The sequence below is a fragment of the Pongo abelii genome, chromosome 9 (assembly GCF_028885655.2).
Source record: "Pongo abelii isolate AG06213 chromosome 9, NHGRI_mPonAbe1-v2.0_pri, whole genome shotgun sequence".
Classification (NCBI taxonomy): Eukaryota; Metazoa; Chordata; class Mammalia; order Primates; family Hominidae; genus Pongo; species Pongo abelii.
In genome coordinates this window covers 74548004-74791796 of record NC_071994.2, presented here as the reverse complement: position 1 = coordinate 74791796, position 243793 = coordinate 74548004, and the positions used below count along the sequence as shown (strand labels likewise).

Here is a 243793-nt window from a genome sequence, read left to right as displayed (position 1 = left end):
ATCCCCCTGGGAGTGTGGCCCCCTTGTGGGTGGGGTGTATGTCAGGGCAGACTCACCAGAAGAGGGTTGGCGAGAGCAGGGAGACTCAGGGAGAGGTGGACTCAGCGGGCGAGGTGGCAGGGGTTAGACCTGAGCCTCAGGAGACAGTCGGAAGACCCGCAAGCAGCTAGAGGGGCAGGAGAGAGACACAGACCGACGGGTCCGGCGGGCGGGCCAGGCCAGCCGACTCTAGGACAGTGACTAGGCGGGGGGCGGGGCCGATGAGGGGGCGGGGCCCTGCCCTGCCCTGCCCCAGCCCCAGCCCCACCTTCCCCTCCCCGGGAGTCACGTGGGGCGGGCGGAAGCGCCCGGGGGGTGGGCGCGCCCGGCCCCTTGCTGCGATTTGGCTGCGGCGGTGTAAGTCGGTGGCGGCGCCGGTACGCCTGGTCCCCGCTTGGAGTCTTTACTCAAAACAGGTCAGTGCGGCTGCCGGAGCCTCCCCGTCTGCAGGCCCCTCGCCACATTGGCCTGCAGTTTCCCCATTCTGCAGAAAGGAACGCCGAGGCCGCGCGCTGCTTCTGCTTCCCCGGGTCATCTTGTCTGTTTACCTTTTTGGGCATGGTGGTGGGGGTTGCCTCCTGAGGATAAGCGAGCGGGCCAGAGATGGTAGGGAGGGGGGTGAACCAGCGGGACCCGGGGCTTCCAGACCGTATAGCCCTTTGGCGTGAAGGGTCTCTGGAGTCAGCCGCCCTCGGGCGCCTTGGGGTTCCCATCTGTGAAGTGAAGGCTCCCACCTCGTTGGCCGCTGAGACCCTTACATTTCTGGAGATCTGTACGAACCTATGCCCTGGGCCTGGGGCTCCAGTGACCTTGGGCAGGCTACTTCCGGTCTCTGCATCTCAATTCCTCACCAGTAAATGGGGCATGGCTTCCCCAGAGCCCCTACCTGGCCCAGTTGCTGGTGAAAGGAAGTATGTGTTCAGGGAATGGGGTCACGCTGGGAGTGGAGTGGTTGGGCCTGGAGAGAGCAGGCTTGGGGTGCAGCCTGGGGGCAGGGGGTGGGTATTTGGTGCAGGGCCGGCGGGGAGGGGGGAATCTGGTCAGAAGCCATCACACTGTGGTTTCTGCTATATACCTTCCCTTCCCCCACATCCCATGTCCTGGGGAGCCTTCCCTGATCCCAGATAGGTGAGAGGGGGGCGCTTCAGGGCCAGACACCTGGGGGTACTCGGAAGGATTTGACTCTCTGGTGGGTCCCAGGGTCCCAGACTGAAGCACTCTTGATACCTGTTCGCAGAGAGTACCCAGAGGCCAGGCTGGGAGAGACCGCCCAGCAAGATCATCACAGGGTAGAAGGAGCCCAGCAAAGCCTTGAAGACAGGTGTGGACAGGTGCAGGCCCCAGGGGAGGGGATGAGTGGAATGGGCTTGGCAGTTAAGTGGCAATTTACAAGGATAAGGACCCTCCAAAGGCGGGGCGTAGCTTGTGCAAAGTCAGGAATTTGGATGGTGTGTCTGAGGAATGGCAGAAAGATGGGTGTGGCTGGCAGAGGTGTAGAGAGAACTCATCCTGTGTCCCATGCCTGGCTGGTGATTGTCAGGGCCGGGCCTGGGGACCTTGCTTCCCCATTGGCTACTTGCATATTGGAGTAGTTTAGGAAGGGGGTGTCCCAGGCAGAGTACCGGTGACTGATAAGGTGGAGGGGGCAGAGCCCACCAGGGCCCTGATTGCCCCCAGGTTTTGTTTTGCATTCAGGCCTCCCACTCAACCACAGCTTTATGCCCCCACCACCTGGGCTCCAGCCATGCTTCACACATCCAGCCTCAGCTTTTTGTACAGATTGTTAATCCTCCTCCCAACCCTCTAGAAGCTTCCTCCCCATTCAAATCCCCAGGTCCTTTGGGACTTCAGGTTTCAGAGATGGGCTGCTGTTGCCCCTCCTTCCTGCCCAGCCTTCAGTCTTGTGTAATGGCACAGCTTAGGAAGGGTCTCCTTGGAGCTCTGTGGGGATGGTGCCTGCAGAGCCGTGGGGATCACTGGGACCTGGGGCCCTGAGTCCTTGTGCAGCCACCAATCACTATGTGACTCTACAAGTCCCCAAATACCTCAGAGCCTCCATTTCTCCATCTGCAGGATGGAGTGATCAGCCCTAGCCTCATGCCCCAAAGAGAGACGGTGCTGGGGCAATAGTCAGGCCTATCTGCTAAGTCCTGTCTCCAGCATTGAGGGTTTGAATGAAAGAAAGAGAGAACCCAGGGGAAGGGGTCAGTTTAGAGGGGTTGGGGGGTATCTGAGAGCACCGGGGGCTAGTGGTGGACCAGGCCTAGGGCATCGGCTGGAGGTGGGGAGTCCCTTCCATTTTCCGGAGCCCTCTCTCCTTCCCACCCAACTCTCCCTTGGCTGAGCTCAAAGCCACCCGCCACTGCCCAAACAAGTGGCCTCTGTTCCCAGGGTAGGGGGAGGGGAGGCAGGCCCTGGGCTCCAGGCCCGCCTGTCCAGCGCTGACCCTGGCCCCCCGCCCCTCACTCTGGGTCTTAACCCTTGGGGGCCTGGACCTGGCCCTGGGCTCCTTGAGGGCTGGTGATTCTTGTTCACCAGCTGTCCCCTCTACCCCGCTTCAGGCTCCCAAGGGTTCTGTCACATCAGGAGGGGATGCAGTAGGAAATGGAGAAGGAAGGAGGGAACAAGGGCGGGGGACAGGCTGGAGCAGATATGGCCGTGGACACTTAGAGACCACTTGGCCTAGAAGCTTCTTTCACAGATGGGGAGACTGAGGCCAAGAGCTAGAGATGAGGGTAGGATCACACAGAGACCCCTGGTGGGGGTCAGGACAGGTTCTGTCTCCTAGTCTGGCCTCTCTGGGGGAAAGGGGAAAGAGGGAGAGGGAACTTTTTTTTTTTTTTTTTTGAAACGGAGTCTCGCTCTGTTGCCCAGGCTGGAGTGCAGTGGCACAATCTTGGCTCCACCTCCTGGGTTCATACCATTCTCTTGCCTCAGCCTCCTGAGTAGCTGGGACTACAGGCGCCCGCCACCATGCCCGGCTAATTTTTGTATTTTTGGTAGAGACGGGGTTTCACCTTGTTAGCCAGGATGGTCTCAATCTCCTGACCTCGTGATCCGCCTGCGTCGGCCTGCCAAAGTGCTGGGGTTACAGGCGTGAGCCACCGCTCCCAGCCGGGAGAGGGAACATTCTTTGTTGAGTACCTGCTGTGTGCTGGACACTGCACATTTGTCATCTAACGATTTACATAATTGCATAAGAGCATAAGACGAGCATCACCCTCCAATATCATAGTGGAAGTAACAGCCTTAGAGAAAGCTGAGTAATAACATCAGTGAGAATGAGGTCAGCAAACATGCCTATAGCACTGTTGTAAACAGTTTTATGCATATTAACCAATTTCACCCTGCCAATAACCCAAGAAATTAGGTAACATTCTACAGATAAGGAAACTGAGGCACAGAGAGGCTAAGTAACTTGCGTAAGAATACATTGGGAGAGTGGTAGAGAGACAGGGTCAGGACCCAGGTGTTCATTGCCTCCTTTGTGTGACTTCACTTTGATCTTACTCTTTGAGCACCTCCCAGGGCTGAGTGAGGTGCTTACCCCGGGTGGTGACTGAAGCATCCTTAAACAGTGTGTGACCCCAGCTAAGCTCACCCAGCCCCTCCTCTGGAGCAGAGTCCAGTCCCTCAGGCAGCTCTTCTCATTTCTTTCTCTGGTCTTGGGCAGGTTAGAGTCAGCACCCTCCACAGCCCTGTGCGGAGAGGTGTTATGTTTTAGAAAGGAGTTCTGTGCTAAGGGTGGCCACTCCAGGGGTCTGAACAGCATGAGGATTTGGTGGGTGGGGAGACATCCCCGTCCAATGTGCATGCCCCACAAAACTCAGAGGCTGCTGCTGAATCAACCCCAATGTCCCCAGCTCTGATCAGAGATAACATTTTTTCCACCTCCCCCCACCCCTGGCCAGGCCCCCAGACTGTATGTACATTCCAACCAGGGATCTGAGGAGGACAGTCCCAGCTGGAGGCAGATGACCCCAGATGTGAAAGATGGTGGGGGGCAATGCATGGATTGTCTTCCACATGGCCTTCCTGTGGAATGTCTCTCTTTCTCATCCTTGGGCCATAGTACAGAGGGGAAGAGCCTGTCCCATAATTAGGTCATCTGTCCTAGACCACTGGGACAGTCAGAGAGTGGCTGGGAGGGGACGTGGAGTTAAGTGACCAGTTCAATAACAAATCATTTTTTTTTTTTTTGAGATGGAGTCTTGCTCTGTAGCCCAGGCTCAAGTGCAGTGGCGCGATCTTGGCTCACTGCAACCTCCGCCTCCTGGGTTCAAGTGATTCTCCTGCCTCAGCCTCCCGAGTAGCTGGGATTACAGGCACACGCCACCATACCCACCTAATTTTTGTATTTTTAGTAGAGACGGGGTTTCACCATGTTGGCCAGGATGGTCTTGAATGCCTGACCTCGTGATCCGCCCGCCTCAGCCTTCCAAAGTGCTGGGATTACAGGTGTGAGCCACTGGGCCCGGCCAACAAATCATTATTTAATAGTAGTAATAATAGTAGCAGTAGCTATTCTTTCTTGGAAGCTGACTATGTGCCAGGCAGTGTGCTAAGCACTTTATATACTGAATTCATTTAATCCTCAAAATAGTCTTCTGAGGTAGGCACCATTCCCATTTTACACATGAGGAAACTGAGGTCCCAAGAAGTTAAGTGATTTGTCCAAGATCATCCATTTCATAGAATAGCTGGGAATCTACATTTTCCATTGCTTCACAGTGAAAACCACAAGCACTGGGAGGCATTGCAGACAGAGGAGATCTAAACCCAGTCCTACCCTGGGAATGCCTAGTCAGTGATAGGCAGAGACTAGAGGGCCACCTGGTCAGGTGACATTGCTGGTGACCAACTGTGGATCTGGGGTGCCCTCAAGGGTACAGGGGTATCCTGCTTGCAGACTGGACTAATTGCTGTCAAATCCTGAGCCCCCGTGGCCCTGGCCCTGGGATAAGCGTCTTGTGGAGGTCTGGTTTCTGCTATTGTCCTATCCACCTTGGCTCTTGTTCATACGGTGGTTCTCCCAGACCCCATTTTGCTGATGAGACTAAGGCCAGTAGAAGGTGGTGACTTGCCTGCAGTCTCTCAGCCACGGAAAGCAAGAGCGGGCCCTGGAACCCCGGCAGGGCGCTCTGAGGCCTACATTCTGCCTCTCTGCTTGAGGCCTGGTTGGGGCTTCCTGAAGTGTTGAGCTTCCTTCAGACCCTGCCCACACTGCCTTGTTACGAGGTCCAAGTCTTTTCTCCCTGACCAAACCGGGAACCTGATCCTGTTGGGGTGCCGGGGCTTTGCTACAGCAGGGTATCAGTAACTGAACAACCCTGGAAACATGGTTCCAGGGCCCAGAGACAGGGACCACCTATGGTCCAGTGTGTGGGGCTCAGGGTCAGAGGGGCCTAGAGGAAGATTCAGGCATCAGAGAGTCCTCCCTGAGGGGATGTGTTAAAATCTCCCTCCTGTCCTTATCCTCATTGTTTTGAGGGCAAAGGTAAAGGCAAGAGGGTGGGAGAAGATCAGGAGGGCCACTCCTCTGTCCCCATTCTCAGGGCAGAACCAGGGGCCACACCTGGAATCTTGGCTGTCAGTGGCCCTGGGGGAGCTTGGGCTGGCCCTGCCTCCTTCTGGCCAGGCCAGTGCTGGGGTGGCTTAACCCCCGGGACAGAAGACCAGGAGCAAGGCTGAGCTGCCACTGCATTTCAGCTTTTCAGGTGCCAGGGTCTCCCCTGCCAGCTTTCCTACTGGCCCAGCGAGCACTGCCCCACCCGGGGCATCCCCCTCTCTCCTCCCCAACCCATAATGCACAGGGCAGAGGTCTGCCTATAGTCAGGTGCAGAGTCAGGAACCCAGGGTCTGCCTCAGGCCTCTAGCTCAGTGAGAGACCTTTGGCTGGGCATTTATCTTTACTGTACTCAACTTCCCTGGAGCTTCAGGGAGGGGCAGTAAGGAGCAGCTCTGGGGATCCCCCAGGCTTACCAGCCCCCAGTTGTGAACAGGTCAGGACAGAAACCAACCAAATTGGGTAGGTGAGAGGGGGAGGGGGCTGGGGGGACTGGGCTGTTTTACTCCTCTCCACTCCCTTCTACTCTTCACACTGAGCAGCTAGAATTTTAAGATTCTGAGTCGAGATTCCAGGCTGGTGAGATTCGAGGATTTTAGGGTTTTATGTGCCTGTGAGTCCCAGCTTCTGAATTTCCGAAATTCTAGGTTCCGAGAGCCTAAAAAGCCTCGAGTTGGGCTGGGTCATCCTCAAGTTGAGGCTGAGGCACGTGCCATGCTTCAGCCAGGTTGGTGCAGACGGCTGAGGCCTGGAGAGTTTCTCAGTGCTGGCTGGTGGGTCAGAGGCACAGCTGGTCTCCAGGCGCCGGGTGCTCCCTGCATCTACCACCCCCAGCGCACACCTGGCTGTCTCCCCTTCAAGAAATCTGGGAACCCTATAGACTAGGTGGTAGCAGAGGGGCACTCAGTTATCTTGGCAGTGGGGAGAGATGGGCCAGGCCCCCTCTGCATTCACGGGTTGTAGTGGGGCTGTTCCCATGGACACTAGGGCGGGGTTGTGGAGAGGCTTGGGGAGGGCTGGTGGCTGGCTAATTCAAAGAGGAAGGTCAGGGTCACACTGCTGGCCATCGGGGCCAGTACGGGATGTGGCTCAGCAGACCCAGGTTAAGCCTTGAAGGGTCAGAGCCAGGCTTAGGAGCCTCTGCAGAAGGTGGTGGACAGAGATCAGGAGCCTGAGGGAAGGTATTGCTCTGCCTTAGGGTATAGAAGGCTGGGCTTGGCTGAGGGACTTAGGAGCTACCACCCCCAGCTGTTTCCGGTGCTGTCTGGACCTGTGGGCACAGCAGCTGCACTCGAGGCTGCAGGTCAGGAGCAGCTCTGCCCCTCAGAGAAGCACAACCCAGCCAGGAGCCCAGCCAGGCAGTCGTCCAGGAGAAGGACACTGACAGCCAAGATTCCAGGTGTGGCCCCTGGTCCTCTCCACCTTTGGGACATGACACAGGTGCCCTTTGGGACACAGAAGTGTCTCTTGGAAGACTGCCTGGCCAGGCTCCTGGCGGGGTCGTGCTTCCCAGCCCCGGCCTGCAGCACATCCCTCCAGTGGGTACTCCATGCGGGTATGGTCAGCATTCCTCATGGGTTGGGGTAGGAGGGGCCCAGTTCTGCACCCCTTGATGTGTGAGCTGGGCAAGGCTTTCACCTACTTGAAACTTGATCTCTCTGGTGGCCGGGCGCGGTGGCTCACGCCTGTAATCCCAGCACTTTGGGAGGCCGACGCGGGCGGATCACGAGGTCAGGAGATCAAGACCATCTTAGTTAACACGGTGAAACCCCGTCTCTACTAAAAAAAAATTAGCCGGGCGTGGGGGCGGGCGCCTGTAGTCCCAGCTACTCGGGAGGCTGAGGCAGGAGAATGGCATGAACCCGTGAGGCGGAGCTTGCAGTGAGCCGAGATCGAGCCACTGCACTCCAGCCTGGGCGACAGAGCAAGACACCGTCTCAAAGAAAAAAAAAAAAGAAACTTGGTCTCTTGGTCTCTTTAGTGGGGACCTTTATCCAGGTGGGCTGCTGTGTTGGTTTGCAGCTTAAATGCAAGTTTGTTCCCAGTGGCCACAGTGTGCCTGGTAGGGGGAATGGGCCACCCCTTTCCACTCCAGGAGCAGAATTGGAGACTGACACTTTTCCAGATGATAACAGGAAAGCTCTGGGGTAGTGGCTCCCGTGCTTGGTGAAGGGGTACCAGAGCCTTGGCTAAAGGCTTCCCTCCCCTGCTCTGCCTGGGGCTGCTCTCTTCCTTCTCTCTCTTTCTCGGCTCTAAAGATGGACATGCTAAGCCTAGGAAGTCTGAAGATCCAGGGGGTGTCTAGTGGTTCTGTTCCAGTTTCTGTTCCACGGACATGAACCAGGACACTCATTTGCCTCTACTGCCTGTGGCCTGAAAACCTACATTTCTCAGTGCAGAACTGGCTTAGCCCACTTGGATGTATGTGGCGGGCAGGGGAGGGAGGTTGCTCCAGTATCTCTAATGTTGCCTGAGGCCCCCTCCCCAGTTCTTCCAAGGAACAGGCTGCTGGAGATATCTGAGCTCACGCTCAGGGGCCAAGGTCTGAGTCATGGTCCTGACTTGCCCGTGTGGCCCTGGCTAGGTTCTTGCCCCTTCCGGGACTGGGACTTACTTTCATTTCTAGAAATGTGGAAGGTTGATTTGGTGGTTCCTAAGTGCCTAAGGAGCAGGTGGTTGGGTTGTGTGGTACTGGTCGAGAAGGCAGGGCTGGGTAGTAGAACTATAGTAGAACTATAACTGGGTGGGACTGGGTGGAATGGGAGGCACCTCGTACTGGGAGGCTGGAGGCTGGGTTCTGGCCACACTTTGGCCACTGATTTGCAGTGGCAAGTTGTCATTTGCCTGGCTCTCCATGTGTAAAATTGGGAAATGTTCAATCAGTCAACAGATATTCACTGTGTGCCACCTTTGGGACACAGGTATCCCTGGTCTTGCCTGAGAAAGCACCCAGCCAGGGTTGGGGGTGAGAGAGTATGTATGTGACAGACACAGTCACAGATGGTGACATCTGGTCTGATCAGGGCTGTGACTGTGGGAGTCAGAGACTGCTTCCTCGAGCAGGTGGCACTTGAGCTTGCAGGGTGAGGTAGAGAAAGATGTTCTAGGCAAAGGGAACTGGGTAAGCAAAGGCTTGGTGGTGAAGTGCTGGTGTTGGAGCATGAGAGTGGAGGAAATGAGACCAGAGGGGAGGGGCAGGTGGCAGGAGCCGGTGGGTGGAAGCCCCTTGAGCCGCACTGGGTAATGGGGGGTCAGGCGAGAGGTAGGCAGGCAGGAGAGGTAGCCCCTGCCTGAGGGCTGGGGGTTGGTCTCAGAGACTCCTAGAAGTCTGGGGTGGTTCTGCCCTGGTCTGGGGAATGGTTGAGGGGGTCTGAGAGTCACACTTCCCCTGTGTGGGTGAGGGCATCCCCAGCAGTGCTTATGGGGCCGGCCCAGCAGGAAGTGCTAGGGCAGCCTCAGAGGTCAAAAGAAGGGACAGGCCTTGCCATGGAGGGTGCCGGGGAGCCTCAGAGTCAATCTCCAGCTCCTAGACCTCCAGGCTGAACCTTGACACCTGCCTCCTTCAACTCTCCCTCGCTCTGCCCATCTCTCCAAGCAGCCCCTGTCCCAAGCCTCCTGAGCAGGGTGAGCTGGGGTCAGGCCCTGACCGAAGGCCTCCCAGTCCAGCCCTCTGCAGACCCTGCCCCTGGCCACCCTCTTCTTGCCTCCGTGTGTGTGTCCAGCCACAGCCACTGTGGCTCAGGAGGCTTCCTGGGGAGGGATTTGAGGTGGGGGTTGGGGGTGGGGGCACTTCCGAAGGGTGAGCAGCAAAGGCTGAAAACACTGGAAGGTGCCACATATTGAGTGCCTGCTCAATATGCCTGCAAGCCAGGCCTTTGTAGATTTCCATTCATACATTTCACAAATATTATCGATTGAGCATTTTCTTGACGTTGTCCTAGCCATGGAAGATACAACTGTGAATAAGACAAGGTCTGTGCCTCTCAGTTAAAGAGTCTGACTTTAACAAATATCCATATAAGGCAGTGTCCGGTAGTGATAAGTGGGATGCTGAAAAAGGAAACAGAGTAAGGAGACAGAGGCTAATGGGGTGCTTTTTAGGATAGAGTGGTCAGGGAAGAAAGGCCTTGCATTTGAGGAGGTGCCCGAATGGGTATGAGGAGTCACGGAGATGCCTGGGCAAGAACATTCCAGCCAGAAGGAGCTCGGGACCCAGCAGTTGAGTGGGGGCACACAGGGACAGGTTGCACAGGCCTGGCAGGCCGACTGCTAGCTTTGGCTTTTACTCTGAGGGAGGTGGCAAGTCACTGGGGAGTGTGAACTGATCAGATTTGAGATCTGCTTCATCCCTCCCTCACAAGCCTGCAAGGTGGAGCTATCCTAATTCCATTACACAGATGAGGAAACTGAGGCTCAGAGAAGTTAGATGAATTCCCAAATCCCACAGCAGGAGGAACCCCTGCCTGCTGCCTGTCTGTCACAGTGTGCTCCATCACCAGAGCACACTGCTGTCCTCCATGACTTCCTGTTGTCTGGACAGTAAGGACCGGGGTCTTAGCATGGCCTCAAGGCCCTTCTCAGTCTGCACTCAGCCTCCCTCTCCCTCTATCACTTAACCTCCCCTTCTCCTCCCTGGGCCCTACCTGTCTCCACGCTGTCCCCTTGAGAGGACCTTTGATTCAGATTCTGGCTCCTGAGTGACTGAGCCAGTTACTTAACCTCTCTGAGGCTGTTTCCTAATCTGTAACATGGCCTGAAGCCACCTGCTTGCTAGGTTGTTGGAAGGATTTTATGAGGCAATCCATGTGATATGTGTAGTGTGGTGCCGGGTAGACGGTAAGCACTGCATAAACACGACCTTTTGTTGCTGCAAGCAGGGGTGGCCGGATCAGGTGAGCAAGTTCCAGGGCTCCCTGTGGGCCTGCTGGAGAATGGAGAGGGAGACTGAGTCAGGGAGTCTTCCCTAGCTGTTGTCTGATTATATAGTCAGGAGACTGAGGTCACACATCAAATTGGAGGCCAAAGCCTGTGGGGCTGGTCCCCGTCTCCCTCTTTCCCTTCTGGTCCTAGTCCCGGCCCCACCCATGTGGTCACCCTCCCCAGCCAACACAGGCAGCTTCCCCTTTCACGTGCCAGCAGTAAGGGACCCCCTTATCTTCTGTCTTCTGCATTCCAGGGGCCATCTAGAGAGTAGGCAGGTCTGGGTCCCTGTTCCCCTGTACCCCTAGTTCTGGGGTGCAGAGGAGCCCACCAAGTCCCTCCTCCTTGGTGGGCAGGAGCTTTAGGTTTCCAGTGAGCTCACAGAGGAGTCAGCTGGCAGCCTCCCCTTCCCTCTTGGGGCAGGGTGGGTGCTGGCCCTCAGCCCCCAGGGCACGTGGTGAGAGTCTGTAGCTTGAGCGCTGGTGTCACTGGGTCTGTCCACTCCCGCTGCCTGTGATTCTGTGGTCAGCCCTGTGCACTCCCACCCTGCTGCGGTCAGCCCTGTCTCTTCCTGTTTCTGCCTCATTTATGGTGTTCGGAGTCCCCCTCCTGCTCCCCCTGGGGGCAGCGGTCACAGGAGGATCTTCCTGGAGTCATCCTGTGGCTCCTCAGGCTGCCCCTTGCCCTCTGTGGGAGGAGTTGTCACGGGAAGTCCCCAGCCCCTGTAGAGTGTGTCTGTGCCTGAGGGCCAGGAGCCAGGCCAGAGCCCTGTCTTGCTGGTGGTGGGAGCGCCCCAGGTCTCTGTAGGTGTGGGGCTGGTTGAGTCACCTTTCTAAGTGGGAAGGGCCTGAGCTAGGCCGAGGGTGAGGACTGGGAGAGTGGGGAGGGTCCTAGGGTGGGGCTGTGGAGGGTTGGGGTCAGGAGCTATGCCATGTATTAGATGAGCCCAGTGGGCTCATCTAGAGTATGCCCTGGTTGCAGGGGGCAGAGGCAGTAGGCAGCTGTGAGGGCCCAGAAGTCCAGGCAAGCTGAGAGGCCTGGGTTGAATGGGGGCAGCGTGGATGCAGGGCAGGGGTGTGCCCAAAACATGGTAAACAGGAAGGAGTTGGGGGAAGGGACAGTGGTCCCCAGACCCATTAGGGGTCGGGGGTATGTGGTGGGGCCAGAGGGGCATAGTATGTGATAGACTTTTTGACAAAGCCTAAAACCAAACCATTTAACTTTCAGCTTCATTTATTTGCAAGTGAGGTATGTTAGACATTCCTGAGTCATCCCACACCTCCTTCCCTACCTGACCCTCTTTTGGGTTGGGGCTTGGACATGAGGGGCCCCTGGGTGAGGCTTAAGGTGTGGTGGGTGAGAGTCAGGGCCAGGGTGGGGTCTGATGGTGTCTTGAGGACAAACCTTGGGGACCCTGGCGTCTCAAGTTTATTAATGAGCCTCAGTCCATTTCCCATGTGAAAGTCCGAGGGCTGCGCTCTGTGCTGCTGGCCACCAGTGCCTGGGAGGGAGACCTTATTTGATTAGCTTTGTCTTAGACCCTTGGGAGGGTAAGTTGGGGGCAGGGAGGGGGCTTTGGGTGTCAGTCTCTTATTTTCCATCCAGATGGCCTAGGAAATTAGCAGTTTCTCTTATAATAGTTCTGTTAGTAATCTATGCATGTTATACTTAAATGATAAAGCTACCTTATAATGATGGTTTTGGGGATCAAACTGGAACAAACTCAGTTGTAATGACTTAAAACATGTTTATCATTGTTTTCTAATTATAAAAGTGATACTCAATTGTGAAAACTTGAAACAGTGCAGACATGAAGGTTGTAGAAAGTGAAAGTCTTTCAAGATTGGGGTTGGAGTTAGCGTGAGGCCTGAAAGTGGGGTCAGCAATGCTTACTGTCCCTTAGTCTTTCATGTCCCTTAGTCATTAATAAAACTGTGGTTTAGCATTTTATTAGGGTGATGCTGGTAGGGTTGCTGCAGGAAGGTTGTTAAAAGGTCCTGCCTCCCACCAGGTCCACTGTGTGTGGGTGTGCATGTTGTGCACTGCTCAAAGGTGCCTGGCAGGTGTGTGGAAGTGAGGGCCAGGAGAAGGAGGACTGAAACCCAGCCTGTCCTCTTCTTGCTCAGCTGCTTCCCTTGGTGTGGGGCTCCTGGAAGAAGAGGAATCTTTTTCTTATTTGCCTAAAGGCCCCACCTGGGTTGGAGACAGCTCTTCTCCCCCCGCTCCCCACAGTCCCCAAGGGGAGCTGGTGAGTTCATTGTATGATGGGAGTGTGCCGTGCCGGGGCATTCCAGGGGAGGTCCAGAATGCCGTGGAGTCAGGTCTGGTCTGGAGCTCTGCAGGGGGATATGGCTGGAGGTAGGCTGTGGTAGTCATTGGTGTCTGGGGTAACCAAGAACCTCAGGATGTGGAGGGAGTCTAGCTCAGAGCCTGGCTACAAGCCTAGCACCCAGGGTCAGGACTAGCCAAGACCTTAGGGCTAGGGACAGGAAGTGACTGCCTGACGGCAGAGGAGTGAGCAGAAGAGCACACTGGCCTCCAGTACACATGCAGTGGCATGTCATGGTCATCTGGGTGCCAGGCTCCAGGAGGCAGGGAGTGACAACTCTACTTTGTGGAGGGGGAACTGAGGCTCAGAACATGATGTGACTTGCCCAGGGCTTCAGACAAGAAATGGTGGAGCCAGGACTGGAACCAGACTTGCCTTGCATCCTGGGTGGGGACGGGGCCCAGGCCTGGAGCCCAGGGACATTGCTGATAGACCCCCAACTCCCCACCAGCTAGCTGAGGCAGCTCTTCATTCCCCAGGCCCTGGGGCCCCACTCAGTCCTCACTGCCCTGAGGGGCTGCTCCCCATCAGCCACCAGCTCTCCGGAGACCCCAGAAGACAGGCCACACCACACATGGGCCAGGACAGGACTCTCCTGGTGCCAGGGAGAGTTATAGGGCAGAGATGCGGCCTAGGGTAGGACAGGAGACCCCAGTGTGCCTTCCTGGGACTGTTATGTGGTGGCCACCAGTCCCTGAGAGATGGAAAATAGGCTGCTTGGCCCAGGGATCGGTCAGCTGCCCACTCGAAGGCTGTACCTGCTGCCTTTCCTGGCAGGGCTGGAGGGAGGTGGCTTCTACAGAGGCGTGGGGGCCACTTCTGCACCCTCTGGGTTGGGAACCCAGCCCCCACTAGTTCCTCATATCTACGGAAGTGCCTCTAAGACTCTTGCCTGAGTGAGCGGAGCCTGGAGACGGCCCAGGAGGGCAGCAGACCGAAGGGACCCTATGCAGAGGTATCACCTGGTGACTGGGCCGGGGAGGGGGCCAAGGGTGGGGTATTGGGCTGTGGGGTTGTTGCACACAGTTGAATTACTGGTGGGGAGCTGCGTGTGGTGGGAAAGGGCAGATCTGAGGTGTGGCCATTGGGTGGGGTGGTAGGTTTGTGTGGCCCTGGGAGATGTGTGGCCCTTGAGGTAGTGTGAGGTGTGCATTTGTGGTACCGGTGGGGTGTGGTTTGTAGACCCAGGCCTGGCCAGAGCTGGCTGTGTATGTTCTTGGTTCCTGTTGGGGAGCTCCGAGGAGTTTCCTGAGGTCTGGATGCTGGGGTCACTGCCCCGCCTGCCTGTGCTGGGACAGCTGGGCCCAGGGTAGGGGATGAGGCTGTATAAGGGAGGTGGTGGTGGACAAGCTGAGGCTTCAGTTAGGACCCCTAGCCTGCCTTCCTCCCCTCCTTGCTCCCCGTAGGGCTAGGTCTTTCCTTGAACCCAGGGCAGAGCCCTGTGCGGAGGGGAGCTGAGGATGCAATCAGGGGAGGCGGCCTGGCCAAGAGGACTCCAGAGCTGGGTGTGGAAAGGGTTAGGACCTTTAAGGCTGCCCTGATCCAGGGCTGACTCATGCAAATCAGAATGCAAAACAGTCTCAGGGAGGCTTCAAGAGAGGGCCACACCCACATGGTCAGCAGACTCTGCAGGTGACGGAGGGCCAGCCATTGAGCCTCTCTCTCTAAACATCTTCTGTTCCCACCCCACTGACATCTCCTGTCGCCAAATTCACCAGGTCCTTTTCTGTCCCTGGGCTTTGCACACCCAGTCCCCTTTGCCTGGAATGGCCTCCACCTGGCCACCTCCTACTTATCCTTCAAGGCCCAAGTCAGGGGTTCCTTCTGGAACCCCTTCTGGAACCCCTTCTGGAACCCCTTCACCAGACAGAAGCAGTCACGTCCTCTGAAGGCCCCGTGAGCTCCAGCAGGTGACCTGGTGACTTTCTACCTCACACAGCTTCCATGACATTGACATGGAGAAGAATCATTGACATGGAGAAGAATCACAGGCCTTAGGGTTGTTATAAGAACGAATGCGGTGGCTCACGCCTATACTCCCAGCACTTTGGGAGGCCAAGGGGGGAAGCTCGCATGAACTCAGGAGTTCGAGACCAGCCTGGGCAACGTGGCAAAACCCCATCTCTACAAAAAGTACAACTATTAGCCAGGCATGGTGCATGTCCCTGTAGTCCCAGCTACTCTGGAGAGGCTGAGGTAGGAGGATCACTGGAGCCCAGGAGGCTGAGGTTGCAGTGAGCTGAGATCACACCACTGCACTCCAGCCTGGGTGACAGAGTGACCCTGTTTCAAAAAAAAAAAAAGAACAAATGAGATGAAGGAGAAAATCTAGCAGGGGCTGGGCACATAGTTGCCAAATGGTGTGCATTTAGGGAAAGAAGGAAGCTGGAGGGTGCCTGTCTTTGGCTAAGGCTCTGGGTCATCTTCTTGCTGGGCTGGTGAAACAGGTCACTAGTCAGTAGTGGGTAGAGATATTACCATGGAGTTGCTGGGCTGGGACAGAGAAGGGGTGATGAGATTTGAACTCTGACCTTGGGGTTGAAATGGTAGGTAGAGGACAGAAGGGCAAAAGTTTTGGTTCCAGCAAGAAGAACTCAAGCCAGACGTGAAGAAGGACTGGCTGACAAGGATTAGAGATTCCAGGCGACCCTTACCTCTGGACTGGGACTGAGTGCACCTGTGAGCCCAGCCAGGTCCTGGGCACCACTGTGGACAGCAGAGGAGATAAGAAGCGGTATGGACTCTCAGGATACTCCAGGATACATGGGGGATTGGGTGGAGGTGGACCCTCACAAACAAGCAACCAAAGAGAGAGCAGAAGCAGTGCTGAGATGTGGGGCTCAGCCTCAGAGGACTAGGAGCTTGAGGGGGCAGTCAGGGCAGACTTTTTGGAGGAGGCGGCCTGGAGCCACCTGAAGATGGGAGGATGTGGTTTACTCACTCATTGTCAGCAGACAACTTTGGGGGCTCCCTGTTTGCCAGGCCAGTGCCTACTGTGAGAAGTGACATGGAGGAAGTTGTGGACAGGGCCAGCCCAGCCTGGCTGGGGGTTGGGGTATGTCACTGACAACTTGAGCAAGTCACTTCCTCCCTGTGGGTGTTTGTTTCTTCATCTGTAAACGTCAGAGCTGGATGAAGTTGAATGACGGACCAAGGAGTGCTCAAAGGCACTGGGAACCATGGAAAGGCTTTGAGCAGGGGTGGGACTGTAGTTGGCACAGTGGAGAGACGCTGGAGGGACATGAGAGAGAAGGAGAGGCAGGATGGGGGTGTGGGGGTGCTGAAGCCTGACTGGGCCCTTGGGGTGGAGAGGAGGGAAACCCCTCAGCTCTTGGCTGTGCTGTCGCAACAGGATGATACTCCTTTCTGCCAGGTCCCTGCCTTCCTGAGGATGAGGACTCAGTGACGTGTCATAGCAGCTGAGGGGCTTAAACCTCCAAACTAGGGCTTGGATTAGGGTAGAGCAAGTGAAGCACTTGCCTCTGTTGCAGAATTTGATGGGGTACCAAAAAGCTCAGTAATTAGCTGGGTTTGGCCATGAGATCCTGTGGTCCCCGCTGCTGGGGAGGGGGAGGTGGGAGGATCACTTGAGCCCAGGAGGTTGAGGCTGCAGTGAGCCATGATCATGCCACTGCACTCCAGCCTGGGCAACAAAGCGAGACCCTCCCTGTCTCAAAAAAAACCAAAAGATAACTAAAATGTAAAAGCAATAACTATTTATTTAAAAAAGGTCAGTATTCAAGGTATATAATATTTAATGCCATTTAAAAAATAAAAATTAATGCCAAAAAATCCATGATGAGCAAAATATAAAACATTAACATTTTAAATTAAGAGAGGACCAGTACTGATGATTCTGTCTTTGCCTTAGGCTGCAGTGTGGCTTAGCAGGGCACTGCTCTGAACTTCTTTTTTCAATTTGCTTCTTTCTCCAGGAAGCCTTCCCTGACCCCAGCCTGGTTGAGGGCCCCCTGGGCTGTTTTCACTGGCTGATGGTATCTGATCCCTTCCAGCCTGAGGTTCCTGGAGGGCCAGTCCAGGTCTGAGGTCTGGTTTATGCTTCCAGTGCCTTGAACAGGGCTGTTCCAAAGAGGTGTCAGTGCCGAGTCGCCATGTCTTTGATCTTTGCCAGATGCCCTTAGTGCAGGAATAGGAACTTGAGAGAGGCCCAGTAGGGAGCCAGGCTTTTCTCAGGGAGATAAGTAGTTTCCTGTTTCCCAGACCTGGTCATTCCAGTGGAGTGGTTTGGACCATTATCTATCAATCTGTGTTAAACGCTTAGCACAGTGCCTGGCCTGTATATAGCAGGTGCTCAGTTTTTGCTTTTGTTTTTGAGCTGAAGTCTTACTCTGTCTCCCAGGCTAGAGTGCAATGGCACGATCTCAGCTCACTGCAACCTCTGCCTTTCAGGTTCAAGCGATTCTCCTGCCTCAGCCTCCCGAGTAGCTGGGATTACAGGCACCCACCACCATGCCCAGCTAATTTTTTGCATTTTTAGTAGAGACAGGCTGGTCTCGAACTCCTGACCTCAAATGATCCACCCGCCTTGGCCTCCCAAAGTGCTGGGGTTACAGTCATGAGCCACTGTGCCGGGCCCTCAGTTTGTGTTTTGAGAGGCCGTGAAGAGTGGTTAAAGGTGGATAGCCAGGCTGGTGGCTCACGCCTGTAATCCCAGCATTTTGGGAGGCAGAGGCAGGTAGATCACTTGAGCCCAGGAGCTCAAGACCAGCCTGGGCAACATGGCAAAACCCCATCTCTACAAAAAAATGGAAAAATTAGCCGGGCGTGGTGGCACAAGCCTGTAGTCCCAGGTACTTGGGAGGCTGATGTGGGATAATTGCTTGGGCCCAAGAGGCAGAGGTTGTGGTGAGCAGAGATTGTGCCACTGCACTCCAGCCTGGGTGACAGAGCGAGACCCTGTCTAAAAAAAAAAAGTTGAGAGCTACAGTCTTCAGTATGAATAGAGTGTAAGCCACAATGCAATTTAAACTGTCCAAGTGAAATTAATGTTAATAATATATTTCATCATGTAAACAATAGGGAAAATTATTGAGATATTTTGCATTCTTTTTTGTGTGTGTGTGCTCAGTATTCAAAATCCACTGTGTTCAAAATCTAGCACATCATATTCCAGGGACCACATTTCAAATGTCCAACAGCCATGTGTGGCTACTGCTGGCTGCTATTGGACAGCACAGGGCTAGACTATATTCATACTGCCTCCTTCTTAGGTGTGTGGCTTTGGAAAGTTATTTAACCTCCTTTTATCTCAGTTTCTTCATCTTAAAACAGGGATAGCAATCATATGTATCTCCTAGGGCTGCTGTGAGGCTTTAATGAGTTAATATAAAGTGCTTGGATACCTGGCATACAGTAAGCACTGTTTATGTGGTCTCTTTTTCTTGTTTCAAATTGTTGTTTGAGTAGCACTGCCATTTTTGCCAGTGCTTTCATCTGAAGTGCTAGCTACTTAAAGGTTGTTTTTTAAATACTCACTTTTGGGCTGGGTGCAGTGGCTTATACCTATAATCTTAGCACTTTGGGAGGTCAAAATGGGAGGATTGCTTGAGGCCAGGAGTTTGAGACCAGCCTGGGCAACCTAACGAGACCCTGTCTTTACAAAAAATAACAAAATTAGCTGGGCACAGTGGCGTGCACTTGTAGTTCCAGCTACTCAGGAGGCTGAGGCAGGAAGATTGCTTGAGCCTGGGAGTTGGAGGTTGCAGTGAGCTATGATTGCATTACTACACTCCAGCCTGGGCAACAGAGCAAGACCCTGTCTCAAAAATAAAATAAGGCTAGGTGCGGTGGCTCACACCTGTAATTCTAGCAATTGGGGTGGCTGAGGTGGGTGGATCACTTGAGGTCAGGAGTTTGAGACCAGCCTGGCCAACATGGCAAAACCACGTCTCTACTAAAAATACAAAAATTAGCCAGGCATGGTGATACGCAGCTGTAGTCCCAGCTACTCAGGAGGCTGAGACAAGAGAATCATGCTTGAACTTGGGAGGTGGAGGCTGCAGTGAGCCAAGATTGCGCTACTGCACTCCAGCTGGGGCAACAGAGTGAGACTCTGTCTCAAAATAAATAAAATAAAATAAAATAAAATATTTTAAAAATGTATACCTGTTTTAGCCCTATCCTAGGCAGTGATAATCATGGAGTTTACTTAAGATAAATACCTGTTTATGTGTTTGTAAGATGTAAAATGTTCATGAATACCTGCTGAAGCCATTATGCAGAGCACAGCAGTTTTGAAGTTAACCCTAGTGTTGGCAGACCTGACTGTTCCAGGCCCTGGGGAGGGAGACCTGTCCATGCCACTCCACTGGTCTCTAGCCCCACAGAGCCCTGGCCATCTGCATAGCAAGAGTGGTGGCCTGCCTAGGGGTATCCTATTCTTTCTCCTGCCTAGAAGCATCCCCTTTTGGTCTGTTTTCCTCAACCTCCGCTACATATTTAGGGGCAGGGCCCTGGGGTTGCCTGCCCCTGACTCAGTTACCCTACTTGTGCCCTCAGGCCACTTCATGGTCCCCAGGCTTAGCGGAGAGGGTCCTGTGTCCCTGGGTCCTCTAAGGTCCCCCACCTCTCCTGACAGGCTCTGTGTCAGGGAGACCTCTTTAGTCATAGGGCTGCATTGTCCCTTCCTCACCCTTCCTGGGGCTGTCCCTTCCACAGTCTGCCCCTATACACATCCCAGCACTGGTCTTGCAGGGCCAGAGAGTGGGGAAGTCCTGACTCCTCTTTACCACCTTTGCGGCCCCCACATCTGGACAGGCCTATCTGTCTGCCTTCTCCCTCCAGGAAGGCCTTCCTCTGGTCTGACTTCTGTTGCCAGCTTCCATGAGCATGAGGTTCCCTGAATCCTTTCTTCTTCCCTCTTCCTTCTCTTCCTCTTCTTCCACCTCTTCCCCATCTCTTCTTTTTTCTTTTCTTTTTTTTGAGACAGGGTCTGGCTTTGTTGCCCAGGCTGGAGTGCAGTGGCTCAATCACAGCTCACTGCAGCCTCTACCTCCTGGGCTCAAGTGATTCTCCCACCTCAGCCTCCTGAGTTCCTGGGACTACAGGCACACACTACCACACCTGGATAATTTTTGTATTTTTGTTGTACAGATGGGGTCTCCTTATGTTGCCCAGGCTGGTTTTGAACTCCTGGACTTGAATCCACCTGCCTCAGCCTCCCAAAGTGCTGGGATTACAGGCGTGAGCTACTGTGCCTGGCCCCCATTTCTTCTTTCCTTTTCCCTGTCCCTCTCCCTCTTCCCCTCTCCTTCTCTGGCATCTCATAGTGGCCTTGCCTCACGGGCTTTCTCCTCCATCCCTGTCCTTGCAGCTCCCACCTCAGGCCAAGATGAGGAGCCCTTCAGAATAGCTGCTGTCTCTGGGAGGACCCGGGCGTCCTTGGCAGCCCAGCTGGTGAGTCAGGAGGTGGAGCGGTGGGAACAGGGCTGGCTGTGGCACACTAGGCCTTAACATTGAGGTGGGGGGAGGCTTGATGGAGGCTGACACCTGATAGCCTATTTTCCATTTTGAGAACTGAGCTTGAGAGGCAGAGGGTGAGGCCCAGAGAGCTTGCTACGAGCCTCCCAGCAGGCCTTGGAACCTTGGAACAGGGTGGGGGTACGGGACAAAGGGACAAGGCAGGGGCCAGCAGGCTGGATTGCAGGTCCGTGTGTATGTATCTCCTCATTGGATTCTCCTCCCTGCCTGGCAAGTTTTGTTCCCTTTCTCATTCTCGGGCTCTATTCATGGTTATCACATTCCCTTTTAATTTTTATTTACTTTTTGGAAAATGATACAAAATTTAAAAGATACAGAAGGGTATAGTGTCTCCTGTCTTCCCAGCTGTCAATTCCCCTCCCTAAACTCAGTTTCATATGTATCCGTCCAGTTTTCTGTGTTTATATTTGCATATATATAACATATGTATATTTTTTCTTTTTCTTTAACCGAGATGTTTACATAACACTGTTCTGCATCTTGCTTTTCCACTTAACACATCTCTAATATCATTTTATATGAACTTTAGAATCTGCTGGTCTCAACAAATTCCAGCTGGTAATTTTAGTTGGGATGCTGTTAAAGTTTTAGCTTAACCCTGGAGGAACTGACATCTTTATAATGTTGAAGTGAAAAGTCTCCCTTTCCTCAGAGGTGGATTTCCAGGGAAGCTGGAGTTACAGGTGCAGGGCTCCTTCCAGGATCTAAAGAGGGGCCTGAACAGTGTGTGCATGTGGTCATGTGTTTTTGTGAATTTTGCAAAAGTGAGATACTCTTAAGGAGAATGTGTTAGTCTGTTTTGTATTGCAATCAAGGAATACCCTGAGTAATTTATAAAGAAAAGAGGTGTATTTGGCTCAGGGCTCTGCAGGCTGTATAAGTATGGCACCAGCATCTGCTCAGCTTCTGGTGAGGCCTCAGGAAGCTTTTAGTCAGGGCAGAAGGCAAAGTGGGAGCAGGCATGTCACATGGTGAGAGAGGAAGCAAGAGAGAAGCCGGGCTCTTAACCAGCTAGCTCTTACCTGAACAAATAGAGTGATAACTCACTTGTTACCGTGGGGAGGGCACCAAGCTATTCATGAGGGATCTGTCCCCGTGACCCCAAACACCTCCCACTAGGTCCACCTCCAACATTGGGGGTCACATTTCAACATGAAATTTGGAGGGTACAAACATCCAAAGCATATCAGAGGGCACTTAAATTGTGTACGCTTCAGGCCCCATGAACTTCAGGCCCTATGAACTCTGCATCTTCCACTGTTCCCTCCTGTCCCTTCAGGCCTTAGTTTTCTTCCTAGGAGGAAGCTGGTAACTGTTGTCACCTTGCCCTCATGTGTCTTTGCAGAGATACTTTGTTCATTTACCAGTAGCTGCACACTGCTCCATGCTCTCCCTTGTTTTTTTCACAGAGAGAGAATGTTACACAAACTGTTCTGCACTTTTCTTTACTCCTTTAACAGTGTGTCTTGTAGATCATCCCATGTCAATATATAAGGAGTTTCCTCATTCTTATGGCCGCTCAGTATTCTATTGCACAACTACACCATAATTCAGTTAACTATTCTCCCATTGGTGGCCATTTTGGTTATTTCCATTCTTTTGCTATTAAACACAGGCACTGCAGCTGGTAACCTTCTATATATGTCAATTCTGGCAGGTGCCAGTAAAAATGCAGGCTAAGTGCCTATCGGTGGCTGGGTCAGCCATCTGCATCTCTTTTTTGGGGGGGAGTGGGGGGACAAACTGTCCCCCAGTCTGGAATGCAATGGTGTGATCTCGGCTCACTGCAACCTCCACATCCTGGGTTCAAGCGATTCTCCTGTGCCTCAGATTCCTGAGTAGCTGGGATTACAGGTGTCTGCCACTATGCCCGGCTAACTTTTTGTATTTTTAGTAGAGACGAGGTTTTACCATGTTGACCAGACTGGTCTGGAATTCCTGACCTCAAGTGTTGGGATTACAGGTGTGAGCCACCGCGCCCAGCCCAGACATCTGCATCTCTCAGGGCTTTCATGCCTAGAGGCATTCCACGGCCAGGGAGGGGATGCCCTACCAAATTACCAATGCCTGTATTTTCCAACTTTATTGCTCTTTGACAATCTGATAGGTAGAAAGCAGTATTTCAAAATATTTTACATTCGTATTTCCTAGTGTGGGGGAGGTTAAGTTCCTTTTCAGATATTTAAGAGCCATTTATATTTTCCTTTTTATAAATTTTTTCATTCATACTCTTTGCCCATTTTTCTGTTAGATTATTGATCTGTTTCTTATTTCTGCATGCTTTTCAACTTTTAGGAAAATGAGTGCTTTGTATGGAATATGAGTGGCAGATATCCCCTAGTTTGTTGTTTAGCTCTTGGCTTTGCTTATGGTGCTTTTCACCATGCAAGAGTGCTTGATTTTTGTAGAGTTGAATATTTCAGTCTTTTCTGTGTGCCTTCTGTACTTGTTTCATTTCCAGAAGGCTTTTGCCTCTCTGAAATGATTTTTTTTTTTTTTTTTTTTTTAGAGACAGTCTCGCTCTGTTGCCCAGGGTAGAGTGCAGTGGTGTGCAGTGGTGTGATCATAGCTCACTGCAGCCTTGAACTCCTAGGCTCAAGCAATTCTCCCACCTCATCCTCACAAGTAGCTGAGACTACAAGTGTGCAGCTGGCTAATTTTTAGGGTTTTTTTTTTTGTAGAGACAGAGTCTTGCTGTGTTGCCCAGGCTGGTCTTAAACTCCTGGCCTCAAGCAGTCCTCTTGCTTTAGCCTCCCAAAGTGTTGGGATTACAGGCATGAGCCACCATACCCAGCCCTAGGATGATTTTGTAAATCCTTTTATTTTTTATTTTATTTTTATTTTTTCCTGAAATGGAGTTTCTCTCTGTTGCCCAGGCTGGAGTACAATGATCTCGGCTCACTGCAACCTCCACCTCCTGGGTTTAAGCAATTCTGCCTTAGCCTCCTGAGATTACAGGTGCTGAGATTACAGGTGCTTGCCACCACGCCCGGCTAATTTTTTGTATTTTTAGTAGAGACAAGGGTTTGCCGTGTTGGCCAACTTGGTCTCAAACTCCTGATCTCAGGGGATCTGCCTGCCTCAGCATCCCTAAGTGCTGGGATTATAGATGTGAGCCACCTTGCCCGGCCATGGTTTTTTAAAATACTGAAATCTTTGATCCAGCTGTAATTTTTCTTGTTGTAAAGTGTGAGGTAGGGATCCACATTAGTTTTGTTTTGTTTTGTTTTTGTTTTTTGAGAGCGCTCCACAGCTGTCCCAACAACTTAATAATCCCTTGTTTCCCCACAAGTTTGAGAGGCTACTTTTAGTGTATCCTAAATTTGTATATGTATTTGGGTCTACTTTTGAACTTTCTGTTCTGTTTAATTGATCTGTCTGTTCATGCACTGTTACCATATACTGTTTTAATCATTGTGGCTTTATAATATGTTTTAACATGTGGTGAGATTGACTCCTACTCTTTACCCTCCCTGCCCGCCACCCCTGCTTCCAGAATTTTCCTGACTCTTCCCGCTTATTTTTCCACAGGAACTTTCAAATCAGCTTGTTTAGCTTCAAAAAAAGTTCTGTGTACATATTTAATTGGATTGTGTACATTTATAAAGTAACTTAGACATCATTAATCTCTTTATGTTGTCTTCTATCCAGAACTTACTGTGCTCTGCCATTTGTCCAGGTCTTCTTTTTGTCCCTCAGTAACACTCCCAATTTTTCTCCTATTGCTGTTGTTTATCTCTTAGGAAGTTTATTCTTGGTGTTTTCTATTTTGTGATGCTCTTGTAAATGGGGTCTTTCATCCTGGTTTCTACCTGTTTATTGCTTATAAATATTGATTTCTGTTATATTAATTTTTGTTTGTTTGTTTCTTGTTTTTTTTTTTGAGATGGAGTCTGGCTCTGTCGCCCAGGCTGGAGTGCAGTGGCATGATCTCGGCTCATGGCAACCTCTGCCTCCTGGGTTCAAGCAATTCTCCTGCCTCAGCCTCCTGAGTAGCTGGGACCACAGGCACATGCCACCATGCCTGGCTAATTTTTTGTATTTTAGTAGAGATCGGGTTTCACTGTATTGCCCAGGCTGGTCTCAAACTCCTGAGCTCAGGCAAATCCAGCTGCCTTGGCCTCCCAAAGTGCTAGGATTACAGGTGTGCCCGGCCAGTCTGTTATATTAATTTTGAACCCAACTGTCTTACTAAAGTCTTTACTGGTTGTTACAGTTTCTCAGTTGAACTTCTTGGGATTTTGAGCTCAACACTCATATTATTGGCAACAAATGGATAGTTTATCTCTTCCTTTCTGATTTTAATACCTCTTGTTTATTTTTGTTGTCCAGAGCTTTCAAAGCAATGTGAGGAATAATAATAACAACAGTAAAATGGATATCCTTTTCTCATTTAAGAAAGTATCAATTTATTTCTGTTTTAGTAAGATTTTTGTTTGTGTAAGTAAGCTGGATATTGAGTTTTATCATATGCCTCTTCAGTGTCTGTGGAGATGATCAGATGACTTTTCCCTTTGATCTGCTAATCACCTCTTTTGGTCACCCTCTTCATATCACCTCTTGACTCCCACCAGGCCAGGAGCTCTTGATTACAGGGTGCAGAGGTAGAGCCTGAGTCCCCATTGCCTAGTGCCAGGCTATTTTGAAAGAACAAATGGATGAATGGCCTTAGTGATGGGAGGGTTTACCCAATTCCAGGGCCAGGCCCCCGGAGGCCATGTGATGCTGGGTTTACTCACCTCCCACAGCATTTCACTTCCTCCAGGGGCATGGAGGTAGGGGGAGGCTAGTCTCGGCTCCCAGACTGGGTTTGCAGGAGGGACCAGCAGTGGTATTCTTCAATGCTCACTAAGCCCTTGGTCTGGCCCTCACTGGGAACTGGTGCCTCAGAGGGAATTAGCCCTGCCCTGGGTCTTGCAGAGGGCAGTGAGGAGGAGGTACGAGACACAGCACCAATCATGCCATTGGCCATTCTCGTGGCAGTGGCCAAGGCTGTGTGTTGGGGTGTGGGGTGTTACCAACCCCAGAGATCATGGAGGGTTTCCTAGAGAAGAAAACGTGAGCTGGATGCTGGGATAGCACAGGGGAAGGGGTGAGGGGGTTCAGGCGGAGAGAAGAGTCTGTGTGTTCAGAGACCTGGCAGTACCTGGCCTTGCTTAGCACATTGAGCACAGGGGAGGAAGCTCCAGGACAGAACTTGAACCTATGGCTTGAGAGAGCCACGCAGGCTGCTGGTGAGGGGACCACTCCTCAGCAGCCCTGCCTCTGACCTGTGCCTGTCTGTCTATTCTAGCTCTGGACAAAGCCCCGCCAGTCAGGCCTCCGCTGGCAGGAACCATGGCAGAGGCTGGGGATGCTGCGCTATCGGTGGCCGAGTGGCTGCGGGCGTTGCACCTGGAGCAGTACACGGGACTCTTTGAGCAGCATGGCCTGGTGTGGGCCACAGAGTGCCAAGGCCTCAGCGACGCCCGCCTGATGGACATGGGCATGCTACTCCCTGGTCACCGCCGCCGCATCCTGGCTGGCCTGCTCCGTGCCCATACCCCACCGGCCCCTGCACCCCGCCCCACCCCACGGCCTGTGCCCATGAAGCGCCACATCTTCCGCTCACCAGCTGCACCCGCCACTCCACCCGAGCCGCTGCCCGCCACTACAGAGGATGAGGGGCTCCCCGCTGCCCCACCCATCCCGCCCCGGAGGAGCTGCCTTCCGCCCACCTGCTTCGCCACCCCGTCCACAGCTGCCCCAGACCCTGTGCTGCCCCCGCTGCCTGCTAAGCGGCATTTGGCAGAGCTGAGCGTTCCACCCGTGCCGCCCCGCACCGGACCCCCCCGCCTGCTGGTGAGGTGAGTGGATGCCACCCAGGGTGGGAGGCGCACAGGCAGAGGATCCCAGAGGGTAGATGGGGAGTTTGTGGCCTTTGGTGCTGGGGTAAGAAAGGTGCTTCGGAAGTGCAGGGGGAACAGCATGTGCAAAGCTCGGAGGACAGGAGCGCTGTCTGGTGACTCAGGAGGAGGGGAGAGCTGTGCAGGTACTCAGCGCAGTGCCTGGGCTGCTGGGCGTGTGCCAGTGAGGCCTCTAGGTTTCTGTGGCTGGGTGCACAGTCGTGCTGTCACTGATCCAGAGACCCAGGGACGGAAGTGAGTTTGGGAGGAAGTCGAGTTCAGCTTGGGACCTGGCAACTGTGAGATACTGCAGGGTATCAGGGTCCATGCCGGCATCAAGAGGCAACATGTGTAGGAAACGGAAAGCTGCGGGGTAGGGTTGGGGGTGAGGGGACTGCCCAGGTCCTGGTGCTGTGCTCTTTCACACCCTGTCCCCTTCTCCCACTGCCAAATGTCAGCAAATCCTGGGACACTTCTCAGGCCTCATCCGGCATGCCGTCCCTCCTCAGAACTGTTTCCCCTCTGGGGCTTCTGGTACCCCGTATTTTCTTGAGTTTCCCCTGGCTCCTGTGGATGTTCCATGTTAATCTCCTTCACAGATGCCCTCCCTTCCTGCCATCTGCTGGGGTGCCCGGCTGTCAGGGAGCATCCCCAGACAGGGTAGATATGTGTTTGGGGTGAGGGAGATTTGGTGGAGCACTTGGGCGAAGTCAAGCTAATCTTGGAAGGCTTCTTGGAGGAGGAAGGGGTGTGTGGAGAGAGGTCTCCTGGTCCCTGATTGTTTATTGCTGGGCACTCTGCTGGGCTCTGTGCTTCCATGGTCTCCATGATCCCTGCAGCAGACCTTCTGGGAGATTTGTGCGCTGGCTTTACAAGCAGGACATGAACAAATCAGAGGGAGAGCAGGGAGGGGGCCCTGGCTGGATCTATGCCAAGGACATACTCAGGGGGCCTTGTGGGGAGCGTCTGGGAGATTCTTCCCACCCAGGGAGGAGCATTAAGTCAGGGGGCCTTGAAGGCCAAGCTAGTGCTGTGGTGTTTTGAGGGCTGATTGGTAGAAGCACAAAAAGGGTACATGCTCTTCCTGGGTTCACACAACTGATAACAGATACAGGGTCTCTCCAGGAACCTGGAGGGAAGCTCAGATTGAAGTTTCCTGGTGCCCTTGCGCCCTCTAGTGACCATTCTTCTGCATGCAGGAGCGTTTTCTATTTTAACCCCATCAGCTTGCAGGGGAGAGAGAGAGAGAGAGAGAAAGAGAGAGAGAGAGAGGGGATAGAGGAGAGAAGAGGTTAGAGGAGAGAAAGTCTGTCTGTCTGTCTCTGGGGTTGGAAGTGGGTGAACAAAGGGAAGAAGCAGGGCCCTGGCCAGGTCCCCTCTCAGGCCCTTGCTGTGACTCCCGGATGGGCAGTGGAGGCCTGGGTTCCTGCTTGGGAGGCAGGATGCCTGGGTCGGGCCCAGCTAGCTTTGTGACTCTGATGAGAACCTGCTCCTCTGGGCCTGTTTCCCCATCAGGTGCCCTCTGTGGTCCTCCATAGCCTTCTGGGCCCTCCTGGCACTGACATCTGAGTTCAGGAGGCTTGCTGGGTAGGAGGAAGTCCTGTCCACACCCCAGGGCCCCAGGGTACCAACCCCTACTCTCAGAGCCTGTCTGAACATAGCCATTTAGGCAACATGAGGAGGAGGCCAGGCGCCATGGTTGGGAAAAGGTCTGGCCACTTGTAGTTCGAGTACCCAAAATCTGTTCTGTGCTAAGAGAATTCGAAGAAAAGTATTTCCTGCGATTTGGGACTATTCCTTACAGCAGAGTATGGTAGTGGGTAAGCTACCAAGCCTGGCTTCCTGTGTCCTGGGGTCTTTGGCAGTTGGAGTCATGGGCATCTGCAGTCCTCAGCTTTGTACACACTCAACTCAGACAGTGTATGGTCTTCAAAGCCCTGTGGTAGAAAAAACTCACAGCAGATGGAGCCTCATGTGTGTATACCAGGCCAAGACTGAGTACTGTAGTGATCAGGGTGGGGGCCAACATGGACCCTGACTGGCCACCTTGTCCCCTCTCAGTCCCTTCCTGTGACCCCCAGGCTCCATGGCATGTAGAGGAACACTGCCCCTGCTCACCCCCGCCTTGTGGGAGTCCCATCACAGTGTCTTATGACATGGCCTTCCTACCCCTGCTTGCAACCCCTCATGATGGGGAACTCACTTTCTCAACCTTAGGGCCTTTCACACAAGGTCATGTGGTGGCTGAGGCCGGTCATCTCCAGGCTCCGCAGTGGAGTTTGGGGCTGGATGCGTGTGCATGTGTGTACTCTCAGTGTCTCGAGTCAGTGTGAGGCATGTCTGGGCCGGTCTGTGTGTGCACCCATACAGATGGGTGTGGGTGGTAGTGCAAGCTGTCAGGGTAGTAGAATGTCTGTGCATTTACACATTCAGACAGGTTCTGAGAGTGTGTGCTACTAAGATGTAGAAGCATGTAGGGATTTGTGCAGTTTCAGTGGTGACATGGAGTCGTGTGTATGTGAGTTTATCAGGACCTTTGTGCTCACGTTACTGCTGTGGTGGAGACCCCAACAGTGTGTGAGTACATCTGCGAGTGTGCACGTGCTGTTTGAGCAGTACATGGCATTTGTGTTATTTGTGCACTGTCAGGCTTGAGCCAGTGTGTGCACGTGTGTGTACATGTGCTGCCAAGAGGGAGAGCCCATTAGGATGGCAGCTCCACTGGGGCCAGGATCCTAGTCGATTTTGTTTGCTGCAGAATCCCCAACATCTAGAACAGTGCTGGGTGCCTAATAGGCCCTTGGGAAGTATATCGTGTGGGTGAGTAAATGATTGCCAACGTGAGCTTGTGTACTGGCACGTGCTGAGCTTGGGGTGCATGTGGGTAAACACGCATGTGACTCAGCACCCAGTGAGTGCCCTCAGCACAGCTGGGTCATAGGGCCCTGAGCTCACCGCCCCAGCTCCCTGTCCCCCATCCTACTACCCAAGCTACGTCATCCCAGATATTTTAGGAAGGTAGAGGCCTTCAGAGGAGACAGGTGGGAAGAACGAGACTGTGATAGGATTCTAGGCCACAGACCAAGGTTTAGGCAAATCAGAAAACAAGCAAGGATGGAGTTCCCTCCTCCTGGCCTTGGCATGGCCCAGGACTCTCAGAACCAGGCTCATCATTCTGCCTGGCCTAGGGAGACTCTACATCACCCCTAGAGTCTGCACCCCCTGCTATTATTATTACTATTATCATCATTATTATTAATAGAGACTAGATCTCTCTCTGTTGCCCAGGCTGGAGTGCAGTGGTGCCATGATAGCTCACTGTAGCCTCAAACTCCTGGGCTCAAGCAATCCTCCCACCTCAGCCTCCCAAGTAGCTGGGACTACAAGTGTGTGCTACCACACCTGGCTAATTTTTAAATCTTTTGTAAAGACGAGGTCTCCCTTTGTTGCCCATGCTGGTCTTGAACTCCTGGGCTCAAGCAATGCTCCTGCCTCGACCTCCCAAAGCACTGGGATTACAGGTGTGAGCCACCGCACTCGGCCCCCTACCATTAATTTAAACTCATGGTGGGGTGCTTGCTGAGGAGCCCAAAGATACTGAGAAACTTGCCCAGAGTCACCCAGCCCTGCAGAAGGGAAGCCGGTGCCCAGACCCTGCCTCCTGGCTTCAGGTCAGGTCTGCTCAGCTCTAAGTGCCACAGACATGAGCCCTGTGAACTGGCTTCCCTGAGGGTGGCAGAGGGGTCGTTTCTGATGTGAGGTTCCAGGGTCGTGCCGCAGATCCCCTCCCAGCTTGCTCTGGCCTTTGGTGTCCCCCTCTGATACCTAGATGCCTGGAGGCACCTCAGGAAGAGGGAGTGTGTGCCCAGAAAGCAGCTGCCTAGGTGGAGCCACACTGCCAGGCTTCCCTCCTGTGCCCTTGACTGCCCTGCAGTCCAGCCAATCCCTGGTCTTCCTGGAGGCTGATCACTTGTTGCCAGGGCAGAACTTGTGCCCTTCAAAGAGCCTCTTTCCTAGCCTCTCTGTCTCCTTATGCGGGTGGAGTGGTGGAGAGGCCACAGCCAGGGCTTGTCACTCAGGACTTCCTGGGCATCCACCCTGTCAGGGCCTGCAGGATCAGTGGACACTGTTGGTTGTCTCTTCCCAACTTGGGTGGGGGTGCAGCCTGGGGGCGGGGAGGAAGTGTCTGCCCCGGGGGATTCTGGGTGACTTTTCGCTTTCTCAGTGTTTTCAGGAAGTGTGTGTGTTGGCCACGGCTGCAGGAGGTGGGGGAGACACAAAGCAGGGAGCCTCCGGGAGACCAGAGCTGGGTGCAGACATACACACACACATACACACAGACACACAGACACACAGAGTCACACACACTCACACACTCTCTCTCTCTCTCTCCCTCTCTCTCCCTCTCTTTCTCTCTCTCTCTCTGTCCTCTTTCCTCCTGGACAGAGCCACAGTTATACACAGAAACAAACACACACGCATGTAGAGAAGTGATTCACAAACACTTAAAGACATAAATCACAGGTGCAAAGCCATACCTGGGCTCAAAAACCTCCAAGAGAACTCAGCCTCAGACCCACCCAGGGGCCAGGGGCCAGGCTGTTTGCGAGACCAGCCCAGGCGGGACCCAGGCTTGCACGGGCAGGTACACGACATTCTTGGGCATACGCAGCCCGCCTGGCCAGAGCTGTGGGAGTCTTCAGCCCCAAGACCCAGCAGGCGTTTGAGGGTAAGCGAGGTGCCGCCGTTGCTGTTGTTGCTGTTGGGCACGTAGGAGGGAGGCCCTGGGAGGGCTGAAGTCCCTGTCTGTCACCTCTGGCCTGGTTTTCTGTGCTGCTCTCCTCCCCATTCTCTTTTTTTCTCTTAGAGTTTTGTCTTCTTTCACTTTCCCCACTTCTTCTCTTTTTCCCCTGCCTTTTCCTTTTCTCCCCTTGTCTCATCCCTCCCTCTTCCCTGGGCTTTCCAGGTCTCCACCTCCCCATACGCCTCTCCTGGGTCCACCAGGAGCCCACGGTGCCTGTTTTCTGGGCCTTTCTCAGACTCTGCCCCACAGAATGCTCCTCTTTGGGGTTCTTGCCCCTTGGGGGCCTGGTGCTGATCACTTCACTTCTCTGCTTCCAGCTCCCTACACCCCTCTGGGGATTCCTTGGGAAGGCTTAGTTTGGCTTATTTCACTGTCAAGTTCAAGAGTGCTGTGATTCTGAACCTCCCACCCCCAGACCAGGGTGATGGGGAGATGGTGTGCTTCTTACCCCTCCTCCCCAGGACTGGTGCTGTGGTGGGTGCTTATGGAGTGTGGGGGCTGGTCTCCCCTTTCCTGAGTTACCGTGGATCCCTAATGAACTCAACAATCCTGTGCTTGGCTTATTGGGGACATAGACCTCTAACCAAGTCCTGTCCACCCACCCGGCACTCTCCAGTCCTGCCCTGTGCCCTTGGCTCATCTTTTCCATAGGGCCCAGCGGATACCTGCACCTGCTCTTTCTGCCAGGCCAGGCCTGGGCTGGACCCAGGAAGGGCTCAGTACTTCTGTGAGCTCCCTGAGGACTGAACTTCCTCCTGCTGCTGCCCTCAGGAGCCAGCACAGGGCCAGGCCTGGGAAGCGCTTAGGGCTGCCATGGGAAAGGGGCCTCTGCCACCTCCTGCCCAGACAGCAGGGCTGTCCTGTGGGGAAGCTGAGTGTAGGTCTGGTGGTGGAAGGCCAAACAGGTTGTGTGGGCTTAGAGGAGGGAGGGAGTGGTTTGATGGACTTCCTGGAGGAGGAGGCATGCCCTGAGCACAATGGAGTTAATAATCTCAGGTCATTACATGAAAAAAATCCCCTAGCAGAATGCTTGGCACATAGCGAGCTCTTAGCAAGTGGTAGCTGTTGTCCCAGGGAGAAGTGCTGAGAGCTGGGTGAAGGTGCAGTTGTGAGGATGGGCTCCAGGTTAACTGGGAGCTGCTGTATGGAGAGGTTGGGGAGCTGCTGACCTTCTCCAGTGATGAAGATGTGAGTAGGGTGGTGGTCATTCAGTACACACTTACTGAAGCCCCTTCTGTGCTGGGAACTGCTGGTGGCATGGAGAGGACTGGCCCTAGGGGCTCCCGGCTTGTGCAGAAGTTGAGAGAAGCAGACCGTGGACATCCCATTCTAGCAAGTGAGACCCTAGGAAGGGCTGTCTCTGCTGGGGGCTCAGCAGAAGTGAACAGAGCAGAACCAGGAGAGTGCTGGAGGGGATGACCTTTGGGTCTCATGATGGAGGAGGAAGGAAGAAACCACAGAGGAAGCAGGAGGCACAGGACGGAGGCCTGGGCCCCTGAGAGTCCACAGCATGATTGAGGAAGCGGGCAGCTGGGACAGTTTACCCCTGTGGAATGGAGACATCAGGGTGGGACACAGATGTCCCCAGATCCCTGGGCCAGCAGCCCTGATGGTGAGAGTCCAGGGGCTGGGATTGGGCCAGGTCCCTCCAAGACCTGTGTGACATCTTGTGGGGAGGTGGTGACTCTAGGATGGGGTTAGGTCTGGGTCCTCAGTCCTCTGAGGCAGTTAAGTGAAGCACACATTGATATGACCATATTGAGTGATCAGAATTGTGGGGAGCCCCAGGGAGGCCCCAGATCGGCCTGAGATGTGAGGGGAGGTCTGCGATAGTGGGGAGGATGGATGTATGATTTGGGCTTTTTGTAGGAGGCGTAGGAGTTGGCCAGGCAGGGGAGGGTGTTCTGGGTGGAAGGAACAGGGTATTAAAGGCCTGTAAGTATCATTGATAGACTGCAGCTCAGTCAGGGAGAGCCGGAGTGTGTAGCGGGGTGAGTCCAGGGTCAGCCTGGGATATGCAGACTGCTCCACTCTGTAGCCTTCCTTCTGTCACGGTGACACCTGGTTCTTTCAGCCAGAGATTAGTGTAGACAGAAAGATAGGAATGGGTAGGGGTGAAGGAGAAGGAGGTGGCATTAGAGGCCGCTAAGGCTATGAAGCTGGTTCCTGGCTCAGCCTGTAGGGCCTGGCTCTCCTTCCAGGTGAAGAGGTTCCGTTGATGCCATGTGCAAGTGGCCCTCCTTTACTGAATTATCAGTAAGCCTGGAGACAGAGTAGCGAGGAAACTGAGGCTCGGAGAGGAAGGGACCTGCTCAAGGTCCCAAACCAATGAGTTGAGCTGAGTTCAAGCCCAGGTCTGCCTGGCTCCAAGCCCTGTCTCTAGTTAATTGAGTAACCACACATCTTATTTGACGTGGGACAGGCCCTGTTTATGCCTGCTGCCCTGACATAGTTATTAATAGTGCCTCTTTTAACTCTTAGAAGTGTTTCTGGTTTATACAATGAATTATGTGGTCATGGGTAAGAGGAGGGTGACCTTGGGCAGGGCAGTGATGTGTTCCCTCTCAGATGAGTCCTGAGACCTGGTGGCCCATGGGAGGAGGCTGGCCTCAGAGAAGCCCTGGGACCCTGGCATGGCCTTGTTTGCTCGGCTGTGGTGCTGGGCTGCCAGGGTTCAAATCCCAGCTGTGGCATCAAGAACAAATAACCCAACATCCCTGTGCCTCGGTTTCCTCCTCTGTAAAGTGGAATCATGATGAGCCTTACCTTACAGAGCACTGTGAGTAGATGAATGAAGAATCCATGTCAAGTGCTCAGAAAATGCCTGGGAACACACACACGTAGACACACACACACACAGTTAATGAATCCAAGTGTTTGTAAGTCCCTGCTGAGTGCTGGAGATACCCCAATGAGGATGGGATGTCCATGGTCTGCCTCTCAACTTCTGCACAAGCTGCACCCTCCTCTTACCCATTCTGCATTCTGCATACCCACCATGTCACCTAACCCCCAGGCATGAGGTCTGTTGCATGTATTTTCTCTGATTCTATAAAATAGTTATAGGCTGAGGGCCCAGGCTGGGGTGAACCAATCCCTTAGCTGCCCGGGGTGCCTAGTCTCTCAGGAATAGTGGGTAAGCAGGTGGGTTCACATGCCCCTTGGGTAGAGGGGAGAAGGTTGAAGGAGCAGGGAGCTGCAGTGCGGGGTGAGTGGGGAGCAGCTCTGTGGGAGAATCTTGGAGGTTGCCTAGAGGAGGAGGCCAGCTGAGCTGCATTTTGAGGTGGAGGTGGGCTTCTGTGGGCTACAGGAGGGAGAGGGCAGAGGAGGATGAAACTGTGTGAAGGCTTGGAGGTGGTGCCATTGAGGACGTGGTCCAGTGGGTGACAAGTCAGTGGGTGACATCCAAGCCGGGCCTCAGCTGGACCTCGGGATTGGAGCGGGGCCTACTCTTAGGGGTGCAAGCAGTGAGAGGCTGGGACTTGGGCTATGGCGGGGGCATTCTGTGGGCTCTGTTCTCGGTAGGGGGTCACTGCCTTTTCCCTGGGGTTTCCCCACAAGTTGTGCCTTCCTGAAAGCACTTCTCCTTTCCTGGGCTCCGTCCTGACTCAGCAGTGCCCTGATACCCTGTGGTAAGCAGGCAGGCAGGGAGCAGCCAGGAGACTTCCTGGAGAAGGTGGCTAGAATTTCCCAGATGCTTCTGAGAGGCCCCTGTGTTCCACCTTCGTGAGACACGGTCCCTTCCCTGTGGAAGCTCTGCTGGGAGAGGAGCCCTTTGCATCGGTTTCCCTCTCCCTTCTTGCCGTGGGCAGGGCAGTGATGTGTTCCCTCTCAGATGGGTCCTGAGACCTGGCTGCCCGTGGGAGGAGGCTGGCCTCAGAGGAGCCCTGGGACCCTGGCATGGCCTCGTTTGCTCAGCTGTGGTACTGGGCTGCCAGGGTTCAAATCCCAGCTGTGGCATCAAGAACAAATAACCTAGCATCCCTGTCCCTCGGTTTCCTCCTCTGTAAAGTGGAATCATGACAAGCCTTACAGACCGCTGTGAGTAGATGAATGAAGAATCCATGTCAAGTGCTTAGAAAATGGCTGGGAACACACACACGTAGACACGCACACACACAGTTAATGAATCCAGGTGTTTTTAAGTCCCTGCTGAGTGCTGGAGTTACCCCAATGAGGAAGGAGGGTGTGGAGCTTGCTTCAGAGAACCCGCCTGCTGCCCAAGATGCGCAGACCCCTCGCAGTTGATCAGGACAGTGATGGGAGATGCACTGTGGTGCCAGAGGAGGGGGGCTGATGCTGCCGGACCCCAGGGATGAGGACGAGCAGGTGGGCAGTTTTTATTTATGGTTACCACCTTCCCCTCAGCTCTGGCCCTCAGACCTGGGGGAGCTTTGGGAGCCAGGCTCCCTCAATTCTGCTTGGCATTGGAGAGATGGCGCCTGTCCCCACCTCCCTGGACCAAGGTCTGACTGGCCCTGGCCTGACAGCTTGGAATTCTGCTCTCTGCTGATCCCAGGCCAGGTTTCCAAGGCCCCTCCCTCTTGGGCTCTGGGAGGCAGCAGTGATGGATTGATTTGCCCATCAAGAAGTCTCTAAGGGAATCGCAGGTGACCAGCTGGGGCCAGCACCCCAGGTCATGCTCTTGGGCCTTCGGGCACTCCCTCAGTCGCTTGGTCATCGTTCACCCCTTCCATTGCCTTCCCTTGCACCTGCCCACTTGTCCACCCACCTTGTCCACATGCTATTGCTACTGACTGGGCTGTGGGGGTACCAAGTCAGATGCTGCCCCTGCCCCAAAGGGACTCAGGTCATGTAGAGGAGACAGCCTGGTGCATTGCCCACCAGAATGTACTGTGAGAGTACATTCCGACTCAAGATTCCCACAGGCCCACCCCTTGGCCCCAGATTCCCAGAGAGGCCCGTTGGGTAGGGAGCAGCTTGCCACCAGGGCAGTGGCAGGCCTTCGTCTGCCATGGGGTCTTTGAAGCGATCCGAGCCACAGCCGACGCAGCTGTCCAGGAGCCATTCTCTGTGGCCCTCCAAGTGACAGCTTAGGAGTGAAGGACTGGGTCTCACAGTGGATAGTGACTCACAGGGAGCCAGCCTGGCTTTGAAAGCTCTTGCCTAAGGGGCCAGTAGTTTTCTAACATCCCCACAGGTGTGGCTTCAACTCCCTGTGTGGGATGTGCCCAGTTTGCCAGTCACCACACTGAGTGAAGCTCAAAGCTCCGGTTTCTCTACCAGGTATAGAATCTGCTTATAGTTTCTCTCCGTCCAGATGCTGTTCCTCCACAGGCCATGCTGCCAAAGGCAGTGGTTGCCTGGTAACAGGGCTGACACGCCACCATTTGCAGGTTTCTAGGGGAACAGAGCTGGAAATCTAGCCGAAGGCCAGCTCTTCACACAGAAGAGGAAAGGGTTTGGTTAACTTTTATCTACACCTGGATAAGAGACAAGTATAGTCGAAGGTGATGTGGAAGTAGCCAAGTGTCCTAAGAAGCTCATAAACTTTGGAGTCAGGGTTCAGATCTTGGCACAAAGGAGATACTTTGAAAAATGTCATTTAGAATAATTTGTATGAAGGTCTTTTTTTTTTTTTTTTTTTTTTTTTTGAGACGGAGTCTTGCTCTGTCCCCCAGGCTGGAGTGCAGTGGCGCGATCTCGGCTCACTGCAAGCTCCACCTCCCGGGTTCATGCCATTCTCCTGCCTCAGCCTCCCGAGTAGCTGCGACTACAGGCGCCTGCCACCACGTCCGGCTAATTTTTTTGTATTTTTAGTAGAGATGGGGGTTTCACTGTGTTAGCCAGGATGGTCTCGATCTCCTGACCTCATGATCCATGCACCTCGGCCTCCCAAAGTGCTGGGATTACAGGTGTGAACCACCGCATCCAGCCATTTGTATGAAGGTCTTAATGGAGAGCAGCATAAAGGAGGGTCAAGGAAGACTTTCAGAGAAGGGAGATGTGGTTTTAGAGTTAAGGGATTGCTTTGGGAAGCCGAGGTGGGAGGATTGCTTGATGCCAGGAGTTCAAAACCAGCCTGGGCAACATAATAAGACCCAGTCTCTACACCTTGAGACCCACCTACTCGGGAGGCTGAAGTCAGAGGATCACTTGAACTCGGGAGTTTGGGGCTGCAGTGAGCTGTGATTGTGCCATTGCACTCCAGTCTGCCACAGAGTGAGACCCAGTCTCTAAAAAAAAAAAAACGTTAAAAAACGAGTGTATATTCCCAGGCAGAGAACAGGGAGAAGGGTGTTACTGGTGGAGGCAACAGCAGGAGGAAAGGCCTGGCATCATGACCATACCCCAGGCAGACCCTGTCACTGCCTCCCAGCCCTTCCTTGCTTTCATGGTAGCCCCACACCGTCAGCCATTGCCAGGAACACTAGGGCAACAGACAAGGCCAAAAATAACCCAGGGAGAAGTTGCCCATCCACCCTGATTCTCCTCCTTGGCCCCTGCAGGGCACTGGCAGAGACAGCTGGTGGGGCCAGGCCTCCAGGGCTCAGGCACCTTGTTCCAGACTGTGGTCCCTGTGCATCCTGTGCGCTGGCACATGACACATCCTGTCTTGGTTAATCCTTCTAGCACCCTGCCAGGTCAGTGATATAGCCCCCATTTCACAGAAGAGGAAACTGAGGCTCAGAGGGGCTAGGTGCTCACCCCAGGACACACAAGAACTAAGGCAGGATTCAAATTCATGTCCTTGATGCCAAAGCCCTTCAGAAGACAGCCTGCCAGGAGCAATGCGATCTGTACTGAGACAGATGGGAACACCATGTGGCCGTGAGAGCCCAGGAGGCCCTGAACCTGGCCTTGGAGAATCAGGGGAGGGTTCCCTGGGGAGTGGTAGCAGAGGTGAGTGAGTGGGGTGAGGTAGCAGAGGTGTGGGAGATGGGTCTGGTGGGATCAGGTGAGTTTGAGGAGTCTGAGGGCACCAGGAGATAGTGAATATCCAAATCTGGGCAAGAGCAAGGTGATCTTGAGACAGAGACCCACAATTCAGGGCCTTAGGAATTGGTTTCTGAGGCTCTGGTCTGTGCCTCGGGCCTTGCAGCTCATTTCAAACCTGTCCCTTCTCTTTGCCGTCAATGCCTTCTTATCCTTAAAAGCTCAGGTCAAGCATCACCTTCTCCACGAATCCATCCCTGACTCCCCATTCTGGTCTTTATCCCTCCTTCAGTGTGGAGACCCAGTGGATACATGTGACTAAAAGCTAGAGCACTGGGGATAGGTGAACACCTCATTCAGGCCAAAGAGGGTGCCTGCTTCCTTTAGGCTTTGGGGAACCAGGAGGGGTTTTGGTCTGGCAGATGAGTTGAGGAGGACTGTGTGCAGGAGGGCTCTTGTCTGTGTGAGTTTGTGTAGTGCCTGAGTTTTGCCGCAGTTTGGGTGAGCTGGGGGCTCAGTATGTTTCAGTCTTGGCTCTGTTGCTTAGTGATGCCCAAATTTTGTTGTGTTCTCAGCCTGCCCACCAAGGAGGAGGAGTCATTGCTACCATCATTATCATCCCCTCCCCAGCCACAGTCTGAGGAGCCCCTGTCCGCCCTCCCCCAGGGGCCTCCCCAGCCCCCCTCTCCACCTCCCTGCCCCCCGGAGATACCTCCAAAGCCTGTACGCCTCTTCCCAGAATTCGGTGAGTGCTGCAGCCAGGAGATGGGGCTCTGGGTGGATGGCCTGGGATCCCTGGAATCAGGCCTCTGGAAGGTATGCAAGGATCACACTCCTTTCTGTGCAAGCCTGCCACCAGCCCACTGTGTGGCCCTGGGCAGGTCACAGCCTTCCTGAGTGCTATTCTCTTCATCCTCACAATGGAGACAGCACCCACCTATCTGGCCTCCTGACCGTTAAGTGTGGGGCCATGGTTGGCTTTACCGGTTACCCATGGTCCGATTTTCCATGGTGTTGGGTGGTTTGCTTTTCTTTTTTTTTTGAGACGGAGTCTCGCTCTGTCGCCCAGGCTGGAGTGCAGTGGCGCAATCTCCGCTCACTGCAAGCTCCACCTCCCGGGTTCACGCCATTCTCCTGCCTCAGCCTCCCGAGTAGCTGGGACTACAGGCGCCTGCCACCACGCCTGGCTAATTTTTTGTATTTTTAGTAGAGACGGGGTTTCACCATGTTAGCCAGGATGGTCTAGATCTCCTGAGCTCGTGATCCGCCCACCTCGGCCTCCCAAAGTGCTGGGATTACAGGCATGAGCCACCGCGCCTGGCCAGAGGTGGTTTGCTTTTCCTGGGGTTGGCCACATTTCTTGATTCTTGTTGCCTTTGACAGTCCTTACCCCAACCCCCAAGCTCACCACTGGCTCAGACCTCCCTGTGGTGTCCCAGCTTCTCCTCTGCCACCCTTTAGTACTGTCCTATGAGGCCTGAGGGTATAAATCACACTTCCTATCCCCTGTGCCTTTTTTTGAAAGCCAGGGGGAGGTGGGGGTGGGGGTCTTGGCATGGGGGAGGCTTTGTGAAGCCCAGTGTGGTACCCCAGGAGAGGAGGCCAGGCCCCTTGCCCTGAGTCCCCCAACCCCTCTCTCACCAGATGACTCTGACTACGATGAGGTCCCAGAGGAGGGGCCGGGGGCCCCAGCCAGAGTGATGACCAAGAAGGTGGGGCCAGGCATGGGACTGTCTGCCTGTCAGGGTGTTGTGGGGGTGCCCAGCTGCCTGTCAGACCCTGAGGACCACCAGACAGAGAGTGGGCAGCCATTTCCCGGGAGGCTTCCCCTTCCCCTACCTCACTCTCTTGCCATGCAGGGGTCAGGAGTCACGTGTAGCCACAGCGCCCTGGGCCAGGGGTCGGGGCTCTGGTGTGGCTCCCCCAGGCCCTGGCTATATGTGGGTGGGCATGTGGCTTTCCCCCACCTTCTGTGTTAGGAGCTCGTGTCCTGTCCCGGAGTGTGTCTCTGTTTCACTTCTTGTGTTCCCGTGTCTGTCTGTCCTGCCTCCCTAGCTTGCAGTCTTTTTCTCTGTCCCTTTATCTTTCTGTTTTTGTCTGTGTCCTAGGTCGGTGTCTGCCACTGGCTCTCCTGTCCCTGTGATCTGGGTCCCTGTGTGGTCTCCGCTGGCAGGGGGAGGGGAGTGTGAGGAAACAGAACTAAAAGTGCTGGGCTGTGTAGGTCGGGGCTGTGTGGACAGAGGGGGCGTGGCAGCCCCAGGTGGGTGTGATCTGTGGCTTGAAGGGAAGGATGACGCTGAGTGGGTCTCGGGGGCAGGAGGAGCCCCCACCGAGCCGAGTCCCACGGGCCGTGCGCGTGGCCAGTCTGCTGAGCGAGGGAGAGGAACTGTCTGGGGACGACCAAGGGGATGAGGAAGAGGATGACCACGCCTATGAGGGCATCCCCAAGTGAGTGTCCAGCCACCCTCCTTCCCACTGCCCAGCCCAACCTCAGCCCGCCCCCTCCTTTCCTCCTCAGCCCGGCCCCCCATCCCCTCATCTCTTGATAGTGGCGGATGGCACAGCAGCAGCCTGAGCTTGTCCTTGCCCAGCACAATTGCTGCGCCACACCCCATGGACTGGCCACCTGGGGGCTCCACCCCCGTCACACCAGTCATCAAGGCTGGCTGGCTGGACAAGAATCCACCGCAGGGGTGAGTGAGGCCTCTTGAGTCCTGCTGTGCTCTGCATGGGGGGGTGGGGGGCAGTGTCCAGGACTCCAGGACACTGGTATCACTCACTGATCTGAAAACCAGAAGGGCCTGAGACGATTTGCACAGGTCTCCCACCAGGCACACTGTGACCACTGATGATTCCCTCCAGACCCGTTTTATTGCCCTGAAAATTGGGAGATCGCTGGGCATAGTGGCTCACTCCTGTAATCTCTGCACTTGAGATGCTGAGGTGGGAGGTTTGCTTGAGGCCAGGAGTTTGAGACCACTCTGGGCAACATGGCGAGACCTCGTCTACAAAAAAATTTAAAAATTAGCCAGGTGCAGTGGCTCATGCCTGTAGTTCTGGCTACTTGGGAGACTGAGGTGGGAGAAGCACTTGAGCCCAGGCATCTGAGGCTCTTGTGAGCTAGGCCTGTACTACCGTCTTCCAGCCTGTGTGGCAGAGTGAGACCCTGTCTCAAAAAAAAAAAAAAAAAAAAAAGAGATGTGTTACTTTGAGTCTGACTTCAATCACTCTTGCTGTAAAGTCCATCTTCTTGCCAGTGGCCATTTGGGATTCTTCCTCCCTAGAACCTGGCTGATCCTCACTCTGAGTGTGGCTTCTGAAGGCTGGGGTAGTCCTGGAACCTATCCTCTCACCCCTGGTCATTTGCCTGTTGTCCCTCTCCCTCTCCAGATCTTATATCTATCAGAAACGATGGGTGAGACTGGATGCTGATCACCTGCGATACTTTGACAGTAACAAGGTGAGGCCTGCATCAGTCCTGACGTGACCCCTGCTCCAGCCTAGGCTGGCCCCAACACTGGAGCGAGGTGGTGTCCCTCCCCAGAGAAGTCCTCGCCAGAGCTCTAAGTCTGACCCCTTAACCCTTGTCCTCCTGGCCCTCTGCCTGCTGAGGGCTGCAGTCAGGTCAGCACAGGGTCTTGTCTCTGACCAGCTGCAGGAGACAGGGCTGCAGCCTTCATTTTGGCTGAGGATGGGGGAGTCAGCGAGGTGCTGGGTCCCGAAATATAGCTCCTGTCTCTCCCCCAGGACGCTTACTCTAAGCGCTTTATTTCTGTGGCCTGCATCTCCCGCGTGGCTGCCATCGGGGACCAGAAGTTTGAAGTGATCACAAACAACCGGACCTTTGCCTTCCGGGCAGAGAGTGATGGTGGGGAGTGTGGGGTGGTGTGTGTGTGTAGAAGGGGGTAGAGAAGACTGGAAGTTTGGGCAGAGGAGGGGGAAGAGAGGCATGGTGCCTCCGCCCTCTCACATCACATCCGGGGAGGCATGGTCCCTTTGTGAGGTGGGCAGAGGAAGGGGGCACTCTCTGTGACCGGCTCTGTGCTTGGTACGGTCACTGACTCCTCAGAACCACACAATCAGCGGAAGCAGGCTTGGAGGGGTGAGGTCACTTGCCCAGCATCAGTGGCATAGCTGGGATTGGAGCCTGAGCTCATTCAAGTCAGAGAAGTCAAGCAAAATGATAGGGGGGCAATCTGGGTGGGCTTTCTGGAGGAGGTGTTGCCTGCGGAGCCTAGGGCCAGGAGACCCCTGAGGGGCTCCCTGCGACCTTGGGCTTACTCCTCTACCCTTCTCCTGCAGTGGAGCGGAAGGAGTGGATGCAGGCCCTGCAGGAGGCCATGGCTGAGCAGCGTGCCCGGGCCCGGCTCTCTAGCGCTTATCTGCTGGGAGTTCCAGGCTCAGAGCAGCCTGACCGTGCTGGCAGCCTGGAGCTTCGTGGCTTCAAGAATAAGCTGTACGTGGCCGTGGTCGGGGACAAAGTGCAGCTCTACAAGAATCTAGAGGTGCTAAGGGGTCATGGAACCTCTCCCCTGCCCATGCCCACCTACCCTGCCCCAAGCTGACCTAGGGCCTTAGCCCTGCCTTTTCCGTTCCCTCTTTTCCTGCACTGAGCCCAGGCCTTTGCCTGGATATGTCCTCGCTCCCCTCAGTTCTTTTTTTCTTTTTTTTTTTTTTTTCCCTCAGTTCTGACCACTTCCCCCAGGCTCTGAGCACCGCCCTCCAGTCCCTGCCCTGGCCCCTGCGCCCCTGCACCTCTGCTCATTGCTGTGTGGGCCCTGAACCTGCAGCCCCTTACCCTGCCCAGCTTCCCATGTCCCCTGCTGTCTCCCTCCTGGGCACCCCCCCAGTCCCTGAGTTGCACCACCTTCCCTTCCTCTCCCCGTCCCAAGCCTCACGCCCTGACCCCAAAGCCTTGCCCTCATCCCGTCCCACCTGCCCTCCAGGAGTACCACCTGGGCATTGGCATCACCTTCATCGACATGAGCGTGGGCAACGTGAAGGAAGTGGACCGGCGCAGCTTCGACCTCACCACACCCTACCGCATCTTCAGGTGACTCTCCATCCTCTTGGCTCGCCGGCATCCTCACTTCTTCCTAATGTTTTCCTTTTGCGCAACATGGGAAGCTGCGCCTTCCTGTGGGATGGGTTCCCTCACCCTGCCCCACCTGTGGAGCCCCTCTCCCGTCACTCGCTAACCCACTCTGATCTCCTTCCCTAAGAGGTCTCACTCTCCCCTGTGCTGCTTGGCAACTGCTGTCCTCCCCTGCCTGCCATGCTGCTCAGGGGTTGCCCATCTGGCCTCCTGCACCCACTGCCCCTGCCCCACTATCCCTGCGCCTACGCCACCCCTGGAGAGTGCTCTTGTCTCTCATGAGGCTGCTCCTCAGTCCTTGTCTGTGGGCCACCAAGCCTCTGCCGTCTTGGTTTCCTGACCTCAGCTGTCCCTTGGTGTCTTTCTCTGTCCTCTGCCCTCTCCCTGGGCAGCCTTGCCCACTCCCAGGCCTTCAGCCGCTACCTCTGAGGTACTGAACTATGCCCGGGTTTGAATCCTGGGTCCACCACTGACTAGCTGTGTGACCTGGGAAATCACTTGGCCTCTGTGTGCCTCAGTTTCCTGGGGAAGTGTTTGTAATACTGGGTAGTAACTGCTCAATAAACACTAGCATCACTCCCAACCCTTCCACTTCTCTGCTCTTAGCCCAGGTGTCTGTCTCCAGCGGGATCTTTCTGCTGACCTCTGGCCTGCATGTCTGACAACTGTGGTCATCTCCCCTTTTCAGCTCCCTGTTCTTCCCAGGGGCCTGTCTCTCCAACCAAGAGGGAAGGACTCGTGCCTTTCCTTTTTTTTTTTTTTTCTTTTTGAGACAGAGTCTTGCTCTGTCTCCCAGGCTGGTGTGCAGTGGCGTGATCTCGGCTCACTGCAACCTCTGCCTCCAGGTTCAAGTGATTCTCCTGCTTCAGCCTCCCCAAGTAGCTGGGATTACAGGTGCACGCCACTACGCCCGGCTAATTTTTGTATTTTTAGTAGAGACGGGGTTTTGCCGTGTTGGTCAGGCTGGTCTCGAACTCCTGACCTCAGGTGATCCACCCACCTCGGCCTCCCAAAGTGCTGGGATTACAGGGGTGAGCCACCACACCTGGCCCGTGCCTTTCCTTTTTACCCCATCTGGCCCCATCCCTCTGCTGTCACCCTTCTGGCCCAGGCCTGGTGGGCCCTTGGCCCCAGCGCCTGCCTCCTCACTCTTGGGCCGCCCGTGCCTGTCCAGCCTCTTTACTCCAACTGCTTTGACTTCTGCGGGGGCCTTATATTTGAGAGCTAAGTTTTTATTTGCTCATTTCTTGCATTTGAAGTTCTCTTTGATGACATCCTTGCCCTGAGATTCTTTGCCGTAGTCCTTAACTACCACACACAGCTGCAGCCCTGCCTGACAGGCATTCTCTGATTGTCAGTCTGAGAGGCCTACCCGTTCCTGGGTTTCTTGTTGTCATCAGCCCTAAAGAGGTAGACTTAGTGTTCTACACAAAGGGCCTCCCCCAGCTGGCATGCGTGGCTCATTGCATTTGGGCGCAAGCACAGGAAGGTGAGCTTGGCGCTTGGCTCCACCTTTGGCAGCTTTGCGAATTCCACGTGTTAGGTTGTGGAGGCGGAGGTCTCCAGCACCTCCATAAAGTGGCATTAATGGCCATCACACCTCCAGCGGCGATGCCTTCCTTGGTTGTGGCAATGGGTTATGGGTGGAGTAGACTCATGGTCACATGTGTGACTCGGTGGTGGCAGGGAAAGAGCCAGAGGGGTATTTTTAAAACTAAATTTTTTCAGGGACAGTCATCATTTATTGTTCAACCAGGGCCTCTCACCTTGAAGAGCAGGGCATGCTATGGCAGCCACAGGTGTCTCGGTATGCTGGGCCAATGGAGTTCTTTGTGCAGTGGGGTCATGGAGCATGTCACAGTTGGGGCTGGGATAGGAATGAGGATGGGGATGGTGGAGGAGTCTTTTAAAGACATCTCTATACCCTCCCCTCCTTCCTACTTAAACCCTCTGTGGGTTCTCCATTGTCCTCAGGGTACACTTTGACTTCCTCTTCCTGATGCAGGCCTGTCCCTGTCCATCTCCCACCCTCTTCTCTGCCAGTCTGCCCTCCTGTCTCCTGGAATGCCCCCTGTGCCATCCTGCCCCTTTGCACATGCTGTTCCCTCTGTCTAGACTGTCCTTTCACCTCTTTACCTGGCTCAGCCCTTCTGATCTGTCGAATCTTAGCTCAGGCATCATTTTCTTCCCAGCAGCCTTCATTCTGCGGGCTGGGCAGAGCCCCCCACTGGGCTCCCCTGCCCCCATATGCTCTTGTGTTCCTGGTGTCCTTGCCTTTGTCCACACCTACCTTCCCTACCAGAGTGGGATGCCTCACTCTTTTGCCTAAGCACTCCCAACACCTTGTCCCCCACTTCATTCTGTGTCTCCTCATGCTGCCCCCAAATCCCTCTGAGTCCATCCCCACCAATCTCCCCACCCCTATGTCCCCAGCTTCTCTGCTGACTCAGAGCTAGAGAAGGAGCAGTGGCTGGAGGCCATGCAGGGAGCCATCGCCGAGGCCCTGTCTACCTCGGAGGTGGCCGAGCGCATCTGGGCTGCAGCCCCCAACAGGTTCTGTGCTGACTGCGGGGCTCCTCAGCCTGACTGGGCCTCCATCAACCTCTGTGTTGTCATCTGCAAGCGCTGTGCAGGTGTGTGCATGGGGGTCGGGGTACCAGGCAGAGGCGTGGCAGGGTTGGCCAGTTGGGATGGCAGGTGTCCTATCTGGAGGAGGGCCTGGAGCGGAAACAGCAGTCAGAGAGCTGCTGTTGATGAGGCTTCTCCTGCACACCAGGGCTTTCCCCTGTGATTAGCCTTGAGTCCTTACATTGCCAGGCGGGGGTTCAACTTCTCCCATCACGGGTGGGGACACGGAGGCACAGGGAGAGGAAATGGCTTGTTCAGGGTCACCTGGCAAGTAAATGAGCCCAGATTTGAGCCCAGGCTTGTTGGGGTCTGGTGTTCCTCTCATGTCAGAAGAATAGGGGAGGCCAGGCAAGAGGAGTTGGCAGGGGCCAGGCAGGGCTTTGCATGCAGAGGGAGGAGCTGGTTTTTGTCTGGAGGGCGATGAGAGGCAGGGACATGGTCAGATTTGTGGGTCAGACTCTGGCTGGTGGGTGGAAGCTGAGTTAGAGGGGCGAGACTGGAGACCAGTGAGGAGGCTGCCATAGGATTTAGGAGAGGGAGGAGGAGGAAGCCTGGCCTGGGGAAGCCGTGAGCATTTGAGGGCTGTTGAGGATCTATGGAGGAAAACTCTCAATGACTGACTGGATGAGGAAGATGAAATGCGAGAGGGTCGGGCCCAAGGTTCATTCATCTGCTCAATCGAGGCCACTCATTCTGGCCACTGCGTGCCAGATGCTGGGGATTCTGTCCTCCTGGGAGCTGACATAGCCCAGGTGGTGGCTGTGGGCTGCTGGAGGTGGGGATCCAGGTGGAGGAGCAAGTCTGGGGAAGTGTGCTGGGGAGGCCCTCTCTGAGGAGGTGACATGCCAGCTGAAATCTGAATGGCAGGAAGGAGTGGCCATGAGGACATGGGTGATGACAGTCTGGGTAGAAAGATGATGGAGGGGAAGCAGGTAAGGAGTTGTGATCTAATTCTGGGAACCACTGGAGGGTGAAAGCAGGGATTAGAAGTCAGGGATTTGCATTTTAAAGAGATCACCTCTGGCAGGGCTGTGTTAAGAGTGGCCTGCAAGAGGCCAAGCATGGTTCCAGGGGGCCAGTTGCAGGGGGCTGGTGCAGGAGCCCAGGCAAGGATTACGGGGCTCAGTCCTGCCCTGTGGGGGAGCAAGAGTACACGGCTGGATTCCAGAGCTGCCAGCAGGCCTACCCCCTGGGGCCTGCCTGTGGCCTCTCATCCCTGCCTGTCTCAGTAGACACTGGGGGTGGGTAAGTGCTCCCGTGAAGGGGAGGGCCCAGGTGATTCTGGGTCTGGCCCTGTGTCTACAGGGGAGCACCGTGGCCTGGGCGCTGGCGTCTCCAAGGTGCGGAGCCTGAAGATGGACAGGAAGGTGTGGACAGAAACACTTATCGAGGTGGGGATGCCCCTGCTTGCCACCGATACTTGGGGTCTGCCCCATTCAACAGCTGTCTGGGTCTCCCAGCCCCCTCCCTATCTCAGTGACCGCAGCACCTTGGAGCTGGAAGAGACCCTTTGTGATAATCTAGTGGGTGAGGATTTCGGAAAAGCAATTTTTGACAAAGTCAGCAAACTGGCCAGTGAGCTAAGAATGTTTTTATAGTTTTAAAGTGTTATTATTATTTTTTTTTAAAAAGGAAGAAAATGCAGCAGAGACTGTACGTGTTCTGTAAAGCCTAAAATATTTACTATTTCGCCCTTTAGAGAAAGAATTTGCTAACTCCTGATCTAATTTCACTGTCATCCATTGAATAGATGTGTAAACTGAGGTCCTGGGCAGGGCTGTAATCTGCCTGAGATTACCCTGTAAATGCATATTGACCACCATCCCTGCCTCTTTCCATCCCACTTCTGGCTGACCCAGGGCCTTCTCCCCTACCTTGCACAGCCCCTCAGAGGCCCTCAGCCTTCATTTCATCTGAACTCACATGCACCAGTGGGTATATGTATGTATGCTGTGTGTGCACCCACGTGTACATTTATGCCCCTGTACTGGAAACTCCCAGGTACCCATATGTGGTAGATACAGGGGAGAACCTGCAATGGGAGGGTAGACCCAGGCTGCAGACTCCACAACACTTGGAGTGTCACATCCCTTTCTCACCTCCCCACGGTGTGTTTGGCACATAAGTGCTAAGGACTTTGCATATGTTAATTAACTGACTTTCAGAACAAGCCAGGAGTTAGGATTAGAATAACCAGTTTACAGCCTTGAAGCCCAGGGAGAGAAAATAACTTGCCGAAAGACACAGAGTGAATCAGTAGTGGCAGGGACTGTTCTGCTTTGTTCTGTGCTGTGACTCCAGCACCCCATACAGGACCTGACAAGGAGGCAAGGTGGGGGGCCTAGGAAATGGCTGTGGAATGAGGAGCCGGATGAAGGAAGGAACTGATTACCGAATGCTGGATCCCTGCACTCACCCAGAATCCACCCCCATCCCTCTTGCCCAGAGAGGAATGTCAGGGACAGGAGAGGTTTCCAAAATCCCTGCCCACCCCATTGGCTGACAGGTTAGGCACCCACCCCCAGCTATCATAGCCTCAGGAATGCAGAGCTCCAGATGTGGAACTGGGTGGGGCAGCAGCAAGGCCCCCGGGACCAGGTGCAAGGCCTGAGGTGTCCACCTGTCAGGCTGCTGACTCCCTGTCCTGTCACTGAGCCTGAGACTTAGGCTCAGAGCCCAGTACTGGTGGCAGGAGCATCCCCAGCCACCAGCAGGCCAGGCTGTCCTCACCTTCCCCATTGGGAAAGTGGGCAGATGGCCTGGCTCTCCCAGCCCCTTGCCTAACAACCTCAGAAACCAAGTTTCTGCCCGGCATGGCCCCTGGCTGTCAGCTGGCCTGTCTGACCTCCTGCACACCCCCGCAGCTCTTCTTACAGCTGGGGAATGGCGCTGGGAACCGCTTCTGGGCAGCCAACGTGCCCCCCAGTGAGGCCCTGCAGCCCAGCAGCAGCCCCAGCACCCGGCGGTGCCACCTGGAGGCCAAGTACCGTGAGGGCAAGTACCGCCGCTACCACCCGCTCTTTGGCAACCAGGAGGAGCTGGACAAGGTCAGGGCACTGCAGCTCTGGGGCCCCTTGGGACCACCCCCATCTTTCTGCTGCCCTGTTCCTCACACTGTCTTAACCCATCTCATCTACCAGCTCAGGGTGATGCCTTGGCATATGGGGAAACTGATGTTTGGAGGGCAGAAGGGCCCTGCCTAAGCCATGTGAAAAGTTCTGGCCATGCAGGGAGGAGCCAGGCCTGACCCTTGGGCCAAGGGCACGTCCCCAGCATCTGTCTGTCTCTCTCCCAAATCCTCAGTCTCCTGCACCCTGTCCTGTTGCTTCTGAATCCTGCTAAAAGGAGTGAACTTGATGGGGATGCTATTTCCTGTCAGGCTCATGAAAAACAGCTGGGCTGCTCCGACCCACCCCCATCCACACCCCACTCAAGATGAGGCCCCGTATGGGCCCCAGGCCCTGACAGGCTGGAAGCCAAGTCTTAGGCCCTGATCTGGCTCCGCCTGAGTGGGAGGCAGCCAGCTCCGAGGCAGGGGTATGCCATTTATGACCTCTGGTTGGCCTTCAGCCCCTCCCCCAAACTGCCCCTCCCAGGCAGACTCAGTCCAGCTAGAAGCCCGGTGGGAGTCAGGCCTCCACCTCCCAGGGACCCAGGCGTCCTGCTCCCAGCCCAACCCAGTCTAGCCTGCAAGCCAGAAGGGCGGCAACTCCCATTGGTTGGGAGGGCTGGGCAGGCGGTGAGGAATTCAAATGTGGGAGGAATTAGCTACAAAGAACCCCCCCTGCTCCTCCACAAGGCAGAAGGAGCTTGAGATCCTCTGGAGGCTCTGGCTGACTGGGCAGCTGTGTCCAGGCGGCCAGCAGGGGTGAGGCCCCGGGCAGCTGGGATCCCCTGGCCTCTGCTAGGCAGCCCCTGCTCACCCCTCCTCCCCTTGGCCTCTCTCTTCCCTCTCCTCTCTTTCTTCCTTCCTATTCTCTCTTTCAGTCTGAGGATGGACCGCTCCAGGCCTGGGTGACTCCTTCCTCTTCTTTCCTCTCCTCCCCTGTAGCCCCTTTCCCTGTGGGCCCCCCACTCTTGCTTGGGCTGACCCTCCCCTGCCTCTTCCTAGGCCCTGTGTGCTGCAGTCACCACCACAGACCTGGCTGAGACCCAGGCGCTCCTGGGCTGTGGGGCTGGGATCAACTGCTTCTCGGGGGACCCTGAGGCCCCCACGCCCCTGGCTCTTGCAGAGCAGGCAGGGCAGACGCTGCAGATGGAATTCCTTCGGAACAACCGGACCACAGGTGAGCGTGGCAGAGGGTGGGGGTCCACCAGGCTGTGCAGTGCCTGGTGGGGTTTGATTTACCTGCTGCTCTCAGGCCGTGATCGCAGCTCCTCAAGGGCCTGTGGTAAATCGTGTGTGAGCTGGGGGTGTGCTTGGGTTTGCACGTCAGTGTGTATTTGTACTGTGTATGCATGTTCCTCTGTGTCTGTGTCTCTGTGACTGTTGATGACTTCCCTGACTTGCAGTGTGGGCCCCTCAGGATGGCTGGCAGCTGTGCTGGTGTTTGTACCCTCTGAGCCCCCTGGATCTGTGTTTCTGGGGATGTTGAGAGCTTTGGAGTACATGTGTGTGCAGAGTGTGTCTGTGTTGCTGCGTGAGGGGTGCTGTGTTACATTTCTCCATGTGTGGGTCACCCACCTAGGCAGCCCTGTCTACTGCCCTGCTTGGGTGGAGCTCAATCCTGAACTTGGTTTGGGTACCATTGGCTCCCTCTTGGGGTGGGTGAGGAGGGGTCAGTGGGTTGAGCAGCACGGCTCGTGGCCCAGGCCTGGCCTCTGGGGCCACATCCCAGGACTGAGGGTAGAGCTCAATGGCTGGGGCTCTGGGCTCAGGGCCATGGGCTCTGGGCTCTGGGCTCTGGGCGGGGCACACTGGGCTGGAGAGAGCCCAGGTGTCCAGGGAGACACAGGAGACCACCCAGCTGGCTTGGACTTGGGGGCAGATCACCCCCCACCCCCACAGCACTGACCATGGGGAACAGGGCTGTAGTCAGGCTGCCACCTTGAGCTTCCCGCTGTCTGGGACAATCCTCTTTCCAGGGATTATTATTGAGTTTGCCCAATGCCCCCCTCGTGCCAGTGTGCCTGGCCTATGCCTCCAACCTGGAGAGTGGGGTGGGGCAGGAATCAGGGAGGCTTCCTGGAAGGGGAGGTGCTGGAACTGGGCCTTGGGAGTGGAGTGAATTTCCACAAGTTGGGAGAGGTGGAGAAACAGCCTGGACAAGACCCTGCAGGTAGGAGGGGGAGCTTGAGGCTGCCAGTTAGGGAGCTGGGGCTGATGATTCGAAAGTGAGCCTGGATGCCCAGGCCAAGTGGGAGTGAGGTGGGGACACCCTCTTGGGTGGCCAGCATGACCTGCCATCCTTTCCCCGCCTCCAAAGAGGTGCCTCGGCTGGACTCGATGAAGCCCCTGGAAAAGCACTACTCAGTTGTCCTGCCGACCGTGAGCCACAGTGGCTTCCTCTACAAGACCGCCTCTGCCAGCAAGCTGCTACAGGAACGCCGGGCCCGGGAAGGTGGGTGCCACCCCAGACCCTGCCTTGGCCCATGGCATCTGGTCATGGCTGCAGGGCTAGGGAAACCAGGGCTGGCCAGACTGGTGGACCCATGAGGCTGCCAAGTGGACTCTGGCAGAGTCACCCTAGAGGGCTTCCTGGATATAGTCTGTGGTACACAGTAGGTGCTTCCTAAATGATCCTGGTGGGAATGGGGGTAGTGCATGACACTGCAGAGCAGGTCACTGCCAGAGTTTCTTTGGACTAAATGAGCCTTTATTGAGCCCTACTGGATATGGGCTCTGCTGAGCATCTGGTAGTAAGAGCCTGTGGCTGGTAGGGAGTTTGAGGACTGAACGGAAAGCCCTTTCCCTCTGATCTCAGCCTTCCATTCACTCCCCAACTCAGAAGAAAATCCACAAGAGCCCGCACAGTTGGCCACCACCCCCATTACCTCTCTGAACCACCCCCCTAATCACTCTGCCGGTCTCCTCACTGTTTCTCAGACACGTCATCACCTACCAGGATCTTTGCCTGTGCTGTTCCCTCTGCCTGAAATGCATTCCCCCAGGTATCTGCATGGCCAGTCCCTCACTTCCGTCAGGACTCTGTTTCAGTATCACTCCTGCAGAGATGTCATCTCTGACTACCTTATGCAAAATAGCACCCCCCATCTCTCCCTTTACCCTTTTGAGATGGAATTTCGCTCTTGTTGCCCAGGCTGGAGTGCAATGGCGCGATCTTGGCTCACTGCAACCTCTGCCTCCCGGGTTCAAGCAATTCTCCTGCCTCAGCCTCCCGAGTAGCTGGGATTACAGGCATGTGCCTTCATGCCTGGCTAATTTAGTTAGTAGAGATGGGGTGTCACCATGTTGGTCAGGCTGCTCTCAAACTCCTGACCTCAGGTGATCTGCCCGCCTTGGCCTCCCAAAGTGCTGGGATTACAGGCGTGAGTCACCACGCCTGGCTACCCTGCATTTTCTTCACACCACTTACCTGGTACTCATTTGTCCATTAATGTACTTATCTATAGATTCTCTGTACCCCACTGGGACATAAACTCCTTTTGGCCACCACTGCCTGTAGCCCCCAGATCCTAGAACAGTAGCTAGCACACAGTGGGCACTTGGCAAATATCTGCAGAATGAAGGGTGACTCAGGCAGAGCTGGTGCTCCTGGAGGGAGCCCATCCGCGAGGACAGGCCTGAGGACACATTGCCCTCAAAGAGCAAATGTCAGGCCCTCACAGACAGGATGAGAGACAGAGTCTGCTGTGGGAACATTGTGAGGTCATTGCTGACAACATCCCTCAGCACCTCCTGCATGCTCTCCTACGGGGACAAAGCCCTCCAACTCCCAAAGATTTCTTTGGAACTCCATGCTGTTCACAACCTCATTGCCCCAGGTCTGCCTCCCTCTGCCTGATAATGTCATTTATGTAACAACTGCCTGAGTCGTCCTTTTTGTCCTGGATGCCAGGAAGCTCTGAGCCACTGTAAAGCTCAGTGCTGTGAACAGTACAAGCCTGCATGGCCATGGCAGCCTATCCTTTCCAGTATCTTTCCTGGTCCAGATTCCCATTTCTGTTTCTTTCATGGGACCTTGCCAGTCTCTCAGAGCCATTGTAGCAGGAGGCAGAGTACAGAGTGATAGGTGCTTCTGGAAAAGGAGGTTGGGGCATAGAAGGCTTCCTGTGACATTCAGGTGGTGGGTAGAGGGGACAAGGTTTGCAAAAGCTGGGAGTGCTGGGTAGGGATGTGTGTGTCCAGGAGTGACAGAGAGGCAGCTAGAGAGATGGGCAGGGGTAGACCTGACAGGGCCTTGAATGGCAGGCTGAGGGGCACAGAGTCTGTCCTGAGGACCATGGAATGGTTTTGGTTAGAGGAAGGATGGGGTCTGATTTTAGCTAGATCACTCTGGGATTTTGGAAGGGGCTGCTGCAGAGGCCTGGGAGAGAGGATGACTTGTGGGCTGGCTGGCGTGGTGGGGATGCAGAGAGGTGGATGGATTTGGGGAAAACTTGAGAGAATGAAGAGCTCATGGGTCAGATGGGAGCAGGAGCCCCGGGAGGATGCAGAGGTGGTTTTCAGGTGGTGGGGGGCTCTCTGATGGCTCCCCTGCCCAAATCCTTCCCAGAGTTCAGCCGGCGCTGGTGTGTCCTTGGTGATGGGGTCCTGAGCTACTTTGAGAATGAGCGGGCAGTGACCCCCAATGGAGAGATTCGGGCCAGTGAGATTGTGTGCCTGGCAGTGCCCCCTCCTGACACCCATGGGTGAGTACTCCTGGGCAAATCAGAATGTGGTTGCTATAAAGTACAATCCCCCACTGGGGAGACAGGGAAATAGGCCCAGAGAAGGGGAGGACCTCCCCAGGGTCACACAGCAAACGGAGGCTGCACAAGGGCCGACTCCGGTCTCTTGAGGCCCCAGCCCAAGACTTTTCCACCACCTCTTAGGGGACCAGAGTAAGGACAAGCGCCAAGGCAGTGCGGAGGGGGCAGAGGATGGTGGTTGATGGTGCGGGTTGGGGGTGGGCCCATGCTGGATGAGGTGGGCCTGAGTCCTGGCCTGTGTATTTGCAGCTTTGAGCACACCTTTGAGGTGTACACGGAGGGAGAACGGCTGTACCTGTTTGGGCTGGAGAGTGCGGAGCAGGCTCATGAGTGGGTCAAGTGTATTGCTAAGGTGGGCCTGGGGTAGCAGGGCGGGTGTAAGGGTGTCTGACTGGGGAAGGTGGGGCCTCCTGGCCAATCCCATGTATCCCAGCTCCCCCGTCTAGAGAGCAGAAGCTAGATGCAGGGCAGCAGACATGGAGCAGGCCTGTCCCACCAAGGGCCTACTGTAATCTGCAGCCATCTGTGGAGTTGGTCAGACCTATCCTAGCTCTGCAGAAGAAGGGCTGTGGGCCTTGCACTCCATAGGTGCTCAATAAGTGTTTAACAGTGAATGACAGTCAGAGCCATCTTAGGATGGACAGTGCGGCCTCCAGGGGGGTGTGCTCCTCGTTCCTGGAGGCGAGCAAGCAGAGGCTGGAGGGAAGAGGCAGGGAGGCCACCAGGAGAGCTCTGCCTCGGGGACTAGAGCCAGGTGCCTGTGGGGTCCCCTGTGCTGTGAGAGCCTGTGACTTTTTATCATTCACTTGTCTGTTGATCAGTTGTCTTGTGCGCCTCCTGAGAGTCAGCCCTCGGAGACCTGGGGACTTAGATGAACCAGGCTTAGTCCTAGCTCTTCAGTAGCTCCCATGTGGGTGGGGGAGACAGCTCCTCTGCGGGTGGAGTTCAGGCGGCAGCAGCAGTGTAACCAGTGCCACAACAGAGGGCAAGAATGCTTTGGTGCTGTGGGGGCCCAGAGAAGGGCCCTCCAGAAGGTGTCTGGGAAGGCTTTCCAGAGGCGGGCACATCTGAGTGGGTATGAAGTGGGGCATGGTACCCAAGTTCCATCACTGGGCTTGGTTCTGCCTTGGGGAAGAGAAGAGAAGGCAGCTGGGTGGGAAGAGGGCACCTGCCTGTAAGCCAAGGAGCTGGGGCATTGGGGCAGGCAGTGCCGTTGGCTGATGTTGTCTCCCCCGGCGCCTCTCTGCCAGGCATTCGTGCCTCCCCTAGCCGAGGATCTGCTGGCCCGGGATTTTGAGCGGCTCGGACGCCTACCCTACAAAGCTGGCCTGAGCCTACAGCGGGCCCAGGAGGGCTGGTTCTCTCTCAGTGGCTCGGAACTCCGCGCTGTCTTCCCGGAGGGGCCCTGCGAAGAGCCGCTGCAACTACGGAAACTGCAGGAGCTTTGTGCGTGGACCAGACCTGGGCCCCCAGCCTCCAGAGCACCCTATCCTGGGCTCCCAGGCCCCCAGCCCTTGCCTGGAAATCTGAACTCTGCCTGGCCTGGCCAGAGCCGCCATCCTGCCCTCTCATGTCCTTGGGGTGCATCTCAGCCACCCCATACGTTGGTGGGCGGGTCTCAAGGGTGTGTGTGTGCTCAGAGAGGGAGGGAATAGGTTGGGGATCAGGAGCAAGACCTAGGCCTCACCTTGACTAACCCTCCACAGCCATCCAGGGGGACAGTGAGAACCAGGTGCTGGTGCTGGTGGAGCGAAGGAGGTGAGCCACGGCCTCCCTGAGGAGCTCTGAGAAGCCTGGAGCAGTCTGATGGGCCTGGGGACAGGGTGGGATAGGTGTAGGCCCCTCAGTGACTGACTGTCCCTGGCCCAGGACACTGTACATACAGGGCGAGCGGCGGCTGGACTTCATGGGTTGGCTGGGGGCCATCCAGAAAGCAGCTGCCAGCATGGGGGACACGCTGTCGGAGCAGCAGCTTGGGGACTCGGATATCCCGGTGATCGTGTACCGCTGTGTGGACTACATCACGCAGTGCGGTGAGCCCTGCCCCTGGGGTGCCAGCCCCGCCCCTCCCGGAGCCGCCTACCGCCCCAGAGCTGCGTGGCCCCGCCCCATGACGCAATGCCTCAGGCCCCGAACGCTTGGCCCCGCCCCTCCCTAGGCCTGACCTCGGAGGGCATCTACCGCAAGTGTGGGCAGACATCGAAGACACAGCGGCTGCTGGAGAGCCTGCGGCAGGATGCGCGCTCTGTACACCTCAAGGAGGGCGAGCAGCACGTGGATGATGTTTCATCGGCGCTCAAGCGCTTCCTGCGCGACCTGCCTGATGGGCTCTTCACTCGCGCCCAGCGCCTAGCCTGGCTGGAGGCCTCAGGTGGGCCCTGCAGCCTGTGCCCAGCCTCCTCCTCCTCCACCCATCCATCCGGACTCCTGCGCCCTTCCCTTGTGGCACTTGCACTAGGCTCCCCCTAACCCACAGGCTCCAGTTGCCCGCCTCTGCTTCTCATTCCCATCTCCACTCCATACAGAGCCAGGGGCCCTGGAAGACTGAGAGTTCCTTACCCTGGTTGAATGCCTGGCCTGCATTGACTTGGAGGGCACAGGGACTGCTGTCACCCACCATGAGAGGCAGAGCAGCCCGGGCGGGGTGGGGGGAAGATAGTTACAGGGGGTTTCTGACTTGGTTTATCTTTCCCACCCAGAGATTGAGGACGAGGAGGAGAAGGTCTCCAGGTACCGAGAGCTGCTGGTGCGGCTGCCCCCTGTCAACCGGGCCACAGTGAAGGCCCTTATCAGCCACCTGTACTGGTGAGGGACGATATCATTGTGAAACTCTGGGGGGATGGGATGAAGGTTCTTCTACCCCCACCCTGGCTGACTACCCTCCTCTGGGAGCCAGCTGGGCTTTTGCACCAAGTGCTGACTGTGATCTGCCCTAACATTGGGTATTTGTAGAGCAGGGGTCCCCAACCCCCAGGCCACAGACCAGTACAGGTTCGTGGCCTGTTAGGAACCAGGCTGCACAGCAGGAGGTGAGTGGTGGGTGAACAAGCGTTACTGCCTGAGCTCTGCCTCCTGTCAGATCAGCCACGGCATTAGATTCTCAAAGGATCGGAACTCTATTGTGAACTGCGCATGGGAGGTGGCGCGCTCCTTATGAGAATCTAATGCCTCTGAAACCATCCCCTGCCCCCCAGCCCTGTCCTTGGAAAAATTGTCTTCCATGAAACCAATCCCTTGTGCCAGAACTGTTGGGGACCACTGTTCTAGAGGATTTTTCCAATTGGGGCCAGGGTACCTTGGCTGGATCTCCCAGCTTCCCAGTCCTGCTCCTACCAGCACCCAAGATATGGCCAGAAAAACTGTTCCTACCCTGTTAAATAGTGGTCCCCTCTGACCAGACCAGTCTTGGACCTGTCAGAAATTAACAGGGTGAGATGGGAAGCTCTGGCCTGACTCCTCACTCAAAGCCCTCCTCCTCCCCTCTCCAGTGTTCAGTGCTTCTCAGACACGAACCAGATGAACGTGCACAACCTGGCAATTGTGTTTGGGCCCACGCTCTTCCAGACAGATGGGCAGGACTACAAGGCTGGCCGTGTGGTGGAAGACCTCATTAACCACTATGTGGTGGTGTTTAGTGTGCGTCCCTGGCCAGTGGGCAGTGGAGGGCAGGGGTGAGCCTTCCAGATGGCGGTGACCACCTGTCCCTGCCTCTCGCCCCTTCCCAGGTGGATGAGGAAGAGCTCAGGAAGCAGCGGGAGGAGATCACTGCCATTGTGAAGATGCGCGTGGCTGGCACTGCCAGTGGGACCCAGGTGAAGGCTGGAGCCTGGGTGGGGGGCTTGGGCTTGCCACCTGCACCCGTTTCCTAGGCCTCCAGCTGAGCCCTGTCTGCCTGCAGCATGCCGGTGACTTCATCTGCACAGTGTATCTGGAGGAGAAGAAGGCAGAGACTGAGCAGCATATCAAGGTAGGTGCTGGGACCTAGAAGCCAAGGGGCTAGAGAATCAGGCTGGGCCAGGCACAGGCTCAGATGGCCAGGGGAGCAGTGCTTCTACCCCAAGGAGAGGACCAGTTTGGGACCTGTATCTGGCTGGTGCTGGGGCCTGCTCCTAAGAACCACTCAGAAATACCCCTCTCTATCCCAGGACTCCAGAAGGGCCTGAGAAGGATGGGCTCAGGCTCTGAGTCACATAGCAAGGTTGTGGCAGAGCAGGGGCTAGGCACAGGTAGGCTAATCTCCTCCTTGGTCCTTGCAGATCCCAGCATCCATGACTGCTGAGGAGCTCACCCTGGAGATCCTGGATCGCCGGAATGTGGGCATCAGGGAGAAGGACTATTGGACCTGCTTTGAGGTCAACGAGAGGGAGGAGGCAGGTGAGTGACCTTGGGCTTGTGCAGGGTGTGGTATGGCTTGTCTTGTCTCAGCTGTAGCCCCAGTCTGTCCTCCCCTACCCTGCACATGAGGACGGATGGTGAAAAGGGCTTTGATGACGTGTTGCTGTCACACTGATCTCTGTGACGGTGGTGATAGGGTGCTGGCAGGGATTGAAGTTATGCCTGTCATGTGGCTGATAGAAGGTGTCAGTGACAATGGTGATGGTTGAGGTGAGAAAGGTATTTTATGGTAAAGGTGGTCTTGATGGCAGTGGAGGATGAGGCTGTATCTGTTCATTTGTTTTACTGTATTTGTTGAGTGCCAGGCACTGGGCTAGGGAGCCACACACACAGCCCCTATCCTCGTGGGGTTAGTCTCGTGTGGGATGGAGGCATTAGTCTAATGATCATACCAATAAACGTTCAACTACAGATGCATTAACTGCTGTGGAGGAAAGACCCATGGCATTGCCAGGTCTTCCCCGAGCCAGGATGGGAAGGAAGAGTAGGGGTTACTTGATGAAGAAGGCAAAAGCCCTGTGGTGGGCAGAGGCACAGCCCTTTCAAGGAGACTAGGGCAGTGAGGGGCTGGTGACATGGGTGGGGCTGGAGATCGAGGCAGAGGCAGCCATGCAGGGCCTAGCAGCAATGCAAGACCATCGGAGCGTTAGTGAGTGGGAGTTTAAGAAGATTGCTACTCACTGATGGGTGGGGAGAGGGAAATTAGAGCACACTTTGAAGGCCATGGTTTAGTCCAAGGGGAAGGCGGTAATGTGGGCTGGGGTGGCAGCAGTGGAGGTGGACGGAGCAGAGAGATTCGACGTGTGGATTGGGAGCGGGAGGAGGGTTGGTTTCTGGGTTGAGCAGCCTGGCAGGTGGTGGTGGGTGTTTCTCTGATGGGGCCACAGGGGAGGGTAGGCAGGGAGGTGGGGGGTGGAGAGCATGGGCATGGTTTTGCACATGTTGAATTTGAGCAGCTTTGGTCACAGCCAGGTGTGTCAAGCCTGAAGCCTGGTCATGGGAAGGGTGGTCGTGATGGTGGTGTTTTGTGTCGCGGCACTTGCAGACGGTTGGAGTGGACAGGGGATGTGTAGGTGATATGTGCCCATCTGCCAGCCTTTGGTGGCATCGGGCCACGTGGTCCCAGTGACCGTAGGTGTGACCTCTCCCCAGAGCGCCCCCTGCACTTTGCGGAGAAGGTGCTGCCCATCCTGCACGGGTTGGGCACGGACAGCCACCTGGTGGTGAAGAAGCACCAGGCCATGGAGGCCATGCTGCTGTACCTGGGTAGGTGGTGCTTGCAGGGTGGCCAGGCTCCTGGTGGTCCTCTCTTCCAGAGCCAGGGTGGGACCTGGTGGTGCCAGGTAGGAACAGCTCAGACAGAGGGCACCTGGTGGGTGGGCCTCTATGGAGAGGCTGGGGCAGGATGGGGCAGCTTCCTTCATCCTGGGACCCAGCCCCGGGTAGGGGTTGGTGCAGCCTGTGCCCACTCCAGTCCCCCCCCCAGCCAGCCGTGTCGGTGACACCAAGCATGGCATGATGAAGTTCCGTGAGGACCGCAGCCTCCTGGGCCTGGGCCTGCCCTCAGGTGGCTTCCACGATCGCTACTTCATCCTCAACAGCAGCTGCCTGCGGCTCTACAAGGAGGTCCGGGTAAGTGGCCCCGCTGGGTTCTGCCCCAAGGTGGGCACCTGTACACCTGAATGTGCTCAGAGATTCCTCTTGGTCTGCAAGTGGAAATATTCCCGTTGCAGGCTCTCAGGATGGCACAGCAGTGGGGGAGAACTGTAGACTCTCAAGATCCCTCCTGCTGTGGCCCTGGATGGCCACTCTACTGTGCCCTGTAGCCCCACTAAGCCCTGGCACCCGGATGCCATCACACCACTCCATGCCCATGCTGTGTCTCACTGTGCCTGTGCCTTATCACTGCACCCACAGGAACCTGTTACTTGATGACAGCCCCAAGCTGTGGCCCATGCATGCCTTGTCATATCGTATGTCATATGCCTCCCGGGCCACCCTCCTCACTCATTCTGTCCACATGCAGGTGTTCTTCCAACCCAGACTCCATTTGACACCCTCCACCTTCTGCACATACATGCCATACACACACCCCAACCCCACACATCACTGCACATGCTGTCCTGGCTCTAGACCTGGGACTTCTTCCATAACCCTGATCCTCTATCAAACAGAGCCAGAGGCCGTGGAGCGGGGCCCCTGAGACCGTGAGTAGCTGTGGGCTGACTGCCAGCTGCCTTACACCGCCTGGGGGCCAAATGAGCTGGGTGGGAGCATGGGGAGACAGCCAGGGCTCCTGGCCATCTCCAGGCATGGATCCCTGCCCCCTTGCTAGTCGGCACTGGCCCCTATCCTGGGGCCTAAGCTCCTCCCCTTTATCCCTAATCCTGTCCCAGGGTCCTTTCCCCAAGATAGGGTTCCCTATCAGTGCAGTGCTTTAGAATTTTCCAAAGGACTCAGTGTAGAAGTTAAAGATCCAGTAATGATGGCACCTAGGTTTGAATTAGAGCTCTGATCTTCATCTCCTGTCATCCCTGGAGCCACCTTATTTCCAACCCTGGACAGTGTTCCAGGACTGTCAGAATGTTCTTGCTACTGCCCTGATCCTAACATGCCAGGATGGGACGAGAGAGGCTTGTGGGATACCCCCACCTGGGGTAGCAGTCTCTCTGAGGCTCCCTGGCTGGCTGTTTCCACTCTGCACACTCCTAGGAGAGAGAGCTCATCCCTCCGCCCTTGGGGCTGCCCTGTTCCTAGGGGGATACTTCTGTCTGGAAAAGGTCCTTGCTCAGGTTCTGCTGAGAATCTGCATCTCATGATGCCCCCATGGGTCCCAGCTATGCCTTGGGGGCCACAGAGCATAGATGCCCTGCAGCAGGGGTCCCCAACTGTTGGGAACAGGGCTGTGCAACAGGAGGTGAACATTGGGCAAGTGAGCATTACTGCCTGAGCTCTGCCTCCTGTTAGGTCAGCAGCGGCGTTAGATTCTCAAAAGAGTGTGAACCCTACTGTGAACTGTGCAAGCGAGGGATCTAGGTTGTGCGCTTCTTGTGAGCATCTAATGTCTGAACATCTGAGGTTTTACAGTTTCATCCCGAAACCATCCCCCCACCCATGGAAAAATTGTTGTCCACAGAACTGGTCCCTGGTACCATAAAGACTGGGGACTGCTGTCCTGCAGGATGGGCAACAGAGACATGGTTCCAAGCCCGGTGGTCTAGCCTGAGCTCCCACAGCTATCCCCCACCCCATCCCCAGTGTCTTCAGCCTCTTCCTGCCCCTTGCATTTCCTGAGGTCATCTGAACAGGCTTGGCTGCCATGGCAGGAGCAGAGCAGATAGAGCAGGACCTCATCTCCTTCTCTTTGCATTTTGTGCCTCTTCTAATGCATCCTGGGCTCCTGCTAACCCTGTGGGAAACACCGTCTCTTCTCTCCTTTGCCCTCTTCTGTGATCACATCCTCACTTCTGAGCCTATCTGCCCATCCAGTCAATCCTCCTTGGTTCTGGGATGCTATCTCCCTGGCCCCCTCCCTCTAGGAGTGCTTAGAACCCTCGCTGTGGGCAGAAGGGAGGGAAGATGGCTGAAGCACCTGGAAAGGCAGCTGTGGATCCCTGGGCATGGAAGGAAGGAGGCAGGAGAGCTAGAAAAAGGGATGAGATCTAATGTTCCCTAAGGAACCAGGCTTAGTGCTGGCCCCTCACATACTGAGACATGGAATCCTTACTGCTGTTCTCTGAGGAAGAGGGCTGTCCCCACTTCCAGGTGAGAAAACAGGCTTTGTGTGACTTGCCCAAGGCCATCTGTAAGTGTAGACTGGGACTTGCACCCAGGTTTCTTAGTGTGGAAACGCAAGTTTGTATTCCTGGAAGTCTCAGACTTGAGGACTCAGCAGGGAGGGGTGCTCAGTACAGGGTAGGTGGTGCTCTCCACACCCCAGAGACAGCCAACACCTCTGGCCTGGCAGAGGCCCTGAGCAGATGTGGGCTGGTTACCACGGGGTTATCAACTCTGGCATTTGTTGGTTTATGCAGCAATAGGACAGAATATTTGAAATTGGGACAATCTTGGGTGATTCAGTAGGATACATGTCCACTTGTGCCTTATCCTGGGGTCTCCTCTTGTTAAAGACCCTGAGGCACCTGGAAAAGGCACATGCTAGAAAGATCTTGGTTCCAGCAGAGATCCTTAAGCATCAAGAGTAAACGTCATTGTCTGCCCATGGCCCCATGCCTTGGAGATGCTGGAAACATGAGCTGTCTGATTAGAAATGTCCTTGGGCCAGGTGCAGTGGCTCATGCCTGTAATCCCAGCACTTTGAGAGGTCAAGGTGGGAGGACTGCTTGAGTCCAGGAGTTTGAGACCAGCCTGGGCAACATGGTGAAACCCTGTCTCTATAAAAATTAGCCGGACGTGGTGGTGCATGCCTGTAGTCCCAGCTGCTCAGGAGGCTGAAGTGGGAGGATGGCTTGATCCCATGAAGTGGGGTTGCAGTGAGCTGAGATTGTACCACTACACTCCAGCTTGGTGGATTCATTCTCAAAAGGAGAGTGCATTGACTGACATCCTTCCCTCCCAAGACCCACTTCTGCAGACTTTCTGACTCAGCCACCCTTACATCACACACATGCCATGCACATCAGACCCCAAGGAATCGGAGGCCTGAGGGTTGTGTTTTCATTCTTGGAGCCACAGCCTGGTTTGAATGCCTTGATTCCTGCAGTTGCCTCTGCGCCTGACTGGGCCTGTCCCGTCCACCCTCGACTCACTTGACTGCTTGCTTCTAGTTCTGTTCCCCTCCCACCCACAGCCTGACTTCTTCCAAACCCACAGCCTGTTTTCCATCCCCTCAGCCGATTCCTGCCGTACCTGGAGTCCAGTTTCCCCCACATCCTTCCTCTCTCATGCCCAGAGCCTTGTGTTTTCCATGCCTGCAGCCGAATCTCTTTTATAGCCTCTGTCTCAGTCTTTCCATTTCTGCCATCAGCTGTCTTCCAGTTTGCAGGCTGATTGCTCTAGTGCTCCCAGCCTTGCTTCTTCTGTGTGTGCATACAGGTTTCTTCCTTGTATTCCCCCATATCTTGTTTCTTCCATGTCCGAAGCCTGATTTCCTCCTGCCTGCCTAATTTCCTCCCTGTCTGCAGCCCTGATTGTTCCATGCCTGCAGCCCAGTTGGTTCCAGGCCCTCCTGGGCACATGGCCATCATCAGGTTAGGTGCTGTCTGTAGAAGACATGAGGCTTTCCAATCAGCAGGTATCGGGGTAAAAGCAGAGTGAAAAGTTCTTACTAAGGCCCTCCTAAGCCACACCCGCTGTGAGAGCACAGAGGTCTTCTCCAGTCCCTAAGCAGCCCATCCTTTTGTGATATCACAGGAAGTCCACCAGTTCCCGAAACTTCCCCCTCCCCTGGCCTTCCCTTCTCTGGCCCCTGCTGAGGAGCCATGCCTGGAGGTGGCTGGGAGCAATGGTGGGGAACAGCAGGGAGGTGGCTCAGTCTTTGACCCCCAGTTTCGGTTGTAAGTGAATCCCCCTCCCCTGCCATTCACTCTGGTGCCCCTGTGGACTCCAGGGGTGCCTGGTAGGGGTAGGGCTTCAAGCAAGTGGCTCCCAGAGCAGGAGGAAGCCTCATTAGCTTGACCTCCAACCAACCTCTTCCTTGGGGGTCGTTGCCCCCATCCCTCTGCCTCCGAGCCAGCCTGCTCCTTCCAAACCCAGACCCATATGCAGAGGCTGGGGCCAGAGGTGAACATTTTGGCAATCTGGTGTCCCTCCCCAGTACATTGGTCTCTCGCTTCCTGACCTAGACCATTGGGAAGTTCTTCCTGTGGTCTATTGAACAGCTGTTCTGCTTCAGCTTGAGTCATTAGCCTTCTTGTGGAACCAAAGAGCTAGTAACTGCTGGTCCCTCAAGCCTTCTGTTCACACGGTCAACCCTGGAGCCTCTGTGGGGCAGGGAGGGCTGAGAAATGAATAACCTGAGATGAACATAGACACGAGCAGCCAACCGAGGCTCTCTGGTCACACCCGCTCGTTCCAGCTTGGTGCTGGGGGAGGATGTGCAGTTCTCCCTCCACATACAATCTGATTCAGGCTGATGCTTCAAGTCCTCCAGTTTGCAGGGCATCAGAGTGGTGCTGGGATTCGCTGTTGCAGATGTCCCAGTTGGGACAGCTGCCTCGGAGACTGAGGGTTGACTGTCTGATACTGCTGCAGGGAGACAGGCCTTGGGGGCCTAGGGCTGGGAGGTTGGTTGGGCTAGATTGTGAACAGGGAGGGCTTTGTCAGGAAGGCTTCTTGGAGGAGGCGCCCTGTGCTGGGATGCAAAGAGGGCTGGGGAGTGGGAAGAGGGAGCTGCCCAGTCGGGAGAGCGGCCCCAGTGCCCTTTCTGCAGACTAAAGTGCCCTCTTCTCCTCGCCCTACCCCAGAGTCACCGGCCTGAGAAGGAGTGGCCTGTTAAGAGTCTCAAAGTCTACCTGGGAGTGAAGAAGAAACTCAGGCCACCCACCTGGTAAGCTGGGACTGGGCAGATAGGCTTGCTGCTGGGGCCTGTGGGGGCTCAGAACTGATTGGGGAGGCACAGCTGGGGTTTTTTATTTGACAGAGGTCAGTGCAGGGGCTCTGATGGCGTGGTCCCCAGACCAGCAGCATCACCTGGACACACCTTCAACCCAAATTCTCCGCCAAGTGCAGTGGCTCATATCTGTAATCTCAGTACTTGGGGAAGCCAAGTCAGGTGGATTGCTTGAGCCCAGGAGTTCGAAACCAGCCTGGGCAACATGGCGAGACCTTGTCTCTACAAAAAAATACAGAAATTAACTGGGTTTGGTGGCACGCTACTCAGGAGGCTGAGGCGGGAGGATCGCTTGAGTCCCAGAGTTTGGGGCTGCAGTGATCTGTGGTCACGACACTGCACTCCAGCCTGGGCGACAGAGTGAAACCCTATCTTAAAAAAAAAACAAACAAAAAAACCCACAAATTCTCAGGTGTCACCCCATTCCTACTGAATCACAGATTCTGAGGGTAGGGCTGGGGCTTAGGGGTGTCAAGGGCCTGGGAGGCTGGTTGGGGCTGAAAGAGGAAGAGGCCAGGATGTGCCACTCTTGTGAGAAGGCTCTGAACTCTGGCTCTGGCTCTGGCTGTGGCTTCTGGGCTCTGTCCTGGGAACCGGGGCATTGAGCCTCTATGGCCTGTCAGACACCCCACTCTCTCTCTTCTTCCTCTGCAGTTGGGGCTTCACAGTGGTGCATGAGACAGAGAAACATGAGAAGCAGCAGTGGTGAGTGAGCGCCTCATCCTGAGATCCCAGGCTGAGGAAAGATGGTGGCACGTCCCCCTTGATTGGATCCCTCATCACTGCCCAGATCTGTGTCCACTAGCAGACCCTGGGCTGGGGAGGCGGACACGGTGTTCCCTGCTCAGTCAGGCCTTTGGCATCATGTGGGTCCACGTCCCACCCTGCAGGTACCTCTGCTGTGACACACAGATGGAGCTCCGGGAGTGGTTCGCTACCTTCCTGTTTGTGCAGGTACCAGGTGCAGAGTGTGGGGTGTGGGGTGGGTCCCTGGAGGCTTCCATTATGGAGAATGGGAACATTGGCTTCTGTGGTATTCAACCCATCCCTTGCTTCAAGGAGATTTTGAGTTGCTTTTAATTCATTTGCTAGTTTGTTCAATAAGCCCTTCCTAGCACCTACTGTTAGTCCAGCCCCAAGCCAGGGATGCTAGGGACAGACAGGACACAGACCCTGCCCTTGGGGCACCCCTCATGTGGACAGGAAAACAGACTCAGAAGTGGCCAGTTATAGCCCAGTGTGATCAGTGCTGTGGGTGGCAGTGGAGAGCCCAGGGGATCTGAGTCTTAGGAAATGTGGGAGAATTCACCAAGCAAAGAGGAAGGAGACGGCTTCTAGGCAGAGGGAACGGTTTAGGCAAAGGTCCAGCGATATGCAAGAGAAGCACAGATTGTTACAGTGGAATGTGAGGGGAGAAGCCAGGAGTGCTGGAAGTCAGCACAGGAAAGGGAGTGAGAAGCAGAATCTCAAAGAGCCTTGTAGGTCACGCCAGGGAAACTGAACTCCACACAGAGGTCAGTGGGGAACCACTGGCGGGGGTGGGGGTGGCATTTAGGCAGAGTGTGGTGCAGGCTTGAGTCTTCGAGGGCTCACTCTGGGTGCAGCGTCGGGCGGTGGGACCAAGGGTAGAACCCAGAGGTGAGCAGGCCAGTGAGGCAGTGGCTGTGGTAGCCCAGGCAGGGACATGGTGGGGACGACTCCTGAGCCAGAGCAGGGCCAGAGGCTGGGTTAGACTTAAAACAGATGAATTAAGACAAAGAGTTTTTAAAGTGAGAGCTCATAAGTGTTTAGAGAAAAGGGAGACAAAACGACCAGGGTGCTGGGCTGAGTTCATTCTTGGAGCTGTGTTCTTTTAGCCCTGAGCTTCCTGGTAAGCAAAGCCTAAAGGGAAACGGTGGATTCTGTAGTTCCTGGTTCCTAAGACTGGGTGCAGACGTGTTCCTCTAAGAGAAATGTTTTCTTGGTTCTTGGAGGGGTTTGTGGATCTGGAGATGGGAGTTGTTGAGTAACAGAACTGGCCGTGTTTTGCCAGAGATGCAGTCATGTTCTCCCCACAGCTGCTTCTCATATCGGCTGGGATCAAAGCTGAGGGTGTCATCTCAGACCACAGCTGGAGGCATTTCTGGGAAGGGTGGGCAGATCTGAGGCTGAGTGTCTGGGTGAACTGAAGCTGAGCCCAGCCCCTTCCTCTCTGCTGCCCAGCATGACGGCCTGGTGTGGCCCTCAGAGCCCTCACGCGTGTCCCGGGCAGTGCCTGAGGTCCGGCTGGGCAGCGTGTCACTGATCCCCCTTCGAGGTAGTGAAAACGAAATGCGCCGGAGTGTGGCTGCCTTTACCGCGGACCCTCTGTCTGTGAGTGGCTCTCCATGCCTTTGGGCAGGGGGCTGGGGGCCTGGCTGGGTGCCTGCCTTCTACTCCACAGTAGATGATTGCCCTGATTGCCCTCCCCGATTGCCCTCCGGCCCCCTCCCTCCAGCCTCGGTGGGGACCCTCATAGGCCTCTTTGGTTCACACCATTCAAAGGAGCCCCTTCTGCCTGGCCCTGGAAGCTGGGAGTCCCCTCTGCCCGGCCCTGGGAGCTGGGAGCCTGGCTGACTGGAGTGCTCCCCGGCTGGTGGTGGAGAGTGGCTGCAACAGCTTCAGCGGGGCGCCGGCCCCTCTGGGCCTTCACAAAATGCCTGTGGGTCTCTTGCCTTCCTGCAGCTCCTGCGCAACGTCTGAGCACAGGAGCCCATCCTTGGCTCTAGGATTCCGACGCTGGAAGCCTTCTGTTCAGACACCCCTTATGCTCCAAGGCCTGGTGTGAGCCAGCAGGGGGTGCATGGGAAACTGCACCCCACAACCCACATCCTCCATCCTGACTGCAGCATGGGGTTCCCCGGCAGGGGTGGGAGGCAGCAGGGTCAGCCTGGGCAGGAACCTCTCCCAACTCTGTCCAGGTGTTCAGACCTCTTGGCCCAACCTGCTCATCCCACCGGGTTCACTGTCCTTGTGGGGCTGGAGAGATGGGCATAAGTCAGGAACTTGGGAGGACCACCACCCTTTCAGAGGCGTGAGGCCCTGGGGCCCTGCCGGAAGGGAGCCCCCTGCTCCTCCCAACAAACTCCAGAACAGCAGAAAGTGGGTGCTCTAGAGGAGCACTCAGCTCAGGGGGAGGGAGCTCTTGGCTGAGCTTCTATAGGACTGAGCGCTGCGCTTTGGGGACTTCAGCCTTCCTTCCAGTCTGGGCTGACTAGGGGGTCCAGACTACCTGATGCCCCTTCCCCGATTTGGGGACTTTTTGATAATATAAATATATCTGTATATTTTACCCTATGGTGCTGAGGCCTGTGATTGGTTAAGGGGATTGGGCGTCCTGGGGTAGGAGGGGACAGGAGGTCGGGAAGCCCAGGGGTGAGTGCCTAGTGCCTGAAGCTGAGAACCTAGGCCTTGCTTTCTTCAGGCCCTGAGCTGTTCAGATGACCCCCTTCCCCAAGCAGAGCCCTGGCTTGGCTCCATGCCTTCCCCATTGTACTATCCTGCGGCCAGGCTGGGAATGCGGGTCCTTTCCTGGCCAGCACTGACCCTGGCTGGACACAAGCCCCTGTCCTGCTGCAGTCCGAGTCTGAGTCCCAGCTGGGGCCTGGGTGTGCTGTGTCAGTGACTCAGGCCTGGCAGCCCTGCTGGAGACACAAGGTCAGAGCCACAGGAGCCTGAGGAAATTAGGAAGAAGCACCTTCGGGTCACCTGTGGCCCCAGTGCCTACCCCTCTAGAGGTGGAGCCTGCCATGCACCAGGGGGCTGCCCTCACTGGGCACTGCCTGGCCATCTCCTCTAAGAAGACGAGGCCCTGGCCTGCAGGGGAGATAATGAGCTGCTCAGAGATGGGTTTGGGACTCCCTGGGGAGGTGCCAGACACCACATTCCCGCCTCTGCCTAGAGCCTCATTACCACCCGCTCTTCGGGGGCTCAGTGGGCGGACAGGCTGACCTCCATCCTTAGCCTCAGCCAGTGGGGCTGGGTAGAGTGGGTGGGGATGGGCCACATGACCTCCAACTCAGGCATCCAGCTCAGTGGGGAGCCTGGGGTCCAGCGGAAGGCTTGGGGAGCTGGACTCCAGGTTCCCTCTCACTGTCTCAGGAAGGGGAGGTATACGGCAGGAGGCTGGAACTGGTTCCCTGAGTCCTGCTGACCTATTTCACAGGCTGGGGCTAAGCCCCTTGTCTCCCACCTCCTGTGGGTCGCTCTGGCCAGATCCACAGGTCGAATGTCTGACTCTTCTGCCTCCAGCCAGGACAGGGCTAATGGACCCCCTTATCCAAGTGCTGAGGGGCTGGAATCCGCTCCTGGAACTGACCTTGCACTGCCCAGCCAGCCCTGAGGCCCACCTGAGTGGGTGAGACTGGAGGCGCCCCCTGCTCTGTTAAGGCCACTGCCCCAGCTCAGCGCGCTGGCTGCAGTCCTGCATTGGGCCACAAGGCGGCAGCCACGGACCACTCATCATTGCTGGAATCAAAGCAGGGTCTGGAGGACGCCAGGGTGGTGGTCCTGACCCAGGCCTTTCTCTGCTGGGGTGTGAAGCGGGACCCAGTTCTGCCTTTGGCTCGCAGGCTGGTGACATTCTGGAAGGCAGCACCATACAGGAATGTGCTTTGGAGTCCTGGGCTCTGGGAACCAGGAAGAGGAGGGAACAGCCTTCTACCAAGTACCTGCTGTGAATCGGCCCCTGCGCCCCCTGTCTGCTCTTGGCAAGGGGGAGCTAGGCCCCGAGAAGGGAGGCAACTTTCCCAAGGTCACACCATGTTCGTGAAGCAGGCCTGAGGTCCATTTCCCCTGCCCTACTTTGGTGGGGTCTCCCTCTTTGACTCCCCTCCTGATTCTAACCCTTTTCTCCTCTTACAAATGGCCTGAGGCGAGGGGTCTGAACTGTCATGAGTTAGTGATGGCTTAAAGTGCTTTCCCTCTGGTAGGGGGTAGGGGTGACATCCCAACAGGAGCCTCAGGGCCTCAGCCGGAATGAAATATGCCTGTGACAACAGTGTTGGATGGGTTAGGGGCAGGAGGCTCTGCTGGTCCTTGTCACAAGGATTCCTAAAAATGGGGCCTGTTGGGACCCTGGATGGTTTGCTCATTCACATATTATTTGAAGTTGGGTTGCCAGGTTGAGTTGAAAACCCCAGACCTGGACCTGCAGAGGGGCCAGGAGCAGCTCTTGGAAAGGGAGGGGCTTCCTGGACAAGGAGGTGCTCCTGAGCCAGCTTCGAAGACCAGAGGCCTTGCCAGGTGCAGTTGGGGTAGAGGTTGAAATACTGAAATATTGGGGGAGGAGGACAGGGCTTCAAGGACCAACCCAAATCCAGGCCTAGCCCCTGGAGAATACGGGGAGCCCTGGGAGAGAAGGCCGAGGCACATCAGAGCCTGGATGGTGAGGGCATTGCAGGTGGAGGGGAGGCCAGGGGGCAGAGGGGAGAGGGGCGGGGAGGTGGGGTGGGATGTCTGCCTCTCTCCTGCCTCCTTCCAGCACAACCTTCCTACCCTGCAGAGTTCTGAGGAGTCCTGGGGCCTCTGGAGAAGGAAATCAGTGGGACAGGGAAGGGCAAGAGCTGGGGCTTCTTTCCTGGCCTCGTGCTGTGGTGGCCTCCAAGCCGCCTGCCCACGGCCCACTGTCTTGGAAAGCACGCATGTGAGTGCCAGTGCTCCTGTTTACAAGCTGTGTGACTTTGCCTGAGTTACTTAGGTCTCTGATCCTCAATGTTGTCATCTGTACTTTGCGGGTATTAATAGTAGCTACCTCCTAGTGGTTTGGACAATTAAATGAGCTAGTAAGTGTGAAGCGCCTAGCATTGCCCCTTGCTAATCCCCTTCCCGCTTGACTGTCTGCAGTGTCTGAGAAGATATCATGGCATATTCTAGTCCTAATATATTTGCACTCAACAAGCACTTATTGAACACCAACTGTATGCAGAGCTTTACTGAACACCAAGGGGGAGCAGATGAGTGAGTGGTGTGGAGGAAGGTGGAGACCTCCTGGTAGGGGATATTATCAGGGAAGACTGGAGGAGGTGAGTCTGAAAGGAGAGGCAGTTCTCCACAGGTGGAGGAGAGGAAGTGGTCTGAGCACAAGACAAGGGGATGTGCCCCTGCAGTGAGTGACCTGCTGTGGCTGGGGCACAGTGTCCCACAGCACCCTAGGGCCTGTCCCCCTTGCGCCTGCCTCTGAGATATGACCACATTCCAGTCCAGTGGGCTCCTTGGGATCGTCTCCCATCAGAACAAGGAACAGTTCCTATTCTCTTAGCCAACTCTGTGACCCTGACCCTGCTCTAGGGACCATCTCTCACATAAGTGCAGTGGCCTGAACCTCCCAGCCCTTCCTCCACTATGACACCTCCTTCAGGAAACTCTTCTGGGTTGCTCTCCCATCCCACTGTGCCTACTTAGGGTATGTGTATGTGCCCAGGTCACCACACCTAGTCAGGGACTCACCTAGGGAAGAGCAGTCGGGGACAGTTTCCCTGGTCAGCCAGGGTTGGCCCAGCCCTAGCATGTCCCTTCTTCTACACCACTTCCAGCCTGTGGAAATTTCCATACTTTCTCTGCCCTGGTTACAGCTCCTACTGCTGTATTTATCACCCTGGAGACACAGTGGCACAGGCGCACACATGCCACACACACTCAGGCCTGCACACACATGCCTGCACACCTCAGCCTTCTTCTCCAGATCTGCGAGTGCATGCTGCACGCACACACACTCGGCACGTGGATGAGCACACACACACGGCACGTGGATGAACACCCACCCACACAGAGCTCTCTAGGAAAATTGCTCCCCCTCCCTTCTGCTCCTCCTCCTCCACCCTGTCCTCCCACCACCACCCACTTCCAAACGCTGAGACCAAAGAGATGGGCTGGACGGTGCCTCCCACCACTTGTCAGCCTGGGACGCCCTCCTCCCTTTGTGACTGTAGCATGCCCTCCTCCCCCTGCCCGTCTGCCTCCCCAGCTCTCCCTGCCTCCCTGTCCCCCTGCCACCTCCCTGCGTTCCTGTGTATCTGCCCTCCACACAAGTCACTGTGAGGCCTCTCTTTGTTACTCTTGACTCTGAAATGGAAACTGCTCCTCCCAGCTCTCCTGAGAGGCTCAGGATAGGGACCTGACCTCATAGGGCCGATGGAGGCATAGGGACAAGTGAAAGGGACCCCAGGTCCTGAATCTCCTCAGCTCCTGTCACCTTCAGTCCCTCCTATTGGGTTAGGGGAGGGCTGTGTGCCTGGCACCATGGAGACCAGTGTCATGGCAACACAGTTCGGGTGGGCACAGCTTCCTCCTCCTGGGGTGTGGGGTCCATAGGAGGAGGTGCCAAGGAGGTGGGCCTTGTGCTGGTGCCCACCATGGCTGCCTCCAGCTCACCATTCCCAGGACAGCCCACCCCTGCCCCCCCAGCCAACTTTGCTTGCCACTGCAGCTTCCAGTGCCACAAATCACTGATCCCATTTGGGAAATCCTCTCTCAAACACCAGCTCCAGAGCTGGGCACCAGAGAGGGCAGGGGCTTGCCCAGGGTCACACAGCAAGTCTGTCCAAGCTCCTGGCTCTCAGACCTGTTTTCTCCTCCGGTCTCCCACCTTCCACCCAGAAAGGGGACTGGGGGCAGAGGGGTCAGTCCAACCTCGGTTCCCACCACGATTTCCAGCCAGCCCTTAGAGTTGGCAGTGGGAGTGAAGATGCAAGTGATAGTGCCGAGAAACCATCATGGGGCGCCCACCACCTGCTGTGCCAAGGCTTTGCATGTGTCATCCAATTTTATTCCAAGACCCAGGAGGAAGATGACTGGTAAGTGGAGTAGCTAGGACAGGAACACAGGTTCTTCTCAGATGGGGCAGGCGAGCCAAGGCTGGTTTGTATTGCTGTCTCCATCAGGCGCTCTTTTAAAAGAATGGCAAAGCTTTTAATCCCATCTTTATTACTGGAAAGAGTGTAGGGGGAGGATCTGGGGCATAGCCTGGGTCTGGCCTTAGGGTTTCTAGAAACCAGGGGATATTTTTCTAAGAAGATAGAGAACAGAGCCTTCCTAGTATGGTTAGACCTAGGGAAGACCTTTCTTGCAGTGCAGCAATGCAGACCGACTTCCAATCCCCAGGTCAAGCTGGAGTCTAGGGACAGAGGGGAGGAGACCCCTGCTTCCTGGGCCCAGCCTCAACTTGTCTCCTGACCTTCATGGAGTCACGTTGCAGCTGCCTCCCTCCTGGCTTATGTAATAATTCAAATATAGCAGCTGCCTTTATCCCACTGAGTCACACCCCCTCCATCCCCCCTCAGGTGCGGGGAGTTATGGGGGAAGAGGTGGTTCAGGGCTGAGTGGGAGGTTCGGGGCCTTCTGGCAAGGAAGATCCTAGTGTGCTGGACTGGAGGGTGGTGGTGGTGAGGGGGCTGGTGCTGAGGCCCCAAGAAGAGCAGAGCCTTCCCCAGAATATGAAGCCACAGGGGCCACTTCTGCCCTGACCCATCCCTGTTAGAATTCCACATCCTGGGGGCCCTCCCCAGAGTCACAAGCTATATGCACAGCCTTCTCTTGTGGGCTGCTGGCTCAATTGGAGGAGGAAGGAGAGGTGGAAGAGTATGAAGAGGGGGAAGTAGTCCGGTGGGGCAATGGCCACCGTCTTTGGTCCTAGGCTGAGCCTCGCCCTTCACTCCTGGGTTACCTGGGCACCCCTCTGACCTCAGTTTTCCCATCTACACAGTGAGCGATTAGATTCACTGGCTCTAGCATCTCATTCTCCCTGATTTATAACCCTGGAGATGATCTCAACCTGAGGCTGAAGGCACTTCCAAGTGTCTGGCCCAGCCCCGTTCCAGGCTGACTTCCCTCCCCCTTTTCTCTGCCATCCCTCCTAGACCAATGTAGCCACCCCCACCCACAGGACAAGAGAGGCAGGAGAGGGCCCTGGACTCAGCTGGGGCTGGGCGGCCTCTCCCTTCCCTGAACTCGCCATCTGTTCCAGCCCCCCAGCCCCCTGCCTAGCAGCCATGGGGAGGTCACTGCCCTCACCTGGGGTCACCCCTTCCTCCCCGGAGAGCTCTGACAGATATCCTGGAACCTGAAGTGGATCCTTCATGCCCCAGCCTGAATCCCAAAGCCACCTTCCTGAGGTGTTGAAGAAGCTGCTCCACCTTGGAACTACTATAGGGGCTGTGGTGGCCTTTAATTCCTTTATCAGCAAAAGCCTTGTCACTTGTGTGGTGGGAGCCATGCTTAGTGTGAGAATTCAGAGACCCATGCCAGGCCCTACCCAAGGACATGGTGCTCCTTCAGCCATTGTCATCAGAGCCACAGAGGGGACCTTCCTGGCAGAAGAGGAGTGGGGAGAAGCTGTGGGATGGCTCCTTGAGCTCCCCACTCCACCCCTTCCCCATGCCTGGGCTCCCATTGCAAAGACCCGGATGTGGGCTTATCCTGTCCCCCAGCCAGAGGGAGTCACTCAGGGGTGTTCAGGCCAACCCTTTGTGAAATCCATGTTCCACCAATTACCAGCCTTTCTCTGGAGAGCTGAGGGTTGTCTCACACTGGGTAGCCTCAGCCTGCCCTGGGGTTGGGGGGATGCTCACAGAGCAGTAAGCATCACTGCCTGCATCCCCACACACCTGCGGTCTCTTGTCTACAAGACACACGTGCCCCTGAGCTGAGCTCTGTTGTGCACCACCCGTCGGCCTCCTTTCTGACTTTCCTCCATCAGCATTTCCTGCTTGGGCCTGTTGGGGGCTGCCCAAAGGCTGTGAACTGGGGCCGAGGTACATAGGACTTTGGCTTGTTTTTTGAGGAAACAGGATCCTGTAGAAGAAATGAGATGAGCCTGAGAGGGGGTCGGGGGGTGACAGCCGATGGTGAGACATTAGGGAAGGGAGAGGCCACCAAGGGTCTCTAGCCCAGAATCCAGTGCCCCTTCCTGCCTACCTGTCCTTGTGGGTGGGAGGCAGGGTGTGTGCTGACTGGCCCAGCAATGGTGGGCTAGGATTTGGGATGGGCAGAGAAAAGGAAGAGGAGGGGGAAGTCAGCCTGGGAGGAGAAACACTGTACAAAGTCGAGGAGGAGAGAACCAGAATGTGCTTAGGGACCAGACCTGGCCCCACCTGGAGCACAGGATGGTGAGGTCAGTCAGGGCTGGATCACACGGAACCTCAAATGCCAGGCTGAGGAGCTTGGCCTTGATCCTGAGGGCACTGGGGAGCCCTGCAAAGGTTTTGAGAGGGAATTCCATTACCAGATAGATGTCTTTGGAAGCCTCCTCTAGGTGCAAGGAGGAGGTGGAGTAGAGAGGTTGACCTGGGGTAAGGGTTGGAGCATGACCAGGGGAGGGGGAAGGAAGCAGGGAGATGGGGATGGAGGGAATGGTTGGATCTGAGAGAATCTACTGTCCTTTGGAACAGACAATACAGGAAGTGTAGGAGAGGGATGGGGCAAGGCGATTTTGAAGTGTCCAGCTCGGAGACTGGAAGTTTGCTGATGCCTTTGGGAGGCCGAGGCAGGCAGATCACGAGGTCAGGAGTTGAAGACCGGCCTGGCCAATATGGTGAAACCCCATCTCTACTAAAAATACAAAAATTAGCCGGGCGTGGTGCGGGTGCCTGTAGTCCCAGCTACTTAGAAGGCTGAGGCAGGAGAATTGCTTGAACCTGGGAGGCAGAGGTTGCAGTGAGCCCAGATCGCACCACTGCACTCCCCACTCCACCCCTTCCCCATGCCTGGGTGACAGAGCGAGACTCCGTCTCAAAAACAAAACAAAAACCCAAAAAAACAAAAAACTAAGAGGTTTGCTGATGCCTTTAATAGTGACAAAAGGTGTATCGGATGTTCAATATTTGAGTATGAGGGACCTACGGGTTGTTCCCAGAGGAGATGTCCAAAAGGCAGCCTGGACACCTGGAGCTCCAGGGAGAGGGATGGGCAGCAGGGGACACCCGGAGTTGTTGGTATGCTGGGAGAAGGCTGCATGCTCCGTGGGAGTAGGGTGGAGAATGAGGAGAGACAGGGCCGCCGTCCTGCGAGGAGCATTCATATTGAGGGGGCGAAGATAGGGTGCACCAGTGAGGGAGACAGAGGAGGGGCCGTCTGGAAGGTGGGAGGGAAACAGCCGCGCAGGACGGGGCGGGGGCGGGCGCTGAGAAGAAGCCGCCTTCTTGGGCAAAGAGGTAGCTGAAGCCTGTGGAGCCTGCAGTCCTCTCAAGGCTATGGGGGCAGCGCGGAGGCCGGATTCCAGAACTGCATCTTCCCATCGCTTTGGGCAGCCACCCTGCCTCCCTGGAGCATCCTTCCTGCCATCCCACCTCCAGTTCCCCAGCTAACAAAAAACGGTGTTTCTTGACCCCCGGCAGGGCGGCGGGGGGGGCCGGGCCTGTGAACACGGCTCGCATGGTTCAGCACCCTGGAGAGCGGCCTTTGGCCGGGGCGGGGCCTGCGGCGGGGGCGGGGGCGCGCAGTCCGAGCACTCGGGCCTTTGGCTCCGGCTGGGAGCGGTCTTGCAGGCAGGCAGTTGGTGGAGGAGGGAAAAACAGCCTTGGATTTTCTCCAGCTCTCTCCCCTTTATGCACCTCCCCCATCCCGGCACTGGCCTGCAGGAGCCCCTGTCCCAGCATTTGGGGCTATTACTCTCCTGACGACTTTAGGAAATGAGATGGGAGGAGAGGGGCAACTATTTACTGGGAACTTTTCAGACATTCCCAAAACCTCACAACCTTTTGAGCTTGGAATTCGTGACCCCATATTTCAGATAAGGAAACTAAATTGAGGTTCAGGAAGGTGAAATACCTTGCCTAGGCACGTGGCAGAGGTGGGATTTGAATTCCACCTGCCGGGCTCTAAGTCCTGAGTGCCCATTAGCCCTTCTGAGTCCTGAATCTTGCAGTTTGTTCCTGCGGACTCTCTACTTCTGGGTGGCTGTGGAGTCTGGTGTGGCAGTGGGATGGGGAGGAGACCTTCCCTTCCACCTGCTTGCTTGAGTGTATTCCCAGGAGATTTCTGAAGATGAGGCCACCACCATTGTTTCTGAAGTGGGAGGACAGAAAGGAGGCTGAGGGCCAGGTGAGACCTCCTCACACCTGCACCCACGCACGCCCAGGAGACACCCCCCTTTGAACTCTTCTGACTCAGCTTCTTGCTGCCAGGTTCCTCCGGCGAGTGAGCAGGTTCCCAGGACATGAAGGGGAGCTGTGAGGGAGCAGGACTGGCCATGGTCCAGGGCTGCAGCTTCCTGAGCCCAGAGAATGCCTTCCTAGCTGTCAGGAATGGAGCAGCGAGGCCCCAGTGATAGGTGAGGTGGAGAAGCAAGACACGAGTTCTGGGCTGGCTCAGCTGCTTTACAACCACCCTGGGCCTCATTCCCTTTGAGAAAATGGTTTGCCCAGAGTTCAGAGATCTAAAATTCTATAATGCCTTCTGGGGCCACAGTGGGAAGCAAAGACTCCTCACATTTTCTTTCCTGACACTTCCCAGACCACAAGACAACTGCTTTCTGCAGCACCCAGCCTGGGCAGGCTGTCTACACAAGCTCAGTCATTTCTGACCTTGCCCCATCCACCGTGCACCCCCATGTTCTTCAGCATGGGTCAGGTTTCTATTCAGCCTCAGGGACTTCTCTGCTTGAAGCCTGTTGTGTGGCGGGGAGGTATTCTCCCCACAGCTCAGAGAGATGGGGTTGCTGTGGAGGGTTTGCTGTAGCTCCTCTACCCTGGAATATACCCTCTTCTGCCTTTAAAGACCCAGCTTGGACCCTCTCTTCCAGAAATGCTTGCTAACTGCCCCCCCCAAACTAGGTCAGGGGTCCCTCTGGGCTTCACAGACCCTGTGCTTCTTTCTGTCACAGCCTGCAAGTCTCGCCTCCCCACTCCCCAGCCCGAGTGCTTCTCTGAGACAAGGGATAGTGTGAGCCACGGGCTCAGCCACTGGTAGGCCAATGAATAAGTAAGTTAATGGTGAAACCAGGATCCAAATCCCCATTTCCTGCCTCAAGGTGTGGAGCTGTTTCTCCTGCATACAATAGTAGCTCTGCTGTGACAACTCTCTATCTGTCCTAAGGCCTAAAATGCCTCTGTTTCACTAGGTTATAGTTTTATCCTAGGGAGTCCTCTTTGGAAGCAGGGTGGGGGTGCAACAGGCCTTCCCCCATGCCTGTAGTCTGTGGGCAGTGAAGGCCATGTGGGGCAGGCTGTGGCCTAGGTCTCCACAGATCCTGGTAGAAGTCCATGCTCACGCATCAGCTCCAAGTCCCAGCTAAACCAAGCCACCAAGAGGTGGGCCCTGTGACAAGGCTCTGAGTCCAAAGGCCATCAGTAAAGCCCCCTAAGTCTTCCATGGACCCAGCTCCAGGCTAGGATGCACCCTAGGAGATGATACACACCGGGTGAGGGAGCCCAGAGGAGAGGGCAGCTAGATGTGCATGGAGGCCTGATCTCTCAGACTTGAGGAGGGCACAAGCGTGTCCCCTCATCCCGAAGGCTTCTGCGATGGGGCAGCAGAGGGTCTGGGTCTGCTGCCCCTCAAGTCCCCAGCCACATCCTAGCCCATGAGGATTGTAATCCCTCGTCCTCTCCCCTCTCTCCTCTGTCAGCCACTCCCCTTTCCCCCTACCCCGCTCTCTTTCTATTTCTGCCTCTGATTTTTTTTCCTTTTCTGCCTTTGTTCCTCTGTGTGTGTGTGTTTCCCTATGCCTCTCTGATCTCTTTGTACTTCCATCTTGATCTCTCTAAGGCTCTGATCCCTCTCTCCTCTCCCTCTTCATGTGTTACTGTCCCCCTTCCTGTCTCTGTTTATCTCTCAGTCTCTCTGTGTGTGAGTCTTTTCTCCTCTCTCCCAGTCAGACTCGCTCTCTACCCCTCCCTCTCTCCCTCTCTGTCTGGGCCTCTCTCTGTTCCTCCTCCCTCCTCCCTCCCCCTTCTGCATTATCAGACCTGCTCCAACCTCCTCCCAGAGCCAGCCGAGCAGCAGAGGCAGTGGCAGCGGGAGAGGCGGGAGCAGCGGGGCAGCAGAGCTGGATTGGGGTGTTGGGTCCAGGCTGAGTGGGGGGCAGCCCACTGCTCTTGGTCCCTGTGCCTGCTGGGGGTGCTCTGCCTGGAACTCCAGGCAGCGGGGACAGGGCGAGGTGCCACCTTAGTCTGGCTGGGGAGGCGGACGATGAGGAGTGATGGGGCAGGCATGCGGCCACTCCATCCTCTGCAGGAGCCAGCAGTACCCGGCAGCACGACCGGCTGAGCCGTGAGTATAGTGAGGGGCTGGGGTGGTGAGCGGCTGTGAGAGGTGCCACAGACAGGGTCCTGGGAGTCCCTCCAAGGAGCTGGGGTTGGCATGGAGCTGAGCCACGTGGAAGGATCGATCCTGCTCCTGGGCACCCCTCCTCCCCGCGTTGCCAGACTGCAGCCTGGGGTGGGGGCAGGTTACCTCTGAGCAGAATGAGGGTGCCTAACGTCAGCCTAGTAGGTGATGAGGCTGGGGTCCCATGGAAGGGGCTGCTGGTTGGAGGAGGGGCTGATAATGGACCTGAACTGCTTCTTCAAGGGCTGAGGGTGTATGTGGGGAGGGGGAGGTCTGCCAAGGAGTTGGGAGGAGCTCTCGGGGCTGCAATAGACTGGTTCAGGACCCTGGAGAGGGAGAGTGTCTTGGCCCACCAAGGCTATGTGTGTGTGAAGGAGGTGGGGAGGGGGAAGGATGGAGAAAATACGAATAAGAGTGGCCCTGGAGCAAGAGAGGGTTAGAGGTAACCACCTTCCATGGAATTGGGAATTGGGGTTCAGGGACACCACTTTATGAAACTTTACCCCAAAGCGTCTGTCCCAGGATAGGGTTCTACGGAGCCAGATGGAATATGGTGCCAGCCTCATGTGTGTCCACATGCAGGGGGGTGCATGTGCAAGTGAGTGGGGGGCTCTGTGGAGACATCCCTCTACTAAGGGCTGCCGAGGTGGCAGGCAGGGGATGTGTGTGTGTGTGTGTGTGTGTGTGTGTATATACACATGTGGAGTGTAAGGGACATGTTGGGTGTAGAGGGGCCTGTAGAGCTCTAGGGTCCTTGGTGGTTGGATGCAAAGCAGCCTGTCAGAGTTTGTGATCATCCCTGTGTGACTGAGAGTTTATTTGCATGTGTCTGAGTGTGAGTACAGGTTGGTCTGCCTATGTATGTAGGTGTGTCTGTTAGGTTGAGTTTGTATATTATGTGTGTTGTGTCTGCAAAATAGAGTGAATCAGTGTGCGTTTTTTATCTGTTCCATGTACATTCATGTGTGTGTATTTGTTAGTGTGTGAATAATAGCATTGCTGTGTGTGGAGGTGGATGTGGCTGTGTGCGTTTTAAGTATTCTGGTGTGGGTGTGTGATCATGGTGCTAGTGTGTATATCGGTGCTTCTGTGGCTGGTGTGTGTGTGTATCTATATGTGTGTATTCATCTGAGTGTGTGTGGGTGGCTGTTTCCTTCCCCTGGCAATTGAGGATACAGCTGGGACACCATGGCCCACTGATGCAGGGCAGGGAGGGGCTGAATGTATGACCACCTCTTTGAACTCAGGACAATTCATTCTACACCCTGTGGGAGAGATGCAGAAAAGAAATAGGCAATAATGACTCTGCCCTCTGGGGCTTCCTAAGCTTCATAGACATAAAATAGCTTGAGAATAATTAAGCAGTAGAGATCAACGTCATGCTAACAGGTGGGGGTGGGGTGGGAACCGCATAAGCAAAGGCCCTGGGCTGGGCTGGGCATGTCCTGGAGCAGCGAAGACACTGTATATAGTCAGGGGCAGGCAGGACCCACATTCTGTAGAACTTTGAGATCCAGGACTCTTAGGCTTTATCCAGAGAGCCCTGGGGAGCCCAGGAAGGTTTTATATAGGGGAGAGACATGATCAGATTTGGGTTCTAGAAACCTGCCCTGGGCCGGGCATGGTGGCTCATGCCTGTAATCCCATCACTTTGGGAGGCAGAAGCAGGTGGATCACTTGAGGCCAGGAGTTTGAGACGAGCCTGCCCAACATGGTGAAACCCTGTCTCTACTAGAAATACAATAAAATTAGCTGGGTGTGGTGGTACATGCCTGTAGTCCCAGCTACTTAGAAGGTTGGGGCATTAGAATATGAGAATCACTTGAACTTTGGGAGGTGGAGGTTGCAGTGAGCTGAGATTGCCTTACTGCACTTTAGCCTGGGGGTGACAGAGTGAAACTCTGTCTCAAAAAAAAAAGAAAAAAAAGAAAGAAACCTGCCTTGGTGGCATTGTCTGGGTTGAACTGGAAGAGAGAGGTGGGGCCAGGAGGCTAGAGTGGAGGCCAATCCAATACAGGGGTCAGTGAGTTCTGGGGCTTTTTGAGAACTTGGGAAAGGCTGGATAGATGAGGATAGGGAAGGGAGTGTCTAGGTGGCTCAGGCTTGGACTGGGGTTGGGGGTGTAGCACAGACATCTCAGTAAGTCAGGATCTCATGAGGGAAAAGGCTCATGGAAGGCTCAGGAAAGCTGGGTGTGGGCGGGCTGAGGTAGTGTGAGAGATCTTTGTAGTGTTTCTAGCTAGGATGCAGAGGGTCAGAGATCATGGAGTCATCTCTTGCCAGACAGGGAAACTGAGACTATGGCTTCATCACCATCCTTTGGCTGCAAGGCTGGGGCTCAGCCTCTTCATCAGACCTGACCCTCAATATCATTCTCCTTCAGGCCCTGCCCAGAACCTCTTGGTTGCTGAGCTTGGTCAGCTCAGTGAGGGTTAATTGTCTTTATGCTCCCTGCACCCCCGCCCCCCGCAGTCATTCCCCCTGCCCACCAAGCAGCTCCTGCCACTCTTCCTGCTTCCCACTCCAGCCTCCTGTCCCCAGGGACTGCTGATGGCTTGGCTGGGATCTAGCCAAATGGTGGGGGGTGGGGGCAGGGGGGGGGAAGAGCTCCCAGCAGTTCTCTACCCCTTGGTCTTAATGGACTGGGAGTCTCACTCTCAGCCATGCTGCTGTCAGGCCAGGCCTGCGCTCCCCAGGCTTCTACTGCTTCGGCCTATGAAATCTCCTGACTCAGCATGATTCCATTGCTGCATTCATTCATTCAACCACTCAACAGGAACTCCTCAGTAGCTGCTTGGTGCCCACTTGGCTTGTCACTGGGGACACAGAGCAGACACTGACTGAGTCCCTGTTCTCAGGGAGTGCCCAGTCTGATGAAGGAGAAAGAAATGGAAATCTGCAACCCCACAGGGTGAGCAGTGCTGTGTAGGAGGTGGGGGGCCCACAGCAAGCCCGGGCTTCAGAGGAAGAGATGTTTGAGCCGGACCTTGAAGGATGGGTAGGAATCGCCCAGGTAGGGAAGAGCAGAGGGAACAGTTTGTGAAGGTGGGTAGGAAGGGCACAGGGCTAGGCACCTGACTCAGTGCAGCCTCCGGGTGGGAGAAGACAGTAAGGGCATTTGGGTCATTTTCTAGCAGTTGTTTTAGTACTCTCTACAACTTTCCCTGCAGTTCTATCCAGCCTGCTGTTTGCATACCCCTGGACACAAGATGTTCATCTTTTCCCTCCTGGGCATAACTTCCCTCGTGGTGGTTAAATCTGTCCTGGGTCTTCTCTGCAGGGCCCAGCAACTCCAGGCTACCCAGCCTGGCCTTATGTCCTTTCTCTGTCCTGTGTCACTGTCCCCTGAAGTAGGGCCAGGCTGGGGCACAATGATCCAGGAGTGGCAAGAACACATCTAGGCAGAGAGTGGGAGAAATGTGCAGCCTTTATTAACAAAAATCTGAGATGGGTGCAGGCCCTGACTCCTCTCCAAAAATAATGATAAAGAAGCAGGCATGGCCAAATAAGGGAGTGAGGACAGACAGCAGGAAGAACTTCCTACCAATGCATAAGGGCTGTGAGTCTCTTGGCTTCATGAGAGTGGGCTGTGCGTGTGAAAGGGAAGGTCTCAGAGGACAAGAGGGGGAATTGGAGGCAGAGGCAATGTCAGCCTCTGACTCCCATAGGTGAGTGAGTGAAGTCATCCAGGGAGAGGGAACTGGGGATGGGGAGCTGAGAGAGACAGGGGAGGGGGATCAGGACTCATCATTCATTCATTCAGCAGCCGTTCACTGGCCCTACCAAACATGACACCCCTGGGGGCAGATGGACAGAGCCAGTGACCACGTGGATGGAAGCTCCGAGTCTGTCCTACCTGTGCCAGTGTCACAGGAAGGTATTTAGGAGGAGGGGCCATTGGGGCTGGCCTTATAAGGAAGAGGCACTTCAGGCTGAGTTGAGGGACAGCACTAGGAAGACGGAACAGCATGTGCAAAGGCCTTGAGGTAAGGGCAAGCAGGATTTTGTTTACTCAGCACTATAGGAGTTCAGAGTGGCCTAGGCATGAAGTGCCAGGCTCGGGGGAAGCCCTGGGCAGTGGTGGAGCAGGAGAGGAGTGGGGAATTGAGCCCAGACTGTAGGAAGCACTTTCTTCTATGAAGGTGTCTCCAACAGGCTTGATGTGTAGGCATTATTGTAAGTCTGCAACTTCTTTGTCTCTCCTGGTGCTCCTGACCAGGGCCTGCTGAGGGGCCCAGCTTTGCTTGAGAAAGGGGTGTTCAGTGAACAAAAGAGACCCTGGAAATGAGAGAGAAGTAGTGGCTGAAGAATGTGGGCCCCTTCCAGAAAGTGGCATGCAAACAAATGTAAAGCAATATGCAAATCAGCTGGCTAGGGCTTGGCAGCTTTGGTTGGAAGAAATGAGCCATCACCCCTTATTATGCCGGCCTCCTACCCCCTCTGCACCAGCCTCCAGGACAGCCGGAACAGCCTTGTCTGCTCCTTGGAGTGCCCCAGCTTTTCTGAGCCACAAGATTGTGGCCTCTAGGTTGGGGGCCATGGGCTCCCTGTCAGCACCCTCATCCTCCTGGGAAGTCGATATATTTAGTAACAGGAATGTTTTCACACATTTATCTCCTATTGTTCAGCTGCTTGCTCCCTGGGAAAGGCCAGGTCCCCAGTGACGTGACCCACTTCTTGAAGTCCCTGAAGTCACCCTTCTCACTGCCCCCCGCCATCCCGAAAAACAGGAGGCAACTGGGGCTTGGTGCAGCAGAACAGATTTGAGTCAAATATCTAGGAGGACTTCCCAACAGTGTAGTTGCTGAGATGTGTGGACCCTGGATTTCTGGGCTTTCATTCTTTGGATGGTTGCCTTGGGCGCAGAGGAGGCTTTGAAGATATAGCAGAGAAGGTGGCAGACAGGCTTATGCTCAAATTTCAGCATACTGAAAGATGTACTGTTACTCTGTAGCTGTGTGGTCTTGGGCAAGTTACTTAACTTCTCTGAACCTTGTGTGACTAGTGGGGTGGAGATAATTATCCTTTCTTGGCAGGATGATTGTGAAGAATCTGGAAGTGCAGAGCTTAGCCCCTGGCATGCAGCAGGTGCTCACAAAGGTTAGCTACTGTCATTATGAACCACCCACGATCAGCCACACTTTCAGAAAGATTTAGTGGGGCCTGGAGAGGGAGAGACCAGAGCTAGGAGCCCAGGGCTGTCATCGTGTGGGAGGGACCAGGAGGCCTGAAACAGAGCTGTAGTTGTGGCTATGGTGAGAAGCACAAAGCTCTGTGGGAGGGACCGAGGTTTCTCAGAGAAGTGTGGCCACCTCATTAAGTTGTTCCGACTGGTCTGAGGCCAATCCCCAGATAATACAATGGAAGAAAGGGCTTGGTGAACAAGGGGTTAAGTCTGTGGCCACGCCCATGCAGTCTGTGAGCCATTCTGGGAGCTGTAGTCTGTTGTGAATTTGCAGTAAGCATAGTTTATACTGCCTCTTTTGATCCAAATCCTCACCCTGCTGCCAAGGCTGGCCGACGGCCGGCCCTGGTGGGTGCTGGGCTGTGTGGGGCCCAAAGGTGAAGCAGCATCGACCTCTTCCCTCAGGGACCCCCTGGCTTGCTATGTGTTGGGGGGTGCAGGTAGGAGCAGGGATAAAAGTATTAAGCCATAATTACAACTTCTCACATGTTCACGCAGAAGTTTACAGCTTCCTGAGCACTGTTTCCACATCTGTGATCTCATTTAATCCTCACCACAAACCCAAGAGACTGCTGTTTTCTGGATGAAGAAATGGAGGATCCAGGAGAGGAAATTGCTTGCCCACAGGTATTCAGCCAGTGACGGTGGAGCCAGACCTGGGGCACAAGTCTGTCTGCTTCCAGAGCTCCTGCTCTTTCCATACATTACTGTTCCAGATGGCAGACAGGCAAGATGTGGACAACTAAAGTTGGATGTGAGACATCTCAGCAGAGGAGCAGCTGAGCAGAGAGCTGCTGATTCCAGGCTGAGAGTTTGGACTTTGTGTTGTGGCCCACCAGGATCCACCCAAGGGTTTTCTGATTAGAGCTGAGCTTTGAGAGAATTGAGCTTGCAGCCTAGGCTGAATGGATTGAACTGGAGAAACCAAAGTCAGACTGAGGCTTCTAAATCCCATCCTTGGTGCACCCAGCACTTTGCTGCTCTCTCTCCTCCATGCTTCTTCTCAGTTTTTTCCTTCTCCTCTCCTTCATCTTCTTCCCCCAGCCTTTTTTTTTTTTTTTAATAGAGACAGTGTCTTGCTGGCTGGAGTACAGTGGTGCCATAATAGCTCACTGCAGCCTCGAATTCCTGGGCTGAAGCTATCCTCCTGCCTTGGCCGCCCAAAGTGCTGGGATTACAGGTGTGAGCCACTGCACCCAGCCCATCTTACTCTTTCTCTCCTACTCCTCTCTGCCTCAGGCTGAGGAGTGATGACTTTTATACCATAGAGCTGTGCTATAATATCACATGTTTCCAGAAGGGGGTGCTGTCACATACAGTCCATTCCAGCCTGAATCTTCCTTATGTTTGAAGGGCCAGTAGAAGTGTTGGACAAGTGGCAGAGATGAAGGGTGGAGAGAAGGATAGCCCATTGTTCTCCACCTCCATTGAGCCCAGGACGTGAGGTCCCTGCTGATATGGCATTGGGAGGAATGAAGGCTGAGGAGAGGTTGGGCCCCAACCAGAAGGGACAGACATACTGAGTTAAGCCAGAGGAAATTTTCTCCTCTTGGTTCTGGGACAGGCTAAGATTTGGAAATGCATCTAGAATGACATTGCAGTTGGGGTCTGGGTTTCTTCTGGGTCATGACTTGCTTGATACTGAGGTGTTGGGGATATTGCTTGGTTTATTCGTGTCTGTGTCTCAGTGTGTGTATGTGTACCTGAATGTGAGCTTCCAGTTGTGCATGTGTGTATGCTGATCTGACAGGGTGAGAATGTGTGGGTCAGTGTTCGTATAAAAGTGTGAACTTACTCATATGTGTGAGCATGTGAGTGTCCTTTTTTTGTTTAGTTTAGTTTTGAGACAGGGTCTCACACTCTCACCCAGACTGGAGTGCAGTGGTGTGATCTCGGCTCACTGCAACCTCTGCCTCCCAGGCTCAAGCGATTCTCCTGCCTCAGCCTCCCGAGTAGCTGGGACTACAGGTGTGCACCACCACACCTGCATAATTTTTGTATTTTTAGTAAAGACGGGGTTTCACCATGTTGGCCAGGCTGGTCTCGAACTCCTGACCTCAAATGATTCACCCACCGCGGCCTCCCAAAGTACAGGGATTACAGGCATGAGCCACTGCACCCGGCCGTGACTGTCCATCTTTATGTCTGATTTTGGTAAACAGTTATATGCATGTGAGTGTGGCTTGTGTGTGTGTACATGTGTGTAGGGTGCCATATATATACATATGTTCTAGTGAAACCATATGTGTGTTCCCTGTGTATACAGATGCCTGTGTCTGAATGTGAGCACAGGGATGAGGGGATGTGTGTGTGTGAAGGCCCAGACACCTGCTGTGCTAACCGTTAAGACCACGCCTAATGTCTGGCTATTCAACACTTTTTCTCCTGGGTCCCGCTTTCCTGTAGGTAGAGACCCTTGAAGGGCTGGGCTCCCTTCAGGGGACTCTGGGCCAGAGTCAGGCTTTGTGTTCAGTCTCAGGTTGGGCCAGCCAGGGGTCTAGTCTATCGGACTGAGCAGCTGGACATGGCTGGGAAGTGTCTAGGTTCCATTCTCCCCAGGAACTCTTAATGGTCACACGTAAAGAGTTTCAGGGACTCCCAGCACGGTCCTCCTGTACTGATGCACCTACTGAAGTTCAGAGAGGTGCAGTGATTAACCCAAGGTCACCCAGCAGAACCCAGGATGAGATGATAGGGCTTGGAGCAGAGGGGAGTGTCTGACCTGGAAGGCTGCCCTCCCTCCAGCCCCTAGAGCAGGCAGGGAGCTCAGAGGAGAGCCAAGTCTGTGGTGTGAAGCCACCTCCTGCACCTGGCCATTTCCAGGCCTCCTGGGCCTCAGAGGCTGCCTTTGAAGTTTTTACCAGAGCTTCTGCATGCTGTGAGATTCCTCCCGGGGACGTGTGCAGTCGACTGTTCCACGGAGCGTGGAGACTCCATGGAGAGGAGCCCAGTGGTGAAGTGAGGCCAGGAGAGGGGCTTCCTCTGGAAGCCTCAATTTCTTCTTTGCAGTAGTTGCTTTTTTGTCGTGTTTTTTTGTTTTTTAGGTTTTCACCGTTCTAACATTCAAGGCTTTCCGTTATCCCTCTTTGAGCTCTTAGTACTGAGACAGTGCTGGGGTTTGGGGCAGTCCTGGAGGCCCAGCTGGGCTCAATGTGAGGGTGGCAGGGCAGTCCCTTAGGGAAAGGGCTGCTTGGGAGAGAGGAATGAGCTTCCTGCCCATAGTGGGGAGGCATGAGCAGGGGCTGGACAGCCTGGTTAGCAAGGCTGTATACGAGGTACCTACCCGAGCGAGGAAGTTGGTTGCAGATTATCTTGAGTCCCTTCAAGCTGTAGCTGCCATTGGGGGCCAGAGAAGAAGGTGCCTCAGCTCTCTTGGGCCTTGGGAGGATTGAGTCCACAGAGTTCTCCTGGTGTCCTGGGCAGTGGAAGGTGCTAGGTTAGACTGCGCACGTGGAAGCAGAGAGATCCCATTCCTTGGAGAACTGAAGGGAAATTTGTCTTCCTGGAGGTTTGGGGCTGGAGGCAGGGGCTGGATGGGAGGACACTCTGGGGTGGAGTGGGAGTGGATGGGGAGGACTGGGCAAGTCCGAGGCGGCACCCGCAGGAAGGAGCAGGGAGGCATATCCTGAATCATGTGGGGCTCTAGGGTGGGAGGCCCATGGTTGTGGGGCTCAAACATGGACTCTGGTTGGGGCAGAGGAGAGGCTTCCTGGGGTTGGGGTCTGGGCAGGAATTGGGGTAGGAAAGGAGAGAAGCAGCAGTTGGGTACCACCTCCTTCCCAGGTCAGGTAATTCGGAGTTGTCTTAAAACTCTCAGTGGGCCAGGCGTAGTGGCTCATGCCTGTAATCCAAGCACTTTGGGAGGCCGAGGCGGGTGGATCACCTGAGGTCGGGAGTTCAAGACCAGCCTGGCCAACATGGAGAAACTCTTGTCTTTACTAAAAATACAGAATTAGCTGGGCGTGGTGGTGGATGCCTGTAATCCCAGCTACTCGGGGGGCTGAGGCAGGAGAATCGCTTGAACCCAGGAGGCAGAGGTTGCAGTGAGCCTAGATTGTGATTGCACTCCAGCCTAGGCAACAAGAGCAAAACTCTGTCTCAAACAAACAAACAAACAAAACCTCTCAGTGGGGTGGGATCTGGGGTCCAGATGGAGAGAACTAATGTTTACAGAGTGACCTTTATGTTTTAAAAATGATTTTTTAAGGAGGCGATTAAACAAATCGCCTCCTTAAATAATCCTTCAAGGGAGGCCGGGCGCGTTGGCTCACGCTTGTAATCCCAGTACTTTGGGAGGCTGAGGAGGGCGGATCACGAGCTCAGGAGATCGAGACCATCCTGGCTAACACGGTGAAACCCCGTCTCTACTAAAAATACAAAAAATTAACTGGGTGTGGTGGCAGGCGCCTGCAGTCCCAGCTACTTGGGAGACTGAGGCAGGATAATGGCATGAACCCAGGAGGCGGAGCTTGCAGTGAGCCGAGATTGTGCCACTGCACTCCAGCCTGAGGGACAGAGCAAGACTCCATCTCAAAAAAAAAAAAAAAATCCTTCAAGGGGCTAGCCGTATTTTGTAGAGGGGAAACAGATGACAAACTTAAATGGTTTAACTGAAGACAGTGAAGCAAGTATGGAGATGGGGAAGGCTTAAGGGAACCAGCAGGACATGTCAGGGTACTCAGGACTGGCATCCAAGGGGCCAGAGGCGTTGGCAGAAGGGGGACAAGGAGAGTGCCCCAGCTCCATGAGCCAGAGCCCTGGAGATGGGGCTGCCCTGCAGGAGCTGTGGCCGCAGCCACTGCTTGTCAAAGGAGGCAGGTGGGTGAGGGGGTGAATACCCACCATGAGCCTGCATGCTTCTCACCCTTTGCTCTCCTGCCAGCACCCTGACCCTCACTGGCAGAATTCATCTGGATGCCAGGGGGCAAGGGAGCCCTGGATGAAGCTGCCACTCAGAAGTCGGCCTCCGGGGCAAACAACCCGGCAGCAAAGGTTAGAGATTGGATGTGGAGGGACAAAGAGATGATGGGAAACTGAAGAACAGAAAGGGCATGGACTTGCCCAAGGTCACACAGCCTGTTGATATCAGGATTGGAGTCAGAAGCCAGGCTCTGCCTCTGAACACTCACTTTTTTGTTTGTTTGGTTTTTTTGTTTGTTTGTTTGTTTTTGAGACAGTCTTGCTCTGTCGCCCAGGCTGGAGTGCAGTGGTGCGATCTTGGCTCACTGCAACCTCCACCTCCTGGGTTCAAGTGATTCTCCTGCCTCAGCCTCCCAAGTAGCTGGGATCACAGGCAGCTGCCAGCATGCCCGGCTGATTTTTGTACTTTTGGTAGAGATGGGATTTCACCATATTGGCCAGGCTGGTCTCGAACTCCTGCCCTCAGGTGATCTATCCGCCTCGACCTCCCAAAGTGCTGGGATTACAGGCGTGAGCCACTGTACCTGGCCTGAACACTCACTTTGTCACATTCACTGAGGTCTCCCGAGTGGACTTATATGCGCGTTATCTACTTTCCGGCTGAGAGCTGCTTCCTGCCGTGATAACCACGCTCTGTATCTGGGCAGCACAGGGGTTGCTGAAGAATGTCATTCTCAGAACGCAGTGTGCCCTGGAGCCCCCTCAAGCTACCTGCTCATTCATCTCAACTGGCCTTGAGGGTGCCCTGGTGTGCCCTGCCTGTGCTTGTCACTCTGGCCATGGAGATGGACCCGAAAGCCCTTGCTCTCCGCTTCATTAGAGACAGGCACACCCAGATGCAGGCAATCAATTTTGCCGGGTAAGTGCTGGGACCGCTGACGAGGACCCTTCCTGAGGAGGCGATGCTGGGTCTTAGCCTTAAAGAACAAATGAGAGTTTTCCAGGTGGAGGAGAAGAGGAAGGGTATTCCAGGCAAAAAGCCCCGTAAGAGCAAAGGTGTGAGCAGCAAGAAGTCAAGGGTGGCAGGTTCAGGGCTCCTGGGCTGGAGGAAGGGCCTGGCGGTGGAGAGGAAGGGAGTGAAGGCCCAGCTCACAAAGGGAAGCAGAGGAAAGTTTAAGCAGGGTCAGGCCATGGTTAGCTTTGGGGTTAGGAAGCTCCAAATGATGGGTGAAGTAGTGGGGCTAGACCCAGGTGAGAGGCAGTATTGGGGATGGCCGAGGACATGTGAGTTGCATAAATGGTCCAGAGGAGGGGTGACAGCCGCTACTTCCCAGCTCACCTGCCTGAGCTAAGGCCCTAGTTCCTCAGTGTCTGCCCACCAATGCAGGTGTGTGGCAGCTCTAGACCCTCCTCTAGGGACATCCCTCCCTGCCTCATGCTGCCTGTGGCTTTCACTCTCTGGAGCACTCATCCATGGCACCCATAAGCCACCCCCTCAGACAATGGCCCCTAAAGCAAACCTGTGTCACCGCTGCCTATCTCTTGATAACACTATGACCCCTCCACTGCCAAATCTGATAAAAGACCTCCCTTTGAAGACCTTCCTCCTGGAGTCGGATCTCAGTCCTTCTTGCTGTCCAGAGCCTGGGACTTGGGCCTCCCTGGGAGGCGAGTCAGTGAGGGCAGCCCCCTTATGGTGCTGGGAGTTGAGGGACCTTGGCCCAGCCAACTCATCCCTGTTGTGTCAGCCTCTCTGGGCCTGGGCAGCTGACTCATTTTCAGTGCTAATTAGCATCTCCCCTGAAGCTTTCTCCCCTACTCTAAGTGCTTGACAATCATTAGGTGCTATTGTGTGCAACTGGATCCCAGCTCCAGCACCTCCCTGCCCCAGCTTCTCCTCCAGACCCCAGCTGCTTGAGATAAGGGACCTGGCCACAAACATACAACACACCGAAACCCGGACACAATCTAGGCATAGGGACTTGAACACCAACATAAATATACAAAGAGGAAAAACCCAATAACACAGAAGAACTCCCCACACCAAGAAGCAGACCATAACACAGACAGAGACCCACAGTACACACACAACACAGACACCAGCAGATGCTGAAAAGCAGACACAGGATCATTCCAAAAAGTGACCCAGAAACGAAAACAGAACAAATGGGAACACCAATGCATGTGACACAGGTATACACATCTAGATACGCAACACAGGTACGATTCAGCACACGTGTGGCGCATCCCAGGTAGGCACTTGGACTTGGCATATACACAGATGCCAAGATAGTCAGAGTGAGCCGCCTGTGGTTCCCCACCTGTGCAGTGTCTCTCACCTCTGGGCTGCCACACATGCTGTTGCCTGAAATGCCCTTCCCCAGTGCCCTCCTCTTTTTACCTGGCTAATTCCTGTCATTCTTCAGATCTTCTAGGAAGACTTCTGCCTCCTTGATAGGGGCCTTTCCATACTCCCCAGCCTTGGAGTGCTTCCTGCCACATGGCATCACTAACTGTTTTCCAGTGAGTTTCTGTCAAGTTTTGGGATGAAGGATTTTGCCTGTGCTCGGTGAGGTGGTGACTGTGGGTGTGAGTGGGTGATTAGGGCCAAAAAAACCCCCAAAAAACTGGACAGAGGCAAATTTGGGGGGAAATGAGTTAGGAATAGCTGTGAGGAGCCCCAGCGACTCAGGGCCTCAGAAGATATTTATTTCTGTATTTATTTATTTATTTATTTATTTATTTATTTACTTATTTATTTAGACAGAGTCTTGCTCTGTCACCCAGGCTGGAGGGCAGTGGCGCTATCCTGGCCCGCTGCAACCTCCACCTCCCAGGTTCAGGCAATTCTCCTGTCTCAGCCTCCCGAGTAGCTGGGATTACAGGTGCGCACCACCATGCCTGGCTAATTTTTGTATTTTTAGCAGAGACAGGGTTTCACCATGTTGGCCAGGCTGGTCTTGAACTCCTGAGCTCAGGTGATCCTCCTGCCTTGGCCTCCCAAAGTGCTGGGATTACAGGCGTGAGCCACTGCGCCCGACCTCAGAAGACATTGAAACCCACAGAGAGGACACAGCCAGATGCCCTCTGCCTCATTTTCTCAGACCCTGCCTGATTTCTCTTATGTTTCTTCTAGGCTTGCTGCCTGACCCAGTTCCCTCCTTCCCAGAGCTGGCCTTGCCCCTTGCCACCTCTCGGAGCTCACACATACTCACTCACCTTTTCTGCTTGGCTGTGCCCTACCCCTACTTCTAAGTCCAGTGAAATCCTTGTTATTCAAGGCCTGAGGTCAGTGGGCACGTCATCCATGCCTGGCGTCCTAACCCGTGCCACTGAGTATTGTGAAGGGAGGTAGTGGAGGGACGTGCTTGGGAGCACAAGCCTTGAGGACTGTCTCTTGGTTCAGATCTCTGCTCCTCTACTTCTTAGCTTCAGGATTGTGCAAGTTCTGCCACCTTTGTTCCCTCATCTGTAGAAAGGAGAGGATAATAGAGCCCACCTCATTAGGGCAGCCATGAGGATTAAATGAGACACAGTGTGTAATGTACCTGGCTCCCTCTCCAGGTTGCATGAGAGCAGGGAGAGAGCTAATGAGATCAAGGATGTGCAAATGCACTCAGAAGGTGCCTAGTGGGTCCTTGCTAATTGGCACTTAGTGAAACAAAACACCTCGTGTGTGAGCACCTACTATGTGCCTGTGTAGTGGGCTCTGTGCCCCGCCCCTCCTTAGTTTCTGCACGGCTGCCAGTTCTGCACAGCTGTTACTGCTGTGGGGGCTCAGAAGGTGGGGGTGTGACTACTTTTTCAAAATTTATTTTTAATTTTTTACATCTGTTTTATGGAGGCATAATTTACATACAGTAAAATCACCAATTTAAAGTATATAGTGAGTTTTGATAAATATATGTGGTCATAACCACCATGACAATTAAGAAAAGAATATTTTTATCCTGGCAAACTTCCCTTGTGCCCTTTGTAGTCAGTCCCTTTGAGGGGGACTTCTTATAGGAGTGTGAGAAGTACTGGGTTTTCCTTGGGCTGCAAACCTGGGCACGTGGAGTGGGGGTGCCTCCGACATGCTGGAAGTTGCCAGGGAACTGCTGACCCTCTCTGGGCCTTGGTTCCTAGCAGAGGCAGTGCAGCCAGTCGGGGGAAGGGATGCTCAGGCCTTGGTCTCCTGAGGGCAAGCCTTGGATGTGAGGGCTGGATCGGCTGGAAGTGGTGGCTTCAGAAACCCATAGAGTGGGTGACAGGGTAGGGAGTTGGTGTTTCCACAAACCCGCCCCTCCTTTGACCAGGTGTGCCCTGTGGTCCTGGTGGAAATGGCTATATGTTGTCCAGACTGTAGCAGGGGCTGGCCAAGATGGTCCACTCCTCTCCCCATCCTCCCCCAACCAGGGGCCATAAACCCCACTCTATAGATTAACAATTCCCTGAAAAGAAGGGGGTCACTTTTGTTCCCCAGTTCTAGAACCGAATATTAAAGCAATTATGTAACTAGCAATAAATTACTTAAAGTAGTGACTCACTCAGCTTAATTAGAGCGCAAGCAGGGAGGGATTAAGGTATTTTTAGAGCACACACCTCACTCTCTCCTGTGGGGGAGGCCTCTGTGCAAGGTGGGGGTGGAAAAAAGGCTGGGAACTCATGGGAGCACCCCAGGTGTCTGCAAGGAGATGAAAGCTGATCCTCCGCCCCACTGAGGTCCTAAGGAAGAAGGGCCGAGTCAGAGCTGCAGCAGGAGGGATTCAGATCAGACTCAAGAACACTTCCCAGTGGTGCTTATTTGACAACTGGGACGGCAACACTAGATTGTAAACTCTGTGAGGGCAGGGATTAGGTCTGTGACCGCCTCCTCACCCAGCGGCAGACCAAGAATGAGACTTGGGAGTCAGACACAACTGGGTGTGACTCCTGCCTTTGTGGGTTGCCAGCACGTGGGCTTGGGCAGATTCCTTTATCACCAGAAGCTTTGCCGTCTCCTCCACTATAAAGTGGGCACAATAACATCCACCTGCATGCATATTATAAGGATTTAGTGGGTTAAAATGTGCAAAGCAAGACTTAGTGCTCAGCTGGGCACAGCGGCTCACACCTGTAATCCCAGTACTTTGGGAGGCTGAGACAGAGTGCTTCAGCCCAGTAGTTTTGAGACCAGCCTGGGAAACATAGGGAGACTCTGTCTCTTAAAAGAGAAAAAAAAAAAATTAGAAGACTCAGTGCTGACTCTGCTAGACCAAAAGCCCCACAAAGGCAGGGATTAGGTTTGGTTTGTGTTGTTCATTGTTGTATCTCAAGCTTCATTCATAGGACTGCACAAAGTAGGTGTTCAGTAAATGCTTTGTTGTGTGACTGCATGTTAATTTTGTTCCCATTCTCCTGCTCCAAAAAAAAAGTTCATTTTCCTGAGGTCATGAGTGAAGAAAATAGGCAGTGTGGGCTGGGTGTGGTGTCTCATGCCTGTAATCCCCAGCACTTTGGGAAGCTGAGGCGGGAGGATCACTTGAGGCCAGGAGTTCAAGACCAGCCTGGGTAACTTAGCGAGACCCCATCTCTACTTCAAAAAAATTTAAAACAGAAAAAAATCTAGGGTGTGTGTGGGGGCAGGTGGGGAGGTTGCAGGGGTGCCTCACAGGTGGGAGTCTGGCATTTCTCCTCCAGGCTGAGGAGGTGGTGACTTCCAGGGAAAGTCCTGGGAGGGATCAGAACCACAGCTCCAGCCTGCTTGGATGAGGGTGGTCTTCTGGCTGCCAGGAGGGTAGCTAGGTGGGAAGATCTGCCATTGTTTCCTCCATAACGTGGGGCGGGAGGAGGAGGAGCCCCCAGCCCAATCTGATGGGGGAGACCAGAACCCTCACCCACCATTGCTGGCAGTCAGAGAAGGCAGGGATAAGTCAGGGTGGGGCATTCTGAAAGGCTTCCCAGAGGATTGGATGGGAGGATTAGGCGGAGAAGACATCCGGCATCCATAAAATGGAGTAATGATTCTGACCCTGAAGGTTTTCTGGGAGGATTAAATGAGTTACATTTTAAAGATGCCTGGTACATGCCTGCCGGGAGAAGGCACAACATATGAACTCCCTCCGTCTTCCCTCCACCCCTCCTCAGCTCCTGTGACATCGGGAGGGACATGCCCTGCCCTGCTCACAGAGGCTGGGTGGGAGGCTCCCATCATGGCCTTCACTGAGGCAGCCTCTGCAGTTGGACCAAGCTGGACACACAGTAGGTGCACACAACAGATGGGGGCAGGTCTGTGCTTGTTTTACCAGGGTGTTGGGAGGCTGAGGGAAGGGCACAGCTGGATTGGGGTGATGGAGTTCAATCCCTGCTCCTCCCCCAGATCCGAGATCCCAAGACGCCTATGCCCAGTGGCTGCTCTGATCAGCTCTGACCAGCTCTCCTCACACCTCGTAGGCCTTCCAGGGTTCAGGTGATGAATTAGTGATGACAGCATCCAGCATCGCTATGACAACCACGTGGCACTCTTAGCCTCCAGTCAGGGTTCAGCGGCAGAGGCCAGAGACCCCTTTGGCTCTGGGCCTTCGTACAGGCGTGTGTGAGTGGGGCTGGGGCCTGAGGGAGATAGAGGAGTGGGAGGGGCAGGGACCAGGGCATGGGGCGGCATCTGGCATGGACTGGAGTTCATTCAGATTGTTCCATCCAGAGGGACCTTGGGGACAGTTGTTTCTCTCCTTCCTTCCCCCCTTCTTTTCATTCCTCCATCCCTCCTCTTTCCCCTCCTCCCACTTCTTCTGAGCCTCGTTCCTGTTTCAGGCCCTGGGCTGCCGACCCTTTTCCCCTCCTCTGGGAATAAAGCCGGGCTCAGCCCTCACCCCGGGGAGCTGAGTGAGGTGGGGGACAGCCGCCTTCTGGTCTAGGCCTCAGGGAAGCTGTGTGGGGACCACTGACGGCTTGGCGAGAGGGCCTGACCCAGCTGGGCCAGGGGGCTGTGCAAGTGGCTGCTGACCCTGATGAGTGGGGAGGAGGTTTTCAGCAGAGAGGCAAAGTCAGAGATGAAGCAGCGTGGGATGGGGGAGCGACAGATGTTCAGAGTGGCCTAAGTGTGAGATGCGGAGCAGAGAACGTGGGAGGAATCGAGGCTCAAGAAGGACTGGGAGGGAGTGGATGCAGTGAGGAGTTTGCAGTTTGTCCCTGGGGGAAGAGGAGCCCTGAAGATTTTTGTTGTTGCTTCTTTGATTTTTAAATGGGAGGGTTTATTTTAGAGATGGGGAAACAGGCCCAGGGTGGGAAAGTGACTTGCTCAAGCGTAAATCACTAGAGACAGACTGAGACTACAGGCTCTGCTTGGGTCCTGCTGGACTCTAGCTGGGACCTCTTGCCCCAGACTTGCTGGCCAGGATTTTCCCAGGTAATCACTACCTCCGAGAAAGGCGAGGAGAGCCCATGGGTGACTTTGCCCTCAGTTTGAATGAAATTTGCAGCAGCAAGGGCTGTGCCGATAGTCCTTTCTGCCCGTGTCTGGCCTGTTTGGGGGTGGGGGTGGGGTGGAGGTGAGCATCCAGGGAAGGATCTGGGAAGTCAGGGGCTTGACCAGGGCCATCAAGGCATTAGGGTCAGAGATGGATTCAAACTTGGGTCTTTGGAGACCCAGCCCAGACTCTGTGCTCCATCCCCTTCCTCCCTCTGTCAGGAGCCTTTGGCTGAGTTAGGCACCTACAGGAGGCAAGGGCCCCCCGGAGCCCGTCACATTCTCCTCAGGGCTCCTTCTGGCCCTGGGGCCTGATATTGGGCCTGCTGTGCTGGAACTTATCCAGGCAGAAGAAACTTTTAGCCCCATTGTCCTGATGAGGAAACTGAGGTCCCAAGGTAACAGTGACTCATTCAGGGTCACAACAGGTCAGTGGCTGGGCTGGGCCTAGCTGTCTGGCCCTCAGCTTGTCTACACGGCTCCCCCTCGCAGCTCTTCTCTCGCCTCTCCCACCCCGCTGTGCAGCATGGTTGGGCCTGCCAGCCTTGATGGATGGCTCTGCAGCTCAACCTCCCTCCCATTCCTCTCCGGATGCTGGGCCGTGAGCCTCCTAATCACCAGTTCTGCCTGGTGGCCGCCAAGCCATCCATCTCCCCACATAGCCTTGCCCAGCACAGGTGGTTTCGTTTGGGGAGGAGGGGGGCACAGCAGGTCTTCCTCTGAGGCTGAGCTGAGAGTTTGGCTGCAGCCCCCACTCTGGGGGGCCCGAGGGTTAGGGAATAGCCTGCACTCCCTTGCTGGAGTGTCAGAAATCCCTCCTGAATCTCCCTAGGGCACGTGCACAGGCACACACACTCACAGTAACACTAATAAAAGCTCTCGTGTATCAAAAGAATATTGTATGGCAAGTATTGTTGCAGAGCCATATGTATCATCTCATTCATCACTCCACTGTACAGATACAGAAACTCAGGCTCAGAGAGGTTAAGTGACTTGCATAGGCTCCATATCCAGGAAATGGAGGAGCTGGGATTTGAACCCAGATCCTTATGGCTCACATCTTGCATTCACAACTCCTGCTCTACTGACTCACCTGTGCACACACACACACGCGTGCGCACGCACACGCGCACACACAGACACGCACACACGCACACACACAGGCACTCACTTGCATGCATGAACACGAGCCACCATTTTGGCTCTTGTACCATCCATCTACCTGGGCCAGGTTCTTGAGGAGTGAGGAGAATGCTGGGCTGCAGAGGGCATGAGGGGGTCACTGCTCATTGTCCCCAGGCTGCCCCAAGCTCATTGTCCCCAGGCTGTCTCACCCTGGCTGTGGCACTGGCTGGCAGGGGAGCTGCATGGAGGCGGCAGCCTCCAGGCAGTGGAAAGGGGAGGCTGGGAGACAGTCGATCGATCATCCCTGCAGTGCCTCCTTCCAGGAACTGGGGCCCAGGGGAGTGTGGCGCCGCAGGTCGATGTTCTGGGCAGCAGCACAGTCTCTGAGTGCGTACAGGGTATGTGTGGGGCGAGGCTGGTGTGTAGCTGCCCGCCTCCCCCTGGCTCCCTTCCCCTGCTCCTGCCTTCCTCCTGCCATTCACCTGGCAGCCCCACACCTTCCCCTGATTCCCCCACTGTCCCCGACCTGGGCACTACAGAGGCTGAGAATCCAACTCCCAGTTCCCAGGCACCTGTGTGTCTACTGCTACCATCCTGCCCTGCCCTAGAGGCAGATCTCGGGTGGGTGCTGCAAGAGTCACCCTATGGTGGTTGGGGATGGGTGGGTAGGGGGACCAGGGGCTGGAGCTGTGGGGAAGTGAGGCAAGCCCACCTGAGAGCCTTTGGAGACCTCAACAGACAATATGATGAGATAAGAAATGTAAAGGGGCACATAGTGGGTGCTGAATTCATCTTGTCTCCTTCCTCCAGTAAGAGTCTGGAGAAACCAAGAGCAGCTGGGTGCCTCTGAGGGCACAGGAGCTCCCAGGGCTGGCTGGCAGGTGCAGCTAACAGTGTTAGCAATCCCAAAGACAGGTAGCTTGGGGCGGAGGAGAGCATGCTGTCACCCATCCTGATGAGGGGAGAGATGTCTGGTGCTAGGAGCAGCGGTGGCCGGAGGAGGGCTAGGGACCCTCCACAGGCCACCCCACACTCTCCCTCTGGGAGGGGCTCCTGAGCAGACCTGGTCACCTTGCTTCTTGGCTGCATCTTCCCTGGCGGAGGAGCCTCCCCCAGGCTCTCCCACCTGCACTGGCCTCAAGAGAGCTGGGATTGAGCCCCAGTTCAGGCACCTGCTGGCTGGCAGAGGTTAGGGCAAATCACTTTCCTCAGCCCTCTCATCTGTGACAGGCTCTGGTGAGGGTTAAATGAGATGTTGCCTGTCAAGTGCCTGCCACTTCCCTGACGCCGAGCAGCTAGGCTGCTCTGGGTTCTCCAGCACCTGCCTCCCCTGGTCCCAGCCCTGGGTGGGTGGCTGTGTTCTACCGGTCACTTGTGGGTCCCCAGGGCCCCGACACAGGGCCTGCTATTGAGAAAGAGGGAAGTAAACATCCCAGGGCTGGAGCTCTGCCCCCTATGGAGGTGTTCCATCTTAGGCTCTGTAATCTCCTCATTCACTCTGGTATGGGGACAAATGTGCCTCTCTGCACTAATTGAGCCCCCATGGGCAACTGGGAGTGGTGTCACTTGGGGTGGGGGTGAGCAAGGATCTCTGGACTGGGATTTCCAAGCCCTGACTTCCTGTTATTTCAGGCACTGCCTCATTGTTCCATCTTGGGCAAGACCTGTCCCCTTGAGGGTAAGAGAAACATGTGACCTCTGACCTCCAGAGTCTCTCTTCTGAGCTTCTGTGCCCAGATGATTCTGTGTTCTAGGGGACAGGTGAGGCTGGGGGGTGACCCCCATGCCACTGATGGGCAGACTAAGGATGAGGGGCCCAGGACTGGGGCCCACTCAGGACTCTGGTGGCCTCAGTGCCCTTGACCTGGTATTGCTGCCGTTTTGCCCCACTGCCGTCTGTCTCCGTGTCCGAGTCGCCTGCCTGTCCCTCTCCAGTCCTCTCCTCTCTTCCTTTATTACTATCTCTATATTGCCTCCTGCCTCAGGCTTATCTCCTCCTGTCACGCCTCTATCCATCTCTGTCACTCCCCTGCGACTCTGCCTCACTCCCTGGCACACCTTCTCTCTCCCTGGGAGTCGGGAGTGGAGCCTCACTGGGAATCAGGACCCCCCTGCCTCTGGTCTCTGTCTAAGCAGTCTCTGCGATTCTGGCCAGCTCTTATCTTTTTCCACCTTCCCGAATCTCTCTTGCTGTCTGATGGTGTCTCTGCCTTTCACTGTCTCTGAACTCCCTTTGTTTTTCTCTATATGCTTCTCTCTGCTCTTATCTCTGGGCCTCTGTCTCTCAGGGCCTGACTGGTCTTGACCTCTTTGCTTCCTTCTTCCCCTCGAGAGCCCAGCCAGGCAGCATGTCCAGCCCTCCAGCCCGGAGAACAGATGGATTCCACCCTCCCTCTCTCTTGCTGGCTGCCTCAGAAGCCCCCAACAATGCCCTCCGCCCTGCACCGTGCCTTGTTGCTAGGCCTTGGGCTGGCAGCACCTGGCTTCCATAGCGACGGGTGCTTAGAAACAGAATGCCACATCTCCCAGTCCCACCACAGGAGCCTTTGCTGATCGAGCGAGTGCCTTTTGATCAATCAGGAAGTGTGGCCAGGCTCTAGGTTGCCTCCAACTTGAGGAGGCAAGAGATGAGGGGACCGTGGTCTCTGCCTTCTGGAGCTGGGGGGACTGCTGGGCTGGGAGGAGTTGCTCAAGTACGGCCCTGAAGCCAAGGAAGGACTGGGGGAGGCCCTGGGCTCTTTTCCCCAAGTCAGCCTGCTGCAAGAGGCACAAGCTTGGGAACTGGAAGGGGCTGTGTTGAAATTGCTGTTCCATCATTTCTAGCTGCATGACTTTGGACAAATGACCTCAGGTCCCAGGGCCTCAGTTTCATCAACTGTAAAATTGGGCTAATAATATCATGAAGATTAAATGAGAGAATAGATCTGGCACTTAGTAGGTGGTCATCAATGGCCATTCCCCTCCCTTCCCCTTTAAAGTTGTTTAAAATTTAATTGACAGAGAGGAGAAGGAGGGTTCTTCAGGCCTGTGGAATGGTGTAAGCAAGGGGGTGGAGGCTGGCATGCACCTCACATATGCTGGAGTATTTAGGGAGGACCAGGGGCCATATCTGGAAATGGTTCTGCCAGAAGCAGCCAGGCCAAGCTGGGTGCCATGTCGTGCACCTGTAATTCCAGCTACTAGGGAGGCTGAGGCAGGAGGATCACTTGAGCCCTGGAGTTCCAGATCAGCCTGGGCAACATAGTGAGACCCCATCTCAAAAAAAACAAAACACAACAGGCAGGCTGAGGGGCCCATGGAGAAGGGACTCTGTCTCCTGGGAGGTATATTCTTGCCAGGTGCAAAGGGATGGGCTTGATCAATTTCTCCTCTAGCATTTGGGGCTGCTGGGTAGGGAGCTACATTGGGGTCCCCTTGCTTATTCTCATGCTGCTCCCTACTTCTGCCCTGTCACTTGGTCCCAGGAGAGGGGCTCCCACTGGTTCCTTTTCCCTGCCAGGCCTGCCCACTAAGGCCACCATGGCCACACAGCCTGAATCCTGGGGCCAGCAAGTGTCCATGGAAGGCCCCACTCTGTCATCGTAGAGATGAGGAAACAGGCTCAGAAGTAGGAGGGCTTCCTGGTCCTAGGGCCCAGCTCTTCCCTCTTTTCAGGCCTGTCTTCTGCACTAAGGACTTCAGGCCACCAGGGAAGACGGGGAGGGAGGAGAGGAGATGAGATAGACTTGGGTAGGGGCCTGAGGACAGAGTCTCATGTTACTTGGGCGGCCAGGAAAGGGTTAAAGATCCCTTATCCCAAGCCATGGGCACTGGCACTGCCAGAGGATGCTGAGGTCTGCTGGGGCATAAGGACAACAAGCAACATCCTTTTCTGAGCTGTCAGGAGTGCCAAGCTCTCTGTTAAATACTTTTGAGCCTCTTCTCATGTATTCACAGCCACCTTCCAAGGAAGGCCAGTTGATCCCCAGTTTAGAAGTGAGAAAATGGGGGCTCCAGGAGGCACTTGTCTAAGGTTACACAGCTGGAGAGTTGGAGATGGTGGTTAGACTGAGTCATCCCCCAGACCCTGGCCCCTCCCTGCGTGCCCCTTCCAGGACACCCATCACTCCCTTGACACCCCCTGGGAGTGGGTGTTCATTTCCTTGGGCTCTCCCAATCCCAGTCCTTCGTAACCCCAACTGCAGGCAGACACAGGTGCTTGCCGCTGTGCCCTCCCCTTTACCTGACATCACAGAGACTCAAGCCCACTGACCATTAGGCTCTCAGGGGCATAGAAACCAGGTGCTGGAGTCTTGGAGTCCTGCAATCAGGCATCTCAGGGAGTCAGGACATTAGAATGTTAGAATCTTGGGCTTCTAATTCTCAAGACCCCAGGTTCTTGCATTCATAGAATGTAAGAAGAACAGACTCTTTGAATGATGGGGTGTTATAATAGAAGCTTTAATTTTCCAAGAACATGAAGCTCTGGGAGTTCTTGGAGCGTTGAAGCCATAGACTGGGGCTTCCCTGTGTGATGGTTTCTGAGTTAGCAGGGAGTGTTCAGAGCATGGGGCCTTGGTCCCTGTTGCTTAGACCTTCTTGCCTTGATATCTCTGACGGTCTCAGCTCTTAGTAGCCTTTGTGTATGTGTGTGTGTGTGTGTGTGTGTGTGTGTGTGTGTGTGTGTGTAGCGGGGACTGGGGTCAGGGACTGACTCTAGCCTGAGGCACCCCTGGAGTGGGGCCAGCCCAGGAATAGCAGGTGGAAGAAAGCCGGGCAGCCTCAGGGCTGCAGCTGTCTGGTGGTACAGGGCAGGGCTCTGGGTGGCTGCCTTTGGCAGAGGACCAGCCTGCCTCCTTCATCCCCTACCCAGCCTGCTACCAGGATCAGGAGGAGGCATCTCCATGGCACTCCTAGGGCTGGAGTCAGAGCAGCACCTCCAGGTTCTGCAGCCCGGATGGCAGGAGTTGCCACCAAGGGAAGGAGATTGGGGAAGGATTGGGACCTTTATCTGCAGTGAGGTGGGGCACGGGGGATGAGAGATGGAGTGGGGGTCAGTGAAGGGTGTGGGATCAGTGAGGGGGCTGGGGATTTAGTGATGGGCTGTGGCTTAGGATGGAGCCAAGGGCTGTGTCCTTTTGAGAAGGTGGAGACTCAGAGAGAAGGATGGGGGCTCAGCGAGGGGATGTGGCTCAGTGGAGGTTGCTGAAGAGTTTCTTGGGGTTGGCTACGCGCGGTGGCTCACGCCTGCAATCCCAGCACTTTGGGAGGCCAAGGCGGGCAGATCACTTGAGGTCAGGAGTTCAAGACCAGCCTGGCCAACATGGTGAAACCCTGCCTCTACCAAAAAATACAAATATTAGCCGGGCGTAATGGCAGGCGCCTGTAATCTCAGCTACTCGGGAGGCTGAGGCAGGAGAATCGCTTGAACCTGAGAGGCGGAGGTTGCAGTGAGTCGAGATTGTACCACTGCACTCCAGCCTGGGTGACAGAGCAAGACTCCATCTAAAAAAAAAAAAAAAAAAGTGTCTCGGGGCTGTCTCTGCACTACTCCAGGTTCCTGAGGATGGCAGTTGGGGCTGGGGGAGTCCTCTGTCCCTGGGGTAGGCTGAGAAGCAAGAGCTCCTTTTCTCAACTCTGCCCAAAGCTGGAAAGGTTGTTAGAACTGCTAAGAAAGCTGGCATCTGCCTCTCCTTTTGCTCATCTTCCTTTCTGGTTTCCATGGGAATCTGTGGCTCAGGATGATCAGGGGTTGACAGGATGGCGCTGTGGAAGGAGTCGGTGTCAGGCACAGCCATCCCACGTTGGAAGGAGCCGGCTGGTAAGAAAGTGAGTTCCCTGTCCCTGGGAGTGTGCAAGCAGGGTAGGGGCTGAATGGCTAGAGTGACTCCAGAAAGGGGTTCAGATGGGGCAGAGGAAGCAGTCTGGAGGCCACTTCCCTGAGACAATCATGTTTTGTGTGACTGGCTCCGGGGGCTCCGCCAGCCCCACCTTCCAGACATCCCTGGGCCTCACAAAGGGGGTTGCTGCACCCTAGGCACTGCCTCTGATCCAGCCCCAACTCCTGTGCTCTGTGCCTGGCCTATGCTGGACACAGACATGTAGAGCTGAATCAGATTCAGTCTCTGCCTAGAGGAGCCCCAGTCTGATGGGGGAGGCACACAGGGACACAAATATAGCTGGGTGAGTCCTACAAAAGGGGGCACACCTGGCTGGGAGGCAGTTCCACCACTGATTCCTGTAGTCTGTAGATGTCTTTTTGAGCAATTCTTCTGGGTCAAGACTTGTTCTATTTGCTGGGGTAAAATAGCAGTGAGCAAAACAGAGCTGACAGCATGGTGGGAAGGTTGAGCTCTTCCAGACCGTGATGAGAAGTGTTGGTGAGTGGTGGGGAGAGTGGCCAGAAGGCAGAGTGTGGGCATAGCATGAGAGGAAGCTTTGCCCAGACTTAAGGACCTGGAAGGCCTTGAAGGCCAGGACCAGGGCTCCACTTGTCCTGCTGGCAATAGGAAGCCATATGGGTGGGGGTGAGGCAGAATCAGACTTAGGTGTGGAAAAGATGACTCCAGCCACTGTGGGCATCGAAGAGGAGGCACAGAAGCAGGCGTGGCCACCTGTGCCTCTGTGTAGGAGCTGTGTGAGCATGTGTTTGAGGATGTGTGTCTGTGTAGAGGACTGGGGTGTAGGCGTGATAGGAACATGGACGTGTATCTATGGAAAGACTCCAATTGTGCATAGGGGTGTATGTGTGTATGATTCTGTGGCCCAGGGCAGCCTGTGAAAAGGAAGGATCTTGGGGTCTGTGGATGATGGGGAGCAGAGACTAAGGCCTAAGGTATGCTGGGGTTCGAGCCCCCTGGACTTTAGCCCCTGTGAGCTGGCAGGTCTTAGACTAGTCCTGGACTAGAGTCCTATGGGTTCCCTTCCCCCAGAGGGTCATGGGGCCAGCCATCTGCTGCAGACAAGACAAACATGCATGCAAATCACATGAAAATGGATGAGGCCTGTGGCTGACCCACCCTACAGCCCCCATCCCCTGGGCCTGAGTTCACTCAGCCTGTACCCTTCCTGACCCAGAGCTGCTGCCAGGGCTGCTGCCTGGGCTAGAGCATAAACACGTGTCACATACTTGCATACACATTCACATGTGAAAGCACGCACATGCTATTCCTGGACACTTGTGTACACACACCACTGCACACATATACCTGCATGTGTGAATATACACTCACTTCTGCACACAGACACATGCCTATCTGCACACACACACCCGTGCCAACCCCTGTAGATACACAGACATATCTGTGTACACACATATAAGTTCAGCTATACCACTGCAGTATCACACACCCTCGCAAGGATACAAACCTGTGCTCACACCCTCTTCCACCCTCACACACACCATGCTTACAAGCCTGTGTGCAGCCTTACACACATGCACACATGTACAGAGCGGCCTAAGGGTGGCTCACCCCTGCCCAGGTGAACACCTGTGCCCACTCCAGGGCTGGAGTGTTGAGGAAAGGGTCTGGATGGAGGCAGAACCTGCAGAAATGTCAGTTTCTTCCAGGAAGCATCTTGGATTGTCCCTTCACAGAGCCCTTGAAAGTGGGGCCCTCTTTTAGTCCATGGGCTCTAGCCCAGGTCACAGAGAGAGCAAGTCACACACAGCCTCTCCTGAGGGTCCTGCAATACCAGGATCCAGCCCTTGCCCATATCTTTGGGCCTGGTGCCTGGGTAGGCCCATCTGCTCAGGAGAGGTACCTTCTTCCCAGGGAGGCCTGCCTGGATACTGCCTCCTTCACCTCAGCTTCCTGAGCACTCAAAGAGAAGCAGGCCAAGCTTCACGGCTGCTGAGAAGTCTGAGGCCAGGGAGGGCCAAAGCCTTGCCTGAGGTCACCCAGCATGTCAGGGAAGGGCTAGGGTTTGAACATGGGCTTCCAGGTGGGGGTGTAACCATGGTCCATGGCAACAGGATAGATGCATGTCAGGCAGCAGACAGGCCCTTGGAAGCAGGACATGTGGTCATGGGAGATAGGAAAAGACTTACAGTCTATGGAGATCTGCCAGGACCAAGTGTGTGAGATGGAGAGATGGTGCTTCTTCACCAGAGCTCACTGGGCATCACAGGGCTCCCAGCTTGGCTGGACCGTGGGGGCTCAGGGAAGAATCAGACAGGCCCTGCTCTTGAGGGAGGGCTGGGGATAGGTGAAGAAAGAAGAGGGCATCATAGACTGGGGAGATGGTGGAGGCTACTTCTCGTTGGATGGCAGTTTTCTTCTTGCATCTTGAAAGATCTAACTTTCAAATTTCTTTACCCTCAAAACTTGGCATGGAGTACATTCTCAGTAAATATTTATGGCACGAATGAATGAATGAATGAATGTATGATATTGGCAGGCAGATATGCCTTTGGAAGGGTATTCAAAATGGGAGGGCAACAGGTTGGGCAAAGGCAAAGAGATGGAAGAAAAGCCAGAGGTTCAGGGTACAGCTGAGTTAGGCATGGCTGGACAGGAAGTGGTAGGAGAAGCAGCAGGAAAAAGTCACGTGGGGATGAGCCTTGCATGTTATACTGAGTTTGGATGTTGCCTTGGAGGCCATGGGGAGCCCAGTGAAGATTATGAGCAGAGGGTGAACATAGTCAGAGTGAACCTGCCCTGGTTTTGGGGGGGCCTGGGCTACATAGTAGCTGCTTATCCTTGGTGCAAAGAGCACTGGGTTTGGAGTCTATAGGCCCGGGTTCACATTCCTATAGTAACCAGCTGTGCCATCTCAGGTAAGCATCTACATTTCTCTGAGCCTCACTTTCCTTATTTGTAAAACAGGGCTAATGCCGTGGCTCCTGAGGCTGTTGGATTGGGTCTGGGTGAGGAAATGCTTTGCCAGCACAAGGCCCTACCAATGAGAGGTGTCATTTTTAGTAGGAACAAGGCAGGGCTGGTTCCTAGATAGGGCCTGAGGTTGAGTGGGCCCAGGACCCAGGCTGACAGCTGAGTCACCTTTTCCAGGCCAAGTGGCCTCTAAGGTGGGGAGACAAAAAGAGTTGGCTAGAGGGGCTGGGCTATGCATTCCTAAGCTGGAGCTGGGAGGAAAGCTGGGGCTGGGATTTCCTGGTGTCCGAGATGGGCAGAAGGTGCAGACACCGGGATAGTAGGACCCTCAGCCACTGCATTCTTGGGGACAAATAGGAGCTGGGAAATCTGATTTCCTTACCTCCCTTCGCTCAAGAAGCAAGGAATGTATTTAAGGCACAGACTGGAGTGAGATGGCCTGGGTTTGAATTTTGACTACTTACTAGCTATGTGACTGTGGGCAATTTACTTTGTGCCTGAGTTTTCCTTATCTGTGAAGTGTGACTAATAATAGATCCCACCTTATGTCATTGTTGAGAAGATGAAATGCGAGGCACACAGTATGTGCTCAATACATGCGAAAGCCTCCCAGCCCCAGATGTATACACTCGGCCAGTAGGGGCCAGCCCTGGCCCTCGCCTCCATGGGACAGAGGTCAGCCAGGGAGGAGATGCATCTACTCCAGGGTTCTCTGACCTGGCAGCAAATTAGAATCACCTGGTGACATTTGCAAACATCTGGGATGGGGGTTCCAGATGTCAGCATTTAAAATGCTCCCAGGCAATTCTAACATGAGTCAGGGTGAGAACCTAGCACAGGATCACAGATTGTGGAGGTGGAGTGAGGTAGGGATCTGTGTGTGAGTGGAGGAATCCTTGGAGTGGGGTCACTCCGAGCTATAAGAGCTCGGCAAGGCCTTTAAATGTGCCAACTCAAGGAGCCTTCGTTGCCCCCTCAGGAAGGGCGCTGGTTGGGGAATTTCAGGGATTGTGTGAGAGGGTTTTTCTGAAAGGGCTCTGCACTATACCAAGCACTAGAAGAAAGCAGTGCACTTGTTTAGTGAATCTAGTGTAATAACATTTCACAGATGGGGAAATAGAGGCCTAGAGAGGTGCTGTGGCCTGCTCAGAATCCCACAGCAAGTCTATGGCACAGTTAGGACTCAAACCCTCTGAGGAATGCTTGGATCTGAAAGGTTGACACAGAAAGACTCTTTGAGCTGAGGGACACATAGAGCACACACCAGGGACCCCAGTCATTGAGCTGTAGTTTGAGAGATTCAAGTAAGACTTAAGAAATAACTTTTTGGCTGGGTGCAGTGGCTGATGCCTGTAATCCCAACACTTTGGGAGGCTGAGGCGGGTGGATCATGAGGTCAAGAGATCGAGACCATCCTGGCCAACATGGCGAAATCCCATCTGTACTAAAAATATAAAAATTAGCTGGGTATGGTGGTGCGCGCCTGTAGTCCCATCTACTCGGGAGGCCGAGGCAGGAGAATCGCTTCAACCTGGGAGGCGGAGGTTGCAGTGAGCTGAGATCGCACCACTGCGCTCCAGCCTGGTGACAGAGCAAGACTCTGTCTCAAAAAATAAAATAAAATAAAATAAAATAACTTCTCAAGAGGTGAGTGCCATGGAGGTGGTGCCTGGAGTTGGGAGCCCAAGAGATGGTGGCGGTGCCAGGCCAGGGTCGGCTGTTGACCATGGTCTGAGGTGGCCTCCCCTGAAGAACAAGTAACTCTGGCCAGTGACTGTAACAGATACCTCCCGGGCACCTGTGTCTCACCCAGGCTTGTCCAGAGCCCAGGACTGAGCCAGTGACACATGCTCAGAATTTACCAAGAGACTTGTGCACTGAGCTCAGACTCAGACCTAGTCCTTCCAACAGCCCTTACATGGGTCATCCCCTTTTACAGAAGAGAAAACAGGCCAAAAATAGGAAGGGAGGCCCTGTGGGGGCCAGAACCTTTACACGTCTTAGCCCAGGTAATCTTTTCTACAGTGTTAATAAGTAGGATGAATTGCCCCTGTTTGGAAGATTCAGTAAAATACATTGACTTGGCCCAGATCACTTACTCCACACCTCTCCTAAGTCCCCAGATGTGACTCCCAGGAAAGACACAAAAAAGGGCTACCCAGAGGGATAAGGTAGTAACCAGGGAAGCCCTCCCAGAGGAGGTAGGCCTTCAAATGGCCCCTAAATGACAGGCAGGAGGGAAGGATCTGGGAGGGTATTGGGGGTGGGGTGGCATGGGCAAAGGCCTGGAGGTGAGAGTCAGTCAGTCATTGATGTGAGAAGAGCAAGAAGTAGAAATGTAAGGAATGGTGGGGAGGGGAGTCAGAGCTGGATGAACAAGTGAGGATTTAGCTGTAGACGGTCTAGCCCACCAGGCTGAGGGCTCGGGGTTTATTGTGCTGGTGGTAGGGAGCCACTGAGGGTGAGTGGGGGAGAGCATGCCAGAGCATGCCTCAGAAAGAAAGGTGGGAGAAATGCTGGCGTGGAGGGCCGCCCCCTGAGTTGGTGGGGTGGCCGGGCTCTGCCAAGGCTATGTGCCAGCTGCCTGGACTGTGTCCAGGAATGGGCACAATGACTCAACATTGAGAAAATCACTCCCCAGGGAGAAAGGGCCCTGATGAATCACCCAACTGAGGTGGGGAGGCTGGGAGGCTGGGAGGCTTTGGGCTCACTGAGTCACCCTCGAAGATTTGGTGAGGAGGGGAGCTGCAGAGAGAGGGGCCGGCAGTGCAGTTGAGAGGGGGATTCAGGTCAGACCACAGTGAGGGCTGTCGGGGGACTCTGGCTTCCCACCATTCCCGGGTTTGATCCTCCTGGCCGTCCTGTGAGGGAGATGAGAAAACTGAGGCCCAGGAAGTGGGGGGAGGGGATCCGAGCAAGGTCATGCGGCAAGTCGCTCGCAAAGGCCTAGCGAGACCCAAGCGCATCCTCCAGTCCAGACACGTCCTGCCGCCCCAGCCGCTTTCATGCCAAGCAGAGGCCTAAGAACCGGGTCGGTCCGGGCAGGGAGCTGACCCCGGTGACCCGCTGAATCCCCGGACGCGGCCCCTCCGGGCAGCCGGCAACTGAGGCCGGACTGCGCTGCCGCGATGGGACGGCAGGGGGCGCAGGAGCGTCGCGGCTGCCGCAGGCTCCTGAACCCAGAAGCCGCTCTGCGGAGAAACGCGCTCCCGGCGCGCGGGTCCCACCGCGGAACTGCGGACCGTGTGGCCCTGGGGCCTGCACCCTCTCCGGCTCCGGGGACGGCGGCAGAGACCGCCCGCCCAGGCCTGGGGGCCCCAGTCCGTAGCGGCCGCCGTGTGTGCGCTCGGTGTCTGTGCGCACGTGTCTCCCTCGCAGATGGGCGACTGCTCCAGGGCCTGTCCGTCTCGGAGCGACCTCCAACATTCTCCCGACTTCCCCCTGCCTCCTAGGTTGAGGGAGAGGAGCAAGCCCGAGGCTCCTGCGGTGTCCGCGGCCCCTGCCCACCTTCCCCTTCCCTCCCCACCCCACCCCACTGCGCCGGTCTCTGCCTGGGGCTCTGGCTGGGCCCCGGACCCCAGAGTGGTGGCGGGGAAACAGGGTGCGATCAGACAGGGTGGAGGCTCTGAGAGCGGCCCCTGCGAGATGCGAGAGAAGTGGCGACGGGGCGAGGGGCAGCGAGCGCAGGCTGACAGCAGGCCAGCTGGAAGGGCCGAGGGAACCCAGGGCGAGAGAGAAGCGGGGTGACAGCGGCCGGCGGTCCGGTGGGGTCGGAGGATCCGACGGGCCGAGAGGTGCGGTCCGCGGTGGCGGGGACATAGGCGGGGCCGGGGCGGGCCGGGGGCGGGCGGGGGGCGGGCCGGGGCGGGGCCGGGGCGGACACTCGGGCGGACCCGGCGAAGCTGTCGCGGACGCGCTGACCGAGCGCAGCGGCCGGGCCGGCGGGCGGGCGGGCGGCTGCGAGCATGGTCCTGGTGCTGCACCACATCCTCATCGCTGTTGTCCAATTCCTCAGGCGGGGCCAGCAGGTCTTCCTCAAGCCGGACGAGCCGCCGCCGCCGCAGCCATGCGCCGACAGCCTGCAGGTAGGGGGGCCCCCTCACTGGGCACCAGGAGAACCGGGTGTCCAGCAAGCGCCGGGCCGGGTCCGCCCGCCCCCGAACCCTTCTCAGGGAGGAGACCCCTCCTCTAGTTCTGAATTCTACTGCTGTGCTGGGACGGCAGCGCAGACCAAGAGCCCTTGAAGCCCCGGCTCTCAGTCCACACGTCACCCCAGACTCTGAACTCCTTTCGGATCTGGGGCTCCACCCCAAGCACTGAGCTTCCAGTCCACGGTAGGACCGCAGTGCACACTGAGAGCTGTGCCCAAGCCTCGAATTCCCTTTCCTTAGATTAGTGGGGACCCCTGCCCATGCCTCGGAACCTTCACCATATATGTGGGGCTCCCGGCACACCTGGAGCACCTGAACCCCCAGCTGTCCTCCAGGACCCCACCTCAGAGCCGACCTCACCCAAAGCCCCAAACCTCCATTCCACAGCCTCAACTGGACACCCGCTCAGATTCCCATCCAAACATCTGGAATTCAGTCCTCAGCCTGGAACCTACCCCAGAGTCCAAATCTCTCCTTCCATCAGGGCTTCACTGGCCTCCTCTGTGGGACCCACTCCCTGATCCCTTCCCTCCCTCCTGTGTTGGAGATCTCCGAGTCTTTCCTCGTGGGGGGCCCCTCCTCCTGTTCCTCTCCAGGTACAGTGGTCCCACTTTATTCTCTGGGCTTCTCCTCTGGTTTCTCTTCAAGTGTTTCTGGGCTCTCTAATTTGGTCTGTTGCCCCATGTGCCCACCTCTCTTGGTCTATCTTGGTCTCTCCTGTTTCTCTAGGTCTCTATCTTCGTTTTGGGGTCTCTTTCTGCAGCCACCCCTTCCTCTTGTATCTACCTCCGCTTTGCGGTGAGGAGGGGGCAGGCTCAGAGAGCAGGGCTAGTGTCCCTGGGACCCCCCCGCCCCCCCCATGTTCTCAGGCATGGCATGGTGTGGGCTCAGGTGGAAGGGCCTGAATGTGGAGTGTGCTGCCCTCAGGCGATGCCCAGGGATCTGAGGTGGTGGGGGGATGATGTGGTGGGCACTGGCTTTTGTAACTTATAAAGCCCCTCATCCCAGCTGCCCTGATCTTGACGGGGGTGGCTAGGGCTTGAGATAGGGAAGAGTAGACTGCAATCTGGTGTCAACCTGCGGTGGGATGTGTCCAGGCTGGGTGGGTCTATAGTGTATGTGTTTGTGTGAGTGTTCCTCTGTGTGTGTAGCACGGGCTGGGTTGCATGTGTTGGGTGTGTCTTGTGTGTAATCATGTGTGTTGTGCCGTGTATGAATGTGTCATCGAGGGTGGGATTATTTGTGGGGAGATTATGGGAAGTGTGGGAATTGTGGGTCTATGGCATTGTGTGCTATGTGTGGCTGGGGTGGCAGTGTTGTGGCTGTGGAGTTGTAGCTGGGTGTGTGGCTGTTGTGTGTATAGAGAACTTGTGTGTATGTGGCTGTATGTCTGTCATTGTACAGTGGAGTTGTTGTAGGGACAGCTTGCATACAGGATTCTATATGTAGTTGTGTATGTTACTGGCTGTTGTGTGTGGCCAGGAAGGGCCACTGCAGGGGCCTGATGGTTTCCATTGGGTGTCTTGTCAGAGGGGAGTTGGGGCAGGGGGTGCTGTGTGTGCCAATGTGTTTGCAGCCTAGGTGGCTGGCTTAGAGTCACTATGGCACATCCTGGGATTGCTTGGGGAATATATCTATTAGGACCTGAGTGCTGGTGTTTGAGTGTCATGTGTCTGTGTGGTGGCTGCTCCTGCGATTCTGGACAGGAAAGGGTTGCAGGCAGGGCTGAGGGGTCTGAGGCGAGGAGCCAGTTGACAAGTGTGTGAGTGCGTGAGTGTGTGTGCGTGCATGTACACGTGCATATGGGAATGGGGTGCGGTGGGAGGAGGCAGTGGGCCAGCAGGGCTGTCTATGCTGAGGGGCTGTGTGTGCCCACAAACGTGTGACATTGGGTGTGCACATTATATATGCAGGTTGTGTCTCCATGTGTCTCTGTGTCTAGGTGGCGTGCGTGTTGAATTTAATTGGATGCATACGCCTGTAGTTGGGGAGGTGAGAGGTGTGTGTGAGGTGCGTGGTGGGAGACGGTGTGAGTGTGGTGTGAAGTGAGGGTGTGTGAGCTGGGTGACTTTTTGGTGTGACGTGTGGATTATGTGATCTTTTCTCCCCATGAGCTGTGTGTGTGTGTGGTGAGGAGTGAGTGGAGGATGGCCAGTGAGCTGGCGGTGTGTGTGTTGGGGGTGTTAAGGACTGTAGAATGTGCTGCGGTGGGAGTGTGTGCATGAGGTGTGTGTGAGGAATGAGGTCTGTAACATTTGGGGCGTGTGGAATATAGTGGGTGTCCCCATAAATGTCTGTGGAATGACGCATGTGTGCAAAAGGGCTTGGCTGCCATCCTATTCTTGCTCCCCTCCTGATCAGGTCCCTAGAGATGCCCTGGAATGTTCTCTATGCCCCCCCAACCCCAGCTGCCCCTACCCTTTGCCCTTCATCCTCCTTGCCTTGACCAAGCCCTTTGTTTTGGGTTTCCGGTAGAGCAGGCGCTGGACAGGCGGGCGGCAGGCGATGTCGTGGTCTGGGAACCTTTGTTCTCTTAGTTTGACTGGTGTTTGGGGCCCCGGTTTGGAGGAGGGTGTGGAGAGGATGCACGTGGCAGCAAGGTCACTGTGTTTACTACACCTCTTCGTGCTCTGCAGAGGGGAGGCGTACGGCGCAGGCAGTGAGGCCTGGGTGGTGTCTTTGGTGGCGCCTGCTGGTGTAACAACAGCTTAGGCTGGGCTTGGAGTTTGCCAGCCATACAGTCTTAGTCCGTAGTGGCCCAGCGCCCTTCCTGGCTCATGTCAGTGGGCTGAGCAGCCGAGCAGCCAAGCACCCGCTTCTCCAAGTTCACCTGCCCTTGCCCCTTCTCTGTGTGGCTGCAGCCCCTGGAGACAACCAGGAAGACCTCGATTTAGTTCTATTTGTGTTCACTCCAGGTCAGATGGAGGAGAAAGAGTCCCCATCCTCACAGAGACACTTATCTGAAAGGAGAGAGCTGGTCACACCTTTGGGGACCCTGTAGACTGACGAAGTCTGTAGGGGGATCGAGGTCATACCTTCCAGAGAGAGCTGTGGGAAAACCCTACTGGGCTGCCTCCCAGCAGATGCTTGAGAGAAGAAACATCCAAGATTCCTTGAGATTGGAAGGCTCAGAGAAGTCTGAGTCAGTCAGGGAAGGGGCTGGGGTCGATGCCGCAGTGTCACATTCCAGAAGGTTCTCTGAAATGAATAGGCTTGAACTGGACCTTGAAGGGGGTGTTAGGGTGGGCAGAGAAATGCAGCCTGGGGCTGAGGAAGGTTCTGGCCTGACTGGCAAAAGGGATCTTGCTGGCCGTTCCCCAGGCAACACTGTCTGGCTTTGGGTAGCCATCCCTGGGCCTCCAGCCTTCTCAAGCTTTCACGGTACCTTTTTTATCCCATTGTCTCCGGCTGGAATTATCTTAATTGTCACTGACATTGTCATCTTCATCATCTTTTAGGCAGTTATTTCCAAATTCCAAGGTCCTTTCACAAATGTCTCATTTAGCAGGTTAACTCATGCAATTGTCCAAAAGTCTTTATGGAACACCTGCTGTGTACCAGGCAGGCACAGTTTTAAGTGCTGGGGTCATGGTGGTGGCCAAACTGGCCTCATGGAGCTCCTACCTTCTGTGTCCAGCCATGCTGTCGTTGCCCACCCTTCTGTGTTTCCCCCAGTCTGGGGCACCTGGTTCTGTGGGGCTCCGCATGTGCACCCTCTGGTGCTGGGGTCTGGCTCCTACCAGAATGTGAGCTCTGCAGAGGCTGGGCCCAGATCTCTCCTCTACCCACCGTGTGTGTCCTGAGCTGGGTCTGGCAGAGTCCAGATGCTCACACCTATCATCAGATGACCGGAACTGCCATGTAGGGTTGGCAGCCCACCTCTGTCTAGGGAAACTGGGGTCTAACGGATGAGGGGACTCTCATCTCATCAGGCAGCATCTCATCAGGCCCTTCTTTTACCAGTAGCTCCAGAGACCAAGAGGGGTCAGGTGACTGGTGCAGGTCTTACAGCAGGGTGGCACGGCTGGTGTCAGAAGACAGCACTTCTTGCTGCCAGGTTGGGCTCTGGCCCCAGCACCATGCTGCTCTCTGGCTGGCCTCCGTGCTGCCTGCGGCGGGTAAACGATTATTAATGACCCCTCTGGCAAGGAGACAGGAAATGTTTCCCAGCCACAGCTGGGGACCTGCTCCCTGCCAGCCCCAGCTATCCATACCCGTCCTGACCGTGGCATCGGTGCTGATGTTATCTTCATTCTGCCTCAGTCTTCTTTACTCCTTCTGCCCATCCCCCGACCTCCCTGATCTTGACATCCTAAGGGTAAATGACGAGAAGCTACAGAACTTTCTTTTCCATATCCCTGTCCCTCACCACTTTCTCCAACCTGACTCATCTCTACCTTCTTCCTTGTCCCATGCCAGCCAGAAGTAGCTCTTCCTCCAGGAAGGCTTCTCTGAATGCACAGCCAGCTCCTCCAGTGGCCGCTACCCTGAGCCCGAGGCACTGAGTCCCCCTCATTGCAGACTCTAGTCCTCCACTAATGGTTTGCTCTGATGGCCCTAGGGCTGGCCTGGGCACTTCCTGCAGCCTGTCCCTAATTGCTGCCTTAGGACTGACGTATGAAGGGTCCTCCCAGATGCTACTTCCAGGAAGTCTCCAGTTCCACTCAGCCCAGGGATTCTTACCTCCTTTGAGCACATTGCCCTTCCTGTCTGAGTCACACATGTGTACTTCCAGGACTTCCTAGGTGGACATTAGTGAACACCTGCTGTGTGCCCAGCAGAGAGGGTGGGAAGAGATGAGCAGGATGCAGGCCTTAAAATCCCCACACCTTCCCCCAAGCCTGAGCAATGTTGCATCAGCCCCTTGGCAGGTGGCACAGACCTAGGTACTAGGACTGGGGGAGGGGAGATGGGGAAGCAGGGAGTGATGTTGGTAGAGTGTGTGGAGAGGGCAACGAGGGAGATAAACTCAGGGGCCATGGTGATATAAAGCAGGGACCCCTATTTCAGCCCAGAGTGGGAGGGAGGGGCATGTTGGGGAGCTTCCAGGAGGAAACAAATCTAAACTGAGAGCTAAGGTCAAGCCAGGAGAAAGTTCTGGACAGAGGGGAGAGAATGGTTACTGTGAAGATTCGCTGGTGGCAGACAGAGGGAGGAGAGCCTGTGGCAGCACCACTCCATGGAGCAGGCCTCTGGGTGCCAGGCGGCTGGGTCCGGGGGGATGGGGACTGGTAAAGCTGGCCCAGCCAGGTGGTGCAGGACTTGTAAGCCATGTTAAGGACTGCGGACTTATTCTGGAGGGAAATTGACCCTGGGGAAGAGTTGAGAGAACGGATATGACAGATCAGATCTACATGTTCGGTAGCTCCCTGGACCATGGCGTGGAGACTGAGGGGGAGGCTGGTGTGGTCCAGGTAAGGGGGGGGTGATGAGGCCCTGACAGGGAAATGGCTGAAGAATGGAGGGGAGGGGACGGAGTGGCCAGGGCTGGTGGAGGGAGCTGGACAGCTGTAGACGTGAAGGGCAAGGGAGGAGAATGCTGCCCCACCCAGGTGTCTGGATGGGTTTTGTGCCGTCTCTGAGAGGTCTAGGAGGGAAGACAGGGGTTAGTGGCTGATGCCTAGGCCTGTGTCAGGGCCCTTTAAGGACCAAAAGGTCTTGGAAAAGCCTCAGAGGAGGTCATGAGCTTTGAGGTTAAAGGGAGACCTGAAGCCGGCCCAGGGCTGCTACAGCCTCACCTGTAACATGGGGAATTCGAGATCTGCCCTGGGCAAAGGGTGTTCAGAATTCAATAATCAAAACAATCTGTGAAATGTAATACTTAATACAATTCAAATCCAAAAATGTCTGAATACATTCCAAAATGAGTAAAAATGTAAATTTATGAAAACGCTAAACATACGTGATTGTTCTAATGTAAATTGTAAGCCTCAGCTGCTTCCCAAAACTTTGGATCCGGCTCCCTTGAAGCTGCTGCCTCTGATGTGGCTACCCCCTGCGGCTCCAGGACCTTCCTGTTCAGCTCCCTTGAGAGGAGCCGGCAGGGCCCCTCCTTCGCAGAGCCTGTACTCTGGCTGGTGGCTTCAGGGGGCAGGCATTCTGCCTTTCCTGTCCCCCACCCTAAGGGAGTTGGCCTTGCATGCCTCCCATCCACGGTTGCCTCTACTGGGGACTGTCACTGGGAGACAGGAAGGGCATGGGAGTTTCGGGAGCTCAGTGTAAGAGGGGCTGAGATCTCGTGGTGTGGAGGGGGAGCGGGAAGGTAGGGTGGCCGGAAGAATGGAGAGGGCCGGGAGTGAGAGCAAAGGGAGACAGGCAGAGCTGAAGAGCAGTAACGCCCCAACATCAATACTGGTATTTCAGAATGGGAAAGCTGTGCCATTTCCCGAAACATCAGAATGCTGAGGTCTGATCTTGCAGTCTCTGAGCTGGGCATTCCTTGGCCCCCACTCTCGGGTATTCTTGCACAAGACCATTTTTCTGGGCTGCATTTTCTCACTTGTAAAAGGAGGAAGTTGGGGGTCAATATCTCCAAGCGATATATGAGCTCTAGCTCTAGGAGTATAGGATTTTGAGAATCTGGAATTGCCAGTCTGTGGGGTTCTAACTGGGACAATTCTAGCATTCCTTGACTCTCAGCTCCCAGCCAGGGTTGTGTGGATGCGTGGTTGTGCGATTCCGACATTCTGAGACTTTAAGATGCTGAGGCTCTAGGAGCTAGAGATACGGACATTCTGTGAATCTAGGATTCTAGGATTTGATGGTTTGATGATTCAATGATTCTAAATGGGGCTGCTGGGAAGAGCTGCAACCACCTGCCTTGTTAATGTCAATGTTCAGTTATTAAAAACATAACAAGAAGCAATGGAGACAGATAGCTCAGAATGGTGGGCGCTCCCTCCACTCCCAGTGAGGGAGGACAGAAGAGGCTGGGCTGGCCTTAAAGTATAGAGACCTTTTCAACCTGGGTCACACAGGTTGTTTCTCCTGTCACAACAGAACTGGTGTGTGTACATTCGAGAGATCTGCCACTCCCAAAGCTTGCAGGGTAAGGGGCTCATTACCTTCAGCACTGGCCTCTATTCCTTAACCATTTCAGACTGGGCAGAGAGAGGGGTAACTACCCTTTCCTCCCAGCCCTCAAAGTCTCTGGGCAGAAATGGCAGCAGTGGAGGAAGGAGAGGTCTGCTCACCCCTGCCCCTTCCCTGACAGCCTGAGGGGGAAAACAGGACATGAATACTTCCTGGACACAGACATGGAAATGCATGAACCCCTGCCTGCGAGGGCCCCGCGTCCAAAGGCTCAGACAAGGGCAGAGGCCAGGACAGCCAGTGGGGTCCCGTCAGCACCCTCTGAGTATAGGCTGAGGAGGGAAGACCCTGTTCTTGTCCCAAGGGTGACAGTGAGAAGGGGTCAAGGAAGGGAGTCCCAGGTCAGGGACTGGAAGTGCTGACAGGTCCTCCCCTGTATGCAAGGCCACAGTCCAGCCTGGCAGAAGGCCAGCCCAGTTGTCCAGTGTTTCACTGCCTCCTGGGTCCTTCCTATGCCTCGGCACCCAGGCCAGACTTGGGGAGGGGTCCAGGCTGCAGGGGAGGGTTTCCTTCCAGAGTGCCCATCCCTGATGGATCCTTAGAAGCCCAGTACAGCTGCACAGTTCCAAGGGCTTCCGCTGCCTGGTAGGTTCACAGACCAAAGCTGGCCCTCGTCACATAGCACAACGGGGCCTGAAATCAGGCTTCCTGATTCCCAGTCCTGGGTGTTCTTTTTTGCCCACAGCCTCCCCCACTTCCCCTGGGACACCTGAGGGGCAGGAGTGGAGGCGGGGCTCAGGTTAGGGAGCAGAGCCTCTGTCCGTCATCCCTCCGTCTTCCTCTTCCCACAGGCCAGAAGCAGGTGTAGTGGTGACAGCTGCCCCCAGTCCTCCACAAGGCTCCATTGTCCCCAGCAGGGAGCCCCTCCCCAGCTGCAGGCCAGAAGTGTGCCTCCCCGGGCCCTCCTGTCATGACTCTGCCACCCGCTTCCTCCTGCTGCCCCTTCCCTCTTCTCATGTCAGCTTGCCCTCGGGCCCTCCCCATCCCTGTGAGGTCTCCGTCTCTGGCTCTCTGGGTTTAAGCCTCTCTCCGGTGAAAGTTAGATTTGGAAGGGCCCTGGGAGATCACCAAGTCCAACCCTTTTATTCTTCGGATAAGGAGGCCAGGTCAGAGAGGGGAAGGTCCTGTCCAAAGCTGCACAGGAGGCTGAGGCAGAGCCCAGTGCTGTGCTCCCTTCAGCACTGGGTCATGGGTGCATACTGCCCTTGACATCAGGCGTCCAGGGTTTGAGAACTGACTGTGATGATCAGTGCTAAGCACACAGGCACCTACAGAAACGCGGTCGGGGGCTTCTCTCCTCAGCCCTTCTTCACAGCCCTGAGCTGCCCTCCCTTCCCCTTCTTTGCCCAGCTCCTCTCTCCTTCACTATCCCTCCTGTCTGCTGACTCCTGCCTCTGGCAGACACTGTCCTTGGGACACAGACTAGAGCTCAGGCCTCCATGACTGGGATGCACACCCATGCACCCAGACACAGACACATAAACATGTGCAAGCGTGTCACGGGGTCCATAAATCCCAGCTGAAAACTGGTCAGACCATCAGGAGGCCACCCTGTAACCCAGTGTCCTCTTCCTGTCAGGCCTCACACACCTCCTCCAGGAAGCCCCTTAGGACCCCTGAAGACCGTCTTCATCCAACTAGCCCCATTGTGACAACTGAACTCTGTGAGCCTAGGTTCCTCCTGTGACTCGAAGGGCAAGTCTGAGTCCCCCCTTCAGTCCTGGGGCCACTCCTTCAGTGTCTCCAGGAGGGGCTCAGCTTCCTGTTGCTGGGTGGGGAGAGCCCTGAGGTCCCCACAGGACGTGGGACAATGGGGAGGCGGTGACAGATGAGAGGCTGAGTCTTCCCTAAAGCAGGCTCCACCCTCCCCTGACCTCCCTGGCTGGTGGCTTGGACACAGCCCTGGCCTGTTGGCCCCTTAGGACTAGGGTCCTGGTCTGACCCCACAGTGCAGAGGTCTGGGAATTAGAAGCCCTGGTTCTCCAGCAGCAGTTCTCTAACTGTCGGCTATGGAGTCCAGGCCTCCAGGGCACTGGTAGGTTATTGGCGGGTTGGTGCAGATTCCAGTGTCCAGGAGGGGTGAGCTGGCCTGGGGGGCCTATGTACAGAAGATAGGAGGGTGATAAACACAGGCTGGGTGGGATTACAGGGAGCTGGGAATACCTAGCTGAGAATCCCCACATCCTAGGCACTTTCCCCACACTTGAAATTGGCTGGAGGGGGAACCAGAAGTTAGGTGGGGTTGGGGAGGGACAGGAGCCAGCACCCTGCCTCCACCTCCGGGCAGTGCCTCTGCTGGGGGGTAGGAACCTGTCCTGGGAGTGGTGAGAGGCCTGAGCGGGGAGCTGGATTCTCCAGTGAAACTGGCACTCCCTCCTCTCAGGGGAGGGGAGGGGGCTGTCCCTGGCTGCTCAGCAGGTAGCCCATCTGGCTGTGGGTGGAAAAGAAGACTCAGGCTTTGTGGATAAAAGAGACAGCCCTGGGGTCAGGCACTTATCTCAACCCTCGTCATTTCCTCTGCCGGACATGGCTGGGTGAGTGGGGTCATTGCACAGAGGGAAGGAACAGGCCAGGGCCAATGCATACCAGGCCCTACAGGAGAGTCAGGCACATGGGTGACCCCGCCACACCCTGGGCTGCAGTCAGCCCCTCATAGAGGCCCAGACACACACCACAGTCACTGCCGGAGATGGCCACACCTAGACCATCACACCACACACAGACCCAGTCTCCCCAGGTGACACTCAGGCCCAGCTGCAGGCGCAGCTAAGAGGGAAGACCCTGCAGGGCACAGGGACATGTGGGACAACCAGACACCCTGCTTCGGCCACACCACAAGCCTCCACACACCAGGTGCAGCTCGTCACCCCTACGGTCAACCCAAGGAGAGCCAGAGATTCCAGCAGTCGTGGGCAGGTATCCAGTGCCCAGGCGAGAAGAGGGGGACACCAGCAGGGAACCCAGAACCTCCTCCATGCCAGACTGTGCCCTCCTCCCAGCTCACAGAAGGAGTGCCTCAGGCTGTTTATTTCCTAGCAGAGACTAGCAGGGATGGGTGTCTCATCCCCCTCCCCCTCCCAGTCCCCACCACACGATTCTGAAGCTGCCAAATCAAATCAGCCCCTGCACCCGCGCCAGGCTGGCATGGCGGCCAGCAGCTGACGGGAACGAAGCCAGGCTCAGAATATCCCACCGCCTGTCCGATGCCTGAGTAGGCTTGTTGGGTGGGGGTGGGGAGGGGCAGGAGCCTGGCAGCCAGGCCCTGGGCAGTGCCCCTCAGAGAGGCTGGGGGTTTGGAATGCCGCGGGGTGGTCGGCTTCTGGAGAATGAGTGAGCAGGTCTCTGTTGTGTCTCCAGGCTGCTGTGGCAGTGTCTCCACCGCCAGCATTCCGGGAGCTGTGGAAGTGGTGCTGGTAGGATACAGGTTGGGGGTCTGATCCCAGTCCAGGTGACTGGGCGCCAGGCTGGGGTAGGGGCTCCCACGTGGGCTCACATTCATTTGAGACTCACAGCACCCGGGCTGGAAGCCCCTTGGTTGTCTGTGAGTAAAGGCCCAACTCACTGTGGAGGCCCAGTGACTGTGTGAGGTGGACATTACGGATCCCGTTTTACAGATGGGGAAACTGAGGCTTAGAGAGGGCTAGCAGAGCTCCCTGGAGAGAAGCAGAAGTGGAGGAGGCCTCAGAAAGAGTAAAGAGGTGGTTATTTCCACGCCTTAGGAGCCCTAGGTGGAAAGAAGGAATATGGCTCTGTTCTCAGAGTCAAGGAACAGAGAATATGGCAGAGCCAGAGGTGCCCATGGGAAGCAGAGAACAAGGAGGGAGTCTGGGGAGAGAGCAGGGTGCAAGCAGGCAAGGCTCCCTGGAGGAGGGGGCCATCCATGGGCTTGCTGGGGGCTAATGGGAGGACAGTCTGGGGAGAAGGGGAGAAGGCCTGGCTGGCCTCAGCCCCTGACCTTCTTGTCTCTGCAGCCAGCCTGGACCCCCTTGCAAAGGAGCCAGGACCCCCAGGGAGTAGAGACGACCGACTGGAGGTGAGAGCTCAGTGGAGGGAGAAGTGGGTGGGCTTGAGGGGGTGGGGCACAGACTGAAGATCAGTCTGAGTGGTGCCCTCCCCCTTGGGAGGACGGGGAGGCTGGAGTCACATCCCAGCCTCAGTCCTCCAGACTAGGACCACCCCCATATCAAGACCATCTCCCCTCACCCTATATATCCCCAGTCTGGAAGTCCTCCCATGAGGATTCCTCCTCCCAACTCACCTGGGGAGTCACTACAGACTCCTCTCTTGTCCTCCCCGCCCTCACCCAACAATTCCCTGTTGATTCTCTGCCCTGAGTATTTCCCGAGTTCCTCTCCTCTCCATTCTGCCGCCTGCTTGGGTCCAGGCCTCCTCAACTCTCCCCTGGGACACTCACTGGCTGCTTGCTTTCAGTTTCCCCCATCATCCACGTGGCCACCAGGAGGATCTTTCTTATGCACAGACCTGAACTTGTCACTTTCTTGCCCCAAAATCCTCCATACTCCCCGTCCCCATTCCCCCTCCACAACCCCAGCCTGGCAATCGTCCCCCTTCATCCATTCCTGCCTTCCCCAAACTGCTCCTGCTGGCCTCTTCCCCCCTCAGCTTCCTAAATCCTTCGGGGATCAGCTCTAGCCTCCTCTCCTCTGGGAAGTCCTCTCTACCCCTTGACCATGGGACCAAGCTCGCTCCTGCTCCCTCCTCTGAGCTCTCCTGCCCTGGCAGTCAGATGCCAGGGTGCTCTGCTGTCTGTCGCCCACCGTGCTGTGCCACGAGCACCCTGTTTTCTCCATCACGTGACTCTGTATGTGTGTCTGCCTTGTCTTCTCTGCCCTGTGAGCTCCTTGAGCCTGGGGACTGTGCTTTCTTCATTCCTGAACCTTCTACCACCCTTGGATGGGTACCGGTGCAGGGCTCAGCCAGCACATTTCCTGCCCTGCGAGGGGTGCCATCCCCACCCCCCGACCATGCCTTCCTTCCCTGTGACGGGTGCCTCATAGGACTCTTCAGTGCTCAAAGGGGACTTGACGAGCAAACAAGGTGGGCTGCTGATGTTGAAGATCGGCACAGAGGAGGGTGTGTGTGTGTGTGTGAGAGAGAGAGAGAGAGAACTGGACCCACAGCCAGAACAGAGTCTTCCCAGGCCCGGCTGAGAGGGAGAGGAAGATGATGCTTGTATCAGCCCTCCTGTGCGCCAGGAGCCTTTGACACCCACCTTGTTTAATTCTTACAACACCCCCATGAGGTAGGGGCTGCTATTATTCCTGTTTCACATTTGGGGAAGCTGAGGCCCAGAGGGATCATTCAGCAAGTGAGTTGGGACAGAGCTAAGACTGGAGCCTAGATGTGTCTCAGGCTTAAGGCTCACTCTTTCTCAGCCCCTGAGTAAGATGGGAAAGAAGGTGCCCACACAGGGCCTGGTGCACAGTAGGGGCTCAGCACAGGTTCCTGCTGGGACACAGGGCCAATACCTGAGAATGTGCCTCCAAGTGGGGCTGGGCCCTGCTGCTGGGAGCTGGCAAAAGGAGCTGGGAGGGGAGGGCCTGGAAAGCCATATTATTAATTTATTTACTGCCATGGCATTCCCCATGGGGCGGGGCTCCCCCCAGAGCTGGGACAGATGGTGTTCCTGGGAGCCTGCAGTGTCTCAGCAGCCTCGTCCACCCGCCAGGAAAGACTGGATTTGTCATCCACCCAGGGAGCCACAAGAGGAGGGGGCTTTGGCGAAGCTGAGACCCTCCTGGGCAACGGGGGCTGTGCCCCGAGGGAAGGAGTATGGCTCCAGGCTCCCTGCTATGCCTCTGGGGCAGCCCCCGCTGCCTAGGCCATCGGCCTGCCCTCTGCAGGTTCAAGTTCTGCTCTTTGTCCAGCTCCACCGGCCTCATCCTTCCCATGAGGCTTCCCTGGGTCGGCCCCACCTGCTCCTATCCCTGTATTCTCTCTGCCTTTCCTTGAGCTGGGTCCTGCTGCCTCTTCCCTCTGACCGAGGATCTGGAGCCATGAGCTCCTCAGCCCTCAGCTCTGTCCTGACCCCATCCCCATACTCATCCCCAAAAGAGTTAGTGTCTGCCTGGACTCTTGGCAGGGCCTGCTGGATTTCTGGGTCCTGCCAGCACCCCACCCGAGTGCCTAGGCCTATACTCAGCACTGCTGGGAAGAGATGGGCTGCCTGAGGGGACGCTGCCAACATCGAGAGGGCAAGACTGGAGAGAGTGGGGACCCGAGGGCATTGCTCAGACCACAGGGGCAGCTGGAGGGAAAAGGGACTGAGAGCCTGAGGGGCCTCCTGTCAGGGTGGAGCTGGGAAGCCAAGATGGCCTCATATAGTGGACAAGCCACGGGGTCAGATGAGCACGGGTTCAAGTCCCAACTCCCTTGCTTCTTAGGTGTGTGGCCTTGTGCCTGTCACTTAACCAGCCTGAGCATCAGTCTCCTCACCTGCCAGGCAGGGATAAGAACGTCTATCATGGCCGGGAGCGGTGGCTCACGCCTGCAAACCCAGCACTTTGGGAGGCCGAGGCAGGTGGATCACAAGGTCAGGAGATCAAGACCATTCTGGCTAACATGGTGAAACCTGTCTCTACTAAAAATACAAAGAATTAGCCGATTGTGGTGGTGGGTGCCTGTAGTCCCAGCTACTTGGGAGGCTGAGGCAGGAGAATGGTGTGAACCCGGGAGGCAGAGCTTACAGTGAGCCGAGATTGCGCCACTGCACTCCAGCCTAGGCGACAGAGTGACACTCCATCTCAAAAAAAAAAAAAAAAAAAAAGAACCTCTATCATTCTTGGACATAATCACTGTTATTCGACATTACCACAATAGAGCTGTTGGGAGAAGTTACAAAGACTGTATGTGTGGGGTGCCTGGCGCAGGCCTGGCACATGGCAGATCCTTGGGGAGAGTTAGCCTCCTCCCTGTTTCCCTCAAGGATGACATCCTTAGAGCCAGGACTAGGCTGTACCCCTGTGAGACAGGGTGCTCCGCAGAGCTGGGCTGAGGCTTATGGAAGTTCTATGGGCATGGCACACTCTCCTGGCACTGGCTGGGCGGCAGCCAAGAAAGCAGAGCTGCCAGCACCCATCCCCACCCAGCAGGCGTGTGTTCAGCATACCCTCCTGGGATGGTTCCCTAGCCCCTGTGCCAGCAGCTGACTTGGAGGAGGGGCTCTTCCAGCTCAGCCTGGCATCCTCCTTCAGGGCCAGGCCTCCGCATCATTACTGTCTCTCTGAAAGCCAGGGCTGGGGCAGTTCAAGTTGGTGAATTGAGCACACTGAGTCAATGCTCTCTTTGTGATGGCTCTCAGGGCCCAGATGGGGGCTTGGGAGCCTTAGCTGGGGTGGGGGCATGGGGAGAGGCTGACGTGGATGCGGGCACTGGCGTCCACAATAAGTACTGAAATGCACTGCCCAACACCGGTTCCTCTATTGCTGCCCTTGGGACAAAGACCACACCCCTTGGCAGGGCATTGCTGGCCTTGCCTGCTGGATCCCCTCATGTCCCCTCATGTCCCCTCATGCCCTGAGACAGCCAGCGCTACAGCCACATTGTTGTGTTCACTCCCAGCACACAGCAGCTCCTCCTGCCTCCCTGCCTTTGCTCATACTGACCACCTGTCTGGAATACCTTTCCTTTCTTTCTCCACCTACGCTCTTTTCAAGGCCCAGATGAAATGTCACCTCCTTTGTGACGTTCCTCAGACTGGTCCCTCTACCTCAGTCTCCTCCCTTCCCTGGGCACTCACAGTCCCCATTTCCCTGAGCCCACAGCTGGGAAACCTGTTACCCCACGGGGTGCTGTGGGTAATGTATCCTTCCCCATGGGACTGTAAACACCCAGGAGGCAGAGGCTGAGACTGAGTCTCCTTTGTCTCTCTTGGGCCCATGTGGTGCCTGGTATAGGCCTGGTATACGGTAGGTGCTCAATAAATACTTCTTGAATGAACAAGAGTGGCCGTGAGTAGGGCTGGAGTAGTTCCAAGAAGGGGCACAGTTGGGTTGGGCGGTCTTGGAGACTTGGAGGAGGCAACCTTAGAACTTTGAAGGATGGAGAGGGTCAAGGGCACCGACCAAAGAAGCCAGAGACCAGCTAGGCAGTCAGAGAGGTCCGTGAGGTCAGCTTCTGACAGCAGCAGCTAAGGACAACCAGGACCAGAACAGGACTGGGAACAAGCCGATAGAGGAGCCTGAAGCAAGGGCTCAGCCCCAGAGGGGGCTGCAGGAGGCTGGCTCATGCTCAGAACCCGGCTCCAAAACACTCTGCCCATGAGTCCTGGGCTGAGGAAGGCTTGGTGCCAGAGTCAGGGTGAGGCTGAGGCCACCAGTGAATATGTGGGCCCAGCTGTGGGGGTAGCACTAGGCAGGGGCGGGAGCCAGGTTGCGGGGGGTATTGCCATTGCCGCTGCAGGTGGAGTAGGGCTTCACTGGGGAAGGAGCAGCTTGTGCGAGAGTGTGGGCAGGAGTGGGAGGGGAGAAGGCTCCGAGTATACGAGTACAGCTTACCAGCAAGGAGCCCTGGGGTGAGGCTGGAGGGGCCGCGCTGTAGGCAGCACTTTTCAGGCCCTTATCTAACATTCTCGAGTGAGTGCTCCTAACTGCCAGATGTGCTACTTCCTCCTGGATTCTGCACATCAGGAGCCAGTGGCCTCTACAATGCCCCATGGCCCCAAGGGAGTGGCTGCCAACAAGTTGGCCTTAGCATCTGGCATCCATGGGGGTCCTGAGGCCCTGTCATCTGTCTGTGCCCACCTGTCGGGCTGCACAAGCCCGGGGCGTGCAGGGACCTGGGACCAGGGAGGCGGTCTCAGCTGCCACTCTAGCCTGTCTCTCTGCCTGCCCATCCATTATCCACACCCCTGGCTGACTGAGTAAAGAGAGAGATGGGCATCGCAGGTCCTGCCATCAAAGAAGCCTAGTCCGAAGGAGGAGGCATCAAGCACGGGGGACTTATACCCAGAGAAGACGCATGCTGAGACCAGGACAGGCTTGCAGGCAGGCCTAGGCCCAGGGAGGGCCAGCCTCGTCGAGGGCCTGGAGTTGAGACTCAGGGAAAGGCAGGAGCTGGCTTAGAGGCGCAGGCAGGTCCAAGGCAGTGCCCAGGCCAGATGCTGCGGCCCCAGGCTGAGGTTCCTCCAGCCGGCCCCACCCCCCACCGTCCTGCCTGGCCTTTGGCTGTAAACACTGAGAGAACAAGTTCCGTTTCCCGGGAAATATTTATCTCAGGCTGTGTGAGGAGCGTGTGCACTGGCCTCCGTGTGTCCTTCCTGCAGACTGGCTGGGGCAGGAGGAGAGGGAGCTTGGCAGCGCCCTTGTTGGGGGCAGTCTGTGGGGCTAGGAGGGAAGGGCGTGCCAGAGGCCCCTGCCTAGAGCATGAGTTTGAGTGCTGGCTGAGGGAGAGGTGGGAGCGGATGGGAGAGAAGCCTGTTTTCTCCAAACCCCACAAATGCCCTCCACCTCTCTCATGTTCCTTTCTTCTTCCTAGTCCATCCTGTCTCCAGGTTCCGGCCTCCAGCCTGGTGTCCCCTCCTCAGACTGCCTTTTCCTCCTCCTCCTCCCTGTTTCCTGGCTCTCAGCCCCTTCGTCTGGGAAGTCTTCCTTAACTTTAAACCCTCGAACCCTTGTCCTCTGCCCTCCATCTCCCACTCCTCAGGCTTTCAGCAGCTTCACATGGAGCACTGGGCTGGTCCTGTCCACAGTTGTTCAGTTGCTGTAACAGCTTTGTGCAGGCTGCCCTGGAGCCCTGTTCTGGGAAGCACAGGCCTGGGCACCCTGGGGCTGGGGCGAGGCCCGGAGCTGATCTCCGCTATCCATCCCAGTAGAGCCAGCACCAGTGCAGACACATGGGGGATCCAGGTTGGTGGACCAGGGGAGGATGGAAAGTCCCATGGATCCAGCCAGAATGTTGGAGTGGGGAGGCAGAGGGCCCAGAGTTGCTGCTGGCTAGCTTCTGGGCTTAGGGGTGTGTATCCCAGACAGGCCAGGCCTGCCGGGGGCCCTGACAACAGGAAATCCTTGAAGGAACAAGCAGAGGCTGAGGACTCTGAGCACAACAACAGGAAACAGCCGTGACATGGGGCAACAGCCCTGGCGACTGTGCCCAGTGGGGTGGGGACGAGGGGCCGAGGGGCCGAGCTTGTGGGACCCAGGGTGATGCCAAGAGGGACACTGAGACACTGTGGGACAGGGGGCGTTCTGCACATGTGACATGGAGCTTATGACGTGTAATATCAAGTATGTGACCATGATCATAGGGTACTGTGTGGAGTGTGGGTGAGTCACTGAGTATGTGACACTGGGTGTGAGGCACTCCATGATAGCAGATGTGTACACAGTGGCTGTGCCACCAAGTGTGTAACACTGTGTGATATTGATTGTGTGATGCCGATACCAAGTGTGTGACATTGCACATTGCCTGCTACCACGTGTGTGACACTGAAAGTGACAGTGAGCACATGGAGGGTGTGTCTCCATGAGAATCAAATACAGAAACATGAGCAAATGATGCTGCAGTAGCAGGTATGGTCCTGAGTCTGTGGCTCGAGTGTCTGACACTGAATTGTGACATTGAGTGTGTCCCAAGCATATGATCTAGTGAGGCTGAGTGTGCAAAGAAAGGCATGACATGGAGTGATAGCAAGTGTGTGGAAGTGGGCGTGTGATGCTGTGTGATCTTTGGCCTGACATTACATGTGTGATGCTCTGTAATGGTTGTGACAGTATGCAATGTGCACACACAATGCTGTGTAGGACACTGTCATGGGAAGGCACCGATGGGTTCAGGCGGGAAAGTAACACCGTCCAAAGGATGGTTTTAAAAGATTGCTCTGGCCGGACACAGTGGCTCACACCTATAATCCCAGCACTTTGGGAGGCTGAGCCGGGTGGATCACCTGAGGTCAGGAGTTCAAGACCAGCCTGGTAAAACCCCGTCTCTACTAAAAATACAAAAATTAGCCAGGCATGGTGGCCGGCACCTGTAATCTCAGCTACTCGGGAGGTTGAGACAGGAGAATCACTTGAACCCAGGAGGCAGAGGTTGCAGTGAGCCAAGATTGAGCCATTGCACTCCAGCCTGGGTGACAAGTGAAATTCCATCTCAAAAAAAAAAAAGAAAAAGAAAAAGATTGCTCGGGCTGCAGAATATGTATGTATGCAAGTGTGCACGGTGTGTGGCAGGGGAGGGGAGATAAGTTAGGGGGAGGCAGAGAGGAGGTGGGCAGAGCAACTGGAGGCTCCTGCGGCTTCCCAGGCAGGAGATGGTGGTGCCTGTGCTAATGGAATGGCAGAAGAGTTAGAGATATGGAGCAACTTTGGAGATATTTGAAAGTAGAAATGACAGAACTTGCTGATAAATGAGAAGATGAGCAAGAGGGAAAACCAGAGAACAATTTCCAGGGTTCTGGCTTGAAGAACCAAGCGATGGATGGTGAACATGTTTCTGAGATGGGCAAAGGCAAGGGGGACGGTCAGCACTAGTGGGGTGGGAGGACAAGGAGGCAGAAATTGAGTGAGCTTGTTTTGGATGTGTTAAGGGAAGCATCCAAGTGAAGGTGTGCAGTGGGCAGCGGGGCCAGGCTGGGGATACATCTGGGAGTCGACAGGCATGGGGGGTTTGTTAAGGTCGTGGACCTGGCTGGGATAATGGAGAGAGGGAGCTTGGCAACAGAAGAGGTAGAGACTGAGGACCGAGCCTTAAACCCTGCATATTCCATTGTCTAGAGGCCGGGGAGGTGAGAAGGAGCAGCAATGAGACAGAGGAGGAGGGCCAGGGAGGCAGAGGAGACCAGGAGTGTGAAGCCAGAAGCCAAGGGAGGAAAGAGGCTCAAGTGGGAGGGAGGGACGGTGTGTGGATGGTGCTGGCCCACGGGTAAGATGGGAACCAGAAGATTGTGCTGTGCTGGGCCCTGTGGGTGAGTCAGGCTAATGGGAGCCATTTCAGTGATGGGCTGGAGCCAGAAGTCAGACTGGCCTGTGTAGGATGGTGAGGGAGGTGAAGACGTTAGCCTGGAGAGCCCTTTGGAGATGTTGGGCTGTGAGGGCTGCAGAGAAGGACATGGTCGCTGGAAAGGGGGACTACATTTTTTTATTATGGGTGATTTTAAGCAGACACAATACCAGAGAGAAGAATATAAGAAACTGCCATATACTCATCACCCCAGTTCAACAGTTGCTGGGATTTGGCCTCATTTCTTCCTCTCTTCCCCTCTACCTGTTCTTTCATTTTCCTTTGCTTAAGCTTAAAAATTTTAAAATTGTGGTAAAATATACATAACTTAAACTTCACCATCATAACCATTTCTAAGTGTACAGTTCAGTTGTGGTAGGTACATTCACACTGTTTTGCAACCAATCTCCAGAACTCTTTCATCTTCTCAAACTGAAACTCTGCACCTACTAAATGACAGCCCCCATCCTCCTCTGTCTCCAGCTCCTGGCACCCACCATTCTACTTTCTGTCGCTATGACTTGGACTACTCTAGATACCTCAAGTAATTGGAATAATGTAGTATTGTCTTTTTGTGACTGGCTTTTAAGTTTACTTAGCATAAAGTCCTCAAGTTTTACCCATGTTGCAGCATGCGACAGGATTTCCTTCGTTTTTATGGCCACATAATATTCCAGTGTATGGACAGATCACATCCATCCAACACCGGACACTTGGGTTGCATTCACATTTTAGCTATTGTGAATAATGCTGCTATGAACATAAGTGTACAAATATCTCTTCAAGATCTTGTTTCCAATTCTTTCAGATATATACCTAGAAGTACGCTTGCTGGATCATACAGTCATTCTATTTTTTGGTTTTTGAGGAACTGCCATACTGTTTTCTGTATCTTTTTACATTCCCACGGACAGTGTACAGGGGTTTCAGTTTCTCCACATCCTTGCCAACATGTGTTATTTTTTGTTCTTTTCATTTTTTTTTATTTTTTAATGGTAGCCATCCTAATGGGTGTGGGGTGACATTTCATTGTGGTTTTGATTTGCATTTCCCTAATGATTAGTGAAGTTGAGCATCTTTTCATGTGCTGGTTGGCCACTTGTATATCTTCTTTGGGAAAATGTTGATTCAAGTCCTTTGCCCATTTAAGACATTGGGTTGTTTGCTTTTTTGTTGTTATTGAATTGTAGGGGTTCTTTATATATTCCAGATATTACCTCTTTATCAGATAAAAGCTTTGCAAATATTTTTCTCCCATTTCATAGGTTGCTTCGCTGAAATATTTTAAAGCAAATCCCAGACATGATGTCATTTCACCAAAGGTAGACTTTTTTTTGGTAGGGGGAGCTTTCCAGTGAAGACTGAAAAACCTGCTAGACAAATTCTAAAATAGATGTAACGCTGGATTTTTGTTTTTTAAGGCTAGGAGGTCCTGGATGATGCTGAAATGTAACAGTGACCCAGAGCCAGTGTGGAACTGTGTCTGATGCTGCGTGAGGGTGACATGGTGGCTTTGGGAACATGGGTGCAACACTGAAGATATAGGAGACTCCGAGTGAGGTTGACAGTGAGAAATCACTGTGTGTGTGGCCCTGTGACACCCAGTGACATGGGACAGTGGGACGCTGTGGACCCTGAAGTGACTGTGTGTCACCGAGCAGGTGGGACCTGCTGTGTGAAGGCCACGGGGGTCATGCCTCCTTGTGTCATCCTGGTTGATGAGTGTGACACAGTGCAGGACTCTGCATGGGAGTGAGAGGGACTGAAGCTGTGCTATAGGTGACCGGGCTGCATGTGATTCAAGTGGGCTCAGCCCCAGTCTCAGTTGCTGAGCATGGGAGGGAGCATGGACATTGTAGGGTAGATGAGGAGAAACATCGAATGGGGACAGAAATGGTGTCTGTGCCCAGATGCGAGCTCCTCCCTTCTCTGAATACCCAGGAAGGCTTCCTGGAGGCAGGATGTGGCACTTCAGCAGGATGTCGTAGGTGCTGATTAAGAGCAGGGCCTGTGGTGTCAGACAGCCCTGTCTAGGCTCTGACATTCAGCAAGTCATTTTATCTCTTGAGCCTCAATTTCCTCAAGTATAAAATGGGAGCTCTTGGGAGGATTGCATGAAGAGGTGCTCCAATGCATGCAGTCTCTGGCACTTGGTAAATGCTCTATGGTCTCTTGGGGAGCAGCAACCTCAACACCTGCACCCCAGGTCCCCAAATAACAGGAGCACCAGTAGGAGCACAGTGAGAGTGCGCTGAGTGAGGCGTCCTCTTACACCCACAGCCGTCCTCTCTCCCTCTCCCCCACCTTCTGTCCCCTGCTCCGTGTTGTCAGCGATACCCCCTCCCGCCCACTCACTCCTGCCCCCTCCTCTCCCCTGCCGTCCTTACCACTGTCAGCCTCCAGCCCAGGCTCCTGCTGCCTCATTCAATTAGGCCAATGCAATTTGCTCAAGAAAAAGCCCCATAATTTGGTTAATCACACCAGTAGGGGACCTGGTCCCGGTCGGGAGGGTGGGGGTGGATAGGAGTCCATACCCACAGCTGAGGCACAGGTGTCAAAGTGCCTGTCTTTTGGGACCTTTACCCACTTCCTTGGGCTCCTTTCAGGAGCCAACAGAGTCCAAAGCTTGGGTCTTCTCAAACCCAGCTACAGAGGCCTTGAAACAGGAGCCTGGACTTCCTGGGTTCGCTTGTATTCCTGGGAGGGTCCCTGCTACTCTCTGGGCCTCAGTCTCCATTTCCAAAAATGGGAGTGGAATTGGGGGAATCTCAGAGGCCCCAGTTGGCCTAGCTCTGCATCCTAGCTCTGGTCAGTCCCCCTTGTGGCTTCTGAGGGGCCTTCTCCTGGGCCTAGGGGAGGGAGCGCTGAGGGGTAGGTGGAGAGCACAGGGCCCCAGGGAAGTGAGGAGGGGTAAGTGTCCTCTGAGTCTCATCTGGAATGTGTCTACCCCAGTCCTATAATCAGAGACCCTCTAGTTCCAGGCTGCACACCCGAAGGTGGGGCAGGAAGAAAGGACGCTGCCCTTTCTTAGTCACCTGCAAGGCCAAAGCCTTTTAACTGTGCAGGCTATACTTTGCACAGGAGCTCCAGCAGAGGTAGGGTGGCGCTGAAACTGAGCCCACTCTCCCTCACCAAGCCTTTCCCCTCAGGCCTGCATCTGCCCAGAGAATTGGGGTCCCTCCTTTCTAATGTGCACACAGGTGGCCCCAGCCCCCTGCTGGGAGTCAGCTTAGGCAAGGTTTGATGGCTCAGCTTAATCTTCTCAGCAGCTCTGGGGGAAAAGACCATTTTACGGATGAGGAACTGAGCCCAGGAAGGTCCAAAGACTTGTCCAGTACATGTGGTGTGTGGCAGGGCAGGCAGATGAGCCCGCATCTGAGGGAGGCGATGGGAGAAGTGACAGGGGTGCACAGAGAAGGAGAATTAGACCCTCTCAGATTCCACCACTCTCAGCCACACGTTCACTCACTCATTTGGAGACAAGACTAACCACCAGCGCATTCATAGCCCCCCAGACAGCCACACACTCACTATACCACTGTCACATGGACATCAACGACCTAAATCACATATGCATAGATGCAGGCCCACATGGTCATTCCCACATGCAGATGGCCAGTGCACACACATAGACACAGGGTACTCACACATGTTTACACTCTCACAACCCATGTGGGTTACAGATTCCCACAGAAACACAGACCTACATACTTTCACAAGGAAATTCTCCCAGTGACCCAGGGAACATAGTCTGCCATGATCATGTGATGGTCCGTAGGGACTCGCCACTATGGACCATTAATGGGCAGGCTGCACACGTGCTTAGGTCACCAGCAAAGCGGGAGTTCTGCACACAGTGAGAGGAGAGGTCAGTTTTGATGAGTGTATCCAGAATTTTGCAATCAGAAAAAACACACAAAAACTATTTTAATTTTCATTTCCAAGATAAAATTTAGTTTGAATTGTATAGAGGGTCCGAGGGTCTGGTGGGAGGGCATCATCCTCTTTTCAAGGCTTTGGGGTTCTAAGGGACCCACAGATTCACAACAGTCCCACAAGATATCCCAGGCTGACATATTTACCCAGCCCACTGTGTGCATGTGTGTGTGTGTGCGCATGCTGTGTGCATGCTCACGCTGGCTCCCAGATCCTCAGGATGTGAGGAAGGAAAGTAGGAGAGATTCCAGAGACTCCGGATGTTTGTTATCTGGCTTCCTGGGCCCTCCAAAGGAAAATAACTGTGGATGCCAGTCTGCCTGCCTGGCAGGCTGGGTGGAGAGGTGGGCTGTGTTGGGAGGTGGGCTATGTTGGGAGGTGGGCTGTGTGACAGCCTGCCTCAGCCCCTGTGGCCCCACTGACCGGGACCCTGTGTAATGAGGCAGAGTGACCAAGGCCCATGGCCAGCATCCCGTGGGCTCGTAGGCCCATCGCCTCCCCTCTCTGGGGCTTGGCTGTCTCATCTGAAAAATGGAGGTGGGAAGGAGGTGAGACTGGATGGACTTTCTCCTGGAGACTGATTAGAGAGACAGAGACTCGGGCCGGAGTCCAGAAAAGACAACCAAAGCTGAGGAGGGCACATGAAAGGGCAAAGAAGGTCTGGGTTCAGGGGAGTGCGTGGGGCCCCAGAGCCTGCCATGTCTCTGCCAACTCTCTCCCTCACTGGAGGAGGGCTCTGTGCCTTGGTGCCCCATCTGCCCGGGGCCGTGTGGCTCAGCCCCTTGCTCGCTCTGTGAGGGGTACAGGAGAAGGATGAGAGTCCCAGTGATAGGTGGAGGACAAGACCAGGGGAGAGGGCTAGGGGTTTCTGGAGGGCCAGAGCAGGAAGAGCAGGAGAGAAGAGAAGACACCACGGTGCAGGAAATGGAGGAGCAAAGGCTGGGAGTGGGGAGGCTGGAAGGGTGCAGGGAATCAGACTGGGGCGCTGCGAAGAGGCCTGAGGCCAGAGCAGATAGAGCCTGGATGGAGGGAGCGAGCAGCCCCTCACCCTTGGCCCCTTGATGAGGTAAGGTGACCGTGAGCCCTGCTCCAGGCTGTGTGCTGAGCACTTTGCTCGGAGCCTGTCACTCTGGAGGAGGGGAGGGGGTGTTCCCAGGAGCTATGACAGTCTTGTGCAAGGGAGAGACAGGGTCACATTTATGTTTAACAAAGCACTGCACTGGGAGAGAGGAGCTGAGAGACCCCAGCCCTGGGGAGCATGGTGGCTGGGACCCCAGAGGTCAGGCATGCCCCAGACGGACCCCACTCAGAAAATTGCTTATCCCAACCCCTCAAAGAGAAAGGCTATTTTTAGGAACAATAAAAGTGCTCACACATTCCTGCAGGGGCAGAGAGAGGGAAAGGGGGCAGGAGTCAGTGCAGAGGAAGAGGGTGGACCCCGCTCTTCTCCCGACTCTGCCTTGGTCTTCACGGGCTTCTCCTCAGGGGCTTCCCCAGCCAGTCCTGCCTCTCCAGCCCCCGCCTGTCCCTGGGGTTCCCTACCGGCTTTTATGTCTGTCCCTCTGCTTCTGAATTGGTACTTGTTCTGTCCCTGTTTCTCTTTCTCATACTTCCACTTTCCCCCTCCCCCCAGGGTTTGGGGAACAGCTGGGATGGGCCGTGTTCTGATGAGAGAGCCAAATACAGTCATAGGACAAAGCAGCTGGAGGCTGTGGGATACACACATGCCGCAGAGCACAGACAGACAGAGGCGGCCAAGCGCCCAGGGAGGCTGAGAGGCAGGGAGAAAACACACTGGGACAGTCAGGGAGAGCCCCAGGGCAGGCATCACTGGGCAGCCAGCTGCTGTGCCCTGCTCTCTGTCTTGTCCCTAAGAAGACCAGCATGGCTGGGCTTGCCCCCAGCCGTCTACCCCTACCAGCCCACCCCAGGCCGGCCCTTCCTCCCCGCCCTCTGCAGGCCCACACTAACCCTAGGCCAGGCTGCCTCCTTCAGCATTTACCTCCCACACACAATGGGCACAGTGAGGAGATAAGAGACCCAGTCTCTGGCCTGGAGGCAGACAGCCCTACTCGACATCTGAGAGGGCTCAGCCCATCCCCTGGCCAAGGCAGGTATTAGAGGGGCCCCAAAGACAAACAGGACTCTGGGACAAGGTGTCCTAGTGTGGCCCAAAGGGCTAGGCTGAAGCATGGGTCTCCTGGCTCCAGATGAGAGCCTGGGCGAATCCTTCCCTGCCTCCTCTGGCCTTAGTCTACCTCATCAAGCTGGGGATTGGACTCCATGAGGTCTGAGGCCCTGTAGACCCTGGTCCCTGGGAATTCTCAGAAGGCCTGGGAGAGGGACAAGTGACCACCCAGGAAGGCTTCCTGGAGGAGGTGACCTCACTCATGAAAGAAGGTGATGGTGACAGTGCTCCTCTTGGGGAAGAGCCCTCCCTCCTGACCAGTTGCCCAGTCTGCACGTGGAGATGATCCCGAAGCACAAAGGGCCTCCCGGCCTGCAGAAGTGCCTGGGAGACCTTGCCAAAGGCTCTTGGTAGGAGACACCCCATTCCTCAGGCTCCTTCTCTAAGACCGTAACTGTGCCAGACTGGGGAGGCTTTGAGAGGTCTCAGCTATCTCCCCTGCCTGGATCCTTCCTCCACACCCCTCTTCTCCCTGATGGAATGTAGCCCTCACAGTCCAGTAGTCCTGGCCACACAGGAGTTTACCCAGTCATTTACAGCTCAGCAAACACCTACCAACACCTATGAGGGGCTGGGTAATGCTGGAGACCCGGAGAGGGGCAGGACACAATCTCTGCCCTCCAAAAGCTCCCAGTCTGTTGTGGGAGCCAGATGGGAAAGGGTGGCACTGCATTGATGCACACAGTGCATGCCATGGTGGGGGAATGGGGGGCTGTGGGAGCCCCAGGTGGGAGGGTCAGACTTGCCTGGAGAGAGAACAACAACAGACTCTCCCTGGAGGGGATCCAGAGAAGGGAGATCACTTCATTCATTCATTCATCATTCATCCATCCACCCATCCAATTATTCCTTTGGCCATCATTTCCTGAGGGATGTAAACTCTCTTCTGACACTGGCCCAGCGGGACACTCAGCGTCCTCCTCCTCTCCTGCTTGAGCCACCATGCCTGCCTCTTGGAGGCTCCTGGACTTGCTTTGCTCAGCTCCCAACCCACCCTGAGGGGGTGAGGCTGAGGAGGGTGTACAGACATTCAGGGTCACTGAACTCAGAGCTGGAGGCCTGCCACCGCACCAGGGGCCTTTCTCAGGGCACAGGCTCCCTGGTGGCAGGGCCTTGGTCCTTGCTTGCACACCCTTGGGGACTGGGAGCCCCCTCATCCATCCTGCTCAGGCTCTCTTTTGTGGTGCGACTGTGATTCACAGTGTGCCCGCATCTGCCTCCTTGTGACTGCCGCGAGCTGCCTTGTGGGCCCCAGGCCAGAGGACAAGGATAGCTAGAATGCCAGGTAACCAGGATGACTGTGATGGCATGGAGAGGGGGATGCTGTGATGTGTTTGGGAGGAAGTTTGTGGCGTCCAGGAGAATGTGGGCAGCAGGAATGGGACCACTCTTGGTTCTTCCCTGTAGATGAAGCAGCTGAAGGTGGGAGGGGGTGGGAGGAGACCTGAGCTGGCTCTGCCCCGCTTGATCTGACGTCTGCCTCACAGGGCCATCCTCCCCCTCCCCACACTCAGCTCCTGCCTCCCTCCCTCTACCCACTCTGGCTGTTCCCTCCTTTCCTGACTCCAGAATCTGGGCGAGGGACTGAGGGGATTCCAGTGAGTCAGGCCCTCGGGGAACTGATCGTGCAGGCAACTCTTGCCTTCCTTCTCCTGCTCTTTCCCTCTTCCCATTCCTTCATCTACCCCCAAACCTAGCTCCTGATGGATCCAAGGGTGTGGGGGACAACCAGGAGGTCATTTTGGAGGTTGCAGGAGCTGGAGTAGAAGCTGGGACTGGCTTGGGAAGGGCGAGAGGCCGGGGCGGAGCTGGTTGTGGGCGCTGGAAGGGAGGAGCCAACAGTGTGGGGTCAGGCTCCTGTGGATGGGGACACCCTTGGGAGGCGCCGGGACTGGCTCAGGTGTATTCTACAGTGCACGTGTCTCCAGTGTGGCTCGGAGGCTGGAGACGCGGCCCTGTTGGAGTAACAACTGAAGCCGGAGTCTGCGAAGGGTGGGCAGGAGGGTGGAGGGATGGGGGCATGGAGTGGGAGGGGGTAAGTAGAGGAGGGAGGGGAGGAAGAGAAAGAGCGGGGAGGAGGAAAGGTCTCTGGCAGGTCCCTCCTTTAAGACTGGGCTCCTGCGCTGCGAGTGGCCCCGTCCATACTGCCTTGTTATCTGTGTCTCCCCACCACTAGTCTCGCTCTCTCCTTCCACCCCCAGCCTCTCCCCTCCATTGGGACCTTCCCTGGGGCGTCCCCTTATTGGCTGTTCTCACCTGAGCAAGGTCCCTCTCCTCCAGTCCTCAGACTCTTCACCTGTACAATGGGATGACCCAAACAGGCACCTCTTGGGCTTGTAGGAGGATCCAAGATAGTGTCAGTGGGTCTCGAGGTGTGGTCTCCCGACCAGCAGCATCAGTGTCATCTAGGAATGTTTGGAAATGCAAGTTCTTGGACCTCGTCCCAGACCTACTGTATCAGAAACCCTGGGGGTGGGGCCAGCAATCTGCACTTTAACAAGCACTCTGGGTGGCTCTGGTGCCCATGAAAATTGGGGAACGCCTGGTGGAAACCTCTAGCCACAGGAGGTGCTTGGGAAAGGTACCTTCCCCTCCCCGAAGCCTGATGCCTCACTCAAGCATGGCACTGACAGTTGGGCTAGTTCAGCTGCGTTCTGGGTCTCTGTCCTGCCTTCTCCTTCAGACTAAGCCTCCGAAGGGTTGCCAAGCCTCTTTCCTGTATTCTCCTGACCCTGGTCCAGCTCAGCCTCATTGAGAGAAGTTTGGGGCTGCAAGATCTTCACACTCACAGGCAGTTCCTCCTTGCGCATCCAAGGCACCAGTGTCTTTGAGAGGCGGCTTCTTGGCCAGGTGGCAGGCGTGGGTGTGTGGGGAGGAAGGAGGAGGAACCGCCTTGTTCTGCTTTCTTGTCTCTGACTCTGCAGGCTGGGGGTGCTGTGAGGCTGTGAGGACGCATAGAGTCAGCTTGGGTGCTGGGCTGAGGCTAGGGGCCGAGGCTCAGCTGAAGCAGGCTTCTCTGGTCTGAGCCTACAGGAGGCCTCCTTTGGGGCAGTTCTGCCAGTCACCCTGACTGGACGGCTGTGCTTGCTAGTGCCAGACCCATGCTAGGCACAGAGGTTGATAAGTTCTCCTGTGCCCTTGAAGGGCCCCGTCCTCTGGGAAGATAAGAGGCTGTGTATATTGCCCACCAGAACAGGAGGCAGGAAGCAAAAGAGGTGTAGATGACACTTGCCTGGCACTCCCTGTTTCCCCTCTAGCTGCCTTCCTGGGTTTCCCATTCTGTGGGCGCTTCTCTTGAGTTAGGTGCTTTCTCCCAGTGTTCTCAAGGTGACTATTTGGAGGTTTGTGGGAGGAGTGGGCTGGAGACACAGGAGTAGGTGGGGGCAGGAAGTATGCAGGAGAGAGATGGAGAGTGGGAGGAGAAGCTATGAGAGGAAGAGAGGACGCGGAGGTGGGAAAAGACGTCAAGACTCCTGGAGAGGAACAGGAGTGCAGCCTGAGACAGAGGTGGATGTCGGCCGAGGGAGGCAGGGAGGGAGGCAGGGAGGTCCACCCGAAAGGAAGGGAAGGGATGATGGACAGAGAATGAGAGGGCTCCGAGGTCCTGGGGGATCTAGAAGGACCCCTCCCTTTAGAGAAGGGGACACCAAGGCCCAGAGAGAGAGGAGGGCCTCACAGAGGACCTAACACAAGCAGAGTTGCATGAATCAGTGTGAACGGACAGTCCCAAGAGCACAGCCGGAACTTGGGAGGTACTTGACTCTTGAGTTTGATGTTATTGCCTTCCTGTAGGCCAGTGTGAGGGGCACTGTGAGGCTTCCTTCCAGAGAAGGAGGCATGGAGCCAGTGCCAGGCAGTGGGGTGAGCCATAGGAGGACCTGTGGAGATGGGGAAAGGCATAGAGACTCATGGAGATGAAACAGGAGAGATCTTATGGCAGCGACCCCAACCCTCAGGAAGAGCGTTGGTCTTGCACTTGTGGCTCCAGAAGGGGTAAGACCAAGGTCTCAGGTTTCATAGAATCTTAGGCTTTAAGAAGGAGTTAGAAGTAATCTAGTCCAGACCCTCTCCTCTCCCCAGATAAGTGCAGAAATGCAGATCTAGCCCAAGGCTGAGCCCCAACCCTGGCTTCAGAGGAGGCCTGACTCAGAACAGGCTCCCCTTTCTTGGTACCTGGGGTGAATGAAAGATAAGTCCTTGGTAATGGTGCTGTCTGTGGTGCTGACTGGCCCTACCTTGGACTACAGAGCTGCAGGTGGAGCCGGGGAGAGCAGAAAGGTTCCATCTATCCATCTACCCACCCACCCAGCCACCCATCTACCTATCCACCCACCATCCACCCACCCATCCATCCACCATCCCTCTATCTACCCCCAACCCATCCCGCACCCATTCATCTATCCACCCACCCACTCATCAATCCAGCCTCATTGAATTAAACCATAAAACCATAGAACTATATGCTGTAGAGCTGGAAAGATCTATTTTTTAGTAATCACAAAACTGAGGCTCAGAAAAGGAAAGGTGTTGCTTAAGTCCACACAGAACTTCTGTAGTCAGTCTGGGACAGGATTGGAAATTGTGGCTCTTTTCTACACACCACAAATTCTCCTCTGTGGTCTGGGAAATTGCCTGGTTTTTATGCTGATACCTATACTGATATTTGTTCCAAAAAGCTGTGAAGGCAGGAAATGTGACCTCCTTCACCCCATCCCGAGCCTGAGTTCTGTGTGTGTGTTTGTGTGTGTGTGTGTGTGTGATGTGCATGTCTAAGTGCAACCTTGTGTGTGCATTGAATATATGATTACCTTTTGATCTGTCTGTGTGCATGTTTGTGTGAGAGCCTGTGCATATATGTATGAGTAGAGGCGTGTGCATGGCAATATGTATTTGTGTGGCGTGTGTAGATGGGCATGTGAGCAGGTAAAGCTGTGTCTGTATTTTTCTTTGCCTCTTCCTTTTAAGATTGAAGCCCCCTGACTTGAGCCTTGCTCCCCATCTGTGCCTCCAATTCAGGAATCTCCCTGCTTCCCATTATCAGCTGCTCCCCACTGATTCTCTCCTTCCTTCACTGAAGCAGCAACTCTTCCCTCTGAGCCCACACCTCATGGGCTTTGCAATTTGAGCTATTTCCTCTCCGAGTTGGTGCAATGGGGGTGAAGTTGCTTTGAGATCTGAGGAAGATTCATGGAGGAGATGGCATTTGAGCAAGCCTTGAAGGCCCCTTTGAGTGCCAGATCTGAAGTGGCCCTTCCCAGCTGCAGTTCCTGCACCCAACACCCTCCACTCCTGGGGCATGCTGGGCAGGACCAGGAGGTGGATTGACAGAAGGATGCCCACAAAGAGCCTTGGGCTTCGTCAGTCACATTGCCATCCAGTCCACTCTGGCATGGATGGGAAGCCCTTCCCTGCTGCTGCCCCAACTCTCCCCAACTTTCCTTTCCTCCTCTCCTTATTGCTATTATCCTGCCCTTGGCCTGAAAAGTCACAGAAAACTGAACAATCAGAGCAAAGGTCAGGCAGGCACCCACCAATTCCAGTAAAGGACAGTTGAGGGCATTCCCCAATTGAAGCAAAGGGCAGGTTGAAGAGTCCACCAATCAGAATAAAGGACAGACTGTTCTTTCTGAGCCCCCTAGAGTGAGAGCTGGGGATCAGGTGCTGAGCAGGAACCAGACAGGGCTAGAGATCCAGAGGTTTGGGTTCTGGACCTGGCTCTGCTCCGACTGGCTGGCTGACCACAGGTTGATCATTGCTTCTCATTGAACCTCAGCTTCCTCATCGGTCAAATGGGGAGACTTAGCTCTCTGAAGGCTGTGGCTTTGAAGAATTTCTCCCCCTGTATCAGGCTCACTCCGTCACCTGGGTCTTTCTTCCCCAAGTCCACATCACATACATCAGACTCCACCAAGGGCAAGGCCTCTCAGGAGTCAGCTTGTTGGTTCCTCTGCCTCCAGGGAGGAATAGACACGAACCAACACCACCTTCTGTGCTGTCCTTAGAGCCCCGGTCTGGGCAACGTGCAACTGGAAGACTTTATCTTGGGAGTATTGGGGGCATCAGCTCTTCCTCCCCTTTTAGTCTTCAGAATTGACCTTGGAAGGCCATAATAGTCTGCGTGTATTGTGCACAGGTATCACACGAGCTCTTGCCCTGTGAATCTGTAAGGAACTGTACCAGTGAGAACGTGTGTGTGTGTGCACACATGGATGGTGTCTGAAGGCCTGCTGGGATGTCTGCGAGGACGTGGGATCTGTGGCTGTGTGGTGCTGAAGTTGTCTGTGCTGTGATGAGGAGTGCCTAAGGGTCAAAGGACAAGTGATCCAATTTGGGTATTGTGTTGTTTGGAATCAGTAGCTTCTGATGTCTGAGGGCAGACATCTTCCCATGACCAAGATATGTGTCTTCATCCTTGAGCAGTGGGAGGGACCAAGGAAGCCTGGGTGTTGGGGAAAGCGATGCTAAGTAAGCATCTGGGGAGAAGGCCCACTACTGCCCTCCTCCTGGGAACACAGGATTGGATGGGGGTAGGGGAGGAAACTGCAGCCAAGAAGACCCAGGAGTGAAATTTGGAGCTGAAGCCTGGACGCAAGGCTTCATTTAGAGCCCAGCGTGGAACTTTCTGGCAAATAGGCATTCAGCCCACTCTTGCGCACCCTTGAGGATGGGAAGCTCGCTTCCTCCCTCTCTCCTGGTGACCTGTAGCATGCCTTTGTAGCATGGCCCTACTTGGAAGAAGTTCCTTCATCCCACTAGACCAAGGCTAGCCTCCTGTGAAATCCTATGGGTCCCCAGGCTGTCCATGGGGCCACAGAGTTCAGATCCCCCATCTAGGAGGGTCTGAGAGATTGGAGTTGGAGACTGATAACCCTGGGTCTCCTCTGCTTTAGATGAGGCATCCCTGGGTTATCCAGTCTTAGTCACACGCAAAACTTGGTTTCCGATTCCCTCCTTTCATAGGTCGCCTCCTCTGGATGAGTGTCATCTTGTCAGCCCCTGGGACACAATGAACAGGGGATGGTCTATCTAGACTATAAAAGTGGGGGAACTGACGTCTTCCCAATTGGGTTAACAGACCTCTATTAATATGGCCTGCAGTTTGAGCATTTTTATTTCTTATCAGTCATGCTTACACTGTGGGTTCATGCTGAGCTGTGGTCTTTCAAGACCCTCAACCTCATATCATGTTCACATGAATGGGGACCCAGCCATGTCTCCTTCATCTTGCAGTTAATCACTTTGCTTTCTGAACACAGACCCAGCCTTCCACTGGGAAGACATCTGAAAGGACTTCCAAGGGCTTGCGGGAGGGCATGGCTGGTGGCTGGTGTGAGTCACGATCTTGCCTTGGCCCTCGTTTCCTTTGTTCTGTTACCTTTCTCTTTGATCCCCATGGCTCTGGCCAAGTTAATAGAGCGAGAAGCAGGGACTTTTGTCTCCGTTCTGGCTCTGCAAGGACGAGTTCTGTTCCTGGGATGGGAAGGCTGTGAGGCAGTCAAGGCTGACGTCTCCTTCTCCTCCTATAGTTGCCAGGGGTGGCCCAACTGTTCTCCCACCTTATGGGTTATGCACCCTATAGGCTCTTGCTACTCTCAACCCAGCCCCTCACTAGGCTGGAAAATGAGACTAGGTGAGACCACCTTCCTTCTGGGGAAAGTGAGCGGGACCCAGCTTCAGCGAATATTCAGCTGAGCATCTACTCTGTGTTGGGCATTCTGTGAGGCACTTTTAGGGCTCTGATTCATTTATATTTTCATTTTTAAGGGCTCAATTTCATTTTATCTTCATGTCAGCCTGTAGGGGGCAATAGCCCCAGCTGCTTCCACTTACAGATAGGAGACTGAGGCTCAGTGACTCAACCAAGGCACTCACTGCTCATACACAGTGGAGCTAGGATTCAAATTTGGGCGTTTTTTTGTTTGCTTGTTTTGTTTTAATTTGGAGGCTTGTGGTTTCCCTACTATGCCAGAATTGTCCTCGACTAGAGAACAAGAGACCTGGGGTCTAGGCCAGCCTTGACCTGTTGACTCACTATGAGGCCTTTGCTAAGTCCCTGGCCCTCCTCTGAGCCTCAGTTTCCCCACCTGTAAGATGAGGGTACTTGGACATTCTGTGGCCTTAAGACTGTTTGATTTTGAGATCCTAAGATCCTGGGACTCATGTGCCTGAAAGACTCCGGCTCTGGACTAAGCTGGGGGGTTTTGCTCGCAGTCCTTTGGGCAGATAGGGCTGCCCTGGCCTGCCTGGGAAAGCCCCTCACTGCCCTCTCCTTTCTTCCAGGACGCTTTGCTGAGTCTGGGCTCTGTCATCGACATTTCAGGCCTGCAACGTGCTGTCAAGGAGGCCCTGTCAGCTGTGCTCCCCCGAGTGGTAGGTGCCAGCCCTTGCCCCACGCTTCCCACCCCACCCCCGAAGCCTTTGACCAGCTGTACGCTGTACCTCACTCAGGGCCAAGGAGGAAGGAAGAGGCAGGGTCCCTGCCCAGAGGACTTTCACGGGGAAGTGAAGGGTCTGGATGGGTGTTCTGAGACAGCTTTCTGGAGGAGGAAGCCTGAAGCTAAGCACCAAGGAATGAACTTGCATAGGAATCCTGCAATGGCTGAGCCAGAAGGGGCCTTAGAGGTTAAGTGGAAAAGCTGTGTCTCAGATAATGAAAGGGATTCACCTAGGATAACAGGACGCGGTGGAGCCAGCTGAGTTTTGGAATACATGCAGCAGAAGTTGAGGGTAGACATGTAGAAGAACTTCCTGGAAGCCAGTTCTGGGAGGTACTAGAACAGGGCTCAGCTTCAGTGAATAGACGTGCATTGGGTTAAAGTGCCCTGCCTGGGGATGGGAGGCTGGAAAAATGGCCTCTAGTAGCCTTTTAGCAGCTTTCTTTCTGTCCCATCCCAATACCATGGATGAGTTACAGGTTTGGGGCAGGTTTGGGGTAATCATGGTTGCCTGAGCCCAGAGTGCCTTACTGGGGAGATTGTACCCCTCATCATCTGTTCCAGGCCACTCCCCTACCTGGCTTCAGTGGCCACTGTTCATCCCTTAGGCAGGAGGATGGGTAAACCGGCCCTTGAGGCCCAAAGTAGCAGGGTGTTAGTTGCGCCAGATAGAGGGAAGCAGGGAACTTTTCAAGCCTGGAGAAGGGAGTCTGATCCAGCCTAAGGGGCATGGAAGACTTCCTGGAGGAGGAGATGCCCTAACTGAGTCCCGATAGCCTTGAATGTCCTCTTCCCTACTCTAAACCCGGCCAAGGGCAGCCTCTGCTCCAGGAAATATGGCCAACTCAGAATGTGACCTTCCCATCCCTCCAGAGCCCATTGTCCCTGAATCTGCTTGATGGATGAACCACCGGAGGCCCAGAGAGAGAGGGCAGTTGTCCCAAGGTCACACAGCATGACAGGGATAAATGGGACTTGGTATCTAAGCACCCCCATTCCCTCTCCTCAGCTCTGCCTTCCCCAGACCTCCTAGAAGTTCAGAGCCCAGGAGGAGGGCTAATGAGTGAGCTTTATTGAGTGTGAAATTGGTAGGAAGTGGGTGGTGTGTTGGCGCCCAAAAATAAATCCTCCCGGAGAAGGATGGGACTAAGGCAACATCTGGCCTGGGGTGGAGGCACATCTGGAAAGGGAGGGTGGTGGAAGCCGGCAGTTCGGTTTCCGCAGGGCTGCCCCGAGAACCTCTGTGGCCACTGAGGCTGCCCTAGGGCGGGAGGAAGAAGTGACTGGCTCTGTTTCACAGGCAGGGTGCCCTGGTGGCTGTGCCAGCCTAGATGCTCTGCAACAGATTAACTGTCTCCCCAAAGCTGGGGGCTGGGATGACAGCTGTGGTCCAGGTTCCTGGGACAGTGGGAAATGTCAGCCCTGGCCCACCCAAGAGCCCTATAGGAGGTAGGGAAGCCCTGACTTTCGGGAGTCCTGGCTTGACTGCACGGAGGGGCTCAGCCCCTAGTGAGGTAAGGGAGCTGAGGTCTGTTCTGCTGCCCCCAGGGAGGGAAGCAGAGATGGGGAGGGGACCCCCGCCCAGGGAGGAGAGCTGCTGGCACCTGGCTTCCTCATCAGCACCCATTGTGGCAGGCAGCCCCGAATGCAGATGGTGCTGATGTGTCTGAAATGGTTCCCTCCTTCTCTCCAATAGACTCAGCTAATTTTAACCCAGAGGGCTGAGAGTAAGGGGGTGGGAGACATACGGACATGCGGAAGTGAAGCGAGAATCTGTCCCCCTCTGCCCCCATGGATTACCCACCCCTCCCTCTGCCTGGGCAGGACTTTCTGTGTAACCCCGGCTGGTCTCTTAACCTCTTTGGGCCAAATAACTCAGGCCCCTCCCAGGCTGCTGGAAGAGATGGATGACAAGGAGGCTAGATATAGCCGAAGAGTGGGCGGCCTCCTTCCCACTGAATTCTTTATCCCTGAACATCCCACTTAGGTTTCCTTCCAGCCAAACAAGAGGGCGTCTGCCCCTCTCACTCCCTTCAGGCCTTATCATTCCCACTCCATGCCACACCCACCACTGAACCTGGCTCATTGTCTCTGGAAGTAGTGGCCGGGCATCTCTTGTGGTAGGGGCTGGCTGGTGACAGCTGATGACAAGAAGAGTGGCTGGCAGGATTGTGGACACTCTCAGAGTCATGGAAGGCAACTGCTTCTGGGAAGGATTCCACACTTACTGAGGGTGGGCCTTCAACATGTAGCTCCACTGTCAGCTCCTCCCAAAGCCCTCCAGGATACTCTCAGCTGGGAGGCAAGCCCTTCTCTATCCTCCTGCGGAGAAAACAGCAGAGTTGTGGACAAGGCTGTGTTGCACGGGGGTTGGTCAGGGATCCCGAAGGGTTGCCAGTTCTGCTTGGAAGGAATGTGGATTTTTGCCTGTAGGTCAGTGAGGGCAACTACTTCTGCCAAGACATGGCCTGGAACTGAGGCCAGAGCTGCTCTGGGCCCTTGGGGAGGGAGGATTAAAGAGCCAGAGCTTTGATCTCCCTCTGAGGAGTAATCAGTCCAAAATACAAATCTGCTCACGTCTCCCTGCGCATGTCCTGCCCTGCCCCAGTTCTGTTCGTAAGCCCATCCCACTCAGCCCTACTGACCTCGGGCCCAGCCCCTGTGCCCCTTCCCTCACTGTCTGTTCCTAAATGCTCCATGCTTTATGCACCTCTGGACCTACCTGTGTACCTGCTATAAGGCCTGGGAGCCCATTCTGCACCCTGCCCACTTCCTGAATGTGTCTAATTCCCACTCAGTGACAGCTGAAAGGTCACTTCCTCCGGGAAGCCCTCTCCAGCCCCACCGGAGGATGGTGCAGTGCCCTGCTCTGTGCTCCTCCCCTGGCTGGGGTTATGGGTGTGTGGTTTCTTGTAGAGTTGAAGGAGGGATGCTTCCTAGAGCATTCTGAGCCCCATCCCTGGTACAGCTCAGAGTGGATGCTCAGTTATTGTTTGCTGAATGCCCGAGGCTGGAGTCAGGCAGGGAAATATACCAGGTGGGAGGTGATTTGTCTGCACCCTCAGTCCTTCAAACTCTTTACGTGGCACGTTGGGTTTTGGGTTGTAAAGAAAGTCACAGGTTCATGAATCATTGCCTGCTTAGAATTCCTTCCAAGAGGAGAGGACGAGGTGCTTAGTTCACTAGGTGTTTTGCTGCCCTGGCTGCATCTTAGAATCACCTGGAGAGAAAAACAAACAGATCATTGCCAGAGCTCCACTCCCACAGGTTCCATGACCTTACCCCGCACGCCCCTGTGTACAGGCTGGGACTGGGCAGCTGGGAGGGCCTCTCCGCAGGGTCTTATAAGTGCCTTCTGTCCTAGGAAACTGTCTACACCTACCTGCTGGATGGGGAGTCCCGGCTGGTGTGTGAGGACCCCCCACATGAGCTGCCCCAGGAGGGGAAAGTCCGGTGAGCCATTCTCTGCACCCCCATTGCCCTCTTGCATGGCCAAGGATTCTCAGGGCTGAGGCACCATCCAAGGTCATCTGGTCTGACCCTCTCCTTCCAACGTTGATCCCGGCCTCCCTGCCAGGTTGGATTCCTTGGCCAGGTTGCTGACCCCAGCACAGAAGGGCAGAAGCAATGTCTTCTCTTTGTTGGGGAAATGGATAGGCACAGAGAAAGTACCAAGTGATGGTAAATTTTCTCCTTCTAATTGCTTCTAAATGGCTGCAGCCTCCTCAGAGCAGAGTCTCAGAACGTCGGGGCTATGGGATCTATCAGTTAGAACACCGGCATGCTGTGAGAACTACTGCAAGGCTGGACTTGGAATCCCAGCATGCTGGGCCTGCAGGAGCTCACAGTGCCAAAACAGGGAGATCAGAGGCAGCGTCCTGCTGAGGGTTCTGGAGCCCCACTGCCTGGGTTCAAATCTCAGCTCCCTGTTTACTAGCTGTGTAACCTTGGGCAAATGACACAACCTCTCTGTGCCTCAGTTTTGTTTGTGAAATGGTGATAATAATGGTACTCATAGGATTGTGGGGAGGATTAAGTATGTCACACATGTAAAGCATTTAAATCAGGCCTGATCCATGGTGAGGGCTGTCTGTTGGGGATTACCATCGTAAGAGAATGCTGGAATCACTGACTTCAGGATCATGGGATCAGTGCACTTGGCCCCCTGATACCTTGATGCCCATTTAATTCAGCCTCCTCATCTTCCAGATGGGTGGATATCATGAGACATGACCAAGGCCACATGCCAGGTATGAGGCAGAGCCAGGCCTAGGACTCGGGTCTTCTGACTCCTGGCTGTTTAGGGGACAGTGAGAGGAAGTGGAACTTATCAGATGAGAAAATGTTGGGGGCAGGCATGCTGCTGGGAGGAGGCAGGCTCTGAAGGATGTGGCCATTGCCTGCTAAGCAGTGAATGCAGGGCCATTGTGGGGCCCAGGGAGCACTGGGCAGGAGCTGAGGGCAGAGTGGGCACCAGTGGGGGTGTCCCAAGAAGGCAGCTCTCTACCCCTGTGAGGAGGGCTTTTCCAGCAGGCCAGGTGGTCCAGGGATGTGGCTTTTTCAGGTAGCAGCTGAGCCTGGCAAGCCACTCACCTTTCACAGGGACCATGGAAAGAATTGCTGTTTGAGGATGCTGGACTCATGGTCCTGAGGCCCCTCCTTGTGCTGGAAACCCTGGTTTCTAGGATGCTGGTCTCTCCCCAGCCCTTTCCCGTGGAAGGAGTTGTTTCTGCTCTGATAGCCACCTTCCCACTTCCTAGTCTCCCACTGAGCTCCTTTCACCTTCCCGTAACAACTTCTCCATCAAGGAGCGTGGGAACAAAGCCACTACCACCTCTCTCTAGCCTTCATGTCCCATCTGTAAGAGGATAGTCTGAAAGGTCTTTAGAACCTTAAGGGGAAAAATGTGTTCATGTCCCCCTTTCTCCTCTAATTCCAAAGAACTTCGCTCTCCTCCAACATCCCCCACCTCTAATTCTAAAGAACTTTGCTTCATATAAGCTCCACTCCTTCAGGAAGGCTCCCCGGAGCAGCCTGGGAGGCCTTCCTGGGAGGGATGCAGGAAAACAGGCTCAGGAGGCAGCGGGGAGCAGCCTGCAGGTTTGCTTTGCCCCCTAGGACCCAAACATGCTCCCCTCAGCTGTCTGGGCATGTGGAGTGGGTGCGTATCTGCGGTCCAGGCATCTTTGAGAGGGCTCAGATCCTTGGCATCAGCTGCCCTTTCAGCATCCTCCTTCCAACCACTTCAGACTCAGTAAGGCCTTTGGAAAAAATACAAAAAAAAGCAATTAAAAGTGAATGTTCAAATCCAATTATCCCAGAGCTCAGTGGAGATGGGGAGGTGAGTGCCTGCTGGGAGACAGGGGCTGAAGATTCCAGGACGAGGGCCAGGGGATGAGAAGGCAAGAGAGTGAGGGCAGCGAGGACCTCCCAGGGGACATACCCATCATCAGGACACACCCATCATCATCCCCAAACAGGAATTCTTTCCATGGCCCCTGTGAAAGGTGAGTGGCTTGCCAGGCTCAGCTGCTACCTGAAAAAGGATTGGGGTGAAGGCCCAGGCCCAGTGCTCTCTCTGGTATCTGAGCTCTGCTTGCCCACCTTTGTGCCTGGTGTCTAGTGGTGAGCCCATCTCCACAGTTAGGGCGGAGAGGCCCCAGGGTTGGCTGGGCCCTGCTCTCAGGAGCTCCCAGCAGAATGGGGACTTGAGACCCAGGTGTATGGACAAGGGAAGAGCACTGGAATGGGATTCAGACAGGTCTGGATTCTAGCTTGGCCTCCTCCCTGTCTCTCTGCTTTCCTACCTGAGGCCCGGTCTATTGGCTTAATGGGGTAACAGGTCCCAAGTGCTTGGCACAGTGCCCAGCACATAGTAGGAGCTCAGTGATTGCTGCTTGCACTCCCAAGTCCCAACCAACGATTAGCCTTGAGTGACCTTGAGAAAACGACTTCCCTTCTGGCCTTTTTTCTGTGAAATGGGTGGGGTTGGGTACAGGGTCCTTCTGATGGTGACCTCTGTGGCTCTGGTCCCCCCAGGAGGGAGAGGGACTGACCTACAGGCTGCCGTGGAGCCTGAGGCTCTAGCAGTGCCCGAGGAGGTGGGGGTGTGGGGAGGGTGCTCCTCCAGGAAACCCTGGACTGCGGGCAAACAGCAGCAGGTGTGGCGTGGAGGCTGGATCATAAAGACAGATAAGGAGGCCCGAGGCAACGGGCAGGGAATGGGATCAGGGCAGTGTGGGGAGAGGCAGGGTGGAAAAGGGTCCAGGCGGGAGTGAGGAGGCCCCCGCCAGCTCCCAGCCCCACCTGCCCCTGTTCCTGCCGCTCTGCGGGCTCTCAGATGCCCAGCCGCATCCCCCCAGTGTGTTTGGCTTTCCTGTCTTCTTGTGCTTGCAAGGGCTGTTCGCTCCCTTGCAAAGACCGTGCCTGCTCCACTTTCATCTCAGCCAATCCCATTTCACTTATCTTTCATGGCCTGACCAGAAGCTGTCTTGGGGAAGCCTGCTCCACAGTTCCCTGACACTGAGAAGGAACCAACTTTCAGAAAAGGGGTCTGGGCCGTATTGGCCTCCCTTAGGGTTCTTCCACAGGAAGAACCTTGGGCTAGGAGTCAGAGACCTGGGATCCAGGACAACATGGCTGCAATCACAATCCGATGACCTCTCCCTGGGCCTCCATATGCCCTTCTGTAAAATGATAGGCTGAACATTCTGATGTTGAGGGCTGGTGAGGCTCTGAATTGTAAGGGCTGCAAAGGACCTCAGGGCTGGAAAGGAGAGAATCCTGGAAGGCTGCCTGGGCCAGGGTCTTCCTGAAAGGAGGCTTCACTTCCCTCTTGTTGGTGCCCCACCTCCATCTCCCAGACTGTTTCAGGCCCCAGCTCTGCCGCCTTCCTCTTCTTGTGTCTCCTGCTATCTTAAAGCCTCTGATTACCTGATGCTGAGTGTAGCAAAAATCTCAGGCCTTTCAGCTGCAAGTAAAGCACCCACCGCCCACCTCGGCCCAGGCTGGCTGTCTCCCTCTGCTACCATTTGGGGGTCCCCAGGGCCCATCCCTAAGAAATTTCTTCCCAGGTCTTCTTTCATTGCAGAATCTGACCATCCCTAGGGTTTGTCTCAGAGGACACCGGGAACGGTCTGCTCCCATCTTGGGGTCCTCACATGCTGGGGGAAGGAGGGCAAGAAGAGGGTCCAGGTCCTGGGGGCTCAGTGAGAGTGGGGGGCTTAGTGAGGGGATGGGGGCCCAGTGACAGTGGGCAGCCTCAGTGAGGGGATGGGGGCCCAGTGAGGATATGAGGGCTCAGTGAGAGTGGGGTGGCCCAGTGAGGGGATTGGGGCACAGTGAGAGTGAGGGGCTCTGTGACGGGGTAGGGACTTAAGTGAGGGGATGGAGGCTGAGTGAGAGTGTGGGGGCTCAGTGGGGAATGGGGGCTCAGTGAGGGGATGGAGGCTCAGTGAGAGGATGAGGGCTCAGTAAGGGGATGGGGGCTCGGTGAGGGGATGGGGGCTCAATGAGGGATGGAGGCTGAGTGAGGGGGTGGGGGCTGAGTGAGGGGATGGGGGCTGAGTGAGGGGATGGGGCTCAATGAGAGGATGAGGGCTAGGTGAGAGGATGAGGGTTCAGTGAGGGGATGGGGCTCAGTGAGGGGATAGGGGCTCAGTGAGAGGTTGGGGGCTCAGTGAGGGGATGGGGACTCAGTGGGGGATGAGGGCTCAATAAGGGGATGGGGGCTGAGTGAGAGGATGGGGGCTGAGTGAGAAGATGGGGGCTGAGTGAGAGGATGGGGGCTGAGTGATGGGATGGGGGCTCAGTGGGGGATGAGGGTTCAGTGAGAGGATGGGGGCTCACTGAGGGGATAGGGGCTCAGTGAGGGGATGAGGGCTAAGTAAGAGGATGAGGGCTCAGTGGGGGGATGGGTGCTCAGTGAGAAGGTGGGGGCTCAGTGTGGGGATGGGGGCTCAGTGGGAGAAAGAGGGCTAAGTAAGAGGATGAGGGCTCAGTGAGGGGTTGGGGGCTGAGTGAGGGGATGGGGCTCAGTGAGAGGATGAGGCCTAGGTGAGAGGATGAGGGTTTGGTGAGGGGATGGGGGTTAGTGAGGGGATAGGGGTTCAGTGAGAGGATGGGGGCTCAGGTGATGGGGGCTCAGTGGGGGATTAGGGCTCAGTGAGAGGATGGGGGCTCAGTGAGAGGATGAGGGTCAGTGAGGGGATGGGGCTCAGTGAGAGGATGAGGGCTTAGTGAGATGATGGGAGCTCAGTGAGGGGATGGGGACTCAGTGAGGGTATGAGACTCAGTGAGAGGATGGGGGCTCAGTGAGGGGATGGGGGCTCAGTGAGGGGATGAGGCCGAGTGAGGGGTTGCAGCTCAGTGAGGGGATGGGGGCTTAGTGAGAGGATAGGGGCTCAGTGAGGGAATGGGGGCACAGTGAGAAGGTGGGGGCTCAGTGCGGGATTGGGTCTCAGTGAGAAGGTGGGGGCTCAGTGAGAGGGTGAGGGCTTAGTGAGGGGATTGGGGCTCAGTGAGAGGATGGGGGCTTGGTGAGGAGATAGGGGCTCAGTGGGGGATGGGGGCTGAGTGAGGGGATGGGGGCTCAGTGAGAGGATGAGACCTCAGTGAGGGGATGGGGGCTCAGTGGGGGATGAGGGCTAAGTGGTAGATGGGGGCTGAGTGGAGGGATGGGGGCTCAGTGACAGGGTGGGGGCTCAGTGAGAGGATGGGGGCTCAGTGAGAGGATGGGGGCTCAGTGAGGTGGGGGCTCAGTGAGAGGGTGAGGGCTTAGTGAGTGGATTGGGGCTCAGTGAGGGGATGGGGGCTCAGTGGGGGATGGGAGCTGAGTGAGGGGATGGGGGCTCAGTGGGGGATGGGGCTCAGTGGTAGATAGGGACTGAGTGGGGGGATGGGGGCTCAGTGAGAGGGTGAGGGCTTAGTGAGGGGATTGGGGCTCAGTGAGGGAGTGGGGACTCAGTTGGGGATGGGGGCTAAGTGGGGGATGGGAGCTCAGTGGGGGATGGAGGGTCAGTGGGGGATGGGGGCTCAGTGAGGGGACGGGGGCTCAGTGGTAGATGGGGCTGAGTGGGGGTATGGGGGCTCAGTGAGAGGATGGGAGCTCAGTGGGGGATGGAGGGTCAGTGGGGGATGGGGGCTCAGTGAGGGGATGGGGGCTCAGTGGTAGATGGGGGCTGAGTGGGGGGATGGGGGCTCAGTGAAAGGATGGGGGCTCAGTGAGAGGATGGGGGCTCAGTGAGGGGATGGGGCTCAGTGAAAGGGTGAGGGCTTAGTGAGGGGATTGGGGCTCAGTGGTAGATGGGGCCTGAGTGGGGGGATGGGAGCTCAGTGAGGGAGTGGAGACTTAGTGAGAGTCGGGAGGCTCTGTGAGGGTGGGGGTTCCCTGGGGAGATGGGACTCCGTGGGAGGATGGGCTGAGCAACAGGCTTGGCTGCTCACTGATGCCTGGGACCCAGTGGGTGTTGGAGGAAGGGGCTTCTCCAAAGTAGAGGACGCGAGAAGGACACACACAGGGGCTCAGAGAAGTGCAGAGGACCCAGCTCTTTCCAGGCTGTTGGCCCTACCAGCAGAGAACCTTTCCCTCGATTCTTTTTCCATTAAACAAATAGTTGTTAAAGGGACGGAACTGCCATAAAGTCCACGCCTGTTCCTCTCTCCACTCTGTGCCCATCTGTCCTTATCTTCAGTGGGGCAGGCCATGACCACCCAGGCACCCAGTGCTGTCATTAGCCTTCTCCTGGGCAGCTGGCCCTGGGGTGTGGAGTTCCCCACAACACCCAGCATGAGCCTGGAAGGCAGGGTGGGGGTGGGGGAGTAGTAAGGGAGGAACTGGAGAGGAGCAGGGAGCGGCTCTGAGTTGAGCAAGGAGCTATCGGGGGTCTGAGCAGTGGACGAAGTTCCTGCTCCCATGTGGGTGGGGGAGACTCAGCCTCGGCACATTCCCCCTCGAAGTCTGTGGGCATCTTTGGAGACTTCAGGAGGACAGCAGTTCTGAGAGGGCTATGGCAGAGGAAAGGGGCTCCCATGGGGGTAGGTTGAGGTGAGTGTGGGCTGTGGGGTCCTACAAAGCTGGGGGAGGGCAGGCTGCAGAGCAAGCTGCCAAGGCTGCCTAAGAATTGAGGGTCCTTGGAAGCCCCAGTGCTTGGGGGCATCTCGGCTTATCAAGATTGGTCTATCCCAGCTCAGCCTCTCTCTTGTCCAGGGCCACTAAGATGATAGGACCCTCACTGAGACCAGGTTTCCAGTGTCATAGTCTCCTTATGTGGAGAGCTTTACCTAGGCAGCACGATCGTTCTGAAATCATACCTGACCGTTACTGTCCCTGCTCAAATCCCTCCCAGGGCGCCCCCTGCCCTCAGGCTCAAGCCCAGCTCCATAGGGCCCTGGCCCCAGGTCTAGCCTTGCTCTCGGCTGTCCCACCACACCAACCTCCTTGTGGCCATACCTTTCAGCAGGCACACAATCTTCTCGCCTCCAAGCCTTCACAATTGCAATTCCCTGGACATCCTTTCCTGTCTGCCTCGATAACCTCTGCATGTCCTTTAGGACTCAACTCAGGTGTCTCCCTCTACAGGAAGCCTTCTCTGACTCCATCACACCCTGCATCTGGGCGGGCTGGGGCCTGCTCTTCCTGCCTTTGGCAGAGCCCTCATCTCCCGACTCAAGTGTGGGTCTGTATGTTGATCTCCACGTGTCCTTGGCCTCCTCAGGTGAGGCATGTGTCTGACCCCTCTGCTCATCTCAGCCCTCAGCACTGAACCTGACCCAGAAGGACCCAGTTGAATGAGAGACTTTAAGTAGAATACTCCCCTTAGGTTTTTCATCTAGAACACTTATTCTTGCTCTGGCATGGAGGATGGATTGAAGAGACCCAGCTAGGAGGCTAGAGGCTCGGGGAAAGGCTGCTCCAGGGTTCAGGGAAAAGGTGTCTCCAAGTGAGCTGGGCAGTGGCTTGGGCATAGAGAGCAGAGGACAGTTGTGAGAGACACCTCTGGGGAGGTGAAGAAAGAAGGCAGGTTTTTGGACAAGCCATGAAGGACCTGGTGGATGGTTGTGCTGCTTTGCTGTGAGGTGGAGGGACTAGAGATAATAATTCAGATGGGATGGGGGTCCCTGGGCCACTTCAGGGATGTGATGGGGAGGCTCCAGGTGGCCTTTGGGTATCTGGGGTCTGGAGCTCATGAGTGAGGGCTGGAGAGTCATGAGGCCATGAGCACAGATGAGGGGTTTTGTGCAAAAGAGAAGAAAGGCTGAGGACAGATTCCTTCATCAGGGTCCTGGGAAAGAGAGGCCAAGCAGCTCCAGTCCAGGGGTGGGAGGGGAAGTAGTCGGGGGTCAGCAGGATGAGGCTGCAGTGCACACTGACCAGCAACGCAAGGACCAGTGCCACCTTGTGGCCTCTGGGTAACCAGATTGTCCGAGGCCAAGGAGCTGGGCAGGGTTTGGCCGGGGGTCACCCCTGCCTCTGTGAAGCCTCAGCCTTCATCAGTTTAATCATCAGGAAACGTGGCTCCCGTTGCCCTCTTGCCACCCTACGTCCCTCTCCTTCCCGGGGTGACTGGCAATGTGGACAGCCGGGAACTGGAGCCCAGCACTCCAGCTACCTTAAAGGTCCCAGGTATAGGGGCTGGAAGGTGGGAGACACCACCGGTTCCTGTACCTGGATTACTTAAAGTGGCCAGGAAAGAATGGGTGTGGTTCAGGATGCTGCGTGAGCTTGAACGAGATGCTCAACCTCTTTGGTCCTCAATTTGTCTAGAGTCTGTGACCTAGTGATCTCGTGACTTGCAGGCCACCCCCTCCTTTTCCTCATGTGACCTTTGCTGGGCTTCCCTTAGTGCCCCTGTATTCACACAGTTCCCCAAGTTTCTCTTCTGTCCAGGCCAGGCAGTTCCTACAAGCACAATTAAGTGGAGGCAGCATGAGGGATGAAGAACCCAGGACAATTAATCATCAAGGAGTGATATTTGGTGCAAACTCAGGTGCTAAATTAAGCGAGATGAGCCAGAGGCCAGGGGGTAGAGGAGGTGGGTTGTGTGGTGGGACAGAGAGAAACTCATTCTTCCCATACCAACCTCCCCTGCCTTGGTTCCCACCACCCCTCTGCCACCGTCATACCCTGCCACTCACACCTGCCCCCTGTTCAAAACTCACACCTCCACAGGTATTTGGGAAGGTTCCAGCATAGTGGTTAGACCTAGCCCTAGTGCCACCTACCTGGGTTCAAATCCTGGCTCTACCACTTATTCACTGTGTGACCCTGGACAAGTGAATTAGCTTCTTGATGCCATAGCTTCTCCATCTGAAAATGAAGAAGATATCTAATTCATATAATTGCTGGGAATTCTGAGTTCATCTATGTGAGTTGCTTGGGCTGTGCACGGGACATAGGAAATGGCCAATAAACTTTAGTTATGATGATTACCTCCTGTGCTTAGCACTAAAAGCTGATCAACAATTGTTTTTTGAGGATGGTGATGGGGAGGGTTCTTCTTTCTCCACCCTAGTTCTCCTTGGGAAGATCAGAGAGGTCAGGTCACATGCCTAATATCAGATTGTAGCAGGCAGCCTAGCTTTGAGCCCCTGCATTCACTTCCTCTGCTCTCCCAATGCCTGGAAGATCTGCGCCGGGCCCCACCTGAGCCTTTACCAGCAAGGGGCACAAGAGGCCAAACTGTGGCTGCCTGTTTCTCCACATAGGGTCCAGGGTCCCCTACTTTTTTACTTGTGCTGTCATCGTGTCCAACCTGAGGCAGGTCAGCTTGCCCAGATCCTTGCACATGTGCAGGGTCCAAACTGTCCTGGGACCCAGGCCAGGCCTTGTTCCTTCCTGAGCCGGGGGCTCTCAAGGTGGCATCATGTCCTCTTTTCAGGGAGGCTATCATCTGCCGGAAGCGGCTGGGCTGCAATGGGCTGGGCTTCTCAGACCTGCCAGGGAAGCCCTTGGCCAGGCTGGTGGCTCCACTGGCTCCTGATACCCAAGGTAAGGGCTAGGGGCTGGGCAGGGGCAGGGGCAGGGAGGGACTGTGGCCCCTGCACTCCAGGTCATGTCTGTCTTCTATTCCTCTTCATCTCTGTCTCCTTCTTTCTCTTGCTCTGTGTCTCTAGCAATCCTCCATCTAATTCTCTCTCTATCGTGCTACTAAACTCTCTGAGCCTCAACTTCCTGACTATAAAATGGGACAATAGTATTTACCTTGAGGGGTTGTTTCAAGGAGGCGCAAGTGAGATCATGCGTGTTAGGGGCCTGGCACTAGTGAGGGCTCAGTGGCCCGTGGCTGTGGTTGTGATGTGCTTGTGCCTGATGCTGGATGGGGCTGTAGTTGTTCTCACACTCTCTCTGTCACTGTCATTGGCCCTATTTCTCTTTTTCTTCTCCTCCATGCCTCCTGTCCGCCATGTCTCTCTCTGCCTCGTGTCTCAGTCTCTCTAGGTCTCTGTCCTCTGTCTCGATGTGGAAAGTGCACAAGACTGGGAGTCAGGAGACCTGACTTGCTGTGTGATCTTGGGCAAGTCACTTCCCCTTTCTAGACCTCAGTTTCCCAGTCTGTAAAATAGAGGTGCTCAGCCTCACCTGCCTTCCTCCCTGCAACCCTGGGAGGATCACGAGAAGGTTGTGAGTGAAGGGGTTTCCTTCCATGCAGAGGCTGTTGCTGTGGTTGTTTTTGTCGCTGCCTCAGGACCCGCCTCTGTGTTTCTGTGGGTTTTGGGGTCTCTCTGTGTCTCTGTCGTGGCCTCTCTTTGTCTGCATCTTTGTCTCCCCCACCTGGGTCCCGGCTCAGTATCTCTGAGCCTCACCGGCCCTGCAGGAGCACCTCATTGCCCTCTCCCCTTCAGTGCTGGTCATGCCGCTAGTGGACAAGGAGGCCGGGGCCGTGGCAGCTGTCATCTTGGTAAGAGCCTGCCTAGGCGGTGGGATGTGGGGAGAGGAAACCAGGGGAGGGAGTGGTGGATGGAGCCTGTCCGGGGCATGTGTGTGTGTGTGTGTGTGTGTGTGTGTGTGTGTGTGTGAGAGAGAGAGAGATGGGAGCCACAAGCGAGGATGGAGTGAGGGGAAATGGGGGTGTGGGGGTGGGAGGAGTTGGGGCATCTCCCACACCCCAGCCTTCTGCCCCACCTCGAATGGGTAGGATGAAGCCATTGGCCCAGTCAGCAGCTTTCTGAGGGGTGTGCAAGTCCCTGCTGGACTCTCAGCCCGCATAAGGTTAGAAGGCCCAGCCTTTGGCGTATGCAGCACTAACCTTGGTTTCTCTTTGGGATCCTCCAGATGGGGTGGGGATAATGTCCAGGAGGGCATGAACCAAGTGAGGTGTGAAGAGAGATGCTGCGGAGGGACCGATGGACATAAGGGCCTGACCAATAGAGATAGTGTGGAAAACTAGCCAGAGATTTGGAGTGGCTGGAGCTGGGGGCCTTGAGGAGAGAAAGGCCTTGGGCAGGCCAACCAGACCCAGGGCTGAGGCTGGGCGGAAGACAGGCAGCTAGGGGGGCTTCCTGGAGTGACTGAGGAAGGAGTGTTAGTGGGAAGTGGTGGACGCTCTGCCAGAGCCCCAGAACCCAGACAAGGCTCCCTCTGCAGCCCCTCGAGGAGTTCCCAGGGTTTCTGCTCCGCGGAAGGGGTTGTGGAAGTGCAGAGCCTGTGGGGACGGGATTCTGCTGCTCTTTCCGTTTCTTCTCCTGTATGGAGGTGGGGGTTCAAACTCTTGTTCTATCCTAGTAACCAAAGGATGAGTTCTCCAAATTGCTATTATTGGGGGTCTGCTTCTGTTGAGGGGGCTGCCATTCCAGTGAAGGGCAGGCTTGGGGGCATGGACAGATAAATGAGCAGGTGTTGGTTCCCCGGGGACTCCTCTCCAGCTCATTAAAATGGAATTAAACGCTTCCCAGGCGCCTGACCTTTCTGAGCTGCTGGCAGGAGAGGGCGGTGGGAGTAGGGGGTGGCTGAGAGGGGAGGAGAGGGGAGAGGAGAGGAGCGGTACTTGACTGGGTCTCCTCCACACCCATCGTCCTGACTGAGGGAGCCAAGGCCGCTGCTTGGTTTCTCCGCAAGCTGCTCCCCCCACCCCCAGTTTCTGGAATGGAGCTGCTGTTGCATGGAATTCTCAGGGGGTCGCCTCCCCCTATTCTTTGCTCTTGGTCTGTCCCAGGGCTGGTCAGCTTTGAGGGGCACTGAGGTGAGGGGCTGTGTGCAGAGGTGGGGATTGGGAGGCGGTGGCTGGGTCACGCACCTCCTTCTCTGCTGAGGACAAAGGGTCTGGGGTGCCAGGTGCCTGAGAAGGACTTCCTTAGGTTGAGGCTATCAGGACTGGGTCAGGAGGGAAGGAAGGGGAAGACATTTGGAAGGTTGCTCCCCTTGTGGGCGGAATGCCTGCCATGGCCGCTGCTCACCTTGGCTCAGGCTGGGCCAGAGACCAATATGTGTGTGTGTGTGTATTTGTGTGTGTGTGTATTTGTGTGTGTGTGTTTTTGTGTGTGTGTGTGTCTCAGGGATGCTGGTGGGATCAGATCACTTACACTTAACTCACCCAGTAGAACTCTGCTCTGGTCCTGTGGCAGGCTGGGTGCTGGAGCTGACTCTGCCTTCAGGGAGCTCTCAGTCTGGGGGAAGGCAGGGACACCCTCCCCACCACAGGCCAGATGAAATACTGTTGCCAGCAGGTGTTCTGGTGGCAGAGCCTGGAGCAGCAAGTAGTACCTCACCACGGAAAAAGCATTTGTGTGGGGCCTTGGGGCACAGGTAGGAGATCCACAGGCAGGGAAGAAGGGAAAGGGGATTCTAGGCAGAGGAGGAATGTGAGCGAGGCAGGAAGGAGGCCAGGGAAAGGGGTGGTGTGCTGAGGGGAGAGTGTGGTCCTGGGGAAGCTGAAGTAGGGGTGCATGCTGTTGAGCAGGATGCTAGCCAGCTGGGCTCTGGCTGCCAGGAGTTTTCAACAACCGTCCCTTCACCTCCTCAAATACCCTGTGCAGGGAAGAACTCTTGAAAGGTGTTTAGATTATTCACATCTGCCTCTCCTCTAAGCCTGCACCTTCCCACTCATGTGGAAATGCACTTCCCTAGGATGCCCCCTCCCCAAGGCATACACGTCTGACAGATGCTCCTTGGCTCACAGGATCTCACTGCCTCCCAGAGGCAGCACAGGCAGCCCCAGACTTCCCAGCTGCTGCCAGATCCTGAGGGCAGAGGGTGCAGAAGGAAGATGGAGAGCTGCAGGGTCGGTTGATCTTTTGGGAAGGCCGAGTCACCAGCTCCTTCCTCGGCAAGCCCCATTCCCCTCTCTTGAGTCTCTGCTTTTAGTATTCATCCACTGATCCACCTACCCATCCACCCACTCATCCATCAGTTGAACAACTATTTCTTGAGTACCCACTGTATGCCAGGCATGGAGTGCTAGGTGCTGGGAACACAGAAGTGACCAAGACAGATTAGACAGGCCCTGCCTTCACAGACCATACGGTCTGGAGGGTTGGTGGTGATAAGCACTAAAGTGAGCATAACCCCAGCTACTTGGGAGTATTCCTTGAGCTCAGGAGTTTGAATCTGGCCTGGAGAATGGAGTGAGACTCCATCTCTAAAGAGAATAAAAATAACAAAACTACTGCAAAACAAGTGAGCAAAATAAGGATAGGATCACATGTGATGGCAAGTGCTAGCAAGGAAACCCTTCGAGGGGTCCTGCAAAGGAATGCTGGGGCCCAATGGAGATGCCGTCTGCGAGGGCTCTCTGACGACTATGCTGGCCAGGTGCAGAGCTGTGTGGCTGACTTCTGGGCCTTTACAGCTCACTGCTCAAGGCACCTTGATTGCAGATTTTTTGTGTGGAAAGTCTTTGGCTCTGTTCTTTAATCCTGGGATAATAAGTCCCTTTGAGGAGTGGTAGCCCTTGGTCTCTGGCATTTGATGCCTGATTTGTGCCCACTCTTCCCCCAGCTGTACCAGCCACACCAGCTCCCTGCTCGGGGATGGGGTGTTCGTGCCATTAACCATTTTGAACTTGGTTAGAGTGGGGACCTGGGGGCTGTGCTGGGTTTTTAACCCTCTCTTACAGCCACAGTGCCCACTCTTGAGTGTTCCCACTGGGTCCAAGACACTTGCCCTGATTAGGAAGAGCAGGTGCAAGTGTGTGTTCCTGTTGGCGAACAAAATGCCATGAGTGTGTGGGGGGTGATTGTGTGTGTTTGTGTATGGGGGCGCCAGGTGCATGTGCATGGCTTTTGGGTAAGTGAACTAAGTTTCCTGTGTACAGGCATGAATGTGCCTGTGGGGATGCTGTGGACACTGTAAGGGTGGGTGTGTGGATGTCTTTGTGTCTATGACTGCTCCGTGTGTGTGTGTGTGTGTACCACCTCCATGGGAGAGTGAGTGTAAGTGCATGTGTGTGAGGGCCTGACGTTCTTCATGAGAGTGTGGGTGTATGTGTTTGTGCACATGCTGGGTGCAGGTGGGCCGAGGCAGCCCAAGAACTGGTTGCCCCCACAGCCTTAGAGGGGTCTCAGCCTTCTCTATTCCTGAGAGATGGGACCAGGTGGAAGGAACAAGAACCATGTCCTCCTCCATGTGCTAACAGTAAAATGCCAACATATTTATATAAGCCATATGCAAATGAACCACAGCCCCAGCTTCTCCTCCCTCCAGCCCCCGCTGTCCCGTAGGAGTCACAGATTGAGCCTCATCCAGAGCTTAAGTTTCAACACCATCCTTGACAGCCCAGGTCTTTTCCAGGTCTGCCTGCCTCCAATCTTCCTCCCTCAGATTCACCCTACGCCCCATAGACAATGGCCCTCAGATGCTAAAGTCTGCCATGGCTCCCCAGTACTCTCAGGCTAAAGTCTAACGTCTTAGCCTGGCACTCAAAGCCCTTCCTTCTGTGGTACCATGGACCACACCCCTACCTGGATCCTCATCTCCCCGCACCACCTACCGCCAGTGTCCTCGTCTCTTCAAGGTCTACTTGTCCTCCCCATGCCAATTCAGGAAGCCTTCCAAATGTCCTCCCCTCTGAGCTACCCACCTAGTTTTCTCTCTCCTTCCTCAGGTATGAGGCTCCACACCTCCTCCCAGTCGTGTCTCCCCACTCATCCCACCCCAGCCAGACTGTGAGCTTCCCAAGAACCTGCTGGTCTCCTCCTCCCCATCTGCTCCTGGCAGGAGACCCAGAGCTGAGGCAGGCATTGGCTGCTGACTGGGGAGGGAGGAGGAAGGAGGAGCCCCCAGTGCAGGCGCTGTGGGGAGCTCTGCAGGTGGTGAGCAGCTTTGAGTAGGCTCCGGAAGCTAGTGACGCAGGTGGGGAGCCTTGCTGGCAGGGCCTGTAGTGGGTCCCTAGGCTGCCACCCTCCCTCCCCACCGTCTCTCATTTTCCTCGACAAGCACCCAAGTAGGGGTGGGGGAAGGGACTTCACAGAGTATGAAAGACGGGCTGAGTTCCCTGGTGACTGGCACAGGGAACTTGGAGAGGGACAGGATGATGGGGGTGGTGGAGAGAGTGGACCTAGAGGGGGGAAGGTGTGGGCAGAGAACGGGAGGGAGTGGGTGGTGCTGTCTTCACTCTGCCACTTTCTGCTGTGTGATTTTGGGCAAGTCACTCCACTTTTTTGGCCAGGTGGAAGCTTGCATCACAGTGGTGAGAATCACATGTAAGGCAAAGCACTTCACGAACCCATTTATCCATTTATTCATTCACCCATCCATCCTCACCATGGCAGGTGCATCATACTGAAGCCATTCCTTTATCCAAGACTTAGGGGCAGCTCAAACCCTAACTCAGACAGGATAGAGCTGGGAGGCTGAGGCTAATACCACCAATTCTAAAATCAGGACCTGCAGTGCTCCATAATCTGTGAGCTAAAAAGGGGTCTAAGGTCCCTCCATCCCCTGAACCATACACCCGGACTGTGCTCTTGATGAGGCAGTGATTGAAAAGGCAGAGACAAAAAAGTTTCACGTCCTTAGGTTAGTCCTAGGAGGCTTCCTACAGGAGGGGATTTTCCTGGAGCTGTCTGGGTGGTCAGAAAGATGGGGTTATCACTGAGGCCCACAGACTGGAGTGTGTATGTGTTGGTGGGGACCGGTGTGTGCTGCGCATGGGGAGGGCACTCTGGCAGAGACAGACACTGGGAGAGGTCACAGCTAGTTCCCTTCTCCCATCCCTCCAGGTGCACTGTGGCCAGCTGCGTGACAGTGAGGAATGGAGCCTGCAGGCAGTGGAGAAGCATGTGAGTGGGAGTGGGGCCATGTACAATGAGGCTGAAGACCCTTATCCCAGTTGGTGGGAAGATGGCCTGGCCAGGCAGCTGGACAGACCTGGGTTTCAGCTTCGGCTTTGCTGCTTTTGAGATGTGTGACCTTGAGCAAGTCACTAAACCTCTCTGGGCCTCAGTTTCACACCTGAAAATGGGGATAATGATAGCACCGACTGACCTAGGGCAGTGGTGAAACAAAACTGGTCAAATATCTTGTAAATACACACGGTTGCCAACTTACAATTTTCGACTTTTTGATGGATTTATGGGGAAGCAACCCTATCCTAAGTCCAGGAGCATCTGTACTTAGAAAGTACAGATAATGATACTGAGGCTCTTTCATGCCTGAGACTTTATGATTTTGTGACTTTAACAAGGACTTACGACTTCCTGAGGGGGCTGGAGACAGAAATCTGACATCTTGTCTTGGGAGAATCTAGGGGCTAGGGATGGAGATAGACCCTGTACCCTCCTGTTCCTGGACGGCCGGACGCTCCAGGGTCAGTGGGAGCCCCCAGGGGAGCCCTCAGGAAGGTAGAGTCCAGGGATGAGGTGTTTGGGACGGCGGCGGGGTCCCTGGGCCCGGCAGGCAGAGGGAACGACGGGAGCAAAGGCAGGAATCCCCCTGCAGCAAGCGCAGCGAGCTTGGGGCGAGCGGCGCGCTAACCGCTCGGCCTGCCCCAGACCCTGGTGGCCCTGAGGAGGGTGCAGGCCCTGCAGCAGCGCGGGCCCAGGGAGGCTCCCCGAGCGGTCCAGAACCCCCCGGAGGGGGCGGCGGAAGACCAGAAGGGCGGGGCGGCGTACACCGACCGCGACCGCAAGATCCTGCAACTGTGCGGTGAGGGCCCGGCCTGGGCAGGTCACGAGGGCGGGGCCGGGCAGAACTTGGAGGGGAGGTGGGCGGGTTAGGCGGTCCCGGGAGCCGGCGGCGGGCCCGGCGCGGGGCTGAGCGGCGCCCGAGGGACCCGGACACGGAGGTGGGGAGGGGCCCTCTCTCTGACCGGCGCCTGGCCCTCGCAGGGGAACTCTACGACCTGGATGCCTCTTCCCTGCAGCTCAAAGTGCTCCAATACGTGAGTCCCTGCGCCCCTCCCGGCCACCTCCCCGTCCTGTCTCCCTCTGGTGACCAACTTCCCCTTGAGCCCTCCATCTCAGTTCCCATTATGATGTCCCTCCTTCCTCTCTCCTCCACCCGCCTGAAGAGCCCCGGAGAGGGGAGCAGGTGGGGAGTGGGGTGACCCGGATCCGCGGTCACCCCCTCGCCCTGCCTGTCCCTCCCTCAGCTGCAGCAGGAGACCCGGGCATCCCGCTGCTGCCTCCTGCTGGTGTCGGAGGACAATCTCCAGCTTTCTTGCAAGGTGAGGGCCCAGGTCCACTGTAGAGCGGGGGCGGGGCTGGGCGAGGAACCCGGGTCTCCGAGGGAGAAATCCCTTGCCTTTCCTTTAACCGGCCCCCTGCACTCCGTAACCGGCCCCCTGCACTCCGTTCCTCAGGTCATCGGAGACAAAGTGCTCGGAGAAGAGGTCAGCTTTCCCGTGAGTCCCGCGTCTGTCTTCTCCTTGGAGTCTGCAGGGTCGGTTGAGGCCGGGTAGACACTCCTGGGATCTGCCTGGAGTATTTGGATCCTCTAGACTGTTGGAATCCGATGGAATTATCTGGATCTTGGGACGACTTAGAAATGCTGCAGGGATCACAACCTGTGATCAGCAGGCTCTATTAGGAAGAATCTCTTAGCATCAACAGAAAGGCTTACCTGGGACCTGTTCACTTTTGTTGGAGTATTTCTGGATATGGATCTGCTAGAATCTGTTGAGGAGAATCCTTGGAGTCTGCTTATCTCTCTCGTAGTTAGGGAAGACCCTAGAGTCCTTTATAGCGAATTCTGCCAGACTCCCCTCCATCTCTGCTCATCAATGCTGACCCCGTCCGCCATTTGGACTGACTGAAGGGTTCTTTGAAACTTCCAGACTTAAGGGTGGGGACAGGTTGAGATCCCCTGACCTGGGGAGTGCTGGGCCCTGACTCAGTCTCTCCTCACCCCCTAGTTGACAGGATGCCTGGGCCAGGTGGTGGAAGACAAGAAGTCCATCCAGCTGAAAGACCTCACCTCTGTAAGTCATGGCCTGGCTGACCCAGAGGGGAAAGAGGGACCCCACTGCCAGCCCCCAGAGCCAGGGTCTCTGTTACAGAGCAGCCTAGGAATGGGGCAGATGAGACCCGGGGACTTTCTACTGTCCCATCTCCATGACACAGAGCTTCCAGCCTTGCATAAGTCCCTTAGAACTGCTTGTTGCAAAATGTGATGGAGGGCTGGAGGAGAGAAGCATACTGCCCCCTGCTTCCCTGCCCTGACTTGCCTCCCCTTTGCAGGAGGATGTACAACAGCTGCAGAGCATGTTGGGCTGTGAGCTGCAGGCCATGCTCTGTGTCCCTGTCATCAGCCGGGCCACTGACCAGGTGGTGGCCTTGGCCTGCGCCTTCAACAAGCTAGAAGGAGACTTGTGAGTCTTTGTGGGATGATGCAGATCAGGAGATGTCGCTGAGAGGCTGGCTAGGGCTCCACTAGAGTAACAATGTGGGATGGGTACTGGGCAGGGGCTACTGTCTCAGCAGCACTGGGTTGAATAGTGTGTTAGTGCAAGAGAATGAAAGTCATGTTGAGGTCCAAGCTAGTTCCTCTTCTCTTCTCCCGCTTCCTGAAGTTTGGGTAATCTGCTCTTGGGGTATTGGGCTCCCTCCCTTGCCATCCCTGTTTTTGCATTACTGCTATAAACTGCTAGATGGAGGGGTGGGTGTGCTCTGGGTTGGATGAACCCTCTGGGACCCACAAAGCATCATCAACACAGTGGACAGTGGCTAAAGGGAATATGCTTGGGGACTGGGAAAAGCTGTGGATCTTTTGAGCCCCTGACAGGCAGCTATAAAAATGATACAAAAAAATCTCTTTTTTTGTGGGCAGGGCACAGTGGACAGGGAAGCAGGCTTGGAGGCTTAGTTGGGAAGCATATCTCAAGAACTGAGGACAAACCTGGGACCTAGAAATGGTGTCATAAATAAATTTCATATCCTACACCAACTCATAAACAGGCAGTAGGTGCCTGAATTTTATTGCAAATGGATCTTAGTTCACGGAGAAACAGTGCTGCGTCAGATGAGCCATTTCTGTCCTGGGTGCAGGTTCACACTGGGGCTGGCAGGATGAGCAGTTTGTGCTGCATCACATAGGTGGGGAGAAGTAGGCAGATGAGGGGCTGAGTCCTGATGCAAAGAGATGCTGATAGGATGCTGGCCTCTGGAGTCCAAGCAAACAGGCTGGGTTTCAGGGCCTGCAGCTCCTGCAGGAGGTGGACACTAGAGAGCCTGGGACTAGGTAGGTGTCAGAGCCCAGGCCTGAGGTCTGCTGGGGTAGGGTGGAGATACAGGAGTCCTAGGTCTGAGCTGCAGAACCTACCAGCATGGAACTGTGTTGACAGTTGGGTGGGCCTGGGGAAACGAAGATAGCGGCAAGGCAGAATCAGCTGAGGCAGGGAGAATGTGGGATTGGCGGCATTTGGAACTTGTGGGCATCCTAATGGTGGGAGAATTTATGCCATTCAGCAAACAAATATTGAGCACTTAATGTTGCCATCCCAGTGCTGACCAGATGGCCTTGGGAAGGCCTTTGGGGAAGGGAAGGTATAGTGAATGGGGGTCCAGCAGGGGCCATGACCTCTTGCTGCTGGCTGTGAGATTGGGTTCTAGGATGGCCCCAGAGCTGGAGGAGAGGTAGTATCAGCAGAAAATAAAGATAGGGGCTTGGTGGCAGCCTTGAGGCCCAGGGCAGGGGCAGGGCTATCTCTGGGTCCCACACATTTCAGGGAGTGAGTGTTGAGTGACTGCATGAGCCAGGGTGGGGCTCAGCTCAGTGCAGTGACTGCAGAGAAGCTTCCTGATACACAGCTAAGTAGCCAGAGAACAGGGGCTCCAGAAGCCCTTCAACTGTGAGTGGGATGGGGCTGGTGGCAAGGCCGGGGATAGGATACAGTGACGACATTAGCAAAGACCTCCAAAGTGTTTCCTCTGTACCAGGCTCTGCATTGGGCATGGGTGATATAGTCATGGCCCCATTTCATAAGACTCGAAGCTCATTTTCAGGGCATAGAGGGAAGAGAGTGAGAAGGGTATCCTAGGCTGAGGGAACAGTGTAGAAAAAAAGCATGAAGGTGTGAAAGAGCCCAAGGTTTTCTCAGAATGATGAGGATCTTTGTGTGGCTGAAGCTGAGAGATGTCCTGGGTTGAGGGGTGAGAGGTGGGTGGGGCTAGCTGAGGGACCACAAATGTAAGGAAGGTGTGCAGACAGACCCAGGGTTGTGGGGATGGGATCTAGATCTGAATCACTGGATGGCAAGCATGAGTGGGGGATGCCCCACCAGGGCGGAGCACCAAGGCCAGCCAAAAAGTGGGGAAGGGCTTGGGCAGGGACACCTCAGGGCAGCGTGATGTGGGCTAAGGCAGGCTCTTCCCATGACCCACACCATTGGTCCACCCAGCCCCATGCAGCTCCCCAGTGACAAATCATTTGGTGGCCAGACTGAATGACGTGAGCAGGATTTGGGGCTGATCTTGTCTCACCAGAGCTAGCTCCATGAGCAGGGCAAGCAGTCCTCTCCACAACACCACCCTAAGATTTCTGAAGGCACCGAATCAGGGCCAGCGGAGTCCAGGGAGAGTGGGGTAGTGACAGGAGCTGCACAAGATAGGGCAGTGCCACCGCCCCTCCCCAAGGCTGGAGGTGTGCCTGGGGAAGAGCAGAACACCAGCTTGAGCCCAGGCAATCTCTAGTCTGGGGGAGGAGACCCAGCTTTGGGCTGGGTAAATCCCAAATCAGAGAGGGGAGGTATGGCTCTGGTTTCAAGCATCTGAGGAGGACTGGAGCCCTCCCCTTGGGGAGCCCAAGTCTGCAGGGGCATGGGGGTGGGAAGCTGTTCCAAGGGCCTGTGCAGTGGTTATATAGTTGGCAGGTGGGTACCCCTGTGGGCTTCTGATGGAACAGAAGTAAGGAGAGTGGGGAGAGAAGCCAGTCTTCCCTTCCCTCCTGAGTGAGCCCACCCCCTCCTCCAGGTTCACCGACGAGGACGAGCAGGTGATCCAGCACTGCTTCCACTACACCAGCACCGTGCTCACCAGCACCCTGGCCTTCCAGAAGGAACAGAAACTCAAGTGTGAGTGCCAGGTGAGTGACCTGCCTTTAGCCTCTCTCGGGCACCGACTCGCCCAGTTTTCAGCCCCCGAGAACCATTCAGAAGGGAAATGCCCATGTCTTTCTGGACTGGTGGCAGCCCTTCCCCAGGTGGCTCCGTAACCTCATAACTTTAAGGCTTGCAGTTGCTCAGGACCCGCGCCACTGCCCGCAGGCACTGTATGTGATCGCCCTCTAGTGGTCAATATGGGCACTACAGCAACACCTAGGCAGCTAGAGCTGGCGTGAAGGCGGCTGAGACACTCAGGAGACTCCTCACCTGTACCGGGGCTATTCCCTCACTCCTTCACTTAGTAGCCAAATGATACAATTAGACACTGACAGTTTCTGGCTTGTCCGGTGAGCCCTAGGGAAGGAAGGAGAAGACCCGGGTGCTGTTGGAGGCAGGGGATTGGATAGGGTGACCCCTGCACCCCGACCCCCCTATGATCTCCATTTCCTTCATTCCAGGCTCTTCTCCAAGTGGCAAAGAACCTCTTCACCCACCTGGGTGAGTGCACTGTTCTCTCTGCCTGGCTGTGTGTGGGCATGGGGGCTGGCATTTGCAGAGGAGAGGCGGGAGGTCTTGGCAGCCTGATCTCACCCTGCCTGGTCTTCTCCCTCCCCCAGATGACGTCTCTGTCCTGCTCCAGGAGATCATCACGGAGGCCAGAAACCTCAGCAACGCAGAGATGTGAGTGACTCTACCCAGGGGACAGGGCGAGAGAGGCTGCGGCCTTCAGTTCCCATCATCTCCTTTCCTGCCCCACCCACTTCCCCTTCTCTGCCTTCTGCGGGACTTCATCACCTTTTGAGGGATCCTTTATTTAATGTCTGTCTCCCTCACTAGACTGTAGGCTCCAATACAGCAGGAACAGGGCTGGCTTTGGATCCTCAGCTCCTATCACAGTGCCTGGCACATAGTAGGTGCTTCCAAAAAAAAAACACTTGAATGGACACGTTTCTGGAGCCAGCCAGCCCTGAGCAGAGTGTCTTACCTTGGAGCACTCCTCCCAGGCCTCGGAAATCCGGCCTTTGCCTCCTTATGGGAAGTGAGGGCGATCAGAGCGGGTTGTCAGGCCCCAGAGGACCAAACCCCTCCCTCCACAGCTGCTCTGTGTTCCTGCTGGATCAGAATGAGCTGGTGGCCAAGGTGTTCGACGGGGGCGTGGTGGATGATGAGGTGAGCGGGTGTGGAGGGAGTATGTGGCCCTAGGGGTGTCCGGGAGTCCGCCGGCGGCGCTGGGGAGCGGCCTGACGTTTAACAGTCCCCTCTGTGGCCGGGTCACTAACTTCTTCCTCTCGACTCCATCCCTGCCCCGGCAGAGCTATGAGATCCGCATCCCGGCCGATCAGGGCATCGCGGGACACGTGGCGACCACGGGCCAGATCCTGAACATCCCTGACGCATATGCCCATCCGCTTTTCTACCGCGGCGTGGACGACAGCACCGGCTTCCGCACGCGCAACATCCTCTGCTTCCCCATCAAGAACGAGAACCAGGGTGCGCGTGGCGGCCCGGGCGGAGGGGCGGGGCTGGGGCGGGGCCTGCGCCGGGCGGGGCGGGTCCGAGCGAGCGGGGGTGGCAACACTTCCCCACCGCTTCCGGCGTCCCGGAGCATAAGGGAGTCGGGTTCCATGCCTGGGACGTAACCTGCGGAAACTGCGAGGGCAGGTCCCGGCCGGATCTCTCCCTCCAACCGATCCCTCCCTCCACCGGTGGTTCCTTGCCCCTCTCCCTTCCCCAGAGGTCATCGGTGTGGCCGAGCTGGTGAACAAGATCAATGGGCCGTGGTTCAGCAAGTTCGACGAGGACCTGGCGACGGCCTTCTCCATCTACTGCGGCATCAGCATCGCCCATGTGAGGGCGGGGGTGGGAGTGGGGTGTGGGGTGATAGGGGGCGGGGCCCACGAAGGACCCTCGGTTCTCCTCCTCCGACTGGCTCTCCTTGTGGGTTGATCCCTTGGTCTGGCACTCAGTCCCGCCGCTGGGGTGCAGCCTTCAGGACACGCTGGCCACCTCTGGGCTCAGTTTCCCATCTAAAAATTGGGGATACGATTTCCTGCCCTGTCCACTCAGCCTCCTGGGACCATGAGAAACTCCCGTTGTCAAAACCTCCTCTCTTCGCTGGCAGCAGTCTCAACCCAAGCCGAGTGCTTTTTTGGAAGTGCTGGGTCTCGGTGTCCAGGTCTGCTGGCGCTCTAGCCTGGGAATCCAGCCCCAAGGTCCCTGACATGATCCCCTCCTTGCTTCTCCTTCCCTGCCATGGGCCTTGGGCTCCATCACTGAAGCCTGGATCAGGTGTGGGGGAGTGCAAAGGGTCAGACCAAATGCTGGGAGAACTTGATGAGGAGGAACCGGCGCGGGGGTCTGGATGAAAGTGGGGGTGGGGTCTTTACTGTGGAGTGGAGCTTGAAGGTTTTGACTGAGGCCAGAATGGGACAGGAAGTGGGGTGTCTTTTTGACCACTTCGTCCCAGTCCGGGCATTGCTAAGTTTTCACAGCCACCTTCCTTGAGCCCCATCTTTCCCTCTTTCCCCTAGTCTCTCCTATACAAAAAAGTGAATGAGGCTCAGTATCGCAGCCACCTGGCCAATGAGATGATGATGTACCACATGAAGGTGAGGCTTGCAGAGACCTCTGTTCCTCCTCCCAGATTCCTCAGGGACCCAGGGCCAGGCAGGGCTTCTTGATCGATCTCTACTGAGGATGAGAGGATAGGCCCAGAGCCACAGCAGGCCTTCTGCCCTCCTTAGGGGCAGCTCCCGCCCCTGCTTAGAGACCTTTCCACCAAGCTGCTTCTGAGCTCAGTCCCAATGCTGGAAGTAGCCAGAGGAACCAGCCCAGGGAATAATTGATTCAGCCAGGTATTCCCCATGTTCAGGGAATAATTCCCATCTTGGGAATTACTGAGGGCTAGGAAGCTCACCCAGGACCTGTCACCATGGCTTCCCTAGGTACAATGCCCATGCAGCCCTGGGCAGTCTTAATTGCTGATAATCTATCCCATTCCCTACCCTGGGTCACAAAAGCTGGCTTAGTTCCATGTATATGGTAGTCGCTGTTCATTTGGACATTTCCTCTCACCTGTGTCCAAACCAGAGAGGCCCAGACCTTGTGAGCTGGATCAAAACTGTAGTAGGAAGAGTTAAGGTTAGAGAGTAGAAAGGTCTCCACAAAAGGAGGACTGCTACAGTTACTGTGTATGAAACGCTGCCATGGTTGGGGGTGTCATGAAGCGGTGTTGTCGATCTTTGCCAAGGTTTGGCTGTTACAGATAAAGGGTGGTCACCTGCAGGGAGGCGCGCGGGGTGGGCTGCAGAGCTGTGAGGGGAGGGTGGTGATTTCCTGCCCAGTTACAGTCCACAGCGTGGTGGCCCAACTGTGGTACATTCTGGGTGACAGATCTCCCACCTGCCATGGTTATTTGAGGATGAAGACACCGGATGGGGTGAAGGCTGTCTTCTAATGCTCTGGCTGGTCTCCTCCAGGTCTCCGACGATGAGTATACCAAACTTCTCCATGATGGGATCCAGCCTGTGGCTGCCATTGACTCCAATTTTGCAAGTTTCACCTATACCCCTCGTTCCCTGCCAGAGGATGACACGTCCATGGTGAGTTGCTCTCCTCCACTTGACTGGCCAGGCCGAAGGTATGTAGACAGAGGCTTAAGTTAAATGTGCATCAAGAACTTCCTGGGAAGACAGAGTCATCAAGGAAGGCTGTGGAGGGTCCCTCAGAGATGGAGGGGCATGTAGTCTGCCATCATGAGGTCATGGGGCCTGCCCAGGGGCTAGAGGCTGGACTGGATGATCCCAAGGGCTGCTCTTGGACCAACCATGCCCAGGGCATGTGACCTCAGGGTTTGCATCCCTCCCAACCCTGTTTTTCTAACATTTTGTGTGGGCTTGGTTTCAAGAGTTCTTAGTTCTTAGATCTCTAAAAATGCATAGCTCCGAGAATGGTTGCTTCAACTATTTTGTGGTTCTCTAGTTTAGATGTAAGTTTCTAAGACTCCAGATTTTGAGTGTGGAGCTTAAAGAAGGGCCCAGGCGAGGGCCCCATCTTGATACTGGCAGCCCCTCTGATACCTCCCTCTGCCCTCTCCAGGCCATCCTGAGCATGCTGCAGGACATGAATTTCATCAACAACTACAAAATTGACTGCCCGACCCTGGCCCGGTTCGTGCGCACACAGACAGCCCCAGTCTTCGCCTTCCTCTTTCCTCTACTGTCACATCCGTTGCCCCCAGCATTCTGGAGAGGATCTCTCTAAGGATGACTGGAGAGACCCAGTCTTATGGGGGTGGGGAGGATCCATGAGTGACAAGCAATTCCTAGACACTGAACTGTCAATAAAGGCAAGAAATGAGTCAAGGCAGAGCCTGGAGGCGAGGCCAAGAGTGCGTAACCAGAGGTTTAAGTTAGATGTGCATAGGAAGTTCCTGCTAAGACAGAGTCATCAAGGAAGGCTGTGGAGGGTCCCTCAGGGATGGAGGGGACATATAGTTTGCCATCATGGGGCCGTGATGGAGGAGACAGGCTGAGGCACCTCTGCTGCCCTCTTCCCTCCCCCAGGTTCTGTTTGATGGTGAAGAAGGGCTACCGGGATCCCCCCTACCACAACTGGATGCACGCCTTTTCTGTCTCCCACTTCTGCTACCTGCTCTACAAGAACCTGGAGCTCACCAACTACCTCGAGTGAGTGGCTGCATCTCCCCCACATCTGGCAGCCACTGAGGTCCCCTTCCCTGGGACAGGGAAGCACCCCCTGTGTGTCAGGCACTTTACACGCACTGCCTCATGGGATCTTCTTAGCCCCAGGGGACTAGAGGGGAAGGCTGCGAGCCCCATCTTCCAGGAGGAGCTTGCTCACAGCCAAGCAGCCAGTGAAGACTGAGCCTGATTTAAACCCGGGTCTGCTGGGCTTCAAACCAGTGCTTCTTTCCAGGAAGGGAACCCAGGTGTTCCAACCTCCTGTCCCAGTGGCTCCTGGGCATGTCATCTCCTGTCTGTCCTCTTGGGGATTTGGGGAGGGAACTGTGGGTTGACCTCTTTTTTTTCTCCTTTCTGCCTCTTAACCAGGGACATCGAGATCTTTGCCTTGTTTATTTCCTGCATGTGTCATGACCTGGACCACAGAGGCACAAACAACTCTTTCCAGGTGGCCTCGGTGAGACCCTGCCCTGCTCACAGTGGGGACCCTCCATGGGGTGTCTGGGAGTCTCATCCTCTCCCAGCCTGAAGATGGGTGGGAGCAAGTGAGACCAGGAGCCAGGTTTAGACACAGGAGGAGCTTCCCCCAGGGTTTGCCCCTGGCTCTGAGATAGGGAGGAGGGGAGAAAGGTGAAGGGCAGGACACTGCTCAGCCTAAAGCAGTGGCACTTGGATCTGGATGTGAGGAGTGACCACAGTTTTCCTGGGCTTTTCCAGAAATCTGTGCTGGCTGCGCTCTACAGCTCTGAGGGCTCCGTCATGGAGGTATCACTCTTCTGTCCCAACCCCGTCCTTCTTCCCCTTTAAGGCCAGTGACTTGCAAAGTTATGACCCAGCTCCTCCTAGTCCCAAACCATGCTCTCCAGACAGGCTGCGAGAGCTGCAGCCACACCTAGGACATGTCTAGCTCATTTTCCTGGAGTGGGCTTGGAAGGGTGCAGGTGCGGATGATAGCAAGGATTTGTGTTCAGCGCGTTTCCTTTTGGCTGCCTGGGAACACCCTGTTCAGCCCCTTCCTGCCAAGCTTGGGATGGGCTCCACTCCCATCACTTAGCGTCACCTTAGATTGTTTGGTTTGGGTCTGCCTACCTCTGCGTGCACAAGGTCTGAGCCATTTCTGAGTTCCCTGCACTTGGCACAGGGCTTGGCACAAAGTAGGAGACACATTTCCAAGGTCACCTTGCCTCATGCTGCTTCCCACAACACCCCTCCAGAGGCTGCCCCTGCTTGCACACCCCCAGAGACGAGGCTTTCTGTCTCTCTCCCAGGAGGCCTGGTGGCAGTGCTGGTTCTGCCCTCTGCCCCCCTGGGATAAGCTGCTCCTTTTCTGAGTGACAGCCCTTCAGCATCCAGAAACGGGGGCCTTGCCCTTGTCTCATCACTGCCTCTCGTTGTCAGCAAACAAATGTGTTCTGCATGATTTAGTGTCTAGGACTCCAAAGGATCATTTCAAAAATGTTCCAGCTTTCAGGGACCCCAGAGCTTACCTTGTTGGGTCCCTGCATGTGACAGCTGAGGAGTCTGAGGCTCAGAGTGGTCTAGGGATTCGCCCTGGGTCACACAGAGGGTTGAAACAGAGCTCAGAAAGGGAACTGGGGCCCCTGACTCCCCTTTTCTGACTGGTCTGCTGACCTGGGGGCTGGAGCTGGACCAGGCCCTGCTTCCTCTCTTGGGGTCAGTGGTGAGGGAGCCCATCTTCCCCAGCCGGGCCCCCATCACTCCTCTCCCCCCAGAGGCACCACTTTGCTCAGGCCATCGCCATCCTCAACACCCACGGCTGCAACATCTTTGATCATTTCTCCCGGAAGGTGATGGGGTCGGGGGTTGGGGTGGGGATTGAGGGGGAGCTGGGAGCTGGCTGGAGGTGGGAGAAGGAGCCAAGGAGTGGAGGCTCACTGGGATGGGCAAATGGGTGGGATTGTCCAGTAGGAAGGCATGACACCCCTGTCCTCGCCTCAGGACTATCAGCGCATGCTGGATCTGATGCGGGACATCATCTTGGCCACAGACCTGGCCCACCATCTCCGCATCTTCAAGGACCTCCAGAAGATGGCTCAGGGTGACTGCTGTTAGCCCCAGTCCTTGGGGCTGGGGAGGAACAACCAGGGGAAGGATTTGCCAGGGGAGCATTCCCAGGGTGCACACCCATCCCCTGCAGCATCAACCCTTCTCTGGCTGCATGGCCGCCCCCAGGCAGACCCAGCACTGGCCCCTTGGCTCCCATCAAGAGTGCCCAATTCCCTGGACCACTCTGGGTTGGGCCCTGGGAGCCTTGTCCTCAGAAGGGCAAAGAGGCTGGGCCCCACTCCTTGACCCCATCCTCCTCTCAACAGTGGGCTATGACCGAAACAACAAGCAGCACCACAGACTCCTCCTCTGCCTCCTCATGACCTCCTGTGACCTCTCTGACCAGACCAAGGGCTGGAAGACCACGAGAAAGATCGCGGTAGGTGTAGTCCTCCCTGGAAGGCACAGGCTGCCCACCCTGCCCAGCTTTGGGTGCCCCCTGCGCCTGAATACCCTCTCTCTGCTCAGCTCAGCCTGGCTGTGTTCTGGGGAGACAAAAACCTAGACCATCTCAGGGTGACAAATGGAGACTCAGAGAGGGCAACAGACCTAGCAAGTCAGTGGCTGGTGGAAGGTGGGCCCCAACCCAGCCACTCCCTGCCTGAGGCCATCCCACTGCCAAGCTGGGGCTGGTGGGGACAGCTCCCGAGCTGGGACTGAATCCCTGAGCCTCAGCTTTCTCTCCTGGGAACGGGCTGTCAGAGGAGCTTGGGTGGATGTATCCTACATAGAGGATGTGATGAGAGTGTTGGCCTTTCAGGAGCTGATCTACAAAGAATTCTTCTCCCAGGGAGACCTGGTATGTGTGGAGTGACCCCAGGATGTCCAGGTTGGGGGAGGGTTCCTGGCCTGGGACAGGGAGGGCTTGAACTAGCCTGACCCTGGTACCCGATGGAGGAATGAGAGAGACAGGCCTGACGACTCGATGCCTGTAGGAGAAGGCCATGGGCAACAGGCCGATGGAGATGATGGACCGGGAGAAGGCCTATATCCCTGAGCTGCAAATCAGCTTCATGGAGCACATTGCAATGCCCATCTACAAGTGAGTGAGCTCATGGGGACAAGCTGCACTCTGCACAGACAGGGTAGGCTGGAGTGGGGACATCACAGCAAACACAGGTGCTGAGATTGGCCTGGCCCAGCTCCAACTGATTCATCCCCTTGCCTCTGGGCACAACTGTCTCCTACTGTGCCCCTCAATGGGTCCTTCACTTCATCCTTGGTACCCCGTGGAAAGAGACCATCATGCTTTCCTAGGTGTCCTCCTCTGTCTCACATTCTTGTGGAAGTTCTTGTTTTTTTTGAGATGGAGTCTTACTCTGTTGCCCAGGCTGGAGTGCAATGGCACGATCTTGGCTCACTGCAACCTCCCCTTCCTGGGTTCAAGCGATTCTCCTGCCTCAGCCACCCAAGTAGCTGGGATTACAGGCATGTACCACCACGCCCAGCTAATTTTGTATTTTTAGTAGAGATGGGGTTTCACCATGTTGGTCAGGCTGGTCTTGAACTCCTGACTTCAGGTGATATACACACCTCGGCATCCCCGAGTGTTGGGATTACAGGCGTGAGCTACCGTACCTGGCCCTTGTGGAAGTTGTATTTGTTGTGTAGCGCTAGTCTTTCTTGCTGCCCATGGTCTGATTTCTGGCCTCTCGCCCTCTGCCCCCATGCACCCACAGGCTGTTGCAGGACCTGTTCCCCAAAGCAGCAGAGCTGTACGAGCGCGTGGCCTCCAACCGTGAGCACTGGACCAAGGTGTCCCACAAGTTCACCATCCGCGGCCTCCCAAGTAACAACTCGCTGGACTTCCTGGATGAGGAGTACGAGGTGCCTGATCTGGATGGCACTAGGGCCCCCATCAATGGCTGCTGCAGCCTTGATGCTGAGTGATCCCCTCCAGGGACACTTCCCTGCCCAGGCCACCTCCCATAGCCCTCCACTGGTCTGGCCAGATGCACTGGGAACAGAGCCACGGGTCCTGGGTCCTAGACCAGGACTTCCTGTGTGACCCTGGACAAGTACTACCTTCCTGGGCCTCAGCTTTCTCGTCTGTATAATGGAAGCAAGACTTCCAGCCTCACGGAGACTTTGTAATTTGTTCTCTGAGAGCACAGGGGTGACCAATGAGCAGTGGGCCCTGCTCTGCGCCTCTGACCACACCTTGGCAAGTCTTTTCCAAGCCATTCTTTGTCTGAGCAGCTTGATGGTTTCTCCTTGCCCCATTCCTGCCCCACCAGATCTTTGCTCCTTTCCCTTGGAGGACTCCCACCCTTTGAGGTCTCCAGGATCCTCATGGAAGGGGAAGGTGAGACATCTGAGTGAGCAGAGTGTGGCATCTTGGAAACAGTCCTTAGTTCTGTGGGAGGATTAGAAACAGCCGTGGGGCGAAGGCCCCCTGAGGACCACTACTATACTGATGGTGGGATTGGGACCTGGGGGATACAGGGGCCCCAGGAGGAAGCCGCCGGAGGGGCAGCTCAGTGCTCTGCAGAGAGGGGCCTCGGGGAGAAGCAGGATGGGATTGATGGACAGGAGGGATCCCCGCACTGGGAGACAGTCCCAGGTATGAATGAGCCAGCCATGCTTCCTCCTGCCTGTGTGACGCTGGGCGAGTCTCTTCCCCTGTCTGGGCCAAACAGGGAGGGGGTAGGACAATCCATGCTCTAAGATCCATTTTAGATCAATGTCTAAAATAGCTCTGTCTCTCTGTGGAGTCCCAGCAGAGGCTATGGAATGTTTCTGCAACCCTAAGGCACAGAGAGCCCAACCCTGAGTCTCTCAGAGGCCCCCTGAGTGTACCCCTTGGCCTGAGCCCCTTCCCCATTCCTGCAGCCAGTGAGAGACCTGGCCTCAGCCCTGGCAGGGCTCTCTCTTCAAGGCCATATCCACCTGTGCCCTGGGGCTTGGGAGACCCCATAGGGCCAGGACTCTTGGGTCAGCCCAGCCACTGGCTTCTCTCTTTTTCTCCGTTTCATTCTGTGTGCGTTGTGGGGTGGGGGAGGGGGTCCACCTGCCTTACCTTTCTGAGTTGCCTTTAGAGAGATGCGTTTTTCTAGGACTCTGTGCAACTGTCGAATATGGTCCCGTGGGCTGACCGCTTTGTACATGAGAATAAATCTATTTCTTTCTACCAGTCCTCCCCCATGGGGCTGTTTGCAGACTTTGTGCTTGGGGTGGGTGGAGGGGGGAATAGAACTGGGAGAGGCAAATGCCCTTTGGAACTCCATGGCTTCCAGAGTCCTCCACCCTTGGTGCCTAGCCCCTCTTCTGGGGAAGTCATAGACCTGTTGGGGTACTCCCTGGGCCAGATCGTGGAGGCTAATGGGTGGGTAGCAGATGAGAAGGCCTGGCCATGGAGCAGTGATGGGACATGTTGATTGGCAGAGATTGTAGAATAGAGGGAAAACAGAGGTTGAGGCAAGCAGGCAGGCTACCTGGAGGAGGTAGCCTGGAGCTTGTCCTAGACCCTCCCAGTGCTGGCCTGCCCTGGTCATGAGTGCCCATACAGCGAGGGCCTGGGCCTCTGAACTCTGTTTCTAGCTGCAGTGATGCCTGGCTGTGTCCCAGGAAGTCCCACATCCCAGTTGCTCTGAGTCCTGCCGAAGGGCCACCCCTGAGTCAGACTCCACACCAGATCTAGCCCCGGATTGTGTCTGAGGAGTTGTGTCTGTTCCTCTGCATGAGAGTGTTTACTTCCGCCCAGTCCAAGATGGGCAGACTACAGGTTGGGGCCACGGGGAGGCTCTGCCTGGCACAGTCTCCAGGCCCTGTCCCCGACTTGCCTACCCCGCTCTGAGCTCCTCTCCCTGTTCATCTCTTCCTGGTCAGTAAAGGTTGTTGTGTTAAGAGGGTGGGCACTGGGGTCTCCTTTCTTGGTGGGAGCAGGAAGGAGATGGACAGGGCCATCCTGTGACCATCAGCCATTGCCAGCTTTGCCTTTGGGACCACAGAGCCCATCTGCTTCCTCTGCATCTCCCCCTGCCCCACTAGCCTGTCTGGGTTTGGAATCTGCTCCTCTGGCTGAATGGTCTCCAGGTTTCCAGCTTCCCTTAGCATCATGGGGCTCCAGGCTCCTCCCATTCCCAGCTCCTGCTGTGGGCTCCCCAAGTCTGTCTCTATCCTCTCACAGCTCAGGGCCCAGGCTTGGCCAGTGGGTCCCCAGGTGGGGGTGGGAGTGGTCAGTTCATGGCCCACGGCCAATAAGAGATAGCTATTCTAATAGTGCCTGGCTTACCCCAGGGTCACTGTGGGCTGATGTAGCTGCTCTTCTGCCTGACCCCTGGCCCTGAGTGTGTGTGCGTGTTCCTCTTCCACAACTCTTCAGGCAAAGGGGACCTTGACCCTGCATCTGCTGTCTGTCCCCAGCCCAGCCCTCCTTTGAGGCTCATGCTGTGACACATCCCTGTTTTTCACCAAATGGAGGGAACAACCACAGATATTTCCTCGTACATGCAGGACCCTGTGCTAGGGCCAAGGGCTTTGTCTTTGTCCTGGTCTGGAAAGTCTCACAGTTTGATTGGAGAGATAGATCTAAACTCAGATGCTGGCCATGACAACGCTGTGGGGTGCCCAGCCATGGGGCTCCAGGCAAGATCATAACCCTGAGAACAACAATGAGGTTTGAAAGATGAGCAGATGTTGTTTATAGGCAAAAGGGGACAGGCACTCCTGGTAGAAGAAACTGCTTTTGCAAAGGCCCCGAGAACGGAAGGGACTGGCAGGTGGAGGAGCTGAGAGATGGAGGAGGACGCAAGGCCAGATCCTGAAGGGCTTTAAATGCCAGGTTGTGGAGTTTGGCTTTATTCTGTGGGCAGTGGAGAACCAGAGAAAGGTTTTCAGTAGGAGAGTGACTCAGAAGTGCATTTTAGAAAGATCCCCCTGGAGAGCAGGGAAGTGACTGCAAAGGGAGAGGGTACAGGGATTATTCTACGGGTGATGTGCTGTGCCCTGGGCTGGGCGAGGAGAGGAATTCAAGTGATGCTAGGTTGGCAGAACATGGTGACCAGTGGGTCGGGGGATGCAGAGGGAGGACTTGGAGGGGCCCTGGGAGGTGAGGTCTATGCCAGTCCATGAAGAGCTATGGGGGCTCTGCTCAGCATCACCCTCACCCACAACAGGTATTGGGTGGAGCCTCTGGCAGGGGTGAGCTCCCTGCAAAGGTGAGCAAAACAGCTATCTGAGGATGCCCAGGGAGGAGAGGCGGGAGGAAGGGAGAGAGGATAGATGGGAGGAGGCTCTGCACAGAGCCTGAGGACAGCCCTCACCAGGTTACAGAACACAAGGCTTGACCCCATTGGCTTCCTGTAGCTGTCCTGCCCTCCCAACTTAATGGTTTCATTTTGCATTTTATTTAAATTTCACAATGATTCTAGCAGATACTATTAGTCTATTCTGCAGCCAAATTGTCTAAGGTTTGGAGAGGTTAAGTAATGCACCAAGGTTAGGATTTGAGCCCTACCTGTCTGATTCCCCTCGAAGGGCTGTCTGATTCCTTTCTCCTCCTCTGGGATAGAGGAGGGAGACTCAGAAGGACGGGGTCTCCACCTTCAGTCTTTGCAAGACTATTGTAGAGCATTGGGATGGTGAGCACAAAGTGGGTTGAGGCCCCAGAGAAAGAGCTGAGAGCTGGGATCAACTGTGTGTGTGCGTGTGTGTGTCTGTGTGTGTGTGAGTGTGTGTGCTTGTGTGTGTCTGTGTGTGTCTGTGTGTGTGTCTGTGTGTGTGTGCGTGTGTGTGTCTGTGTGTGTGTGTGAGTGTGTGTGTGAGTGTGTGTGTCTGTGTGTGTGTGAGAGTGTGTGTGTGTGCGTGTGTGTGTCTGTGTGTGTGTGTGCGTGTGTGTGTGTGTCTGTGTCTGTGTGTGTGTGCGTGTGTGTGTCTGTGTGTCTGTGTGTGTGTGAGTGTGTGTGTGTGAGTGTGTGTGTCTGTGTGTGTGTGAGTTGGAGTAGGGGGCAGGGAGAAAGGAGTGGGGTGGTGGTGGCTTGTAGTGCAGCTCATGGCCACCAGGTGGTGTCCAGCCCTCGCTGTCCTCACCTCCCCAGAGGTCAGAGAAGGATATGGGGGTGGGGGGGGGGGGCGGGGGGCGGTGGTTGGTAGTCTCACTCCTGTCCATTCACCTACAGGTTGAGTATCCCTTATCCAAAATGCTTGGGGCCAGAAGTGTCTCAGATTTAAGATTTTTTTTGGATTTTAGAGTATTTGCATATACATAATGAGATATCTTGGGAATGAGACCCCAAGCTAAACAGGAAATTCATTTATGTTTTATATACACACAGCCTGAAGCAGTTTTATACAATATTTTAAATAATTTTATGCATGAAACAAAGTTTGTGCACATTGAAGCAAGTGTGGAATTTTCCACTTGTGGCATTATGTCGGTGCTAAAAAATGTTTTAGATTTTGGAGCATTTTGGATCTCAGAACTTTGCATTAGGAATTGAGGACTAAGTCTGATATTTTGTCTTACCCAAATTCCTACCTAAGAGGTCTAGGAAGTCAGGCCCTACAAACCACACATTCTCATCAGATGGGTTTTATTTGACCCTATATGTTGTGATTTACTTTTCAATCAGACTCTGGCATAACATTATGAGACAAGGAAAAAAATATTTAACCCCAAAATATATTTCCTTGCCATACCTTGAAATTGCCCTGCAAAGTCTCTTGTGGGAAAAATCCACATTCTATAGCAATTCCCCTTCCGCCTTTGTTTTCCTTCCTTTCTTTCCAGATCCAGGAGATAATCAACTAAGGAAGAGCCAGGCACCCTTTTAAGTCCGATAAGAAACAATTTACAACTTGCTCTGTCTGAAGTTTGCTATCTGAGAGCTTCCTCTGCACAATAAAACTTGGTCTCTATAATCCTTTATCTTTAAACTGAACATTCCTTTCTATCGATCCCAGGTCTTTAGACAAACTCAAACAATTGTCAACCAGAAAATGTTTAAATTTACCTATAGCCTGGAACCCCCCCGCTTTGAGTTGTTCTGCCTTTCTGAACCAAATCAATGTATTTCTTAAATGTATTTGATTGATGTCTCATATCTTCCTAAAATATATAAAACCAAGCTGTACCCCGACCACCTTGGGCACATATTCTCAGGACCTCCTGAGGGCTGTGTCACAGGCCACGGTCACTCATATTTGGCTCAGAATAAATCTCTTAAAATATTTTACAGGCTGGGTGCAGTGGCTCATGCCTGTAATCCCAACACTTTGGGAGGCCGAGGCGGGTGGATCACATGAGGTCAGGAGTTCAAGACCAGCCTGACTAACATGACGAAAACCCAGTCTCTACTAAAAAATACAAAAATTAGTTGAGTGTGGTGGCAGGTGCCTGTAATTGCAGCTACTCGGGAGGCTGAGGCAGGGAGGATTGCTTGAACCCAGGAGGTGGAGGTTGCAGTGAGCCGAGATCGCGCCACTACACTCCAGCCTGGGCGACAGAGTGAGATTCCATCTAAAGAAAAAAAAATTTTTTTTTACAGAGTTTGACTCTCCATCAACAGAATCCTGCACCTATATGACCCTCTCACACTCACAAACACAGAGGCATTCTCATGCTGACACATGCACACACACACATGCTCATTCTTTGACACACAGGCACGTTTACCTGCAGACTCCATACAGCCTATACCCTGTACAGTATACACCCATACAGACTCCACAGGGAAAATGGAAACTGTTTCTTGGAGGCCTCCAGCCTGTATAGCTGTTCTCTGAACAGAACTGAGGCCCATCAGTTCTACGTTAGTGAGATCCCTGGAGGTGGTACCTGCCTGATGAGCAGTCTCCCTCTGCAGAACGGTCCCTGGGAAGGCAGAGCCAGCCTTGCGTGTGAACAGGGATAGGCAGAAATGATGCTTCCCTCACCCCTTCTCTGTGCAGGAAATAACTACTAGAGAGCATTGCAAGGCTTGGTGCTGTGCTGGTGAGGGCGGACGGTCACGACAGGGAGTGAACCCAGGCCATGAAGGGGGCTTCCTGGAGGAGGGTGAGGTGAGGCAGATCTTGGAGTTTGGATGAGGAGGACGGGAAAGGACTTGAGGACATTGCAGATAGACCAGGAAAGCAGGCTGGGAGGTGAGGAGGTGCAGGAGGCTGTGCTTCTCGGGGCTCAGTCTCCTTGAGACGGGTGGGACTGAGGGGGTGGATTGGTTGGGGGTGTGCTGAGGAAGGATGGTGAGTAGATGCTATTTTCGTAACCTTGGTTGCAGTCTCTTGGGAGGGTGCCAGGTCCAGGCAGGTGAAGGAGTTGAAGGTCTGCTCCGAGCAGGAGCTAAGCCCTCCCCCTCTAGTCTTAGTTTTTCTGTCCATAAACTGGGATGATGAACCCCGCTGGAGGTGATGAGGGTCGGGGGCAGAGCAGAGCAGCCATTATGCTCAAGACAGGCTCTGGACTGCACCTGGGGAGAGAAGGGAGAATCAGGGTTGGGGCGGGAATGAAGGAAGGGGCATGGGAAATCAGGGGAGGAGGCAGCATGGGTGGTGTGGGAGGATCAAGGATGTCAGGGCAGGCCTCTTACCTGACTGAGGTTTGCACTCCTGAGTTCCCTGTCCTGAAACACAAAGCACGAGCTGTCCCCACACAGCGAATCCCTGCTCTTCAGCACTCTTTGCAATCCCTCTGGGCTTTCCTTTCTATCCTGGCAGGATGAGCATTGGGATTCCTCACTGGTCTTAGTTTTCCTGTCCATTAACTGGAAGGATGAGCCCACTGGAGGCTTTCAGGATGCAGAAGATGTTCTGAGAGGAAGGCTGCCCTGTGTCTGGGCAGCTGTGTGGGAATGAAGTCTGATAGACGGCACAGCCAGATTGTTCTCTGAGGGAATACCAAGATCAGTCCATACAGGAAGCAAAGCACAACATCAAGTTTGGGGACTGGTGGGTCAGATGTGAGAATGGGAGGTGTGGCAACGTCCTGCCAAGATGGCTGCCACTCTCAATCCCTAAATCACCCCTGGGAGAACTACAGAACTGATTGGGATGCATAGGATTCTAGGAAAAGACAACGGTGTTATAGCCCAATGAGTTCTTCTTGCCTGCTGCCCAGAAAGACCAATGCACTGGGAGCAGCAGGAGCTGCAGCAAAGAAAGAGTTTAATAATTGCAGGGCCAGCCAAGGACAGGAGATGTTTCTCAAATCTGCCTTCCTGAGAATTTGGAGGCTAGGGTTTATTAAGTATAGTTTGATGGGCAGGGGACTAGGAAATGGGGAATGCTGATTGGTTGGGTTGAAGAAGAAATCACAGGGGGTTGAAGCTGTCTTCTTGCACTGAGTCAGTTCCTGGGTGGGGGTCACAGGACTGGTTGAGTCAGTTTCCTGATGTAGGTTACTGGTCTGGGTGGTAACATCTGGTTCCTCAGAATGCAAGGTCTAAAAAATATCTCAAATACCAGTCTTAGGTTTTACAATAGTGGTGTTATCTATAGGAGCAACTGGGGAGGTTACAAATCTTGTGACCTTTGGCTTCATAACTTCTAAGCCATAATTCTAAACTTATGGACAATTTGTTAGTTTTATAAAGTTTTATAAAGTCAGTTTTGGTCCCCTTGCAAAAAGGGGGTTAGTTTCAGGAAGAGGCTATCATCATTTGTTGTTGTTGTTGTTGTTGTTGTTGTTGTTGTTGTTGTTGTTTGAGACGGAGTCTTGCTCTGTCGCCCAGGCTGGAGTGCAGTGGCACGATCTCGGCTCACTGCAAGCTCTGTATCCCAGGTTCATGCCATTCTCCTGCCTCAGCCTCCTGAGTAGCTGGGACTACAGGTGCCCGCCACCACGCCCAGCTAATTTTTTGTATTTTTAGCAGAAACGGGGTTTCACTGTGTTAGCCAGGATGGTCTCAATCTCCTGACCTCATGATCTGCCCGCCTCGGCCTCCCAAAGTGCTGGGATTACAGGTGTCAGCCACCACACCCGGCCTCATTTTTGTTTTAAAATTAAACTGTAAACTAAATTCCTCCCATAGTTAGCTTGGCCTGTGCCCAGGAATGAGCAGACGATGTGCTTGTGAGGTTAGAAGGAAGATGCAGTCAGCTGTGACAGATTTCTCTCACTATCATTCTCAGTTTCTCACTTAATTTTTCCACGGCAGCCTGGGGTGCACTGGGAGCAGGGAGAGATAAAAGTGAGAACTGGGTTGGAGAGGAGTGCTTGGACAGTCACTGCCTCCCGTTTCACCTGTGCACAAACTCCTGATGTGAGTTGATTCAGTGAGGAGGGGCCAGCCAGGTCCCCGTGGGCATCACCCTAGCACTTTCTCTCCCCAGTCCCTAGGATGGGTGGCTCACAATCCAGGGAGATGCCTAGGGCTGCTTCTCTTCTAGATATTCCAGTCAGAGGAGGCTCCAGCAGAAGGGAGTGTCCAGCTGTGGCTGTGGGGTGCCTGGGCCTCGCATCCTGTCCTCGCCTTGGTCAGGACCCAGCACAGATTAGGATGCTGCCTTCAGCTCATCCCCAGCACATATTACCAGTCTGAGTCACGCTGCCCTGAGGAAAACATTGGTCCACAGGTCAAAAGAATATAACTAAAAGAAAGAAAACAGGCCAGGCGCTGTGGCTCACTCCTGTAATCCCAGCACTTTGGGAGGCCGAGGTAGGCGGATCACGAGGTCAGGAGATCGAGACCACCCTGGCTAACACGATGAAACCCCATCTCTACTAAAAATACAAAAAAAAATTAACTGGATGTGGTGGCGGGTGCCTGTAGTCCCTGCTACTCAGGAGGCTGAGGCGGGAGAATGGTGTGAACCCAGGAGGCGGAGCTTGCAGCAAGCAGAGATGGTGCCACTGCACTCCAGCCTAGGCGACAGAGTGAGACTCTGTCTAAAAAAAAAAAAGAAAGAAAAAAGAAAGAAAACCAAACAACACACACAAATCAGGCAGACTTTAACAGATGGGCCCAGAATGTAAAATAAATGCTTTAAATTTCCCTAAAGAGATAAGGGAAGATATTAGCAACATGAAGTAAGAACAAGAAATCATTCAAAAAGAACCATTTGAGACCAGCCTGGGCAACATAGCAAGACCCTGTCTCTCAAAAAAAAATTACCCAAATTAGTTGGGTGTGGTAGTATACACCTGTAGTCCCAGCTCCTCAGTAGGTTGAGGTGGGAGGATCGCTTGAGCCCAGGAGGTCGAGACTGCAGTGAGCCATGATTGTGCCACTGCACTCAAGCCTGGGTAACAGAACAAGATCCTGTCTCCAAAAATACAAAACAAAAAAACAAACAAAAAAGAGCCAAGTAGAAGTATCAGGGATGAAAAGATTATAGTTGGAATAAAGAAGGGAAGAGATGAGAAGAGCAGGGAGGATTCAACTGAAGAGAGAAATAGTGAACTTTGAGGATCAGCTGGACAAACTCTTGATAAAGGCAGTTGGAAAGGGATCAAGAAATAGAAGGTATACGAGAAAATAAAATATAAGAGATGTGGAGGATAGAAGTAGAAATGCCAACATCCAGGCAATAGATATCCCAGATGAAAGGATAAACAAATTGGAGGAAATATTTGTGGAGTGGACATAAATATACTATATTAAAAAATTGAAAGACCTAAAATTTAAAGGAATCTGAGAGTGTCAATCATGGGAGATAAGGGCAAACTTCCAACCAGATGCATTATTTCATAAATTTAACACTACCAATGCAAAGAGAAAATTCCAAAAACTTCCAGAGAGAAAATGCAGGTCACCTAAAAAGGAGAATGAACCAGGTTGTCATCAGAGTTCCTAACAGTGTTCACTGCTGGTTGGAATGGATAAAGATAGGACAGTCAAAGACTGTATATACATATCCCCTACATGCAACAGAGAATATACAATTTTCTGCACATACAGAGTATTTGAAAAATTGACCATCTGTTACAGGGATCTGCAATCCCCAGGCCATGGACCAGTCCCAGTCCCTGGCCTGATAGGAACCAGGCCATACAGCAGGAGGGGAGTGGCAGGCAAGCAAGCGAAGCTTCATCTGTATTTACAGCCTCTCTCCATTGCTCGTTAATATTACCGCCTGAGCTCCATCTCCTGTCGGATCAACAGCGGCATTAGATTCTCATAGGAATGCAAACCCTATTGCAAACTGGGCATGCGAGCGATCTAAGTTGCACACTCCTTATGAGAAGCTAATGCCTGATGATCTGTCACTGTCTCCCATCATCCCTAGGTGGAACTGTCTAGTTGTAGGAAAACAAGCTCAGGGCTCCCGCTGATTCTACATTCTGGCGAGTTGTGTAATTATTTCATTATACATTACAATGTAATAATAATAGAAATAAAGTGCACAATAAATGTAATGCGCTTGAATCATCCTGAAACCATCCCCCACTCCTGGTCCGTGGAAAAATTGTCTTCCACAAAACCAATCCCTGGTGCCAAAATGGTTGGGGACCACTGATCTATGAGACCCCACAGAAGCCTAAAGATCCAAAGGATCAACATGACATAATGTTTTCTGACCATAATATAATAAACATAGATATTAATGGACATTAATCACAAAAGAATGGTTAAAATGTCCATATATCTGGAAGTGATGTAGTATGTTATTAAACTACTCTTAGGTTAAAAAGAAAACTATAAAGGAAATGATGAAATACTTAGAACTAGATTGTAAAAACAAATCTTCACTACATACAGTATCAACGTTTATCGAATAGCCAAAACAGTACTTGGTGAAATGTATATCTTTAAATTCATTTATTGGGAAACAGAACACTAAAAATGAACTAAGCATTCAACGTAAGAGGCTGGATAAAAGACAGCAAAAGAGCAAAAAGAGGAAAATTAAAATGGGGCAGAAATAAATAACCCAGAGAACATCAACAACAGCAATTAGAGATTCCCCAAACCAAAAGCTGGTTCTTTTAAAAGATTAGTAAGACTGACCTCTGATAAGACTGATCATAAAAAAAGAAAGATGTAGACATACTAAGTATAGAACAAAAGACAGACAATATTTACAGATACCAGAGGGGTTAAAAACATTAAAAAATAGTATCATTAAAAATTACAATTTAAAAGGCCGGGTGCGGTGGCTCACGCCTGTAATCCCAGCACTTTGGGAGGCCGAGGCGGGCGGATCACGAGCTCAGGAGATCGAGACCATCCTGGCTAACACGATGAAACCCCGTCTCTACTAAAAATACAAAAAATTAGCCGGGCGTGGTGGGGGGAGCCTGTAGTCCCAGCTACTCGGGAGGCTGAGGCAGGAGAATGGCGTGAACCCAGGAGGCGGAGCTTGCAGTGAGCTGAGATCGGGCCAATGCACTCCAGCCTGGGCGACAGAGCGAGACTCCATCTCAAAAAAAAAAATTACAATTTAAAAACTTGGATGAAATGGATACATTTCTAGAAAAATATAAAATTCACACGATATAGGATTTGAATAGGTCAATGTATGTTAAAGGAATGAAATGGCAGTTAAAAACCTCCTCTCAAAGAAACTCATTTTCCAGATAGCTTTACAGATAAGTTCACTAAACTTTAAAAGTTTGAGAAGTGTCTGGTTTATATAAGTTATTCCAGAAAACAAAGCAAAGCTCCCCAGTTCATTTTATGATGTTAACCTGTTCTTGATTTTCAAACCAGATAACGCAAAATAAGATAATGCAAGATTAGTTCCGTTTCATCTAGGAGTTTAGAGCAAAAATCCTATATGTAAAATGCTAGCTAACCAGATGCAAATTAATATTTTAAAATGCATCATAATCAGATAGAAATTTTTTTCTAAGGGATGCAAGGATGGTTTCCCCTCAGAAAACCTATCCATATAATTCACAGTATTAACAGACTTATGGAGAAAATTATAGGATTATTTCAATTGGTGTAGAAAAGAGTATTTGATAAAATTGATACCTATTTGTGATTTAAAATAATTCAACGAACTGGGATTATATGGGAAATTAACTGGGAAGAGGTAATATTCCAAAACTCTCCAGTTAAGATTTTAGTCAATGGAGGAATTTTGATGTATTTCCTCTGTGAATAGAAATAAGACAGGGATGCCCATTATCACCAATCCTGTTGCACCTAGTACTAGAGGTCCCGGCCAATGCTTTAATGAAAGGAAAAGAAATAGGTGTACATTTTGGAAGGGAACCGATTAAAGTGTCTTTTTTCACAGATGATACAATTGTCTATCTAGAAGCAAATAGAATCAATAGACAAACCATTAGAACTAATAGGAGAGTTTATCAGTATTTCTGGAAATAAGATGAAAATTAATGCCATTTCTCTACAACAACCAGAACCAATTGGAAAATGTGACTCAAAAATAGTATGCCACTCACAAAAGCAATAAAAATAATAAAGCATCTTAGAAATTAATTTAGCTAAGAATAAAAATGCTATCTTTGGGACAATATCTAAACATCTGATAAGAAAAGGAGATTATTTGAATAATGAAGGATTCCATGCTCTGGATAAAATGACTTGATATTACTACAAGTTAATTCTCTTAATGTAGCAGAACAAACCACAGACAAAAACCCTCAGACACCGAGTTAAAGAAGGAGGGGCTTTATTCAGCCGGGAGCTTCGGCAAGACTCATGTCTCCAAAATCTGAGCTCCCCAAGTGAGCAATTCCTGTCCCTTTTAAGGGCTTACAATTCTAAGGGGGTCCGCAAAAGAGGGTCATGATTGATTGAGCAAGCAGGGGGTACGTGACTGGGGGTTGCATGCACTGGTAATCAGAATGGAACAGAACAGGACAGGGATTTTCACAGTGCTTTTCCATACAATGTCTGGAATTTATAGATAACATAACCAGTTAGGTCAGGGGTCGATCTTTAACCAGGCCTCAGGTGTGGCACCAGGCCGTCTGCCTGTGGATTTCATTTCTGCCTTTTAGTTTTTACTTCTTCTTTCTTTGGAGGCAGAAACTGGGCATAAGACAATATGAGGGGTGGTCTCCTCCCTTACTAAAAGTAATTTAGATATTTAATACAATCCCTATACAAATTCCTGCTGGTTTCTTGAGCAACACAATAAACTCCTATTAAGTATATATGAAAAAAAAAATCTGAATAGCAAGATAAATTTGAAAAGTGAAAGTAAAGAAGAATATGATTTTTAAGTGATATTATAATTTAAAAAAAATAGAGACAAGGTCTCACTGTTGTCCAGGCTGATCTCAAACACCTGGGCTCAAGTGGTCCTCCCGCCTCGGCCTCCCGAAGTGTTGGGATTACAGATGTGAGCCACTGCACCCAGCCAAAAGTGACATTGTAATCCATCACAAGAGTAAGAAAAAAAGTGATATTGGTGCCAGACAGACGAAAGCGTTAATGGAACAGAGTAGAGAGCTCAGAGGGGAGCATATGTACAACTAGGAACTTCACAATACTACCCAATAAAGATGGGACTCCCACTTCTAGAGGAAAGGATGGATTGTTGGGAAAACTCACTCATAATATGCAGAAATAGAAGACTGGACCCTGCTTACCATCACACACACAGGTGGATGCCAGGCAGATTATAGAATAAACATGAAAGGTAGGAGTGTCAGGTCAACAGAAGAAAACACAGAGCATCTTTGTGTGCATGGAAGACAAACCATAAGAAAAACAATTTTTGAATTAAATTAAATTGAAATTGTGGATTTCTCTTCAGGACAGATGTCAAGGTAAGGTTAATAGAGAGCTGCTAGAAGGAGAGATGTTATTTGCAATGTTTAAAATTGACAAGAGGCTAATATCTGGAATAGATGAGAGATCCCCACAAGCCAGCAAGAAAAGGACAGTAACCCCAACAGGAAAAGCCCAGAATAAGCTATTTATGGAAGAGATGCTCAAACTCTTTGATTATCAGAGAAGCAGAAATGAAAACAAGAAGATATTTTACACCTGTTAGAGCGGCAGAAATCAAAGAGCCAGATGATGTCGATTGTTGACAGGGATCCGGGAAATGGACACTTTCACACAGTGGCCATGGGAATGTAGACTGATGCTGCACTTCTGGACAGCAACATGGCAGTACTCAGTCAAAGTGTCCAGATTCCCTAGACCAGCAGTGCTGCTCCTGGGTATATAGCCCAGGGAAATCCTCCCACAGGCTCAAAGGGCACAGGCTCAAAGGGCACAGGCTCAAAGGGCACAGGAATGAGGATGCCGGCAGAATGCACAGCATGTTGATGGGCAAAATAGGGTGTATGCACACCACAGGGTATTACTTAGCAGGTAGAAATAGTGTATAGACATACCTATAGCAGCATGAATCCTAAAAACATACAGCTGAGTGAAGAAAGGAAGAAAGAGAATGAGATCTATCATACACTACAATTTACCTAAACTAAAATATTGGGCTTCAGAATTACAGCATTCATTTTATAAGAACTCCCATTGGCAAAAGGCTCACATTAAGTACATAATTTCTTTTGAGGAGAAGAGAAGAATGGCAGGGAAGAAGGAAGATGAAAAGGAATCCATAAATAAACCATTAGCAGGACACTGGATGGGCCAATGATGGTTCCACGCTGTGAACTCAGGAGTAGGATTAGCTCAGCCCTCTGCACCTGAGGCCTGGGGAACAACTATCATAGCAACAAGAAGCACACCTGCCCCCAGTCAGCCTCCTCTGAGTTCCTTAATTGTTCTTGTTTGAGAACGCATCTGTCTCTGGAAGCAGAGCCTTTCAGAGAGTGTCTGATTCCTGGCCCATAGAAAGCCTTGCTAAATGCTTACTTAGTGAATGAAGGAGTATGTGAATGGATGAATGGGCAGATGAATAACAGTTAAAGGAGAAATGAGCTAATGATTGAATTAGTCAGTGAATTGGTGAATGAATGGATGGGCCATTGAATGAATGAGTGCATGCCAGAATGACTGAGTGAATGAATCAAGACGTTAAAGAGTGACTGGATTGGGTGAGTCAATGCACTGATGAGTGAATAGATGGGTGAATGAATGGAGAATGAATGAGGGAGCCAGGCTGCTTGTGCAGACCTTGGGGAGAGCTCACCCGACAGGCAGGCACAGTTGAGATGGTTGCAATTCTGCTTGGTGCTCTGAAGAGTTACTAGGCTGCACGCCTGCCCCATCACAGAAGAGGCTGGCAGCCACAAAACCTTATGGGGGGAAGTAGCACCTCTTGGGAAGCCTGACGGGGTATGGATGGAAGCTCCAAAGCAGGTCTGTAGGGAGAAAAATGCAGCATTCCCAAAACTGAGGACTACCCCCTGGAGGCAGCTGGAGGTGAACAGGCCCTGTTGGACAGAGGCCCCTATCCTCCCAAGCTCAAAGTGGAGGCTGTCCATCCCCAGGAATACCGCCTCCCAGGGCTCCCACAGCAATCCCTCTGCACTGCAGCAGTAGCAGGGCTCAGGTCAGGTAGAAATGCAGGGCCTCAAAGGGGAAGTGCCTCATGTAGAGCTCTCGGGAGCCTCTGCCTATCCACAAGGCCTGGCTCAGCTCTCAGTTCAGGGCGTTGGACAAGTTGGTGTTGGCCAGGACTGGGCTTGTAAGCTGGGGTGGGGCAGGGTGGATGGGATGGAATGTTGTGTGGTTGGGAGGGGAAGGGCAGAGAGGGGATAGGTCTGGTGAGTTTTTCAGCATGAGTGCTTCCAGGCCTCCCACAGCCCACATAGGCATCATCACAGGTGTCCTGAGCCAAGGTCACGATGGTGAAGCCTCAAGTGTGGGCAGGAGGGAAGGAGGGGGCCTCAGCCTGGGCTGAGCCAGGCTGTCAGCTAAGCCTATTTTGGGTGCTTTCCTGTGTTTATTTCATTTATTACTGGCAATCTCCTTATACAGATGTGGAAAAGGAAGCTTGAAGAGCCTAGGGCCACCCAGCTAGGAAGTGGTGGAGCCTGGATTCAAACTCCAAAGTGTAGAGCTCCTAGGAGCCACCGCCTATCCATCCCCAAACTCCAAAGTCCATCTTTGGCCTGAATCCTATACCCAGTTGCTACCCTGTAACAGCTCCTGAGGCCAGTTGGAGAGGGCAGCCCTCAGTCTGGGAGGGCATGTTGAGGTGAAGGTACCTGCAGCATCTGCAGCCAGGGGCTTTCTCATCTCCTCTCGGCAGTGGCTGAAGAAAAGAACAATCTCTAAAATGGAAGCCTCTCCCAAGGACGGGCAGGAATTATTGTCCCCTTTGTAGGCAAGGGAAACTGAGGCCCAGAAGCTCAGCTGGTGAAACCTCCTTCAGAGCAAATAGATCTTAAAGAGCATCTTCAGGGTCAGATGAGGAAACTGAGACCTAGAAGGAGTAGGAACTTCTAAGATCACTCAAAGATCAGAGGGAGAGCTGGTGCAGAGGGCTGAGCTAATCCTACTCCTGAGTTCACAGCGTGGAACCGTCATTGGTCCTTCCAAGCTCCTGCTCATGGTTTATTGATGGATTCCTTTTCATCCCCCTCCTCCCCTGCCATTCTTCTCTTCTCCTCAAAAGAAATTATGTACTTAAGCCAGGCGCGGTGACTCACGCCCGTAATCTCAGCACTTTGGGAGGCCGAAGTGGGCGGATCACGAGGTCAAAAGATGGAGACCATCCTGGCTAACACGGTGAAACCAGTGAAACCCTGTCGCTACTAAAAATACCAAAAAAAAAATGGCCGGGCACGGTGGCTCACGCCTGTAATCCCAGCATTTTGAGAGACCGAGGAGGGTGGATCACGAGGTCAGGAGATCGAGACCATCCTGGCTAACACAGTGAAACCCCGTCTCTATGAAAAATACAAAAAATTAGCTGGGCGTGGTGGCGGGCGCCGGTAGTCCCAGCTACTCGGGAGGCTGAGGCAGGAGAATGGCGTGAACCCGGGAGGCGGAGCTTGCAGTAAGCAGAGATCTCGCCACTGCACTCCAGCCTGGGCGGCAGAGCGAGACTCCGCCTCAAAAAAATAAAAAATAAAAATACAAAAATACAAAAAAATTAGCCAGACGTGGTGGTGGGCACCTGTAGTCCTAGCTACTCGGGAAGTTGAGGCAGGAGAATGGCGTGAACCTGGGAGGGGGAGCTTGCAGTAAGCCAAGATCACGCCACTGCACTCCAGCCTGGGTGACAGGGTAAAACTCCATCTAAAAAAAAAAATTATGTACTTAATGTCCAGCCTTTTGCTGATGGGAGTTCTTATAAAATGAATGCTGTACCAGCTCTCATTTCCTGGCCCAGGTTCTCTGCCGTGTCACAGGAATGGCAGTTTCTGTTCCAGCCTCAGGCCCCACGCTGGGCTCACCTTACAGACCAGCCCCTGGTTTATCTCCCATGAATCACTGTGCCCCTGTACCTGCCTGGTGCAGGTTAGAGCAGCCGATCCTCTTTTCTCTTCCCACCTGCCTCTGAACCATTTATCTGGCTCTCAGCTTAAACCACCTGGGCAGCGTGTGCGTGTTAGGGGCACGTAGATTCTCTTCCCAGGTAGACTGGGAGCCCCTTAAGGGCAGGAACAGATCTGCCTCAGCTCTGGTTTCCCACATCCCTGCTCAGACTATGGGATATAGTAGCTGGTCCAAACAGGTGTAATTATTGACTGAAAGTGGCCAAGTCAGGATTCAAACGCACCCAGTCATCCAAACTCAACTGAAGCCTGAAGGAGGCCCTATGAAAATCTCCAAATTCTCTCTCCAGTTCTCTCTCTAGGCAGCTTTTGCTCTCTGGCACTCCACCCTGGGTGTTCCAGCTTAGAAGCCCTCCTCAGCCTCCTAACTTCATCGCCTCAACTCAAGGAGGCTTCTGGGCTTCCCCTGGGTTCCCCCGCCTAGCCTGTGGTGTGGAAACTCTCTCCAGGCAATAAGTGGAGCACTGTGGGGCTCACCACATCTGTTTCCTACTTCTTAGAAGTCAAAGTCATTGCCTGCTATGCAATGCCTTGAAAACCTTCATTTCATAGATTTTGCCCCTTTTTTGTTTATTATTTTAGACAGGAGGGTAAATTTAGTCTTTATTAGTCTATTTTGGATGGGAGTGCATGTCTGTTTCATTAATTTGTATTGCTATAGAGTACTCCATGTTTGAATGTGAATAGACATTTGGATATGAAGCTTCTGGCTGTTGGGAACAATGTTCCTAGGAAACTCTTGTATATGTATATATGTTTTGAATATACCATTGTATGAATATATTAGAATTTATTTCTTCATTTCTATTGTTAATGCACATCTTCAAGCTTCCATCTGGGGTGATCATTCCTTTTGACCTGAAAAATACCCTTTTAGTATTTCCTTTAGTGCAGGCCTGCTGCTGGTGAATTCTGTTATTTCTGTTATTAAATGTCTGCAACAGAGCCCACCTCCTGCCCTGAAGGCAAGGTCCTCTCCCCTTCCAACTGGGTGTTTTCTCAAGAGATTGGGAGAAAGAGGCAGGCATGCACCGTGTATTTTTAATTAAAATAAAAATTTTAAAAAATTTCTTCTTTATTCTTGAAGGATATTTTTGCTGCTATTGAATTCTATGTTAGGAAGTATTTCTCTTAGCCCTTTGAAGATAACATTCTATTCTCTTTGGACTTCTATTGTTGCTTTTTTTTTGAGACAGAGTCTCACTCTGTTGCCCAGGCTGGAGTGCAGTTGCGTGATCTCGGCTCACTGCAAGCTCTGCCTCCTGGATTCACGCCATTCTCCTGCCTCAGCCTCCCGAGTAGCTGGGACTACAGGTGCCCACCACCACGCCTGGTTAATTTTTTTGTATTTTTCATAGAGATGGGGTTTCACCGTGTGTTAGCCAGGATGGTCTCGATCTCCTGATCTTGTGATCCACTCGCCTCGGCCTCCCAAAGTGCTGGGATTACAGGTGTGAGCCACTGCGCCCAGCCCCTGGACTTCTATTGTTTCTGATGAAAAGTCAGCCATCAGTCTTATTATTTCTCCCTTGAAAGTAATACATGTTTTTCTCTGGCTGCTTTGAATAGTTTATCTTTATTTTTGGTTTGCAGAAGTTTTATCACAATGTGCTTAGATGTGGTTTTCTTTGTCTTTATTCTGTTTGAGATTCATAGCATGTCTTTTTCAGTGTGGTTTGCAAATAGTATTTCTTGAATCTGTGATGATTTTGCCTTTCCTCAATCTAACTTCATCAAGTATAGATAAGTGTATTTCCCATAATTCCCAAAGCGTGGTAAGAAAGTTCTACAGAATTCTACTAAAATCCTGGGATAACAGGAAAGAAATTATGATGCAGAGATAGGGAAAATATTTTAAATTAGCCACTATATTCTTGTCTTTAGGGTTTAAACTTAACATACTTCCTTGGAAGAGAAGGGTCCCTGGTGGAAGTCTCTTTCTCTAGCTCCTGAACTATCACAAAGAATGTGTCCCTACCTGGAGTCAGGGCATTCCACCTTCTTATCTGATGCCTGGTGAGATGGAAAACTAGTTTCCCTCTGTCTCTCTAGTTTAGCATATGCCTTTCAGTCAACATTTATATTTTAATGCAGAACAAATTAGCATCTCATTGCTTAGAATTCCTTCATATCAGAATAAGATTTTGGATTTACCTTTAGACCTCCTTCATATCAGAATAAGATTTTGGATTTACTACTGAGTAATCAAAATGTCTCTCAAAATATTTGCACCAAATAATTGATCAACTTGTTACCAAAGGTAAATTCTGTTTCTATTTCTGTATCATATATATATAAGAAAAAAGGATATAAAGGAAAAAATCCCAGAAGCTTTAATATAGACATTATCCTTCCTCCAACTCCACTTTTAGCCAGTAATATTGGGATCCAATCACAATTGGATATTGATATTGATCATTGAAATATTTCTGTCACTGTGGTGGGTCAAGGCCACATTACGATAGGCTTGATGATGCAGAGAGAGGGGGACACAGAAGTTGACACTGGCAAAACAAGGAATCCACTTCATGCCAACAGTGCTGATGTGGACCCTCCCTTCAGCCCAGCAGAATAAAGGGTTGCCAGTGGGCAGCAAGGGCTCTCCTGCCCTGGTGGATTTGTTGCTGTGCTTTGACCATTTGGCTCCAAGTGTCCCTGTATGAGGGCATACTTGTATCTCTACCTCTACCAGCTTATTTGCCCTCTCAGTAGTGAACCAAAGTGGAAGCACCCTTGAACCCTGGTCTGAATCGCCATTCTTACCAATCTTTGTACCCAAGCAAACTCTCTGTGATCTGGCCCAGCTCACCGGTGCATATATTTTTCCAAAATAGCAGATACAATTACCTACTTGCCCAATCCCTTCTAGACTGCCTTCCTGTTGTAGAAGCTGGAAAACTGAAATGACATTTTCTAGGCTCCTCTACAGCTTGGGTTTCCTGTGTGACCTGAGTTCCATCAGGAAAGTGCCCCAGTCAGATGTGGAGGTGGAAGTACATCCTAGACATTGATGACTGCATGCAGGTGGATAGAATCATCTGGAAAGGAGCTGTGACAGAGGTGTCTGGGTATTTCAGGGCTGTCCGTGGGGGAGTTTCTAATATCCAGAACCTCACATAGGTGCCAAGTTACAGGTAGTGTTGTTTCCACTAGAAATTTCCGTGGCATAGTTGGGCGTTTTGGCTGGCTGCATTGTCCCTGTCCCTGTTGTCTTTGGCTGTGTAGCACTAAGCCTAGTTCTCTTCTCCTTCTACTTAAACCTGTATGGCATACACAGCTAAGAAAGCTGACTGGTGCAGCTTTCTTGAAGCGCTGATCCCATTGGTTGTAATTGCCTGTCTTCTCTAATATAGCCTGGGTTCCTTGAGGGGAGAGACTAAATCTAGTTCATTTTTACGTCCTTAGCACCCAACACAGAACCTGAGATGGAGTAAGGACTCAGCAAAAATTCACTGAAAGCTTAAATGACATGTGAGTCATTTATTATTAAAAATCCAATCTGAGCGATTTCATCTACTCAGGAGCCCTGGGCTGGCCTGCAGAGCTTCAGTACTATCTCAGTGGTGATAGTCACATAAGTCACCTCATTCAACAGAAGAAAACAGTCTGCCCAGCAAAACCATGCCTGCATGACAAACAGCCAGGCCTCCCATCAATGGAAATCATGTTCACGACGGAATCCTGCTTGCATGACCGGCTGAATATGGATCAAAACAAACTGGCTTCCGGGACACTGGCAGGTTCCAGGATGCAAAACGGCATTCACTACGAGTGGGGCATATAAAAGTAGGTCAGAGAAAAAGAACGAAATTTATACTATGTTGCCATCAAATAAATTGTAAAATATCACCAATGGAAAAAAATCCTCCTTAAAGAAATGTCACCCCAAACTGCCCCTAAGCATCTGTTTTTATCTCTTCATGTGACTCCTCATCCCTGGGTCTTCCTAGTGACCAAAACACAGGCCCCCAATTTTGTTTTCTCTCTTAAGCTTTTAGTTTTCTGCGTCACTTTTCTAAGTTCTGGGATGTGCTTCCCATGGACCCTCTTGACGGCTGGCAGCTGACCGCCAAGGGAAGCATCTAGATAGTAGAATGCAGTGGTTCAGGGCGTGATCTCTAGCATCAGGCTGCAGTGGTTCAGGGCGTGATCTCTAGCATCAGGCTGCAGTGGTTCAGGGCGTGATCTCTAGCATCAGGCAGACCTGCTTCAAGTCCCTGCTCTGCCATTTCCTTGCTGCATGGCTTTGCGTAAGGCTGTTAACTTCCCAAAGTCTGTTTCCTCATCTATAAAATGGGAATAATAATAAACATTCTTTTTTTTTTTTTTTTTTTTTTTTGAGACGGAGTCTTGCTCTGTCGTCCAGGCTGGAGTACAGTGGCATGATCTCGGCTCACTGCAGCCTCCGCCTCCCGGGTTCAAGCAATTCTGCCTCAGCCTCCCGAGTAGCTGGGACTATAGGCGCGTGCCGCCATGCCTGGCTATTTTTTTGTATTTTTAGTAGAGACAGGGTTTCACTATGTTGGCCAGGCAAGTCTCAAACTCCTGACCTCATGATTCTCCCGCCTCGGCCTCCCAAAGTGCTGGGATTACAGGCATGAGCCACCGCGCCGGCCATAAACCTTAAGAGATAAACAAATGACCAGCAAACATCTGAAAAAATGCTCAACATCACTAATGATCAGGGAAATGCAAATCAAAATTACAATGTGATACAATCTTATTCCTGCAAAAATGACCATGATAAAAAAATCAAAAAAGTATAGATGTTGGTGTGGATGTGGTGAAAAGCGAACACTTTTACATTGTTGGTGGGAATGTAAATTAGTAAAACCATTATGGAAAACAGTGTGGAGATTCCTTGAAGAACTAAAAGTAGAACTACCATTTGATCCAGCAATCCCACTCCTGGGGTATCTGCCCAGAGGACAAGAAGTCATTATACAAAAAAGATATTTGTACACGCATGTTTATAGCAGTACAGTTTGCAATTGCAAAAATATGGAACCAGCCCTAATGCTCATCAATCAATGAGTGGATAAAGAAATTGTGGTATGTATGTATATATAGGAATGAAATATATAGGTATGTATATATGTATGCATGTATAGGAATGAAATAATGGCATTTGCAGCAACCTGGATGGAATTGGAGACCATTATTCTAAGTGAAGTAACTCAGGAATGGAAAACCAAACATCGTATGTTCTCATTCGTAAGTGGGAGCTAAGCTATGAGGACGCAAAGGCATAAGAATGATACAATGGGCTTTGGGGACTTGGGGGAAAGGGTGGGAGGGGGTTGAGGGATAAAAGACTACACATTGGGTACAGCGTACACTGCTCGGGTGATGGGTGCACCAAAATCTCAGAAATTACCGCTAAAGAACTTATTCATGTAACCAAACACCACCTGTTCTCCTAGTGACATTTTTAAAAAATAATAAACCTTGTTAAGGCTGCTGTGAGGATATTTAAGGCATGAGAGGTTTCAGCCACTGTTAAAGCTGCACCTGTCTGAAGTGCAGGGCTTCATGAAGGTGCATTTCTCGGAATGAGGGAGCTCATTCCTCATTTTGTCTTCAGACAAAGACAGAGGGGCCAGAAGGGACTCCCAGAAAGAGGGCTTTGGCTTCAGACACAGAAGAGCAGAAGAGACTTGGGTTCAAAACAGGTAACTATAGCACTCCAGGTTGGTAGCTGTTGTGGGTTGAACTACATCCTCCAGTCTCTAGATCTGTGCAAGTCCTCACCTCCACTATCAATGAGTGTGAAATAGAGTGCTTTTTTGAAGGTGTGATCAAGTTAAGATGGATCATATTGTGGTGAGCTGTAATCCAGCATCTGGTGTAAGAAGACTTATGAGAAGAGGGAAATGACACAGAGACACAGAGAGGAAGGCCATGCGAAGATGGAGGCAGAGACTGCAGTTGTGCTACCACAAACCAAGGGACCCAAGCTAGCAATCTCTAGAGGCTGGAAGAGGCAAGGAGAGATCCCTAGAACCTTCAGAGAGAGCACGGCTGACACCACTGTGATTTCAGCTGTTCAGCCTCCAGAACTGTGAGACCATACATTTCTGCTGTTTGAAGTCACCCAGTTTGTGACAGTTAGTTCCAGCAGTCCTAGGAAACCAATACAGTGAGTGGGTCAGGGAGGGACCCCTCAGGTCACAGGACACAAATGGATGGGAGGGAGGAGGAGACTTAGCTGATGACCATCATCTTCCAGCTTGGCATCTTGGGTCCAGCTGGCAGGATAGCCCAATCCCCGAAGACCATCTGGGATGCACACACAAGAGGCTGGCCCCCTTGACTCAGGGGGGTGCAACTGCTCCATGCCATCTATGATTTATGCTCCAGACCCTCCTTCTCCAATCAGGCCATGGCTACAGCCACCTTAGACCACATCCTTCTGCAGCTCTTTCACGTTTTCTGGCCTGCTTCCCTCATTCCCTGACAGGTTGTTTCTACAGGCACTCCCATCCATCAGCCATGTGGTGTCCCTCACAGAATGCTCATTACACACCTCCCCAGCCCCAGCCCTGTGCTCACTGCTGGGGTAGAGGGGAGAGAGCATTAAGGCAGGGGTCCTGCCCTGAGGGAGCTCACAATAACTGGAATGAAATGTTAATGGATTAATTCAACACATGTTTATTGAAAACATATTATGCGCTGTTCCTGACCAGGGATTGGAAAGGCTGCAGAGGTAAACAAAACCAGACAGCAAGCCCACAGACTAGGCGAGAAACAGACACTAATCAAATAAAACCAAAGCAAAAATAAAACTGCAACTGGGCCATTAAGGAAAAGTAGGTGATGCCACAAGAGTCTATGTGAGGGGATTTGACCTAATTATGCTGGTCAGAGGGGTCACAGTAGAGGGAGAGATGCCTGGGCTAACACTTGAGGTATAAGAGGCAAAGAGGGGAAGAAACAGTTTGTGCAAAGGTCTGGAGGCAGGATGAGGCCCAACAAGAAGGAAGAACTTAAAGAAGCGTTACTAATTTATTATAAAGGATACAACTCAGGAATAGCTGAGTGGAAGAAATACGCAGGGCAAGGTATGTAGGAAGAGGAATGGAGCTTCCATGGTTGGGGTGGCTGTAGAGTATGAAAGAGAGAGGATTGTTGGTAAGATGAGGCAAGGGAGGCAGGCAGAGGCCAGGCTGCGTTAAGGAGTTTGGGCTTTATCCCAAAAGGAGTGAACATTAAGGGTTTTAAGTAGGCGGGTGACCCGGTCAGAACCTGGTGTCTGCAGCACAGAGAAGAGTCTGGAAATAGGTTCTCTGTGATGGAAAGACCAGGCAGGAAGCTCCTGCAACAGCCCAGGCGAGAACATAATCATCCCTTGGCCTGAAGCCATGGAGGAGAGCGAGAAATGCACAGATTTGAGAGATGCTCTTGGTCACGGGCTGGATATGATGTGTGGAACGGAAAGAGGGGGTTGGTGACTCTGTTTTCTGGTTTGTGTGACTGCATAGATGTCGGTGCCACTTGCTAGGAGAAGAAGCCATGAAAGAGGACCAGATCTGGGGGAGAAAATCCTGAGTTCAGACACAAGTTCTTTATAAACCATAATGGTTGCAGAAATGTCAGCTGTTACCATGTACTCATTTTAAAAATATTTAATGAATGCTTGCTATCTGTACCAGGTGCTGGAGATTAACAGGAAAGAAGTTAACATTGGATGCACAACTGTGGGAAGAGTGTAGAGAGATTAAGAGGGCACCATGGTTGATGTTCTGGGCTGGTGAACACATCGAGGTGCTCGGAGGGTGGCACACTTGGAGAGGGCATGGAAGCTCCACCCCATTCCTACATAGGATACATTTCTTTCACTTGTCTATTCCTAAATTGTATCCTTTATGATAAATTGGATAAGAAAGAAGTTACATTTATTGATCCCTCGGGAAACACATGTTACAACTGGCTGTTTTGCATCCCGGAACCTCTTAAATGTACACCTGGATTATGGTTACTGCGATGGCCTGTTTTGATGAACTTCAGTGTAATTACCCAGAATATTGGCTTTTTTTTTTTTTTTTTTTTTTTGATGGGAGTCTTGCTCTGTCACCCAGCCTGGAGTGCCGTGGTGTGATCTCGGCTCACTGCAACTTTTGCCTCCTGGGTTCAAGCGATTCTCCTGCCTCAGTCTCCTGAGTAGCTGAGACTACAGGCGTGCGACATCATGCCTGGTTATTATTATTATTATTATTTTGTATTTTTTGTAGAGACGAGGTTTCACCATGATGGCTAGGCTGGTCTTGAACTCCTGGCCTCAAGCGAGCCGCCTGCCTTGGCCTCCCAAAGTGCTGGTATTACAGGCATGGAGCCACCGCGCCCAGCCTGGAGATTACATTTGTGAGAAAGGGGACATTGGATGAGAGACGTACGTAATCAGAGGAGGTAAACTTGTCATGGTGGCAGATGATGAGATGAGGGAGTCACTCAGTTTGTGGTACTGAGTGATGGCAGCTACTTTGATGAGGTCAGCATTTTTTTTTTTTTTTTTTTTTTTTTTGGAGACAGGGTCTCACTCTATTGCCCAGGTTGGAGTACAGTGGAATGATCTTGGGTTACTGCAACCTCCACCTCCCGGGCTCAAGCAATTCTTCACCTCAGCCTCCTGAGTAGCTGGGACTACAGGTGCATGCCACCATGCCCAGCTAGTTGTTTTGTATTTTTTGTAAAGATGGGGTTTCATCTCATTGCCCAGGCTGGTCTAGAACTCTTGAGCTCACATGATCTGCCCACCTTGGGCTCTCAAAGTGTTGGGATTACAGGTGTGAGCCACCCCACCCAGAGAGGTCAGCATTAACATTAAAGGCAGCAGAACTGGCAATCAAAGAATGGCAAATATTTAAAGTGTCGGCTACTCAGACTTGTTCCGTCTCTCAGAAGATGACTTCATGGAAGCTCTGAGTACCCAGATGCCAAAGCTCTGCTGGAAGAGAAAGGGAAGCAAATCTTGATGAAAGATGGATGTAGATATAAATACTGCAGATGCCAGAAGTGAGCCTGAAGATTTTGAAGAGGGGGCCATCCTAATGGAGGGGTCAGTAGACTCCTGAAAACAAGTTTTGCCTGGATCCTGGCTGGCTATGAGTCAATGCAGCAGAAACTGAAGCAAAGATTAACCAAAGCTGAGAAATATCTGATCCCGCTTGTTGACGCAGAATGTTCAGATATTGAAGGACCTGGAATGGAAAGTGGGCCCACGATTCCTACACAGGAGTGAAAAGCTGGTCATTAACAAGGACACATCTCATGATCCTTTTGGTCATGTGACTAAAGGCAATTGTAATTTGGAAGAAGAAAACTCAACTAGGGAATTTTTCCATAAGGAAACTGCTTAGGCTCAGGGCACAAGGCCCACATACTCACATTCAAGGTACTATGATTAAAGAATCATCATATCTTGGGAAGTTTTACAATAGACAATGTGCAAAGACATACAGTGACTAATTTATTAGTATCTGTATCTTTTTTCATATAATGTTCTTTTTATGTAATAGTCTTTATAAAAGTAAACAAGCATCCCTTGCTTTCAGGCAATTTGCCTTGTTGAGGAATAAAATATATTCAGAGTAACCAGAAATTAGCTTGTACATCATGTTGGAGAAACCATTTTTAAAAGAATTAGAATGTAGGCCCGGTGCAGTGGCTCACGCCTGTAATCCCAGCACTTTGGGAGGCGAAGGTGGGCGGATCACGAGGTCAGGAGATTCAGACCATCCTGGCTAACACGGTGAAAACCCATCTCTACTAAAAATACAAAAAATTAGGCGGGCATGGTGGCGGGCGCCTGTAGTCCCAGCTACTCGGGAGGCTGAGGCAGGAGAATGGTGTGAAGCCGGGAGGCGGAGTTTGTAGTGAGCCGAGATTGAGCCACTGCACTCCAGCCTGGGTGACAGAGCGAGACTCCATCTCAAAAAAAAAAAAAAAAAAAAAAAAAGAATTAGAATGTAATAAAGTAAGATTAGTTATTTAAAAAAGAGGAGCATCATGGCATCAGACAGACTTTGGTTTGAGACCTGGCTTGACTGCTTACTAGCTGCTTGGGTAAATCACTTAACCTCTCTGTGTTTCAGGAATATCTGTAAAATAGGATTCACATCCCTGTTCCTTAGGGTGTCATATGGATGTAGTGACCTAACACATGTAATGCCTTTACTGCATTTGATAGTTTTAGCACAGTGCATATACATGGTAAGTACCTAATAAAAAGATGCTATTGTGAGCTATGATTATGCCACTGCGCTTCAGCATATGCTGGGCAACAGAGCAAGACCCTGTCTCAAAAAAAAAAAAAAAAAAAAAAAAAAAAGATGCTCTATCTTTGTTTCTCTATGAGGAACTATTGCATATCATTTCATCTAATATTTTTACAGAGAAGGCAGCCCTGTTGATTACTTATCCAGTAGCCTTTGCCCCTCTTCCTCGCTGTAAGAAAGTAGGTTTTGTTGGGGCATTCATCATTCCATATTCAGGAAAGCTGGACCCGTTTCTAGCCTCAGGGTGTATTCCTGATTAGTCTAAGCCAATCATGGCAATACTGTGATTTAGACAGTCACATGGTCCATTCCAATCCGGTTACCAACTTGTCCAAGCTTGCCTAGGAATGTCCCAGGTTTAGTACTAGTAATGCTGCCTCCTGGAAATCCCTCAGCCCTGGGCAAACTGGGATGGTTGGTCACTGAGACCTGAGGAAAAGACTTCTATAAGGGTGTGTGGATAGGCTGTGTGTGTGTGTGTGTGTGTGTGTCTGTGTGTGTGTCTGTGTGTGTGTGTGAGGTGGCATCTGGAAAACGCTTTTCTTGCTAAGAATAAATGGTAAAGACACACGTGGCAGGAAATGCCCCCTTTGACTGGATGTCTTCTGTGGGTTATTTTTGGAGCTGCTGTAGTCATCAGGCTGTAGTCAACAAGTAACAGGCTGAAGATGGCAGGGTGAAGAAATGGACATCTGGGCCAGGCACAGTGGCTCATGCCTGTAATCCCAGCACTTTGGGAGGCCGAGACTGGTGGATCACGAGGTCAGGAGATCAAGACCATCCTGGCTAACACAGTGAGATGTCGTCTCTACTAAAAATACCAAAAATTAGCTGGGTGTGGTGGGGGGCGCCTGTAGTCCCAGCTACTTGGGAGGCTGAGGCAGGACAATGGCATGAACCCAGGAGGCGGAGCTTGCAGTGAGCCGAGATCGCGCAACTGCACTCCAGCCTGGGTGACAGAGCGAGACTCCATCTCAAAAAAAAATAAAAATAAAAAATAAGTGGACATCTGGGCCCTTGAGGAAAATTCTGTGCTATGCTCAGGAGTTCTTGTTGTAAGAGTGTAAAATGAAATCCAAAATGGAGATGGTTATGTCAGAGGCCTCTAAAAAGGAGCCGGGAGGGCATGAGCATGGGGAGTTGGGCCCCAATCACATACACACTCAGCTGGAATTTCACCTGTTCAACTGGGCTAAGTCACCAACATTCTTAAGAAGCAGCTGCATTTAATTTGAACTCTTTATACTAGGACTGATCATAAATCTCCTGGGGAGACAGTGGCATCAAATTCAGCTAATTGTCACTGAAGAGGCATTCTAAACTGTCAGCCAGCCACATCGACGTAGACTGTGCCAAATTCTTCCCCCTGTGTAGACTTACAGTAAACTTTCATAAGCTCCTGCCCAACCTTGCCTGGACAGAACACGACTTAGCTGCTTGCTAAATTTGTGACTCCCAAATTGCAATCCTTAAGACCCTGATTAAAAAGGCTTCTCTTGTGTTTGCCGCTCCACAGTGTTGGTTTTATTTCTTATTAGTTGACAAGAGTAATAAACCATAATACCTACTAATAATTGTTACTTGCAGCCAAAAGCATCCTGATGCAAAATGGTAACCAGCTGGAAAGAGGCAGAGCTGGACATGAACCCATCTTCATCCTAATATTCATACATTCATGCTAAACACCAGGACAGGGATAAGTCTAAACCCTGGGAACAATTCTATTTGTCTAGGACAGTATTTCTCAAAGTGTGTTGCTTCCATGAGATGCTCTCTGCACAAAGGACTTCATGGTCAAATGAGTTTGGGAAACATGACATGCTATACTCTTACCAATACATATTCATTTTGGGAGTCCTGCAGTAAGGAAATCTGTTCGCCTTGGGTTAACTCAGACTTTCTCAAAATAATTTCAATGTGGGATTTTCAGTTTGTTTTTGTTTTTCTGAAACTCCTATTGAGGTCTCCCAGATGTTCCACAGAACACAGTTTAGGAAATAATGATCTAACATAGGGAATGGTGTCTAGAGGATGAGATGTCAGAACCGGGCTCTGGATAGGAGACCACATGTCTTGGTTTGCCTGTTGTTTGGTGTGATTATAATAGTGCCCCCTTTCACCCTGCAGAGTGTCACAGTTTGGGATGATCAACTGCAATCAGCTCAGTTCTGGCAAAGGAGGAAGGATTCCCCAGGTAGAGGAAGAAGGAAAGGGCCCTTCTGGATGAAGAGACACAGGACTGGCCTGCAGTGTGGAGGCTGCACAGGCACCCACAGCTGGTACCCTCGCCAGGCCACTATTTTCTATGTGCCCCAGGAAGCAGGGCTGTCCGATGAGTTGCTTGGGCAACATAACACATGTGCAACCCATCAGGGAAGACAGAAACCTTGAGGAAAGAAAGCAAGCTGCCCAGTCCTGAGTTTGTTAATCCTGCCCCCTCCAGCTTTGAGGTTTTTGGGTTTTTTAAAAAATTTAACACCTGTCTCCTCATTAGAATAGAAGCTCTTTGAGGTCAGGAACTATGTGTGTTCTTTCCATAGGTATATTTATAGCATCTACAGCAGTTCCTCCTCTGTAGTAAAGGCCTAATAAATATATTTGTTGAGTGAATGAATCTGAGGAGAAAAACATTTTTCTAAACCACCTTGTGCGGAGGATCAGCAGGGCGTTAACACTTACCGAGCCTCTATTGTGTTCTGGAGGCTCGCCAGGCAGCTTGCCTCCTTCAGCTCACCCGCCTCTCCAGGCAGAAATCACAGATGGGCTAATGACAGCTCAACACATCCCACTCGACTTCTGAAGCCCTGGTCCAGCCTCTCGTCCTCCAGGAAGCCTTCCCCATCGAAGGCGCTTCCCCTTTGCAAAGCCCCCAAGCTTTATGGTATCCAGCAATTAACTGTGTGCTGCTGAGTGTGTTCTTTCATCAGACTGCTTCCCACTCCACTGTCAACACTTTCAGAACAAAGGGTACATGTTTCCAGGTCTCCTCCACAGTAACAAGAGCAGAAGGGAAACAAGCCCCTATGTATTTGTTAGGTTTTTATTTAACACAGTTCCAGCATGACCTTGACTTGAATACTCTTCGGGCAGCTTGTTCCTGCGGCTCTGGGTGCTCTGTCTCAGTTAGGGATGGCTTCAACAATCAGAGCATTTAGATACCTCACATCAGGAGCAGCCTGGAGACAGGCCCCTGAGGCTGGGGCAGAGCTTCTGAAAGCCCTCAGGGACGCAGACTACCCTTAGTGTGTTTGCTTGTTGCCTCAAGGTGCAAGACAGCTGGTGAAGTTTCAGGCTTTGTATCTCTAAGGTCATCCCCAGTGTCCTTTTGATCAGAAAAGCAAAAGCTTTCCCAGGAGCCTCTAGCAAACTTCTGCTTCACCTTGTTGGGCACATGTTATTACGTGACCACACCTAAATGCAGGAGAGCCTGGGAAATCAACTGTGTAGGTTTTCCGCCTTCATAGTTAAGGAGACAAAGGAAAAGTGGCTTGACAATGAATGAATGAGTGTTACATCAGTCCATCAACAGTGATCACTATACACTCTGTAGAAGGAAGACAGGAAAAAGAAACCAGACTTGACATTAACTCAGACTGGCCATTCTGAAATCTCCCCATCTCAAGTAGGACCCAGCTTAGATTTATTTGTTTCCAGGGAGACACTCTAAGTTCTTGATTACATGTAAGCACAGATGCCTAGAGATATAAAAGGCGCAGTCCTTGTCTTTCAGGCCGCCTCAGTCTGGTGGGGAGGATGGAAAGGGCTGGCAGAAATAAAGCAATCATCTCAATATTGTGTGCTATGGTGGTCTGTGCATAGAAAGATGTGGAAGGAGGTGGCTGGGCACGGTGTCTCACGCACTTTGGGAGGCCAAGGCGGGCAGATCACAAGGTCAGGAGTTCAAGATCAGCCTGGCCAACATAATGACACCCCGTCTCTACTAAAAATACAAAAATTAGCCGGGCGCATGCCTGTAATTTGGCGCATGCCTGTAGTCCCAGCTACTTGGGAGGCTGAGGCAGGAGAATTGCTTGAACCCGGGAGGTGGAGGTTGCAGTGAGCTGAGATTGCACCACTGCACTCCAGCTTAGGCAGCAGAGTGAGACTTTGTCTAAAAAAAAAAAAAAAAAAAAAAAAAAAAAAAAAGATGTGGAAGGAGGAGAAGCTAACTCTCGGTGGAAGGTGGTCATGGAAATCTGCCCAGAGGTAGAGACATATGAGATGGAAATGGCAGTAAAATATACGAAGAAGGAGCTGGGAAGAGCATTCCAGATAGAAGAAGGTGCATGGGCAATAGCGTGGTGCTGGGAAGCGAGCATAATAAATTTTGGGAGCATCAGAGAGTTCCATTTTGCTGGAGTGTAGGGTGCCTGAAGGAGGGAGATGAAGCTGGCAGGGCCAGACCACCAAAGACATGATGTGTGCTGCGAAACCCTCAGTCTCCCACTTGGCTGCTAGGGTAGATGCTGGTGACATTTTCTGAGATGGGAATACTGAAGTCAGTTGGGAATGTGGAGTTTTGGAATCTCAAGCTGTTTTTACTTTACATGAGTTTCCAGGGTGGTCTCGCTCACTTCCTTGACTTCATCTTGTGGCTCTGAAATCTATACTCCCTGTCCAGATTTTGCTTCTGTATTCCCAATATGCATATCCAGTGCAGTTTTTGCTGCATGGCACCATGTCTCAAATAGTAGCTTAAAACTAAAACTATTTATTTAGTCCTGAATCTGCGGGTTGGAAATGTGTTTGGGCTCAGAAATTAATGTCACCCTTAAAAACATAAAGGATGCAGGGGTGATGGTCCCCATGACATTTCCCATTTAATTTACCTGTATTAATATCTGCAAAATCCATGCAGATCATCCAACAGATGATGTAGTAACCACAGGATCCACATGGTTGTCAGAAATGCTGTGCTTATGATGAATACAGTATTTTTATTGGACTAGATCAGCACAGCTTCTGGCATCTTGGCTTCAACTCTGTTAATGTGTTCTTTTTCAATCTCCCTTAGTAATCAATTAGTAACCAAAAGCATTTCGCATGTATATGGAAAGAATAATAATACTCATTCACAGCCATGCCCCAAGCCTATGTTAACTTTCCTCTCTGTCACAATGTAATCTGCTAAGACTTTGCTCATCTTGACTTGCTGCAGAACATCACTCTGATCCACTGTATTGGCGACATCATGCTAATTGGACCTGGAAGATAGGAATATGGCATTACTCTGAATGTCCTAATGAGAAACATATGTGTCAGACGATGGGCGATAAACCCTACAAAGATTCAGGGTGAAGGTTGTAGAGGGTCCAGCACTGAGACACGCTGAGACATCCCTTCTGAGATAAAGAACAAGTTATTGCACCTTATACTCCTTATCACTAAGCAAGACACACGTGTTTGATGGGTACTTTGGATTTTGGATGCAGCATATGCCACATTGAGAATACTATCCCAGTCTATTTACCAAGTAATCAGAGGTTTAACAATTTCAAGTGGGGCCCAGAGGAAGAGAGGGCTCTGCATTAGGACCAGGTTGCGTGCAAGCTGGTCTGCTACTTCGCTATAGTGTTAGAGGTATCCATGGAGATAGAGTTGCTGGGTGGAGTTTCTGGCAGACCCCAGTAGAAGATGATGACACAGACCTCTAGCTAGGCCATCCCTTCTGCATTAGAGAACTATGCATTCAAAAAGAAGCTTCTGGTGTACTTCTAGGCCCTAGTGGTCACTGACCATGGAACAGACACCAAGTGATTTCGAGACAGGAGCTGCCTGTCATAAACTGGGTATTGTTAGATTCATCAAGTCATGATAAGATTAGGCAGGCATTGCAGCAATCCACTGTCTGATGGAAGTGGTACATCCAGGCCTGAGGAGCTCTAGAAGGCACAAATTAGTCACACAAGCAGGTGGCTCAGAGCCTCTGTCATGTAACCTGTTGCACTGATGTCTCTCCTGCAGCTCACACTTAGGGCCTCATGGGGCTTCCCTATGACCAGGTGATGGAGGAAGAAAACATCCAGGCCTGGTTTCTGTATGGGTAGGCTCACATGTAGGCTGGTGTGAGCTGAAAATGAATTGCTGCCACACGATAGCCCTAGGCAGGGGGTCCCTAAAGACAGTGTCAAAGGAAAATCCTCCTAGTGAGCAAAGAGCAGTGCACTTGGTTGTAAGCATTTTGTGGAATGAGAAGTGGCCTAAGGTAGAGACATACACCTACTCCTGAGCAGCGGTGAATCACTGGCTGGCCACTGAAAGATGCACCATCTGAAGACTGGGAAGAGGCACATGGATGGACCTGCAGAGGTGGACACCGAGAGTGAAGATGTCTGTCTCACATCAGTGTTTGATTGGAAGCCTCTACCTCAGAAGACATACTCAGCAAGTCACTGGACAGGGTGATTTCTTTTGTGGATGTCCAGCCTCTGTCCTTAGCCATTCCCGTGCTTGAGCAATGGACCCATGAATGGAGCAGTGACAGTGGTGGGGATGGAGGCCAAGCACTGGCTCAGTGGCATGGCTCCTGTTCACCAAGGCTGCTGTAGCCACTGCCTCTGCCAATTATCTAGTGGGCCAGCAAAGAAGTCCCCAAGAAGGCTCCATCTCTGGAGAAGATCAAATAAGTTGATTGTATCAGACCCCTTCTATCCTGGAAGGGGAAGTGATTTTTCCTTACAGAAACTTAAACTATTTCTGGGTTCAGGCCGGTTGTGCCATTTTGAGCTGCAGCCACGATTGCTGCGATAGGCTTAAATGATCCTCCGTTTGTTTGTTTGTTTGTTTTTTTCAGAGTCTCGCTCTCTCGCCCAGGCTGGAGTGCAATGGCGTGATCTCAGCTCACTGCAACCTCTGCCTCCTGGGTTCAAGTGATTCTCCTGCCTCAGCCTCCCAAGTAGCTGGGATTACAGGCGTGTGCCACCACACCCAGCTAATTTTTTGTATTTTTAGTACATACGGGGTTTCATCATGTTGGCCAGGCTGGTCTCGAACTCCTGACCTCAGGTGATTCACCAGCGTCTGCCTCACAAAGTGCTGGGATTACAGGCATGAGCCACCATGCCCGTCCGACCCTCCCTTTTTTGTTTTCGGAAATATTGTTGTAGTCTGTCCTGTTATCTAGACAGCCTGATGTGACACATCAGGCTGTGTATTATGATACAGAAGTCTGTTAAATAGCCAAAAATAACTGCTTCCATGAACAACTTGTGGAGTAAATCTGGCTTAGTTTGTTCTTTGCTGGGGGATGTATTTTGTTAACTAGCCTTCATATGTTAATGCTATAAAAATAAGTTTTACTGCAGCCATTTGGGTTTGACTGCATTTTTTAACAGTTGTATTGAGGTTTCTGTAAGAGATTATTTAATTAAAAACCTCTATGTCCAGTGTAAAAGAAAAAAATAAACATAAACTATCTCTGGCTGTGGGTTTGCCTTCCCTGCCTATAGCAGCTCTGCCAGAACCAATGCAGAGCTGCCGGTGTTTCTGATTTCCTGAGACAGAACCCTGCCTCACATTGCTTCAGCCTAAGGGTCTCATTTTATGGGCACATTCCCACAGGAGCCTACCGTAGAATGACACCTGGAATCACCTGGTCAGAAAGGCTTAGCAAAGGCGCTAGCCTGGAGATGACATCCCGTAGGGTTAAGGCACCTGGAGAGTGTGAAATATACACGGAACCAATGGCTGTTATGTGGCGCTCTGTCTTCATTTGTTGGAATACAGAGGTTCAGGAACTAAAGGGCAGGAGGAGGAGTGGCTCCTCTTACCGTCATTTCCAGTTACCCACTTGCAGAAATTTTGCCTTGTGCTCCTACAACTTTAGGCTCTGCTGGATAGAAGTCCTAGTTTGCAGGAAGAGGTGAGCTCTTCCATCAAGAGACACAGAAGGGTTCCACTTGACCTGAAGATACAGCCACTACCTGGCCACTCTGGGATTAGTGGTTCAGAAAGCAAAAATGGATTTACTATGCTGGCAGAGTATAATCAACACTGATTTCCACGAAGAGGTACGGTTGCGGACACTTAACGTGGATAAAAAGGAGAATGTCTGGAGCTCAGGGGATTCCCTAAGATGCATCTTGGTGCATCTATGTGCTGTAATAACACTGAATGGGCAATGAGGGACCCATGGCTTGACAAGGGCAAGGTGGCCAAGGGCCCAGAGGCTTCAGGGACAAAGGTCTCTGCATCACCACTTAACAAGCAGCTAGACCAGCTGAAGTGCTGGCAAAGGGCAAAGGAAGCTTGGAATGGGCAGTGGCAGTTACAGAAATGTAAATTCAAACTACACTGAGAGATTATTTCTCACTGTATAAATTTCATAGTTGGATAATAATTTCTCTTGGTGAAGATGTGGGGAAAAAGCCTGCTCACACATTACTGAGGAAGTGGAAAATGCTACAGTCCCTGTGGAGGGGAACATGACATTATCTAGCCAAATTACATGTGCATTTACCCATTTCTAGGAATCTATCCCAAGTACACACTGCCAAAAACTGGAATTGATATTGGCACAGGCTGCTTGCTGCAGTAGTATTTGTATTAGCAAAAGCCCAGAGGGATATCATCCAGAGAGCTGCACTTCTTTGTGGCAACTACTGGGAAGGAGTTAGAATCTGGACATAGCACTGAGTGATTTATGTGTTTCTAGCTAATATGTACTGAGTACCTGCTATGTGATTGATAGTTTTCATGTCACTCTATTTAACAACCTGCACTTTCTGGAAACAAATTTGTATCAGCAATCTTTAACACAGAAATTCTAAGAATACAGCATGAGAACATAACAAAAAATGGCAACAATTCTTTATGCACAAAGATGTTTCCTGCTGTATTATTTTTTAAATTTTTTAAAATATTTTATCAAAATTATATGGGCACATGGTTTTTTTAAAAAAAAGCACCAAGCAGTATAGAAGAGCTTATCATGTATAATGGTCTCAACAATCCCCAATTCTCCACTTCCCTGTCCCCAATCTGGTCTCCAGAGACAACCAACCCCTTTGAACCATTCCTGGTTTTGGTTTTATATCTTAGAGGGGTTACTTTTATATCTTTAAATAAAGTGTTTGTGTGACTCTGGATTTATCAAGTTAGATATTGGTATTGGCTTCCTGCTACTAAAACACCAGGGGTTTGGTCTAGGTCCTGTGCTCACTGCACAGAAAGCCCATGACTGAAACAAGAAGTATTGCCAAGGAATAAAGCTTTACTTGGGTGCTGTAGCCTAGGAGATGGGCACTCACTCTCAAATCCATCTCCCCGACCTGCTGAAACGGGGTTTATGTATCAGGGAAGAAATGTAACAATGCTTAAGAAAACAGGAACTAGAAAGGGGCAGGGAAGCAATCTGAGGGGTCCAGCATCTTATTGCCTTGGATGCCTGATCTGGTGAGTTTCAGTTCTTTGATACTTTTTTTTTTTGAGAGTTCTTAAGGTCTTTCCCTGAGTAAGGAACTCAGATAAAGCAAATATGTTTCAAACTTTAAGACCAGGAGGGTCAATGTTTATGTTTATTTTTTAAAAATCCTATGGAATTATTGGGTTAGTTTCAATAGGATCTCTTCAAGAGCAAAAACTACTTCTTTAGAGCCCCTACTACCTTTAGAGCCCCAGGACCTGGCCTTGGGACTGGCAGGGATTGAATGTTAAAAAACTTGTTAAATAAAGTGATAACCTGAGTGGGCAAGGGAGGGGAAGTCATTCAAAGCAGAGAGGAAAGCAGGGATGAAAGAGCAGAGGCCCATTCTTCCGACAAACAGGACCCTGATTTAATTCAGGGCAGCTATGCCCCCAGCTAAAATTACTCACTTCCCACACTCCCTTGGACCAAGGAGAGACCACGTGATCCTGTCCTAGCCAAAGAGATGTAAGTCAAAGTTGCTGGGTGGAGCTTCGGAAAGTGTAAAAGGAAACTTGAGGCAGTTGGCACATCATTTGGTCTTTTTCATCCTTCTGTATTCTTTCTTCCTGGAAGAAGGATGTGATTTCTGGAGGCTTAGCAGCTATATTGCAACCACATTCTAAACATGGAGGAACAAAATAATAGAAAGAGCTGAATTTTTGAAGGCATTATTCAATTTTACACCAGCCCAGAACTGCGGATCTCTAGATGGGATATTATCTGAGACTAATAGTGCTTTTATTTGTTTCAGATCATATAATTAGGTTTTCTGTTTCTTGGGGCTGCATGTCTTCTTTACTGAGGGCGATGGAAAATGAATGGCTGAAAGTTGGTAGTTGTTAATTGTACAGGAGTATTCATTATACTAGTCTCTCTACTTTTGTTTATTTCTAAAATTTTCCATAAGAAAACGTTTAAAAGAACTATGGAAATAAAAAATACATATAAATCATCCTTGCAAATATGATTTCCAAAAAGGAGTTTTGCAACACACCTGGGCTTCAGAGGTTGTTGCTATGTCTGGTGACAGTAAGCCCTAACTTCTAAAAAGTCTGTGATCTTGATTGGTTGTCTCAGTTAATAACAATGTGCACTGCTGATGACACTTAAATTGAGATCCTATTTTTTTTTTTTTGCAGTGGGGCAGGGGGAAGTAAAAATATCTGTGAATTTTCTTTTTAGCCAGGAAGGGACCATTGGCATGCATCTTCTTCTATATACACAAGGTGAAATAAAACTACTCTGCTGGATTTCTGGTTTAAACAAAGAGTTTGAGAGTTTTGTTTCATTTAAATTGATAAACTAATGGGAAGTTAAGAGCAGAGCTTGGTGAACTCATGCTGAACTCCAGTATGAGGCAACCAGAGGGAAGCAAAACTCACCCTCATGTATTGGACGCTCTTGTGCATCACCTCACACATTGCCAGTCCAGTTTTGAACCCAGCCATGGCTGCAGCCACCAGATTTATGTAGGTGTAACCCAACAGCATCATGCCTCAGCTGCAGTGTGTTTCTCTCACTTCTGCCCAGCATTTCTCTGAAGCCTCAGTGGGAAATGCCTGTGGGAACTCACAGGCACTCATGGATATGAGCCCTGAGTGTAGGAGGAATTAACAAGGGACAACATTTGCTAAGAGGAGATGAGAACCAGTGGATAAATGCTGCCCACTTCCATCCTTCTGGCAGACAATTTTTGGGTGTCTGATGGGATCAAACCAACTCATTAGGCCTGCCTTGAACTGGTTTTCCCTCCTTCTCTGGGTCTGGCTTCCCAGTTCCTGTAGTGACCAACTCATCCCAGTTTGCTTGTGACTTCTCTGATTTTAGCATGGAAAATCTCACATATTAGGAAACCCTGCAGTCTACAGAAAACAGGGACAGCTGGTCACCCTACCAGTTCCTCACCCTTGCACTCTGAAGTCACCTCCCAAATAAACCCTCTTCAAGCAACTCCTTGTCTCAGGCTCTGTTTTTGGAAGGGAACTCAGGCAATGACAATGCATTTGGCTCTTGACTGAGCACATGCCTGTCTCGATTCGTTTCTAACCAGCTCATGAAACAGAAGCACTAGGGAGCAGTGGGCCAAGAACATCTACACAGCGTCAGGAAGCAAAAACTGCAGTTTCTGTTTTCTATTGTGGATAGCAATTGTCTTGTGGATTTTCCCAGGTATTCTTAGGTATGAATCCACAGAATACAGGTAGAGTCCAATCTGTGAACCTGCCAGCTGAGCAGATTGGAGGAGCTCTTGTGCCCCTGACTCTTGGAATGAATGCTTCTAGGTTGGATTTGTAAAATTCCAATTCTGGGTTGGAATTTTATCCGGGCCAGGCACAGTGGCTCACGCCTGCAATCCCAGCACTTTGGGAGCCCAAGGCGGGAGGGTCTTTTGAGGCCAGGAGCTTGAGACCAGCCTTGACAACATAGGGAGACCTCATCTCTACTGAAAAAAAAAAAAAAAGACAGAGAAGAAGAAAGAAAAAATAATTAGCCAGGTGCGGTGGTGCACACCTGTAGTTCCAGCTACTTAGAGGCTGAGCCAGGAGGACTGCTTGAGCCCAAGAGTTGGAGGTTGCAGTGAGCTATGATTGAGCCACAGCACTTTAGCCTGGGTGACAGACCTTGTCTCAAAATAAATAAAATTTTAAAATAGAATTTTATCCGATTGGAAGGTAGACTGCTTTTTTTTCTGTTGGAATTAAGTTCCAGCTAAGTGAAGTTACCCTAGAGGTTCCAAGAGGCAAAACTCTGAACTAGAGAAGGTTGTTTTGCACCAGAAACAAGGAATTCATGTCCTTAGAAGATAAATATGTGTATGACATTCAGGGAAACTCAGGTGGCTTTGTGTTTTTCTGAATGGTTTCTTCTTTCTTTTCCTTGGGGGAAAAATGCTACTGCTCAATCTTCAGATTGTCCAATAATTTAATAATGTAGAGATTTGCTCCCCCGTGCAAAAGCCCGGCTGTGTTGGGTTTGCATTAATAGGAATTGAGGGATTGAGAGTGGGGAGTCTAAGGGAATTCTGAACCCCAACAGATTTTTCAGCTTGCTTGTTTCTGGAGGATTGGTCTGGACACACCATGGATGACAAAGAAATGAGTTTGATATCAAAGATACTTTGAATTATTAAATAATTAGGCCTCTTCTGTAGGTTTATAGAAAATACAGCTAAAATATCTCTCTAGTGGATTTCCTATTCATACTGGCTTCAATAGACCACTGAGAGCTTATATAAATCTAAGATAAAGGGATTCAATGTCTCCCAGGGGGAAAAATTAAGAAATTAAGCCTCACCTCCAATACTTTAAATGCACCAGCCCTTTATGAAAAGCCCTCCAGGCTGACAGAAAAATAAAAGAAAACCTTCCAAACTGCAGAACACCATGTTTGCAAAGAGACTTGAGCTGTAACTTGCACTCTGTAATTTATGCTAATACATTTAAATAGACTAAAGAAATTAGTCTTCAAAAGGATGAATCTTTTAACATTCTACTTAGAAAAAATGACTTCCGAGTGAAAACAAAATAAACTACTCAATTGAGTATTAAAAACTCTATGTAAGAGGTAAGTTTTATATTCCTATAAGAATAAAATGAAATACGTGAAAATTACCTTGGAAAATACACTAGGTTGTTAATACAAATTTAAACACTATTCCTGTTTTCAAATCTAAGCCCTTTCTTCAAAATGTTTTTGGATAGGAAAACAGTAAACTCTAACTTTGGTTCAATGGCTTCAAGCTTCCTGCTGAGTTATAAGTATGCAGATCAGGCCCACTAATATGCAAATTCACATCAGGCCAAAAATTGGTAGTCATAAACACTTTAAGAAACCCTTCAGTCCTAAGACTTCTTCTTTTTTTTTTTTTTTTTCTTTTTTGAGACGGAGTCTTGCTCTGTCGCCCAGGCTGGAGTGCAGTGGCGCAATCTCGGCTCACTGCAAGCTCTGCCTCCCAGGTTCAAGCCATTCTCCTGCCTCAGCCTCCCGAGTAGCTGGGGCTACAGGCGCCTGCCACCACACCCGGTTAATTTTTTGTATTTTTAGTAGAGATGGGGTTTCACCGTGTTAGCCAGGATGGTCTTGATCTCCTGACCTCGTGATCCGCCCGCCTCGGCCTCCCAAAATGCTGGGATTACAGGCGTGAGCCACCGCGCCCGGCCCAGTCCTAAGACTTCTAATCAATACTTAGAGAGTCTTATTACTCTATAAAATAAATACAAGGGAGCCCTTGAGCCACTTGTCAGGTGGCCGGCATGTGGCCTTGGCCCAGTGCCTCCTTGCAGTCTGTGGATTGTGCAACTGCCTTCTCTGGCTCAGGGACATGACAGCCCTATCCAGCTTATAAATGACTGAAGACAGAGATCCAGCATAGTCTTCATTTGAATTCTCTGGTTGGGAACCCCTACATACCTCATTTTTTCTCTAGAGTTCCATTTTTCTAAAGTAATATGGAGACTGATGGGTAAATGACAATGTGTGCACATATAACAGACGTTCTCTTTATTTTTCTCCTTCCTTCCTTTTTTCCATCATTCCTCCCTCCTTCCCTCCCTTCCTCCCTTCTGCCCTCCTTCCCTTCCCACCCCTCCCCTCCCCTTCCTCCCTCCCTCCATCCGTCCTTCCCTCACTCCTTCCCTCCCTCCCTTCCTCCCTTCCCTCCTTCCTTTCTTTTTTTTTTAGACACAGGACCTCACTCTGTTACGCAGGCTGGAGTTCAATGTTACAATCATTACTTCACTGCAGCCTCAAACTCCTGGGCTTAAGCAATCCTCCCGCCTCAGCCTTTTGATTAGGTAGGACTATAGGTGCGCACCATCACACTCAGCTAGTTTTTAGTAGAGGCAGGGGTCTCACTATGTTGCCCAGGCTCGTCTTGAACTCCTGGCCTCAAGCAATCCTCCCACCATGGCCTTCCAAAGTGCTGAGATTATTAGTATGAGCCACCATGCCTAGCCTACTGACATTGTTTTTCAACTTCTTAGTTTCTTCAAGGGTATTTTCTCTTTATTTTATCTTGATGACCCACCGCTTTCACAAGTCAAGGAAGAAAATATACTGGCTTGGTGAAAACAGTTCCAGATCCACCCGAAAAGACTTGGGTGCTCTGGGTTTCAGAAAGGCCAGGGTGAAATGTGCACCCTGGCCCCTGGTGGCTGCACTTGCCTACCACGGACTACTAAACGCTAATGGAGCAAACTCCAGTTGCTGATCCATCCTAGAACTGGAGTCTTCACTCTGCTGATTCAGAAGAACACCAGAGCATTTTCTAACCTGTACACAGATCTGCTCTGTGGATGGGAACCCTGCTACCCTCTCCTGCACAATACCACTTCAGTCAGTGTACTCAAATGGTTCTCACTCGATCATTTTCGAGGGAAATACCAGGCACAATTTAGTTGTTTCAATCCTAAGAGAAAAATGTTGGTTTCTGCTGAGTCAGTATCTGGTATTTTAACTAGCTTAGCTTTCCCTGCGGCTCAGGCCAAGGGTGTGCCTTCCTGGAGTGAAGGACTTTCACAGCCCAGCTCTCTGGTATGGACCCACTGTCATTGACTACTGATTCTGCTCAGGTAACTCTCACCCTCACTCTCAGGGATTACTTCTGGATATTGGTTTTGTTTGACCAAGAATCTTGCCAGAATCCTAAATCTGCGTGGGTCCCTGAGAATCCTTGTATTCAGGAGGATGAACGTGTTCCGTGTATGAATGTGTATCTTGTGTGATCCTTCTCAGCTGAGGAATTCATTTTTAAAACGCATAACAGAAGCCCTCATGGCAAGAGTGCAGCTGAGGGGAGCAAATTAGCTTTGAAATTAGCTGCTGTTTTGGAGTTTGCTGTGATTTGTGGTTTGGGAGGAAAGGGAAAACAAGGAAGTAAAAGCCATCTAATCTGGCCTGTGTACATCCTTTATCAGGAGTTCTCCTTATTTGTCCTCCAGGTATCTTGCAACAGTGTGCCTTTATCAGTTAGGGATTTTATAGGCAAAGCTCTCAAATAATATACAAAGTAGAAAAGTAAATAAATACAAGGAAATTAAATGCTAATGCCTGTGCCCTTGATATTATCTGTGAAGGCAAATCCTTTGATAAAATAAGTTGTATTGTGAATTTTAGTTTAAAGATGACTGTAGGTCTTCTCCCTGATTTTACCACAGTGAGAAACAAAAATGCAAATGTTGGATTTCAGTTCCTGAAAGACTTTGAATTTAGTTTTTTAATCCCTGCAAAAGCCAAATGAAGTAAACTTTCCAAATTTCCTGAGTATCATTACTTGCACTAATATTTAAGAGTATGTAAATGTATTTGAGTATTCAACTAGTTGAATTATTTAAAAGAACAAGTATTTTATAAATTATTGTATTGCTGGAATTAATATAATATTGCAAAATTGTGTACATTTATAGTTAATCCAGTTAAAGTGGATAATGCTTTGTTACCATATTTCTCTTATGAATTCTTATCATCAGTTGTTTTTGTTTTTTTTTTGAGACGGAGTCTTGCTCTGTCGCCCAGGCTGGAGTACAGTGGCACAATCTCGGTTCACTGCAAGCTCTGCCTCCTGAGTTCATGCCATTCTCCTGCCTCAGCCTCCCGAGCAGCTGGGACTACAGGCGCCCGCCACCATGCCCAGCTAATTTTTTGTATTTTTAGTAGAGACGGGGTTTCACCATGTTAGCCAGGATGGTCTCGATCTCCTGACCTCGTGATCCACCTGCCTCAGCATCCCAAAGTGTTGGGATTATAAACGTGAGCCACTGCGCCCGGCCTATCAGTGTTTAATGTTAACAATATATTTTTAAATCTGTAAATGATTCTGATCATAGATGATCATTTACCCATCAACCACAGAATATATATTCTTCTCATCTGTACACAGAACGTACTCCAAGATCAACCACATGCTTGACCATAAGGTGAGTCCCAATTAGAAAAAAAAGAAATACCACCAACCATAGTCTCAGATCAGAGTGCAACAGAAACAGACATCAATACAAAGAAGATCTATCAAAACCACACAATTACATACAAATTAAACAACTTGCTCCTGAAAGACTTTTGGCTAAACAATGAAATTAAGGTAGAAATCAAAAAATTCTTTGAACTAAATGAAAACAGAGACACAACATACCAAAATCTCTGGGATTCAGCAGAAGTGGTGTTAAGAGGAAAGTTTATTGTGCTAAATGCCTACCTCAAAAAGTTAGAAATTATCCAAATTAACAGTCCAACATCACACCTGGAGGAACCAGAAAATCAACCCCAAAGCTAGCAGAAGAAGAGAAATAACTAAAATCAGAGTAGAACTGAATGAAATGGAGGCCCAAAATCCATACAAAGAATCAATGAAACCAAAAATTGATTCTTTGAAAGGATAAACAAGATCCATAGACTGCTAGCTAGATAACAAGGAAAAAAACAGAGAAAATCCAAATAAGCACAATCAGAAATGACAAAAGTGACATTACAACCAATCCCACGGAAATACAAATTATTCTCAGACTATTATAAACACCTGTAGGCACACAAACTAGAAAATCTAGAGGAAGTTGAAAAATTCCTGGAAACACAAAATCTCCCAAGATTTAATCAGGAAGAAATTGAAATTCTGAACAGACCACTACGGGGTTCCAGAATTGAATCAGTACTTTTAAAAACCTGCTAATCCCAAAAAGCCCTGGACCAGATGAAGTCACAGCTGGATTGTACCAGACATAAAAAGAAGAACTGGTACTAATCCTATGGAAACCGTTCCAAAAAATTGAGGAAGAGGTACCCCTCCCTAACCCCTCCTCCTGTCTTATGAAGCCAGCATCACCCTTATTCCAAAACCTGGCAAAGATACCATGAAAAAAGAATACTTCAGGCCAATATCCCTGATGAACATGGACACAAAAATCTTCAACAAAGTACTAGCAAACTGAAACCAGCTAATTTGCTGTGATCAAGTAGGCTTCATTCCTGGGACAAAAGGCTGGTTCGACGTACAAAAACCAATAAGCGTGATTCACCAGACCAACAAAATTAAAAGCAGAATCCATATGATCATCCCAATAGACACAGAAAAGCTTTTGATAAAATTTAACATCCCGTCATGATGAAAACTCTCAAGAAACTAGGCATCAAAGGAACATACCGCAAAATAATATGGGCCATCTATGACAAACCCACAACCTATATCATACTGAATGGACAAAAACTTGGAGCATTCCCCTTGAGAGCTGGAACAAGACAAGCATACTTACTTTCACCACTCCTTTCAACATAGTACTGGAAGTCCTAGCCAGAGCAATCAGGCAAGAGAAAGAAATAAAAGGCATCCCACGGCCAGGTGCGGTGGCTCACGCCTGTAATCCCAGCACTTTGGGAGGCTGAGGCAGGCAGATCACAAGGTCAGGAGATCAAGACCATCCTGGCTAACACAGTGAAACCCGGTCTCCACTAAAAATACAAAAAATTAGCTGGGCGTGGTGGCGGGCACCTGTAGTCCCAGCTACTCGGGAGGCTGAGGCAGGAGAATCGCTTGAACTCGGGAGGTGGAGCTTGCAGTGAGCCGAGACTGCGCCACTGCACTCCAGCCTGGGCAACAGAGCAAGACTCCATCTCAAAAAAAAAAAAAAAAAAAAAGGCATCCCAATAGGCAAAGAAGTCAAACTATTTCTGTTTGCAGACGATATGATTTTATAACTAAAAAACTCTAAAGACTTTACCAAAAAGCTCCTGAAACTGATAAACCACTTCAGTAAAGTTTTGGAATACAAAATCAACGTAGAAAAATTAGTAGCATTCCTATACGCCAAAACCGTTCAAGCTGAGAGTCAAATCAAGAATACAATCCCATTTACAATAGTCACAAAAAGAATAAAATACTTAGGAATACATCTAACCAAGGAGGTGAAAGACCTATACAAGAAGAACTACAAAACACTGCTGAAATAAATTATAGATGACACAAACAATGGAAAAACATTCCATGCTCATGGATTGGGAGAATCAATATTGTTAAAATGGCCATATTGCCCAAAGCAACCTACAGATTCAATGCTATTCCTATCAAGACACCAATGTAATTTTTCACAAAACTAGAAAAAACTATTCCAAAATTCATATGGAACAAAAAAAGAGCCTAAATAGCCAATGCAATTCTAAGCAAAAAGAACAAAGCCAGAGGCATCACATTACCCAACTTCACACTATACTATAAGGCTACAGTAACCAAAACACCATGGTACCGATAGAAAAACAGACACATAGACCAATGAAGCAGAATAAAGAACCCAGAAATGGCCGGGCGCAGTGGCTCACGCCTGTAATCCCAGCACTTTGGGAAGCTGAGGCGGGAGGATCACGAGGTCAGGAGATCGAGACCATCCTGGCTAACACGGTGAAACCCCGTCTCTACTAAAAATACAAAAAATTAGCTGGGCGTGGCGGCGGGCGCCTGTGGTCTCAGCTACTCAGGAGGCTGAGGCAGGAGACTGACGTGAACCCGGGAGGCGGAGCTTGCAGTGAGCCGAGATCGCGCCGCTGCGCTCCAGCCTGAGCGACAGAGCGAGACGCTGTCTGAAAAAAAAAAAAAAAAGGAAAAGTCTCAATCTTCTTAGAGAATACCTAAGTAATTCTGCACAGAATGTTGGTAGGAATGTGGGGCTCTTGGGATGGAATTAATGTATTTTGTATATGTAACCCATAGTTCAGCACCCACAAACACAAAGGGACTTCCAGGAAAGATTAGCATGTTTGGAATGTGTAGAATTTTCAGAACTTTTCAACAAACAGTATTGTAAGAACTAAATGCTTTTCAAGACTGCAATGTGGGAAACCCTCAGAATGATTTTATGCATATTATTTAAGTTGCTTTTATATGACTGAAATGTTGGCCACATGGATATATTTTAATAAGTGTATGCACTTTTAAAGCATGATTCAAGTGCAATTGTTGATACAATGCCTGTTGGTAAAGAATTCTACAAGTTTTCTAAAGGTTATTTTAAAACTTGGATTATCCTTGACTGTTAATAGTTGTAAAGCCTGGTTGATTCATGAATAATACTTTATGGCTCACATTATTTGGAATCAGAGAAGGTGGCAAAACTTCAAAATGGAATTCTAAAAAAGATAAACTGGTCAGGACTTATGCAGAAACTGGACTAGAGTGGCCTGATACCCTTCCCAGAGCTCTTATGAGCATGACGTCTGCTGCAAAATGAAGACCAAGAGTCTTCCCACATGATTAATCTGTGGGATACTTGTGCCATTTCTAGTTATTCCCCATGACCACTCACTGGAGGAGCATTTGTAGGCTCTCTGATTTTATGTTCATCATTTCAAAGCATCTCAACAATGATGTGCATCAAAGCATTCTATTCTAGATGCAACCTACCAGGTGACCTCCATAGACAGAATAATGGTAAAAGCGGTTGGCTGAAATTACATAAGGTTTATCAAATGAAGACATCACTGGAACTTTATTGGAAGGGACCTTATCAAGCCCTGCTAAGTACTAAAATGGCTGGCACTTTGCATTAGTTAGGATTCTCCAGAGAAGTAAAACCAATAGGAGATGACAGATGGATGAGATAGATAGATAGATAGATAGATAGATAGATAGATAGATAGATAGATAGATAGATGATAGATAGATTTATAATGGGAATTGGCTCACACACATGACATGGCATATGCCACTTGCAAGTTGGAGACCCAGAAACAGGAAAGCCGGTCCTGGAGACACAGACAAACTGGCGGCTTCAGCCCTAGTCTAAAGGCCTGAGGACCAGGAGAGTTAATGGTGTAATTCCCAATCTGAAACTATCAGCCTGAGAAAGGAGGTGGGATTAAGTCCCTGAGTCTGAAGGCCTGAGGACCAGGAGTGTTAGTGGTGTAATTCCCAATCTGAAACTATCAGCCTGAGAAAGGAGGTGGGATGAAGTCCCTGAGTCTGAAGGCCTGGGAACCAGGAGCTCTGATGTCCAATGACAGGAGAAGATGGACACCCCAGCTCAAAGACAGACAGAGTGAGAGAGAGTTCACCTTTGATGTCTACCATTGGCTACCCATGAAGGCAGATCTTCTTTACTCAGCCTATTGATTTGAATGCTAATTTCTTCTAGAAAAACTCTCACAGACACACTCAGAAATAATGTTTGCCAGCCATCTGGGCATCCCTTAGGCCAGTCAAGTTGACACAGGTGCCAAGGCTTTCAGTATTACATCTCACGTTCTAACTATGAGAAAATATACTCACCCACTTAACAATTTCTTGTTCTTCTCTTAAACACAGGGATCAATGATTTGTTTCTCTCTTGAGATCCAGCAAGGGTATGACACCTTCCAGGAAACTCCTGGAACTGTTACAGGGCAGTGGGCTGTTTTTCTATTCTAATCCTGATCTGCTGGTCAGTGGACACTGACTTAGTCTGTTTTCTGCTGCTAAAACTGAATACCACAGACTGGCTAGTCCATAAAGAATGGAGGTTTATTTAGTTCATGGTTCTGGAGGCCATGAAGTCCAAGAGCATGGCACTGGCACCTGGTGAAAACTTTCTTGCCACATCATAACATGGTGAAGGGCATCTCATGGCAAGAGGGCAAGAGTGTGCATGTCAGCTCAGGCCTCTCTTCCTCTTCTCATAAAGTCACTAGTTCTGTCATGAGGGCTTATCTAATCCTAATTACCTCCCCAAGTCCCCACTTCCAATCAACATATAAATTTGGGGATTACATTTCCACACATGAAGTCTGGGGGACACATTGAAACCATAGCTGATATCTATATGAAAAACAATACAGTTCGACTTCTCCTTCAACCATACCCTCAAATCAATTCCAGGTGGGTTGGTGATCTATATGTGACAAAACAAAAAGCTTCCAGAAGATAACATTGGAGAAATTATTGCGGACAGACACATGAAAAAGTGATCAGCTTCAATGGACATCAGGGAAATGCAAGTGAAAATCACAATGATATACCCACTGGGTGGCCACATTAAAACAATTAGCAATAGCCAAGTATTGATGACAAAGTGGAGCAATAGGAACTTTGTAACTTCTGATGGGAATTTAGGCTAATAGAACCACTTTGGAAAATTGTTTGGCAGTATCTACTAAAGTTGAACATTATATATGTAAATAATGTGTCCCCAGCAATTCTACTCCTGGGTATATACCCAACAGAAATGAGTAATGTGGCTGGGTGCCTATAGTGCCAACTACTAAGGAGGCTGATGGGGGAGGATTGCTTGAGCCCAGGAGTTCAAGACCAGCCTTGAACGAAGTGAGACACCCTTCTCTTAAAAAAAAAAAAAAAAAAAAAGAAAGAGTGATGTGTACAACAATGTGTGCACATGTGTACAGCATATACAGCAATGTTCGTAGCAGCATTATTCCTATAGCCAAAATTTGGAAAGAACAAAATGCCTATCATTTAGAATAGTCAAATAAATTTGTCATATTCTTATATAATGGAATATAACGGAGCAATAAAAATGAGTAAAATACAGCTATATGCAACAACATGAATGAGTCTCACAAATGTAATTTTGAGTGAATGAAGTCAGATGCAAAAGAATATATTCCATAGAATTCTATTTATATAAAGTTCTAAAACAGGCAACATTGATCTCTGAGGTTAGAAGTTAATGTAATTCTTCCCCTTCGGGGACGTAATAACTGAGAGGGAGGGCATGGGAGCTCCTGGATAGCTGAAAATGTCCTGTTCCTTTGTCAGGGTACTGGTTACGCAGCTGTAATCATTTTGTGAAAAGCCATCAAGCTGTATATTTATGATTTGTGCACTTTTCTTTATGCACACTATACTTTAATAAAACATTTAAAACAATAATGCACCATGGCACATGTTTACCTGTGTAACAAACCTGCACATCCTGCACAGGTATCCCGGAACTTCAAATAAAATGAAATAAGAAAAGTGAAGTAATTTGCCCAAGACACCACAGCTAATAAGCAGTGAAGCAGAGGTTTTAATTCAGCCAACTCTGTCTGACTCCAGTACTTATACTACAATAAATACTTTATTTATGTTGAAAAAAATAAAATAAGGAAGCAGCTTCCCTCTCTACCTATCCAGAGGTAGATCTGGAGTTATCTCTTTTTAGCTGGGTACCTTGAGGAACCTGCCTTTTCTAAGGCTTAGTTTTTTCATTCATAGAATGAAGGCAATTCATTTATCCAATAAAGGTTTCCTAAGCTCCCAATGCATGACAGGTATTGTTCTAAGTGCTTAGGATACACCAGTAAAGCAAACTTACAGAGATCCCTGCCCTGTGGAGCCTAAATTCTAGAGATGGAGAAGAGACAGGCAATATATAAATTAATATAATAAATTATATAGTATGGAAAGGTAAGTCCATGCTATGGCAAAAAGACAAGTATTGATGACAAAAGGAAACAATAGGCTCTTTGTATCCTTCTGATGGGAATATAAGTGAACAGAAAGCTTGGAGAAGACAAAGAGGATCAAGAGTGTGGAGGGGGCAAGTTGCAATGTGAATTGGGTAAAAAATGTATAAAGTTCTATTTATTACTATTATTAATTTTTTTGAGATGGAGTCTCACTCTGTCGCCCAGGATGGAGTGCAGTGGTGTGATCTCGGCTCACTGCAACCTCTGCCTCCCGGGTTCAAGCTATTCTCCTGCCTCAGCCTCCCAAGTAGCTGGGACTACCGGCTAATTTTTGTATTTTTAGTAGAGACGGGGTTTGGCCATGTTGGCCAGACTGGTCTTAAACTCCTGACCTCAGGTGATCCACCTGCCTCAGCCTCCCAAAGTGCCGGGATTACAGGCGTGAACCACCGCACACGGTCAAAAATATATAACATTTTAGATTGTGACAAGCGCTAAGGAGAAGCATAATGCAGGGAAGGGGAGAGTAAGTGTGAAGGGGATGAGGCAGTTAAGATTGTAGATGGACATGGAATGTCGTCTCACTGAGAAGGGGGCATTTGAGGAAAGACCTGAATTAAGTTATGTAAACTGGGCAAGTATCTGGGGGAGGTTAGCTCCAAGCAGCAGGAACACAAATAAAAAGCCCTGAGATGAAAATGTGCCTGCGTCTTTGAGAATCATTAGGAGGTCAGTGTGGCTGGAGCAGAGTGAGCAACTTGGAGAGCAGTGGAAGATGAGATCAGAATGTTTGTGGGGTGCCAAATTGGATGTGGCCTTTTTTCAGGCATTGTAAGGACTTTGGCTTTGAGCCATTTAAGGATTCAAGCACAGAATTTATGTTTTGACCTAAGTCTACAGTCTCTCAGGTGGGCAATAGTAGAAGCAGAGAGACCAATTAGGAAGTTTTATCATGTGGGGTTCTATGAAGGAAACAGAAACCATTCTGGGCATTTCAAATAGAAAGGGACTCAACAAACAAAATTAGAGGCTTACAGATTAGGGCTGGAGGAGAAGTAGTCAGGCTTCACTGTGAGTATTGCCCTTCAAGGTCACACCACTGTAGCTGAAACTCAGTTATCAGTAAGCTAGTTCTGCACATGCAATTATTGCTACGCCCGTAACTGGCCCTCACACCCATGAAACTGGTGGAGACACCCTGGAAGGAACAAGCAGCCCAGAATCTGATCACCAAAACAGTCATGTCTGTCTACCTTTGTTTGCCAGCAGCCACTTCGGCCCCCACTTCACTTACCATCTTGGATGGTAATACAAAATAGATTTTGCGTGTGTGATTATTATTAGGAACTAATTAACAGACCCAAATTGCAATGGAGTCTAGGAAGTGTAGTTTTTAACTCTCCAATCTCACCACGTGTGAGGAGAGCAATAAGAGAAGTTGAGAAAGAACAATCTAATTATCTATCACAGAGGGGACTGTAATGATACAAGTGAGACACAGTGGGTCTTAGACCAAGGTAGTAGCAGTGCAGTGGTGAGAAGTGGTTGGATTGGATTCAGTCTATGGTTTGAAGGTAAAAACAATGGGATCAAATGTAGGGTGTGAGAGAAAGAGAGGAGTCAAGAGCAACTCCATGTTTCTTAGTCTGAGCCACTAGGAGAGTGAAGTTGCGGTGTTCTCAGGGGACAGCATGTTTCAGTCACAGCAAGAAGGTGGACGGAACTTTTAGAAAGAGGTTGAGGATATGGGACAATTTATTAATGATTGGCCATGAGTTCCAGGGGGCATAGTATAAGTGTTTCAGGAGGTAGGGAAGTATGAGATATGGGGTTAAAGAAGTGGATGGGTAGAGCCTTAGGTGGATTGGGGTCTGAGGACATGGGATGATCTGGTAACCTGGGCTTTATAAACAGGGGCTAAGGGCAAAAAGAGATTATTCCTTATGATCCCCAGGCAGACAGTGGCAGTGAGGCTGTGAATACTGGGGTGAAGGAGAGTCCTATCAAAAGCACAATCTGTTCGGAGCCTCCCCGTAGACCCTTGCTGGTGGAGGTCCATGAACCCGTATTTGTAACCAATACCCAAAAAGACTCTTGTGAATATAATGCCACCTGGTTCCTAGGTGTAACTTGCTGTTGTAAATAAGAAGCTGTCTTTGCCTCGTGATCCTGGGAAGAAGCAGCAACAGTAAGTACATAAAGTGCCACTGTGAATTCTCCACCTGCTTCTATAAGCCACATTGGTGAATCCACAACAGCTAGCAAGGTTCTACCATGAGCCAAGCCAAACTCCTACAAACATCTTTGCTTAAGAATATCACAACTTGGCCGGGCGCAGTGGCTCATGCCTGTAATCCCAGCACTTTGGGAGGCTGAGGCGGGTGGATCACGAGGTCAGGAGATCGAGACCATCCTGGCTAACACGGTGAAACCCCGTCTCTACTAAAAAATACAAAAAAATTAGCCAGCGTGGTGGCGGGTGCCTGTAGTCCCAGCTACTTGGGAGGCTGAGGCAGGAGAATGGCGTGAACCTAGGAGGTGGAGCTTGCAGTGAGCCGAGATTGCACCACTGCACTCCAGCCTGGGCGACAGAGTGAGACTCCGTCTCCAAAAAAAAAAAAAGAATATCACAACTCTATTTCATAGAACAGCCTCCAACTGCTAAACTATGGCTATTCTTTAACTTTGCCACCTCGATTTCCTTTTATTTCTCTTTTGCCCTTTAAGCTTCCAGCACATAATCTCTGAAAACTTTCTGGCTTTCCAATCAGCTGAAATGTTTCGCCTGAAAATTCTTGAAACCTTCCCAGAATCTTGATGTTGGACAATTATAGTGGAAACTACTAGACAGGCTAGAGAGTTTGGGTAGAGCTGAAGTGGTCAAGACACCTGATGCCCAGGAGAATGGAAGAAGCCTAAACCAAGGACCTGGTCTTTAGAGATCAGGCTCTGTTATTTTCAGCCACTGTTGAATTCCAGTCATCATTTATTGACTGGACCGAGGAGAAACAAGTCCTTCAACCACGAGGAGAGACTCTGAAGCCCAGTTTGCTCATTCCCACCTAAGGTGGATGTTCTAAGGAGGCCCGAGATAAGCATGCCGCTGATCTCTTCTACAAGTTGATGTCTGTTGGGTATGTGTGTGATTACTTGAAAGAGAAGAAACTTACAGAAGTGCTTTCAAATTGTGGAAAGGGAGAAGTACAGGAGCAAAAAGAGATGTTTGATGAAGCTCACAAGGACAAGATGGAAAGTGAAAATGGAAGGGTTGTAGATGTTTGGAGACAGAAGAGAAATAAACACCAAAGGAAAGAGCCCTCACATACTCTGGAAGCTTGTGCCTTCTTGAATTGAATAAAAATTGTACAAAATATTGCATGGTCTGGCAATAATAGTTTATGTCACAGTATCGCTTATAATATGTTACCTAAGTTGCAACCTTAAAGGATGCATCAAAACCTTTCTCACCTGGATATTAAACAAATAATGTAATGAAAATATAAGAACAAGGGGTACAGAATCTCATGCAGACTCAAAGCTAGGATAACATGTTGCTTAAATAGCAGAAACTTAATAAGGTCTAGTGGCCAATCTTACAGGTGAAATAATATGTTATTGTTTCCATTTACTTTTCCATGGCAATTTGCATAAAATGAGCATTTAAAAATGTTTTTCTCACGTTAAATTGCTAGTTCATTTGTTTTTCCAATTTTTCTTTTTTTTTTTTTTTTTTTTTTGGAGACGGAGTCTCGCTCTGTCACCCAGGCTGGAGTGCAGTGGCGTGATCTCGGCTCACTGCAAGCTCCACTTCCCGGGTTTACGCCATTATCCTGCCTCAGCCTCCCAAGTAGCTGAGACTACAGGTGTCTGCCACCAGGCCCGGCTAATTTTTTTGTATTTTTTAGTAGAGATGGGGTTTCACCGTGTTAGCCAGGATGGTCTCGATCTCCTGACCTCATGATCCGCCCGCCTTAGCCTCCCAAAGTGCTGGGATTACAGGCCTGAGCCACCGTGCCCGGCCCTATTTTTTTTAAAATTTATTTGTAGATATTCTTTACATGTTAAACATCTTGGAAAGATTCTTTCCCAGTCTACTTCTGCATTGTAAGCTTGTTTGTGGTGTCTTCTGACACTCAGAAGTTTAAATGTTTGATTCTGACTTAATTTACTTGCTGTGAAAGGAAAATTTTTGACTTACAGAAGCACTTGCCTGGGAGATATAAAAACTGCATGTTTTATCTCATCACAACTGGGTTTTCCCTGCTGAAGCTGATAAATAATCATGAACTTTTAATGACTCTTGCATGCCAGATGGTAAACGAGGACTCTTTCCTGACCAAAAAACAATAGGATTTCTTTTTTTTTTCTTTTGAGACAGAGCTTTGCTCTTGTTGCCCAGGCTTGAGTGCAATGGCGCGATCTCAGCTCACTGCAACCTCTGCCTCCCAGGTTCAAGCAATTCTCCTGCCTCAGCCTTCCAAGTAGCTGGGATTACAGGCATGCACCACCACGCCAGGCTAATTTTGTATTTTTAGTAGAGATGGGGTTTCTCTATCTTGGTCGGGCTGGTCTCGAACTCCTGACCTCAGGTGATCTGCCCACCTCGGCCTCCCAAAGTGCTGGGATTACAGGTGTGAGCCACCGTGCCCGGCCAACAATAGGATTTCTTTTAGCCAATTATATGCAGACCTATGAACTCAATGTATCCTATCTGGAATGCCATTTTTTACTGCTTAATTAGTACAACTCCTACTAATACTTAAGAATCGCTGGTCTTTCCCTGGTGTGTTTCCTTCCTTTGTTTCTTACCTCTATTCTATTCTTTGACAGTCAATCATATAACCTCTCAGTACCTCAATTGTAAAATTGGAAAATAACAGAACTTACCTCAGTGGGTCATGATGAAGATTAGATGAGTAAACACGTAAAGTGCTTAGAACAATGAGTGCCTGATACACAGCAATCACCCAATACATTTTAGGTATTTGTGTTATTATTATATGTCAAATTTATTTATTCATTTTTCTTTATTTGTTTGCGCTTTTTGGTCTTATTTAAGAAAGACTTCCCCAATCAATGGGGCATATTACAAATCTTCCTCCTCTCTTTACCTTCCAGGCCTCTGGAAAGCCCCTTTGGAAGTTGGGTGTAGCCATGTGGCTTTCTTGAATCAGTGAAATGTGAGCAAAAGTGATGGTGTCGCTTCTGGGCAGAAGTGGTGAGATCCAGGAATCCGACAGGCCACCCACCCACTCCCTGCATTCTCGTTTCCTGCCTTGGTAATTGTAAAAGGATGTTCTGTGATGTTGTGGCCTGAATTAGGCATGGACAATAAATACATTTTTTGGACGGGTAAAAAATATCTTCCATTCCTAATGTTAAAAAATATTCTTCTACATTTTTTTTTTTTTTTTTGAGATGGAGTTTCGCTCTGTCACCCAGGCTGGACTGCAGTGGTGCAATCTCAGCTCACTGCAAACTCCGCCTCCCAGTTCATGTGATTCTCCTGCCTCAGCCTCCCAAGTAGCTGGGACTACAGGTGCCAGCCACCATGCGTGGCTAACTTTTGTATTTTTAGTAGAGCCGGGATTTCACCATGTTGGCCAGGATGGTCTCGAACTCCTGACCTTGTGATCCACCCACCTTGTCCTCCCAAAGTGCTGGGATTACAGGCATGAGCCACCACACCCGGCCTACATTTTTAATAATAGTTTTAGAGGCCAGGCGCGGTGGCTCACGCCTGTAATCCCAGCACTTTGGGAGGCTGGGTTGGGCAGATCACAAGGTCAGGAGATCGAGACCATCCTGGGTAACATGGTGAAACCCCATCTCTACTAAAAACACAAAAACAAAATTAGCTGGGTGTGGTGGCGGGCGCCTGTAGTCCCAGCTACTCGGGAGGCTGAGGCAGGAGAATGGTGTGAACCCGGGAGGCGGAGCTTGCAGTGAGCTGAGATCATGACACTGTACTCCAGCCTGGGCAACAGAGCGAGACTCCCTCTCAAAAAATAAAAATAATAATAATAATCATAATAAACAGTTTTAGAGGTTTATTTTCTACATTTACTTCTTTAATTTCTTTGGGATTACTTTTATGTATGACGTGTCAAAAGAGAAACAACACATTCAATTTAAAGATCTAATTGGTGGCCAGGCATGGTGGCTGATGTCTGTAATCTCAACACTTTGGGAGGCCAAGGTGGGTGGATCATTTGAGGTCAGGAGTTCAAAACCAGCCTGGGCAACATGGCAAAACTCTGTTTCAACTAAAAATACAAAAATTAGCCAGATGTGGTGGCGTACACCTGTAATCCCAGCTACTTGGGAGGCTGAGGCAGGATAATTGCTTGAACCCAGGAGGCGGATGTTGCAGTGAGCCCAGATTGTGCCACTGCACTCCAGCCTGGGCAACAGAGTGAAACTCCAACTCAAAAAAAAAAAAAAAACATCTAATTGGCTTTTATTAGCAATTCTAGAACTGGGCAAAGTCTCATTCTAGAAAACAGAATGGGGGTCCTGATGAGCTGAGCAGAGGGAGTGGGCTTTATGGGTAGAAAAGGGCTGAAGAAAGCAGAAATAAAGAACAGAAAATGGATTGGTCATTTAAAGTTTCTTTTCTTACAGGGTTAAAACAGAAATGACTTCCTTATCATACTGGCTCAGGTAAACTGGGCCCTTTCTGATTGGTTTCTGTGACTCTCCTGGGCTTTTTTTGGAAACTGACCTGTTTCAAAGTTCACTTTGATTATGTGGCAGCTAGCACCAGTGAGTCCATTCTGGTTTGCTCTGGTTTGTTGGGGCCTGGTGAAGAAGCTTAGGCCAAAACAATGGCCTCCCATGAATTTTACTTAACAGGTGCAAAGTAGGGATCCAATTCAATTTCTTTTTCTTTTTTGATATTAACAGACAGGGGTCCCAACCATTCAGTGACTTGTCCTTTCCCCCATAGTTTGTGAGGCCCTCCTGCCATAGACCTAATGCCTGTGTTTACGTGGGTCTTTTTCTTGACTCTATTCTCTCTGATGGTCTTTTTGTCTATTATTGCACCATCCTACTATTTGGTGCTACTTAACATTTCTTTGTAATTTGTCTCAATAGCTGCTAGGCCAAGGGCAGTGTAGTCTTCAGGCATGGAGAGTGGAGGATAAGGAGTGTGTGAAGTTCTGTGCATCTTAGCCAAACCCACCCTTGGCAAGTACAGCACGTAGCCTTCCCTGCTCTATCCAGACATCAGAACGTGCCTGTTCATTTCCTCAGAGATAATCAGAGTAGGCAGAGGCAAGGACTAGATTTGGGGGCTATTATTAAAATTAATTGTCAGGGCTTGGTAGCTGCCTGAATTTTTGGTGGAGTAGTAAAGGAGGAGGGATTTATCTAGGACAGCCCTTGTATTTCTGGCTCAATCAACCAGTCTTGCAAGGAAATCGAAGAGAAATGTACAACATGAGCCTTCTCAACTGTGAAAATGCTAGCATCAAGTCTAATGCTTTAGGACAATTTCTTGAGCAAATAATACAACCTATAGAAATATCTAGTCACAGAAAAGCAAGACGTGATTATAAATGGTTTATTTCTTTAGATTATAACATTCATCACAATTAAATTGCATTTTTAAGACTGTTACTGCTGACAGTGCATGGAAGTATTGCTTTTTAATCATAGCGAAGTGTCAGGAGACCAGGGTGTTATCTCAAGGAAGTGAATTTTAAGAAAGTGCTCACTTCTGCAGCCAGACTCACTAGTTTCCTCATTTGTCTGTGGGTGCTTTGAGCACTAATGTAGACCACAAAAACTATCCTACCCTTTCTAATACTGCCAGTGCCAGAGAGCCAGTCAAGGCCCTGCCTCTTTGCCTCCCTCCCACACCCCTGCTCCACAAACTCCATGCAGAACCAGGAACCAGGCGGGGCAGTCACAGCTCAGCAAGGAGAAGCAGCAGGATGAGGAGATCTGGCAGCTGCAGAAAGAATATGGGGCCTGCTCTCATTCCTGCAGATGGGAAGGAGAGAAGGAAAGGATTCTGCATGGGATTTCTCAAGACACGGGCCTCCCAAACTTTTAGAGTTTCATCTTAAGGTAAAACAAACAAACAAACAACAACAACAACAACAAAAAAAAAAAAAAAAAACAAGAGGGGCCAGGCACGGTGGCTCACCCATGTAATCCTAGCACTTTGGGAGGCCAAGGTGGGAGGATCGCTTGAGCCCGGGAGTTCAAGGCCAGCATGGGCAACATGGCGAGACCTCGTCTCTACAAAAAAATTAAACATTAGCTGGGTATGGTCATGTCTACCTGCGGCCCCAGCTACTCAGGAGGCTGAGGTGGGAGGATCACTTGAGCCTGGGAGTCAAGGCTGCAGTGAACTATGATCACATCACTGCACTCCAGCCTTGGCGACAGAGCAAGATGCTGTCTCAAAAAACAAAAACAAACCCAAAAACGTGGGCTCTAGGGGCTCACTAGACCTAGTTAGACCCTTGCCTTTTCAGGACTCATGAAGTACTCAGAAATACAGGAGAGACAGAAGCTGTGAGGACACTTGCTTTTGGTTCTTCAATTTAAGGTCACCTCAAGTTGACTGAGCTCTCAGGCCTGATGAGTCCTTCGTCCTTCCATGGCCACTTTCCAGGCCTGGGCTCCCAGTCACTGGTGACTCAGTGAGAAAGGCCTCCCCTATCTGGGGCCTGCAGCTCCCCTGGCCATTGTGGCCTCCACACTTGTCTTTCTCACCCAAGAAGAGGTTTCTGAATCTGTATCTCTTGGAAGTCAATCTTTTGCAGTCACATATGTACTCCTGTCCCTACAGCTGATGTTAACTGGAGTTGGTGGGATCTGGCTTCCTCACCTGGGGTTCTCAGTCTTCCTGAATCTGAACACCAACCATTTGGCTCCAGATGGAAAGTAGCATCTTTCCTCCACTGGACTGTCTACCCGGCTATCCTATTTTCATTAGACTTGATCCAAATTCAAAATCTCTGTATGTAAAAGCTCAGAGTTCCCCTGTAATTCCTCCCTGTGGTCCCATTTCTACCCCCAAAGATTTCTTGTGTTTCCAGCACCCCTTCAGAGCATAAGGACTAATTTGATCTCAATTTGCTGGGTACTCAATCCCTCTGCAGCTCAGATTCACTTCTGGATGGACTCTTGGCCTCTCAACAAAGCTTAACTCACTTCACCAGCGTGTGCTGGAGCCCCCATTCCAGCCAGCCATTATGGCAGGCCCTAAGTGCAGATGGAAAGGGAGGCAAAGTCTCCAGACTGTAAACAAATGGTTATCATACAAATGGTGAGTGTATGGCTGAGATGTGCACAGGGAAAAAAGAAAAGTAGTATTTGTTGAGCAATGTCTGTGTGCCAGGCAATAAGTTACAACTATCTCTCTTTTAATATTCACAGCAACACTACTGAAGTCTTTGTTACTCATACCCACATCTTTCAAATGAGGAGAAAATTGGGGCACAGATTGCTCAGGTAACTGGCCTAGAGTCACAGAGCTGGTGATGGCTGAGTCCAGATTACCACTGAGGTGGTCTGACTCCAAACCTACAGCATGGAGCATGGTACAATGTTTACTTTTGCCTGAAAGTGTTAAGAAAGGCTTACCACTGGAAGAGATATCTGAGGTAGGTCTTGAAAGATAATTACTGTACTGAAATTGATGGTGTTTTAGATGGGATGAAATATGATATGCAGTCAAAAGAGGGACGAGACTTCAGGCCACAAAGAATGACAGGTGCAAAGGCACAAAGACATAAAAGCCAGGCCATGTAGGAAAGGAAAGGGTGGGTAAAGTGCTCATGCTGGCACTTCTCACCATCAGGGTCTGGGAGGAGTACTAGCCTCTCCTGATGCCCTCCATTATCATTGCCAACCATGACTGCTCTGCCTTACTGAGGTCCCTGTCCTCTGGTTGTACCACCTCTAACCTTCCTCAGCCTAGCCATCCTCCCTATGCGTCTGGTCTATTGTGTGGCCCATTTGTGCAAAACCTTTCCGTTCTTCGATCTCCTCACTCCAACACCATACATCTCTCTTCTGTCTAGCCAACCATTTCTATGGAAATGTCCTCTCGCCTGCCCAGAACCTGTAAACTAGCTACGCTGGAAATCTCAAGGCCTACCAATATGTTTTCTGAGCACCCCTCTCAGTCTGCCCAGCTTTCACTCTCTTCCTCTTAAAGCACCTCATAGAGAGCACCAGTTCCCAGACCTGCCTCCATCACTGCAGCCACCTGCTCAGTTCAGGCACCCTCATCTCTTGCCCTGATTCCTGCAGCAGCCACAGCCTTCTGCCCGGAACCAGGTCTCCCAACTCTCCTGGCCCTCTGATGTGTCCCCCAACATAGCAGTAGTTTCCATAACTCATTCTGCCCAGCAGATCTTTTTGGCCTTTCTGCATAGCAGGGAGGTTGGGAGCTTCACTGGGCTAGAGGCTGGCCTATTGACACGGAAGTGCTGGGAAGGGAAGAGCATGGTCCCTTTAAATCCTTTGAATGATATGGAAGGAAGGAAGGGGAGTGCTGGGTAGAGAAGGGTGTGGTCCCTGACTAGGGCTCCACCCCCACGGACCTAGGTGAGGACAGGCACTCCTGCCTTCGTGCCCAAATGTTGCATTTCCCAAGACCACCCTGGCCTGCCACGCCCCCAACCCTGTGCCTATAAAACCAACCCTCAGCCAGGCATGGTGGCTCATGCCTGTAATCCCAGCACTTTGGGAGGCCAAGGTGAGTGGATCACGAGGTCAGGAGTTCAAGACCAGCCTGACCAACATGGTGAAACCCCATCTCTACTAAAAATACAAAAATTAGCTGGACATGGTGGCCCACGCCTGTAATCCAAGCTACTCAAGAGGCTGAGGCAGGAGAATCACCTAAACCCAGGAGGAGGAGGCTGTGTTGAGCCGAGATGGCACCACTGCCCTCCAGCCTGGGCGACAGAGTGAGACTCCACCTCAAAGAAAACAAAAAACAAAAAAAAACAACCCCTGCCCCCCAGACCCTAGCAGGCAGACACACAAGTGGCTGTGGCTGGACGTCATGAGGAACACATGGGTGGAAGAAGACACAGAGGCAGCTGGATGTGGAGAGGAGCACATCAGCGGAGGAACATACCAGCACACAGCAGCTGGACGTTGAGAGGAATGCACTGACAGGCACCAGCACGCTGGCAGGCTACTGACCGGCAGGACAATGGGGAGTTTGGCCAGGGCAGTTGGAGGGGAGCCCAGACCTCCCAGCAGCCCAACTCCAAGGGAAAACCATCTCTCTTCTGGCTCCCCGATGGGCAGAGAGCTACTTCCACTCAGTAAAATCTTGCACTCATTCTCCAAACCCAGGTGTGATCCGATTCTTCAGGTACACCAAGGCAAGAACCCAGGATACAGAAAGCCCTCTGGCCTTGTGACAAGGTAGAGGGTCTAATTGATGTAGTTAACACAAGCTGCCTATGGACAGCTAAACTAAAAGAGCAAAACTAAAAGAGCACCCTGTAACACAGGCCCACTGGGGCTTCAGGAGCTGTAAACATTCACCCCTAGACACTGCTGTGGGGTCGGAGCCCCACCACCTGCCCATCTGTGTGCTCCCCTAGAGGTTTGAGCAGTGGAATACTGAAGAAGCAAGCAATTCCCCCTGTCACACGCCCTGTTAGGGGGACAAAAGAACCTTTCCCATTTCACTGTGTCTCTGTGCCTGGGCTCTGCTCTCCATTCCGGGACATTAGCCCAGTCCTTTCAGGAACCTAATACATTTCAGCAGTTGATGGGAGTCCCACGGTTCTGTGCCCTGGCTGCGTCTAATAGTAGGGCATCCCCTCTTCTATTCCATTATGGCCCCACCACTCGCACCTCTAATGCAGACCCAGACTCACCTGAGCTGTTGAAATTGCTGTCTTGTTTTCTGGATTTTTAGTAGAACCATTGCAGAAACAATTGAAGTTACTCCTTATTTTCTTAGGACTTTCAAGCAAAATTGTATTGTGTTTTTTATTTGTTTGTTTAACGGTAACTTTCTGATACACCTTATACTCTCAAAAATGAACTAGCACTTCTTCATGAGGATAGAAAGAGAAGTTTTTGATTTTAACACCCAGGCAGGTTGTAAGGACAAATAGTGTCCCCTCTTCACCAAGAAATGGTGGTGACACAGATACATTTCGAGATGAAGATGATGAAGTAAATTGCCCAAATCATACATTTCCTTCCCCACTGTAATCAAATTTGCTTTTAGAACCTGTGTAAACTCTGTTACAATTCCCTGTAGTGAGAAGCTGAAGAGCACTTGTGAGATAATAATGGAAGGCTTTAAACTGAAAGTTGTGTGAATTTTGAAGGAATTCTCTTACAGCTTTGTTAAAATCATTTGCAATGTTCCCAGTATAGGCCACTAGAGCTGTTTCATGGAAATCAGTGAGTTTTTCAGAATAGCTTATTTTGTTTTTGAGTTGCTTCCATGTTTCTGCCTTTTTCTATTCAATGTTTAAATTTGTATTCACTCTCAGTTCTTCTTTTAACAGCTGGGGCACCCTTTTCTCCATTTCTTCAACACAACCCACGCACTGGTCATCAAACACATTGTCAGCCATGTCCAGCTTGGCTGGCTGTCCCAGGCTGGTCACCTGTTAAGAAGGAGTAGAGGCCGGGTGTGATGGCTCCCGCCTGTAATTCTGGCACTTTGGGAGGCCGTGGTGGGTGGATCACCTGAGGTCAGTTCAAGACCAGCCTGGCCAATATGGCAAAACCCTGTTTCTACTAAAAATACAAAAAAAAATTAGCCAGGCATGGTGGCATGCACCTGTAATCCCAGCTACTCAGGAGGCTGAGGCAGGAGAATTGCTTGAACCTGGGAGGTGGAGGTTGCAGTGAGCCGAGATTGTGCCAGTGCATTCCAGCCTGAGCAACAGAGCGAGACTCCATCTCAAAAAAAAAAAAAAAAGAAGGAGTAGAGTCCCTTGACCTGCTGGGAAAGTGTGTTGCGTGCTGCCCAGAGCCCACAGCATGGGGCTTTAGCTCAGTATGAAATTTCACAGGTTCCCCTTATAGGCCTCATGTATGGCACATGTATGAACCATCTTATGACACTATTAGTAGTATAAAGAGAAAAGCTAAGCTTTGTGACTGTTTGGTTTACTAGTGCTATTTTTTTCCTTATTTTGAGACAGAGTTTTGCTTTGTTCCCCAGGCTAGAGTGCAGTGGCATGATCTCGGCTTACTGCAACCTCTGCCTCCCGAGTTCAAGTGATTCTCCTTTCTCAGCCTCCTCAGTAGCTGAGATTACAAGTGTGCACCACCATGCCCAGCTGATTTTGTATTTTCACTAACTCTTGACCTCAAGTGATCTGCCTGCCTTGGCCTCCCAAGTGCTGGGATTATAGGCGTGAGCCACCGTGCTTGGCCTACTGGTGCTATTTTAGAAATATCTTTCAGATTCATGCTCTCTGACCGGCTCTAGCCACACACTCAACTCTGCGAACTCTATTGTCTCCAAGATGTGAGCAAAGCAAGATTAGCAGGATGTAGGTTGGGAGTGGGTGGTAGATATTACCTGTTGTGTTAGCCACCAAATTAACATAAAGAAGTGAACTGCTATGGCTGGAAGATATGCCATCTTCAAGTTCAAAAATAACTGCAAATAAACATAAGACAATGTGAAATGTGAACATAAGTTTCATTGTGAGTGTGCTGATGCATCCGTTCTGTGTTAATGAATCCCTACTTCAAATCTGGAAGTCTAGGCTCCTATGTACACTGCTTCCTGAACAGTTAACCAGGAGTCCTTGTAAAGAGCTTTGCCTGGGTCCTGCACCAGGGATGAGGTGACTCTGACATCTGGCTCCAGGTAGGGCGCTGGTATTAAAACAGTCCATCCTGGTAATAGGCAGAGCCACGTGTCATGCAGACTGCCAGTCAGAGAAACAGATTATGTTTTTGCAGATACTTCCTAACCCCTAACATTTTACTTTCCCATAGAGAAATATTGCAAGTCCTTACACAAATGCTTTTTAAAAAATTCTTCTCAAAGTTGTGTTAACATGGGGCTCAAACTTAAGTCAATACTTCTGAATATCTCTCAAAGTTGTCAGTAGAAAAGGAATCGCTCCTCAGGCACTAGTTGCTGTCTCTAGTTTTGAGCAGCCTCCTTTGCCTCTCAGAGTGTGCTTTCGCTTTGCAATAAACTTCTTTGCCTACTCTTACTACAGACTTGCTCTCAAATTCTTTTGTATGGCAAAGTCAAGAACCTGAACCAGCCCACCAACAACAATTTGAGTGTTTGCAGCTTTCCCAGTTCCCTACACTGCAGAAAGTCGGGGATGACAAAGAATCCTAGTCTAGCCAGAAGCATTAAGAATATACTGAAATTGATGTCTAATTGTGAAAATTCCATGAATATGGTAGGTAAAGAATTTCTTTCAGACAAAAAGCATATGGGGAGCCATAACTGATAGGAATATATTGCATTGAATAAAAATTATGTTCCAAGATCTAAAAAATGGTATTTTTTTGAGATGGAGTCTCGCTTTGTTCCCCAGGCTAGAGTGCAGTGGCGCAATCTCGGCTCACTGAAACCTCTGCCTGCTGGGTTCAAGTGATTCTCCTGCCTCAGCCTCCCAAGTAGCTGGGATTACAGGTGTGTGCCACCACGCCCAGCCAATTTTTGTATTTTTAGTAGAGACGGGGTTTCGCCATGTTGGCCAGGCTGGTCTCAAACTCCTGACCTCAGTTGATCCCCACCCCCTTGGCTTCCAAAGTGCCGGGATTACAGGCATGAGCCGCTGCACCCAGCCAAGAATGGTTCCCTTGAAATAATTTTTTTAATCAAATTTAATCCTGTCACAGAGTAAGCATGATTCTAGGGCAATCAAAAATATGGGGGGCAAGTCTGAACCAACCACATCCTGCTTTCTTTTATTAAATAATAATAATAATTCTATGGATGTTATTCTTCTAAAATTTGTATTCTGAATTTGGGAGGCTTTGTATTAAATACTGTTAAACCTCAAAAAATGACTTAAATGAAATTAGAACTAAAAATTTAAAATTTCCCCTTAATTCTAAAAGAAGTAATTTTATATTTTTCTCTGTATAATAAGTGCTTTTTTTATAGAATGCAAGATTGGGAATTTTAAGCATGGCATATTTTGATTTTATGTGAAAGTTTAGATTTCTTCACTAATATTGAACAACTAAAGCACTACGCAAAATTAATATAAACATGGCTGTTCAAATGAAATTTTTTGCAAGTTGAAATGTGTTATAATGATAAAAACTGGTCTTCTGTGTTTGAAAATTATATGACTCTATGAGAAAGTTTCCACCTAAAATATCTGAGCACCACTTAAAGTTTTGCTATATGACACATACCTCAAATAACTACTTTTTAATTTAATTGTTTAATCATCTTATACTTTGATTATATTATTCTAACATTCTTAATTGATTCTTAGAATTTTTAAATTGTATAGCATTAGGGTAATGAATATTTGTATTTATCCAACGTCTCTATATATGGAGTAAATTCTAATCTTTGATCTTCAGGCAAAATTGTAAAAGCTTCTATTTAATATACCCTTGTTTAAGGACTTTTATTTTTTAGAGGCAGGGTCTTGCTCTGTCACCCAGGCTGGAGTACAGTGACACGTCATGGCTCACTGCAGCTTCGACCTCCCGGGCTCAAGTGATCCTCCCACTTCAGCCTCCTGGGTAGCTGGGACTACAGGCATACACCACCATGCCCGGCAAATTTTTAAAATTTTTATAGAGACGGGGTCTCCCTATGTTGCTTAGGTTGGTCTTGAACTCCTGGGCTCAAGGGATCCTCCTGCCTCAGCTTCCCAAAGTGCTGAGATTACAAGCATGAGCCACCATGCCCAGCCTTCTTTAAGTATTTCTAAGACTAGAGCTATCCTCCTTAAATTGTTAAAATCCCCCGGAGGAAGATTTTGACTGGCCCTGAGTTAAGACACCGCTAATGAGAAAATACTTTGCTTTTACATCCTATCTACTTTAAAATCATTTAGCAGCTCCTTATCCTCTATTCACAGTGGTTCTCAAGGTTTGATGTGCATAAGAACTCAACTGGGAAACTTGTTACCAACAGAGATTCCTGTCCTTTTAGATGTTTTTCTTTTTCCAGATCTGACCCCACCTCTCTACGTGGAATATTTCTTGCACAGAACTAGACTTTGCCTCTTGACATATAACCCCCCTACCTCAGTCACCCCAACCCTCAGATTGTCTCCCAGCCCCATCCTAATACCAATGTCTCCTCAGGGGACATTCCTAA

The 243793-nt window shown here is 52.5% G+C and overlaps 2 protein-coding genes, 2 long non-coding RNA genes and 1 other non-coding gene across 23 annotated transcripts; 2 read left to right on the top strand and 3 right to left on the bottom strand.

Annotated features, from left to right (window-relative positions):
- Positions 1-337: 337 nt before the first annotated feature.
- ARAP1 (ArfGAP with RhoGAP domain, ankyrin repeat and PH domain 1) lies at positions 338-67816 on the top strand. 10 transcript variants are annotated; one of them, XM_054526008.1, is made up of 35 exons: positions 338-455; positions 20188-20270; positions 25648-26200; positions 38516-38685; positions 39585-39652; positions 40258-40388; positions 40490-40633; positions 41331-41400; positions 41688-41808; positions 42243-42445; positions 42887-42993; positions 45469-45668; positions 46969-47054; positions 48528-48710; positions 49775-49949; positions 51090-51224; positions 53340-53475; positions 53785-53887; positions 54786-54981; positions 55242-55293; positions 55405-55568; positions 55694-55906; positions 56235-56340; positions 57024-57171; positions 57261-57347; positions 57434-57502; positions 57792-57909; positions 59083-59196; positions 59417-59562; positions 60105-60137; positions 64356-64438; positions 65156-65206; positions 65392-65455; positions 66704-66853; positions 67205-67816. In XM_054526008.1, exons 3-35 carry the CDS (start codon positions 25692-25694, stop codon positions 67220-67222), a joined length of 4353 nt encoding a protein of 1450 aa, XP_054381983.1. In that variant the 5' UTR covers positions 338-455; positions 20188-20270; positions 25648-25691; the 3' UTR covers positions 67223-67816. The 10 variants fall into 10 exon arrangements, with proteins under 10 accessions (XP_054381983.1, XP_063584265.1, XP_063584267.1 ...); XM_063728193.1 differs by lacking the exon at positions 338-455 and adding an exon at positions 13702-13809; XM_063728195.1 differs by lacking the exon at positions 40490-40633.
- Positions 67817-78437: 10621 nt separating this feature from the next.
- PDE2A (phosphodiesterase 2A) lies at positions 78438-178329 on the top strand. Of its 7 annotated transcripts, XM_054525999.2 has the most exons (32): positions 78651-78724; positions 110209-110278; positions 121408-121469; positions 143799-143888; positions 147318-147406; positions 156832-156941; positions 157796-157851; positions 163109-163168; positions 163880-164033; positions 164216-164268; positions 164479-164553; positions 164689-164730; positions 165241-165306; positions 165566-165696; positions 168296-168407; positions 168885-168924; positions 169044-169107; positions 169524-169596; positions 169740-169917; positions 170162-170274; positions 170958-171035; positions 171906-172028; positions 172525-172595; positions 172992-173114; positions 173499-173586; positions 173847-173894; positions 174863-174937; positions 175089-175188; positions 175463-175575; positions 175957-175995; positions 176132-176238; positions 176876-178329. In XM_054525999.2, exons 2-32 carry the CDS (start codon positions 110260-110262, stop codon positions 177084-177086), a joined length of 2763 nt encoding a protein of 920 aa, XP_054381974.1. In that variant the 5' UTR covers positions 78651-78724; positions 110209-110259; the 3' UTR covers positions 177087-178329. The 7 variants fall into 7 exon arrangements, with proteins under 7 accessions (XP_054381971.1, XP_054381975.1, XP_054381972.1 ...); XM_054525996.2 differs by lacking the exon at positions 121408-121469 and having other exon boundaries at positions 78438-78724; XM_024255368.3 differs by lacking the exon at positions 78651-78724 and having other exon boundaries at positions 110085-110278.
- LOC129048933 (uncharacterized) lies at positions 82769-102707 on the bottom strand. Of its 3 annotated transcripts, XR_008511639.2 has the most exons (5): positions 101603-102707; positions 93411-93533; positions 92046-92295; positions 87250-87381; positions 82769-83059 (listed from the first exon to the last, which is right to left on the bottom strand). It is a non-coding gene; the product is annotated as an uncharacterized LOC129048933 (long non-coding RNA). The 3 variants fall into 3 exon arrangements; XR_008511641.2 differs by lacking the exon at positions 93411-93533; XR_008511640.2 differs by lacking the exons at positions 92046-92295; positions 93411-93533.
- On the bottom strand, positions 130737-130798 carry LOC112135600 (U7 small nuclear RNA). The gene has a single exon (XR_002916861.1). It is a non-coding gene; the product is annotated as a U7 small nuclear RNA (small nuclear RNA).
- On the bottom strand, positions 166273-169914 carry LOC129048932 (uncharacterized). 2 transcript variants are annotated; one of them, XR_008511637.1, is made up of 4 exons: positions 169412-169914; positions 168694-168780; positions 167807-167972; positions 166273-166678 (listed from the first exon to the last, which is right to left on the bottom strand). It is a non-coding gene; the product is annotated as an uncharacterized LOC129048932 (long non-coding RNA). The 2 variants fall into 2 exon arrangements; XR_008511638.1 differs by lacking the exon at positions 167807-167972 and having other exon boundaries at positions 169412-169913.
- Positions 178330-243793: the final 65464 nt, after the last annotated feature.

Bases quoted from the DNA above. Each gene is read 5' to 3' on its own strand.
- PDE2A (XM_054525996.2), top strand. From the start codon at position 78,654: ATGGGGCAGGCATGCGGCCACTCCATCCTCTGCAGGAGCCAGCAGTAC. The intron at 163,169-163,879 runs GTGAGTGGGAGT...GGCCTGCCCCAG, and splicing joins TGCAGGCAGTGGAGAAGCAT to ACCCTGGTGGCCCTGAGGAG. The intron at 164,554-164,688 runs GTGAGGGCCCAG...TCCGTTCCTCAG, and splicing joins ATCTCCAGCTTTCTTGCAAG to GTCATCGGAGACAAAGTGCT.
- ARAP1 (XM_054526008.1), top strand. From the start codon at position 25,692: ATGGCAGAGGCTGGGGATGCTGCGCTATCGGTGGCCGAGTGGCTGCGG. The intron at 53,476-53,784 runs GTGAGTACTCCT...GTGTATTTGCAG, and splicing joins CCCCCTCCTGACACCCATGG to CTTTGAGCACACCTTTGAGG. The intron at 57,503-57,791 runs GTAGGTGCTGGG...TGGTCCTTGCAG, and splicing joins AGACTGAGCAGCATATCAAG to ATCCCAGCATCCATGACTGC.